At 54.3% G+C, this 241,872-nt stretch overlaps 6 protein-coding genes and 2 long non-coding RNA genes across 23 annotated transcripts; 5 read left to right on the forward strand and 3 right to left on the reverse strand.

Moving 5' to 3' along the window:
• Nucleotides 1-5,134: 5,134 nt before the first annotated feature.
• On the forward strand, nt 5,135-69,509 carry MTCL2 (microtubule crosslinking factor 2). The gene is made up of 15 exons (XM_051846111.2): nt 5,135-6,148; nt 24,541-24,765; nt 30,165-30,323; nt 41,875-41,937; nt 42,939-44,099; nt 47,518-47,658; nt 49,471-49,596; nt 50,382-50,612; nt 53,386-53,490; nt 54,448-54,615; nt 56,076-56,327; nt 61,692-61,763; nt 62,093-62,163; nt 64,162-65,527; nt 66,915-69,509. Exons 1-15 carry the CDS (start codon nt 5,468-5,470, stop codon nt 67,065-67,067), a joined length of 4,974 nt encoding a protein of 1,657 aa, XP_051702071.2. The 5' UTR covers nt 5,135-5,467; the 3' UTR covers nt 67,068-69,509.
• Nucleotides 69,510-75,794: 6,285 nt separating this feature from the next.
• Nucleotides 75,795-92,889, forward strand: DSN1 (DSN1 component of MIS12 kinetochore complex). 5 transcript variants are annotated; one of them, XM_008256026.4, is made up of 11 exons: nt 75,795-76,056; nt 77,949-77,997; nt 78,213-78,515; nt 81,057-81,130; nt 82,084-82,156; nt 84,692-84,779; nt 85,444-85,503; nt 86,576-86,650; nt 88,657-88,804; nt 89,824-89,911; nt 90,484-92,889. In XM_008256026.4, exons 1-11 carry the CDS (start codon nt 76,036-76,038, stop codon nt 90,585-90,587), a joined length of 1,083 nt encoding a protein of 360 aa, XP_008254248.1. In that variant the 5' UTR covers nt 75,795-76,035; the 3' UTR covers nt 90,588-92,889. The 5 variants fall into 5 exon arrangements, with proteins under 5 accessions (XP_008254248.1, XP_008254252.1, XP_002710865.2 ...); XM_008256028.4 differs by lacking the exon at nt 75,795-76,056 and adding an exon at nt 76,075-76,192 and having other exon boundaries at nt 90,484-91,258; XM_008256030.4 differs by lacking the exons at nt 89,824-89,911; nt 90,484-92,889 and adding an exon at nt 86,902-87,016 and having other exon boundaries at nt 88,657-88,794.
• A 1,025-nt stretch (nt 92,890-93,914) lies between these two features.
• On the reverse strand, nt 93,915-95,823 carry LOC138844308 (uncharacterized). The gene is made up of 2 exons (XR_011379927.1): nt 95,581-95,823; nt 93,915-94,158 (listed from the first exon to the last, which is right to left on the reverse strand). It is a non-coding gene; the product is annotated as an uncharacterized lncRNA (long non-coding RNA).
• Nucleotides 95,824-95,849: 26 nt separating this feature from the next.
• On the forward strand, nt 95,850-174,956 carry NDRG3 (NDRG family member 3). 6 transcript variants are annotated; one of them, XM_002710820.5, is made up of 17 exons: nt 95,850-95,973; nt 117,562-117,663; nt 130,777-130,812; nt 143,703-143,808; nt 145,434-145,554; nt 149,167-149,229; nt 150,865-150,925; nt 153,385-153,471; nt 157,513-157,569; nt 165,359-165,462; nt 166,453-166,518; nt 166,634-166,685; nt 166,895-166,942; nt 171,233-171,268; nt 171,350-171,401; nt 172,551-172,589; nt 173,569-174,956. In XM_002710820.5, exons 2-17 carry the CDS (start codon nt 117,607-117,609, stop codon nt 173,748-173,750), a joined length of 1,167 nt encoding a protein of 388 aa, XP_002710866.1. In that variant the 5' UTR covers nt 95,850-95,973; nt 117,562-117,606; the 3' UTR covers nt 173,751-174,956. The 6 variants fall into 6 exon arrangements, with proteins under 6 accessions (XP_002710866.1, XP_008254255.1, XP_069907977.1 ...); XM_070051879.1 differs by lacking the exon at nt 172,551-172,589 and adding an exon at nt 121,732-121,849 and having other exon boundaries at nt 95,910-95,973; XM_008256033.4 differs by lacking the exon at nt 172,551-172,589.
• Nucleotides 174,957-177,025: 2,069 nt separating this feature from the next.
• Nucleotides 177,026-202,692, forward strand: SLA2 (Src like adaptor 2). 2 transcript variants are annotated; one of them, XM_002710821.5, is made up of 9 exons: nt 177,026-177,944; nt 181,343-181,476; nt 185,135-185,234; nt 185,494-185,580; nt 186,096-186,199; nt 198,096-198,245; nt 198,821-198,953; nt 199,164-199,366; nt 200,102-202,692. In XM_002710821.5, exons 2-8 carry the CDS (start codon nt 181,383-181,385, stop codon nt 199,327-199,329), a joined length of 834 nt encoding a protein of 277 aa, XP_002710867.2. In that variant the 5' UTR covers nt 177,026-177,944; nt 181,343-181,382; the 3' UTR covers nt 199,330-199,366; nt 200,102-202,692. The 2 variants fall into 2 exon arrangements, with proteins under 2 accessions (XP_002710867.2, XP_017197128.1); XM_017341639.3 differs by lacking the exon at nt 177,026-177,944 and adding an exon at nt 178,637-178,774.
• Nucleotides 200,034-207,875, reverse strand: RAB5IF (RAB5 interacting factor). Its single transcript, XM_002710779.5, has 4 exons — nt 207,508-207,875; nt 206,275-206,378; nt 201,499-201,628; nt 200,034-200,570 (listed from the first exon to the last, which is right to left on the reverse strand). Exons 1-4 carry the CDS (start codon nt 207,619-207,621, stop codon nt 200,529-200,531), a joined length of 390 nt encoding a protein of 129 aa, XP_002710825.1. The 5' UTR covers nt 207,622-207,875; the 3' UTR covers nt 200,034-200,528.
• A 2,644-nt stretch (nt 207,876-210,519) lies between these two features.
• LOC138844307 (uncharacterized) lies at nt 210,520-214,312 on the forward strand. Its single transcript, XR_011379926.1, has 3 exons — nt 210,520-210,699; nt 211,233-211,501; nt 214,113-214,312. It is a non-coding gene; the product is annotated as an uncharacterized lncRNA (long non-coding RNA).
• A 2,796-nt stretch (nt 214,313-217,108) lies between these two features.
• Nucleotides 217,109-234,580, reverse strand: TGIF2 (TGFB induced factor homeobox 2). 6 transcript variants are annotated; one of them, XM_051846125.2, is made up of 3 exons: nt 234,418-234,580; nt 230,806-231,022; nt 217,109-219,503 (listed from the first exon to the last, which is right to left on the reverse strand). In XM_051846125.2, the coding sequence occupies exons 2-3, from the start codon at nt 230,995-230,997 to the stop codon at nt 218,982-218,984; spliced, it is 714 nt and encodes a 237-aa protein (XP_051702085.1). In that variant the 5' UTR covers nt 230,998-231,022; nt 234,418-234,580; the 3' UTR covers nt 217,109-218,981. The 6 variants fall into 6 exon arrangements, with proteins under 6 accessions (XP_051702085.1, XP_051702082.1, XP_051702083.1 ...); XM_051846122.2 differs by having other exon boundaries at nt 234,328-234,466; XM_051846123.2 differs by lacking the exon at nt 234,418-234,580 and adding an exon at nt 234,039-234,177.
• Between the last annotated feature and the right edge of the window lie 7,292 nt (nt 234,581-241,872).

Raw genomic sequence — 241,872 nt, forward strand, 5'->3', positions numbered from 1 at the left:
GCATCCCATATGGACACCAGTTCTAGTCCCGGCTGCTCCACTTCTGTTCCAGCTCTCTGCTATGGCCTGGGAAAGCAGTAGAAGATGGCCCAAGTCCTCAGGCCCCTGCACCCATGTGGGAGACCCAGAAGAAGCTCCTGGCTGTTGGCTTCAGATCAGTCCAGCTCCAGCTGTTGCAGCCATTTGGGGAGTGAACCAGTGAATGGAAAACCTCTCTCTCTCTCTGTAACTCTACCTTTCAAATAAATAAATAAACATTAAAAAGAAAAAAGTACTTGGATCTCTGCCACCCCAGGGGAGACCCAGATGGAGTTCCAGGCTCTTGGCTTTGTCCTGGTTCGGCCCTGACTGTTGTAGGCATTTAAGGAGTGAACCAGTGGATGGAAGATTCTCTCTCTCTCTCTGCCTTTCAAATAAAATGAAAACAAAATGTAAAAAAATAGTTTTTCCTACAAATTCTAATTTTATTTGTGGAATGAGAAAAACCTTTAATGTTCTTTTTTCTCTAAATCACCTTCTCAAGGCCAGTGCTGTGGTGTAGCAGGTAAAGCCGCTGCCTGCAGTGCCGGCATCCCATTTGGGCACTGGTTCAAGTCCCGGCTGCTCCACTTCTGGCCCATCTCCCTGTTAACACACCTGAGAAAGCAGTGAAAGATGGCCCAAGTGCTTGGACCCCTGCACTCACATGGGAGACCTGGAAGAAGCTCCTGGCTCCTGGCTTTGGTATGGCCCAGCTCTGGCTATTGCAGCTGCTGGGTCTTAGTCCACCCGAACGAGGATGGTCTGGGTCTGAAGAAAGGTAAGTGCGCCGCTCGCCCGTTCCCCAGCCTCCCAATCCAGGAGACAGTCAGAGGCAGCGGGGAGTCAAGTCAAGCAACCAAGAACTCAGTTTATTACGTGTAGCAAAGCCTTTTAAAGCACAAGACCGCAGGATTACTGGGGCAGGGCATAAGGACCAACCAATTACTTAAAAGTTCATTTTATGGGGTGACTTTTTACAGGACCAGCCATATGTCTGTACACTCATCATCAGTTGTCACCTCCCCTGATGCTGCGCAGCCAATCAGCTTTGGTAGCAAATGATTTTGGGCACCGCCCACCTTACTTCCTTTGGGCGCCATCTTTGAATTGCCTCCTGTGCCTAATTTCCCCACAGCAGCTATTTGGGGAGTGAACCAGCAGATGGAAGGCCTCTCTCTCTCTGCCTCTGCCTCTCTGTAACTATGCCTTTCAAATTAATAAACACTTTTTTTTTTTTTTGAAAGGCAGAGTGGACACTGAGAGAGAGAGACAGAGAGAAAGGTCTTCCTTTGCCGTTGGTTCACCCTCCAATGGTTCACCCTCCAATGGCCGCTGCGGCCGGCTCACCGCGCTGATCCAAAGCCAGGAGCCAGGTGCTTCTCCTGGTCTCCCGTGGGGTGCAGGGCCCAAGTACTTGGACCACCCTCCACTGCACTCCCTGGCCACAGCAGGGAGCTGGCCTGGAAGAGGGGCAACCAGGACAGAATCCGGCGCCCTGTCCGGGACTAGAACCCGGTGTGCCGGCGCCGCTAGGCGGAGGATTAGCCTAGTGAGCCGCGGCGCTGGCTTAAACACTTTTTTTTTAAGTCATGTTGTCTTGGAAGCTGGAGTTCATCTCCATTCAGGTTCCATCATATTGGTCAACTTAGCAGGTTGAATGGGAGATGTTAAAGGATTTCATCACTTGGGAAACTCAGCACGTCCTTGTCTCAGGATCTGTGATGTACTTACAGTCCCGCCAAGCTGCCTTCCATGTAGAGCCCAGCTTGCCGCAGCCCCATGGAGCAGCACCCCGGGCTCTGGAGTCGGTGGCGCTGGGTACGAATCGACCCCAGCCTGCCACTTCCAAGCTGTAAGGACGCGGTCACGTACCCTCCGTGGCCCACTGCTGTGTGGCAGGCAACCCTGAAACTGAGGCCAGAAACAGCTTGTGGTTGGGGCCAGGCTGGTGAAGGGGCTTCGGCTCCACTTGTCAGCGGGAGCTCTGAGGTGGGCTTGAGCCATCTGAAGCTGCCTGGTTCACAGTGGGGACCCGTGCTGGCGCTGGCCGCCCGCCTTCCTGGGGCCGGCAGTCCCAAGGGGAGAGGCTGGGAAGCAGCTCCACTGCCCTTCCTGCCCTGCCCTTGGGAGCTGCAGAGCTGCACTCCCACCATGCTCCGTTGGTCAAGGCAGGCAAGAGGCCCGCTCAAGGTCAAGGGGAGGGACCTCAGACCCCGGCCTCAACTGCAGGAGTCATGAGAAGAGCAGTGGGAGGTTGGCTGAATCTGGAAGCTTCAAGCAGCCACAAGAACTTTCTCAGCCTTTCTGAGATTCTCGATTGACATGCTGAACGCAGAGCCTGGCACAGCGTGGGCACCGCAGGCCGGACAGCTGCGGGGCTGGTCAGCAGCTGAGGATGGCCCCAGCTGGCGGCTGCACACAGAAAACCTCTTAGTGCTGTCCCTCGTCTGAACTGAGTCCAGAGCGCCTTCCCTTGGCCCCCCAGGCCCTGTTCTCAGGGCCCGCCTGAGTCCTGAAATCTAAAGAACCTCAAAGCAGGAAGGACTGAGCCCCCTGCCCAGCCAGGAATGTTAGGGGGACAGCTGACACAGCCAGGACATGGGCTCTGGACTCACAAGACCAGCAGTGTGTTCAGGAGGGGCCAAGCCAGCCTGGTGGGTCACAGCACACAGCACCTCCAAGTCCACAATCTTCATGGGAGGAGAAACTGAGGCACGATTGCCAAGAGCTACCCAGCTTGTGTGCCGACAGAGCTGGAGCAGCAGAGCTGGGAGGTCGGTGACATCTGGTGCAGGAGACCAGTCTGGGGACACTCGTGGGCCCTGCCCTGTGTCATTACCCACAGCGCCACATCACAGCTCAGCACCCTTGCCCTGCGCCAAGTTCTGGCACCCCACGAGAAAGCAACTTCGATCCAACATGGCACTTTTAAACACTATTCATTTATTTGAGAGGGAGAGAGGAGAGGAGAGAGAGAGAGCTGCAGATCCCATCTCCTAGTTCGCTCCTCAATGACCACAATGACTGGGGCTGGGCTGGGGCCAGGGGCCAGGAGCCAGGAATGCAATTCAGGCCTCCCACATTATGGGTTCCTGCCACCACGCCTCCCAGCCTTCGCCTCCCAGGGTCTGCATTAGCAGGACCCAGAAGAACTTTGTGGCACTGCAGGTAAAGCTGCCACCTGTGACAATGGCATCCCATAGCCAGTTTGCATCCCATGTGGATGCCAGTTTAAGTCCCAGCTCCACTTCCAATCCAGCTCCCTGCTAATGGCATGGGAAAAGCAGCGGAGGATGGCCCAAGTACTTGGCCCCTGCCACCCATGTGGGAGACCCACTAGAGAGTATACCAGCAGATGGAAGATATCTCTGTAACTCTGTCTTTCCAATAAATAAATATTAAAAAAAAAAAAAAAAAAGAGCCAGAGCTGAGACTGGAACTCAGACACTCCCGTGTGGGATGTGGGTACCTAATCGCCTGGCCATGTGCGCACCCCCATGATGCATCTTTTCTGGTCCATTTCCTTCTGTGGTGTGAGCTCCGTGAGCTCAGGACCAGACAAGCCCACCGTGTCCCTCCGTGTCTCACCTGGTGTCTGTGCAAGCAGAGTGGGTGCACAGCGTGGGGCATAGGGGGGTAGGGGGGTGGGGGCTGGGAATGCCCTGGAGCAGCAAACTGCCAGGCAGCCCTGGTTCTTTCTTTATTTAAAAAAGATTTATTTTTTATTTATTTGAAAGGCAGAGTTACAGAGAAAAGGAAAAGGCAGAGAGATCTTCCCACCACTGGTTCACTCCCCAGATGGCCAAAACAGCTGGAGCTGAGCCAATCTGAAGCCAGGAGCCTGGGCCATCTGCTGCTGTGTTCCCAGGCTGTAGCAGAGCGCTGGATCAGAAGTGGAGCAGCCGGGTCTCGAACAGGCACCCATGGGGGATCTGGCACTGCAGACGGTGGCCTTACCCGCTGCACCACAGCATGGTTGGCAGCCCAGCTTTTTACCTGGCTCTATGGGGAGCACCTGGAGGGGACTCACACCTGGACTGATGAAGTCAGGCCCCAGGTGTGAATTCTTTGCCTGTGGGGGTGATGGGGGCAGCTGTGGGTGAACAGGTGCAGAGGATTAGGGAAGGAGAAGGGGGAAAGGGCAAGAAGAAAGGAGGGGAGAGGTGGGGAGCCGGGATGGGAGAGGCGGCTACGGGGGTGCCACGGCGTTGCCCCAACCGCGGGCCGAGGTGCAGCGAGGACTGGCCCTGGCTCTGGCCTGCACTGGCTCGGTTGTGGGGCTGGGGAGGAGCAGGGGGCGGGGGGCGGGCACGGTGGGGCAGGAGAGGTGTCACAGACACCCCGGGGAAGTTCAGAGAAGAACATCAGGGCCAGAGCGCTGGGGCGTCCGCGGCTCTTGTGCGACGTGCCGGGGTCTGGGCAGCTGTCCCCAGCCAGTGGCAGCACCCATCGGGGCCAGACCGCTCCGGAGGATCGCCTCTATTTCCGCCGTGCATGGCCTGACATGGGGTGGGCCTGGAATCACAGGGGACCCAGGCGTGCAGGGCGGGCCACACACTCAGGGAGCCTGGGGCACGGCCGGGAGATGCAAAGTTGGGAGCTTCATCCCCGCTAGCCGTGAGCGCATCGAGCGCCCCGCAGGCGTTAGTTTGCGCATCTGTGCGATGGGATCTCGGCTCTTGCGGGGCACGGTGAGGGGGGCGGAGTCCGCGCACGCTCGGAACAGGGCGCGGGGCTCGGGGCGTGCATGGATGCTGGTTCTGGCGTGCTGGGGTCCGCGCGGCCTCCGTCCGGGGATCCCCCATCCCGCCGCCCACACGACCCCGGCCCAGACGACCGGCGCAGGGGTGCCTCTGCTGGAGGCCGTTCCCCGGCCGGCAGGGGAGGGGGCGGCGGCGGCACCGAGGAGCCGGGAGCCGGAGCCGCGGCTGCCCGGGCCCGCCTGACCCTCGAGGGGGTCGCTGTTGCCTCGCAGATCCCTCTCCGCCGCTCCCGCCGCGTCCGCCTTTTGTTCGCGGAGCCGCGCGCCCCCGAGCCGAGGCGGCGGGGCGGGGAGCTGGCGGGGCTGCGCGGGGGGCGGGCCGCGCCGGGCGGAGCCGGGGCCCGGGCCGCAGCCGGACTCGGAGCCCGAGGGAGCGAGCGGCGTGCAGGCGGCCGGGGCCCGGGCGCGCTCCGGGGGCGCGGCGAGGCCGAGGGGGCGGGCGCCGGGCGGAGCCGGAGCCGGAGCCGGGGCGCCTGGAGGCGATCGGGCCGTGCTCTCCGAGCTCAGGGCAGTGCTGAGCCCGCGCGGCGGGGGTCGAGGCCGGAGCGCAGCCCCGGGGCCGAGGTGGGCCGAGCGGAGCCGCCTCCCGAGCGGCCCGAGCCGCGCGGAGACCCTCCCCGGGGACGCCGAGGCCGGGCGGGCCCGGGCCATGCGCGCCGCTCGCTGAGGCCCAGGGAGGCCGTGATGGAGGCGCCGGCGGTCGAGCCCCCAGCCCGGGGCTGCGGCCCCGCGCCCGCGCCCGCGCCCGCCGCGGAGAGGAAGAAGAGCCACCGCGCGCCGTCGCCAGCCCGGCCCAAGGACGTGGCCGGCTGGTCGCTGGCCAAGGGCCGCCGCGGCCCAGGCCCGGGCGCCGCCGCCGCCTGCAGCGCCGCATCCTCGGCGCGGCCGGACAAGAAGGGGCGCGCGGTGGCGCCCGGCGCGCGGGTGGCGGGGCCGCGGGTGGCGGGGGTCCGGGCCGGGGTCCGCGCCAAGGGCCGCCCGCGCCCGGGGGCAGGGCCGCGCCCGCCGCCGCCGCCGCCCAGCCTCACGGACAGCAGCTCGGAGGTGTCGGACTGCGCGTCGGAAGAGGCGCGCTTGCTTGGCCTGGAACTGGCGCTGAGCAGCGACGCCGAGTCGGCGGCCGGGGGCCCGGCGGGGGCCCGCCCGGGGCAGCCGGCGCAGCCCGCGCCCTCCGCGCAGCAGCCCCCGCGGCCTCCCGCCTCCCCGGAGGAGCCGTCGGTGGCCGCGTCGTCCGCGGGCAGCAGCCGCCTGCCGCTCAGCGCCTCGCTCGCCTTCTCCGACCTCACCGAGGAGTTGCTAGACTGCGGGCCCGGCGGCTTCGTGCGGGAGCTGGAGGAGCTGCGCTCGGAGAACGACTATCTCAAGGTGGGGGCAGCCGGGGGGAGGCGCTGGCGGGACCACCGTGGGGGTGGGGGACCGCTCTCACGCGCCCTCTCCCAGGGTACCCTGGATGGGGAGGGGAGTTTGGGAGAAGTGCCTTGGAGTGGGGGGTGGGGCAGGCCCCAGGGTGCGGGGCTCATCTGGTTTCCAGCTACTCAGGACCCCCCCCCCCCCCGCCAGGACTTCGGGGACTCCGCTGGGGAGACCTGTGGCCCCCGCCTGCTAGGGCTTCCCCTGCTGCCGGCCTGTCCCGGCCTGCTTTCAGGGCGGGTCCAGTTTGAAAGCGTGACATCTGGGAACATCCCCTTGGCCCGAGTCCACTTCCGCCCCGGCTAACGGTCCCACAGCCTGGGAGGATGATGTCGTGGGAGAGGCTGGTCAGCGGCAGCTTCCTATAAATCCCAGGAGGCTGTCTCCTGCCGTCTCTGGGCCAGGCCTGGTGCTCACAGCGCAGCACTGGTGGGGATCTGTCCCCGTCCCGTGTTCCCCGAGGGGGGAGGGAAGCCGCCCACTTGGACAGGGGCATTTCCTTGGATGGGTGCAGACCTGAGTGCTCCCCTGGGAGAACCGACCTTGCTCTTGACCATTCGGTGGACACAGCACCTCCTGAGTGCCCCAGGCTGCGTCTGCCCACTGCCTGGCCCAGTGGCAGCTCCCTGGGACAGCCCAGCTCTTGTGTGTTGTCTTTGGCCTGGGCGGCTGGAAGCTTTGTGGAGCCCGTTGCCCCCAGCCCGGCCTGGTGTGGGAGGAGGCTGAAATGGAGAGCTCGCGTCCCTTGGCAGAGCTGTGGAGCTCCCAGCGTCCGCACCGGGCTTGCGTTTGTGTCTCTCCTGGCAGAATGGGCTTCTTCCTTGCTGGAGCACTGGGCTGGTGCTGGGCTGTGACTCTCGCCCTATCTCCCCAGCTCTGCACCTGGAGTGGGTCCAGCGAACACTCGTGGGGTCCTTCTGAATCGGGGCAGTCTACCCTCCCCCAGCCAGGCCTCAGTTCCCCCTCTGTGAAGCTCACTGCTGGCAACTGGGGTTCTGTCAGCTCCGACAATCTGCAGAAGCCAGGGGACCAGGGGGCAGCCCGGAACAGGCCTTTACGTCTTGCCCCCTTGATACCCTGAGTTGCCTCTAGTACTGGCTGCCTGAGTGTCAGAGCTCCTCACTCCGCCTCCTGGCCACGCTGCTTGTTCTGGCGAGGGAGGGGTCAGAGGCAGGGTCTCCAGGCCCTTGGCTTCAGGGTCTCCTTATGCAGTGACCTCCTGGGCTCTGTCGCTCCTGGGAAGTCTCAGGCTGTGCCACCCATGACTGTTAGATGGGTGCAGCCCAGAGTCTCACGGGCCAGGGCCCAGCTGGGGACATCCTAGTGCCCGGGCTGAGCTGAGCCTCAGTTTCCACCGTTCATCGATTGCTTTGGGCTTCTGGTGCGAGACTCTGGCCGCTCTAAGACCCCGGATCTGAAGCTTCCGGCCTGTGCTGGGGACGTGGCGTGGCGTCTCGGCCTGTTTTCACATTGGTAGAAGTGGGCGAGTACTGCACCTCTGCTCTGAAGGTTAGGTGAGCTCGTGTGCGTGGATGCCACGGGATGCCTGGCCCGCGGTGAGCCTCTGGTGGCTGTCACCGTGAGTGCCACCGGTGCCACCGTTCTCTTGTGGAGTGGGGCACGGGTCCGTGTGCACCTCTCTGCCGTGGACCTTGGCGGGGTGAACAGGTCCTGCCCTTCTGAGTCAGCCTGGACTCTCCAGGTCCTGGCCCCTCATTCACTTCTTCCTTCACCCATTGTCGACGTGTGGGGTACAGCCAGGGACAAGGGTGAAGCTTTGGGGGACGCGGGTCCTGCAGCCCAGTGCTCTGTGGGCCACACTCAGGGTGCAGAGGCTGCAGTGTGCCTGGAGCACCTGGGGGTGGGGGTGGGGGCTCAAGGGTGACACGGCGATGCCGACGGAGCATTCCAGGCTGTGGGGAGTGGAGTTCAAGAACCGTGCCGAGGCCAAAGCGAGGGCAGTGCCTGTGGGTGCGCGGCTGCCATGTGATAGTCTAAGGACTGTGGATGTGGCCTTGGAGGCAGGACTTGTGACGGGATGTAACGTTTTGTCCACTCCCCAGGTGGGCAAGCCGTGGGCAGAGCGGGGAAGGGTCTCAGCAGCCAGGGCCTGGAGCAAGAGCGTGCGAAACTCTCGTTGGGGCGCCTGCCCCATGGCCGCTGTGCTCTGAGGCCCAGAGCATCCTCAGGGTGGAGCCTGCAGGCCTCTGAGTGTGACGCTGGGAGCTGTCGGTCCTGGGGGCATCCTCGGAGGATGGCCCGCGCCCCAGAGGAGAACATGTGAATGAGGCAGCTCTCTCCCAGTGAAAAGAGAGAAGGCCATGAGCTCACTGTCACTTGAATTATTCAGAGGCTGGGTGACCTGGCACACTGGCATAGACCTGGGGTTGGCGGACGGCAGCTGTAAATGGTCCCAAGTGCTGCCGGCTGTGATGACTTGAACCTGAGCGGGTTCACTGGGAGGTTTGTGTGGAGGCCACAGCTGAGCTGCTCGACCATGACCTTGGGTTCCTTCTAGCCAAGGAAGCCTGCAGGTTAAGTGATGAGGTTCCGGGATTCCCCGCATGCAGGTTTGACTGCAGAGCTGTCAGCTGGGGTTCACCCTCAATCCTGGTGGTCTGAGATCTTGTGGCTCCCCAGCACCCCTACCTGTTCCCCACTGGGAGCGCACCAGGTGTGTGTGGAACAGTCCGGGAGCTGGGGCCCAAGGACCTGCTTTGACACCTGACGGGGCTTTGGGCAACTCGCTTGGCCTCTGTGAGCTGCCTGAACAACCTCACAGGATAGTCATCAGCAGTCAAGCATTCTGAATAGAGAAGACATTTTCCAAACAGTGGAATCCTGCGTCTCCCTGGGAGTTGTTATTCTTAGCCAATGAGCAGACAGGATGTCTGTGTCTTCCTCGTTCTCAGAGGAGCTGGGAGGGGGAGGGCCGGAGGCTGGATTTCCTTAGCATTAGAAGGGGGAAGGCCTGGGGCAATGCTGGGCTTCCCTGAGGATCCACGGGTCAGCGTTAGAAGCCTTAGCCAGTCGGGATGTCAGCTCAGACAAAGTTGCCATTATATAGGTGGGTACATGGAGGCTCCAGGTTATGCCGCCAGGATTCTCACCCTGGGTCCTGCCCTTTCTGCAGCGTGACCAGAACTGTGAGCTTTTGGTTGCTGATGGGACAGGCTGCAGGCTGCAGACTGAGACGGATGGGGCAGGTGGCAGACAGGACGTGCCAGGGGCCCGGAGCCTGCGGGCAGGGATGCAGGATGCGCACGTGGACAGGGTGCTGCTTCTGTAGAAGGGAGACGCAGAGCAAGCACTCAGTAAAAGTCAGGGCCCATCCCAGTACCACCTTCCCCTGACCTGCTCCCCTGAGCATTCATTTATTCAACACCCTTTCTTGGCTTTATTCTCAGTTTTGTTTATTTTTATTTACTTGAAAGGCGAAGTGATGGAGAGATTTGTGTGTATATATAGAGATCTCCCATCTGCTGCTTCACTCCCCAAAAGGCTGGGCCAGGCTGAAGCCAGGAACCTAGAACTCCATCTGGGTCTGCCCCGTGGGTGGCAGGGGCCCAAGCACTTGAGCCACCATCTGTGGCCTCCCAGGCGGAGCATTAGCAGGGAGCTGGATTGGAAGCGGGGGAGACTTGAACACAGTCCGATGTGGGCATTTCAAGCGGCCACCTAACGCATTGTGCCACAACACTCACTCCTTTCCTTTTCTTTTTAACTTATTTGAGAGACAGCTCCTGGCTGCTGGTTCACTTGCCAGATGCCCACGGTGGCCAGGGCTAAAGCGAAGGAGCTGGGGACTCCATCCAGGTCTCCAACGTGTGTGGCAGGAGCCTAGTTATTTGCCTGTTGCCTCTCAGGGACTGCATTGGTGGGATGCTTGAGTCAGGAGCAGGACTCGAACCCAGGCACTCTGATGGCAGAGATGAACATCTTCACCCCCAGGCTAAATGTCCGGGCCTCAGTATTTTCTGAGTGTCTCCCGGGTAGCAGTCCCTGCGCCGGGGCTGGACCCAGTGACTCCACTGTAAGCCCTTGGATGTGCACTACCTTCCTGGCTCCTAGCAGTGTAGGGGGAGGCACCAGTTTGTCACTGGGTCAGCAGAGCAGCTGGCTGGGCCCCACCCGCATCCCAGTGTCCCTGGGGCTGCTCTGAGAACCAGAGCTTTAAGAATCCTGTCTTGCTCCTGCCAGATGGAAAATGGATTGGAAAATGTGAGGCTGAGGCCGGGGGGGGTGGGGGGTGGGGGGTGGGGGGTGGGGGAGGGTGTGCTCTCCTCTCCGCGGGTGCGGTCTTGCACACACAGATGTCCGCGTGTGCGCTGCTCCAGCCCGGAGCACTCACACGTTGTCTCCCTTACACCGCCAGCGGCACACCCACAGGTGCTTCCAGAAGCCTGCCTGCACACCCGCGGCAGGGCCCCGCCCCCTCAGCACACATCTTACTCGCCCAGGGTCAGAAGGACCCGGACTCGGACAGAGCTGCACAGCAGCCCATGCAGATGCCACACGCCCATGCTGGCGTCCATGGATGTGCATGGGTCCCGGCTCGCCTTGCCCCGGGAGAGCCGCAGGGACCTGCGCACCTCCCGAGGCTCACGGCCCAGGAGACACTGTGATGACAGCCACACCCAGGCGTGATCCACAATCCTAGATGCAGAAGTGGGAACACAGGCAGAGAGCTCAGGTGTGTCGGGCAGATGGCATTTGCCTTCGGGAGCTGGAGAACCAGTGGGGCACGCACACACGTGTATACACACAGCCCCACAGTGTGGCTGTGACATTTCGCCCCCATACAGAGACACAGGAAATCCCAGGCCAGGTCTTCCTGGAGCTAATGTGTACCAACTCCTGCTGTTTGCAGCTGCTCGGCTGGGGCTCGCTCCCACATGGCTGCTGCAAACAGCAGTGTGGCCAGGGCCTTGGTTTTATAACCTGGCCCAGGAGTGCTAGGAACCTGCTGGGGCTGGGGGTGCGTGAATGTTGCTGGCTGGTGTCCAACAGAGAGCCCCTGGCCCGTGCTGCCCAGTACTTGGGCCTGGGCTCGGTGGGACTCAGTGACACGCACCAATGGCTTGTCAGGCCTGCCTGTGGGACAAACTCTGCCCCTGGCAACTGCCTGCCACTCAGCACAATTTCCTGCCTGTCCTGTCTCCCCTTCCTCCCCCTGCTCGCTGCGGACTGTGGAGGGCACCCAGTTCTGGCCAGGAAGTCACGAAGGGGCCCAGAGGCGGTGTGGGCACTCGGCGCAGGGTGGGGTGGGGGGCTTGGCAGGCTGCCTGGCGGAGGAGGCATGCATTAGAGCTGGGGAGTTAGCCTTGAGTTCAGCCTTTGTGCCCAGCTCCTAGAACAGAGCCTGCCACACTGTAGGGGCTTGATAAGGGTGAGCGTGTGATTGAGTGGAAGGCCCAGTCAGGCCTGGAAGTGGTGCGGGGTGGGGGTGGGGGTGGGGGTGGGTCAGGCTTGGAATAAGAGCTGGAGGGGAGAGGGCAGTGGCGGGGAGCGCCCGGGAAGGGGAGTGGGGTCTGCCGTGGAAGCACATGAGTGCCAAGCAGGGCCCTGTGAATGCCAGCTGGGAGCTGCCCCCTCTCCCTGTGAATACAGCGCTGGGCACGAGGTCTGGCCAGCACCAGGGGCCCCGGGGGGAAGGAGCCTTTGGGTCAGGCTTTGGGGCCCAACCTCACTTTGTTGCCTCCTCTGTCTGCATGAGCTCCCTCTACAGGTCCCCACACCGGGCCTCTGCCTTCCCGCCTGTAAGATGGGGATTTATCGCTCTGCCCACCTTTTTTTAAAGGGAATGATCAGAAAGGGAAGGGCAGAGCCAGGATTCCAGCCTTGCCCTGGTTGCTCTTAATCCTCTTTTTATTTATTTGAAAGGCAGAGAGAGAGAGAGAGAGAGATCGATCTTCCATCTGCTGGTTCATGACCATGACCAGCTTGACCAAAGCCAGGAGCCAGGAGCCTCCTCAGGGTCTCCCACACGGGTACAGGGCTCAAGGCCTTAGACCATCTTCCACTGCTTTCCCAGGCTCATTATCAGGGAGCTGGGTCGGAAGTGGAGCAGCGGGGGCTCAAGCTGGTGTCCACGTGGGATGCTGGCACCACAGGTGGTGTCCTTACCCCCTGTGCCACAGCGCTGGTCCCGGTTTACCCGCCGCTTCCTTGCAGGGCACTGGGGAGGACTGGAGCTTGCTGTGCGCACTCAGCACCATCCTGCCATAGAGGAAGGGAGGGAGCCCCCAGGGCGAGTCCTGGCCAGCAGCCCGGCTTCTCCAGGGTCATTCTCTCGCTCCCCACACGGAAGACCTGATTTGCGGTCATGTTCGTGCTCCTTTGGTGCTGGAAGGAATTTGGAGCCGGGGTGGGGAAAGAGCCAGAGACTGGGCTGTTCTGGGCTAGGCTGGCCCTCAGACCCTGGGGCCCCAGGTCAGCGCCCTGAGCAGGTGGTGCTGGCGGCTCCGAGGCAGGCGGAGTGAGAGCTCATGGGAGCAGCAGGCCAGCCCCTTTTTAATCCCAAGAGCCAACAGGGATTAAGAGCAACCAGGGCTAGGCTGGAATCCTGGCTCTGCCTTTCCCTTTCTGAGCTTTTCCGGTCTAAGCCTCAGTCTGCTCATCTGTAAAATGGGGGTGTTGGTAGTGCTGGCCACCCCTCCCCCCAGGTCACTGTGGGGATTCCAGAGGAGAAAGTGTACGTGGGGGTGGGTAGCGGGGACCCTGTTCATAGTGAGGACTCCCTGGCCCTCAGCCTTGATCATTCATCATCTTCAGGCTCCTCTCCGACTCCCTGTGAGCCCTGGATCTTGGCAGCAGGGGCTGTACCTGGTTCTTGGGTGTGCTCCCTGGGTGTTGGCTGGAGGTGTTGTCTGGGAGGGGTACGTAGAGTGGAACTGCGCTGTGGGCGCCCCTCTCCCTCCCAGCCCCGTGTCGCTTCCCCGGTAGCCAAGGCCAGGCTCAGACTTGGTGACCTGGTGGTGCAGCTTTGCTGATGGGCAGCTGCCCGGGGCTCCCTCCTTGTAGGAGCCAGGTGAGTGGGCAACCCAGCCGCTCCGGCTCCAGAGGAAAGTACCAGGGGCCCTTCGCTCGGCTGGGGTTCCGAGGCATGGCACGCGCCATTTGCTTGGGGGCCCTGTCAGTTGCCCTGGCCCTCACGCTGGCTGAGCAGCCTGAGTGCCCCTGCCCCCAGCCTCCTGCAGCCTTGCCCAGCCCTGCCCCGCTTACGCTCCCAGCCTGCCCCACACACTGGGCGCCCGGCCTTGTGCTCTTCCCACCTCACCTGCACCCCTTCAGCTCCGCAGCCCTGTGTCATGTCGGAACCTTGAAGCTCACTGCGGGCGCCCTTGGGGCCGCTGCCACAGCAGCAGTCAGGGGATTGCATTTCCACACCAGGAGGGCAGGGACCATCCAGGGCCTTAGCCCTGGCCTTCTACACAGGCATCAGCCGAGGCTCGGAGAGGTGACGGGCTTGTCAGAAGTCGCACGGCGTTCACCGGCAAGGGGCAGACGGACTGGGATCTTGGGGTCTCTCCTGGAAGCCAGGCCTGAGCTCCAGCGGGGCAGGCTGGGGTGTCCTGCAGCGCCTGGCCGGGGCCTGAGCCACTCCCTGACCCTCAGAGCCGGCACTTTCCATCGCAAAGACCTCAGATGCCAGCGCTCTCCCCGTTAGAGATTTGGCTGCACTCCAAAGGCTGTTTGGGGAATGTTTTCAACACGGCCCGTTCCAAATACTGCCTTCCTTCCTGTCCACACAGCAAGGATGCCAGGGACTCGGTGGGCGCTCCCTGTCCTGAGCCCCCCTGGCAGTGGTAGCAGGGGCTGCAGGTGTCTCCCTGCCCTGCTGTGTGAGGCCTGCAGCTGGGGCAGCCAGGTGTGGCCTTGGTGGGCAGTGGTCTCCAGGCTTCTCCTCGCACCCAACACATGCTTGAGCCTGCACACGTGGGCACGCTGCTGTCCAGGGGGGAGCACCCGTGGTCTCCTTTGCAGAGTTCCCTCCTGAATGACCTGGGGCCTTTATCTTTCTGCGCCTCCGCTTGCTCATCTGTCAAATGGGGCTGGGGGGGGTGTTTGGCATAGCACTTATGGTGCTGCTCGGGACGTGTGCGTCCTGTATCCTGCTGATGCACCCTGGGAGGCAGCAGGTGACGGCTGAGTGATTGGGACCCTGCCACCCACATGGGGACCTGGATGAAGCTCCTGGCTCCTGGCTTTGGCCTTGGGCATGTGGGGAGTAACCCAGTGGATGGGAGGTCTCCTTCTGTCCAGAAGGCGTGGGGATGAGTGGAGCCCTCAGCACGCAGGGGCTGATGGCCCTGCAGGTTTGCTGTTGTCCTCGTCCCTGTTGGCTCCTTACGGGGACCTTCTAGTCCAGGTTACGGGAGCTCAGGCTGGACTTGACTCCTGGCCGTGCCAGCTAGCGTGTGACCCCTGACCTCTGGCTCCTCACCCGGCAGGTGTAGTGCAAGAGAGGAGAGGCGCGTGCTGCCTGGCACGTGCCAGCCCTCCTCTTCCCTGGTCGCTTCTGGCCTGAGCAGCGGGGGGCACCGTCTGTGTTCTGGGAACCAGGCAGCCCCGTGCTGGGGGCACAGGGCACTGGTTGGCATGTGTTGTATTCTTCCTTCCAGGACCTTTGCCCCCCCCCCCCACTAACCCAAAACCAGAGCCCAGTTTGCACCTAAGGAGGCTCCTGGTAGACAGGAGTGCAGAGTCCCCCCGCCCTGCAGGGCTTCGTGTCTCCTGGGGGACTCTGGCATTGTTCCCAACACTCTCGAGGTCTCAGGGTCCCCGCCCATGGGTTCCCTCCCCTGCCACTGGGCCTGGAGCATTTCCACGCGAGCTAAGAGGGAAGTGAGCTTTGCCGAGCCTTTTGCCATCCCCTCCCTGGGGTTCAAAGAGCGATGATGTCATCTGGAGCCTTGACAGACCCCTGGGAGACAGGCAGAAGGGACAGCAGATGGCTGCCTTGGCCTCTCGGGCGGGGCTGGCAGGCCGCCCCTGTGGTCACTGCTGGCCCACTCAGCGGGTCAGCCCTTCCGGGGCTGGGGTGAGTGGCCCAGGCCAGGGCAGGAGATGAGTGGCCTGGAGCCAGCGTGGCAGACGGGCAGGCAGCCTGGGCTTGGTCTGTGGGAGGGACCGTGGTGGCCAGGGCGGTGTGGGAGAAGGCGGGCCAGGCAGGGCCTCCTGCTGCCCCTGGAGTAGCTGCTGCTCGCAGAGTGAAGGTTCTGGGCCCTCAGCTCAGCTCTGTGGTTCTTCCTGGGGTCCGCCTACGGCCTGGGTTGGTGTGGTGCCTTTGCGTGAGGTCTGGAGTCTGGGGGCTGTGGCCCAGGTGCTGGTGGGCAGCAACTGGGCGCCTCTGGGGACATTGGCTTCTCAGAGTCGCAGAGTTTCCCCAGGCCAGCAGTGCCGAGTGGAGGTGGTTTGCGGCAGAGGGTGAGGTGGGGGGTGGGATGGTGACCTGGCTGTTCGTTCATTCAGAAGCAATTTGCTGAGCTGTTCCTGTGGGTGCCAGGCACCTGCTAGATTCTTCCCTCTAACATCACGTCCCAGTGTGGAGACCGACCTTCCTCCAGCAAACAGGCAATGAGGCTCACAAGCAGGCTTCCTCTGCTCCCGTGAAAGACACAAAGGGCTGGGATGACATCATGGGCCTAGACCAGTCTGGAGGGCTTCCCTGGGGAGGTGGCATTAACCTGGAGAGTTGGAGGTGGAGCCAGCAGTGCAGAGATGAGGACAGTGATAGCCCCGCTGAGGCAGTGGCAGGTGCAGGGGCAGAGGTTCCCAGGGGGCAGGCCGGCTGCTGGGGGCGGAGCCAGAGAGGAAGATGGGCAGTGGGTGGGGCCAGCTGGGACCTGGAGTCCTGTGATGGAATCGGGGTTTTGCTCTGAGGGTGGTGAAAAGTCATTGGAGGTTTGGTTCTGCTTTGCTTTGGGGAGTTTTGTTTGGTTTTTCTATTAGAGAGCAGAAAAACAGAAAGAGATTCCCTCTGCTAGTTCACTCCTAAATGTCTGCAATGAGCTGGGAACTCAATCCAGGTCTCCCACGTGGGTGACAGGGACTTGGCCACTGGAGCCATCCCTGCAGCTTCCCAGGGTGTGCACCAACAGGAGGCTGGAATCAGGAATGGAACTGGACTCAAATCCAGGCACTCCTACGGGGGGTGTAGACATGTTAGCCAGCCAGAGGTTTAGCTGCTGGCCAAATGCCCACTCTTGTTTGTTTTTAGGTCAGGTGTACTGAGTTACGATTTATATAGTAAAATTTACGTAGGCCACCATCTGCTGCCTCCCAGGTGCTTTAGCAGGAAGTTAGAATGGAAGCAGAGGGCCTGGGATGCAAATCAGTGCTCTGATATGGGATGCGGGCATCCCAAGCTGTGATTTAATCCTTTGTGCCACAATGCCCACCTGGTAGCATGAGTGTTGCAACCACCACCACCACCCAGATATGCAGAACCATCTAGGGTGGACATTTGGCACAGCAGGTAGGTTGCCACTTGACTGTTCTGCTATTTTTTTTTTTTTAAGATTTATTTATTTATTCGAAAGGCAGAGTTAGAGAGAGGCAGAGGCAGAGAGAGAGAGATCTTCCATCAGCTGGTTCACTCCCAAAATGGCTGCAGCAATTGGCTGGGCCAGGCCAAAGCCAGGAGTCAGGAGTTTCTTCTGGGTCTCCCACATGGGTGCAAGGGCCCAAGCTCTTGGGCCATCTTCCTCTGTTTTCCCAGGTGCATTAGCAGGGAGCTGGATCAGAGGAGGAGCAGCTGGGACTCAAACCGGCACCCATGTGGGATGCTGGCCGCTGCACCTGCCCTGTTCTGCTTCCGATCCAGTTTTCTGCTGATGTGCACCGTGGGAGGCAGCAGGTGGTGGCTGGAGCACTTGGGTCCCTGCCACCCTTGTGGGAGGGCCAGATGGAGCTCCAGGCTCCTGGGAGCAGCTGGGGGAACCCTGCACTAGAACAGTCTCTTCCTTGGTGGCTGTAGGAGCCAACTTCCTCCTGCTTTCAGGAACATCCTGTCCCTCCCCATTGTCTCGGGGCCAGCGGGGCGCTGGGGCTGGGTTCAGACTGCCCATTGCCACAGCAGGTCCTCCTCTCTGGCACGTTCATCCCCAGGGCTCCAGTGAGCACCCAGACTCAGCGTCCCTCCTGTGCCCCTTGTGCAAAGCAGCATCATGTGTGTTGGTGTCAGATTCCCCCAGGAGCATCCTTTCCCGGAACATTTGAACGGGGTTGGAAAGCAGAGCCCTGCTTCCCCAGCTTTGGGGCTCAGTGGGAGGGACGGGGTCCTGCCCGCGGAGAGGAGAGCGGAGGCTCTGTTCCCTTCTGTGCCGGGGAACCCTTGCTCCCTGCCGAGGGGAGTGCCTGGGATAATGTTTTCAAGTGTTTCCAGTGAAATGCAGGCGTGAGGGTTGGGCCGAGGGTCATCGCCCCATCCTGTATTGGATTACCTGGCTTTGAGTCCTGGTTCTGGCTCACGATTCCAGCTTCCTGCTAATAAAGACCTTAGAAGGCAGCTGTGATAGCTCAAGTAGTCCCTGCTGCCCACGTGGGAGACTTGGATCAAGTTCTCTGCTCCTGGCTTCAGTGTAGCTTAGCCTGGGCCAGCCCCTGCCGTTGCGGGCATCTGGGGAGTGAATCAGCAGATGGGAGCTCACGTGCTGTCTTTCTCTGCCTCTCTAATAAATAAAGGAAAACTTTTAATCTTATTTTTAATTTTCTAAAGATTTATTTATTTGAAAGGCAGAGTTATGGGGTGGGGCAGGGGGAGAGCTCTTCCATCCGCTTGTTCACTCCCCAAGTGGCTGCGATGGCCAGGGCTGAGCCAGGCAGAAGCCAGGAGCCTAGAACTCCACCTGGGTCTCCCCAAGCACTTGGGCATCTTCCACTGCTTTTCCAGGTGCGTTAGCAGGGAGCCGGATTGGAAGTGGAACAGCTGGGACTCAAACCAGCATCAACATAGGATGCTGGCACCACAGACAGCCACTGTGCCATGACACCGGCCCCTGTCATACATCTGAGGGTAAATAATGCTTTGATATTTCTGCAACAGTTGTCAGAACCGAGTGCTTTCTGTGGCAGTCACGGGAGCTGCTGCTATGACCTTGTTTTGCGCTCAGGTTCAGGCTGGAGGGAGAGCTGGAGTTTAGAGGTTAGCAGAGGTGGAGGTGTGGTTTGCCGAGTGTGCAGACTCCCCGGATTCTGGTACAGAGGAACGATCCTGAGGTCCTGAGTGGAGGTGTCTCCCCCCCACAGCCCCCTCTCTGTGGCCACTCCCGCGGTGGGGCTCGGTCGCGGTCCCCTTCACTGTGGTTCTCTGTTCCTCTGCACAGCAGGCTGCTGCCCGGGGCTTGGGCTCAGGACGACGATTCCGATGGAATGTCTTTGTAAACTGGGAAGCCCTGTGCTGCCCTGCAAGGCTGTGCTATTCTTAGCAGCAGTGTGAGCTCATGTTTGGCCCTGCAGCCTGGCCGGGACCAAGAGACTCTTCCTGGCCAATTCCCCCAGGATTCCTGGGAACCAGCCCCCTGTGGGTGCAGCACTGCCTCTAGGAGCTGCTTCCTGCAGGCTGACCTCGTGGGTCAGCAGGCCGGGACAGAGGTCGCTGGTAGCAGGCAGCCGTGGTGAGCGGAGGTGCCCGGGGGATGGACCCTGCCCGCCCTCCCGGGGTGGTGTGAGGGTCTGAGACCAGCTTGGGGTCTGTCCAGGCTCCCCCTGGCCCCGGCTGTGGAGAGAGGCTGGGCAGGGGAGAAGCCACACTCGTTCAGCTGACCATGGACTGTGATGGGTGTCTGCTCAGTACCACGCCCTGTCCTGGGCAGTGCTGGGGACCAGACCCGAATCTGACCCAGCCCTTGCCTCCCCCACCCCCGGCCCAGGGGGCAGGGGAGGATGGCCTTGAAAACAGACAGATACCACCTAAAGTTGGTAGCACAAGGCACTGTGGCGTTCAGTGTGTAGGGTTTGAGTCAGGTGGAGAGAGGAACGTCCCAGCAGGATGCACTAGTTTACCAGGCAAAGGGAGGTAGCCTGAGGAACCCTGGAAGAAGAGCACATGGTAAGGACGCACCGGCCCAGGCCGCACAGCTTCTTTGGAACCCAGCCCTGTTCCTCCCTTGCTTTAGTAGCTCCAGGAAGCTCCCAAGCCTCAGTTTCCTCATCTGCAAAATGTGCCGATCTCGGAGTCGGTGAGCATTAAGCTGATCATCTATGGTGCATGCACTCCGCCTGGGCTGGGGCCTGCAGCAGGCGGAAGCTGTGGCATGGCCGGAGTCTGGGGCACATGCGGGGCTGGGCTGTCCAGGGCGATGGGCTCGGATGCCATACAGAAGTCTAGAAGGAGTGGGAGAGGGAAAGCCGTGTGCTTTTCCCATGTTTTCTCCAGTGAACAGGTTTTGCCTGTGTGATCAGTGAAATAAATCTCTAGACAGGGAAGTGCTGACTGCCCGGGCAGGAGCATGGGGGCCCATCCTAACCCCTGGCCTCCTTTACTCCCTCCTGCTTCCTGTCTGGGCTGAGTGGTCAAGGTGAGCTTCAAGGGCAGCCTTCAAGGGAAGGCTTCAAGGTGCCGGTCTGAGCTCCCTGGGACGTGGTACCCTTTCTGACCGTGGGGCCCCAGGCTCTGCCCCGTGACCTCTGCTGTCTGCGGTGGAGGCTGCAGTTTGGGGGTTCCCCGCCGACACTGGGGGACTCCCAACAACCTCTCTGTGGCCACGAGGTCTGCTGAGCGTGGTGAAGTTTTGCCCATCCCCACTTCTACACATTGCGGGTCTGGGGGTGGGAGAGGGTCGCAGGGCCCCTGAGCTGTCTGGGAAGAACAGGGAAATTTGTCTACTCTGCCCCCGGCCCCTGGCCGACCCCCACCCTCCACCCCAGCTGGGGTTGTCATCAGAGAGGTCCCATGGGATGTGGGCCTGGCTGCAGGACCGGGAGCCCTGGAAGATTCTTTGGCTCAGGGAGGAGAGTAGGGTCCTGCAGCCACTCTCCCCACCCCCACCACAGAGCCCCTGCGAAGCCACGGGGCCACCAGCATCTGCCGGGCGTGAGGGCCACAAGCCCGCCTTTGTCAGCGCTGCCCCTGGCGTGGGGCTGTGCCAGGAGGGGCTGGCCCGCATTCTGCCTGCAGCTGGGCAAGCCCCTGAGAGCCTGCCCCCGGGCCGCTGGCCACATCCTGCGCTGGCAGAGATGCAGGCCCCGGGGAGGCAGCTGCTTCAGGGTCACCCTGCGTCAGGCCCCCGGCTGAAGGGCGTTCTGATCTGCAGGTTTGGGTGGCAGGTGAGGGTTTCCAACCAGGGCCCCAGGGACGGCACTTGCACCCACTGTCATGCGGGCCCAGGTGGAGAAGTGAGACGTGATTTCTGTTTTCTGAACCATCTGTGTGATCATGTTATAAGTAGCAAAGTTACTTATTCAAACTTTTTAAAAAAGAAATACTTCAAAAGTGACTCCAGTGTGCTAGTGCAGTCCTCTGGCGAGATGTCAGCTCCCATGATCTACATGTCGTAATCTATTGGCTTTTTTTTTTTTTAAGATGTATTTATTTGAAAGGCAGGGGATGGCCAGCGCCACGGCTCACTTGGCTAATCCTCCGCCTGCAGTGCTGGCACCCTGTGTTCTAGTCCCGGTTGGGGCGCTGGATTCTGTCCTGGTTGCTCCTCTTCCAGTCCAGCTCTCTGCCGTGGCCTGGGAGTGCAGTGGAGATGGCCCAAGTGCTTGGGCCCTGCACCTGCATGGGAGACCAGGAGAAGCACCTGGCTCCTGGCTTCGGATCGGTCAGCGTGCTGGCCGTAGCGGCCATTTGGGGGGTGAACCAATGGAAAGGAAGACCTTTCTCTCTCTCTGTCTCTCTCTCTGTCTAAATCTGCCTGTTCAAAAAAAAAAAAAAAAAAGCAGGGTATGGGGGGTGGGGGTGGGGGTGAGGGGTGATCTTCCATCCAGTAGTTCATTCCCCAAATGGCCGCCATGGCTGGGGCTGGGTCAGGTGTCAAAGCCAGGAACCTGGACCTCCATCTGGGTCTCCCGCATGGATTGCAGGGACCCAAGTATGTGAACCATCTTCCACTACTTTCCCAGGTGCATTAGCAAGGATCTGGATTGGAAGTGGAGCAACTAGGACTCGAACCGGCACTCACAAGGGACTCTGGCATTTCAGGCAGCAGCTTAACCCGCTGTGCCACAGCGTGGGCCCCGTCCTCCATCTGTGACTGCAACCCAGCTTCAGGAGTTTGCGCTTCCACATAGCTCATCCTGAGCTTGGGGTCCACTCAGACCCCCGCATCGTCCGTATCCCCAGACCCCATCAGTTTAACTGCAGAGAGAAGCGAGGTGCTTACACACAGGCCCTCGTGGAGGCCGGCTTAGCTCGGATTTAGCCGTCTGGCTTGTGTTTCCTGAGTGCTGCTTCCTTAATCCGCCAGCTGAAATGCACGTGGACCCCTCACTTCCTCATTTCTCTTAACTGCTGTGATCATCGACCGTCCCACTTCCTCCTCCTCCACTCTGCCCCTCGGCAGGGTGGTGGGCAGCGGGTCTGTGTGCGTAGGACAGTGGGGTCCCACAGCTGCTGCAGCGGGTGCTGGGGACAGACCCCAGGAGACAGGCTGTGGGGCCAGTGGGGACCGAGGCCTTCTGTGGGCAGTGGGGAAGCAGGCGCCTGTCGCCCCTGGAGCTGGGAGCTGGCTGCCAGGAGGCTGCAGGGGTCAGGGATGTGAAGGCCATGGTCGGCTCCCGCTGCCGCCTGCTGGTCTGCAGCACCGCTCCTCACCGCCTGAACCTCAAGACCCACCTGGGCCCCGAGGGCTGCTGGACAAGCCCAGGCCCTTCCCCTTGCCCTTGGCGAGCCGTCCTGCCAAGCTGACCTATGGCACAGGGGGCGGGCAGGTGTGAAGCAAGAAGCCCCCTGCTGGGGCGGGCACTGCCCTTGCCTCTCCCTGGCCCATGGCTCCCACTGTCCTTGGGGAGTCCAGCTCCCCAGAGCCTCTCTCCTCCCCGGGACCTGCACGGCTTGTTTCTTCTGCGCCCGGGCCCCAGCTCCCTGCTTCCGAAAGCATCACCCTTGGGTGGTGCCCAGATGCACGGCGTTGGTCACTCAGCCTTGTGACTCAGTTTCTCTTCCTAGTGTCATCTTTTTTTTGTTTGTTTTTAAAAGATTTTTTTATTCATTTACTTGAAAGGCAGATAGTTACAGAGAGACAGAGAGAGAGAGAGAGAGGTCTTCCATCCTCTGGTTCACTCCCTAAGTGGCCACAATGGCCAGAACTGGACCTATCCAAAGCCAGGAGCCAGGACCTTCTTCCAGGTCTCCCGTGCAGGTGCAGGGGTCTAAACACTTGGACATCTTCTGCTGCCTTCCCAGGCACATTAGCAGGGAGCTGGATCGGAAGTAGAGCAGTCAGGATTCGAATAGCCACTTCTGCATGGGATGCTGGTGTTACGGGCAGCGCCACAATGCCAGCCCCATGTGTGCAATGTTTCCAGGCTGTGCTGGCACCCTGAGAGCAGGTGTTATTACTCCCGTTGTGACTGCACATCTGTCGGGAGGCGTGGTCGTTACACATCGCGTCTGCTGGTCGCGCTGCTCACGCCTTGCACTTAGTGCCTAATGACCCGTTCACACTGGCTCCTCTGCTAGTACCTAGCCAGGCATGGTTGCATTCGCACGGTTAATACTGGTCAGGAGCCTGCTGGGCGCTCAGCCGTGGGCTGGGCGTGGACTGGCGGCAGGTAGCAGGCAACAGTGCCCTAGGTGCTCACGGTCTTGCCTAGAGACACACAGTAGGTAAAGGATTGCAGATGTGTGGCTGGCTGCGAAGGAGAAGTAGGGACAGCTGGTCACAGCGCTGCAGGAGCTGCCTTAGGGAAGTGAGCTCATCCTTCAACCCCCGCTCCTAAGACCCAAACCTGCACTCTTTCCCGCTCAGCCCTTCGAAGTGCTGTGTGGCCAAACATGTGTCCCCTGCCCTCAAATTGTCCCCCTGGCTTCCTTGCTGTGTCTTTTTTTTTTTTTTTTTTTTTTTTTTTTTTAAAGATTCATGTATTTATTTGAAAGTCAAAGATACAGAAAGAGGATATACAGAGAGAGAGAAACACAGAGAGAGTCTCCCATCTGCCAGCTCACTCCCCAAATGGCCACAATGGCTGGGGCTGGGCCAGGTCAAAGCCAGGAGCCAGGAGTTTCTTCCGGGTCTCGCAGGTACAGGGGTCCAAGGCCATCTTCTGTTTTCTTGGGCCATAGCTGGGAGCTGGATCAGAAGTGGAGCAGCCGGGACTCCAGGCAGCACCCACACGGGGTGCTAGCCCTGCAGAGGGCAGCTTTACCTGCTGCACCACAGCGCCGGCCCCCCTTGCTGTGTCTTGATACACAGAGCTCTTTCCGGCCCCAGCCTTGGCACACATGCTGTTCCCTAGCCCTGGAATCATCTCTCCCTGGCTCTATGAGTGACTGTTTCTTTTTGTCTCAGATGTCCCTTCTTTACGGGTCCCCTCCCCCATCACTCTGTCATGTCCCCTGCCTAGTACCTAGCCCACAGTCTGAGCTCATAAATGCTGGCTGGCTGACTCTCCTACACCCCCAGGAGACGAGTTTCTTATTTCTGCTGTCACAGATCACTGCAAATTGGGTGGCTTCAAACAGCCCCGCATTACTGTCTTCCATTCTGGAGGTCGGAAGTCTGAAGATCAGGGTGAAGGTTTGGCATAGCCATTAAGACACAGGTTGGGGCACCTGCATCCCCTGTGGGGCTGCCTGGATTCAAGTCCCAGCTCCATTCCTGACTCCAGCTTCCTGCTAATGTGCACCCTGGGAGGCAGCAGGTGACAGCTCATGTGTTTGGGTCCTTGCCATCCACGTGGAGGACCTGAATTGAGTTCCCACCTTGGGCCTGGCCCAGCCCCAGCTGTTGCAGGCATCTGGGAAGTGAACCAGCAGAGGGGGGCTCTCTGTCTGTCTCTGTCTCTGTCTCTCTGCTTCTCAAATACATAAAATAAAAAGGAGAAGGCAAAGTCTGAACATCAGGCTGCAGGCAGGGAGTGTTCCCCATGGAGTCTCGGGGGGAGAAGCCTCCCCTGCCTCTTCCACCCCAGAGGCTGCCTGCATCCCCCGGCTCCTGCCCCTTCCTCCAGCTTCTCCTCCACGCCCCCTCTTGTAAGGACCCTTGAGATTACATGGGGTGGGTCCACCCACACAATCCAGCATGACCTGTCCCAGACTCCTTAACTGAATCGCACCAGCCAGGGCCATTATGCCACATAAACTGACGTAGTCTCGGGTTCTGAGGACTTGGCCGTGGGCATCAGTCAGGTCCTTTCACTTGGCCAGCACGCCACTGACCGTGCCCGCCCTCCCTCCACAGGATGAGATCGAGGAGCTGCGAGCCGAGATGCTGGAGATGCGAGACGTCTACATGGAGGAGGACGTGTACCAGCTGCAGGAGCTGCGGCAGCAGCTGGACCAGGCCAGCAAGACCTGCCGCATCCTGCAGTACCGGCTGCGCAAGGCCGAGCGCCGCAGCCTTCGTGCGGCCCAGACCGGCCAGGTGGACGGCGAGCTCATCCGCGGCCTGGAGCAGGACGTCAAGGTCAGCCCTGGGGTCTTCCCCAGCCACTGTGGTTGTCTTTGTTGGGGGGCAGTGGAACCACAAGCCTGTGTGGGGCCCGGGTCAGCTCTATGGCAAGTTATATATAGCACTTATTGTTTAAAGATTTATCTTATGTATTTCAAAGACAGAGTTAGAGAGAGGTAGAGACAGAGAGAGAGAGAGAGAGGTCTTCCATCCACTGGTTCACTCTCCAAAAGGCCGCAATGGCTGCAGCTGAGCCGATCTGAAACCAGGAGCCAGGAGCTTCTTCCGGGTCTCCCACACAGGTGCAGGGGTCCAAGGACTTGCGTCATCCTCTGCCAGGCACATTAGCAGGGAGCTGGATAGGAAGTAGAGCAGCCAGGGCTCGAACCCGACACCCGTATGGGATGCTGGCACAGTGGGGCTTTAACCTGCTGCACCGTAGCACCAGCCCCTGTATACCACTTTTCTGGGCCTCAGTCTGCTTATCTGCAAAGTGAGGATCCCTGGCCAACCAGGGATGCCCCCAAATGATAGCATAACCACTTCCACTGTGTCAGCTGCACGCCTGGTGCTGGGCTCTGAGCTGTCCCCACGCAGTCCCAGGGAGGCGGCTTTGGCAGGCTCAGGGAGATGGCCTGAAGTTGAGTGAGGCTGGTTCATAGCTGAGTTTGAGTAAGCCACCTGTTTCTCATCGTCTGTGAAATGGGCTCAACGGCAGCCCTGCTTCACAGGGTTCTACGAGGAGTGAGTGAGATAAGGCAGTGCAGTGCTGCTGCAAGCATCCAAACACGCTAGCTGCAGGATCCTTCCAAAAGGTAGTGGAAAATGGAATTAAAAGGTAAGCTCCATGCAAACCCTTGGTGCACAACTTCTGAAGTCCGTGCACGTGAGATCTCCAACCAGTCCCTGAAGAGTGTGCGTTAGAAAAACGAGACGAGGGGTTCAACATTTTCTTGCACCAAAATAAATGTATGTTTTAGTTTCATTTTCCCACACACTGCATGAGGTGCCCTCTTAGGGTTACTCTTTCCAGTTCCAGGATGAGGAATCCAAGACTTAGAGCAAGGACATGGGTGCCCAGTGGTGGGTGTCCGACCTCAGGTGCCGCTCTCTGTTCCCTGCCTGTGTGCAGGGCCTGGTCCCTGTTCCCAGAGCTCAGTGCTGTGAGGAGGGGGAAGGCAGGGGCTGGGGCTCCAGGGAGTATTCCTGCCAAGGCCTGATGGATAGAGCCAGGCTTGGGGGCGGGGGGGGGGGGCGATGGCTCCTGCCAGGGCTCAGGGGAGGGAGCAGGATGGGAGCGAGCCCTCCTCCAGGGATCCGCCCAGTCTTGCTGCTGGAAGCCGCTGGCTGGCAGATCCAAGCCCCGCAGCCCTTCCGGTGGAATAGGAAAGAAAACAAAGGTTCCTTACGATGCCCTGGGTGCCCTGAGAGCCGTGGTTTCAGAGGTGTCAGGGCTGGGGAAGCAGCGTGTGTACCTCCATTCAGTGGGAGCTTAGGGCTGGGGTAGACAGGACAGAAAGGGTTAGTGACCTAGTCCAAAGCGCGCCTCTGCCAGAGAGAGCAGCTCCCCCACCGACAGCTGCACGAGCATTCAAATTCTAACCGCTGGCAGACTGTGTGTGTGTGTGTGTGTGTGTGTGTGTGCTCAGCCAATCTGCACTCTGCTGGAATCTGCCTCGGAGCCTAGGTCATTGAGGATTTCAAGGAAGAACCCAACAACGTCTGAATTAAGAGAATGGAGGTGGTGGGTGCAGGGGGGCCTTGGCTGGGGCCTGGCTGGGAGCCTGGCCTCGGTGGGTGGGGCCGAGAGCAGCTGGTGTGGTGGGGAGGGGGCAGTGGCTCTCTGGAGTCTGGGTAGAGGGGAGGAGCCCCTTCTGTTGGGATTTGAACCAGCCAATCGGCGTCCCCCTTGCCTCCCTCCCCTCCTCCTCCCCCCCACAGCTGGAGGCAAGTTCTTCCCAGGGCTGCGCTGGCCCCTGAGTGCTGACTTCGCTGGGCTGGCCTGGGCTCTGATGGTGCGGGACCAGACACGACTGGGGCTACCCTGGCCTCCTCTGCAGCTCCTCAGTCCCCGCCTCGTGGGGCCTCCTCCGCTTGCTCTCCTGTCAGCTGTGAGGCCCAGACATTGGAGCTGCCATGGTTTTGTTGGGCGGTGGGTTATGGGTGAGGGGGTCATGAATGAAACCTCAGGCCTCATTCCACCACCCCTCCCCCAAGCCTCCCGCCCTCTGCTGCTGCTTCTCCAGCCCAGCATGAGGAGGGCAGGGCCAGGGGCAGATGTGGCCTGGGGTCAGCTCCCTCACGGCTCTGAGCTGTGTCCCCGCCATGGGAAAGGCGGCTCCTTAGGTGGCTGCAGAAAGCATCTGGCTCTGGTCCAATCCCAGGGTGACCGATGCGGGTGGCTTCCCTTCCTTCAGCCTCAGCTCCCCAATCTGTAAGTCAGGGGTGACATTTTCACCCCCCAGCCTGGCCAAGGAGGCTTCTTAGTGAGAGTCCCCTCCCCTTCCCGTGGTCCCCCTGCCGGGAGTGGAGCCCAGTGCTGTCAGCAGTGACCTCATGGCTGAGCGCATTTGTTTGTGCTCACACATTTGCTTTGGGGATTTGCTTTGGCTTCCGGAAGCCACAGCTGCCTCGCCTCCCCAGCGCTTTGGGGGTGGCCATGAAGATCCACCAGGACAGGCACCCGGGGCTCAGCAAGCTCCTGGCGTGGTAAAGCCCACCGCCGGGGCTTGTTAGCAATGCTTTTGCAGTGGATGTTGATGGCGTGTGTCTTTAAGCTGCAGGCTGGTATAGCACGGTCGGGTGGAGAGTAGGTGTGAGGGCTGAGGATTTTAATCTTGGTTCTGTAACTTCCTGGTTGTGTGACCTTGGGCAAGTGGCCTGTCTTTCTGTGCCTCAGAATGGGGATAAGAGCCCAAGCCCTTCCCGAGGGGATGGGCAGCTCGCTGATTCTGTGAATCACCTGTGAGGGTTGAGGGGCCCAGGCCACAGGCACCTACGGCCCCGTGTGGCAGCAGCTGGTGCTCTTTGCTCAGACTGGGGCACAGGGCAGCATGGGGACCTGAGATTGAGGGCTCTTTAGTCCACACTGAATTCTGCAAGCTGCCACCAGGGCTGGGAAGCCACGGAGAAACCATTCAGAATAGGAGGGAAGGCAGCTGGGGGCTGCAGGGGGCGGGCAGGGGTGAAATCCATGGAGTCACTCGTGAGCCCCCAGGAACCCACATGCACCTTGGCAGGGGCTGGCGGGGAGGGCCTGGCCCGGGGTGGTGGTTGGGGGAGCGCGTTTGGGAGAGGAGGCTTGGCTCCTGCAGCCTCCGTGGGAGGACAGTTGAGGAACCAGCATTGAGGGGGGCCATGTCCAGCCCCCTGCATATATCCAGTCATTCATTCATGTCCCTCCGGTCTGCTTGTCAGAGCCTTGGACCTGTCTGATTGTCCAACAGGCATTTATCAGCCACCAACTTGTGTGTGTCAGACCCCAGCTGCTGCTGGCACACCGAGATGAGAATGAGCCCAGGCGTGGTCTGTGGCCTTGACCCCTGTTCCCACCACTCTTGGGGAGCCCGGTGCCCTGGCAGGATGAATGAAAGAGTGAACCAGTGTTCATCGCATAGGCGCTGCCTGCCTGAACTAACAGCCCCCAGACTAGGGACCACAGGCTGGGGTTGGACGTTGCAAAACCCTGGGGTAGGGCCCTGGAGGCACAGGGGGAGCAGTGACCTCAAAGATGTATTAACAGTCCTGTGTTTCCCGAGCCCCTCCTGAGTCACGGCCGCCAGCCCTAGCATCGCACCATCGTTTTACGTCATCACCCTCAGCACGGACCTCAGGAGGCAGCTGTAGCTGCCCCCTTCTCCATAGAGGACGCAGCACGCTCGGCAGGGCCAAAGAAGGTGGCCTGGCCAGGACAGGCTGCAGCCAGGCTCGGGCCTCATGTGCACTCTGCAGAGTCCTCTTCTGATGGAGGGGGATGCTCACCCCACTCGAGAGGCCCAGAGAGGCCATGGGCGGGGCCGGGGAGCAGCCTCTGGCTGTCACTCCACATCTTCAGGGCCAGAGAGGGGCAGTGGGCAAGGGAGCAGGGAGGTGGTGCCCTGTTTCCTTTCTGGCCATTGTTTTTCCGGGCTGCCTTGCACACTGCCAAGGGGTCTCCACGGTGCTGGGCCGGGGCCAGGCAGAGGATCCAGCCAGGGGGAGCCCTCTTCCCTTGCAGCAGGGAGGAGACCCGTGGTCATTTCCGACACTGGCAGGCACGGGTGCTGGGCTGTCTGCCCACAGCCAGCTCCCCCAGGCCTGTAGGAGCAGAGGCCATGCTGGCCTCAGGCACGCCCGGGGCTGCAGCCCAGCCTGCGTGTGTGACCCCCAAGCCCACCATTTCCGCCCTGACCTTCAGCGTCCTTGTCAGTAAAATGGGGACGGGACTGGGTGAAGGTGCACTGGCCTCCCGTGCTCAGCCTGCAGGGCCAGGCCAGAGCGTCCTGCAGGATGGGGGTGCTCTTGCTGCAGACTCCGGGAACCGGGGTGCAGCCTGCAGCTGGGAGCTCTCTCTGTTGGGATGACCGGGACGCCTGCCCAGCCCTGTCGTTTCCAGCCTGTTCTGTGTCCCAGACAACTGGACATGGGGCTCAGGGTCACCTTGTGACCTCATGTCCCTCTGTGGGCTTCAGCCTCTCAAAGCAGCAGCCACCGCTCAGCTGGCACTCCCTACGGCAAGCGTCAGGCCAAGCCCTTTTGAGCTGTAGCTGATTGGTTCCTACTGCTGGGCTTGTGAGGTTGAGCCTGTTGTTACGCGCCCATTTTTTTTTTTTTTTTTAAGATTTTATTTATTTGAGAGGTAGAGTCACAGAATAAGGGAGAGACAGAGAGAAAGGTCTTTCATCCTCTGGTTCACTCCCCAAATGGCCACAACAGCCAAGGCTGGGCTGATCTGAAGCCAGGAGCTTCTTCTGGGTCTCCCATGTGGGATGCACCCAGTTTAAGTTGAAGACTGAGTCACAGAGCTGCTGGCAAGGGACTTCCCAGGGTCGCCTGCTGATCCCTGGCAGAGGGGTGTCATGGCTCCTGGGCCACCCCCTCTGCTCTGGTTTCCACTGCTGTTCAGGCCCCTCCTTGGGGAGGAGCTCCTGGCTCTGGGAAGGGGCTTGGTCAGTGTGGGGCATCCTGGCCACAGACTGGACTCAGAGCTTTCTGGGGGGAACAGATGGGAGCATGGGGTTGCCTGGGTCTGTTGTGTTGGTTCCTGGATACGTGGCTGGCTGTGTGGCCTTGGTGAGCTTCACGACCATTTTGTGCCTCGGTTTCCTTATCTGCTAAGTGGGCGTGAGACAAGAGCCTGCTTCCTGGGCCTTCGGTGGGTGTCCCGGTGCGGGGTCGTCTTCCCGGCTGACCCTGCCCGCTCTGCACTCACCCAGGTCTCCAAGGACATCTCTATGCGGCTGCACAAGGAGCTGGAGGCGGTGGAGAAGAAGCGAGCGCGACTGGAGGAGGAGAACGAGGAGCTCCGGCAGCGACTCATCGAGACTGAGCTGGCCAAACAGGTGCTGCAGACGGAGCTGGAGCGACCCAAAGAGGTGAGGGCCCGACCCACTCTGTCTGTGTGCAGGCGGGAAAGGGGCGTGGCTTGTCGACTTTGCTCACTCCCAGGGACGCCTGTCCTGAGCACCTGCGGTGTACATTGGGTGCTGGACACTAAGGCTGGGTGGCCCACAGCGCAGGGCACATGCCACACGGCACTTTGATGCTGACACCTCTGACACTGGAAAGGCAGGGCCGTGGGGGTGAGCGATTGTACAGGTGAGGAGACCGGGGCCGCTTCCCCGCGTCGGTCTCAGTTTCTCCATCTGTGGCGTCGGCCCCTGTAATAACAAACGTGAGTAAGATGGAGTGGCTGCAGACCACCATGCAGAAGTTAGAGTCAGGTAGCGCCACAGCCCCTCCCCCACGTTCACCGCCGATCACCGCCGATCCAGCAGCCCCAGTCCGGGCACGTGGCCAAACCGTGGAAAGCAGGGACTCGCAGAGACATTTGCACTTCCAGGGTCACACAACGTTATTTCCTAGAGCAGGGGCGGGGAGCATCCGGCCCCAGGCCACAGAAGGCCTGCAGAATCGTTTGGTCTGGCCCTGCATGGCGACCACAGGGGGGGCTCGAGATTCAGTACATCTACGGCAGGATGGTTTTTTCTTTTTTTTTTTCCAAAGATTAATTTATTTATTTGAAAGGCAGAATTATGGAGAGGCAGAGAGAAAGAGGGAGAGGGAGAGGGAGAGGGAGTGGGAGAGGGAGTGGGAGAGGGAGAGGGAGAGGGAGAGGTCTTCCATCCACTGATTCACTCCCCAGATGGCCACAATGCCAGAGCTGCGTTGATCTGAAGCCAGGAGCCAGGAGCTTCTTCCCGGTCTCCCACGTGGGTGCAGGGGCCCAAGGACTTGGACCATCTTCTGCTGCTTTCCCAGGCCATAGCAGAGAGCTGGATTGGAAGTGGAGCAGCTGGGACTTGAACTGGCGCCTGTGTGGGATGCTGGTATCACAGGCAGCAGCTTTACCTGCTATGCCATGATGCTGGCCCCATCGCATAGATTTTTAAGCTGACCATTTGGTATGGCTATAGGTGATGTTATAAATATTCAAACGGCCAGAAGCAAAGTTCCCCACCCTAGATGGATGCAGGGTTTCCACTGAGGAGGGTGAAAGGATTCTGCAGGTGTGTGGTGTGGATGGTTGCCTAACACTGAATATAGCTAATGCCACCCAGTGCCTAAAAATGGCTAAAATGGGGGCCGGCACCGTGGCTCACTTGGTTAATCCTCCACCTGCAGCACCAGCATCCCATATGAGTGCCAGGTTCTAGTCCCGGCTGCTCCTCTTCCAGTCCAGCTCTCTGCTGTGGCCCAGGAGGGCAGTGGAGGATGGCCCAAGTGCTTGGGCCCTGTACCCGCATGGGAGACCAGGAGGAAGCACCTGGCTCCTAGCTTTGGATCGGTGCAGTGCCGGCCGTAGAGGCCATTTGGGGGGTAAACCAATGGAAGGAAGAGCTTTCTCTCTGTCTCTCTCTCTCACTGTCTGTAACTCTGTCAAATAAATTTTAAAAAATGGCTAAAATGTACATTTTGTATTCATATGTTACCTCAAGAAAACATGGTTAACTGGTAAGTTTTATACTAAGTATCCTTTACTACATTCAGATAAAATGGAAGCAGATGTAAGTGCATAGAATGAACTCCAAGATACTTTGTTTCTTTAAAGATTTATTTGTTGATTTGAAAGGCAGAGTTACAGAGAGAGGTAGAGACAGAGAGATCTTCCATCCATTGTTTTACTCCCCAAATGGCTGCAACGGCTGGAGCTGCACCTATCCAAAGCCAGGGGCCAGGAGCTTCTTCCAGGTCTCCCACGTGGGTGCAGAGGCCCAAGGACTTGGGCCATCTTCTGCTTTCCCAGGCCATAGCAGAGAGCTGGATCGGAAGTGGAGCAGCCAGGTCTCGAACTGGCACCCATATGGGATGCCAGCACTGCAGGCAGCAACTTTACCCGCTACGCCACAGCGCCAGCCTCTCCAAGATACATTTTGAAGCAGGAAAGGGAGGTTTTAGAGCAATGCATGCTGCATGCCGCACAGCACAGAGGATTCAGAGCCTGTGTGTGGGTGTCATTGCACAGCCACGGGCTGGAGGAAGCCGTGGCGGCCTGTGGGACAAGGAGTGGCCGCAGCAGGGCAGAGACCGGCTTGCACTTTGTGTCTATTAATGCTGTGTTTAGGGAGTTTCTGAACAATAAGAATGCACTTGGATGTCATTTGTGAGATTTTGGGTTTTAGATGGAGGGGCAGGCGTGGCAGCACAGCGGGCTTGGCAGCCACTTGGGATGCCATTCTCATCAGCCAGTGGGCATTGGGTCGGTCCACTCTGCAGCCGCTGGGAACCGTGCTGCTGTGAGCGTCCGTTCATGTAGGCGTTTCTGTGTCGCTCAGAGTCAAATTGCTGTAGCTAGGTGAGTGCCTGGGCTTGAGGCCCTCCTCTCCTGCTACTGCACACCCTGGGTGGCAGCAGGTGATGGCCCGAGTGGTTGAATCCCTGCCACCCACCTGGGAGACTGAGGTGGGAGTCCAGGCCCTGTCTTTGGGCTGGCCCAACCTCAGCTGTTGCAGGCATTTGGGGAGTGAACCAGCAGATGGGCGGTATCTATGTGTCACTCTGCCCTTCAGATAAATAAAAACAAATGAGCCTTCAAACAGGAGCCCCCGTAGTGCCGGGCACAATCGGCGCTCAGGAGACACCAGGGTCGCACCCTGTGAGGTCAGCGAGGCTACTCTGGCCTTCCTGTGTTGGGGTCATGGGCAGGAGATGGGGGGAGCCTGTGTTTATTTGTGGTTTGTCCTCTCCCTCCTTCCTCTTCTTCCTGACATGGTTTCTATGGAGACGAGGGTCCCTTAGCAGTCCCGTTGCTCTGCCTCTGCCATCCTGACGGGTTGCCAAGGTGATGCTGTCACCCGGCTGGGAACAGGAGCCCCTGGCCGGAGCTGATGCAGTTGCCAGGGAGATGGGTCTAGGCGAGATAGACAAGAGCGGCCAGTCCTAGCCGTCCTCTGTGGTGGCCCAGCTGGGCTTAGCTCAGACGTGGGACACCAGCCTGCCCCTCCGGCATCACTCGCTCTATGCGTTTTAGGCAGAAAGCCAGGGTCAGTGTTGACAGGGCTTCTCACGATCAGGCGCTGTGTCCGAGGCCCCCTCGGCACCAGGCGCGCCCCACGCGTGGCACACGCACCCTCACGCTGTCTAACCTTCCCGGGACACTGTGTCATGCTCTCTGTTTTGTGGGTGCTCTTCTTTTCTCAGCATTTTTTTTCCTCTTTCTATTCCTTTTTTTAATACTGTATTTTTATTTTGCTGTTACTTGACGCATAACAATTGTGCTTATTTATGGTGTACAGCACAATATTTTAATACATGTGGACAGCAAGGCTCACATCAGGGCATATCTGTCACATCGTTCAAAGCCCACTCTCCTCGCCACGTGGAAATACACAGGAAATTATTGTGTGGTGCATCACTCCCTTGCTGTGCAGCAGAACCCTGGCGCATGTTCCTCCTGGGTCAGTTTGAACCCAGTCTTGCGGTTTTTAAATCACAGTTTAATCCGCATGCCATGCATTTTTCCATTTTAAAGTGTGCAATTCAATGACTTTTTAATATATTCTGATGTAGCGCAGCCCTCACCATGATCTAATTCCAGAACATTTCCGTTGCCCCAGAAAGGAACCTCGCCCTGTTAGCGGCCCAGCCCGCCCCCTCTGCCCTCAAGCCCCTGGCTGCCACTAATCCACTTGCTGTCCGTGTGGATTTGCCTGCCCCGGGCATTTCATTCCAGCCCAGTCACCAGTACGTGCTTGTTGGTAACTGGTTCCTTTCACTCAAGGCTCAGCCACCCATGTTGGGGCCATGTCAGGACTTCATTGCTTTTTATGGCTGAATAACGATCCATTGTGTGTATAGACCCTGTTCTGTTTGTTCAGTCGTCAGCCCGCGGGCATGTGGGCCAGTGCACTTTGCAGCTGCGGTGCGTGGTGCTGCTGTGGGTGCGGGTGCGTGCGTGTCTGTGACGATGTGTGTTAAGCTCTCTTGGGGGTAGAGCCCCTAGCCGAGTTGCTGTCGATAGATGGGACTGGGAAAGGACAACAAGGCGACTCTCTTCCAGAGCCACACTGGCCCTCATGGTGGTGCCCCTGCCCTCCTTGCCCTACCCAGGGCTTCCCTAGGACCCTGTTGTGTCCTGGTTCTTTCAGGGGCTGCTCATGCCGATGAGCCCCTCCCTCTTGATAGGCTTCCCCCCTTGTGGGGGAGGAAGGTGCTGACGTTGGCTCAGATCCCAGTTCTGCTGGCATCCCCTGTGGTCTAGCCCTGGTCTGTATGGTGCAGGACGAGCCAATCTTGGAGCTGCAGTAGGCCTCGGTTGACTGGCTGGTTTTGAAAGGCAGACAAGCAAATGCACAGATCTTCCATCTGCTTGTTCACTCCTCAAATACCCACAACAGCTGTGGCTGGGCCGGGGGGAGCCAGGAGCCTAGACCTCAACCCAGGTGTCCCACCCTGGGAAGTGGGGACCCAAGTGCTTGAGACACCACCTCCTGCCTCGCGGGGTGCACATCAGCAGGAAGCTGGATCAGAGCGGGCCTGGACTCACACCCAGACTCTCTGATATGAGATGCGGGCATCCCCCACGTGGTGTCTTGACCAATGCACCAAATGCCCATCCCGGGCCTGGGTCTGAACCCTGCCCCCCCCCCCTTGCAGATGACCCTGGTGCTCAGGTTGGGTATAAGTGGAAATAGTAATGCCACTGAAGGGCTTGGAAAATATTTGCCCTTGTCCCATCACAACCCTGTTCAGCTGCTGGCCTCCAGGAGTGTTGCCATAGTTACTGTGTTCCTGCTGCCCCCTGGAGGAGCTCTCCCTGGAGAGCAGCTCTGGCAAAACCGTCCCTGTGCCACTTGGTTTAGGGCTCGTGTCCAAGCAGCTCTTTATTCCTTACTCACAAAGGGTCTCCCCCAGCCGGCAGCTCCACGGCCCCTCTGTCTGGTTCCAGCCACTCTGCAGGAAGAATCCCCCTGCTGAGTGAATTCTGTACCCACAGTCTGCCTGTGTTTCCAGCTGAGACCTTTCCTAACGTCCCCTCCACATCTGGTGGACCCCTGCCCAGCTCTGAGGCAGGCGGTTGGTTGTGTTCCTTGCAAAGCTGCCCCTCATTTCTTGGCAGCGTGGAACACGGCAGGTGGGCAAGGAGAGGGCCCCCAGCACTGTGCTGTCTGGGCTGGGCTGCCGTGGCTCCTGGGGAACGTGAGCTCAGGCTCCTAGTGGGGGCCCTGAGACCAGGGCTGGCAGGTGGGGAAGGCCGTGCTGCCTGCCAGGCCAGAGAGAGTGCCCCCGGGGCTGGACTCTTCCCTAGGCCTTGCCATCACACTCCTGCTGGTGTCCAGGAGCGACTACCACACCCTGCCCCACCCTCCTGAGGCCCTGGGGCCAGCACTTCTGCCTCTTGGGCCTGGATTGGCTTTAACCAGGGGCTCCACAAAGGGCCTGTGACATCAGTGGGATGAGCTGTCAGCACAGCACAGAGTGATGCTCACCTGGCGCACCTGGGTGAGCCGGCTTGGAGTGCTCCGTGCCTGGGGCACTGCATTCCACTTCATCCTCTGCATTTGAACCCTGTGAGCAGCAGAAACGATACAAGCGATACAAGCCTACAAGCCGTAGGTCCATAGAATAGTAGAATAGGAGGAGCCTTCCCTAGCCCCTCCTGCCGCCGCCTCCTCCTCGTCCTAGCCCAGGAGGAGCCATTCACTTCACATCTTTCCGGGCCTTCTCCATGCTCAGTGTTCTGATTTTTTAAACCCAAGATGCGAGTGTGCTGTGGATTCTGTTTCTGTTGCAGACAGAATAACATAGGCTAGTTTTTTTTTTTTTGAGTGCTAGATATTTTGAGGTTTTCTTCTGACAAAGTGCTTATTATAAAAATCAAAGATTACAGAATAAAGTAAACATGGCAAAGGAAGGGTTCAAAAGCACCGTCTGTTTCCATGCCTTAAACACAGAGCTCCAGCCCTGGGCTCCTGGGGGTGGGCGGGGGCTCACAAAGCTTGGTATGTTTTCTACAGTGACAATGTATTTTTGTGTATTCATTGATTTTTCAAATACATTATATAGTTTTTAAAATGTTTGAGAAGGAACAATCTGGAACACCATGATCCCTGTCCACTGCCCCAAGACAAGGTGGGGGTGAAGGTCCAGGTGTGGGTCTCTCGTTCTCACCCTGGCAGCACGTGCTATACGCTTCAGCTCCACACGCGCACACACGGATGTGCACACGTGGCCACAGCAGGGAGTGTGCTGCAGGCACTTTCAGTCACGCTTTTATTGAGCTGGGATTCACATGGCTTGAAGCTTGCCACTGGGGAGTGCACAGCTCAGTGGTTTACAGGATATCCAGAGCTGTACAGCCGCCGCCACTCCCTAATTCCAGAACATTTCTGTCACCCCCAAAAGAACTCCACTCCCATTAACAGTCACTCCGGGCTGGCGTGGTGCAGTGGGTGGAGCTGCTGCCTGAGGCACCAGCATCCCGGATGGGTGCCGGTTTGAGACCTGGCTGCCCCACTTCTGATCCAGCTCCCTGCTGATGTGTCTGGGAAAGCAGTGGAAGATGGCCCAAGTGCTTGGGCCCCGGCACCCACGTGGGAGACCTGGAGAAGGTTCTGTGTTCCTGGCTTTGGCCTGGCTTAGCCCCGGCTGTTGTGGCCATTTGGGGAGTGAACCAGTATGTAGAAAATCTCTCTCTCGGGCCGGCGCTGCGGCTCACTAGGCTAATCCTCCGCCTAGCGGCGCCGGCACACCAGGTTCTAGTCCCGGTTGGGGCGCCAGATTCTGTCCCGGTTGCCCCTCTTCCAGGCCAGCTCTCTGCTGTGGCCAGGGAGTGCAGTGGAGGATGGCCCAAGTACTTGGGCCCTGCACCCACATAGGAGACCAGGAAAAGCACCTGGCTCCTGGCTCCTGCCATCGGATCAGCGCGGTGCACCGGCCGCAGCGCGCCGGCCACGGCAGCCATTGGAGGGTGAACCAACGGCAAAGGAAGACCTTTCTCTCTGTCTCTCTCACTGTCCACTCTGCCTGTCAAAAAATAAAAATTAAAATTAAAAAAAAAATCTCTCTCTCTCTCTCAATATGTGTGTGTGTGTGTATGTATGTATAAAACTCTGCCTTTCAAATAGTAAAAATAAAACCTTAAAAAAAAAGGCAAAACAGTCATTCTCCGTTACTCTCTACTGACCCACACAGCCGGTCACCCATGTTCTGTCTTTGTGGATTTGCTCATTCTAGACATTTCGTGTCACTGGAATCTTACCATACCTGGCCTTTTGTGCCTGGCTTTTTTGACCTCACCTGATGTGCTCCAGGTTGGGCGTGTGCCTGAGTGATAGCCCTTTCCATGGCTGGGTGACAGCCCGTTATGTGGCTGGGTGGTAGCTCTTTTGCATGGCTGGGTGACAGCCTGTCGTGTGGCGGGGTGACAGCCCGTTGTGTGGCTGGGTGACAGCCTGTCACGTGGCTGGGTGGCCATGTTTGCATCTACGCCTTAGTTGGGTTTTGCTCAGCAGGTTGCTTGCCTTTCACAGGGTATGTGAGAGACTACCTCATCAGTGGATCTCATCCCTCGGTCCTTTTTAATCCTCATGACCTCACTCGTCCTCGTGTGATGCCTGGGACCCCTCTGCGCCTTTAGAGACCCCTAGCTGGCCTCTCATGGCTTCGCTTCCTTCTTCCAGGGAGTCTGAGTGCCAGAGGGCGCTCTGGTCCCTCAGCCATGGCCCAATTTTACAGATGAGAAAATGGAGTTTCAGGGAGAAGAAGGGGTTCACCCGGTATCATGGGGTCCCTGAAACAGCTCAGCCTGGGCAGGTTCTCTCCAGTCTGGAAGGCTGCTGCCCACGCCACCAGGTGTCTCCAGGAGCCGCATCCTCAGGCCAGCTCTCCTCCCACCCTGGCCCCAGCGTCTGGAACGTCAGCCTCTGCCCTCCTGCCTCATTGGCGTTTCAGAAGGTCTCTAGGAATTGACTGGGCGTTAAGAGAAACCCAAGAGCCCTTTGGAAGTTCCTCTACCTGTCTCTCCCTGCACTTTAGGATCTCCAGGGAAGTCATTTCAATACTGACACCTGAGACCTGTGTGGTGGTACCTGGGGCCTTGCATCTTTTTTGCGTTTCCCAGGTAATTCCTAATTCTGCTGTGCAGCCCTGAGCTAGTGGAGGTACACTTTGCCCTAAGTCTTTGGACCTCCATGAAGAGCTGTGTCAAAAACTGGTCCTGAGTCAGTCGTGGATTTGCTGCCTGAGACGTCAGGCAAGTCTTTGAGCGTCTCCTTTTTCAGTTAAATGGCGCTTAGATTAGATCTGTGGGTCTCCCCATCAGGGTGAGTGTGGAACGTGTGTCGGGAGAATTTTGAGAAAGGCAGCACCAGCAGCCTGGCTTCTGTGCCAGCGTGAATGGAATGGGATGGGATGGATGGGATGGATGGGATGGATGGGATGGGATGGGATGGGATGGGATGGGATGGGATGGGATGGATGGGATGGATGGGATGGATGGGATGGGATGGGGTGGATGGGATGGGATGGATGGGATGGATGGGATGGGATGGATGGGATGGATGGGATGGATGGGATGGGATGGGATGGATGGGATGGGGTGGGATGGATGGGATGGATGGGATGGGATGGGGTGGGATGGATGGGATGGATGGGATGGGGTGGATGGGATGGGGTGGATGGGATGGGATGGATGGGATGGATGGGATGGGATGGGATGGATGGGATGGGATGGATGGGATGGGGTGGGATGGGATGGATGGGATGGGGTGGGATGGATGGGATGGATGGGATGGGATGGATGCGATGGGGTGGATGGGGTGGATGGGATGGGATGGATGGGATGGATGGGATGGGATGGGATGGATGGGATGGGGTGGGATGGATGGGATGGGATGGATGGGATGGGATGGGGTGGGATGGATGGGATGGATGGGATGGATGGGATGGGATGGATGCGATGGGGTGGATGGGGTGGATGGGATGGGATGGATGGGATGGATGGGATGGAGTTTGGAAACAGCAAGACACTGAAACAGCAAGACTGAATTCTCCTCCGGAGGGTTTGAGCCATTTCGCGTTCTCGCTGGCAGCGTGGGCCTGCTCTTGTTTTTCTTAGCTTCATCCATAAAATCCGCTGTCAGATGTGCCCTTGCCGGTCTGACAGGTGAGAAAGGTGTCTCGGTGCGGTTTTGTTCTGCGCTTCTGCGTCAGGGTGGGCAGAGCACCCTCGTGTGCTTGGGGTCCCTTCACCCTCCTTCCTTCTTCACCGTCTTTCCTGCTCTGGCACAGCCTCCGCTGGGGCCTTGGCCTTTTGATTCTCTGTGAAGCTGTTTATGCACTCAGGGTCTCAACCCTTGTTGGTTCCAAATTGAACTTTTTCTCCTACTTTGTCATTTACTTACACAGTTTTCCTTAGGGTGTTTTTTTCCTTTCCTCTCCTCTCCTCTCCTCTCCTCTCCTCTCCTCTCCTCTCCTCTCCTCTCCTCTCCTCTCCTCTCCTCTCCTCTGCTCTCCCCTCCCCTCCCCTCCCCTCCCCTCCCCTCCCCTCTCCTCTCCTCTCCTCTCCTCTCCTCTCCTATTTGACAGATAGAGTTAGACAGTGAGAGAGAGACAGAAAGGTCTTCCTTCCGTTCGTTCACCCCCCAAATGGCAACTATTGCCGGCATTGCGCCAATCCGAAGCCAGGAGCCAGGTGCTTCCTCCTGGTCTCCCATGGGGTGCAGGGCCCAAGCACTTGGGCCATCCTCCACTGCCTTCCTGGGCCACAGCACAGAGCTGGACTGGAAGAGGAGCAGCAGGGACAGAATCCAGTGCCCATATGGATGCCGGCGCCACAGGTGGAGGATTAACCAAGTGAGCCACGGTGCCAGCCCCACTTAGGGTGTTTTTTTCCATGTAGAATTTGTGTAAGCAAATTTTCTTCCCAGTATACTAAGTGAACTTGATTTATTTTTCACTGACATTTAAAATTCTACATATTTATGGGGTCCCTTATGATGTTTTGATACATTTACCCATTGTATAAGATTTAAATCAGGGTAAACCTCTATCTTGGATTTTTTAAACTTTCCCTTTTCTTTAACTTATTTGAGAGGCAGAGAGAGAGAAGAGAGATTGAGTTATCATCTGCTGGTTACTCCCCCAATGCTCACAATGGCTGGGACTGGGCTAAGACCGGAGCCAGGAGCCAGGAAATCAATCCAGGTCTCCCATGCAGGGGGCAGGAACCTCATTCCTTGAGCCATCACCACCCTCCCCCAGGGTCTGCCTTGGCAGGAAACTGGAATCAGGAGGTCGAGGCAGGTGACAAACACTATAGCAATGCCTGCCCTTGCTTCTGGATTTTTTAAATGTTTATTTATTTTCATTTTTCATCTACTTGAAAGTCAGCTAGAGCGAGAGCAAGAGAGAGAAATCTTGCACTCACTTATTTACTCCCCCAAAGCCTGCAACAGCTGGGGCTGGGCCAGGCCGAAGCCACGAGCCAGGCACTCTATCCAGGTCTCCCACGTGAATGGCAGGGACCCACGTACTTGAGCCATCAGCTGCTGTCTCCAGGATGTACATCAGCAGGAAGCTGGATTAGAAGTGGAGGAGCTGGGACAGGCGCTTGGATGTGGGATGCAGGTGTCCCAAACAGTAGCTTCCCCTGCTGCAGCCCCATGCCGCCTGCTTCGGGATTTTTTGAGTCATTTATCATCAGTCTCTCAGGGCTGTTCCTAAACCTCTTGTGTAATTGTTGTTTGTTGTGCCCACATGTGTCTCATTTATTAGTCTTCCTTCTGAATTAAGCTTCCCACCTGCATGTCCAGCCTCTGTGGGCAGGCTTCCCCCTGGGATGGAGAGCGAGTGTAGGGAACAGTGCCTGCAGGAGTGAGGCAGAGGAAGAGGCACTGTGACCGATCCCACTGGGAGCTGTGGAGCCAGGAGGCCTTTTTGGCTTTGAGCACGGGGCATAGACCAGAACTTGGGTGTGGGCTTCATCGAACGAGTGCACGTGACCTTGGACAAGGCGGCTTCCCTCGGCCGCTGGCCACCACTGGGAGGAATGCTCAGCTGAAAGTCTTAGCTGGGGGAACGAGTGCATCATTCCTGCATCCCCCGCCCCCTGGCCCCCAGTCTGTCTCGTTCACTGCTGTGTTCTCTGCACCTCGTTGTGCCTGGCACGGAGTGGGGGCTCAGGAGGCCTCTGATGAGTGAACAGAACATCCCCAGAATTCCAAGTGTTGGCCCAGGGCAAGTGGCTCAGCCTGTGGGGGTGGGAGGGAGGCGGAGCCCGAAGCAGGTGTGTTCAGGGTCATTTCCATGCTCCTGCCTGTGCCCACTGGTGCCTGTGCAGCATCCTGGGTGGTCTCGAGGGCCACTGAGGCTCAGTAGTGGCAGTGGGACCCTCAGGGGGCCCCAGGCATCCAGACTGTTGGAAGTGCATCACTTTGCGAGATTTCAGCTCTGACTCACACTCTCTCTCTCTCTCTCTCTCTCCAGCATTCCTTGAAGAAAAGAGGAACCCGCTCCCTGGGGAAGACGGACAAGAAGCCTTCGGTGCAGGTGTGTCCCGGCAGCCCCCGCAGGCAGGCCGGAGTCTGAAGGCCCAGCCCACTCCACGTGGCCTGGGGATCACCCATCTCTCCCCGTCCCGGTCTCCCCGCTGCCCACTGCAGTTCCTCAAGCCACCCCCCGAGCCCAGGGCTCTCGCATGTTGACTCCCCTGGCAACAGCAGGCTGATGTAGCCGACAGTGTGGGTCTACTCCAGAGGTCCAGAGTCAGAGGTTCGGGCTTGAACCCAGCTCTGCCACTTGCTTGCTGTGTAATTGGAGCAATAACTTAAATTGTTCTGGCCTTGGTTTCCTCACCTGTCTATCTGGTGGCCTTGTTATAAGGAGTCGATCAGGTGCTGTTGTACAGGCCAGGCGCAGGCCACTGTCAACTCCTAGGGGCTGGGCACTTTCCTTTTTATTTATTTGAAAGGCAGAGTTACAAAGAGAGAAAGGGAGAGACAGAGAGGTCTTCCATCTGCTGGTTTACTCCCCCAAATGGCTGCAATGGCCGGGGCTTGGCTAATCAGGAGCCAGGAGCTTCCTCCAGGTCTCCCATGTAGGCCATCCTCTACTGCTTTCCCAGGCTCATTAGCAGAGAGCTGGATCAGAAGTGCAGCAGCCAGGACTTGAACCAGGCGCTGCAGAGGGTGGCTTTACCCACTATCCCAGTGCGCCAGCCCTGGGCACTTTCTATATAATATCTCATTTAATCCTCTCCGTGGCTCTGTGCAGGATGCAGTGTTACAGACGAGGAAGCCACAGTAGCAATGGCTGTGGTATCGGCAGTGGCATTCGTCCTGTTGGAATGTCACCTGCTCTCAGGGGTCTATGGCCGGGCCTTTGGGGGCTATGTGGGGGGGCTCCCTCTTTACTCCTCCAGCTCCCTGGGGGTGTAGGGCTGCATCTGATTCATCCCCCTGTTCCCAGCATGTAGTTAGCACTCCCGGAAATGCTGGGGCTGGCGCTGAGCCCCACCCACTAATTCTCTTGGGTGGTGTCTGGGGTCCCAGGAGGACAGCGCAGACCTGAAGTGCCAGCTGCACTTTGCGAAGGAGGAGTCGGCCCTCATGTGCAAGAAGCTCACGAAGCTGGCCAAGGAGAACGACGGCATGAAGGAGGAGCTACTCAAGTACCGCTCGCTCTACGGCGACCTGGACGCCGCGCTGTCCGCGGAGGAGCTGGCCGACGCGCCGCACTCGCGCGAGACCGAGCTCAAGGTGCACCTGAAGCTGGTGGAGGAGGAAGCCAACCTGCTAAGCCGCCGCATCGTGGAGCTGGAGGTGGAGAACCGAGGCCTGCGCGCCGAGATGGACGACATGAAGGACCACAGCGGCGGCGGCGGCGGCTGCGCGGGGCCCGAGGCGCGCCTGGCCTTCTCCGCGCTGGGCGCCGGCGAGTGCGGGGAGAGCCTGGCAGAGCTGCGGCGACACCTGCAGTTCGTGGAGGAGGAGGCCGAGCTGCTGCGGCGCTCCTCGGCCGAGCTCGAGGACCAGAACAAGCTGCTGCTGGGCGAGCTGGCCAAGTACCGCTCGGAGCACGAGCTGGACGTGACGCTGTCCGAGGACAGCTGCTCCGTGCTCAGCGAGCCTTCGCAGGAGGAGCTGGCGGCCGCCAAGCTGCAGATCGGCGAGCTCAGCGGCAAGGTCAAGAAGCTGCAGTACGAGAACCGCGTGCTGCTGTCCAACCTGCAGCGCTGCGACCTGGCCTCGTGCCAGAGCACGCGGCCCATGCTGGAGACGGACGCCGAGGCCGGCGACTCGGCGCAGTGCGTGCCCGCGCCGCCCGGCCAGGCGCACAAGGAGGCCGAGGCGCTGCCGGGGCTCCGGGAGCAGGCCGCCCTGCTCAGCAAGGCCATCGACGTGCTGGTGGCCGACGCCAACGGCTTCTCGGCGGGCCTCCGGCTGTGTCTGGACAACGAGTGTGCCGACTTCCGGCTGCACGAGGGCCCGGACAACAGCGAGGGCCCCCGTGACGCCAAGCTGGTCCACGCCGTCCTGGTGCGGCTGAGCGTGCTGCAGCAGGAGCTCAACGCCTTCACGCGCAAAGCGGACGCGGGGCTCGGGAGCGCGGGCAAGGAGCCCCCGGAGCCCTTCCCGGCGCTGCCCGCCCTGGGCTCCCAGGGGCCCTCCAAGGAGCTCCTGGTGGCCAAAGACCTTGGCTCCGACTTCCAGGTAAGCGGTGCCAGCCGTGCCCTCTTGCTTTTGTTGTTGTTGAACTTTTAATTGATTTTTGTTTTTTGGTGGGAACAAGAAATACGAGCACGTAGGAACACACAGCAGCCCTAGTGGTGCTTGTTCAGCTTGACAGAGTCATTCTGCTAGTGCGAACCCTGGTTAGGAACCCGGAAGTCAAGTGCATTATTACTGGGACAAGAAATGCCAAGGCAGCAGAGATATATTTTTCTTCCTGAGGGTACTTTCACAGGCTTAGCAGCACTTTGCAAAATTGCAAGACTAGAAATATATTTTGTGTATTCTTTCCTTTTTAAAAGATTATTTATTTAAAAGATAGAGTTATGGAGAAAGAGGGAGAGACCAGAGAGAGAGAGAGAGAGCTCCTCCATCTACTGACTCACTCCCCACATGGCCAACATACCTGGGGCTGGACCAGGCTGAAGCCAGGAGCCAGGAACTCCATCCAGCTCTCCCATGTGGGTACAGGGGCCCAAGTGCTTTGGCCATCTTCCCTTGCTTTCCCAGGTGCAATAGCAGGGAGCTGAATCCAAAGTAGAGCAGCCGGGTGCCACAGAGCAGTAGGTTAATCCTTCGCCTGTGGTGACAGTAACTCATATGGGTGCTAGTTCTAGTCCCAGTTGCTCCACTTCCAATCCAGCTCTCTGCTGTGGCCTGGGAAAGCAGTAGAAGATGGCCCAAGTCCTTGGGCCCCTGCACCCGCGTGGGAGACCCAGAAGAAGCTCCTGGATCCTGGCTTCGGATGGCCATTGTGGCCATTTGGGGAGTGAACCAGTGGGTGGAAGACCTGTCTGTCTCTCCTTTTCACTGTCTTTAACTCTATCTAACTTCCAGATAAAATCTTAAAAAAAAAAAAAAAAGTAGAGCAGCCGGGACTCAAACCAGTGCTCATATGGGATGCCGGCTTTGCCGGCGGTTGCTTAACCTGCTGTTCCACAATGCCAACCCCCAAATTATATTTCTCAGGATAAAATTATATACGAACAGAGACCAGAACAAGCTGATCCATTCACGAATGTTCACAGAAGTCTTTAGACTGCACACGAGGCAAATTTGTTATTTTTGTACATGTTCTCAATTACACAAGCAAAAATAAGCCTGCAAACATCCATTTGGCCAGTAAGCTGAAGTGGAGAAAGAAGTAGGGCTTCCCTTAGCTTTTTTTGTTAAGAACTTTTCACCGAACCGTAGCACGGAGGACACAAAGCTCGTGCACAGCCTCCTGCGTTTTCCCACGGTGAACACACTCCCGTCATCGTCACTCAGCGTGGGAACGGGAGCCCCGTGCCCCCGCGCAGTCACTGACTGCCCCCGCAGGCAGCCCTCCCTGGACCCTGTGCTGTTTGTGTCTGAGCTTTGTCACCGGTCATGAGGTGCAGCTCCCTCGCACCTGGCTCTCTCCCCTCGGCCTCCTGTTGGGCAGGGGCACGGCTGTTTATTTCACTCCTGGCCCCATCCTGCTGAGTCAAGATTTCACAAATAACCCTTTGCTGTCGACAGATGCTGGCTTTGCCTTTTGACTGCTGTAATTTTTTTGGGGGGAGAGGGGCTGTGTTTTTGCAAAGAGACTAGGCTTTCTCAAGGTAGTGACCTTCCAGCCTTGGTGTCTGTAGCATACTGCTTACAAGAGTGAGAAGCAAAGGCATGTGTCCAAAAACAACCACAAACACAGCGGTATTGCAAAAGTAATATGTGAATAGAGCTTCCCACGGGTGGGAAGTAAAGAGATGGAAGCTTGGTCGCCTGCTTCCCACTCCCTGCTGGCCCCTCTGTTAACAGTCCAAGACCATTGCCCCTGCCCCCTGTGGCCACTTAAATTCATACAAATTACATGCAGTTGAAAGTCTGCTTCCTCGGTCACCAGTGGCCACAGCCCACGTGCTCGGTCCAGGGGCGGGGGTCTGGGATACTTCCTCCTCCTGGTGCCCCCTAAACCTTCCCTCAGCAGGCTGTGCTGTTCTCTCACCCCAGTGGTTTGATGTCATAGCTACTCTCGCATCACGGCACTACCCCCATAAGGCGTCTGGTGCTTTGTTAGGGTGCCCGCTCAGTGCTGGGCTGGGGGATTTAGTAAAGAGACAGGCACGGTTCCCACTCCCCTGGCCCCCAACACCAAAATGCCGTGCGTGAACGTGAAGCTCCCCCACTGAGCAGAGGCTCTGAGGATGGCAAGGTGTAAGATTTATTTAGGGGCCAGCACTGTGGCCCAGCAGGTGAAGCTGCCCCCTGCTGTGGTTCAAGTCCTGGCTGTTCTGCTTCCACTCCAGCTCCCTGCTAAGGCACCTGGGAAGGCAGCAGAGGGTGGCCCAAGTACTTGGGTGCCTGCCACCCACGTGGGAGACCCTGATGGAGTTCTAGGTCCTGCCTTTGATTTGACCAAACCCTTGCTGTTGTGGCCACGTGGCTATTTGGGGAGAGAACCAGTGGGTAGAAGGTATTTCTCTCTCTCTCTCTCTCTCTAATTGCCTTTCAATGAAATAAGTACATTTTTAAAAGTATTTATTTATTTGAAAGACAGAATGATAGAGTGGGAGACAAGAGTCTCTCTGACCACTGGTTCCCTGTGACAACCCCTGCAATACCCAAGGCTGAGCCAGGCTGAAGCCAGGAGCCAGGCACTCCACCTGCGTCTCCGCGAGAGTAGCAGGGACTCAAGTACCTGAGTCGCCCCCTGCTGCCTCCCAGGTGCACTGGTGGGAAGCAGAGGTGGGCCTGCATCTCAGACGCTGTGGCACAGGGTGTGGGCAGCAGCTCAGCCCACTGCGCCGTGACGCCTGCCCCACTACATGGTTTTCTACACAAGGACCCTGACCTAGAGCCTGGGGTCAGCAGGTGGCTTTCCAGGGGAGAGGGCTCTGAACAGATGGGGCTATCAGCCCCTGGGAAAGCCCAGCTGCATCAGAGCACGGAGTGTCCAAGGAACCGAGCGAGGGGAGGGGCGAGGCTGGACCCCGACAGCATGGCGAGCTTCGGCCTTGGTCCTGAGAGCAGGGGCGGGATCTTTCCAGATTTAGTTTTCTTTTTAACAGCTACACAGTGCTGTCATTTCTTTATCTATACTCTGCTGACCTGATACGGGACTTTTAAGCAAGCAGGCTGGCCCGTGGTTCTTCCTGAAGTAGGAATGAGCTGGGGCTGCACCTGTGGAAGGACAGAGTGGGTGGACCCAGTGGTCTGTGCACGAGACAGACACCCACAAAGCAGTATTTTCCCTCTCCAGGCAAGCACTCACTGATGGCAGGAGAACCCTAACCTAACCTAACAGGGCTGCATGTGGGCTGAGAAGGGAACCCACCTGGGTCCCAGCGCTCGGGTGGGGCGGGGCTGTCTCCCTGGCAGGCCTCGGGCCCCTCCGATGGTTGTCTTGGGTCTCTCCCGCCTGCACCTCCCCGTGCAGCCGCCTGACTACAGGGACCTGCCGGAATGGGAGCCCAGGATCCGAGAGGCCTTCCGCAGTGGTGACCTGGACTCCAAAGCTGACCCCAGCCGGAGCTTCCGGCCGTTCCGAGCTGAAGACAATGACTCGTACGCCTCCGAGGTGGGTCAGGCCTGAGAGAGCCGGGGGCTGAGGCCTCCCCAGAGCATAGGGAACCGCGGAGAACCTGAGCGGGGATGACACAGGTTTCGGGCATTTCACTGGGTTCCAGGCCTCCTGGTTGCCGGGCAAAAAGGGAAGTGAGGAAGTTGGGGCCGTTCCTGTGATCGAACCCAGGGAAGCTTGCAGAAAAGCAGCTGAAGAAGCGGGTCTCTCCTTCTGTGCCGACGTGGCTCGGGAATTTAACAGCTCGCCTAACGGGGCAGGGAGGCAGCAGCCTCTGCAGCCAGGCCGCTCGGGCCCGCTGTGGCCCTGCTGTATACTGGTGGCGATCGTGGCTAAGTCCCGCCGCCTCTCCTCTTCCGCTTTCTCCCGTGCAAGGAGGGCTCTCGCAGGGCTCTTGGCAGAAGTGAGCACCCGAGAGCCCTTAGCTGCAGCCTGGCCCCTGCTGCGGGAGGACAGGAAGAGGGCACCTCTCCTGGCCTCGGGGGGCGGCTGCCCTGGACGGGGGCTCCACAGTAACCACAGTTCTCTGCACCTTGGGGAACTCTGAGTGGCCTGAGCCCCTACCCAGCTTACCCATAAGCCTCTTTGGCTCTTCCTCATGAACGGGAAGCAGGAAAAGGCTCCTGTGGGCTGGGCCAGATGTCCCCGAGACTCCTGAACCGCAGAGACCCCGGTACCCCCCACCTTAGCCCCCTTCTCTTCTGCACACCCCTGGGAAGCCAGCCTGCAGTGGTGAGGAGAGGCTCCCTCAAAGCTGATGGATCAGACTCTGAGCGAGCGAATCCGAGCTTCCTAGTAGCCATGGCAAAAAGCGGGTGGGGGAGAATGCAATACTTAGTTTTCATTTTATGAGAAAAGGAAATAGGCCTATCTCTACAGGCTCAGCTGCAGAGGACACCATTTCCTCCCTGGTTTAATTATTGTTTCCTGCAGCCATTCTTATTGTTTTTAAAGGTGCTTTTATTATTTATTTATTTGAAAGCGTTATAGAGAAAAGAAAGACAGAGAGAAGAGATATCTTCCATCTGTGTATTCACTCCCCAAATGGCTGCAACAGCCAGGGCTGGGCCAGGTAGAAGCCAGGAGCTTCTTCCAGGTCTCCCACATGGGTGCAGGGGCCCACGCACCAGGACCATCCTCCGCTGCTTTTCTGGGCTGTTAGCAGGGAGCTGGATCAGAAGTGGAGCAGCTGGGACTTGAACCAGCAGCCACAGGGGATGCCATTGCTGCGGGTGGTGGCTTTACCCACTGAGCCACAGCGCCAGCTCCCCTGCAGCCTACCCTTCACTGAGCAGTTACAATTGCCAAGCATCATGTGGAGCTCTGAATGCCAGGGGATTCCACAAAGGACAGGGATTTTTAAGTTAAATCCTGCTAGGATTTTTCATACGGGACAGGTATACAAGACACAGCTCATGGGTTTGCCATCCGTTGCCAAATTACTGTATCATTGGCTACGCAGGCACCTGCCATGCCGGTGGAGGTTTGTGCAGGGCTTGGGGCTGAGAGAGCTCTTCCATTGGCCAGTTCACTCCCCAAATGGCTTAACAGCCAGGGCTGGGCCAGGCTGAACCCAGGGTTCATCCAGGTCTCTCGTGTGCATGCAGAGGCCCAAGTACTTGAGCCCATCTCTGCTGCCTCCCGGGCACATTAGCCAGAGGCGGGATCGGAAGCGGAGCAGCTGGGGCTGGAACTGGCGCTCGGATAGGGGACGCCGGCACCCCAAGCAGCTTCTGAAACCGTGGCAGCACAGCGCTGGCCCCCACGCTCATCCTCTGCCCCAACTTTTACCCTCCCCCTCCTTCCCAGATCAAGGAGCTGCAGCTGGTGCTGACTGAGGCCCACGACAGCCTGCGGGGCCTGCAGGAGCAGCTCTCCCAGGAGCGGCAGCTGCGGAAGGAGGAGGCTGACAACTTCAACCAGAAGATGGTGCAGGTGGGTGGTGCCCAGCAGTCCCCGTCCCTGTTTCCGCTTCTCCTGCCCAAACTGAGGGCGGGGTTATCAGAAGGTGAGAATGTCGGGGAGCCCAGGGCCCTGCTGGGATATGCTGACACTCGTGATGGTGCCTGGGCGGTGCCAGGCTGGAGTCCTGCCCATGTGACCCTGGGCCAGTCCTGTTTCCTCTCTGAGCCTCGGTTTCCCACCCAAAGGGCTGGCTGCTTGTCCGGATGAGAGGTCCATCATAGACAGCATTTATGAAGCTCCTGCTCTGTTCCTGACTTGTGCAACATGCTGTCCACACATGGTGTCCTTTAATCGTGATGCTCTGCCCTGAGAGATGTCCCCACTTTACAGATGGGGAAATTGAGAACCAGAGAACTGAGTGGTTTGCCCAGGTTGCTGGTCTCTGGCATTGCTTCCCAGGGCACTGCACGTTGGCCTGGCTTCCTCCACCCAGTCCCCTTCACTGTCCACATGGGTCACCCCTCCTGCCCTCATCACTCACCCTGGCAGCTTCCTCACTGTGTGGCGTGCAGTACCTGATGCCAGGGTGTTGTTATCAAACAGAGCTGGGTTTGAATCCCTGCTCCTTTGATCTGCGGCTGCGGCTGCTGCTGCTGGTGGTGGTGAGTTTTTGCCGCCTGGAGCAGCAGCAGGCAACACCTGAGCTGCTAGTGGTGGCGTCCCCAGCAGGGGTCACCAACAGGCCCCCTGTCTGAGGCCTGAAATGGGCTGGGGTGGGACTGGGCGTGCTCCAGCTCTGGTCTCCCGCCTGGCAGCTGAAGGAGGACCAGCAGAGGGCGCTCCTGAGGCGGGAGTTCGAGCTGCAGAGTCTGAGCCTGCAGCGGCGGCTGGAGCAGAAGTTCTGGAGCCAGGAGAAGAACATGCTGGTGCAGGAGTCGCAGCAGTTCAAGCACAACTTCCTGCTGCTCTTCATGAAGCTCAGGTGGTTCCTCAAGCGCTGGCGGCAGGGCAAGGTCCTGCCCAGCGAGGGCGATGACTTCCTCGAGGTACGCCTGGGCCTGGGGCCAGGGCGGTGGGGGAGGGGAGCAGCAATGCCCATCCACACTCCTCGGTGTCGGGGAGACACAGCGGCTTGAGTTCGGGGTGTCTTCCAGGTCCTGCGGGGCTGTTACACGGTGTTCAACGTAGGTCCCGTGCGCTCTTACTAAATCCTGAAAGACTGTGAATTCCAAACACTCCTGGCTGAGGCCTCTGGGAAGGAGTTACGCACCTGTCTATGACATCATCAAAAGATGTCTGATAGGTCCAGGGAGGGGAGCTGTTTTGCTGCCAGGGGCCATGTGGATATTTATAGCACATAGGCTTAACAGGTACCCCGCTCCGGATGTGTTGAATCGAGTCCCGCCTGTGGTTGCCTTGCGGGGCCAGACCCATGTGGACTTGGGTGTAGATTCGCACAGACCCTCTCCTCGCCCCCACGTGCCTCCCAAGGCGCACACTGTTGTTCTCCTTCCACCCTGGCTGCTCCTCCTCCGTCCCCTGGGCCGTTCCTCCTCACCTCCCTGACGTCAGTCACCGCCTTAACTCAGAGATCCCTCTACCTGCCTGCACTGAGCCCCTCGGGCCGTGGCTTCAGTGGCCTTTTCCAGTTTGGTGCTTCGGCCCCGGCGTCTCGAGGAGCCCAGATCTGCAGGCTTTGCCTGCGAGGCTCCCTTGCGTGTCTGGTAGCCTTCAAATAGTGCGTCCAAAGCCAGGTGAAGGCACTGCTTGCGATGCCAGCACCCGGTATCAGAGTGCTGGCTCGAGTCCCGGCTGCTCTGCTTCTGACCCAGCTCCCTGCTAATGCACCTGGGAAGGCCCGGGAAGACGGCCCAAGTGCTTGTTGGAGACCAGCATGGAGTTCCTGTTCCTGCCATCGGCCTGGCCTTTTGGGGAGCGAACCAGCAGATGGAAGATCTTTCTCTGTGTCTGCCGCTGCTGTTCAATAAGTAAATACATCTTTAACAAGGAATGACCTGTTCTCCTCCCCATACCCGCTCACCCCGTAGTTAATGGCGATTCCTTCCTGCTTAGGCCGAGACCTCGGAGGCTCTCACGGCCCTTCTGTTTCCCTCACAGACCCCATCTTGTAATCCGGGTCCTGCCCACTCTGCCTCCACGCTTGTGCAGATGCAAGCCCCCCCCGGCCCCTGCCCCTGGTCTAACCGCCATCACTTCCTGTCTGGCTCATTACTGTCCCGCCCTGGCTGCTCTCCCTGCCCCCCTCGCACCCTTCCACTGAGCCTCATGTGCTCAGAGGCTACAGGAGGTGCGTGCAGCTCGTACTCCCTGTGGGTGGCGCCCTGCCGCTGGGCAGGGTGGGCTCTGGTGCTGCCCTGGAGTCTGCCACCTCTCAGTGCGGCTGCTGAGACAGAACTCGTAAAGCTGAAATTCTGTTGCGCGTCGCTCCTCGATTCACACCCTCCCCTGGCTCCCAATCCACACCCTCGAGTCCCTACAAGGGCCTGGCCACTGGGGCATCACTACCCATCCTCTCTCCCTCCCTCCCCGGCTTTCCTCAGACCTGTTCCTACATCGGGGCCTTTGCTCCCGCTGGTCCCTCTCCCAGGAAGTCTCCACGGCTTATTCTCAGATTTGAAAGGCAGAGCCATCTTCCATGTCTTGGTTCGCTCTCCAAATGCCTGCAATGGCCAGGGGTGGGCCAGGTGGAGCCAGGAGCCAGGAGCCAGGAACTCCATCCATGTCTGCCGTCTGTGTGTCAAGGACCCAAGTACTGGAGCCATCACCTGGGTGTCTCCCAGGGTGCAGGAGGCTGGAGCCTGAAGTGGAGCCAAGACTTGAACCCAGGTATTCATGGGCTGCGAATGTCACCAAGTGACATCTTAACCGCTGCACCAAACACCCACCGCAGACTTGGCCCACGTGTCGCCGCCTTTGGATGATCCTCCTTTACCGCCCGCACGCAGCACGTGCAAGCCCCGTCCTGCCTCCCTCTTTCTCCGTAGCACCTGTCACTACGCAACTTTCAGAAAGTGGCTTCCCTCTGCTTCCTGCCCATTCCGGGCCAGGTCCCAGGTCTCCCTGGTCGGCCCCTGGACTCCTGGCCAGATCTGGCAGCAGTGAGCCCCTCCTCCTAGGAAGGGTCCCTTGTCTGCACCCAGCCCTTTGCTCTCTCACGAGGGTGCCTGTGGCCCTTCTGTTCCAACCGTAGCACCTGCCTTGGCCCAGCCCGTCCACGTGGTTGCCTCTGAGTAACTCCAGGATGGATGCCTTCTGGTCCTTGCAGAAGAAAATATGTAGCGGGGGAGGGGGAGGGGCGCAGCAGAGGCTGGCCGTCCTGTGGTCCTTGGCCTAGATGGTGCCCAAGGGCCAGAGTTCAGGTCTGGGGAGTCAGAGCTGGGCTTGGGTGCCTCCTGCTGCCTGGCTGTGCAGTCCCCTTTCTGTCTTGGCTGCTTGACAGTCTCCTCCCCTGGAGGCTGGAGCCCTGCTGAGTGTGTCTGTGTTAAAGATTTATTTATTTATTTCAAAGTCAGAGTTACAGAGACAGATCTTCCATCCGTTGGTTCACTCCCTAGATGGCCACAATGGCCAGGGTTGGGCCAGGCTGAAGTCAGGAGCCAGGAGCTTCATCCAGGTCTCCTATATGGGTGGTGGGAGCCCAAGCACTTGGGATATCTTTTGCTGCTTTTCTGAGGCCATTAGCAGGAAGCTGGATCATAAGTGGAGCAGCCCAGACACGAACCCGTGCCCATATGGGATGCCGGTGTTGCAGGCAGCGGCTTTACCCGCCAGCCCCCTGAGTGTGGCTTTAAACACTAGGTGAACAGCATGAAGGAGCTGTACCTGCTGATGGAGGAAGAGGAGATAAACGCCCAGCATTCGGATAACAAGGCCTGCCCGGGGGACAGCTGGACCCAGAACACGGTGCGTCCTCCGCTGCTCCTGTCCCGGCCCTTCAGTCACGATCCCTTCCTGGGGCTTCTCCCGCCGAGCCCTGCCCTAGGCACTGGAGCAGCAGAGGGCTACTGCCAGCACAGGGTGGCTGGGGTGAATGGCAGGGCAGGTACAGAGGGCCACACGAGGGACCAGTGTTCCATTTAGGGGGGAGGGGGTGGTGTCACACAGAGACTGTCCGTGGTGTGTGTGTGTTTTGTTTTTTTTTTTTTAAAGATCTATTTACTTATTTGAAAGTCAAAGTTATAGAGAAAGATGGGAGACAGAGAGAAAGAGATCTTCCATCTGCTGGTTCACTCCTCTGATGGCTGCGATGGCCAGGGCTGAGCCAGGCCAGAGCTAGGAGCCAGGAGCTTCATCAGGGTCTCCTACGTGGGTGGCAGGGGCAGAAACACTTGGACCTGTTGCCTTCCCAAGCCATTAGCAGGGAGCTGAATCAGAAGTGGAGCAGCTGGGACTTGAACTGGCGCCCATATGGGCTGCTGGTGCTGCAGATTCCAGCTACGACAATGCTGGGCCTGGTTGGTTTTGGGGTTTGAAGGGTGAGAAGGAGCTTGCCCAGTAGAGAATGGGGGATGTCACACTGGGAGTGCAGGGACATAGCAAAGTCCCCTGGGGCTAGCTGTGGCTTCGGATGTACATCGAAGGGAAGGACGTAAGGCTGAGGTCATACCAGGAGGGGCTTTGTGGCCTGGGGTCAGGGACCCTGAAGCCATAGATCAGAGAAAGCAGTAGGACCAGGCTCCCAGGGCTGTGCACTGTGAGCTGGGGTGGGTCTGGGCACAGGGAGGAGGTTCCGTGGACCAGGACAGAGACGCAGCCAAGGCAAGGCTCCTCCTCCCCATCTCGCGGGCACTTCTGAGGCCAGGCTCTGGGGTGAGGTCCCCCAGTCCGGGCGCCTGACCTAGGCCTTGTTCCTGTGTGCAGCCCAATGAGTACATCAAGACCCTGGCCGACATGAAGGTGACGCTGAAGGAGCTGTGCTGGCTGCTCCGGGACGAGCGCCGTGGCCTCACGGAGCTCCAGCAGCAGTTTGCCAAGGCCAAGGCCACCTGGGAGACGGAGCGGGCAGAGCTCAAGGGCCACGCCACCCAGGTGAGCCCCCACGTGGCACACACGGCTCCCCCTTGTCCTCAGCCAAGCCGCCGCCCATCAGATCAGAGCATAATGGCCCAGAGAGGGCTCAAGTCCTTCCTGGCTCACACAGCGAGGGCCCCAGAGACTGTGGCGACCGAGAGCTGGAGCTGGGGGAGGAAGGCGTGGGACGGGCGAGGGCCAGTCCCTAGTGTTAGCCGGATTCCTGTTGCCGGTGCCACCCCGCCTCGGACCGGGTGAGCGCTGCAGGAAAGAGACTTCTTTTGGGCCATGGTGCGGGAAGTGGCTCAGTCCTGAGGCAGCGCAAGGGCGGGAGACCGGGAGTGTGTGTGTACCACCTCTTCCCCCTCTTCCTACAAAGCCCCCAGGACTCACAGGCTCCACCTGATGACCTCAGCCAGGCCTGGTGACCTCCCCAAGCCCCTCCTCTAATCCTGGAGTTGGGTGAAGGTCCCACCCTCCCAGGCTGGAGAAACGCAAAACACACACAGGGGAACTCAGTTTTTTTCCAGTGTCACCCAGCTGCTAAGTGGTACATGAGACCCCCACTCACCAGGCCTCTGCCCCTGGCTCCCCACAACCCCAATCCCACCTTCTTCCCAGTTGTTAAGGGCTCCTGGCTTCTTCCCGGGGATACCAGGTCCCCTTCCTTGTTGCCCTGCCTATCTGCATATCTCACAGTGTCCACTGCCCTTAGTGCCTCTGTGTGCACATCCCAGTGTCCACTGCTCCCACTGTCCCCAGTCCCTCTGCACATCCCAGTGTTCACTGCTCCCACTTTCCGCAGTCCCTCTGTGTGCAGATCCCAGTGTTCACTGCTCCCACTGTCCGCAGTCCCTCTGTGTGCACATCCCAGTGTCCACTGCTCCCACTGTCCCCATCCCCCACCCCTGCAGGTGCTTCTCCTGCTAGGAACCTGACCAGCCCCAAGGGATTACCATGTGGCCCACAGCCTGCAGGTTGGGCTGCTGAGCTGGGGCGGGGGCACCTTTGCCTCTTGCCAGCCTGAGAGCTGGAGCCCACAGGGCCACCGTGCTGGAGTGACTCATATGGTGGCTGGGATGTCCCCAAGCAGGGCTTGTGGGGGACAAGGTGAGGTCCTAGATGGAGCTTGTTCCCTGTGAACCAGAGCCCATCCTGCTGCTCAGCTCTGGGACGGAAGCCCACCAGAGCTCCTGGTGCTCTGTAGGAAGCAGACGGCAGCTGTCTCCTTGCCGAGTTTCCATGAGGATCCAGAGCTGGGGCCTGCAAAGCACACAGTGCAGAGCTGGGCCTGTAGGAAGCGCCGGAACCCTTGCTGAGAGCAGGGGTTCGTTCTGAGTGGGGAGATGAGTGCAGGCTTCCTGGGTGAGGGGGCGTCCCAGGAGACCTTTCTCCTCTTACCCCTCTGCTGGGTCCGGGAGGGGCAGGAGGCCGGGGAGGGGCCGCCTGTGCCAGCTGCGGTCTGCTGCTTCCCGCAGATGGAGCTGAAGGCGGGGAAGGGGGCTGGGGAGCGGCCAGGGCCCGACTGGAAGGCAGCGCTGCAGAGGGAGCGCGAGGAGCAGCAGCACCTCCTGGCCGAGTCCTACAGCGCCGTCATGGAGCTCACGCGGCAGCTGCAGATCAGCGAGCGGAACTGGAGCCAGGAGAAGCTGCAGCTGGTGGAGCGGCTGCAGGGCGAGAAGCAGCAGGTGGAACAGCAGGTGAAGGAGCTGCAGAACCGCCTAAGTCAGGTGCGGCCGGGCCCTGCCCACGCCGGGCTTCATGTATTTACTTATTTGAAAGCCAGTTGCAGAGAGAGAGAGAGAGAGAGGTCTTCCATTCACTGGTTCACTCCCCAAGATGGCCACAACGGCCGGAGCTGTGCCCATCCGAAGCCAGGAGCTTCCTCTGGGTTCCCCACATGGGTGTAGGGGCCCCAAGACTCGGGCCATCCTCTACTGCTCTCCCAGGCCATAGCAGAGAGCTAGATCAGAAGTGGAGCAGCCGGGTCTCGAACTGGCGCCCATGTGGGATGCCAGCACCCAGGTGGCAGCTTTACCTGCTACACCACAGCGCCGACCCCCACACTGGTTTGAACTGCAGAGGAGAGTCACTATAGGAAAGTCCAGAAGGAGGCTCTCTGTCAGTCCAGCTGGACCAGGTGCACAAAGAGGTCCTGCTTTCAGGTCCAGCAAAATTGGGGGTATTTAGAGAATGCAGGAGGGTCTAGGCCTTTCTCTCTGCCTCCATTGCTCAGAGCTGCTTGTCTATGTTAGCCTTTCTCTTACGCAAGCTACCCCCAAATATGGCCACTGTTACTTTCAAGCTCATATCATTTTTTTTTTTAGATTTATTTACTTGTAAGTCAGAATTGGAGCGAGAGACAGAGAGATCTTCCATCTGCTGGTTCACACCCCAAATGACTGCAATGGCCAAGGCAGGGCCAGACCAAAGCCAGGAGCTTCGTCCAGGTCTCTGATGTGGGTGCAGGATTTGAACCATCTTCCACCACTTTCCCAGGCAAATTAGCAGGGAGCTGGATCAAAAGTGGAGCAGCCAGGACTCAACTGGAATCCATATGGGAGGCTGGCAGTGCAGATGGCACTTAACCCACTGTGCTGCAGGACTGGCCCCTCAAGCTCACACCTCACAGTTAGCAGCTGCTGTGAAACAGAGCCTTTTTCCATAAGGGCTCTGATTGGTCAAGTGTGAGTCATGTGCCTATTCCTGGAGCCTATCAAAATCCAGGAACAAAGAGGGAGGACCCAAGAGTGGTTCCTGGGAGAAAACTGGAGTCCTGGTGTACAGGGGATAGGAAAGCCCCCTTCCCCCCAAGATGCACGTTAGCAAGAAGCTGGATCAGAAGCAGAGTAGCTGATACTTGAACCAGGCACTCTGATATGGGATGCAGGTATCCCAAGCAGTGACAACCTGCTACGCCAAACACCTGCCCTTACTTTTTCCTCTCTTTCCCTTTTATTTTTATTTTATTTTTTATTTTTTTAAGATTTATTTGAAAGAGTTACAGAGAGAGGGAGAGACATAGAGAGATCTTTGATCTGCTGGTTAACTCCCTAGATGGCCACAATGGCCAGCACTGAGCCAGGCTGAAGCCAGGAGCTTCATCCAGATCTCCCATGTGGGTAGCAGGAGCCCAGACACTGGGCCATCTTCTGCTGCTTTTCCCAGGCCATTAGCAGGGAGCTGGATTGGAAGAGGAGCAGCCTGGACACGAACCAGTGTCCATATGGGTGGGATGCTGACACTGCAGGCAGAGGCTTTACCCACTATACCACAATGTCATCCCCTCTTTCTTTTACCTTTTATTCTAATTACATGAGTCAACATTTCGTCTTATATAAGACCCGGATACTTGTATTACAAAAGCATACATTTTATATGTATTTTATATATTTATATTTATATGTATTTTATATATATGTATTGACTTATTTATTCCAAAGACAGGGAGATGCCCTCCAAGGCTTGAGCCCGGCCTGGGATCAGAGCCAGGAGGTGGGAACTCAGTCCAGATTTCCCCTGAGTTATCAGGAGCCCGAGCACTTAAGTGCCGCCTCCCAGGATCTGCGCTGGTCAGAAGCTGGAATTGGGAGGGGGCTGGGAGTCAGACTCAGACAATCGGATATGCAATGCAAGCATAACTGGTCTCTTGACTGCCAGGCTGGATGCCTAACTCCCTTTTTTTGGTATGTAAATCTAATTTTTGTAAAGATTTACTTATTTGTTTGATAGAGTGACAGAAAGGGACAGACAGAGATCTTCCATCACTTGTTCACTATTCAAATGGCCACAAAGTCTGAAGCTGAGCCAGGCTAAAGCCAGGAGCCTGAAATGCCACCCGGGTCTCCCACCCGGGAAGCAGGGGCCCTAGGACGTGAGTCGTCATCTGGTGCTTTCTCAGGCTCATCAGCAGGGAGCTGGGTCAGCAGCAGAGTAGCTGGGACTGCGACCGGCTCTGACGTGGGATGCTGGCACCACAGGTGGCACAGTGCTGGCCCCTTGCTAATTTTTTTAAGATTTATTTTATTTATTTGAAAGACAGTTACAGAGAGAGGTAGAGACAGAGAGAGAGGTCTTCATCTACTGGTTCACTCCCCAGATGGCTGCAACAGCCCGAGCTACACCGATCTGAAGCCAGGAGCCAGGAGCTTCCTCCAGGTCTCCCACACAGGTGCAGGGGCCCAAGGAGTTGAGCCATTTTCTACTGATATCCCAGGCCATAGCAGGGAGCTGGATCAGAAGAGGAGCAGCCCAGACTAGAACTGGCGCCCATATGGGATGCCAGAGCTTCAGGCCAGGGCTTTAACCCAATGCACCACAGTGACGGCCCCGCCTTGCTATTTAAATTTATATCCCTGGAGGGATTTTTTTGTCTACTTTGTATCATTGATGGAATTATAATGTCTGCATTATTCACTCATTGCCTGTTCCATGGAGAGCTGTTCACAGCAGAGTGCAGAGGCCTCGGTCAGTGCGCTGTGCTTGGCACTCCTAGATTAGAGAAACCAGAATTTATTCCTCCACACTGACACAATCGTTTCCAGTTTCTTGCTGTTAAAAGCAGTGCCTCAGTGGACATCGTGGTGCACATTTTTTCCTGCACACATAGGAATACATCATTGGTAGGATGGATTCCCGGAAGTGAAGTGGCCAAGTTCAAGGGCAGATGCATCGCATGCATTCATAGCTGATGGAGGCTGTCAAGCCGGCTCTCCTGCAAGGCTGCTTTTTTCCCTCAGATTTATTTATTTATTTGAAAAACAGAGTTAAAGAGAGAGGGAGGGAAGAAGAGAGGGAGAGAGAGAGAAAGAGAGGTCTTCCATCTACTGATTCATTCCCCAAATGGCAACAACAGCCAGGGCTGGGCCAGGCCAAAGTCAGTAGCCAGGAGCTTCCTCCAGGTCTCCCATGTGGGTGAAGGGGCCTGGGTCATCTTCCGCTGCTTTCCCAGGCTATTAGCAGGGAGCTGGATTGGAAGTGGAGCAGCCGGGATTCCAGCCAGCGCCCACATGGGATGCAAGCAGCGGCTTAACCCACTACGCCACAGCGCCGGCCCCTCCTGCACGGCCTTGACCAGTTGCTTTCCCACCAGCACGAGGAGGAGAAGGGCCTGTTTTGCTGTGTTTTAGACGTGTCCACCAGCCCCCAGCGTAACGTGCTGTGCTTCTCTCTGTTTCTGATGCAGGTGAAGGTCTCTGGCAGTCTCGCCCGGTCACGGTCACTAAATATCATTTTCAGATGAGGAGACCAAGGCAAACTGACTTGCTCAGGGTCGTAAAGCGAGTGAGGGACAAGGCCAGAACTCCCAAGCCCTGCCCACTGCCCCACAGGCCGGAGTGGCCCTGAAGGTCACGCGCACCAGGGGCCTGTGCCTCATGATAGAGGGGCCCTGAACACTCCCTGGACCAGGTAGAAAGCAGATCCCTTTGCGCCTTAGACTAAATTCCTATCCATAAAAGACGCATTTGGTGCAGCAGTTAAAATGCTGCTTGGGACTCATATCAGAGTTCCTAGGTTTGAGTCTCAGCTCCGCTTCCAATTTCAGCTTCCTGCTAATGCACACTTGGGGGGGCAGCAGGTGATAGCTCAAGTCTAAGGGTCTCTGTCACCCATATGGGAGAGCTGGATTGAGGTTTTTTTTTTTTTTTTTTTTTTTTAGAATTATTTCTTTGAAACAGTTACAGAGAGAAGTAGAGCCAGAGAGAGAGAGGTCTTCCATTCCGCTGGTTCACTTCTCACATGACTGCAAACTGCCAGAGCTGAGCTGATACAACCCAGGAGCCAGGAGCTTCTTCCAGGTCTCCCATGCAGGTGCAGGGGCCCAAGGACTTGGGTCATCTTCTACTGTTTTCCCAGGCCGTAGCAGAGAGCTGGATCAGGAGAGGAGCAGCCAGAACTAGAACCGGTGCCCATATGGGATGCCGGTGCTGCAGGCTGGGGCTTTAACCCACTGCGCCACAGTGCCAGCCCCTAGATTGAGTTATTGGCCCTTAGCTTCCGCCTGACCCAGCCTGGGCTGTTGCAGTCATTTTGGGAGTGAACCACAGGATAGGAGAGGAATCTCTCTGTCTCTCTCCGTTTCTGCCTTTCAGACAGACAAACCAATCAGTCTGAAACGATCCTAGGCCAAACTTCGCAGTTCTTTCAGAACAGCATTTTCTGGCACGTGGCACTTGGAGTGCTCCCGTGGGCGCGGCCCTGGGAGAGCCACACTGGGCTGCATAGCTGGGGTGCAAGTGATTTGTTACGGGATGGGGGAAGCTAGGACAGGCAAGGAGAAGAAGCCAAGCAAAGGGCAGCTTTCTGGCAAATTCCACCCTCAGCCTGCTCCCCTGGTAAGCTTGGGAGTATAAACAGGAACTCGCCCCCCACTTGACCTGGCCTTTTGTCTGTCAGTGACGCGTCCCCACTGCCCAGAGAAGGTTGCAGTGACAGATGGCTCAGACTGGGGTGCAGGGTGGGGGCGCACTGAGCCACAGGATCTGCCACACTGTCTTGGCTCATGCAGCTGCCCGGCCGTGGGCAGGTTCCTCGCCTCCTGTCTGGATCCTCTTCTGGGAAATGGGAATAAGCACAGTTACACCTACTTCATGCGGTTGCTGTGTGGATTCAATTCACCATCGTGTGCCTGCAAGTGGGTTCCATCGTGTGCCCCCTAGAGGCTGTGGGGCTTCAAGAGGGTGGCGAGCCAGAGAGCTAGAGGGAGCCTCGTGGCTCGGAGGGAAGGAGTGTGGGGTCCTCTAGCGATGGCCACCACAGAGGAGCAGGGCTGGGCGTCCCTGGGACTTCTCGCCACTCTGATGTGAGAGAGCTGCTGTGTGGCCATCTTGGCCGTTCCACGCACTGCAGCGTGACTGGACACTGCCTTGGATGCAGTGACACAGTCGGGAGGCTCGCAGGACGGTCATCTCATTTCCATTTTCCCAGTCGCCTCCCCCACCCCGGGGGTGGCTCAGTGCTGCCCACTGAGACGATGGCTCCTGGTCCATGGTGTAGGTTCTCTGAGTGGCAGAGCCTGGTAGGACCCTGCCCTGAGTGGGGCCGGGCTCACCAGCGGTGCCTGCCACTCACCTGCCCTCTTGGTCCCCGCCCAGCTGCAGAAGGCTGCCGACCCCTGGGCCCTGAAGCACTCGGACCTGGAGAAGCAGGACAACAGCTGGAAGGAGGTGAGTGGAGTCCCTGCCGCCGGGGCTGTCTTGGGCCCTGGCTGGACTGCAGAGTCCAGCTCGTGGGGGATGGCACAGGAGCTGGCTAACCGGGCGGGGGGCAGGCCCCCCAGGTCACACCCTCACATGGTGGCCCTTCAGCCCTGGGGTCTCTCTGCTGTAGCCAGTGGCACTCCCGGTCACTGCTGATGTCATCGTACCTGCTACACAGATGAGGACACTTGGGGCTGGGAGGTCCGGGGGCAGCCCCAAGCCTGGCCTCCCGTCCCCTTCCCTCCTTGGCACCCTGGTGGCCAGCGCTGACCCTTCCTGTCTACCCTCCTTGACAGGCGCGCAGTGAGAAGATCCACCACAAGGAGGCGGTGTCGGAAGCGGAGCTCGGGGGAACCGGCTTAAAGAGGTGCTGCAGTCCTGCCCCCGCTTGCCCCCCTCCCTCCACCTTGTCACCCCCCCACCCGTGTGTCCACCTCCATCTGCTGGGAGAGAGAGCACCTGAGCCCCTCAGGAGCTGGGCAGCCTGGCCACGGGCCGTCCAGCATGGTGGAGGACTTGCTAGATGCTAGGCAGGGAAAACCCAGGTCCCAGCTTTCTTCCCCCAGTGCGAGAGGAACTGATTGGCTCCCCTGGAATTCTTCGTGCTGCCTCTCGAGCTGGGCGAGTCCCGTCCTGCACGCCTCCCTGGGGTGCTTGTCTTTGAGCCCAGCCCTGTGCTGTGGCCTGGGGCCTCCGAGTCTCCAGGGACTGAGTCTGCAGCATTAGGAAACCTGTGAGGGGAGTGAGGGGAACAGACCGGAACCAGCAGAGAAGGAATCGCTCTGCTGCTGGGTCCGGCTCTGCGGCTTGGCCTGATGCCCGGGTCTGTGTGTCCGGCATGACGAGCGGCCTCCCGGAGCTACCGGAGTCTCCTGACACGTGGGCCCCGTGCTCCCACACGCCTGGCACTTCCAGTGCTTCCGGAGATGCACCTGCTGAGGCTGTGCTGGGCACGGGGTGGCTTCTTAACTTTGGACTCCCCTAGAAGCAAAACTTGAGACGAGGATTCCAGTGCAGGAGGATCCGGGGTGCACCTGGAGGTGAAGCGGGGAAGGGAACGCTGTCAAGAAAAGGCATCTCCACCCCAGGTTGTCCCGGGGCCGCCGAGCTCACTGTCACGGAGGAACTCTGCCAGGCTGGTGGCGCGTGCAGCCCCGAGTGCCCCCCCCCCCCACTCCCAAACCCTCGACTGCTGTGCGTTCAAGGCTGTGTTCAGGGGCACAAACCACACGCAGTGTGTAGCTTTCTCTATCTGGAAGACAGGTGTGATCCCCCGGCTGCACAAATGCCTCAGGTAGAGGGAAGCAGGTGGTCAGAGCGAGCAGACGGGAGTGCAGGGAGGATGTGGGCAGGGCACCAGCAGTGTCGTCCACAAGAGGTGAGCTGGATTCCCTGTCTGTGCCCTGCTGCCGTGCCTGGCCCGGGCAGGTCCATCGGCACTGTGCTCATGTACAGGAGCACTTCACAGAGTCTGTGTGGAAACAGAATTACAGGATGAGTTTCCTGGGGCAGGTGTGCTGGTACAAGGGGTCAAGCTGCCACCTGGGATGCCCACATCCTATGTGGAGTGCCCGGTTCAAGTCCTGGCTCCTCCACTTCCCATGCAGCTTCCTGCTAATATGACTGGGAAGGCAGCAGATGATGGCTCAAGTACTTGGTTTCTGCCCCTGATGTGGGAGACCAGGCCAGGGTGGAGTTCCAGGCTCCTGACCTTGACCTGGCCCAGCCCAGATGTCGCAGGCGTATGGAGAGTGAATTACTGGATGGAAGAGCTCTCTTTCTCTCTCTCTCTTTCAGCCTCACCCTCACCCCTGGCAGTCTGCCTTTCAAAAAAGTATTTGAAAAAGATTTTATTTTGGTCCAGAAAAATCTCAAAACCCATGCACAGTTTTTTTTTTTTTTTCATAATATGCATTTTCCATGAACTCTTTGAAGACCTCTTGTATTCATGGATTTCAACTTTTTAGGGGAATCAAAATAAACTTATGTTTAGTTGGTTTATTCTAATTATTTTGTTTTATTTGCTTGAAAGGCAGAGAAACAGGGATCTTCCATTCACTGGTTCACTTTGCAAATGCCTGCAATAGCCAGGGCTGGGTCAGGCTGAAGCCAGGAGCCCCAGAACTCAATTCAGATCTCCCATGCAGGAGACAAGGACCGGAGTACTTGAGCCATCAGCTCTGCCTCCCAGGGTGCACGTTGGCGGGAAGCACTCCGGTATGGATGTGGGCATCCCAAGCAGTAGCTTAGCCACTGCACCAACTGCCCACACTAAATGTGTCATTAATTCCTACACCTGTGGACTTCTATACCTGGCCTTACGCTGCCACTCACACCACCTTTCCTCCTCCTCCGCCCTCCTCAGGACCAAATCCGTTTCTTCCATGTCTGAGTTTGAAAGTCTGCTGGACTGCTCCCCCTACCTGGCCGGCGGTGATGCCCGGGGCAAGAAGCTGCCCGCCAGCCCTGCCTTTGGCTTTGTGAGCACCGAGCCCGGGGAGCAGGAGAAAGGTGCCAAGGAGAAGTCCGGGCTCTCGCCCCTGGACTGCAGCCGCCTGGGCCCCCTGGCCTGCCAGGACCCCGCGGGCAGGCAGATGCAGCGCAGCTACACGGCCCCCGACAAGACCGGCATCCGGGTGTACTACAGCCCCCCGGTAGCCCGGCGCCTGGGCGTCCCCGTGGTCCACGACAAGGAGGGCAAGATCCTCATTGAGCCTGGCTTCCTCTTTACCACCGCCAAGCCCAAGGAGTCGGCCGAGGCAGACGGGCTGGCCGCGAGCGCCTACAGCCGGTGGCTGTGCAACTTCTCACGGCAGCGCATGGACGCGGGCTCCGGCAGCAGCCCCTCTGCGGCCGGGCCGGGCTTCCCCGCGGCCCTGCACGACTTCGAGATGTCCCGTAACATGAGCGACGACATGAAGGAGATCACCAACTGCGTGCGCCAGGCCATGCGCTCCGGCTCGCTGGAGAGGAAAGTGAAGAGCACATCCAGCCAGACGGGGGGCCTGGCCAGCGTGGGCACCCAGACCACCCGCACGGTCAGCGTGGGCCTACAGACCGACCCGCCGCGCGGCAGCAGCCTGCACAGCAAGAGCTGGTCCCCGCGCAGCTCCTCGCTGGCCGCGGTGCGCAGCAAGCAGCTCTCGTCCTCGCTGGACAAGGTGCACGCGCGCATCGAGCGGCCCTGCTGCTCGCCCAAGTACGGCTCGCCCAAGCTGCAGCGGCGCTCCGTGTCCAAGCTGGACGGCGCCAAGGACCGCAGCCTGTGGAACCTGCACCAGGGCAAGCAGAACGGCTCGGCCTGGGCCCGCTCCACCACCACGCGAGACAGCCCCGTGCTGAGGAACATCAACGACGGGCTGTCCAGCCTCTTCAGCGTGGTGGAGCATTCCGGCAGCACCGAGTCTGTCTGGAAGCTGGGCGTGTCCGAGGGCCGGGCCAGGCCCGAGCAGCCCAAGTACGGCCTCGTGCAGGAGTTCTTCCGCAACGTGTGCGGCCGCGCCCCCAGCCCCACCGCCGCGGCTGCCTCCGCGGGGGACGATGGCACCCGGAAGCCGGAGCCGCTGTCCCCGGCCAGTTTCCAGCAGCCCGAGGGCGTGGCCAGGATCCTCAGCAAGAAGGCGGGCAAGTCGGGCAGTAGCGAGGACAGAGCTGCCGCCGCCCCGCTGCCCCAGCTGGGGAAGGACAGCGGCCCCCGGGAGGGAGATGGCGCCACGGTCCTGCCCAACGAGGTAGGTGGCTGCTGTCCGCGCTTTTTCCGGTGAGGCGGTTTTGCTTACGAAGTCCAGGTTCTTTTGGTTGGTTTTTAAAATTTATTTTCATCTACTTGAAAGGCAGAGAGGAGAGAGAGATCTTCCATCTGCTGGTTCACTTCTCAAATGCCTACAATAGCCTGGGCTGGGCCAGGCTGAAGCCAGGAGCCAGGGACTCCACCCTGGTCTCCCATGTGGATGACAGGGGCCCAGGCACTTGAGCCGTCACCTGCTGTACCCCCGAATTCTGCAGCCCTCTCGTGCTTTATTTCTCTGCTCTCACCCAGCCGGCTGCCTTCTCAGCAAACCTTTTAGGGGTGGGTGTTTGGCCTGGTGGGTAGGCTACAGGTTGGGTCACTCGCATCCCATATCTGAGAGCCTGGGTTCAGTTCATTTCTCTGGCTCTGGGTCCAGCTTCCTGCTAATTGCACACCCTGGGATGCAGCCTTTTGGTCCAGTAGTTGGATTCCTTCTACTCATGCAGGAGACCTGGTTTGAGTTCTCAGCTCCAGGCTTCAGCCTGGCCTAGCCCCAGCCCCAGCCGTAGCAGGCATTTGGGGAGCAAGCCAGCAATTGGGAGACTTCTCTCTCTCTCTTTCTGTGTCTTTCAAAAATGGATTAGAGTCCAGTGTTGTGGTGCAGCAGGTTAAGCCACAGCTTGTGATGCAAACATCCCACAGTGGAGTGCTTGTTCAAGTCCTGGCTGCTCTGCTTCTGATCCAACTTTTTGCTAATGCACCTGGGAAGGCAGTGGAAGATGACCCAAGTGCTCAGTCCCCGGCCATCCATGTGGGAGACCAGGATGGAGTTCCTGGCTCCTGGCTTCAGTCTGGCCCAGACCTGGCTGTTGAAGCCATTCGGGGACTGAACCAGCAGGTGGAAGATCTCTCTCTTTAAAAACACTGAAATAAATCAAACAAATGTCACTGATCTCAGACCAGTTTTTGAAAATGTGAATTGGATAAATAATTTTCATTCGGTAGAATCCTACAGAGCCATTAAAAAGAAGGGGTTCTAGACATTCAAGTGGCAGAAAAGTGTCCCTGCTTGGTGGTGGCAAAGTGGGCTGCTGGGAACAAGGTCCTTTTGGTGGGCGGGTGGGTGCTGGGACTTTCCTCTCAGGTGCGGGACCAGGGACCCTGTTCACTTGCTGCTGTGTGTGATTTAGCACATGCTAGAATGAATGACCCATCCTGGTCTGGTGGGATAAAAACGATAAAAGAGGACTTGGTCCAGAGAGGGGTGGTGGCCTCTGAGAACTGGCCCATGGGCACTGTGGAGCCCCAGTTCCTTGTTGGCCAGCCGCCCAGCCCCTGGTGGCCAGCGCCTCCCGGCTCCCCATAACGTCTGCTCTCCCTCATCCTAGGATGCTGTCTGTGACTGCAGCGCGCAATCTCTGGCCTCCTGCTTCGCCCGGCCGTCCCGCTCCGCCATCCGTCACTCTCCCTCCAAGTGCAGGCTGCACCCTTCTGAGTCTGGCTGGGGCGGGGAGGAGAGGGCAGCCCCTCCGAGCGAGTGACAGAGCAGCCAAGCTCCCCGCCTCAACCAGCCCCCATCCCCGGATGGCAGAAGAACCAGCAGAGACCAGGCAAGGGGCTGTGCCCTCAGCATCTCCCAGCCCTGCAGGGACAGCAGCTGCGCCACCACCAGAGAGCGCTGTCACGTCAAGGTAAAGCGTGGTCTTGACCTCCAGCTTCCTTGGAGAACGCAGCGAGTAGGAGAAAGACCAGAACGGCTTCGGAAGCATCCACAGAGCGCGCCGCTGGGAGCCGACCCCCGAGTCCTGAGGGAAAGCCTCCCCTGGTTCCACCCGTGCCCACCTCTTGGAAGAGCTTGGGAAGGGCAAGACCCCTGGCCGTGCCCTTGGGGAACAGGCCCATAGGGAAGAACGGGCTTTGCTTGTAGGCTCACTCTCGTGGACTGGGCTGGGCGTCATCACCGTCCCCTCCTTCCCACCGCCAGCATTACCTCTTCTGCCCACCCTGCTGCTCTGGGTTTCTGGCACCCTGGGGGGGTATGATAGGGCGGGAGCCAAGGCCAAGTACCTGCTTGGAACCCTGGAGCCCTGGATCTCTCTGCCCGTACCTGGATGCAGCAAACACTGGGAGAGGGGGTGGGAATGGCAGGGCTCGGGGGCGGGTGGCCATTGGAATCGCCTCCCTTGCCAAGGTGATTGGAGGGGCCCGGTCTTCCCAGGAGCCTCCTGAGGACAGAGTAGGTAGAGTTCGTCTCAAGACCTGGTGCATAGATAAATGCCTACACACCCACTGCCTTGATCCATGGGGCCCACGTCCCTGGCTCCCTGGAAGGGGCACCATGTTGCCACCGTGTTTACATCCTGCAGCTGGTGGAGGGCTCAAATACTCCCTGTGAGAGACTCCCACTTGGCCAGGTCAGACCAAGGAGGCTCCAGGAGGCCAATGCCCCGGGCCACAGCTATCGACTAGGGCCTGGAAACATTTCTTGTTAAGTTGTTTATTTGAATTTTTCTTTATATTTAAGGTGGTTTATTTTAATAATTTAATTTACCCCAGAGTCCCTAAGGTAATTTATTGGTGGTTAAGACACATGTCCTTGCCGCTGGGACAATGCAGGGCTTCCTCGGACGGAGGGGCGTGCCCAGGCTGTGGTCTCCCGGTTACTTTAGGAGGGGCCCTGCTGGTGCTCCCCGCCACCGCTGACCTTAGAGCATGGCTTGTGAGCCACACCTGGTACTCGCCGGCCCTGGCAAGGCAGAGGCCCCAGTCCCCAGACAGTCTCCATTTCCTGCCTCGTTTTCCTCCCTGCCTCCGACACACTTCCTTTTTCACAGTGAGTCCAGCATGAATTAGCAAGGCTCCATCAAGAGCATGGAGAACCCTCCCTGGTCCCCAGGTGAGAGCTCACAGGAAAACAGGACTGAACGTCACGAATGTTTACTGCAGCTTTGCACACGGATCTGAAAGCGCCCTGGCCCGCCTCGGTTCTCACCAGCCTGCCAGCCTCTTCACCAGCCTCTCCCCTTAGCCTTACAGCCTCCCACGGCTCTCCTGCCCTTGCCCATGGCCCATGGCGCTTCCAGAGCCCTCAGAAGGATTGCGGCATGGCTCATCACCACACGGAGAGGAGGGCCTCCCCCTCGGGGCCAGTGCGCCGTTTTGGCTGCACTCCCGCCTGCATACACACAGACGCACAGCCCTCCTGGGACTGGCTGGGAGTCCCAGGGGCTCTGTTAGCTTGCCACCGGGACTCGAGACCCTTGTGCTCCCATCACCCACCTGCCAGTTCCCAGCCTTACCTCTTCAGGGTCACCTGTTATCCAGAGTCCTTTGCTTCCATGCTCTGTCGACAGAGTGCCAGGGTCCCGTCAGTCCTACCAGCTGCTTCCTCGTGCCCTAGTGACTTGGGGGGCAGAGCAGGCCAGCCCGTGGAGCCACGGGTCAGGTCCCCTCTGGGATGCTGTTGCTCCCATCCACAAGGTCAGGGGAGTCCCTCCAAGGTCATCTCCAGGTGAGGGGATTCACACTGGGCCACAAGCCGCCAGAGGCCTTCTGCCACCTCCCAGAGCTGCAGGGGTCCAGGGAGCCACTGTCAGCCCTGGGCAGAAATCTGTGTGAGCCTTTGGGATGACTCAGCCTTACCATCGTCCTCGTGTGGGGTCACCTGCCGTCTCTGTTGTCTCAGCTCCAGCCTCCTAGTACCCAGTCTGTGCCAGAGGCTGCAGATCCTGGTCTCCGGTCACGCCCAGGTCTCCACTTCCTGCACACCACCGTGCCAGGCCATGCCTCATGCTTCCTGAAGAAGCCTCTGGGCGGGGCAGGGGCGAGGGAAGGGGAGGGGGGTTTCTTGGGGATGACAATGTTACATGTAAATATCGGTTTGGTTTGATTTTTAGCATTTTACTTGGTAACTGGTTGTGTTTTCTTTTTTGGGGTGGGGGGTTGGTTTGTAATACTCTTTCGGAATGTAATTTCTAAATTTGTTTGTTGCTTCCACTGCCTTTGAAGTCTTAGTAACATTCCCAAAGCAGAAAACTGCCTGACCCACAGCGGGGATTGCCCTGGAGGACTGAGGTCCCGGGAAGGAACGCTGCCCTTCCTCCTTCCTCCCTTCCTGCTCCTCCCTAGGGCCCCCTCCCCATCCTCCCTCCTCCTCCTCCCCCATCTCCACTCTGTCTTCAACCAAAGTCCCAAGGAACCCCGGGGTCCCAATCCCCCGCAGAGCACTTGGCTCAGATCCGCATGGTTGGTTGGGAAGAAAAGGCTGAGCAGCCGGCATGGTCGACCCTAAACTGTGTGGCCTCATATTTCTTAAGTCCATCTTCTTCCCAGGGCCAAATTAGACCCTCCTGGGGACAGCGGTGACTGCACTTAACAGGAAGATGAGAACACTTGGGTGCAGGCCTGTATACGCAGGGCATCAGAACCCAGTTCCCCCCAGCTCCTCCCCCCAGTTCTTTCCCCACCAACAGGTCTTGCTTTCTGTGGACTCAGAATGGGGCCAGCCCTCTGTTCTCCCCAGGGACACTCTCCTACTTGCTGGCCTCATAGGTAGCAACGATGAGGGCCCAAAGACTTGACCGTCTTACACTCTGGTGCCAGCGGGGCTCCACCATGGCCACTCCCATGCTCCGTTCATGGTTTCATCACCATGCAGTATCCTGGTTCTTCCCCGCCCCCATCAGCGCCCCATGCTCACACTGCCCCTTTGCTAACAACCACAGTAAGAATGCCCTCCGCACACTGCCCAGAGCACTTTACTATTTAGGAAACACCTCCTCTTCTCCAGAACCTTGACCATTAGGCCATAATTTGCTCATTATTTATGTATGTATTTATTTGAGAGGCAGACAGAGAGCCCCCATCCACTGGGTCACTACTCAAATGCCAGCAGTAGACGAGGGGGCACCCAGTCTGGTCTCTCTCTTGGGTGGCATCAACTTGATTACTTGATCCATCACCGCAGCTCCACAGGGTCCACATTACTTAGCGGGAAGCTGGAGCTGGGAGCTGGGTGGGGGCATTGAACCCAGGCTTGCAGATATGGAACTGGGCATCCTAACCCACACCTTAACTGTTAGACTAGACTCCCACCCATAGGCCACTGTTCTTAAAAAGAGCACTAGTCACACTGGGCTGGTACTGAGGGGACCTGGTCCTCAACCACCAAACTGTGATTTATTTTTAATTTAATTATCCCAACAATTTCAAATGCAGCAGAGACAATTTAGAATTTCAGTCATGTGTATTTCATAGGGCAACAAAAAGTTAAAAAGCAAGACAAATCCTTCTCCAAATGTACCTGTGGCGATGCCCATAATCCTGCAGTAAGATTTCGCTCTTGGCTTTCCTGGCAGCTGTGATGAAAAGAGAAGCACACCAGGTTTTTGTCACTGCCCTGTTTGTCCAGGAGACAAACTGTCCTGCTGGCTTCTGGCATGAGCCTTCAGAGGCCACCAAGCTGGTCGGTGCTTCCGCAGGTGACGGTAAGGTACAAGAATGTTTTCCAGGTGACCATTTTCTAAAAACAACAAGCTGCCACCAACTTGAATGACTGACCACGTGGCTAGCCTGTGTCTCCGTGTCCCCAGCTATGAAGTGGGGATAATGTCTTCTACCTCATGTGGCCGTGGTGAGGACCAAATGCAGTACTGTGCCTGAGGGTCCGCCTGAAACAGTGAAGGTTCTACAGCGATGCCAAGTGCTCTGGCCCCAGGGCTGCCACCCCCACCTCCTCGTGAGCCCTGGAGAATCCGGACCAGTGCCCTCATTTTTGTTGAGTTGTGCCAAAATATCCATAACACAATGTCAACTATTTTAACCATTTTAGAGTGGCGTTGATTGACGACGTTGTAAAGCCATCACCAGTCTCATTCCCCGAATTTTTCCATCTTCCCAAACTCTGCAGTTCTGCTCTCTGTTTGCCCTCCCCACCGCTGGCCCATGGTGACCTCGGTCCCACTTCTAGGAATCGGCCTCTTCCAGGCACCCCCGTAGGTAAAAGTCATACGACATTAGTCCTTTGTGTCTAATCCCCTTGTGTTTTCCAAGGAAAATTCACGCCCGGAGCAGGGAATGGCTCACCCAAGGTCACACTGCAGGCCGGGGGCACAGCCAAGGGCAGACCCAGGTTTCCTACCCCGAGAAGGTCCTACGTCCCCAGTGGTGAGTGAGACGCTGCCCTGGCGTTCTGTGATTGTGGCTGAGCCCCTGCTCTCTGGGCTCAATTTGTTCCCTACCTCCCACCCATCCTCTCCCTCATCACCTCCTTCCACAGCTCCCCTTCTTCCTGCCTCCTCTTCTCTTTGGTTTCTGCCACCTTATGGGGTGGCCCTGGCCATTGGCTACACTTTCCTTTCCTGGGCCCCAGCTCTCGGCCCTCCTGGGACGCCCACCCCAACTCTGCTCCTTCTGGATTTTCCGTCATCTCAGCAGCCCTCCGTGCCCCCAGCTCACATCTCCACCGTACCAGGGAAGCGTCCTGTCTGTGGTCTCCTAACTCCTATGTTTGCTCACAGATCTGCTGGGCTCTGGGGTGCCGGGTTGCTTCATGTTGTGACTACTCACACCAGGGAGGCCTTTCCTTGTGTCAGGAGGCAGCAGCCTTGCCAGCGCTGCTTAATGGACCTGTCCTGCCCCCGCATCTCCCAGTTCAGAACCACATCCTGCCAGTCCCAGCCTCAAGCCACACTGTCTTCCCCACCCACAGCCTCCCATGGCACCCACTGCACTTTCCCCTGCCTCTTGGATGGCTTTGGTTGTAAAGCAGGTGCAGCCTGACTTGGATTCTTCTGTCCATCTCTGGTCATCTGTCCATCTGTCTCTCCATTGGACTTCCAAAACCGACTCCTCCCTTCCCCCTTGGGCCTCCCCTCCTGCAGAACAACTCGTCCTGGCTCTGGCCTTGGCCACTCTCAGCCCAACACTAGACAGTTTGCAGAATGCACAGACCCCAGACCCAGAAGTGACTGAGGATGTGGTGCTGGGCTTGAGTCGCTGGCTCAGGGCCCCTGCCCACCACCTGCCCTCCCTCAGCCTCCTCGGACACTTCTCTCCCCCCGTCCATCCATCAGCCTGGTTTCCCACTCTCCATGTCCACCACCGGCTCGCTGGGCACCAGGCCTCGTGGAGCTTTGCAGAGCTGAGGCAGTCAGGTCTGGAGACGTGGCCCACGTCTGGGCAGACCCCCTGACTTCTCTGGCCCTCCTAGTGTAGGATCCGATGGTGAGCAGGAGGGTGATCCTGTCAGCCCGCTGGGCCCTGTGTCCTGGCTCCTTTCAGTTCCACCGCTGATCTCTGTGCCTTAGTCTACTTCTCCGCACAGGGGGGCTCGCCCCACATCCATCGCCAGCTGCCTCTGCGGCTGGGCCTTGTCAGCTGTGGCCCATCTCTGTGGCCTTGCCTTGGGACAGGACACCCCTTCCCCTTCCAGACCAGTGGTTCTCCAGTTCTGTCCCAGCAGCAGGAACATCCCCAGGGATCTTAAAAGTGCAGATTGTCAGCCCCACCCAACACCCACTGAATTACAACTTCTGGAGAAAGGCCCGGCAAGCTGGATTTTAAGGAGCCTTCCAGAGGGTTCTGATACACGAGTTTGACAACTGCTGATTTAGGCCAGCAGTCAGTGCAGCCCGGGAGACTGAACACAGCCCAGGCCAAGAGCAGATGGAAAACAGCACCCTCACCTTGTGATTGGAAACAACCCCCCCCACCCCCCGCGCCCCAAACAACGCGATACAATCTCTTGCTGGAAGCTGGAGGGTCCACAGAAGACATGCAGGTTTTCCTTTCGCTGTCCCTGGCCTGGTTCCAGCCCTGCTCACCTTCCCCATCTGTCTGGGTTTTAGGAAAGTTTGTGTGGGTGGTGCCAGCCAGGCAGGGGATGGAAGTCCTGGGGAGGGGGGAGGCGAAAGACCCTGTTAGTGTGTCTCTCGGGAACCTCACCATGGCCAGATGGCCTCTTCACATGGAAAGAACCCTAACTCCCAGGAAAGAAGCCTAAGTCCCCAGCTGTTCCTCCTCTTCCTCCCAGCTCCAGGGAGACCTTGCAGACAGTGCCAAAAAGCAGCCCCTCCCCCTCCAGCAGCCGACCTTCCTCCTCCTCCTCCCGACCCCTTCCCAAACCCCCGCCAATACTGTGAAGCCCCCTTCTCACCCAGCCTGCTTTCCTGGTAAGGGTCCTGCAGTCGTGGGCCCTGGGGACCCCCATGGAAAGGCCCTTGGGAGGGAAGGGACCAAGGGCATCCTTGGGCCAACTGTGCGTCCCTCCTGTCTGCTGTCCTCTCCTCCCACTTCTGTCTTCAAGAGGCTCCTTCCCAGGATGGATCGGGTGTGAAGACAACCGCAGTCCCATCCACCAGCGCCCCCCGCCCCGTGTCGTATTTCAGACATGCGCGTAATTGTACAGTGTAAACTTACAAAGCGTTTTTAATGGCTGTAGATTGAAAATAAAGTATGTCACACAAGCACTTGTCATTGACTGCCCTCCTGTTGGCTCTCTCCTGCAGATTTATTAGAACATCTGAGGTGTTTTTTTTTTTTAATATTTATTTATTTGACAGTGTTACAGAAAAGAGAGAGAGAAAGAGAAAGGGAGATATCTTCCATCCACTGGTTCACTCCCCAAGGCCACAATGCCTGAGTCTGGGCCAAGCTAAGCTGGGAGCCAGGAGCTTCTTTGAGGTCTCCAACATGGGTGTGTAGGGGCCCAAGCACTTGGGCCATCTTCTACTGCTTTCCCAGGTGCATTAGCAGGGAGCTGGATTGGAAGTGGAGCAGCCAGCACTCAAAGCAGTGCCCATATGGGAGGCTGGCACTGTAGGCAGAGGCTTAATCTACGCCACTGTGCTGGCCCCCTGCCAATTTAAAACCCAACTCCACCTCACCCGCCGTGGGCTGGGAAGGGGCACCCTGGAAATGCCACTGCCACTGGCGGGTGTGGAGTCCTTGGCAGGGGCCACCCATTGTTCTGACTGCTGATGCCCTGGCGCTCCCAAAAACGTGTGAAATGACCACTGGGGAACAAATGCAGGGCATTCAGAAAGAAGAAAAAGATTTAAACTTTACTACAAGACTCAGAAACATTTATCATTAAAAAAAAAAAAAAAAAGACATTTTAGGTGGGTGTTTTCTGTCGCAGTGAGGGACCGGAAACGGCCCCACAGAGGAAGGGATGCCTAATGGACCCGAGGCTAAGATGCCGGCCAGGTGGAAGGGAGAGTGGTGTGCTGCAGGCAGGGGACTTCGGGGAGGAACAGCGCGTGTGGAAGCCTGGTGAGAAGAATGGAGCAGAACTGGGGAACCCAAAGAGCCTGGGTCTGATCACCCAGTGCCTCACGGGCAAAGAATGTTTATGTATCCTGTGGACAGGGAGAATTCAAAGCAGGGACTGGCCCCAAGTCAGAGCACACACTGGTCCGGGGCTCCGTGAGCAGTATTCTCAGCAGGTCCCAGGAGGGCCAGCCCTGGCTGGGCCACGGACAAACGAAGAACCGAAGAGGGGCCAATGCTCAGTAGGAACTGAGCCCAGAAAGTGATATTCGGGGCCCAACAGCGCATCTCTGCCTTCAGATGTCTGTTGGAGCCGGCAGGCTGGAGCCACAGGGTGCAAAAGCTGTCCAGGGACAACTGCTCTGGCAGATGACCCTGCTCCTGCTGCCGCCCCTGCTTTTAACCAGACCTCCAGTACTGGTGGCGCCCGCTGCCTCCCTGGGTTCTGGAGTCTCCAGGCCAGCAAGGGGCGGCAGGTTTTCAGTCTGGGGCCGCAGAAGAGGCCCCAGAGGTGGGTGTTTCAGCTGATGCCTTAAAGTTAGGGAGTTTCGCTAGGAAAAACAGCGACCCAGGCAAAGGGTTCGGCTTGACCAGAAAGATGAGATGTGGGGTGGGCAGAGCGGCTGCCAGCAGCTTGGGAGGGCGTGGCCTGTGACGAGGCTGGACGGGAGAGTTGCCAATCTTCGGCGTGTTCTTAGGAGGTCCCTGGAGAAGTCTCAGAAGAGGGGATAGGGAGGGGTCCACCGAGCCCAGAGCTTCAGTCCGTGGGGGGGCTGGTGGCCTAGGGACCCCCTCTGATGAGTTATATGCCTTTGCCAAGTATCTCGGGCCTGTTTTTCCTGTCTTAGAAGGAATCTGAGGCCCGATGGCGCAAAAAGGACGCCTCAGAGTTGCGGCTCCGCGGGGAGTGGCGGGGAGTGAACTGGGAATGCTGGTGACGTGGCTGACCGCCCCGGGATGAAAGGGCTGAGGCTAAGGCGGCGGGGCTGGGAAGAGCGTGGAACACCGGTGTGCGCATGCGCCGAGTCGCTGGCCGCCGCTCTGTGCGCGCGTGCCCGAGCGGCTGGCGGCCGCGCATGCGCTCTCGATTGGCGGGAGTTTCGGACGCCGCGGCGATGACGTAGACGGCGGGCTCCACACCCCGCTGATACCGAGGAGGACCGGCCGCAGTGGCACAGAGGGCTGGGGCCGCGGAGAGAGCGACCTGCGGCCTTGTGCTTCAGGAACGGAGGCCCTGGGATGGACGGGCGTCGCTGTGAGGTCAGGAAGTCGCAGACCTCTCCCCGGGTGTGCGCCCGCTCGCGCCGCACCAAGCAGCTTCCCTAGCGCCGGACCCCTGGGCCCTGCGCGAGCAGGCGCTGGGGGAGTGGGGCCCGGGGGCGCTGCGACCTGTGGGGTGAGAGGAAACCCCAGGGCGGGCCGCGCCTTCCGTTCCGGCAGAGCGGGCGGTCGAGACCCCTGGAGAGTCAAAGGGGGTGGTCGCCGGCCCGGGTGCGAAAGTCGCCTCTCCCCTCCGGCTGGGCGCGTTTGTAACGAGCGTGGGTCCGGCTCTTTGCCCACTGTGAAAGAACCTCAGTTGCCCGGGCCACCGCGCGCGTCTTTGATGGCACTTTGAGTCGTGCGTAACGAGGACGCAGATAAAGTGCCTCGGGGCCGGAAGCGCGCTTAACCGGTGACCATTGCTGAGTATGTGCCCCACGGTCGTCAGGGCAGGGGGTTTCGTGGTTCTGTTCCCCTCGTGTGGATCAGCACAGGCGTTTCTCTTTACGGCTTGTGCTGGGAGGGACGGGTGTCCCTGCCCTTGCCCTGTCCGTTGTCAGCGACAGGCACTAGGAAAACAATGCAGTCCAGCTGGGCAAGACAAGACGTGTCATCACTTCACAGCCAATGCCAGGGAGACCAAGGGGTGTGGCCACCAGCTGTGCCAAAGTGTTGAGAAAACTTCAGATTTAAGCTAGATTGGGAAGGAGGAGTAAGTTGTGCAAGTGTGAAGAAACCTGAGAAAGTTGGTGGAAATGTAGGATTAAAAGAGCATCTATATTGGTGCAAAAAAAATTTAAACCCATGCAGTTTTTTTATAATACGCGTTTCCCATGAATTTTTTAAAAAAGATACATTTATTTGAAAGGCGGTGTTACAGAGAGGCAGAGAGAGAGAGTAGTCTTCCTTTTTTTTTTTTAAAGATTTTATTTTATTTTACGATTTATTTTAAAGAGTTAGAGTTACACAGAAGAAGGAGAGGCAGAGAGAGAGAGAGAGATCTTCCATCTGCTGGTTCACTCCCCAGATGGCTGCAATGGCCAGAGCTGGGCTGATCCGAAGCCAGGAGCCAGGAGCTTCCTCTGGGCCTCCCACGTGGGTGCAGGGGCCCAAGGACTTGGGCCATCTTCTACTGCTTTCCCAGGCCATAGCAGAGAGCTGGATCGGAAGTGGAGCAGCTGGGACCCAAACCAGCGCCCATAAGGGATGCCGGCACTGCTATGCCACAGCGCCGGCCCCCCCATGAGTGTTTTGATGACCCCGCATGGATGGACAGATGTGTTTAAAGATTCAGAAGTAGTCCAGCGAATAGGAGTAGCGGGAGAGGGCAGAAATGGGTAGATTAGGACCAGCTTATGCGGGGTGTTGGATGCATTTTGGAAAAACCTCTGCAGCTGTCTTTAAAGAATGAAGTGGGAGGAATAAAGTTGGATGCAGGAAAAGTGGCAGAGACTGTTAGATGTTCATGGACGAGGGGACAGAAATGATGAGGCTGAACTAAGCTAGTAGCTGGGAAAGAGAAAGATTTAGAGATAACTTGAAGAACATATAGGACTTTGGATCTAGAGAACTGAGTAGTAAGTAAAAGGGCGATGATGTGATTTTTTTTACCTTGGAGGACCACATTGATCTTAAAGCCATCAGCTGAATCAGGGACTTGTCACTTACCTGGAATCAGGCAGGGTGTGTGTTAAGTGAATAGGAACTTGCAGCAGTAAGTTCTGTGGGAATTCAGAACGGGAGGCGATGAGCCCTGCTGATGCTCTCTGTGGAGGAGGGGGGTGAGGACATTTTGGAGAGCCTGGGAAGCACAGGCCTGTTCCGGGTCAGTAAAGCCCTGTGAGCCTGGAGCTGCACTGGGGAGAACAGGTCACCCCGTTTTCCTGTTTCAGAGCCCTCCATCCAGGATGGCATCAGTGACTGGAGCAGAGACGGTAGAAGGTGAGTACTTGCTGTGAACGCAGTACGGCTCACCTTGGGTTCCGCTTCTGGGCTGTGCCTGCATCCTGTCCTGGAATCACATGTTCATGTACTGCACAAATGCTTTTCTGTGCTCTGAGAGCATACTCGTGCACTTTCTTTTTCCACCTTTTTGCTCAGATACTTACTTGTGGTGGGTTTGATTTTGTATTTTTTTTTTTTATAACAAATGCTAGAAGAGGAACCAGTGACGTCCAAGACCCATGGTCATCCATTGGAATCAAATCTCAATCCTGTGGAAGCCTCCCTGGAGATGACTCGAGATGTTGCCAAGGAAAGAATTCATCTTGGGTCTAGCCCTGAAAAGTGGGCAAGTTGTGATCTCAGCCACCAGGAAGCACTTCTGTCAAAGTCCCTTCGTTTGTCCCCTCAAGAACAGCCTGCCCTTCGTCAAGATAGGAGGCAGTCCTGGCGGCGAGCAAGTATGAAAGAAACAAACCGGCGGAAGTCACTGGCTCCCTTTCACCAGGGCATCACAGGTGGGGTGCTGTGTGCACAAGACAAGGAGGGTCCAGCTCAGAGCAGAGGCAGGCAAGAGTGGCAGCAAGATAGTGGAATAGCTCTGACTTTGAGCAGATAGATTCACCTCTCTGAGCCTCCGTTTTCTCTTCTATAAAATGGAGATAATAGCACCTGCCGGTGGGATACTCTGTCTCTGAGTACTGATGTCAGACACCTAGTAAGTGTTCAGTATTATTGCTATTTAGATCATATTATTAGCTGTCATGAACAGAAATTCTGATTTCTAATTGTTCACCATCCACCTCTGCTTTAAAAATTCCTTCCTGAGACTTTGTGCCTCATCCCCTAATGTGGAACAGAAGGAGGAAGACTTGAATCCTGATTAGCCTTCAGAACCGGAAATGCCTGAGCGAAGGGGCACATAAAAGTAGTGAGAGTGAAAACCTGATTTTTTAGGGCTGTTGTATTTGACTGTGATTTGTGTGAGTTTGAGTTAGCAACAGCCTCGGGGCATCAAGGTGCAGGGTATGACGTGGAAAGTGGAACACAGCCCTGAAGAATGTGCTAGCTGTGTGACCTTGAGCTGACCACTTCCCCTCCTTGGCCTGAAGGTCCTCATTAGTACACTGAAGCGAAATAGGGTTATGTGTGAGGAGATGAGTTGACGCAGGAAGCCCTCAAATGTTAAACTGCTGTGATTACTTTAGAAATAATTAAGTTTATTATTTAAGAGAAACAGAGCTGTAGTCTGCTGGTTCATCCCCCAGATGCCCTCAATGACCAGGGCTGAACCGGGGCCACAGCCAGAGCCGGGAGCTCAGTCCAACTCTGCCATATGGGTGGCAGGACCTAATTACTTCAGCTGGCACCACTTCCTCCCAGGGTCTACATGGCAGGAAGCTGGAGTTAGGAGCCAGATCCAGGAACTGAACGCAGGCACACTGATTTGGGATGTGGTGCCTTAACTCCAGGCTAAGTGTCAGCTCCCTGTTGTGATCACTGTAATGTATTACCTCACTTACAGGTGGTCTGAAGGGCAGCAGACAGTCTGGGTAGCAGAGCCTACTGAGCACATCAAAAAGTTGCTGCAGGCCGGCGCCGCGGCTCACTAGGCTAATCCTCTGCCTAGTGGCGCCGGCACACCAGGTTCTAGTCCCGGTCGGGGCGCCGGATTCTGTCCCGGTTGCCCCTCTTCCAGGCCAGCTCTCTGCTGTGGCCTGGGAGTGCAGTGGAGGATGGCCCAAGTACTTGGGCCCTGCACCCCATGGGAGACCAGGAGAAGTACCTGGCTCCTGCTATCAGATCAGCCCGGTGCACTGGCTGCGGCGGCCATTGGAGAGTGAACCAACGGCAAAAGGAAGACCTTTCTCTCTGTCTCTCTCACTGTCTACTCTGCCTGTCAAAAAAAAAAAAAAAAAAAGTTGCTGCCTCAGTGCCCGTGCACTTTACTGCCGACCAACACGTGCCAAGAAAACAGTAGTAGTTCTCCAAGATTAGCCCTGTCTTCATCTGCGCTCCAGAGTGTTTAGAGTTAAAATTCTGTATAACAGAAAAATCACTAATGTAATGAGATTGGTTATTCTTGGCCACCTGCCAGGTTTCCTTGGTTATAGACAGGAAGTATCCTGTTTTTGACTAACAGCAGTGAGAATTAGTCCAGGAGACAAGAGAACTTGAAAAACACAGCCAGCTGGAACTGGATAGCAAACTGACATGAATTTTCTGAATTCTCAAAGCAGACTTCCTCTGTTGTATAATGTTTGTTTTTGAATGGACATTGAAAAAAGTCTACTATCTTGAAATTGTTTGAGGTCTCAGTGCCCAGCCAGTTAAGCCTCGTAACCCTCTGTGTGACCTTGGCAAGTTGCCCATTACCCAGCCTTTGTGCCTCAGCTTGATGATCTGTCATCAAAATGGAACTGGCGAGATACTTGCCCCAAATATTAGTGAGATGTGTATAGTATTTAATGAAATGTCTTTTATGTTATAAGTGTTCAGCACATGTTAGTTATTTGTTAATCTTTTTATTAGATCATTAGGGTGAGGGAGTATGGGCTTAGAGGGAAACACACAGAGCTTTGGGACCAACTTGGAGGTGGATTCTGGTTCCACCAATCCATGGCCTCAAATCATTTCCCCTCTGAGCTTCAGCTTCCCTGTATGTAAAATGGAGCTCACGGTTTGTAAGAGGATTCCTAATCTGATGTATTTAAAAGCACACTTCAGTGCCTGCCATATAAAACTGTTCAAATGTCCCCATTTCCTTCATTTGAATAGTGAATCTGAATCAATCATCAAAAAAAGTTGAATTATTTTTTTACCTTGTTTAACAAAACAATATGTAGTACATAAATTCTATACATTTTTTTAAAGTTTGGGTGCACAAATGGCTAAACTTTATTCTTCAGTGACCCTGGAAAAATCAGAATTCTCTCTTGTTCAGAAAAAGGAGCTTCTTTCCTTAAACTGGATTGCCTCAAGGAGGACGTTTTTCAGCTTTGCTGCTTTGCTGACTGTGTAAGTGTGTAAGCCTTAACCGTGGCCATGTTCTGTGTTAGAGCTCAGCAGGTCCATCAGTGCCGACCTCGCAGAAAGCAAGCGGCTCAGCTGTCTCCTGCTCTCCAGTTTCCAGGTGAGATTCCTGGACAGGGCAGTGCTTGCTTTCATTCTTTCCTCTCTTCCCTCCCTTAAACTGCTATTGTGACAACTTCAAAGAGATATCCATACTGTGTGAGGAACCAGTTAAGATTAAAAGATATTTTTCTCTCTGGTTGGGATTAATTTAAAGGCCAAACTTAATCCCAGCAGCTCATTTCTTCCTGGGCTGAGTTCTCGCAATTCTCTTGGTGCTGCTGCTGCTGACTGAGGAGTCACTTGTCAGAGATCTGCTGGTATGGATGTTGCCTAGTGGCTGCCAGTGATGGCAATTCAGAGTGGGTGGAGGTAAAACTAACTGATAGCAGGCCTATGAAGCCCGACCGCGTGCTAACTGGTGTCTGAGCCACGTGGTACAGTTTAAGTTGTGAATTATAGGCTGACTGGCACAGTGGGCCTTCCACATCCAGAAGTTCCTCATCTGCAGATGCAGCCAACTAGAAATCCAAAATGTTGGGGAAAAAGTTGCATCCGTCCTGAACGTGTTCAGACCTTTATTATTATTCCTAGATAATATGGTAACTACTGATAAAATGTTTATATTGGGTAGTGTAAATAGTCTGGAGATGATTTAAAGTATATGAGAGGACTTGCATAACGTCCACAGATTTTTATAACTTAGGGTAGGGGTGGGGAGTCTTGGAGCGGGTACCCCATGGGTACTGAGGGATGACTGCACTTAGGTCAGTTTAGCTGAGCAAGTTCATTTGTGTGAATTAGATGGTCTTTTTCTGGACCAAAAATAAGAATGTATAGTCTGAGTAACAAAAGGTTTTTCTGATCTATTTATTTGTTTATATGAAAAAATCCTAAGTTTAAAAATTAAATCATGTTTAGTTTCACATTTATTGAATATCATAAAGTTACATGAACTTCACACTGTCCTGCAAAATTGTGATTGTTGTACTGAAAATGCTTTTCTTTATTTAGTTCTCTGTTCAGAAACTTGAACCTTTCCTAAAGGACGCTGAGGGCTTCAGTCTTGAAAGTTTCAGAATGAAAGGTGAGTTGATCAGGGCAAAGTGAATTTTGCCCCTGGGCTGCTCCCTCCCTGAAGGTCAGCTAAAGCCTACCTGGCAGCATCACCATTTATAGGGGCTACTTCCTCGTCAAATAAGCTCCTGGCTGTTTTGTTTGTTTGCTTGTTTTTTAATTGATTTAAAAAAAAGGAATATTATTTATGAAGCTTAGAAGGTATGGAAGTGAAAAGTAATCCTCACTTCCACCCCTCCCCCAGTCACAGCTCCTCTCCTAGAGGAACTCCTGCCAATTTGTGTACCCTTTCAGACATTTATTGCCTTTCCAAATATCCATTAAAATCATATGAATATATAACCTGTGTACTTTTCTTGTTAGGTTAAAAATCTTGCAGCTTATTCCATATCCAGAGAGTTGCCATAACATTTTGGTAGCCATATATATGCCATTATAGAAAGGAACCAGATTTTACTGAGCCAGTTCTTTACTGAGAGGCTTTTAGGATTTTTCTGTCTTTTGCTATTACCGTGAATAATGTAGTTAATACCCCATTTTTTCTTTTTTTACAAAAGCCTTTTGGCACATAGACAAGTGAAAATAAGATGAAGTCCTAGAATTGGAACTGACTATGCCAAATGAAATGATAGAAATTGCCAGATTGCCTTCCTAAAAGATTAGATTAATTTATTCTCTGACCGGCGATATGTGCAAATACTTGTTTCATATTCTCACCAATAATTTTATCAAACTTTAGATTGTCTTACTATTTGATAAGTGATAGATGAAATTTTGTAGTTTCAGTTTCAGTCTTTTTTTTTTTTTTTTTTTTTTTTGACAGGCAGAGTGGACAGTGAGAGAGAGACAGAGAGAAAGGTCTTCCTTTGCCGTTGGTTCACTCTCCAATGGCCGCCGCTGCAGCCGGCGCACCGCGCTGATCCGATGGCAGGAGCCAGGATCCAGGTGCTTTTCCTGGTCTCCCATGGGGTGCAGGGCCCAAGCACCTGGGCCATCCTCCACTGCACTCCCTGGCCACAGCAGAGAGCTGGCCTGGAAGAGGGGCAACCGGGACAGAATCCGGTGCCCCGACCGGGACTAGAACCCGGTGTGCCGGCGCCGCAAGGTGGAGGATTAGCCTATTGAGCCACGGCGCCGGCTTAGTTTCAGTCTTTTTAAATAAGATTTTATTTATTGGCCGGAGCCGTGGCTCACTAGGCTAATCCTCTGCCTAGCAGCGCCATCATACCAGGTTCTAGTCCCGGTCAGGGCGCTGGATTCTGTCCCGGTTGCCCCTCTTCCAGGCCAGCTCTCTGCTGTGGCCAGGGAGTGCAGTGGAGGATGGCCCAGGTGCTTGGGCCCTGCACCCCATGGAAGACCAGGAAAAGCACCTGGCTCCTGGCTTCGGATCAGCGCGGTATGCTGGCTGCAGCTGCCATTGGAGGGTGAACCAACGGCAAGGGAAGACCTTTCTCTCTGTCTCTCTCTCTCTCACTGTCCACTCTGCCTGTTAAAAAAAAAAAAAAAGATTTTATTTATTTACTTATTTATTTGAAAGGCTGAGTTAGAAAGAAAAAGATCTTCCATCTACTCCCCAAATGGCCACAATGGTTAGGACTGGGCTAGGCAGAAGCTAGGAGCCTGGAATTTCTGGGTCTTACATAGAGGTGGCAGGGGCACAAGCACTTGGGCCATTCTCTGCTGCTTTCCCAGATGCATTAGCCAGGACTTGAACTGACACTCATATGGGATGACAGCTTGGCAGGTGGCAGCTGGACATCTTTGTTCCTTTGAAGAGGATAAGCATTTTTAAAAAAAAGATTTATTTATTTGAGAGGCAGAGATAGAGAGGGAGAGACAGGTCTTCAAGCCACTGGTTCACTCAACAAATGGCCACAATGGCCAGAGCTGGGCTGATCCACAGTCAGAAGCTTCTTGGTCTCCCACATGGGTCCAGGGGTCCAGGTTCTTGGGCCTTTCGCTACTTTCCCAGGCACATTAGCAGGGATCTGAATCGGAAGTGGAGCAGCCAGGACTCAAAATGGCACCATATGGGATGCCAGTACTGCAGGCAGCATCTTTACCTGCTATGCCACAGCTCCGGCGCCTCAGCTGAATTTAACAGTGCCCTCTCTCAAGTACAGCAGAGACTTGCAGAGACCTGTTTTCACCTTATCCCTGTAATTTTTCATTTGCCTCCAGTATTTTTCATTACACTCTTGCCTGTTGCCTATCTTCGGCAATGTTTTCCCTTCCAGTGCCAGCAGTTCCCTTGAAAAGAGGGAACTGTCAGTGCAGATACGCCTTTTTGACTGGTTTTTCACTAGTAATGCAGGAAAGCAGTTCTTACAAATGTCAAGAAGAGGAATTGTCTTTCACTTTATCCGTACTTGCTGGAGGAAAAAGATACCATCTCCCTGCCTACCTATCGTCAGGTGGTTGAGGAGCCAGAATGCAGCGGTGGTCCCAGACCTGAGACACCTTCAGGATGTCATGTCTCTGTCAGCAGCCCCTTGTGAAAATGATGTTCTTTCTGTTTTGTAATATATAAACTTATTCTCTCCAGCGTCTTCTCTTTCTGAAGAATTGAAACATTTCACAGAGAGACTAGAAAGTGATGGGACTCTACAAAGATGTTTTGAAGATTCAGAAAGGTAAGAGCAATTCCCTTCCTTTTTTTTTTTTTTTTCTCTAGGACTTATTTATTGGGGCTGATGCTGTGGCATAGTGAGTAAAGCTGCCCCCTGCAGTGCTGGCATCCCATATGGGCACCAGTTTGAGTCTCGACTGCTCCACTTCCAGTCCAGCTCTCTACTATGGCCTGGGAAAACAGCAGAAGATGGTCCAAGTCCTTGGGCCCCTGCACCCGTATGGGGAGACCTGGAGGAAGCTCTAGGCTCCTGGCTTCAGATCAGCGCAGCTCCAGCTGTTGTGGCCAATTGGGGAATGAACCAGTGGAATGGAGGACCTCTTTCTCCATCCATCCCTCTTTCTCTCTCTCTCTCTCTCTCTCTCTCTCTCTGTGTCTCTCTCTCACACTGTCACTGCCTGTCCTTCTCTATGTAACTCTGCCTTTCAAATAAATAAATCTTTAAAAAATAAAATGGAGGCATGTATTGTGTGCAGCAGGTTATACCACTGCTTAGGATACCCACATCCTGTATCAGAATGCTAGTTTTTAGTCCTAGCTAATCCACTTTTTTTTTTTTTTTTTTTTTTTTTTTTTGGACAGGCAGAGTGGACAGTGAGAGAGAGAGAAACAAGCTTTTTTTTTTTTTAAAGATTTGTGTTAATCTCTTAATTCTGTCTGTTTTGCAGAAAAGCATCAGATTTGTCTCTGGAAACTTCAGTGGCTGAGATGAAAGAATATATAACAAAGTAAGTAAAAATGAATGAAGCTTTGTTGGGAAATTTGTTCTCCATCTGGGAAAATAACTAAACCTGGGTAAAGTTAATGGTAAATATTGTGCTTCAAAAGCAGAAGTTAGAAGGCTATATACTGAGGGTCTGGCACTGTGGCGTAAAGGGTAAAGCCACTGCCTGTGATGCCAGCATCCCATATGGGTGGTTCAAGTCCTGGCTGCTAATTTCCAGTCCATCTCCCTGCTAATGGCCTGGGAAAAGCAGCAGATCTCTGTTTCTTTCTAAGTTTGGCTTTTTAAAATAAATGAATCTTTGCCGGCGCCGCGGCTTACTAGGCTAATCCTCCGCCTTGCGGCACTGGCATACCGGGTTCTAGTCCCGGTTAGGGCGCCGGATTCTGTCCCGGTTGCCCCTCTTCCAGGCCAGCTCTCTGCTGTGGCCTGGGAGTGCAGTGGAGGATGGCCCAAGTGCTTGGGCCCTGCACCCCATGGGAGACCAGGATAAGTACCTGGCTCCTACCATCGGATCAGCACGGTGTGCCGGCTGCAGCGTGCCGGCTGCGGTGACCATTGGAGGGTGAACCAACAGCAAAGGAAGACCTTTCTCTCTGTCTCTCTCACTGTCCACTCTGCCTGTTAAAAAAAATATTTAAAAAAAATTTATTTAAAAAGAAAACAGGCTACATATTGAGTTTTTTTTTTTAAACAGTGGCATTTGTTGATTTTTAAAAAATGTTTATCTATTTGAAGTGCAGGAACTCCGATATGGGATGAGATGTGGGCATCCCAAACAGCAGCTTTAATCCACAGCACCACAATACCCACCCCCATGTTGAGATTTCTGTGGGCTCTGCTGGTTGCCAGTTTTATAGAATGGAGTCTAGAGAATAAAGATGTTAATTTGATTTTAAGTGCTCATGTTTGATTTGGTTAAATTAATAGCCTCTGAATCAGCTGTGCTTTCTAATCCTTTAATGAATCTTTTATTTGTGTTTTATAACCAGATTATATGCCTAATGTGCTTACTGTTGCCCTGAGTATTTCAGAATGAGATGATCAACTGAACTGTTTTCCCTCTGGTTCTGTAGGTTTTCTTCAGAGCGTCAGACGTGGGATCAGCTCTTGTTGCACTACCAGAAAGAGGCTGAAGAGATGATATCCAGGTTAGATCTGTGAAATGGGAATCAGAAGCTATCTTGTTACTCTGTGGGGTTGACTTGAGTTTAGTTCAGTTCTTTTAGCACAAATTGAACGATGAATTCTTTCTCACAGGCCAGTCAGCTCATCAGGATGCTGAGAAGTATAGATTAGCACTCTTTGACCATAAATGGACAGTGAGGGAGAAGCAGGGGAGAGCTGGTGTCACTGGTTTTAGTCCAAGAACAGAATTGTCTCTGTTTTGTGTTCTTGGCAGCCATTTGACATCCTGGAAGAGACAGACACATCTCTGCCTTGTACGTGGCAACCTGAGACCGGGCCAGGAACTGTGGTCAGGAGAGTTTAATGAGCACATGGCCTTTGAGCTGCAGGTAGGGGAGACATCACTGGCCAGGGCCTTGTGGAGATACAAATACAGGAAAGGCAGCCGTGGAGAAAGGTGTAAGGAAAGAGAGGCTCTTTGTCTGGGTCTTGAGTCAATACAGAATAGGACTGTGCTAGCATTTGATATAACTGAACACACAAGCCAGTGGGTTAAGCTTTTTATCCAAACAATCTTGGCTAGAAACCGAACTACAAAGTGTTAGCCAAAACCCTAATTGCGGAACTGGTCTTTCTGTAGAGGGGGGGCTTTGAGGAACACATTCTACAAAACTGTCCCAGTGCAAGCAATGGCGATCATCATTTTATTCACCCCTTACAGATTCCATTTGTGGAAGATAGATAACATGTAAGATGGCAGCTTTAGAATAAAAACTTTTGTATCAAAGCTTACGTGTTAGGGTGGATATTTGGTGTAGCCAGTTAAAATACCACATCCCAAGTTGGGGTGCGTGGGTTTGAGTCCTGGCTCCCCTTCTGATTCCAGCTTCCTGTTAATGTGCACCCTGGGAGACAACAGGTGATAGCTCAAGTACTTCAGTCCCCGCCACTCACATGGGTGAGCCAGCTGAGTTCCAGGCTCCTGGTTTTGGAACGGCTCGGCCCTGGCTGTTAAAGCCAGGCATGTAGGTGGTGAATCAGTGGATGGGAGATCTCTCTGACTCTGCGCCTTTTAAAGAAAGTGAAAATAAATAAAAATCTACCCCTTATATGCTAAGGGGATTATTTCTGAAAGCAGACCGTCTGTTTAGCTCCTAACTAAATACTCCTTAGTTTTGTGACCTTGGGCATGCCACTTAATCTCTGAGTCTGAGGGTCTCCCGTTTGAAAATAAGGATAATATACATCATTGGGTTATTTTGGTAAATGAGGTTGAGTGGAAAGTACCTAGCATGTCTGGCACCTACCAAACATTTGGAAAATGCTGGTAGTTGCTGTAAGGGTCATCATCAGTTCTCATGAACGCCATTCTGTTCATTTAATAAGATAATTGAAGGGGCCATTGTAGCCTTTGCGTTCAGATAGAAGCTGTGGTGGCTTCACTCTGCTTCCTACCACCCTTTTTGTGTAGGGACCTTATTGTTAAGTGGAGTCAACCAAACTGAAGTTTCTGGCATTTTTTTGAGTCCAGTGATATAAAAACATTGATACTAGTCATACGTTTCGAAGAGAGTCCATAGGTCTCTGATAGCATGGAAGAATACTGACTCAAGCTCACGGTGGCTACTTTGAAGGGAATCTTTGGTGGAATGCCTTTGGCACAGTGCTTGGGACACCTGCGTTTCATGGCAAGGTGCCTCAGTTCAGGTTCTGGCTTGCCTTCCAATTCCAGTTTCCTGCTAACGTGCATCCCAGGAGGCAGGTAGTGGCTCAAGTACTCTGGGGCTCTGCATCCATGTCGGAGATTCAGGTGGAGCTCCAGGCTTTTGGCTTCACCGTTGCCGTGCCCTGACTGTTAAGGCATTTGAGGAGTGAGCCAGTGGATGGAAGAGCTGTCTGTCTCTGTCTCTTGCTTTTCAAATAAAATGAAAAATAATAATAAAATTTTTAAGGAAGTTGTGGAGTATAAAATGATTATAAAATTCCTTGAAAGCCCTATTTTTTTTTTTTTTTTTTTTTTTTTTTTTAGAGGATCAACTGAATCCAAAATTACTGAAATCAGAGTGGAACCTGCAACGTATAGTGGGTCTTCCCAGAGTGAAGTTCTTAATACAAAACCTGACTACCAGAAAATACTGCAGAACCAGAGCAAAGTTGTTGATTGTATAGAGTTGGTGGTAAGTCAGCTTGTGTTTGTTTAGTTAATAATCAGCTTTGCTACCCTGTCATCCTTGGAAATTAAAAGCCTGATGGGATAGGTGTTGTGGTGTAGTGGGCTTAGCTTCCTCTTAGGTCGCCTGCATCCCGTAGCAGAGTTCCTGGTTTGAGTCCAGGCTACTCTATGCTTCCAATCCAGCTTCCTGCTAATGCACCTGGGAAAGCAGCAGAAGATGGCCCAAGTATGTGAGCTCTGAATTGAGTTCCTGGCTCCTAGCCTTTTTTTAAAGATTTATTTTTATTTTATTTGAAAGAGTTACAGAGAGAGGTAGAGCCAGAGAGAGAGGTCTTCCATTCCACTGGTTCACTCCCAAATGACTGCAATGGCCAGAGCTGAGTTGATCCGAAGCCAGGACCCAGGAGCTTCCTCTGGGTCTCCCACATGGGTGCAGGGGCCCAAGGACTTGGGCCGTCTTCTACTGCTTTCCCAGGCCATAGCAGAGAGCTGGATTGGAAGAGGAGCAGCCCGGACTCGAACTGGTGCCCATATGAGATGCCGGTGCTACAGGCTGGGGCTTTAACCCACTGTGCCACAGCGCCAGCCCCATGGCTCCTAGCTTTGACATGGCCCAAACCTAGTTGTTGTGGCCATTTGGGGAGTGAAACAATGGATGGAAGAGTTCTTTTTTTCTCTCTCTGCCTTTAAAATAAATAAAATATTTTTTTCTTTCTTAAAAGATAGACTGGGTCTGACCTCTTTCTGCTCCCTCCCGTTTGTGCTCCTTCTTGGCCACAGCTCACCAGAAGTCATGACCTGGCATCCTGTTGGCAGAGATCAAGGGGGGTGGGCTTCCTTGGCCAGAGAGCGGCCAGGAGAAGAGTGTGATGTGGCTCTGGAGGAGCAAACATGAAACGCATGGTGCAGCACTGCAGGCTGAGAGAATAGCAAGCCAGGCTCCTGAGCAGGAGCTTGCGCGGTGGGTTCCAGGAACAGCAGAGAAGCCTGGGCCTTGGTGGCTCACAGCTCTTTGGTCTGCAGATGGACGAACTGCAAGGATCCGTGAGGCAGCTGCAGGCCTTTATGGATGAAAGTACCCAGTGCCTCCAGAAGGTGTCAGTACAGCTCGGTAAGTGTCTCTGAGGGCACCAGGCTCGGGCTGTTTTCTGTCTGATAGCACTGGGATGCAACCTGCCCATCAAAGCATACAGTCCCAGAGGGCAAGACCTCTCTCCGTCTCACTCTGGTGATTTGTTTTTCTCTCCACAATAAGTTGGATGTTGTGGGTACTCAGAGTCAGTGAGAACTTCCCAGTGTCAATTTCACAAAAGCACAGTAGACTCTCTCCATAAGTATGGTGTTGTTTTGGTGAGCCCAAGGCTTAAGAAATTCCCATTGCCTAATCCCTCTCTCTGTTTCAAGAATGCACTGCTGCTGCTCCGCTGTCACTTTTCCTGACCTGCAGCCCTGCGTTCTCTGCTGTACAACCATCCTTCTCGTATGTGTCTCGTGTGTGCTGTGTGTGTCGTGGTGGTAGTGGTGACTGGCTTTCCCACCCAGACTGCCCTGTCCTGAGGTCAGAGATGCTCCTGTTTGTCACGGTAATGCCCCTCAGTGCCTGGCACAGTGTCCACACAGTCTGTTAGCAGCACGTGTCATGTGAATTCAATTGCAGTCTGTTTTGGCTCCTTTCCTCTGCAGAGAAGAAAAGCATGCAGCAGCTGGATTCCTCTCCAGCTCGGAAACTGCTCAGGCTTCACCTCCAGAGCCCGCCCACCACACGTGGCTCTAGACCTCGTCAGTGACCGCAGGCGGCTCTTCTGCCCCGAGACAGTCAGGGAAGAGGATGAGAAGAGTGGCCCAGCACATGGCGACTGCGTGCCAGTCTGAGCTGGAGACTTCTGCCCAGTCCCTCTTGAGGATAACGGGCTGAATGGAGAGCACTTGGACTTTATTCTAAAAGTGATGGAATTTATGCATCCTGAGGAACGTTACAGAGACAGCTTTTCCAGGAATGTGCAAAATCTTGAAGCTTGTTTGAGGTGACCTTGGGAACTAGGGCTCCAGTTTCTCAAGTGTCCTTCGTGGTCAGAAATCTTCATGCTGTTCTTCAGGCTTTGCAATCCAGACATTTAGGACCAAGTATAATGAAACACGTTAGGAGCTGAGTTGGGTTCTGGTCCTACAGGAATAAGACTGGTTTTCCAGCACGGCTGTGAAAGTGGTCAGAGATGAGGAGCTGAGTCTCCACTGTTGGGAAATGCATGTGTCTTTGCGAGGCATCCGCTTGGAAGGGAGCTCCGCTCATTCTTTTCTCCATGTCATTCGTGCTTTACTTTTTAACAGCCAGTTGGCCTCCAGAATTCTAAATTCATGGCAAGAAGAGGATCGGTACTACTATTAATTGTTCTTTGTATTTGTGAATAATCTGCATTGCACTAGTGCATGCAATTAAAGTTTTCCCTTGCTTTGTGTATGTTTTGAGCATAAACATTTTTTACATTATTATTATTTCATAGAACAGACAGAGAGCTCCTATCTGCTGGCCATTTAGGGAGTAAGCCAGTGGATGTAAGACCTTTTTCTCTCTCTCCCTCTCTCTTGTCTGTAACTCTGCATCTCAAATAAATAAATCTTAAATGTTGGCCCAAGCACCAGGGAGAGGTGATATCGCCTTGCATTTTTAATTTATCTTTTTTTTAATTTGACAGAGTTAGAAACATTTTAAATTTTTTTAAAGATTGATATGTTTTATTTGAAAGGCAAAGTTATAGAGAGAAAGAGACAGATCGTCCATCTGCTGGTTCACTCCCAAAACAGCTGCAACAAGTACAGGAGGCCAGTGTTGTGGTGTAGCAGGTGAAGCTGAAGTCGGACACTGGTATCCCCTATGGGCACCAGTTCAAGGCCTGGCTGTTCCACTTCCGTTCCAGCTCCCTGCGGATGCTCCTGAGGAAGCAGCGGAAAGTGGTCTTCAGTGCGTGCACCCCTACCACTCACATGGGAGACCCAGAAGAAGCTCTGGGCTCCTGGCTTCAGCCTGGCCCAGCCCTGGCCATTGCAGAGATTTGGGAAGTAAACCAGTGGGTAGAAGGTCTCTCTGTGTCTCCCTCTCTATGTAAAAGTGCAACAACAGGACTTGAACTGGAACCATGCATCACTGGTGGTGGCCCAACCCACCGTGCCACAATGCTGGCCCCTTGCATCTTTTGAAAAAGCAAAAATTTATTTTCATATGGTTGAAAGGCAGAGCAACACGAAGAGATCTTGCATCTGTTGGTTCACTTCCCAAATGCCTGCAACAGTGAGGCCTGGGCCAGATCCAAGCCAGGAGCCCAGAACTCCATCCAGGTCTCCGATATGGATGGCAGGGCCCCAAGCACTTGAACCACCATCTGCTGCCTCCCTGGATGCCATTAGCAGGAAGCTGCTGGGTTGGAAGTGAAGCCAGGACTTGCGCCAGGCACCTAAATACGGGATGTGGGTGTCCCAAGCAACAGCTTAACCTCTGTGCCACAATGCCTGCCCTTTCTCCTTGCTTCGACATACTTTTGTTATTTATTCATTGGTGTGCTCATATTCCCAAGTCCCTGCTGGGTTCAGTTCTAGGAACCCGGAAGAGACCACAACACAGATGCTTGCGATGCTCACTGTCTTTGAGATGCAAGAAACGAAGAGGAAGCTCCACGGAAGAGATGTTTTAGCTGACTTAGGAAGGATGGAGTTAAATGGAGTGAGTATTTCAGGCAAAAGGAGTAGCATTTCCAAAGGCTGAAGGAGAGAGGGCAAGTGGAGCATTCTGGGACACTAACAAAAGACTAGACAGGAGTGCTGAGCACCAGTGGAGGGGTGACCTGGGGTAAGGATAATAGAGAGTTATTACAAGGCTCTAAGAACAAAGAGGCTCAAAACATTTTTAAAGGCTCGCTGCAGCTGCTGTGAGAAATAGAAGCAAGCGAGGTGTAAAAAAAAGTGGGAGAAAGCACTGGGCTACTGCAGTGATCTGCGTGAGAGATGACAGCTTGTGCTAAGTGTCGGCAGTGCAGGAGCGGGGTGGGACTGCCTGTGTTGCTCGTGGTGTCTGGAACATGTAGCATATGACCTATTTGTTAAAAACTAACTTCAGCATGGCAGTTTGCTGCAGTTCAGATGCCACTGGGACACCTGCTTCAGAGTGACAGTCCTCTGCTACCAACCCAGCTTCCTACTAATGTGTACCCTGGGAGGCAGCAGGTGGGGCCCTGCCACCCACATGAGAGACCTGACTGGGTTCTGGTATCCTGGCTGTGGCCTGGCTCAGCCCTGCTGTTGTGGGCATTTGCGGAGTAAACCCATGGATAGAACTCTTGTCTCACTTGCTATGATTGAGCAAAAGGTATTTAACCTCCTGTCTGTAAGGTTGGAAGAATAACAGACACTCTATCACAGGGATGCTATAAAGATGAAATTAAGTAATGCAAGATTAACCCTGGGGTATCGACAAGCTGCAGTGCTGGAGGCTTGAGCAACTGGTTCAGCTCGGGCCAGTTAATGAAATGGGGAAGCTGAGGTACCAGATGGGATGTCCACTAGACTGTCTGGTGTACAAGTAGAGAACTGGGTAGAGAAGTCTGGACATGAGGCAAAATTTGAGAATTACTGATGTGTAATTACTGAAGACTTGAAAATGGATAATGCGTGTACTCTGCTGAGTAGAGCAAGATGGGAAATGTTGGCCAGCCTCGCAGAAAACCAGCATTTAAGAATCAGGAGTAGGGGCCAGTGTTGTGGTGTAGCAGGTAAGCCACCACCTGTGACACCGGCATCCCATATGGGCGCTGGTTCCTGTTCTCGCTGCTCTACTTCTGATCTAGCTCAGAAAAGCAGTAGAAGATGGCCCAAGCGCTTGAACCCCTGCCACCCTGTGGGAGACTTGGATGAAGTTACTGGCTTCCACCTGAGCCAGCCCTGGCTGTTGCAACCATTTGGGGACTGAACCAGTGGGTGGGAGATTGATCTCAATCTCGCTAGCTCTGACTTTCAAATAAATAAATAAATTTAAACAAACAAAATCGGGAGTGGCATTAACTGCCTGCTCTTTCAGAAGCAGAATAGTGTCGTGGAGAGAGCATGGAGTTTGCAGTGAATCTTCATTTCCTTTTTAAAGATTTATTCATGTATTTATTTGAAAGAGTTACACAGAGAGAGGAGAGGCGGAGAGAGAGAGAGAGAGAGAGAGAGGTCTTCCATCCACTGGTTCACTCAATTGGCCGCAACGGCCGGAACTGCATCGATCTGAAGGCAGGAGCCAGGAGCTTCTTCGGGGTCTCCTACATGGGTGCAGGGGCCCAAGGACTCGGACCATCTTCCACTGCTTTCCCAGGCCACAGCAGAGAGCTGGATCGGAAGTGGAGCAGCCAGGACTCAAACTGGCGCCCATATGGGATGCTTTACCCGCTACACCACAGTGCCAACCCCAATTTCTTTTCCTCAGCTGTAAAAACTGGGATAAATCACTTCTCCAAAGGTGATTATACCTTTCTCCATTGTATTTGTTACATTGTATTGCATTTTTATAAGGATTTTTTAAAAATCAAGGATAAGAAGTGTGCTTAAGGAGCTGACATGATGCAGCAAGTTAAGCCACAACTTGTGAAGCTGACGTCCCCTATCAGTCTGCATTTGAATCCTGCCTGCTCAGCTTATGATCCAGCTTCCTGCGCATGTGCCTGGGGAGGAAGCTGAGGATGGCCCAAGTACTTGGAACCTTGGTATAAGGAAAATCGGTCTCTGAGGCAGTTAGGAAAAAGAAAGTGGATCTTGGGCAAATTCTAGAAAACTCCCTCTGGAGAATCCAATTACCCACCCCTTTGAGTTAATAGACAGACTGGGAAGTCAATCCAAATACAACCTCCTACTGAATGCAGCAGGTGAAGGGCCAGGATGTTACCGATAAGGGGGGAGGAAGGAGAAAATTACATGAAGGAGGCCAACCCACCAGGCTCAGCTTTTGTCACTTACTGTAAATGAACCTGCTTTTTGCTTTTGCACTCTCTTTGGGACTTTACTCTATTTCTGTACTGAGCAGTACACTGACAAGGGGAAGCAGCTCCCCATACTCGGAACCACCCAGTGCCACCCACGTAGATCTGGCTGGGCCCAGGCTGTTGAGGCCATGTGGGGAGTGAACCAGCAGAGAAGACATTGATTTTCTCTCTCTCCCCCTTTCAGATAAATGTTTAGATTGTTTTCAACAGCTACATATGATAGAACAAAGGGAGTATTGGACTCTAAGCATTTTATATGCATACTATTTAGTCCTTACCACAGTCTCATAACTTAACAATTTTTTTATTGTGATGAGGAACACAAGCATAGATAGCTTACTGAGGACATAGAGTAGCAGAGTGGACTAGAACCAGTATGGCACTCAGTAAATGTTAGCAGTATAACAAAGGGCTGTGCTTAATTGATAATAGCTTTACTCAAGTTTGGCTCAGGAATTGTCCTCGGTGAATAGCAGTGTTACCACTGCCCTCTGGGAGGTCTGTTGATATTTATTTGTTCCTTTTTCCCTGATTTTGTTAAAAGAATATCACTTTTAGCAGTGTTACTTGTATAATCAATCAATAATAAATAAGCCCTTTAGGGGAGAAATTGTGTCCTGCACGTTTCGGCGTTATTATTTAAATAGATAATTACGCTTCGCGTGGGCCATCCTCCAGGGAGGGGCAGTGCAGCGCCAGGGGTCCTGGCACAGCCCTAGGTGTTAGGAGCCCCAAGTCTTGGGTTTCGATTTTGTTTACTGCGTCCACTCACTGGTCAGTAAGCCTTCTTCCACGCGCCCTGTGGCTTCGGCTGCGTCTCTGGACCGCCTTAGGAAGAGGATGACACTCTGCGAGGCTTCCTGCGGCCTTCGTGGGGACGGGACTCGGAGAAGGGGAGGAGGCTGTGGCCGCACGTACCTTGGCCGCTCCGATTCAGATTTCAGCCGACTCCGCAGCAAGAGAAACTACATCCAAGATGGCGCCCCAGGCTTTCCCCAGCGCCGCCACCATCTTCTCGGTAGTTCCCGAGGCAGGCAGGAGCGGCGCGCCTGCGCGGCCCCGGCATCCTCAGCGCGCCTGCGCGGCCGCAGCGCCTCCCCCGCCCCTCTCGCCGCCGCCGCCGCCGCCGCCGCTGCTGCACTGACGGCGGGTGCCCGCGCCTCAGGTGAGTGAGCGCCTCAGCCCGGCCCCCGGGGGGCGCGCGGCGCCGCATGCGGGGGCGTCTCTCTTCTTCCCTGCTTCTTCCCCGCCTCGTGTGCGCCGCGCGGCGGGGGCTGGGGGCCGGCGCTGCCAGCCTCCGTCGAGCCCCCGGAGCCCTCCACCCCGCCCGCACTCCGGACCTGGGTCAGCCCGGCCCCCCTCGGCCGCTCCCGGTGCCCACCTGCTTGCATCCTTTCCGGGCGCCGCCACCCTGGGCCGCGGGGACTCCCTGCGAGTGCGACCCCTTCTCCCGCTGTGCGGGTGGCGGAGCTCGGTGGGCCGCGGGCTCTCCTTGCACCCGTGCAGGCCCGAAGCGGCAGCGGGCACCCGGGGGCGGGATCCCGCGACCACCTGGTGGGAGATTGGCCTCTGAGCTCCACTTTAAGGCAGCGGAGGAAACTGAGGCACGGAGAGGCGAAGTGCGGTTTCCAAGGTCACGCGGCTGACAAGTGGCTCTGCCGGCTCTGGGGCCAGTGCACTTGGAATTTGATCTCGGACCTTAAATTTTTTTTTTTTTTTTTGTTTGAAATGCACTTGTTACCTCGAAAATTGTTCTTAAACGTCGCTAAAGCAGGCTACAGATCGGGTGTGTTCTTGCTGTCGGAGTGCAATGGAGGTGTTGCTGTAATGAGGATAATAATGACAGTAGCGTGCTTGCTGTGTGCTGGGATCTTGCTAAGCATTTTGTTAAGATGATCTCCCTTAATACCACAGGGCTTCGCAGTCCACTGCCTCCCCCCCCCCCCCCCATTCCCCCCCTGCAGAGCTGGCCTCCCTGTCACAGGTGGACCGGGAGCCTCCCAGTTCGGGAGCGGGGAAGCTCTGGGTGGCAGCTCCCGGCGATGCCTGCCTGCATCCGGACTGCCCCCCCGCCCCACCCGGGAGCCCCCAGAGTGTGCGGTGAGCCTTCCTCTCCCAGCTTCGAGGACAGCAGGTCTGGGCTCCCCGGGCTGGCTGGGCTTGCCGGTGACAGAGCAGATTGGGCCAGCGCTCACCTCGTCCTGGGATTTCCTGGCTCAGCTCCAGCTGGGCTTGAGCATTTTGGTATTTAAGATAAAAAGAGAAAGAGCACAGACCCGGGGTGCCGAGTCTAAGGAGCCTCCCTCGATGTAAAGTCCCAAGTGAGCAGCTGTAAAAATATGTGACTGTTTCACCCCCAAAATAACTAGTTCAGGCTGCCTTTTTTCTCCCTTAGCAAATCCTCCTCCACACTTCAAAGACTCCACTAAGTCACCACCTTCCCTATGAGCCCTCGACTTGAGGTTCCCAGTCGTGCCCTTGCGGAAGGGGGCCATCTTTGCAGCCCCCGAAGCCTCGCTCCTAGCAGAGCTTCTAAGACTCGGGCAGTTCCCGCGCTGCCTCGCACTACCTCGCACTACGCAAAGGGTGGTGGTCTCGCTGCCCGCCTGTTCTTCATCCTCGCCCCCACTTCCTCTTTGCTGCCCTCCCTTTAGATTAAACTTCTGATCCTGACCTGCCACTCAGAGACCTCAGTCCACCTTGTGGCTGGGAGTTTGCAGATGACGGTCTTGCGTGAAGACATCTGTCTTTTCCCCAACAGCCCAGTTGGCGTGTGCCGCTTACGTGGACCGGCAGGCTTGCCTTGCATGTCGTAGTAGGGTTGCATGAAGCTGTGTGGCCCTTGTGCATTCGAGATCCATTTGTACTCTTTTGCTTTATGTAGCTGACTACCTGGAGTGATATGAATCAGTTATTATTGTATATCATTTCTTAATATTTAAGAAATACTGAAAAGGGCCCTTCAGGAGACAGCAGAGTGTATAGGTTCTCTCTATAAATGAGTCGTCATACAGAGTTTTTCCAAATAATTGCAAATATATTGAGCTGTTACTGCACATGGGTGGTGCTGAGTTTGGTAGGAAAGTCATAGTTGAATAATATGTGGTTCCTGTTGAAAGAGCTTGCTATCTGATGGGGAAATACTATATTTTTTAAGATTTATTTATTTATTTGAAAGGCAGAGTTACAGAGAGGCAGAGAGAGAGAGAGAGAGAGAGAGAGAGAGAGAGGTCTTCTATCCACTGGTTCACTTCCCAGTTAGCCGCAATGGCCAGAGCTGAGGAGATGCGAAGGCAGGGGCCAGGAGCTTCTTCCGGGTCTCCCACGTGGGTGCAGGGGCCCAAGGATTTGGGCCATCTGCTGCTGCTTTCCCAGGCCACAGAAGAGAGTTGGATCAGAAGTGGAGCAGCCAGGACTCGAACTGGTGCCCATTTGGGATGCCAGCACTGCAGGTGGTGGCTTTACCTGCTATGCCACAGTGCCGGCTCTGGAAATACCATATTCTAACTAAGTCAGTCTAGAAATGACCTTGTTACTATTGCAAGCAAAGTAATGTGCTTGTATTATGGAATAAGATATTTCATACAATCAGGTATTACTCAAGTTGAACAGAAGCTTTATGTCCATCTTTTTCACTTTTGTAGCCATCACTCTGAGAAGTGAACTTGTCCAAGGTTGCAGAACTAGGACTACAAACTTTATTTATTTATGTATTTATTTAAATTTATTTATTTGAAAGGCAGAGCAACAGAGAGAGAGAGAAGTCTTCTGTCTATTGGTTCACTCCCCAAATGGCTGCAACAGGCAGATCTGGGACCCATATGTGAGTGGCAGGAGCCTAAGTACTTGGGCCATCTTCCACTGCCTTCCTGGGTACATTAGCAGGAAGTTGGATCTAAAGCGGGGCAACCAGGGCTCAAACCAGTAAGTATTACAAGTGGTGGCTTAACCCACTGTGCTACAGTGCTGGGGCTGTACAGACTTCTGAGTTTTTGTTTATTTTTTTCAAGCTTTGAAAGGCAGGGCGACAGAGAAAGCAGAGACAGAGCTCTTCCATGTGCTCATCACTGCCCAAATGCTTCAGCAGCCTGGGCTGGTCCAGAACAAAATCAGGAGCTCTCTCCGGGTCTCATATGTGGGTGGCAGGGAACCAAGTGCTTGAGCCATCACTGCCTTCCAGTGTGCGCATTAGCAGGGCGCTGGCGTCAGAAGCAGAGCTGGGATTCAACCTCAGGGACTCCACTATGGGATGAGAGAGTCCCAAGTGGTGTCCCAACTGCTACATCAAATGCCTGCCCTGAAACTCAAGACTTTTTGTTCATGAAAGGTTTATTGGTATTTCTTCTCTCAGTGAACTAAATCTTAAAGACATTAACCAGCAACTGTATTAAAATTCCATTTGTGTACCTAGAAAAGGGATGGGGTAACAGGTCTAAAAAATATAATTCATGTCTCCAAAGAGCTTATGGTCTACTGAGGAAGAGTAAAGAACTATTCCCTGACGTTGAGCACAAGGAGCTTTGGAAAATGGAATAGAGATGTTTATTTTGATATACAAATTTTAAAATTCATGCATACTTTTTCACAAAATATTTTTCCGTGAAAGTTTTGATGACCTCCAATATTTAATTGTTAAATTTTATGGTAGAGGCCGGCGCCGCGGCTCACTAGGCTAATCCTCCGCCTTGCGGTGCCGGCACACTGGGTTCTAGTCCCGGTTGGGGCGCCGGATTCTGTCCTGATTGCCCCTCTTCCAGGCCAGCTCTCTGCTGTGGCCCGGGAGTGCAGTGGAGGATGGCCCAAGTGCTTGGGCCCTGCACCCCATGGGAGACCAGGATAAGTACCTGGCTCCTGCCATCAGATCAGCGCAGTGCGCCAGCCGCAGCGCGCCAGCCGTGGCGGCCATTGGAGGGTGAACCAACGGCAAAGGAAGACCTTTCTCTCTCTCTCTCTCTCTCACTGTCCACTCTGCCTGTCCAAAAAAAAAAAAAAAATTTTATGGTAGAAGGACTAGGTATATCATGGGAGTTGGGGAAGGGACCAAGGGGTCAGTATGAGCTGTGGTAGCGAGAGCACTTTGGGGACAAGTTAGGACTTTCTGGACTGTGACAAATTGATAAGGTCAGCTTCAATAAAAGGGCAAGGAAGACATTTTGAAGTGAGTGGTAAAACAGACAAGATAACAATGCCTGCCATACTTAGAGAACTGTGAAACACGGAGACTTGACTGCATTAGATCCGTGGTTCTGGAGAGCTTATTAAAACCTGTACTGCAGGGGCAGGTGCTGTGGTGCAGTGGGTTAAACTGCCGCCTGTGATGCTGGCATCCCATGTGGGCACCAGTTTGTGTCGCATCTGCTCCACTTCAGATCCAGCTCCCTATAAATGCGCCTGGGAAAGCAGCGGAAGATGGCCCACGGGATGCCTGCATCCTGTATCAGAGTGCCTGGTTCAAGTCCTGGCGACTGCTTCTGATCCAACTTCCTGCCAGTGCACCTAGGAGGCAGCAGGTGATGGCTCAGGTACTTGAGTCCTGCTGCCTACATGGGAGACATGAATAGAATTTCTGGCTCCTGGCTTTGGCCTGGCCACGTCCTGGCCATCTGTGGGCATCTCTCCTTCTCTCTCACTCTGTGTCACTCTGCTTTTCAGATAAATAAATCTTGGAAAACAAAGCATTGCTGGGTTCTACCTCCAGAGTTTCTGACTCTTATCGCTCAAGCATCTGTAGTCTCCTAGACCCAGGTGATGCTGATGCCTGTTGGTCCAAGGACCACACTTGAGGAACAACTTAATTAGGAAGTTGAGAGGCTAGAGGCCGGCACCGTGGCTCACTTGGTTAATCCTCCGCCTGTGGCGCCGGCATCCCATATAGGCGCCGGTTCTAGTCCTGGCTGCTCCTTTTCCAGTCCAGCTCTTTGCTATGGCCCAGAAAGGCAGTGGGCCCCTGCACCCACATGGCAGACCAGGAAGAAGCACCTGGCTCCTGGCTTCAGATGGGCGTAGCGCCGGCCGTGGCGGCCATTTGGGGGGTGAACCAAAGGAAGGAAGACCTTTCTCTCTGTCTCTCTCTCATTGTTTATAACTCTACCTGTCAAAAAAAAAAGTTGAGAGGCTAGAATCAGAAACTGTCAAAGAACTTGTTCCCGGAAAGTGTGTGTGTGTTATATACTAGCATCAGAGAATTCTGGAAAGATACATACCAAACTGTAGTAGCGGTCACTTTTTGTAGTGGGATTTAGGAGTCTAAGAATCAACTTTTAACCTGATACCTTTATATATTTATATAACAAATGTATATTATTTTTGCATTGTGCACATTACTGCTTTTGTATTTTAAAAAAGAAAAAATAGAATTTTTTTGAAGATACACACTAAAATATTTATGGACTAAAAAAAGAGCTTGCTGAAGTAATCCAGTATCAGACATTTTCGTGTCTGTTCTATGCCAGATGCTGCCGGCTCCTGGAAGCACAAAGCCTTTGCGAAAGCTGGCGGTCTGGTGATCGCGATGGGCAGATAACTCCTCTGCTTGGTATCATGTGAGCCTCCTAAGAGCAGGGACCGGGGCTAGTTCTGTGGTCAGGTGAAGGCAGGCATCTGGTAAACGATGGAATGTGCAGATCCAGGCAAGAAGTGAGGACATTAGGGAAAAAAAAAAAAAAAAAAAAAGCCGCACGCAAGATGCTGGGGGAAACATTGAGAAGCCCAGATAGAGATAACGACAGGATGCATCAGGAAGGACTTTGAAGTCCCAAGACTGGTAAATTTGGCGTTTATGGCAGAATTGTTTGTCAGGTTGTCTATTTTGATAACTAATCCCCCTCTTTAAAAAAAAAAAAAAAAGCTGCATGAAAACACAGGAAAAAGTACCTAGAGAGTGAGCATTTAGCTCAGCGGTTAAGATAACTGCTTCCTACATTGAGTACCTGGATTCAGTTCTCTGCTCTGTCTCCTGAGTCCAGCTTCCTTCCAATGCAGACCCTTGGAGGCATGGTGGTAATGGTGCAAGTAACAGGGTTCCTGCCACGTATGTGGGAGACCTGGACTGCATTCCAGCCAGGCTCTGGCTGTTGTGAGCATTTGACAAGTGGACCAACAGATGGGAACTCTCTCTGTCTCTTTGCATCTCAATTAAAAATAAATCAGCAGATAAATTAATAAAACCTTAACTTGGACTGGCGTTGTAGCATAATTGGTTAAGCTACTGCCTGTGGCAGAGCATTCCATATGGGTTCCAGTTCGCATCCCATCTGCTCTGCTCCCATCCAGCTTCCTGCTAATGTACTTGGGAAAGCAGAAGATGGTGCAAATGCTTGGGTCCCTGCCACACATGTGGGAGACCTGGATAAAGCTCCTGGCTCCTGGCTTTGGCCTGGTCCAGCCCTGACTACTGTAGCCATGTGGGGAGTGAATAAGTGGATGGAACGTGTGTGTCTGTCTGTCTGTCTTTGTCTCTTTCTAACTCTGCCTTTCAAAACAAACAAACCTTACCTAGGGTGGGTGTTGTGGTACAGCGAATTAAGGCACCACTTAGGATGCCCCATCCCGTATTGAAGTGCCAGTTCAAATCCTTGCTCTGCTTCCAATCCAGCTTCCTGTTAATGCACCTGGGAAGGTAGAGGATGATGGTACAGGTACTTGGGTCTCTGCCACCCATTTGAGATACCCCAGTGGAGTTCCATTCTCTTGACTTCAGCCTGGCCCAGTCCCAGCTGTTGTGGGTGTTTGAAATGTGAGCCAATGGGTGGAAGATCTCTCTCTTGCTTTCTCTTTCTTGTTCTGTCTTCTTCTCTGTCCATCTGCTTTTCAAATCAATCAATCAATCTTAAAAAAAAAAAAAAAAACTTACCTAGATTGAATCTGAGTGTTTAGATTTCAGGGCTTTCTTTCCTAAGTGAAAAAAAATCTTTTAAATCACACTACTAGTTATGTTGTATTTATACTCTTTATACTCTTATTTTGTCATTAGTATTTTATTCTATGTTCATGTGAAATTAACTGATAGATGGAGGATGTTTCAAATACTTAGAAAAAAAATGGTGTTATGTCATGATCTTTTCAGTGAGAGAGATGGTACAGTTAACTCAGAATTCTGTAGTGTTTCCCATAGTGCCTAACAGAGCTTGACAGTGAGTATCCACTGTCCTAAATAAGTATTAGTTAGTGGTGGTTGAATGTGGGTGTCCTGACTGGAATATTAGTCATTAAGTCAAATGCCTGCCCCTGATGTTTTATCATTACAATGCTTCTTCATTTTTAAGCCTGAAGTTTCATCTCATGGATAAAAGATACTTGAGTGCTTTAAAAAACTGCGAGATCTTAGCTCCAGAATCATTGTAGATTAAACCACAGTAGTTTAATCAGGATGGTGGAAGAGTAGGTATTTATTTACAAAGTACAGAGCAAGGAGCCAGGGAGCTATCACTTGATTTCGAGGCTGCCCAACAGGTTAAAGTTAAGGTTTTATGGACTGAAGTTGGGGCTGAGAAGAGCTCATGTCCAGATTCCTGTTTGGTCAGTGATGCTCATGGCTTGTTGTGACTGGGCAGCAATGTCATGTTCTTCAAGGAGTGTTTGTAATGGTCAAGTGGGCTTCAGTTGGTCTAGGGGTTACATGCAGGGGGTAGTTACATTCTGCCCAGACCTGGAATTCTAAACAAATCCCTCTAAACAATACTGGCCAGCAGGGTTTTATCTATCGGAAAAGCAAATGACTCTAAGTCTTGTAGGGCCAGCTGTACCACTCCCTCAATTCAGTGAATTCCTTTTGATAAGTAGTTAATCCTAAAGGACAGGCAGGGACACCTCAGGCTAAGGGAGACAGACAGAAGCTGATCCCTTATCCATCAGGGATATTTGTTTAGGAGCTCCATAGTGCTGGAATGATATTAACCAAGATGTTGATTAAAATGGACCCTGGGGGACCGGCACTGCGGCATAGTGGGTAAAGCCCACTCCACTTCCGATCCAGCTCTCTGCTATGGCCTGGGAAAGCAGTAGATGATGGCCCAAGTCCTTGGGCCCCTGCACCAATGTGGGAGACCCAGAAGCAGCTTCTTGCTCCTAGCTTTGGATCGACACTTAGCTCCAGCTGTTGTGGCCATCTGGGGAATGAACCAGCGGATGGAAAAAGACCTCTCTCTCTCTCTCTCTGCGCCTCTCTGTAACTCTGCCTTTCAAATAAATCTTTAAAAATAATAATAATAAAATGGACCCTGCTTGATAGATAGTCCAAAGGATTGGTTGTTTTGCCATTATCCCTGGATAGTGATAGACAGTCCACAGGATGGATTGTTTTCCTATAATCCCTGGATAGGTGTTGGTCTCTCCTATTAAAGTAGTAATGATAATAATACCTAAACTTTTTCTTTTCTTTTTTTTTTTTACAGGCAGAGTAGATAGTGAGAGAGAGAGACAGAGAGAGAAAGGTCTTCCTTTGCCGTTGGTTCACCCTCCAATGGCCGCCGCGGCCGGCGCGCTGCGGCCGGCGCACTGCACTGATCCGATGGCAGGAGCCAGGAGCCAGGTGCTTTTCCTGGTCTCCCATGGGGTGCAGGGCCCAAGCACCTGGGCCATCCTCCACTGCACTCCCTGGCCACAGCAGAGGGCTGGCCTGGAAGAGGGGCAACCGGGACAGAATCCGGCGCCCCAACCGGGACTAGAACCCGGTGTGCCGGCGCCGCTAGGCGGAGGATTAGCCTAGTGAGCCGCGGCGCTGGCCATAATACCTAAACTTTATATGGTACTTTTCAGTTTTCAAAACTTTTTGATCATTAAGATCCCGGGAAATGCCAGTAACTAAGCCTGAGGAAATAAGTGGAGGAATTAATGGCAGCTGGCTTCAGGTGGGGACAGTTGTATGTGGAGGCCTGTCCAGGCTCTGCATGTAGACTGCTCAGGTTCAGAACCTTGCTCTGCCGCTTGCTAGCTATTTGACCTTTGGCAGATTACAAAACCTCTTTCTTCATCCATGAAATGGAGGGGATTATAGTGCCTGTCTTATAAAATGTGTTGGGAAGTAAAATGAAATAATAAGTCGGCCAGTTGCTTGTCCTGGTGCCTGGCAGTAAGTTGGGCCAGTGTGGATGTGAAGCCCTGTATCTGGGACTCTTGTTGTTTGCCCTTATCTCCCGCAGGGTGTCTTGAAGAACAGGTTGTTTTCAGTGATCTGACAGCTGGTAGGAACCCAGAGCCCATCAGGAGCACGTGCCAGGGCTTTGCCATTGGTACTTTCCCAGTGTCCTGAGCTGCTTCCTTCAGGGGTGGAAGGTGAGGGTCGTGACCCCCACTACAGCTTCAGTTGCTTGGGTGTTTGGAAGTGAAAGGAGGCTCAGAGGTGGGAAGTGCTTAGTTCTAGTAGTTGACTGCCCCAGGACCCTGGGTGAGTCAGATGAACAGACTCATGCCCGATTTGGCGCTCTCTGCAAACCTCCTGCTGGCAGCCTGCTGCCTGAGCCCAGCAGTGGCACGCGGGAGGTGGGCTACAGAAAGGGTGTGGATGGACGTTGTCCAGGGCTGTTTGCTGTAAAAAGGAGGATCTGAGCAGCTCCTTTGTCACCCCTCACCAGCACACCTTTGCTTGTGTAGACGGGGGTTGGTGTATCTGAGAGTATTTCTTCTGTTAGGGGCCCCCTGACTTTCCCTTCTGCAGTGAAAAGTCTCCCTGGCTGAGCTGTATTTTAAAGTCTTTGTTTCTCCCAGAGGGTGTGGTGGTTTGGCTGTTATCTGGCTTCCTGGGGAGTCTCCTGAGGGCCTTTGCTTTCCTAAGGGCCCCCAGGAGACAATGATGAAACCAACATCCATTACCCCAGACACTTGAGGGGATGCTTAAGTCAATACTCTTATGATTAGATTAATTCAGGTTTTAATCCTGACAAAACAGAAGAGCCAGGTCATCAGATAATTGTGCTGCTTATAGACTGAAGTATGGAATTTAGCCCAGTACCCTGGGCTTCCTTTCAGAGCCTGGGCTAGGAGTCCAGATGCTACTCCCAGCTCCACACCCAGCTAGCTATGCGAATTTAGGCAATTCAGGTAAATTTTCTGGGCCTCTCTTCTCCCCAGTGGATGAGTGTGTTACTCTATACCAGAGGTTCTTAGCCTTAGATGCCTTTGAGAATTCTCTGTGGAACTGCAAACCCCAATACCTGGGCCCCACCCTAGCCCAGTTAAATTGGATTGTTAGGGTTAGGGTGGGGACATTGATGCTAGACAGCCTCCCGAGTCTAAGTGTAGCTAAGCTAACTACTGAACCAGATGACCAAGCTTTAAACTGCTGGAAAAGGAGCAAGAGGTTATAACGCCCAGCAATTAAGACATCCATGTCCTTGGGCCTCTGCACCCATGTGGGAGACCCAGAAGAAGCTCCTGGCTTCAGAATGTCCCAGCTCTGGCCATTGGGCTGTTCAGGGAGTGAACCAGCAGATGGAAGATTCTCTCTGTCTCTGTCTCTGTCTATCCCTGTAACTCTGCCTTTCAAATAAAAAATAAATCCTTTAAAAGGGTTCAAATCCTGGCTGCTCCACTTCCAATCCAGCTCCCTACTAATGTGCCTAGGATAACAGTGGAAGGTGGCCCAAGTGCTTGGGCCCCTGCACCCAAGTGGGAGACCCAGATGAAGCTCCTGCCTTTCAAATAAATAAATCTTAAAAAAAAAAAAAAAAAAGACCCATGTCCCACATCAGTGCCTGTCTCTGGCTCCTGACTCCAGCTTTTGCCAGCACAGACCCTGGGAGGCCATGATGATGGCACAAGTAGTTGAGTTCCTGCCACCCTCATAGGGGACCTGTGTTGTGTTCCTGGCTCTCAGGAGTTCTCTCTCAAATAACTTACTTAACATTAAACAGATGAAAGAGTTAAACTGCGTGTCTTCCACACTTTGCTGTCGACACAGTGAAGTCCAGTTCTGGTGCTCTGCATCCTGACCCAGCTGACCAGCGTTCTGGTGTCTCCTGGGTGTATTGTGTGCGTGTCTTCCTCAGCTCAGATGTCCTCACCTCAAGTCCTCTCCTCTCTTCCAGTTGTCCGAAACATGTTCTTCCAGCGTCCTCATTTCTTTGGACAGCACATGACAATCCTGTCCTCAGTTATTTCTCCCACCTCTGTGCTGGTTGCAGGCTTCACTTAGCTCTGAACACCTGTTCTGAACACTCAGTGCAGTGGAAGACATGATCCCTCCAGCAGTGTCCTGTCCTCTTGGGAAGCTAGGTTAGAAGGAGATAGCCCTGGTGTTACTTCCATCCTATTAAACATCTACGTGATACTGTGTTTTGTTGGCTAGCTTATAATGGGTGTGTGTCTTGTACTGGTTGATGGATAACAAGGTCTGACTTGACTCCAGCTGTCTTTTTTAGTCTATCTCCTGTTTCACATAGAAACCTGCTCTAGCCAGAGTATAACATTTTCATCTTCTTGCCTTTGCCTTTTTATTGAAAGGCAGAGAAGATGAGAGAGATGAGAGAGATCTCTCATTCACTGGTTCACTTCCCAGATGCCTGCGACAGCCAGATCTGGGCCAGGCTGAAGCCAGGATCCTGAAACCCAATCCATGTTTGCTATAAGGGTAGCAGGGTCCTAGCTACTTGAACCATAATTTACTGCCTCCAGTGTGTACATTAGCAAGAAGCTACATCAGAAGCAGAGTAGCCTGGACTTGGCGCAGGTCCTCTGATATGGGATACGGGATGTCCCAAGCGGGACTTTAACTGCCGCACCAGACACCTACCCCTCATCTTCTTGCCTTTAAGGTTATCTTGCCTTCCTAGAATTCCCTCTTACTCTTCTCTCATCCTTACTTTCAGGAATTTTATCCATCCTTCAAAGTGCAGTTCAAATATTACCTTCTCCATGAAGCGTTTTCTCAGCACCACAACCTGCACTGACTGCCTGTTGCCCTTCACCTCTGTAACCCTTAGAGCAGTGATTCTGGGGGTTATTATGCCGCACACAGGATAGTCGGCATTATATGGAGGTAGTTTTTATTGGTAACAGCTGCGGGGGGAGGTGGCCTCTGGCATGTAGTTGTGGAGGCCGGGGATGCTGCTAAACATTCTGCGTAGGGGCGGCATTGTGGTTCAGAGGTTAAACTCGCTTGGACGCATGCATTGCGTGTTGGAGTGCTGGTTTGCATGCTAGTTTCTCTGTGCTTCCAGTCCAGCTTGCTGGGAGGCGGTAGATGATGACTGAAGTACTTGGGCTCTGCCACCTGTGCGGAAGACCCAGATGGGATTCCAGGATCCTGGCTTTTTTGTCACAGGCATTTTGGGAGTAAACCAGCAGATAGCAGATTCTCTCTCTCTCTCTCTCTCTCTCTCTCTCTCTCTCTCTCTGCCTTTTAAGTAGGTTAAAGTAAACATTTGTAAAATTCTGCAATGCACAGGACAGTCTCCCTACAGCAAAGAATTGTCTGGCCTAAAATATCGGCAGTGCTGAGGTGGAGGAACTGCCTGGGAGCCTGTCTGGTTCGCAGGCTTAGGAGTCTGCTGCCTTGCACTGCGGTGATGTGTTATAGATCTTATCTCCCCAGCCAGTTGAATTCATGGTTAAAAACAGTAAACTTCTGTCCCAAATCTGTGTGTCAGCATTTAGTCCCAGGGCCTGGGTCCTAGCCTGACTGCTCAGTGTAACTTAGGACCAGAGATAGAGGTCCTCGGTCTCAAGAGGATGCCACTGGGTAGGTAGTCTGCGTTTCATCTCTCTCCATTCCCAGATCTTTTCTTCTGTGATAATCTGGGAAGCAGTGTGGCATGGGGCATCGAAGGAGCATTTGGGATCTGAAGACCTGGGTTTCAGTTCCAGCTGTGCCATTTATTTGTTGTAATATTTACATCAAACTGTTCCACCACTTCTAGCCTTGGTTTCTTTGTTTCTGTAATAGTAATAATGCCAGGGGCTGGTACTGTGGCATAGTGGGCTAAACCTCTGTCTGTGGCACCAGCATCCCATATGGGTGCAAGTCCCAGCTGCTCCTCTCCCAGTTCAGCTCTCTGCTGTGGCCTGGGAAAGCAGTAGAAGATGGCCCAGGTGCTTGGGCCCCTGTACCGGGAGACCCGAAGAAGCTTCTGACTCCTGGCTTTGGATCAGCTCAGCTCTGGCTGTTGTTGGCCATTTGGGGAGTGAACCAGTGGATGGAAGACCTTTCTCTCTGTCTCTCCCTCTCTGTGTCTAATTGTACCTCTCAAATAAATAAAGAAAATTTAAAAAGTGATGATGCCAGTGCCCCAGTATTTTACCTCACAGTGCTGTTGTGACCATCAGTGAAATATTAGATGTGAAAGTGCTTTGTAGATTATAAAGTTCTTTTTTTTTTTTTAAGATTTATTTATTTATTTGAAAGAGTTACAGAGAGGCTGAGAGAGAGAGAGGTCTTCTATCCACTGGTTCACAGCCCAGATGGTTGCAATGGCTGGAACTGTGCCAATCTGAAGCCAGGAGCCAGGAGCTCGGGCCATCTTCAGCTTTCCCAGGCCATATCAGAGAGCTGGACTGAAAGTGGAGCAGCCAGAACTCGAACTGGCGCCCATATGCAATTCCAGCACCACAAACAGCAGTTTTACTTGCTACGCCACAGCGCCAGCCCCTGTAAAATTCTATAAGGATTACTCAGTTTAGCAGGTGTCTATCAGTAAAAAGAGAGGATATGTCTAATTGCTGTAGGAGGTGTACTGAACATCTTAAGCCAGACCCCGGCCACTCTCTGTTTTGTTTTGGGTTTTTTGTTTTTAAGGATTTTATTTGGGGGTGATGCTGTGGCATAGCGGGTTAAGCTGCCGTCTATAGCGCTGGTTTGAATCCTGGCTGCTCCACTTCCGATCTAGCTCCCTGCGAATGGCCTGGGGAAAGCAATGGAAGATGACTGAAGTCCTTGGGCCCCTGCCACCCACGTGGGAGACCTGGAAGAAATTCTGGGCTCCTGGCTTCGGCCTGGCCCAAGCCCTGGTTGTTGAGGCCATTTGGTGAGTGAGCCAGTGGATGGAAGATCTCTCTCTCTCTCTCTCTCTGTCTCTCTCTCTCTGTTTCTCACTCCCTCTCTGTAACTCTTTCAAATAAATAAATAAATAAATAAATAAATAAAGTGAATCCATTGGTTTACTCCCCAGATGGCTGCAGTAATCTCGGCTGGGCCAAGCTGAAGCCAAGAGCTTCTTCTAGGTCTCCCACATGGGTAGCTGGTGCCCAGGAACTTGGGCTGTCTTCCGTTGCTTTCTTGAGCACATCAGCATGGAGCTGGAGTGGAAGTGGAGCAGTCAGTGCTTAAACTGGTGCCAGATAGGATGTCAGTACTGCAGGCAATGGCTTAACCTGCTATGCCACAGTGCTGGCCCTTGAAGATTTATTTATTTAAATATTGTATTTATTTATTTGAGAGGTACAGTTACAGACAGAGGGAGAGACAGAGAGAAAGGTCTCCTGTCCACTGGTTCACTCCCAAATGGCCTCAACGGCCGGAGCTGCGCGGATCTGAAGTCAGGAGCCAGGAGCTTCTTCCAGGTCTCCCATGTGGGTGCAGGGGCCCCAGGACTTGGGCCTCGTTCTACTACTTTTCCGGGCCATAGCAGAGAGCTGGATGGGAAGAGGAGTAGTCAGGACTAGAACCGGTGCCCACATGGGATGCTGGCGCTGCAGGCGGAGGATTAACCACTGCACCACAGCGCCAGCCCCAAAGACTTATTTATTTATTTGAAAGGCAGAGTTACAGCGAGAGGAGAGAGAGAAAGGGAGGGGGAGAGAGAGAGACAGAGACAGACAGACACATCTGTCTGCTGGCTCACTCCCCAGATGGCCTCAATGGCTGGGGCTGCTCGAGGCCACAGCTAGGAGCCTAGCACTCTATCCACGTCTTCCATGAGTGTCTGGGTGGCCGGGGCCCAGACACTCAGGCCATCTTCCACTGCTTTCCCAAGCGCTTTAGCAGGGAATGAAATTAGAAGTAGAGCAGCTGGGACTTGAACTATACTCACCCGAGATGCCAGCATCACGGGCAGTGGCTCAACCCACTGCACCACAACTCTGGCCCCTTCCTGCAGTCTTTGAACAGTAACTGCTTCAGCTCCGGCTGACCCCTTTTAGCTCGTTCTCCCTGTATGCTGCCTCTGTTGCCTCCATTCTGTTGTGGTTCTGTCTGCAGTCTTGCCAAAACCAAAAGTGATCGACTCTGCTTCTAGAATACAAACTAGTGGCCAGGAGTCAGATCGTCCTAGTGGAGAAGGCCAGATTCCCTTGGCTGTGGGAGAGAGCTACAAAGCAGGACAGCTGCTAGTGTAGTTTCAGAAGCCAGTACTGTCTTTCTAACAAAGCAGTGTTGTCAGGCACTGACCATCTCAGTGACCTTTCTCTGACTAAATGGCCTGGTCCTCATATCACTGGGGTCAGGCCAAGTGCACCCTCTCACTGATTTGCCTGGTGCCTCTCAGCAAGTCATTGGACCTCACCAGGATGAGAACAGGGTGACCTCAGGGCTGGGTGCTCACCCTGGGGAAGAACTTGAAGTTCTGCATTCACAGGGCCCTTTGCTTCGCTGAATGGCAGCCGCCTCAAGTCCCAGCAAGGTCACCGGGGCCAGCACCTTCCCTTGACAGAGAAGAAACTGAAGCCAAAAGAGGGGACCCCCCCCCCAGGTCTAGAGTCCGCTTCTGCTGGGCTGAGGGCACTTTCCATGACTGTACTTGGAGTGAGCTGAGGATTCCACTGAATACATCACTGCGCTTTAAACTGTGTTGCAGAGCCCTCGTGGGCTCGCTGCTGCTTCAGCCTGAGCGCCTACACTTTTTCTGTTTGCTATTTCAGATTGTTGATGCAAAACTGAAGTCACTGGTCTTGATATTTAAAGGCCTTCTTGGCAAAGAACACTGGTGTCTCTTGGCCTCCTACTGACATTTTTGCTTGCACTTAAATTCAGACATGAAGAGGTGCTCGGCGTGCTGGCGTGCTTTCAGCATGGAGAACTGAACCTCACTGTTGTTAGATTTCAGCACCGCTGACTTCCACTGTCAAGAGAAGTGGCCCAAGCCGGCGCCGTGGCTCAATAGGCTAATCCTCCACCTTGCGGCGCCGGCACACCGGGTTCTAGTCCCGGTTGGGGCGCCGGATTCTGTCCCGGTTGCCCCTCTTCCAGGCCAGCTCTCTGCTATGGCCAGGGAGTGCAGTGGAGGATGGCCCAGGTGCTTGGGCCCTGCACCCCATGGGAGACCAGGAAAAGCACCTGGCTCCTGGCTCCTGCCAGGATCAGCGCGGTGCGCCCGCTGCAGCGGCGGCCATTGGAGGGTGAACCAGCGGCAAAGGAAGACCTTTCTCTCTCTGTCTCTCTCTCACTGTCCACTCTGCCTGTCAAAAAAAAAAAAAAAAAAAAAAAAAAAAAAAAAAAAAAAAAGAGAAGTGGCCCTTTGTTGGTCCTCAGCCTCTTTCCCGCTTCTGCATTTGACAGCCCCTGTGCCCCTGTGGATGAATCCCCCTGCTCTCTTGGCGTCCGTGGCATTTTACTCTCCGGCATCTAGCACGTGTGCTTTCTCTCTCTCTGGTTCTCCGTTCCTCCCCTCCACTAAGTCGTGCTTCAGAGGAGCTGGTGCACGCCGCCACCCGTCTCTGCTGTGACCAACTACAGGTTGACCCCCTGATTCTCACTGCTGCCTACTGTGCTCCCATCTCTCTTGGAATCCTCACTCAAATTGATTTTCCCGTCAGTTTTTCTGTGTCTCTCAGCTCGCCCATTTCCACTCATTGGGCCCTCATTCTTTATCTCCCTAACCAGAAACCTTGGCAAAATCGAACTCTTCTCTGACATTGTTCTGTTTTCACCAACTTTCTACCTCAGATTTGCCTTTTCCTTTTTAAAAAAACTTATTTATTGGGGCCGGTGTTGTGGTGTGGGTAAAGCCTCCACCAGCATCCTATGTGAATGCCAGTTCTAGTCCCAGCTGCTCCAGTTCTGATCCAGCTCTCCTATGGCCTGGGAAAGCAGTGGAAGATGGCCCAAGTCCTTGGGCCCCTGCACCCACGTGGGAGACCTGGAAGAAGCTCCTGGCTCCTGGCTCCTGGCTCCTGGCTTCGGATCAGAACTGTTGTGCTCAATTGGAGAGTGAACCAGCGGGTGTAAGACCTCTCTCTCTCTGCCTCTCCTCTCTCTGTGTAACTCTGACTTAAAATCTTAATCTTAAATTAATCTTCAAAAAAAAAAAAAAAATGACTGTCCTCACCCATAACTGACCATGTATGTCCCAGGTCCTAACAAGATCCCTGTGTGACTGCACATTAAGGTTTGGTTACCAGGTGGTAGCTGGGGTTTCATTTGTTGTCTTGGCTCACTTTGGTTCTCCTTGCCCTTCACTAGCCACTGAGAAGTGAGGGCTCTCACCCTGGTGTGATGACTCAGACCTTCATTTCCCAGTTGTCTGAGTCATTATTGGTAGGCACAGGATTGGTGGCAGCTGCAATTACCTTTACCCTGAGGGTGCCACAGTATGGGTAGAGAGAAAGAAACTTGCTCAGGTCCTTGCAGTCAGCGGGTGTTGCCTGGCATAGTGGGGGGAAACGTTTTAAAGTTCCTGCCTTGTTACTTAGGGGATTTCAGTGTGAACTGAAGACATCTGCAGGAGAGGATTGTTAGGAGGATTAGCATAATGTGCTGATATGATCATTCCTGCACAGGGTAGGGACTGACCTCTGCCCCTTCCCCTTCCTAGACATTTGGCTCCAGGTTCACTTCCACCGTTTGAAGGGGCTGGCTTCTCCGTGCCAGAGCCTCACCCTTCCTCATTAGACCAGGAAAGGGGCAGTACTGTTGACTGCAGGTTGCAAAATTCCCACTGTTAGCCTTTTGACAATCTTAGCCCTTAGTACCAGCCGTACCATTAGTGCAGATGCCGGAACTGCAGACCCGAGATCCCCGGGAGGGAGCTGGGCTGTGCAGCTGCGGGAGCTGGAGGTGGAGTTTTCCACCATGTGATCTTGGTTTTCTTGTGGATGTTATAAAACTGCTCACTGGCAAGGGCTCAAGACAGTGAGAACTGAGCAAAAGTTGAGTCTCCAGAAGAATGCACTAGGTCCCCTGATATGTGGAAGGTGAGTGTCCACTGTCCTCTCGCCAGTTCCTCGGTCACAGTGGAGCAGCTTCGTTCTTGGCCTCACTCTGCTTGGGCCCCAGCTGATAGGAGCAGCCTTCTCTCTTAATGGTTGTCCTTGTTTCAGTGGCTGCTGGTGCACACATTGGATTTTTGTATTCATCTTTAAAAGCAGGAGAATATGTAGATGACAGTCACCCTGGATCCCGAGGGCACCTTAGGTCCTGGCCCCAGGCTCCTTGGCAGGCCCACCCACTCAAGTCCCATTTGAATGAATAGCTTCTTCAAGTGTCCTGTTTTCTAGTGAGTAGGTTAAAGTAGGGAATAAAATGGGCAGGTTGGAAAAATAATTTCAGGAAATTACAATTTCATATGGAAAAAAAAAAAACAAAAAGAAGAAAACTAAAGTGGTTATCTTTTTCTTTTTCTTTTTTTCAAGTTTATGTATTTGTATTTATTTGAAAGGTAGAGCAAGAGAGATCGGTCTTCCATCTCCTGGTTCACTCCCCAAATTTTGGCAACAGCTGGGGCTGGGACATGCCGGAAACCAGGAGCCAGGAACTCCATCCAGGTCTCCCGGTGGGTGGCAGGGACCCAAGTACCTGAGCTGTCGTCTGCTTTCCAAGGTGCCCATCATCCAGAAGCTGGGTTGGAAGCAGAGGCAGGATTCCCTCTTCAGTACTCAGAGGTGGGATGTGGTATGCCCAGTGGCAGTGTAACCCTCTGTGGCACAGTGCCCAGCCTAAAATGCTCCTCTGTGGATAGACTGACTGTGAGTAACATATCTTTGCTTTATTCTGTGGTTTCTGTTTTCTAAAGTGAGCAATGCTGTTTTTATTATAGGAGGAAAAGACTTTTAAATTACCATTTCCTTTTTAAATATTTTTTATTTATTTGAAAGGCAGAATTACAGAGAGAAAGGGAGAGACACACAGAGGTCTTCCATCTGCTGGTTCACTCCTCAGGTGACTGGAACAACTGGGTTGGGCCAGGCATCAGCCAAGAGTTAGGAGCTTCATCCAAGTCTCCCACATGGGTGGCCATCTTCTGCTGCCTTCCTAGGCACATTAACAGGGAGCAGGATAGGAAGTGGAGTAGCTGGCGCAGGAACTGGCACCCATACAGGATGCCATCATTGTAGGTGGAGACTTAACCAGCTGTGCCACAACACTCGCCCCCTTAAATTACCACTTTAAATATCAGATAAGTAGTAAAGTGTCAATGAAAAGTAGCAGTTTATTATTTAATTAATAAACAGAAAGTCAGTAGATCCCAGAGAGGCCAATATTTTGAGAGTTAAGTGAGTACTGTGAAACAGAATTGTAGATGCTGCCTGAAATTTGTTATGTAAGAATCAAGGCCATCTAATTTTGTTTTGAAATGTGACAGGTATGAAAACAAAATAAAAATTCAACTTCTGGGCATTCAGTAGCTCAATCAAGTTAATAGGGGGCCTGGGACCTAGGAAAAGTACTGTCTTATAGAGAGATTAAGTTTCATCCAGTTTATGCTAATAGGTGGCTCTTGTGTTTGAAATGCTTGTGATTAACATGTGGTGTCTGAGTGCTCCCAATTCATGCTATGGTCCCTGGAATAAATTACAATGCATTGGTTTGCCCTAATGTAGTCATAGTTGAGACTTTAGTTCACTTTAGTGTGTTGGTCAGTAGTGGCTAAAGTGTGGCCTGGAACACTTCCTTCTGCACGCCATCTGTCCTATCACTGGAGGGGAGACAGAAAAGTAGATTCATAGAATAGACCAAAAAAAAATTTTTTTTTTTAAAGCAAGATTTACTTAAGTCAGAGAACTCCAGCAGAGTGGCCTGGAATGGGGCTCCAAGAGAGGAAAAACCTGAAGGGGCTGGCAGTACTGGGATTTTTTAAGCACAATTTTGGAGAAGAAACTGTCAATCAGTACAAGGTAGGGACAAAACCATCAAAAGACCTAATTTACATTTTTTTTTTTTTACCCTGTCTGGCTTGCTCATGATAAAACAAGAGCCATCAGAAGGGGGGCATACCTAATTTGTTTTACAGTAAACTGAGAGCACAAAAGGAATCATCACGCCCTTGCTATTCTCATGGGACCAGTACCTTTTGAAGGCTCTCTTTGATTTGTACCAATCAAAGGTAATTGACCTTTCTCTGAACTTCTGTGTCCCTTCTTTTTATTTATCGTTTTATGAATTGCTGTCATCTCTCTATTCTTGACTAAGCTCCTGGGAGGTAAGGACCTTTGTGTCTTCCATAGCGCTTTGCCCAGTGGATACTCAATAACTGTTTATTAAATGGCTAAATCCTCAATGCATTGAATTAGAATTTTTCCTGAGTTGATGATGAGTACTGGGCAAGGACAGAGGGATGGAGCCTGGAGCTTTAAAATCTCAGTGGGAATCACTTGCTGGCAGCATTCAGTGTTTGCAGCCTATTGCCAATGCTTCCTGCACAGTGCATGGAGAAAAAATTTATGGTTTATTATCCTGCCTGCCTGCCTCCCTCCAACTTCCCCCATCTCTCTGAACAACCCAGTCTGCTCCTTCTCTGTATTATCTATTGGTTGTCTATTGCTGCATAAACAAATCACTCCAAAATAAAAACACATTTTAAAAAATTTATTTTATTTGAAAGATAGAGTCACAGAGGGTGACACACACTCACACACACACACACACACACACACACACACAGCTTGCATCCTCTGGTTCATTCCCTCAATGGCTGCAGTGGCTGGGGCTGGGCCAGCCTGAAGCCAGGAGCCTGGAACTCTATCCAGGTCTCCCACATGGGTAGCAGGGGTCCAAGCGCTTGAGCCATCTTCCTCTGCTTTCCCATGTGCATTAGCAGGGAGCTAGATAGGAAGTAGAGCAGCCAAGACTCAAAGCAGTGCTCATACAGGATGCTGGCATTATAGATGGTGGCTTAACCTACTACATCACAATGCCAGCCCCCCAAACAAAGCTATTTATTATCTCTCCTGTTCTTAGATCAAGAATTAGGAAGCAGGCTTGGTAGGGTGGTTTTGGCTTAAGGTCTTTAAAATGCAGTCTCTAGGACTACAGTCGTCCAAACTTTCTTTTAAAAAAATTTTATGTGTATAATTATATATATAAAGGCAAAGTGACAGAGATCTTGCTCCCACTGGTGCACTCTCCCAGACCACGATGGCCATGGCAGGGCCAGGCTGAACTCTCCTGGTGTCCCACTGCAGGTCTAATCATGGTGCTGGTCAGGCCTATCCTCTCATCTGGAGCTCAGCCAAGGGAGAGTGTGCTTCTAGGCCCCTGTTCCTTGCAGATTACTGGACTGAGGGTCTCAGTTTCTTGCTGTCTTTCAGTTATAGATTCCTTGTCCTCTTCAAAGCCAGAGGGAAGAGGCTATCTCTGTACAAGACAGACGTTACTGTATTATGTAATGTACTTATGCCCATTCCATCACTTTGCCATATTTTGTTGGTTGAAAGCAAGCGCAGGTCCCAGCTATACTTAATTGGGGCTGGGGAGGGGGGTGCTGTGCAAGGCTGTGAATGCCAGGAGGCAAGGCCCACCGAGGCTGCTTTAGCATCTGCCTGCTGCGGCCGTGTCTTCAGCACCGTGAGCTGGGCAGCCTGCCGTGAGCTCTGATGTTTGAGTGAGTTTTAGTTTAGTGCTCCTGTTCTGTTTCCTGCTCCTGGCTTACGCCGTCTTCCTCTGTTTCAGAGTTACTAGTCTACTCTCGCTTCACCTCCACTCGTAGCCGGCCTCATGGATGAACTTCAGGATGTGCAGCTCACGGAGATCAAGCCGCTTCTCAATGACAAGGTAAGGACCACTCTGTTGGCACTAAGTACAAGTCTTTTCATCTGATATCAGTTCTTTTTTTATGTCATCTCAGTCGTAAATAGCCCCAAATATATGTAGCTTGACTCTCAGTGGAGGGGATACTTTAAAAAATTTATTTCTTAAGTCCTTTTTTGATGTTTTCCCTCCCTTTTCTTTCTTCCTACTTCACTTTTCAGGGGTCAAATTCAGCCAAGTTGTCTTTGATGTTTTCCTATTTATAGATACAAATGTTAAGGGAAAAAATAATATGGCAAAGTTAAGTAGGTATTATAAAGTAGGATTTGACCATGAATCCGGGGGTCCTGACAGGCTGCAACACTCTCCCCAAAGCTTGTCAGGTCTGTGATGAGACTTCCCGTCACCATCATGGTTTCATCAGGGACATCAGCAGTGTCCCCCACTTTTATATTAGTGTTGGAGGACCAACTGTGTGACGGGTGGCATGGATGATGGCTGCCAGGACTCGCAGGTGAGGCGTGGGCTGATAGGAGTCACCAGGAAAGGAAGGCTGGCTCATCTCCTCCTCTGTCCTTCTGTGTTCAGTGAAAGGGTCTGCAGTTTCCTGTTTCCCGGTGTCTCTTCTTGGTTTATTGTCATTGTTCCCTATTAAAATACTCTCATAGCTGGGTGTTAATGAGTCAACAGCATTCTTTCCTGGGAGAAATGTTGACAGCAAGGAGAGAGCTGGGTGAGGTTGAGGGGGCGGGGGGTGACACCAGAAGAGGCTGCTGCTCACTGTCCTTGCTGCCGGGAGCGAGGCCCTTCACCTTCCGGGGCTGCTGATCTGTGCTGTGGTGCTGATTTGCTGTTGCTTCCAGCCAGTTCTGTCTTCATCCCTGTCACTTCTCTCAGTTCTCCTCCCACCCCTTCCTTTATCTTTCACTGGGCATCTTCCTCCTTTGCTTGGCAAATTGCACATTTTTAAAATCCCCATATAGTTTCTCCTGCTGCTTCCCCTCCTATTTCCGGAAATCTCTCTCTTAAGTACCATCTTTTTTTAGTATGTGAAGGAGTATCCCAAAATGTTGTGCCATGAAGCAGAGGAAGGGAATAAAACCAGGATCTGTAAACATCATGCATAGCCAGGGCCGGCACTGTGGTGTAGTGGGTTAAGCTGTCACCTCTAGTGCTGGCATCCCATATGATGTCGGTTCAAGTCTCAGCTGCTCCACTGCCAAACTAGCTCCCTGCTAATGGCCTGGGAAAGCAGTGGTGGATGGCCCACGCACTTGGGCTCCACTCCTGCTCCTACATGGGGGACCAGGAAGAAGCTCCAGAATCCTGGGGCAGAGTGGGAGAGGGGGAGAATGCTGTGACACAGTGGGGTAAGCTGTCACTTGGGATGCCCACTTCCCATATTTGAGTGCCTGGGATCCAATCCCACATGTGCTTCCCATCCGCTTCCTGCTAACATGCCTGGGAAGCAGCAGATGATGGCTCAAGTACTTGGGTTCCTGCTACCCTTATGGAGAACAGGATGGCGTTCCTGCTTCCTGGCTTCATCCTGGTCCAGTTTTGGCTGCTGAAGACATTGGAGGGGGAACTAGTAGATAGACGTTCTCTTTCTTCAGGGGCTGGCATTGTGGCACAGTGGGTTAAGCCTCTGCCTGCATCTCATATGGGCACCAGTTTTGCTCCACTTCTGATGTCTGCTCCACTTCTGATCCTGCTCCCTGCTAACATGCCAGGGAAAGCAGCAGAAGATAGTTCAAGTGCTTGGGCCCCCCTCTGCCACCCATAAAGAAGATCAAATGGAGTTCCAGGCTCCTGGCTTAGGCTCGGGCCACCCCTGGCCAATGCAGCCATCTGGAGAGTGAACTAACAGATGGTAGATCTCTCTCTCTCTCTCGCTCTCTCTCTTTCTAACTCTGCCTTTCAAATAAATAAATAAAAGAAGTTTTCTTTCTCTTTATGTCTCCCTCTGCCTTTTAAACCAATAAATACATTTTTAAAAAAAACCATTGTGGTATTTTGTTATGACAGCCCAAGTATATTGAGACAGCGAGCAATGTCACTTCTTTTTTAAGGATTTATTTATTTATTTGAAAGGTGCTTGACAGATAAAGAAGGTGGGGTGGGGGAGAAGATGTTCCATCTTTTGGTTTATTCCCCAATGGCTATATAACCAGTTCTGGGCTAGGCCAAAGCCAGGGACCAGGAACTCCATCTGGGTCTTCCATGTGGGTGGCAGGACCCCAAGTACTTGAGCCATCATTTGCTGCTTCCCAGATGCATCAGCAGGGATCTAGATCCAGAGTGGAGTAGCCAGGACTTGAACCTGGATTTTGACATGGAATGCAGACATCCCAAGTGTTGGCTTAACTTGCTGTGCCATAACACCAGCCCTGCAGTGTCTCACTTCTGGTGTCTGTCATCTCCACTCTGATTTGCCTGTGATGTTCTTACCAGTTCCCCACCTGTGCTTTGCTTCTTCCCTCTCCCCATCTGCACACATGAGAATTCTCTGCTCTGACCAAACAGGGAGATAGACGGGAAGCCTTCTGCATGTGACATTCCCAAACAAGTAATTCCGCTCAGTTAGCCACCCTCCCCCTCCCCAGTGTGTAACTGCTTCTGCCTGTGCCCAGCAATGGGTGCTTTTGTGACTGTTGTAAAAGAGATCATAACGATAGTGCTTGCACTCACTGTTGCATTTGATGCTCCCGGCAGCTCAGTGAGGTTGGGAGCACAGATCAGTTTATTCTCATGTTATGAATGAGAATAATGAGGACCAAGGCTGAGAAAGGTGAAGTAGCTTGCTCAGGGTGAGTTCCTCAGAGTACTGTCCCAGTCTGGACACCGCTGGTGTTGGGACTGGATAACCATCTGCTGTGGTGCACTGCTGTGTGTGTTGTAGGGCATTTAGCAGCTTCCTTGGCCTCTACCACTGGATGCTGGTGTCATGGCACTCCACCCACAGTTGTGACAAAATGCCTTCAGATGTCGCCAGATGTCCCCCGGGGACCAAGTCGCCATGGTTGAAAACCACTCACAGGGAGGAAAGCGTCCAAGTTTGAACAGGAGCAGATGTATTATGGTTTCTTTTATTGTTTTTTTTTTTTTTTTTTTTTTTTTTGACAGGCAGAGTGGACAGTGAGAGAGAGAGACAGAGAGAAAGGTCTTCCCTTGCCGTTGGTTCACCTCCAATGGCCGCCGTGGCCGGCGCTGATCCAATGGCAGGAGCCAGGTACTTATCCTGGTCTCCCATGGGGTGCAGGGCCCAAGTACTTGGGCCATCCTCCACTGCACTCCCTGGCCACAGCAGAGAGCTGGCCTGGAAGAGGGGCAACCAGGACAGAATCCGGCACCCCGACTGGGACTAGAACCTGGTGTGCCGGCGCCGCAAGGCGGAGGATTAGCCTAGTGAGCTGCAGCGCTGGCCCTGTTGTTGCTTGTTAAACACCTTTTATATGCCGGGGGCCTCACATAGTTCCCTCTTTTTTTTTTTTTTTTTTGGCAGGCAGAGTGGACAGTGAGAGAGAGAGACAGAGAGAAAGGTCTTCCTTTGCCGTTGACTCACCCTCCAATGGCCGCCGCGGCCGGTGCGCTGTGGACAGCACACCGCGCTGATCCGGTGGCAGGAGCCAGGTACTTCTCCTGGTCTCCCATGGGGTACAGGGCCCAAGGACTTGGGCCATCCTCCACTGCACTCCCGGGCCACAGCAGAGAGCTGGCCTGGAAGAGGGGCAACCGGGACAGAATCCGGTGCCCCGACCGGGACTAGAACCCGGTGTGCTGGCGCCGCAAGGTGGATTAACCTAGTGAGCCGCAGCGCCAGCCATAGTTCCCTCTTACAATTCTTAGAGGATCCCTTTGAGGCAGGTGGCAGCGTTCCTCACATAGCAGTTGTGAACTGACGGAAAGGCTGCCTTGCCCAGTCATTGAGTGGCAGAGCTGGGACTGAAACCAGGTTTTCTGGACTCTGACACCTGAGCCCTTTCTGCTTTTGCTGACCCTGTAGATGTTTTGGCATCACTTTCTCTGTAGGAGAAACTTAGAGGCGTGTTTCATCTCATCTCCTCTCTCTCTCTCTCCTTCCCCTCATAGATACACTGCTAACCAGAGAGGCTGCTGTGCCCTCCAGGCCGCAGGGAGCTAAAGGAAGTGAGGGATCTGTCCTGAGATGACTGGAGGGAGGCATTTTCCATAGAGCTCTGCTCGTGCGGTTTGTGTTAACTTGCCTTGTGTCATCTGCTGGTAGTTTTCCCACTTTATTTTAGTGCGCCTGTCATTTTGTCTCCGGCTCAGAGGTGCAAGATGTGGGCAGTTTCGCTGTGCTTGTTTTATTTGAAAGGAGGGTTCATCTACCATCTGCTGCCTCTCTGCTGGCCGATTCACCCTCCTCAGCCAGCAGACCCAGCAGCAAGTGGGAGAGCTGGCTGTGCTTCACCTTCCCTGCCTTCCTCTCCCTGCTGTGGTTCAGATTCTGTGGAGCCAGTGGATGCCTGGAGCCAGGCTTGGGAAGACAAGTCGACAGCCACAGCTGGCTGCCGGAGAACTGAGGACATGTCCACCTCTAGCCAGGAGAATGGAAACAAGCCATTTACTTTGTTTCGGTGTTACAGTAGAGAGTGAGGTCAACCTTACTGCGTGTTTTCCTTTCTGCTAGTGACAGGTAAGCAGGGGAGAAGATGCTGCGGCTGGAAGGAGGGAACCCCCAAGCATCGACATTTTTCTCTCTTCCAAGAGAGCAGAGGCAGGTGAAGGATTAGGGCCAAAGTCACTTAAAAAATTGCAATCAAAGCCATTTATTTAGGCAGGCATTTGCTGCAGTGGTTAAGGTACTACGTGGGCACCTGCCTCTCATCAGAGTGCCTGGGTTCAGTCCCTGGCTCCGCTCCTGATTCCAGCTTCCTGTTAATGCCACCCTGGGGGGCAGCAGGTGATGCCTCAGCTACTGGCATCCCTGCTACCTGCATGGGAGACCTGGATTGAGTTTTAGGCTTCTGGCTATTGTGGGCATTTGGGGAGTGAACCAAGGGATGGGAGATCTGTCTCTGTGTGTGTCCACCTTGCAAGTAAGTTTAAATAAATTTTAAAATAGAAGTCTAAAACTTTTATCAAAGATATTCAGGAAGTGTTATGTAGTGTGAACTAGTGGGTGGGTTTCCCCTAAAGTGCGAAGAGGTAATTGTCACACCTGTTGTCTGAAGTGCTCCAGATGGGACTACAGCAGGGAGTGAGCCCCTCAGCAGGCAGCGATACCACAGGACAGCCCAGGTGACTCTCAGTCAGAAGAGGCCAAGCTTTAGTCACGGCTCAGCAGGCTGCCCAGGGAGTTTTTAAAGTAGGGTCCATGAGCTGTGATGTTTACCTAGTATGTTAGTGTAGGAGTTTGTCTTAGAGTTGAAGTTGCACTTTTTTTTTTCTTAGCAGTTTAAAGTTGGTTATCTGACTGTAGGTAGTTTAATACAAGTATCTGACCTCTTTATGAACTTTTTTTTTTTTTTTTTAACAGGCAGAGTTAGACAGTGAGAGAGAGAGACAGAGAGAGATGTCTTCCTTTTTCCGTTTGTTCACCCCCCCAAATGGCCGGCGCACTGCGCCAATCCAAAGCCAGGAGCCAGGCGCTTCCTCCTGGTCTCCCATGTGGGTGCAGGGCCCAAGGACTTGGACCATCCTCAACTGCACTCCCGGGCCACAGCAGAGAGCTGGACTGGAAGAGGAGCAACTGGGACAGAACCAGCGCCCCAACAGGGACTGGAACCCAGGATGCCGGCGCCACAGGTGGAAGATTAGCCTAGTGAGCCGCGGCACCGGCCTTTATGAACTTCTTTGTGACATGTCATTTTCTTAGTACTTTTTAAGGTAATGATTGTTATGGATAGATAAATACATACCCCCCCCCCCCCACACACACATTTCCATAGTTTTTGCTCTTGCCTCTGGATTATCAGGTTGAACAGATTTTTGCTTAAAAATGGTTTGAATTCAAGTGTTAGCACCATAAAAAATGGTTTACTGATGATTGTAAAATATTGATTTATCCTAATTGATTATATTGGTCTTTATTATTAAAATTGGGTTTTGTCTGGGATTATATAGTGCTTTAGATTTCACAGTCCTCCATTTTCCTACCTCTTTCTGTTGGGGAAAATAGTTGTCATTTTAACAGAAATGCCGTCTTACTCTCTGTGACAGCTTTGGTTTGGAACAGGGTGCTTCTAAAGCCTTTATTGTCGTAACCGCTGGTTCTCCCCACTTCAGTTGCTAGCACTTCAATCACAAGTAAACCTTCCTGCTTAGTCTCCGTTTCTTCCTCAAATTGAGAAATGATGTTTGTGGCTGTACAGGTGTCAGGACTGGGGATAGACTAGTGGTGAATCAGAATCAGGCCCCTGCTTCAAGTTCCCAGAGCTGTAGCTTTGCCCGCAGTGTCTTCCCGTTGCTGTTCTAAGGTGTGTCATCTTCCCTAACATGTCTGTTCCCTCTGTCTGTTGAAACTATGGATGTGAGTGAATCTCATGTTGAGAAAGCATCTGTCTTCCCCCAGCAGTTGCTTGTCTTTTTAAGTTTCTTCTACATCCCAACCTTTTTCTTTTTCATACTTGCCTTTATTCATTAATCTGTTCTCAGTTGGTTTTTGCTTATCTTCTAGGCTTGTAATTGAGAGAATTACTTCTCATCTTCCTTTTAAAAAAAGATTATTTATTGGAAAGGCAGAGCAACAGAGAGAGAAAAATTATCCATCTGCTGGTTCACTTCCCAGATGGTCGCAGCACAGCTGGGCCAGGCCAAAGCCAGGAGCCTGGAACTCCATTCGAGTCTTCCACATGGGTGACAGGGGCCCAAGCACTTGAGCCATCCTCCTTTGCTTGCTTGCTTGCTTGCTTGCTTTCTTTCTTTTTTTTTTTTTTTTAAGATTTTATTTATTTATTTGTGAGGTAGAGTTACAGATAGTGAGAGGGAGAGACAGAGAAAAAGGTCTTCCTTCCTTTGGTTCATTCCCCAAAGGCCACAACGGCCAGAGCTGTGCCGATCTGAAGCCAGGAGCCAGTTGCTTCTTCCCGGTCTTTCACATGGATGCAGGGCCCAAGTACCTGGGCCATCCTCCATTGCCCTCCCAGGCCACAGCAGAGAGCTAGATTGGAAGATGGGCAGCTGGGACCAGAACTGGTGCCCATATGGGATACCGGCGCCTTAGGTGGAGGATTAACCCACTGTGCCATGGGGCCGGCCCCTTTCCTTTGCTTTCCCACATGCGTTAGCAGAGAGCTGGATTGTAAGTGGAGCAGCCAGCACTCAGACTAGTGATCTGATATGGAATGCGGGTGTTGCAAGTGGCAGCCTAACCCGCTACGTAACACCAGCCCCTCGTCTGCCTTCTGGAGCTGCTCTGTTTACCTTCTGTATTTGGCACTGAGGCTTCACCAAGTAACACTCCCCTCTCCTGGCCTCTATCTTGGTCTTTTTCATGGACTTATTTTCATCTTGTTCTCCCTTTAAATTATTCTATAATTTTTTCTGTGAATTCCTTTCTGTTGTTTAAGTCTGCTTAGTGCGAGAATGTCTCTGAATATGGAGTTAATGGCATCTTTGAATTGTGTAGAAGGAAAAAATCATCCACAGCTTGAAATTTCGTTTTTGTTAGAAACCCTGTGTGCTGTGAACATCTGAGACAAATAAGTCTCTAGGGATAGGCCCTAGGAAGTCTACAACCTTTCAGAATGACCCAGTGATTATTAATGAGGTTTTTAAAAGTGGTTGTTTATTTTTAACTACTTGAAAGGCAGTGACAGGGGCAGGGGGTTGGGGGAATGGGTGTGTGGGCCAGTGGGTTGCCACTTCGGTTGCCCCCATCCCATATCGGAGTGCCTGGGGCCTGGAAACAGTAGGAGATGGCCCGAATATTTGAGTCCCAGTCACCCATGTAGGAGACCAGGATGTAGTTCCTAGCTCCTGGCGTTGGCCTGGGCCAGCCCTGATTGTTGTAGGCATTTGGGGAATGAACCAGGAAATGAAAGATGTGTGTGTGTGTTTCCCTCTCTGTGTCTCCCTGTGTGTGTGTGTCTTTCAAATAAATAGATGAGTAGATCTTAAACAAGAAATCCAAGAAAATGAATAGTAGTCTTCCCCAAGTAATTGGTGCCATTTATCTAAGAGTGTAGCTGTATACAACGGATTAGGAGCATGTGGTTGTTTTTGCTGTATACTCAAAAAACCGAGAGCTTGGCTGCTGGAGGAATCGCTTCTCTGCTTTTGCCGTTTCCCTTTGTGCACATCTCAGAGCCTCAGGGCCTCACAAAATGTCTCATGGCCGCGAGCACAGGGATGTGAGGAAGGAAAGTCGTGGTGCAGCGACAGCTGCTTCCCAAAGAGCTCAGCAAAACGTGTGACTCTGTTCCCCTACTGAGATGTTAGTTCCGACTGCAGTGTTCTCTCCTCTCATGATTGCTAAAGGGACCTCTCTGAATCCTGTGGAATCAGAGCCCTATCAGGGTCTCTGGTGGTTTGTTTGTTTGTTTTTAGATATATTTATTTATTTGAAGGGCAGAGTTGCAGAGAGGCAGAGGCAGAGAAAGAGAGGTGTCTTCCATTCGCTGGTTCACTCCCCAGTTGGCAGCAATGGCCAGAGCTGCACCAATCTGAAGCCAGGAGCCAGGAGCTTCTTCTGGGTCGCCCATGCAGGTGCAGAGGCCAAGGACTTGGGCCATCTTCTACTGCCTTCCCAGACCATAGCAGAGAGCTGCATCGGAAGTGGAGAGGCCAGGACTCGAACTGGTGCCCATATGGGATGCTGGCACTGCAGGCAGCAGCTTTACCTGCTACGCCACAGCACCAGCCCCTGTGTATTTATTTGAAAGGCAGAGTTGCAGAGAGAGAGAGACATCCTCCATCTGCTGGTTCACTCCCCAAATGGCCACAACAGCTGGAACTGGGCTGATCCAAAGCCAGGAGCCAGGAGCTTCTTTTGGGTCACCATGCAGGTATAGGGGCCCAAGGACTTGGGCCATCCTCTACTGCTTTCACAGGCTATAGCAGAGAGCTGGATCAGAAGAGATGCAGCTGGGACTCAAACCAGTGCCCATGTGGGATACGAGCACTGCAGGCGGTGGCTTTACTCTCTATATACCACAGTGCTGGCCCCTCAGGATCTGTCTTGACATCGTGGTAAATCATCCCTCAACCTTGTATTGCAAAGTGTGAGTTGTAAACATATTTTTTTACCATACCCAGTCCTTTTGCCCCTAGTTTTCTAATTGCAGAAGGGGAAGTACCTTCTCATTACAGAAAAGTATTAAGAATATTGTAATCCCTCATAATCTATGCAGAAATAGCTGCTAGTGTTAGTGCTTTATTCTTTTTTTTTTTTTTTTTTTTTTTTTTTTTTTTTATAGGCAGAGTGGACAGTGAGAGAGAGAGAGATCTTCCTTTTGCCGTTGGTTCACCCTCCAATGGCGCTGCGCTGATCTGATGGCAGGAGCCAGGTACTTCTCCTGGTCTCCCATGGGGTGCAGGGCCCAAGGACTTGGGCCATCCTCCACTGCACTCCCTGGCCACAGCAGAGAGCTGGCCTGGAAGAGGGGCAACCGGGACAGAATCCGGTACCCCAACTGGGACTAGAACCCGGTGTGCCGGCGCCACAAGGCGGAGGATTAGCCTACTGAGCCGTGGCGCCGGCCAATGCTTTATTCTTTTAATGTGGTTGCGGTGAGACTGTAAAGAATGTTTCGTATCCTGCTCTTCTGTGACTTGATGACCATATCCTATCCTAAACTGGAATGCTGTCAGGTTTTTTGGCTTTGACCCAAAGTCTTAACAAAAATCCCTCAACATTTAATTTTTTTATATTGGCTTATTCGTTTTACAAATGTCCAGGCACCTGACTTATACCAGGCTCCATGCTGTGTTTGGAGGAGGTACAGGTTATATCAGAAACTGGAAAGTCACTGGCTGGTCATTTCTGTTCTACTGATACCACCTACACTAGTTCATAGGAGGCTTTTCCCTCTTTCTCACGGTCTAACTGGAAATTAAACACAGTGACATCACTTGAAAAAAATGTTTTTGGGGCAGGCATAAAAGGTAAAGCCACTGCCTACCATTCCAGTATCCTGTTGGGTGCTGGCTCATGTCCCGGCTGCCCCACCTCTGATACAACTCCCTGCTAATGACCTGGAGAAAGCAGTACTTGGGCCCCTGCTACCCACATTGGAGACCTGGAAGAAGCTGCTGGCTCCTGGGTTCAGCTTAGCCCTACCCTATCCATTGTGGCCATCTGAGGAGCGAAGCAGTGGGTAGAAGATAACATCCATCCCTCCCTCCCTCTCTGTAATTCTGACTTTCAAATAAATAAATCTTCAAAATTTTTTTTGTTTATTTTTATTTTATTTGAAAGGCAGAGGGGCCGGCGCTGTGACATAGTGGGTAAAGCCGTTTCCTGTAGTGCTGGCATCCATATGGGCGCTGGTTCAAGTCCTGGCTGCTCCACCTCTGATCCAGCTCTCTGCTACAGCCTGAGAAAGCAGTAGAAGATGGCCCAAGTCCTGGGGCCCCTGCACCTGCATGGGAGACCCTTGCTCCTGGCTTTAGATCAGTACAGCTCTGGCTGTTGCAGCCAACTGGGAAGTAAACCAGCAAATGGAAGGCCTCTCTCTCTCTCTGCCTCTCCTTGTCTCTCTCTGTACTCTGACTTTCAAGTAAATAAATAAATCTTAAAAAAAGAAAAAAAGGCAGAAAGAGAGAGACAGAGATCTTCCATCCACTGGTTCACTCCCCCAAATGCTTGCAATAACCAGGGCTGTGCCAGGCCAAAGCCAGGAGTCAAGAACTACATCCAGGTCTTCCACATGGTGGCAGGGGCCCAAGTACATGAGCCATTAACTGCTGCTTGCTAGGGTGTGTATTAGCAGGAAGCTGGAGTGGAAGCAGAATAACTGGGACTCGAACCAGGCACTCTGATATAGGGTATGGGCATCCCAGTGACAACTTACACCTCTGTGCCACAATGACTCTGTTAAGTTCTCAAACATCTCACGGGGCCAGGGAGTGCCATGGGAGAGGATGCTCCTGTTTTCCAGTAGCGCCGTTCCTCGGAAATGTGCTGCCCAGGCCCTCGGCCCAGTCTTGCAGTTACCTGTGCCGTGGCTGCAGCAGAGTTTATTTTTCCGAATTCAGTTTCATGTCGGGAATAATGCTTCAGACTAGCTGTCTCTTCCGTTCTCTTGCCTGTTCTTCGTGGTGTATCAGTCTCTGCATGGGTATCTATTGTGACTTTCCTGCCACCTTTAGAGAATCCAGGGCTGCTCACTTTAACCTTACTCCTTCAGAAGCTTCTGGTCTTCAGATCAGTGGACGTTCCCGTGGTCGTGGGAGAGTTCTGTGTCTGCACTGCCCAATAATACGAGCCTTTGAAATGCGGCTAATGCAACTGAGGAACCGCATTTTTAATTTTAATGAATTTAAACTCAAATTGTAACATGTGGCTCATGGCTACCATATTGGATAGTGCAGCTCTAAATCATCCCAGCTGACTCTACTGGTTTGTCCCACAGGAAGGATGGTTTGGCTTTTTTGGGTGTTTGTGCTGCTCAGGACTCTGGTTTTAACCTATTCTACTAGCAGCATAGGTGACGGGACCCAGGACTGCTTCTAGGGGGGTCTTCTTGACGGGGAATGCCCGGAGCTTCTCAGGAGAGGCAGCTTTTGCGAGTGTGTCTGGCAGCAGCTCCATACGTTCTGGACGGAGGAAATAGGTTATGATTTCTAAATAAGGAGCGCTTTCCTCAGGGGAGGGGATTCCACCTGATGAAAAGTCAAGTGAAGAGGTGTTTTTGTTCCCAGCCAGATACATCATTTGTTAGCTTTTTCATGCTGTGGCGTCACCCTTGACCCCGCCTGAAATGTTGCTCAGATGCCTCTGAGTCATTGCCACTGATTTCCCTCTTGATCAAACGTTGCTGTAATATAGCCCATTTGAGAAGTTGGATGAATTCTCCTTGGATCCTTTGGCTGTATTCTGCTATTCAATGATTTGTCCTTTTTTCCTATTAGAATTTTCATAGGGTAAAATAGATATGCCAGTGTTTGGAACCCTGCCTTTCTTCTTCATTATATTTGAAGTCTTTTTTTATTTATTTATTTATTTTATTTTTTGTTTGTTTAAAAGGCAGAGTTAGAGAGAGAGACAGAGAGAAATCTTCCATCTACTGGGTCACTCCCCAGATGGCCACAATGGCCAGGGCTTGGCCAGGTGAAAGACATGAGCCCAGAACCCCATCCTGGTTTCTCATGTGAGTGGCAGGACCCAAGCAATCCTCTGCTGCCTTCCCTGGTACATTAGCAGAGAGCTGGATTGGAAGTGGAGCAGCCAAGACTCAAACTAGCACTCCGATGGGGGATGCTTGCATTATAGGCAGCAGCTTAACACCCTGGGCCGCAATGCAGCCCCTCAAGTCTTCCCTTTCTGTAGCTTTGTTCTCTTCCTCATCCTTTCTTTTTTTTTTTTTTTTTTTTAATTTTTTGACAGGCAGAGTGGACAGTGAGAGAGAGAGACAGAGAGAAAGGTCTTCCTTTTGCTGTTGGTTCACCCTCCAATGGCTGCCGCAGCCAGCGCGCTGCAGCCGGTGCACCGCGCTGATCCGATGGCAGGAGCCAGGTACTTTTCCTGGTCTCCCATGGGGTGCAGGGCCCAAGCACTTGGGCCATCCTCCACTGCCTTCCCAGGCCACAGCAGAGAGCTGGCCTGGAAGAGGGGCAACCGGGACAGAATCCGGCGCCCCAACCAGGACTAGAACCCGGTGTGCCGGCGCCGCTAGGCGGAGGATTAGCCTAGTGAGCCGCGGCGCCGGCTACCCTCTTCTTGAAAGTTCTTCCTGCTGTCCTTAGGTAGGGATGCACAAAGCTGCAAGCTTTGTTTGTAAGAGAACTGGGTTCCTTTCCTTGTCCTCACCGTATGTCACCAAAGCATGATCTTACCTAACACCTTTTAGTAACCCGCCCTGCCTTGGAGGCCTTTTGATGAGAACCATTTTTAGTTTTATGGCAAGCACAGGCTGTACATACATTGCTTTCACTGTGAACTGAATTTGCTGCACATTTGCGGGAAGCCACGAGGGGAAACTGACTGTGTTTTCTGCCTTCTGTTGACAGAATGGTACTCGAAACTTCCAGGACTTTGACTGTCAGGTAAGGCCTGTGCCAGCACCGAGGAGGCTGTGTACGGCTGTGCAGTGCTGCCCTGCCCTGGGTCAAGCATCTTTAATATGATTTGCTGTCATGTTCAAAAATTGCCTTCCAGGCACCAGTTTTATGTTGGTGGGTTAATGGGTTGAGCTCTTTGTGATGCAGATCTTGGGTCTCCCACATGGGTGGCAGATCCCAGTTACTTGAGACATCACTACTGCCTCTCAGGGTCCACATTAGCAGGAAGCTAGAGTCAGGAGCGGAGGAACCCCGTACTCTGATATGGTATGTACCAGATATGTTTTTTTTTCCAGATTTTTAATTTATTTATTTGAAAGGCAGAGTTACAGAGAGAGGCAGAAAGAGAGATATATCTTCAATCTGCTGGTTTACTACCCATATGGCTGCAGCGGCTGAAACTGAGCCAATCTGAAGCCAGAAGCCAGGAACTTCTTCCAGGTCTCCCACATAGGTGCAGAGGCCTAAGGACGTGGGCCGTCTTCTGCTGCTTTCCCAGGTGCATTAGCAGGAAGCTGGATCAGAAGTGGAGCAGCCAGGTCTTGAACCAGCACCCATATGGGATGCCAGTGTCACAGGCGGAGGCTTAACCTGCTATGCCGTAACACCAGCCCTTAGCAGGCATCTTAACTAGTATCTTTTGGTTTTTTTTTAAAGATTTTATTTATTTATTTATTTGAGAGGTAGAGTTACAGACAGTCAGAGGAAGAGACAGAGAGAAAGGTCTTCCATCTGCTGGTTCACTCCCCAAATGGCCACAACAGCTGGAGCTGAGCCAATCAGAAGTCAGGAGCCAGGAGTTTCTTCTGGGTATCCCATGCAGGTGCAGGGGGTCAAGTGCTTAGGCCATCTTCCACTGCTTTCCCAGGCCATAGCAGAGAGTTGGATTGGAAGAGTAGCCGGGACTAGAACCGGTGCCCATAGGGGATGCTGGAGCTGCAGACAAAGGGTTAACCTGTGCCACAGCATTGGCCCCTTAAGTAGTGTCTTAACCGGTAGACTAAATGCCTGCCCCTGGTGATAATTCTTATTCAAAAAGTTATATTTTATTTTTTAATAAATAGTGGTAAGTGAAGTTTGTGTTTAGTTGTTTTTAATTTGACCTGACTTATATTATAATTTGGATCCTATATTGAACCAGTGGAGCTTCATTGCTATTAATATTTTATATGGTTTACTTAAGAGATCATTTGAGAGAGAGTAACAGTAAAATCCAAGATGAGGGACTCCAGAAATGCTATATCACTCTTTTTTTTTTTTTTTTTTTTTGACAGGCAGAGTGGATAGTGAGAGAGAGAGACAGAGAGAAAGGTCTGGTCTTCCTTTTTGCCGTTGGTTCACCCTCCAATGGCTGCCACGGCTGGCGCGCTGCGGCCAGCACACCGTGCTGATCCGAAGGCAGGAGCCAAGTACTTATCCTGGTCTCCCATGGGGTGCAGGGCCCAAGGACTTGGGCCATCCTCCACTGCCTTCCCGGGCCACAGCAGAGAGCTGGCCTGGAAGAGGGGCAACCGGGACAGAATCCGGCGCCCCGACTGGGACTAGAACCCGGTGTGCCGGCGCCGCAAGGCGGAGGATTAGCCTATTGAGCCGCGGTGCTGGCCGCTATATCACTCTTACTCAAAAGTATGGAAGTGTTTATTTCTATAAAATTGAACACCCCCCCAAAAAAAGACAATTGGAATACAAAGAGTTACATGTTTATTGCAAAGTAGTTAAGGATATGCCAAAAAAGAACTGTCACCTATTATTTCGCCAATGTTAGTATTTTGATATAGTTCCTGGATTTTCTCATACATAAATATAATTATATAGAAAATAAAATTGAGTTTTATAAATATAAATATGAGTCACTTTTTAATATTAAGGCTTAAAAATAGTCTGGCCAAAACCCTGATACTTTGGGGGAGGCTTTAATATAGTAACATGTTCAAGTGGAACTTGCAGTTCAGTTCTGACACAAATGTGCTGACGGCAAGGGTTTGTGCTGTCATGCGTTTATCACTGCCCTCCAGTGCACAGAAGCTTTGGGTTATGCAGGAGGAAAACCATAGCTCCCTCTCTGCCCCTCCTCCCACCATTCCCGAATGCTTGCCTTCATTCTAGTCTCTGTGAAGGGCTTGTGTGCTGTTCAGGAGCCAAGGAGCAGCAGGGTCAGGAGACCAGCAGCAGGCTGATAGGAGACCCAGGAGGTAGGATTGTGATGTGAGATGATGGCCTGGTTTGCCTGTAAGCTTCCCAGAAGCCACTGGGCTGTTCTTAGGAGACCAAGCAGAATAAATCGGCAGCCAGCCCTGTCACCACTGGACAGGCATTCACTCTTGGTGCTGGCGGTGTCCACTAGCATAGCCGTGGCGTGGACGTGAACTGAAGCCAGCTAATCTGGCTTCCTTCAGGTCTGAGTCTTGACTAAGAAAAATCTTAAAGGAATCTTTGATGCTGTACCGGGGAAGTAATCTTAGTATGGTTGACTAAGAAAGGTATAATCTTGGTTCCTTGGTTGTCCTTAGTGACATCATTGCATATACTCCTCTGAGGCAAGCAACAGTTCTGTTATGGATATTAAAAGTCGTGAAGGAGGGACCCGCGCTGTGGTGTAGCAGGTTGAGCCTCCACCTGCGGCACCTGCCAGCATCCCATATGGGTGTTGGTTCATGTCCTGGCTGAGTCTTGGCATATATTGTCAAATCACCTTCTACTTCTACCAGAGGGGTGCTCAGTAAATACTAATGGAGAGCAAAGAGCTGCCCTCTGCCAGGGCAGAACCATGAACCAGGCTGATCGTGGGTGGAGCTCTTGCTCCTAGGGTACTCCAGGCACCACCGACAGCTGAGTACTTTCATGCTGCTGTTTAATTGCAGTCGCTCTTTAGAGGACTAATGGGTAAAACCCAATCTGTGGGAATTGGTTTTGGAACTATAATTCACATGTATGTACATGTACTTGCCTCTGCAAAGGGGCTTTAGAATGTGTGTGTATATATAATATGTGTGTGTGTATTTGAAAGAGTGACGAAGAGAGAGAAAATCTTCCATCTGCTGGTTCACTCCCCAGATGGTCTCTAGCAGGCACGTTAGTGGGGAGCTGGATCAGAGGTAGAGCAGCCAGGCCTCCAGCTGGTGCTGACGTATGGAATGCCACATGGCAAGCAGTGGCATAACACAGGTCTCCTCAAAGGGGCTTAAACAGCTTTAAACCCTAGCAGATCTCTTAGTGAATGGGCATTGTTACAACATAAGAATTAAGTGAAATGGATATCCTGGAAGTTCCTTCAAAGGAGAGGGAGAGGTGATTGGTGAGAGCTGGATTCAGTCTGTTAGAGCCAGAGTCAGTGCTCCTTTCCTGGCCTTGCAGACTGTCCTAGATGCCCTCAGCCTCATGTCCCACTGGTTCCCTTCTTGTGCGCTGCCCCCACCCACCGTGTGAAATTATTGCTGACCCACCCCCACTTCTGTGTGCTTTTCATTCTTTGCTCACATTTCCTCCCCTTCCTCAAATACATTTTTAAAAATAATTTAGTAAGGAAATACGATCTACTGATAGAAGACTGACTGTGTTTTCTGCCTTCTTTTGACAGAATGGTACTCGAAACTTCCAGGACTTTGACTGGAAGTCAAAGTTTAGAGAAAAATTCTTTTACTGTGGCATTCAATGAAATGCAAAGAATTTTACCCTCCTACACAGGTATAAGATATTTGGGGGTATTCTATCAAACATTCCTATATAGCAATAACAACTAGGGGGAGGCATGTGACACAGCAGGTAAGATACCAGTTGGGACGGCAGCATCCTCTATCAGAGTACCTGGGTTCACGTCCTGATTCCACTTCCCATTCTCATTCCCATTCCAGCTTCTTGCTGCTAATGCACATTCTAGCAGGTGATGGCTCAAGTACTTGGGTGCCTGCCACCTATGTGGGAGACCCAGATGGAGTTCCTGGCTTCTGCTTTGGCCCGGCCTGACCCAGCCCCAGCTTTTGGGGTCATTGGGGAGTGAACTAGTAGATGAGACAGAGATCTCTGTATCTCTCTGCTTTTCAAATAAATAATTAAAACTGTACCCAAGGATCATACAGTACTACTTATTGGAAACAGGATAAAATTCCATACTAATAAAAATATTGACATTCCCTAAAGTACAAATTGTCATTTAAGTTTACCTAAATTATTTTAGATTGGCCAGGGGAGGGAACAAAATATTAACAGACATGAAGTGATCGTAGCTCTGCTGAGTTTAGAGAGATTGGATGAGTCAGATCGATCTTCTGATGACAGCTCAAGAATAAGGACTTGGGAAAAGGTGAGAGCTGGTTATTATCAGATAGTGATAATGTCCTACTCTTAAACCTAAACTCTTTTTTCAAAAGTTTCTCTTCACACCAAGGTCAATCATTTTTTTTAAAGATTTATTTTATTTATTTGAAAGACAGAGTTACAGTGAGAGGTAGAGACAGAGAGAGAAGTCTTCATCCGCTGATTCACTCCCCAGATGGCTGCAACGGCCAGAGCTGTGCCGATCTGAAGCCAGGAGCTTCTTCCAGGTCACCCATGTGGGTACAGGGGCCCAAGGACTTGGGCCATCTTCTACTGCTTTCCCAGGCCATGAGAGAGAGCTGGATCGGAAAAGGAGCAGCTGGGACTAGAACCAGTGCCCATATGGGATGCCGGCGCCACAGGCGGAGGATTAACCAAGTGAGCCACGGTGCCAGCCCCGATAATGTCCTACTCTGAAATATTTCTCTTCACATCAAGGTCAATCCTTTTTTTTTTTTTTTTTTTTTTTTTTTTTTTTTTTTTTTAAGATTTACTTATTTATTTGAAAGTCAGAGTTACAGAGAGACAGAGGCAGGGGGAGAGAAAGAGAGGTCTTCCATCTGCTGGTTCACTCCCCAGATGTCCAAAGCCAGGAGCCAGGAGCTTCTTCCAGGTCTCCCACACGGGTTTAGGGGCCCAAAGACTTGGGCCATCTTCTACTGCTTTCCCAGGCCATAGCAGAGAGCTGGATGGAAAGTGGAGCAGCCAGGACTCGAACCGGTGCCCATATGGGATGCCGGCATTTCAGGCAGCAGCTTTACCCTCTACTCCACAGTACTGACCCCACTACATCATTTTTTAAATTTTTATTCATTTTTATTTGAGAGAGAGAGAGAGATTTTCCATCTACTGGTTTACTTCCAAAATGTTCACAATAGCTGGGGGTGGATCAGGCTGAAGCCAGAAGCTGGACTCAGTCTGGGTCTCTCATGTGAGTGGCAGGGATCCAAGTACTTGAGCCGACACCTGCTGCCACTCAGGGTGCACATCAGCAGGAAGCTGGGATTGGAGGCGGAGCTGGGACTCAAGCCCAGGCACCGCATGGAATGCAGGTGTCCTCGAAGTGGCATCTTTTTAAGATTTATTTATTTATTTATTTGAAGAGTAGAATGACAGAGATAAAGAGAGAGAGCATCTTCCATATACTGATTGACTCATCAGATGTTTACAACAGCTGATGGCTGTTTTTGGCAGAATCTAGAAGCCCTGAGATCCATCAGTCCTCACACAGATGGCTCCAAAGCACTTGGGCCATCCTCTGCTGCTCTCCCAGGCACATTAGCAGGGAGCTGCATTGGAAGTGGTGTAGCCAGAACTCGGAACTGACACCCCGAGATGGGGTGCCAGCATTGCAAGTGGTGGCTTAACCCTCTGGGCCACAGCACCCGCACCCTAACTAGCATCTTAACCACTGTACCAGACACTCATCCCTTTAACCTAAATTCTTAAAAAGACTACGTCTTTCATATCTTTCATATGTCAGCCCTGTATCCTTTCAGTTGTTTCATAGGACTGGAGAATAAAGTACCTAAGGTAGCTTTGCAGATGGCAAATAATTGGTGCTGGGGGGAAAATCTGTGTCCAGAGCTGTGAAATGCTCCCTTGGGCTGTGCCCTTTGAGCAGAGGCTCTCATTGTGTGTGTCCCCTCCAGAATGCAGAGTCGGAGTGAGATAACTCAAGAGAGAGCCTATGGAACAGATGTCAGTGGACTAAAGCAGAGGACTGCAGCACCTCCCTGCTGCAGTGGCCTGACGTTGGGTCACCTCCGCAGCCAGGTCTCTGCAGCCCCTCTCCCTGTGGAGTCTCGTTCAGTCAGTTCATACACAGAGTCACGGAGGATGTGTACACGAGTGCCCCTGATTGTGACTGCCTCCCATCTCTTCCTTCTTTATTGCCATAAGAACGTTTGCCTTCACTACTTTGAAAATGAAGAGGAGCTTTTGAGACATTGACACTAAGAGCTGCTCCAGGGAGGACAATGAACAAGGCCTAGGCCCCTTGGTGCATTGATAACCTTGTTTCTTACATGGTTTGAGGACATGTTACACTTAGGTGGGAACTGAGATCTCCTGAAAAATTGAGATTTTGAAAGCAGCCAATTTAGGTCTGAATTTCATCTAGATTACAAAATTATGAAAAAGTAGTGACCTTGCCTGATTCCCTCATCTTCTTTAAAATGTTCTCTTTTATTCCAACTATTCTGTCTTCCTTTTCATCATCCATCTCTGGACCTTCCCTGACAACCCCCTATCTACCCTGCTGTACACACCACACACATGCACACACAGGCAGAGTCACTGTCAGTTACCTGGCCTTGGAGCTATCTTGGGTCCAAAGTATAATCTTGTATTTCCCTCAGTTCTTGGTAGTAGAGCTGAAGCTAAGCTGGAATATTAAGCAGGACTCTAACTGGGGTCTAAATATGACAGAATGAAGCTCCAGCATACAGGTTGTTGAGGTCACAAGGTGTTGGACACTCTCTTGAACTAGGGTCTCCAGTAGGGTCACCCAGAAAACCGTTCTCCTTCTCTCTCCCTCTATTCTTTCTCACTCAAGAAACCAGTGTAAACAGACGCTGAAGCCTCCTTGGGTTCCCTTTCAGAATCCATCCCCAAAACCAGTGTACATTCCTTCTCCTCTTTGTTCTTACACTTGAAATACATGTTTGTCAACACAGTCTGTTGTGTTGCTTTTTAAAAATTGGCATAAAGGGGGGCCGGTGCTGTGGCTCACTTGCTTGATCCTTCGCCTGCGGCGCCAGCATCCCATGTGTGCGCCGGGTTCTAGTCCTGGTTGCTCCTCTTCCAGTCCAGCTCTCTGCTGTGGCCCGGAAAGGCAGTGGAGGATGGCCCAAGTGCTTGAGCCCTGCACCCACATGGGAGACCAGAAGGAAGCACCTGGCTCCTGGCTTCGGATTGGCTTAGCTCTGGCCGTGGTGGCCATTTGGTGGGGTGAACCAACAGAAGGAAGACCTTTCTCTCTGTCTCTCTCCCTCACTGTCTAACTCTATCTGTCAAATAAATAAATAAAGAACAATGTATTCTTTAAAAAAGAAATTGGCATGAAGCGCTGGTGTGGTGGCATCATGGGTTAAGGCACCACTTGCGACGCCAGCATACCATATCGTAGGGCCAGATTGAGTCCCACCTGCTCCCTTTGCAGTCCATCGCCCTGTTGATGCTCATGGGAAGGCAGCAGATCAAGGCCCAAGTGCTTGGACCCTGGCTACCCATGTTGGAGTGGAAGGAGTTCTGGATACCTGGTTTTGGCCTGGACCAGCCCCAGCCATTGCAGCCATTTGGGAAATGAGCCAGCAGATGAAGGACTCCCCCCTCCCCAGCATTGTCATTCTGTCTTTCATATAAGTAAAATCAATCTTTTAAAAATAAAAAATCCGTGCTGGCGCCATAGCACAGTAGGTTAATCTTCTGCCTGAGGTGCCGTCATCTCATATGGGCCCCAGTTCTGGTCCCAGCTGCTCTTCTTCCAATCCAGCTCTCTGCTATGACCTGGGAAAGCAGTGGAGAATGGCGCAAGTCTTTGGGCTCCTGCAACCACATGGGAGACCAGGAGGAGGCACCTGGCTCCTGGCTTCAGATCGGCATAGCTCTGGCCGTTGTGGCCATTTGGGGAGTGAACCAATGGAGGGAAGGCCTCTCTCTCTCTGTCTCTCTCACTCTCTGTAACTCTACCTCTCAAATAAATAAATTTTAAAAACTAAAAAATAAATAAAATTAAATTTAAAAATCAGCATCAATAGTATATTGCGGGGACGGCGCTGTGGCATAGTGGGTGAGGCCACTGCCCACAGTGCCAGCATCCCATGTGGGCGCCGGTTCGAGGCCTGGCTGCTCCACTTCGAATCCAGCTTTCTGCTGTGGCCTGGGAAGGCAGTGGAGGATGGCTCAAGTCTCTGGGCCGCTTTACCCATGTGGAAAACCCAGAGGTGAAGACCAGAGGTGGCTCCTGGCTCCTGGCTTCAGATCAGCACAGCTCCGGCTGTTGCGGCCATCTAGGGAGTGATCCAGTGGATGGAAGACCTATCTGTGTGTGTGTGTTTGCCCCTCTGTAACTCTGCCTTTCAAATAAATAAGTAAATCTTTAAAAAAAAAATAGTATATTGCATACATGTTTCTGCATCTTGCTCTTTTACTTAGCTTTGTGTTTTTAAAGCATTGTATTAATGCTTATACTTCTAATTCATTCATTTTTTGTCTTTCATCATGAGTAAGTAATAATTCATTTACCAGTTTTCCTGATGATAACCATTTGGGCTGTTGACTGAAATGTACTTCTGTGTGCACGTCTTTCTGTGTGCATGTGACCATATTTGAGAATTTCTTAGTAAAATTGCTATAGGGTAGGCACGTCTTAACTTTACCAGGAATAACTAAATTGTTTTCAGGGTAGTTGTTTCAGCTTACATGCCTGTCAACGTCGTGTGTGAGTTCTTGTTCATCAGTGTCCTGGCCAACACTTGGCGTTATCTGACTGAATTTTTGCTGTCTGGTGTGCGTGGAGTAGCATCTCATTGGACTTAATGTGCACTTTCCAGACTGCTTAGTGAAGTTCAGGTCTGTCTTAATTTTTCTTTCACAGCACACTGTGTGTGTGTGTGTGTGTGTGTGTGTGTGTATCTCCAGCTGAACATCATCTCTGTAGAAGCAGGGATCACATCTCTCTGGTTTACTGTTTCCTCCCCAAAGCTCAATACGAGGTCTGGAGTATAGATAGAAGTTAATAGATGAACCAGTGGTCAGAGTCCTGTAAGTCTGACATTACTAAAAGAGAAATGCTCATACAATTATAGGGATTTATTTCCTTATATTCCTCTTATCTTAACTCTATAATTTATTTAATGACCAGCTCCTAAAACCCAACTCTATACTTGCTTCATTACTTTTTTTTATTTTTGTTTATTTTTTTGAGAAGCAGAGACGGAGATCTCTGCTTCACTCCTTAAATTTCCAGGGCTGAGCTAGGGCTAAAGGTGGGTGGTGGTGAGGTAACTGAAGGGAGGGCCTATAAAACAGATGACAGTGGACTAAAGCAGAGGAGTTGGCAGCATCTCCCTCCCTGCAGTCTCCTGGCCATTGGGTCCCCTCCACAATCCAGGTCTCCCGTGTGGGCAGCAGGAACCCAGCCACCTGAGCCATCACTGCTGCTTGGGGTACTGCGCTGAAGCCAGGAATTGAACCCAGGCACTCTGAGTGGGGTGTCAGTGCCTTCACCACTAGACTAGATGCTGCCTCGTCTTCCATTTCTTATTTCCTTCTTTCAGTCCTTTGAATTAGCTTGAATGAGTAAGAGGTAACAGCAGTAGAGAACTGAGTCACAGATAGTTTTATTTGATAGAGATACCTCTCTGTACCAGCCTGGGACCTGTGATTTGAGATCTGCTGGTGTCCAATTAGCCTAACAGCAGAGCAGCCAAAGCTCCAGAGAGGTTCATTATTAGATAGGAAGTTAAGTTAGAGGCCCTTTGCCTCGGTTGGGATTCTTACTGACAGAGTTAATCTTGTCTAACTTAATAGAAGACTTTGAGACAGGGGTGGAGTTTGTCAGCAGGAATTCACTAGAGTAGGCATGATAATTTCTTACTTTTGAGAATATCAAAGTTGAAGAAAACCAGAATACATTTCAGTTAACTTTTCTATAGGCCTTTTATTTTCTGCCCAATCATTCTCTGCCTCAGCCACTCAGCAACTCTGACTTTATTCAGTTCCTGAGCTCTGCTCTGAGTACAGCATATTTTTCCCTGCCTAGTTTTGGGGTATAAGGGAACAAATCTGCCTAGTACAGCTTAAACCAGAGGCAGTCAGGGGTGTTTTAGAAGTTAAAAACATACATAGCCAGAACCAGAAATTATTGTAGTAGAAATGCCTGCTAAAAGATCCCAAGTTTACTTCTCTCTTTAAGAGAAGAATCGCGGGGCCGGCGTGGTATAGTGGGTTAAGCCATGCCTGCGATGCCAGCATCCCATGTGGGTGCTGTTTCAAAACCCGGCTGCCCCACTTCTGATCCAGCTCCCTGCTAATGTGCCTGGGAAAGCAGTGGAAGATGTTCCAACTCCTTGGGCCCCTGCACCCACCTGGGAGACCCGGATGTAGCTCCTGGCTCCTGGCTCCTGGCTCCTGGTTCCTGGCTTTGGCCTGGCCCAGCCCTGGCTGTTGTGGTCATTTGAGGAGTGAACCAACAGATGGAAGATTTTTTTTCTCTCTCTCTCTGCTTCTAAGAGTGACTTTGAAATAAAATAAATAAACTTTAAAAAAAGAGAGAGAGCCAGGTCTGTTATAGAATTTGATTATTCCAATTATAAATTCCTAGAGAAGGACGCTGGCCCAGCAGGGCCCGATGCCTGCCTGCCTCCAGCTGTGGCGACAGGGTGATGTTCTGCAAACTGCAGTTGAGGGCCAGTCCTGTACCATGAGGATGACGCAGAGGGCCAGCTCCCAGGAGAGGGGAGAGACCCTAGACAGATGCACTCCTAGGGGCTTACTGAAGTCATCAGTAGCTGAATTCACAAGGTTTGAAGTCTCTCTCTCTTTAAAGTTTCTATTTATTTTATTTTAGTTGAAAGGCAGAGATACAGATACAGGCAAAGCAAGATCTTCCATTGGCTAGGTCACTCCCCAAATGCCTAAACAACCAGGGCTGGGCCAGGTCAAATCCAGGAGCTGGGAACCCAGTCCAGGCTTCCCCCATAGGGTAGCAGAGACACAAGGATTGAGCCTTTACCTCCTGCCTTCCATGGTGTATATCAGCAGAAAGCTGGAATCAGAAGTGGGTCTAGGACTCAAACCCAGCTGTCTCAAGCTGTGTCTTTTTTTTTTTTTTTTTTTTTTTGACAGGCAGAGTGGACAGTGAGAGAGAGAGACAGAGAGAAAGGTCTTCCTTTGCCGTTGGTTCACCCTCCAATGGCCGCCGCGGCCGGCGCGCTGCGGCCAGCGCACCGCGCTGATCCGATGGCAGGAGCCAGGAGCCAGGTGCTTTTCCTGGTCTCCCATGGGGTGCAGGGCCCAAGCACCTGGGCCATCCTCCACTGCACTCCCTGGCCACAGCAGAGAGCTGGCCTGGAAGAGGGGCAACCGGGACAGAATCCGGCGCCCCAACCGGGACTAGAACCCGGTGTGCCGGCGCCGCTAGGCGGAGGATTAGCCTAGTGAGCCACGGCGCCGGCCTCAAGCTGTGTCTTAACTGCTGTGCCAAATGCCTGCCCCCAGAGCCTCTTTTTTACCTAGTAATTACTTGGTATCTTCTGTTTCCTTAATTTTTTTTTAAGATTTATTTATTTATTTGAAAGGCAGAGAGTTACAGAGAGGCAGAGGCAGACAGAGAGAGAGAGATGGAAGTCTTCCATCTGCTGATTCACTCCCCAAATGCCTGCAGTGGCAAGATCTGGGCCGATCTGAATCCAGGAGTCAGGAGCTTATTCCGGTCTCCCACACGGGTGCAGGGGCCCAAAGACTTGCACCATCTTTTACTGCTTTCCCAGGCCATAGCAGAGAGCTGGATGGGAAGTGGAGCACCCGGGACTTGAACAGGCGCCTATATGGTATGCTGGCACTAGAGGTGGCGGCTTTACCCACTACATCACAATGCTGGTCCCTCAATTTTTCTTCCCTCAAATCTTACCTGGCTCCTTACCCAACTTCCTGATCTTTCCATAGCCAGTTACAAATGTATTATCAATGGATCTCTGACTTCCTTGACTTTTAAGATTTATTTATTTATTTGGAAGCCAGAGTTTTGAGAGAGGGAGAGACAGAGAGAGAGGTCTTCCATTTGTTAGCTCATTCCTCAAATGTGCAGTGGCTGGAACTGGGCCAGGGCCAAATTCAGGACCTTCATCTGGGTCTCCCATGTGGGTGGCTTCTTTCTGCTGCTTTCCCAGGCATATTAGCTGGGCGCTAGATTGGAAATGGAGCAGCTGGAACTTGAATTGGCACCCATAAGGGATGCCAGTGTCACAGGAGGCAGCTTAACCTACTATACCATGATGCTGGCCCCATTTTTTTTTTTTTATCATTTATTTATTTATTTGAAAAGCAGAGTTTCAGAGGGAAGAAGAGAGAGAGAGATCTTCCATCCATCTACTGGTTCACTCCCCAGATGCCTGTCCAGGTCAAGGCCAGAAGCCAGGAACTCCATCTGGGTCTCCCACATGGGTGGCAGGGACTCAAGTAGTTGGTCCATCATTCGCTTTCTTCCAAGCACATTCGCAGGAAACTGGATTGGAAGCAGAGTAGCCAGAACTCTAATTGGCACTCTAAATTGAGATACAGGTATCCCAAGCAGCAGTTTAACCTACTGAGCCACAATGCCTTAAGTAAACTTTAGGGATGACAAGATGTGTTTTTCCTCTCATTTATTTATTTGTTTAGAAGGCGTAGAAAGTGGGAATGTTATGTGTAATGTAGCATCTCTCTGGTATGCCTGTAGTTCATTAATGTGTCTTGCCCTGAATATGGGAAGTGGTAGTAAAGCAGGGGTTGTGCCACTGTGGCAGCCTGAGACCTTGTTTGTCCCTCTGCTGAGACCTCATGTTTTCTCGTTACAGGAACATGACATAGAAACAACTCATGGTATGGTCCATGTCACTATCAGAGGCTTGCCAAAGGGAAACAGACCAGTTATACTGACCTACCATGATATTGGCCTCAACCGTATGTATTTAACTGATTTTACGTCTTTCTTTTTCATTGTGATCTTTGCATGTATTTTGAAGAAACACAAAAAATAGTATTTTACTAGAGCAGAGGTTTTCCCATCTCTGCCTTAACCTTCCCTCTTTGATGAAGCATTTGTTCATGGTATGGTTAAAATCCCTGAGGAGTGTGCCGGGGAGTGTGTTTTGGGGGATCCTGGAGTTATAGTTTACCTTCGTGTCACATCTGCTCAAGCACTGAAGATTTTACAGATTAAGAAAGTACAGTTGAACTCGGGTTTCCTCAAGTCAGGTCTGTATTCTGGTGTTTTCATGCTTCAGGTTATAATGGAAATTCAGAGTTTGAACTTCACGTTGTTATTAGCTCTTCAGTGAATTAGTGAAAGTATTCTTACAATAGCTATCATCAGTGACCTTAAGAGGGCTTCTCTAGATGGTACAGATTGTGCGCTCCTGATTGTGCGCTCCTAATACTAAAATCCAAAATCCAAAAGTAGGGGCTGACATGACGCCAAAGGTGGAAAATTCCACACCATCCTTTTGTTTTCTTTCTTTAATTTGAGAGGGAGAGTGAGCAACTGAGAGAGCACCTGTCCACTGGTTTGCTCCCCAAATGCCCACGACAGCCAGGACTGGACCAGAAAAAAGGTGGAAAACTGGAACTCAGTCAACGTGTCCCATGTAGGTGGCAGGGACACAACTACTTGAGCCATCCTTGCTACCTCTCAGGGTGCACATTAGCAGGAAGCTGGAATTAGGAGTGCAGCTGGGACACGAACCTGTGATACGGGGTGCCAGTGTCCCAAGCAGCGTCTTCACCATGTGCCAAATACCCACTCTGCATTATCTTATAATTCTATTTTTCCATGAACTTCTTGAAACCTCCTTGTTTATGAAACATAATGAATATCATGTTTAGACTTTAGTTACATCTGTAAGGTATCTCATGAATTTGCAAATATTCAAAAATCCAAAAAATTCCAAAATCTGAGACATTTCTCATCCCAGCATCTTGGGTAAAGTGTTCTCAACCTGTAGTATAAAATCCTGGCTCCAGCCACCGGCACGTGGACTCTGTGTATATGTGTTTTCATTTACGTGGTTCTGCATTTCAGAGGTGGCCTGGGTCTGAGTCTACAGTGCTAGAGCTTTTGTAGCCGCTTCAGTAGGAGGAGTGATTTAAGCAGTTACACCAAGAGGGTAGGTGAAGCTGTAGCCCCTCCCTGTCCCCTAGCCATTTTGCCAAGAGGCATACTCCCATGTGGTCATGGAAGCAGCTCAACACACTCCCTCTCGCCAGGCACTTAGGGTTCAGTCAGGGTCTGTGTCAGACAGAAGAGTAAGATGCATGAGAAAATAGAGCATTATGGGTACAAGCTGATTTTGTGCAACACCAAGAAGCCAATAAACATCAGCAGGGTGGTTTCCACTTTAGATATTGTGCAGAATTGAGAATGAGTTGTTTTCAAGTCGTTAGGATGTTTCATTCAGCCTTTAGGGCAACTTGAGTCAGTGGGATTGTTCAGATGCCTCACTCAGTGGAGTGGCGATTAAATGGGGCATCAGGAAGAGGGAACGGGAGAAGGGAGTGCCTGTGACTCATGGGTGCTTTTGCTCTTGTAGATAAGTCCTGTTTCAATGCATTCTTCAACTTTGAGGATATGCAAGAGATCACCCAGCACTTTGCTGTCTGTCACGTGGATGCCCCAGGCCAACAGGAAGGTGCACCCTCTTTCCCAACAGGGTAAGGCCACGAGCAGGATTTATGGGAGACACATCCAGAGGCTAATGACTGAACTCCAGGGGAGAAGTAGCATGTGCTTTATCACAGCCTCCAGGTTAGACTTAATGACCCACCATGCTGCTTTTCTCCCCTCCTTGATCTAAGAGGCCTTTTAGGTGCAGTCCGTTGAGGCAAACTGCATGCTTTTCCGTATCCAAGAATGGCTCTCCACAGCAGGGACCGGCCTCCCTGCCATCCAAGACATAGGTGTCTGGGACATTCGCTCCTCACTCTGATCTGTCTCCTCCCTTGTCTGTTTCAAATCGGGCATTTTTGTGTCTCTCCCTAAAACTCCCGGCTACCTGACCCTCAACTCTGATCTCCCTGAGCTTCCCTGTGAGCCCCTCTCCATGCTTAACTCCCAGTCCCATGTCGAGAATTTGAATATCTGTGTATCTTAAAGGCTGCCCTGCCAGGCAGAAGTGTAGTCTCGCTTTGACGCTCTTCATCCCAAGCCTGCTGTGCATGGTGGAGTCACAGGCTCCCTATCTGTGCCCGGGACAGTGTGCTTGTTCTGAGACACTGGGAATTGGAGAGGGCACATGCTGTGGGTGTACTGTTTACTGGAGAGAGCTGCCCTTGACTGATGGCTGCTGTGGAACAAACCAGTGCAGATACATAATTGTTAACACGAACTGTGCTGTCCCACATACTGTTTTAAATGCTTTACATTTATTAGCTCGTTTAAAAAAAATTTTTTTTTTTTGAAACAGAGATAGAGATTGAGAGATTGATCTCATCTGCTGGTTCTCCCTGCAAATGCCCACAACAGCTGAGCTGGGCAGACTGAAGTCAGGAATCCAGAATTCTGTCTGGGCTTCCCATGTGAGTGGTAGGGATCCAAGTCCTTGAGCCATCACCTGCTACCTCACAGGATGCACGGTAACAGGAAGCTGGAATTGGAAACAGAGCTGGGACTCACACCCACGCACATTATTATGGGATGTGGGCATACCAAGCAGTGTCTTATCCACTGCACCAAACACCTACCTCTATTAACTGATAATCATCACAAACCAAATAATAGCTTTACTGTTAGTCCCATTCTACAAGTGAGGAAACTAAGGCCCCACAAAATTAAGTAACTTGGCTAAGGTTACCCTTCAACCTGAGAAGTCTAGGTACAAGATCTGTATTGAAGGGCCGGCGCTGTGGCACAGTGGGTTAGGCCACTGCCTGTGATGCCAGCATCCCATATGGGCACCAGTTCAAGTCTTGGCTGTTTCACTTCCCATCCAGCTCCCTGCTAATGTGCCTGGGAAAGCAGCAGAAGATGGCCTAAGTACTTGGGCCCCTGTACCCATTTGGGAGACCAGGATGGATTTCTAGGATGCTGGCTTTGGCCTAGCCAGTCCTGGCTGTTGTGGCCATTTGTGAAGTGAACCAACAGATGGAAGAGCTCTCTCTCTTTTTCTGTGTGTGTGTGTGTGTGTGTGTGTATTTGTGTGTCCTCTTCTCTCTGTAACACTTTCAAATAAAATAAATAAATCTTTAAAAAAAATAAAAACAAAAATCTGTGTTGAGGGGCCAATGTTGTGGCACAGCAGATTAAGCTGCCACTTGCAACACTGGCATTGCATATCCGAGTGCTGAGTGAGCCCTGGCTGCTCCACCTCCCTGCTGTTGTGCCTGGGAAGGCAACAGATAATGTTCCAACAGCTTGGGCCCCTGCCACCCCATGAGAGACCCGGATGGAGTTCCTGGCTCCTGGCTTCAGTCTGGCCTAGCCCTGGGTGTTGGTAGGCCCTGGGGTAGTGAACCAGCGGATTGAAGATCTCTGTCTCTCCCACTGTGCCTTTCAAATAAATAAATAGATCTCAAAAGAAAAAAAATCTCTGTTGGCTGTTTCCAAGTTACATGTCTCAAATGCAAAGTGCCAGTGATCCATTTACATACAACAATATGTAGATCCAGGAACAGGCATTATGGCACATCAGGGTAAGCCACCACGTGCAATGCCAGCATCCCGTATCAGAGCAGTAGTTTGAGTCCCAGCTCCTCCGCTTCCAGTCCAGCTTCCTGCGAATGCTCCTGAGAAGACAGCGGAAGATGGCCCAAGTACTTGGGTTCTTCCCATCCACATGGGAGACACAGATAGAATTCCTGTCTCCAGGCTTCAGTCTGGCCTAGACCTGGCTATAACATCCATTTGGGGAGTGAACCAGCAGATGAATGATCTTGAGAGAGATGGGGAGAGGCACACAGAGATTTTCCACTTGCTGGTTCACTCCCTAAATGGTCACAACAGCCAGATCTGGGCCAGGCCAGAGCTAGGGGCCAGGAATTTCATCTGGGTCTCCTACCTGGATGACAAGGACCCAGTCTGTTGCCTTCCCAGGTGCATTAGCAGGGAACTGGATTAGAAGTGGAGGAGCAGGGACTCGAACTGGCATTCAGTGTAGGATTCCAGCATCACAAGTGGTGGCTTAATCTGCTGCACCACAGCAATGGCCCCTTAAATAAATAAATCTTTTTTAAAAAATATTTAGGTCCAGGCCGGCGCCGCGGCTAGGCTAATCCTCCACCTTGCGGCGCCGGCACACCGGGTTCTAGTCCCGGTCGGGGCACCGGATTCTGTCCCAGTTGCCCCTCTTCCAGGCCAGCTCTCAGCTATGGCCCGGGAGTGCAGTGGAGGATGGCCCAAATCCTTGGGCCCTGCACCCCATGGGAGACCAGGAGAAGCACCTGGCTCCTGCCTTCGGATCAGCGCGGTGCGCTGGCTGCAGCGCACCGGCCACGGCGGCCATTGGAGGGTGAACCAACGGCAAAGGAAGACCTTTCTTTCTGTCTCTCTCTCTCACTGTCCACTCTGCCTGTCAAAAAAAATATATATATATTTAGGTCCAGTATACCTGTTTTGTAGACAGATGGTTCAAGAGCATTTCACCCATTGAAGTGTTCAGAGACCAGCTGACTTAGTGCGATGTGGAGCAGCTCCTGCTCCCTATGCAGTCCCTTCCACCTCTGGTTCTGTGACCTCTGTGGATGCTCCTGCTTTTCTTGGGTTCCTGCTGTAGATCCATTCCTGGGCTTCCCTGACCAGTTTTGATCAGATGGTTCATATCATGAATCAAATTCAAAAGCAATTAATCAAATAACTGTTATCCTATGCTTAAATACAACAAACAAATGCCCATGCCGAGGAACCCAAGATTTGATCAGTTTTCCTAGGTTGAGTCAGACTTCGTCTGGTTTTCATTTAGCTGGCTAAGTATAAACAGTAGACCAAGAGCCACCTCCTGAGCTGACTTAGTGCTAGAAATTTCCCGAGCCTGGGCCCCAGCTGAAGTGATTGTCAGGGATTTGGAAATAGCCTCAGAGAAAAGCCATATTAACAGTTCTTTTCATGTGGCTTCCTCTGGTCCCAGAAACATGTGGCTTCCTTTACTTTTTCCTCAGCATGGCCGTCGTAGAGAGTTACACAACACACCACAATCGCTTCCAGGCACAGTTCCGCCTTTGAGCCCGGGATAAAAGGGAGTGCTTTCCTCCAACACTGTTTTCCGTCTCCAGCCTTCTAGTAACTTGGAACTGTGGGTGCTTTTTAATTCAGGAGGTGTCCTCGTATTTCAGGTACCAGTACCCGACGATGGATGAGCTGGCTGAAATGCTGCCTCCTGTTCTCACCCACTTAAGGTAGGTTCATTCTTGAGTCTTTCATTTTCTACTTTGTGTCTGTTCCAGAGGGTATGACATGAGCAACACAGAATAGTCACTATCCTCGTGGAATTAGTGGGGGAATAGCAAGTAAGCAAACAAAGAATCAGAGGAAGGTAGGACACTGTGGTAAACAGGGCAAGAGCTATACATCGGCCGGCACCATGGCTCACAAGGCTAATCCTCCGCCTGCGGCACTGGCACCCCAGGTTCTAGTCCTGATTGGGGTGCTGCATTCTGTCCTGGCTGCTCCTCTTCCAGGCCAGCTCTCTGCTGTGGCCCGGGAAGGCAGTGGAGGATGGCCCAAGTGCTTGGGCCCTGCACCCACATGGGAGGCAGGAGGGAGCACCTGGTTCCTGGTTTCGGATTGGCGCAGCGCGCCAGCCGTAGTGGCCATCTGGGGGGGGTGAACAATGGAAAAGGAAGACCTTTCTCTCTGTCTCTCTCACTGTCTATCTCTGCCTGTCAAAAAAAAAAAAAAAAAAGGCCAGCACCGCAGCTCAATAGGCTAATCCTCCACCTGTGGCGCCGGCACCCCAGGTTCTAGTCCCAGTCGGGGCACTGGATTCTGTCCCGGTTGCTCCTCTTCCAGTCCAGCTCTCTGCTGTGGCATGGGAGTGCAGTGGAGGATGGCCCAGGTTCTTGGGCCCTGCACCCACATGGGAGACCAGGAGAAGCACCTGGCTCCTGGCTTCCAATCAGCGTGGTGCGCCAGCTGCAGTGCACCGGCCACAGTGGCCATTGCGGGGTGAACCAACAGAAAAGGAAGACCTCTGTCTCTGTCTCTCTCACTGTCCACTCTGCCTGTCAAAAAAAAAAAAAAAGAAAAAAAGAGCTACACAGCAAGGCTGGTTAGGGAATGCCTCTAAGAATACGCCATCCTGGCTGAGCCCTGGAGGATACAAAGGACCTTAGACAGGGGGCCCAGCCTGGGCAAGAGGGTTCCAGAAGACAGGGTGGTTATGTATGTCCAGAGTCCAGAAGCAGACGAGCAAGTGGAGCAAAGGCAGGACGAAATCAGGAAATAGTACGGAGATTACTTAGGTCTGACAGAGCATATCAGAATTTGTGGTTTTATTCTAAGTATAAAAAAAGAAATTGAAGGATCTTAAGCAGGGGAATGACATCTATTTCTTTAAAAATGACTATTCTAGGTGTGTAAATTGTATAGCAATAAGACCATTTAAATTTTCTTAAAAAGATTATTCTCTTTGTGGAATAGTTTGGAGAGAAGAGTAAGGAAAAAAAGCAGAGAGAACAGTTGAACTGTTAACTATAGTCCTGGCAAGAGATGATGATAACTTCATACTGGCTACTGCCAAGGGACAAATGGAAGTAGGTGGGAAAAAATGGAAGTGTTCTGGATGTGAGCGCCGCAGGACTGCTGACGACTGGGTCACTGAGTCGAGGGGACATGAGGGTGGCGCCCAGGTTTCAGTCTTGTCTACCATTCAGACCAACTTGAAGGAAAGAAGTGGTATCCAACTTTGCCCTGTTTCTCACAAGTAGTAAATGTCAGAGCCAGGACATGAACCCAGATTGCATTTTCTTTTGTCATACAATGCTGTGCACCCATGAAGCTGACTCTGTCGATTGTCCATGTCCCATTCGCAGCCTGAAAAGCATCATTGGGATTGGAGTTGGAGCCGGAGCTTACATCCTCAGCAGATTTGCAGTAAGTAGTGGAGGAGGTACCTGACTCGCGTTACTACTGCGAAACGAGACGTTCAGGCATGATTCTGGGTCTTATGTCAATTTTTTCTGTAAATTCTTTGAGTTCCAGATAGAAGTTTTTCACAAAACCTTGCTTTGTACTTTTGGTACTCAAAAAACCACAAATGAAGGCAGAATGTTGTCAATAAAAAGTAAGTAAGGGCCGGCGCCGCGGCTCAGTAGGCTAATCCTCCGCCTAGCGGCGCTGGCACACCGGGTTCTAGTCCCGGTCGGGGCGCCGGATTCTGTCCCGGTTGCTCCTCTTCCAGGCCAGCCCTCTGCTGTGGCCAGGGAGTGCAGTGGAGGATGGTCCAGGTGCTTGGGCCCTGCACCCCATGGGAGACCAGGAAAAGCACCTGGTTCCTGGTTCCTGCCATCGGATCAGCGCAGTGCACCGGCCGCAGTGCGCCGGCCGTGGCAGCCATTGGAGGGTGAACCAACGGCAAAGGAAGACCTTTCTCTCTGTCTCTCTCTCTCTCTGTCCACTCTGCCTGTCAAAAAAAATAAAAATAAAAAAATAAAAAGTAAGTAGGTTATAGTTTTTGATGAAAATCCGTGTAGTAAGTTTGCGGGAATGTGTTGGGCTTAGTGGTTGAACCACTACTTGGGATGCCTTCACATAAAATAAAATTTTTTTTTTTTTTTTTTTTTTCAAATTAAGTAGGAGGGCTGGCACTATGGCATAGTAGCTTAAACATCTGCCTGCAGCACCAGCATCCCGTATGGGCGCTGGTTTGAGACTCAGCTGCTCCACTTCCAATCCAGCTCCCAGCTGATGGCCTGGGAAAGCAATGGAAGATGGCCCAAGTGCTTGGGCTGCTGAACCAACATGGGAGATCAAGAAGAAGCTCTTTTTTTTTTTGACAGGCAGAGTTAGACAGTGAGAAAGAGAGACAGAGAAAAAGTCTTCCTTCCTTTGGTTCACCCCTCAAATGGCCGCTGCAGCAGGCGCGCTGTGCCAATCTGAAGCCAGGAGCCAGGCGCTTCCTCCTGGTCTCCCATGTGGGTGCAGGGCCCAAGCACTTGAGCCATCCTCCACTGCCTTCCCGGGCCACAGCAGAGAGCTGGCCTGGAGGAGGAGCAACTAGGACAGAATCTGGCACCCCAACCGGGACTAGAACCCGGGGTGCTGGTGCCACAGGCAGAGGATTAGCCTAGTGAGCCATGGCACCGCCAAGAAGCTCTTGGCTCCTGATTTTGGCTAGCCCAGCCCCAGCCATGTGGCTATTTGGGGAGTGAACCAGTGGATGAAAGACCTCTCTCTCTGCCTCTCCATCTCTCTGTAACTTTGCCTCTTGAGTAAAAAAAAAATCTTTTACAAAAAAATTAAATGGGATCGGTTGGGGCTAGTGTTGTGGCGCTGCAGGCTAAGCTGCTGACCACGATCCCTGCATCCATGTGGCACTGGTTCAAGTCCTACCTGCTCTACTTCCTATCCAGCACCCTACTAATGCATTTGGGAAAGCAGTGGAAGATGACCCAATTCTTGGGCCTCTGCCACCCATGTAGGAGACCCAAATGGAGTTGCTGGCTCCTGGCATCAGCCTGCCCCAGCTCTGGCTTTTGTGGGCATTTGGGGAGTGAAGCAGTAGATGGAGGGAGGATCTTCTCTCTGTCACTCCACCTTTGAAATAAGTAAACAAATGAGTCTTTTTTTTTTTTACAAAAATGATTTATTTACTTGAAAGGCAGAGTTATAGAGAGGCAGAGAGAAAGAGAGAGAGAGAGGTCTTCCATCTGCTGGCTCACTCCCCAGTCAGCTGCAATGGCTATAACTGGGCTGATCTGAAACAAAGAGCTTCTTCCAGGCTCCCATGCAGGTACAGGAGCCCAAGGTCTTGGACCTTCTTCCACTGCGTTCCCAGGCCATAGGAGAGAGCTGGATTGGAAGTGGAGCAACTGGGAGTCGAACCAGCGCCCAAATGGGATGCCAGCACTGCAGGCGGTGGCCTTACCCATTACACCACAGTGCCAGCCCCAACAAATGAACCTTTTTTAAAGAGAGCATTCGTAATAATGTATAAAATTTGTATATACTATAATTAGCAAAAAAGTTTGTATGTAGTTTCACATCAAGTTTGTCATAGACATAGGAAAGAACTAGGAAGGAAATGTACAAAATATTAACAGGGTTGATGTGTGGTAAGATAATAATATTTTATTTCCTGTTTTTTCTGATTCTGCTTTCTGCAGTGAGCCTAATCAGGGTAATTGGCAAGGAAGTAAGCTAGAAAGTTCTGAGTTTTCATGGAAACTCTTCTGTTTCGGGATCTTTTTCTTGTAATTGATGTCTCCTGGAATGGCAGCACCCAGTGATGTGGTTTCAGAAAAAAACTGCAGAGGCCTTGCTGGGAACCAGATGCCTGATTGAGCAGGTGACCAGAGCGAAACGCTCATTCTGTTTTCTGTCTCACCTTTCAGCTCAGTCATCCAGAGCTCGTGGAAGGCCTTGTGCTCATTAACGTGGACCCTTGCGCAAAAGGCTGGATTGACTGGGCAGCTTCCAAAGTAAGTCTCAGATGCAAGCTTCCCTCGGCCCGTCTCCTGTTCCCTGCTCAAAACAGCTTAATTTGTTTATTCTTTGGAGTATATATGCAGTTAAGGGCAAAAACTTGGCAGATATTTACAGGTTAAAAACCACCACTCCATCTGTTGTTTCCCACACCCTAGAGATTCCCCTTGTGCCTTTCCCTGGTTGATATTTCCCGTCCTTCTCTGAAATAACCTTATTCTTACTTCCCTCACCTCAGATTGATTTTCCCTGTTGTTAAACATCATATAACTAGAATCAGACCTTATGTATTCTTTTGTGTCTAACTTCTTTAATTCATCATTGTGTTTCTGAGATTCAACAACATATCTAACAGTAGTTCTTTTTTTTTTTTCTAGGCTTTACTTTTTGTTTATCTTTGATTGGCAGAGAGACAAGAGTGAGCTTCCATCTGCTAGTGCACTTCCAAAGTTGGGAGACAGCAGCTCGGGACAGGTCTTCTACATGGGTGCTAGGGACCCAATTACTTGGCCATCACCACTGTCTCCCTCAGTCAGGAGCCTGAGGCGAATATTAAACCCAGTGGTCCAATATGAGATGCAGGCATCTTTTTAAAAAAAAAAGATTAATTTATTCATTTGAAAAGCAGAGCTACAGAGAGGCAAAGGCAGAGAGAGAGCGAGAAAGCGAGATCTTCCATCCTCTAGTTCACTCCCCAAATGGCCGTAATGGCCTGAACTAGGCCAACCTAAAGCCAGGAGCCAGGAGCTTCTTCCAGGTCTCCCACGCAGGTGCAGGGGCCCAAGCACTTGGGCTATCTTCTACTGCCTTCCCAGGCCATAGTAGAGAGCTGGATTGGAAGTGGAGCAGCCAGGACTTGAACCGGCGCCCCTATGGGATGCAGGCACTGCAGGCAGTGGCTTTACCTACTACAACACAGCACCAGCCCCAAGCACTTGTTCTTGAATATCCTCTGTGAGGTGCCTGTTCAACTCTTTGTCCACTCCCCATCCATCCTTGTTTTAAAAAGATGCACTGTGTATGCATCCTTTGCTGGGTATATGTATCTCAAATGTCTGTCCCTGGTCTGTGGTTTTCATTTTTATTCTTTTTGTTTTTTAAAAAAGATTTAATTTATTTATTTGAAAGAGTTACAGAGAGAGAGTTCCATCTGCTGGATCACTCTCCAAATGGCCAAAGCAGCCGGGGCTAGACCAAGCTGAAGCTAGGAGCCTGGAACCCCATCTGGTCTCCCCTGTGGGGGTAGTGACCCAAGTACTGGAGCCATCCTCCACTGCTTTCTCAGGTGCATTAGCTGGTGGCCGGATCAGAAGTGGAGCAGCTAGGACTTGAACCAGTGTTCACATGGGATGCCAGTGTTGCAGGAGGTGGTTTAATCTGGTGCACCATCACACTAGCCCCCATACTTTTTTTCTTTTTTTCTTTTGACAGGCAGAGTGGACAGTGAGAGAGAGAGACAGAGAGAAAGGTCTTCCTTTTCCGTTGGTTCACCCCTCAATGGCTGCTGCGGCCGGTGCACCGCGCTGATCTGAAGCCAGGAGCCAGGTGCTTCTCCTGGTCTCCCATGCGGGTGCAGGGCCCAAGCACTTGGGCCATCCTCCACTGCCTTCCCAGGCCACAGCAGAGAACTGGACAGGAAGAGAAGCGACCAGGACTAGAACCCGGGGTGCCCACCAGGACTAGAACCCGGGGTGCCGGCGCCACAGGTGGAGGATTAGCCTATTGAGCTGTGGCACCAACCACTTTTATTCTTAATAAATGAAGTTGAATAATGAATGAATAGCACAGGTTATCTGTGCTATTGGTCCCAAAATTTTGGGGGTGGTTGAGATCTGCTACCTGGAAAATGAACGAATTTGACCTCCAAAAGCTGTTCAGGAAGCCAGCAGTGTGGCAAAGTGGGTTAAATGTCTATGCCACAGCACCAGCCTCATAAAAATAGATCTTCTAAAAAAAATTGATAATGCCTTTCTGGTATGTGAGAACATTAACACTTGCCTAAGTACTCTCAGTAACACATAACAACCTAATAATGCTTATAAAACTTCAGATTTATGAGCATTTATGAATGTTTGTGAGTACTCAAACATGAAGTTGAGAGTGGTTGTTAATTCTAATTACCTTTCATTTATAAGCTGTGGATAACTCATAACCCGTATAAAGATGATTGGGGAAGCATTTGGCCTAGCAGTTGGGATGTTGCCATTGCATCTCAGAGTCCCTGAATTCAAGCTCTGTTTGCACTCCTAATTCCAGCTTCCTACTAATGTGCACCCTGGAAGGCAGTAGGTGAGGCTCAAGTACTTGGATTCCTGCCACCTATGCAGGAGGCCTCTATTGAGTTCTCAGCTCCCAGCCTCAGCCTAACTGAGCACCTGCCATTGTGGGCCTTTAGGGGGTGAACTGTCAGAGAGGAGCTCTGTGTCTCTCTACAGATGTTTAAAAAAGAATTAGAGGACTTCTATCTTCCTTAGTCTTTCTGGAATTATATGATCCTGGTCTGCCCACGTCTATATGTCTATCTTCCTCACTCCTTAAGATTTATTTAGCTTATCTGAAAGTCAGAGTTACACAGAGAGGAGAGGCAGAGAGAGAGAGAGAGGAGAGAGGTCTTCCATCTGCTGGTTCACTCCCCAATTGGCCACAATGGCCAGAGCTGCACTGAACTGTCGCTCCCCCATTCGCGGAGGAACGACACAGGACCCTGCGTTGTTCTTTTGTCTGCTCGGCCCTTCCCGGGTTTGCTGCTGGTCCTTCCCGGGTTGGCTGCCGACCCCTCCACCTCCGTGGAGGGGCAGTACCCCCTGCCACTTTCCCCGCTTCCGCGGGGGAGCGGCACACCGCCGGCCGGCTCTCTCGGGGGCTGCTCAGGTGTTCCTTCAGATGTTCCCTGTGCATGTTGTCTCTCTCCTCCTTTATAGTCCTCTTCCACCAATCCCAACTCTGCTGCCCACACGCCGAGCATGCTGCTCTCCTCCAATCAGGAACAGGATCAGCTCCTGCAGCTTATCAGTCAAATTGGCGAGAGGCAGCTGCGTAGAAGTTTACTCCTCCCCAGCGCCATATTGTGGGAGAGCAGATGCATAGAATAAGTCTTAATTCCAGTAACTTAGTCTAGTCTCAGTTGCTCCCCACACAGAACCACAGCCAGGAGCTTCTTCTGGGTCTCCCACGTGGGTGCAGGGGCCCAAGGACTTGGGCCATCTTCTACTGCCTTCCCAGGTCATAGAAGGGAGCTGGATCGGAAGTGGAGCAGCCAGGACTAGAACCAGTGCCCATATGGGACTCCAGCACTGCAGGCAGCGGCTTTACCTGCTATGTCACAACGCTGGCCCCTCCTCAATCCCTTTGTCCCCACCCCTAACTCAGTATTTTACCTCTGACCCAAGTCAGAGTCCAGTTCAGCATAAAACCAAGAGAAAAGGCTTAAGGGGAGTCAATAATGTAATGTGAGCTTGGAAGTTTTTCTGAAAATAGACTGATAGTCTGCAGACTTATAATAATTTTATAGACCTGGAGACATCATTTGAAATGGGAAGAATTAGGAACAAAATACTCAAAATGCAAGAACATTCTGTAATCATAGCTTTTCTCCCCACTTTCTGAAATGAAGATAGCAAAAACTGAAAGAGAGGAAAGAATTGTTTGGTTCTGTCTCTGGAATGTCTTGAGAGTGTTACAAGTTGAGTTATCAACCATCCATCTCGTATGAAGGCAGAAATACAGGCAGGAATGATGCAGCAAATAGCCACAAGTTCTGGGTCTCAAGTTTTCAAAGAAGAAATGTCAGCATCTCTTCTAGCCTCTGTTTCACAGGAGGCACTATCATTACCTGGAAGGGAGACCTAGTTTTCTTCTGACTGTGGTTCTCATGTGTCTTTGAAACCACCATCTCATCAAAATGTACAGCACGCATTGTGGGAGATCTCTTGGTACTGAAGGCTAATGTGTACAGACTATGGTGCAACCTTCTCCAGGGGAAAGCTTGGTCCTTTTGGTATGTGCTTCCTCTCTTGACACAGAGTTTATCTTTTCAGCTCTCAGGACTGACAACCAATGTTGTGGACATTATTCTGGCACATCATTTTGGGCAGGTAAGTTCCTGTTCCACCTGGGAGAACTGTGCATATCGTCTTCGCAGAACGAGTGAGGCTGAGACGTGCGTGGTACTGCCACGGCCAGCCGTGTGCCACACGGCCCTTGGCATTTGGAGAGCTGAGAGAAGACAGCAGCTCCCCCTCCCCCCACCTCCCTGTAAGTAGGGTGCCATCTGTTAATGTTTGACAACATCACGTGCCTCACCCAACATCTTGAGAGCCATCAGGAGGTCCTGGGAAAGGCTTCACCGAAATAGAAATTTCAGGGAAAAAAAAAGTGAAATGTGGGTGCTTAAAGAACCTCAGAGATTATCTTGTCCCCCATGAACTGGTGAAGACACTGACAGTCGACAGAGAAGTGATAGTTATATGCGTGTTTGTTGGGTGTGCCTGTGGGGAAGGCATCCCTCTTGGAAAGGGAGGGAGGTGAGCTGGGGCAGAGTGCTGGGAGTCTGTGAGCAGTGGGGTCGGAGAACTGGGAGCCTTCCACAGTGGGGAGGGGAAGGCAGTATGGAGAGCAGGAATGGGAGCTCAGTTAGAGTCTGTGTTGTTCATTTTAAATACTATATGACAGGAAATGGTAGGTGTGGAGAGAACTAGCATTTATTTATTGAGTACTGTTTTTTATGTGCTATGGACTTCAATACGTGCTTTATGTATACAAACCCTGTGTTTTTAAAATAGGTCTGTTAGCCTGAAATTTTTTTTTTTAAAGATTTATTCATTTATCTGAAAGTCAGAGTTACAGAGAGAGATCGTCTATCTGCTGGCTCACTCCTGAGGTGGCCACAACAGCTGGGATGGGGCAGGCCAATGCAGGAGCCAGGAGCTTTGTCTAGGTCTCGTACTTGGGCAGCAGGGATTCAAACACTTAAGCCATCCTCCACTGCTTTTCCCAGACCATTAAGCTGGGGCTGGATCAGAAGTAGGACAGCCAGAACACGAACTGGCACCCATATGAGGTGCCGGTGTCACAGGCGGTGGCTTTACCTGCTGTAACACAGTTCCGGACCCCAACCTGATTTTAAGATGGGAAAATTGAGAGTCCCAGCGAGTCAGCATAATTTGTCACTGGCTGGGGGCTGGCGTTGTGGCACAGCAGATTAAGCTGCCACTTGGAACACTGGCTTCCAATATGGGTTCCACTTCAAGTTCCTGCTGCTTCATTTCTAATCCAGTTCCTGACAGTCTGCCTAGGAAAGCAGCCAAAGATGACCAAGTACTTGGGCCCCTGCAGCCATGTGGGAGACCCAGAGTTCCAGGCTACGGGCTTTGGCCTGGCCCAGCGCTGGGCACTGTGGCCATTTGAGGAGTGAACTAATGGATGGAAGCTCACTCTCTGGCTGTGTGTGTGTGTGTGTGTGTGTGTATGCATGCATGCGTAGGTCACCCACTCTCTCTAACTAACTCGGCCTTTTAAATAAATAAATTAAAAAAAAAAAAAAGAATTGGGGCCAGCAATGTGACACAGTGGGTTAAGCCATGCCCTGCAGCACTGGTATCCCATATGGATGCTGGTTCAAGTCCCAGCTGCTCTACTCCCAGTCCAGCTCCCTGCTAATGCACCTGGGAAAGCAGCAGAAGATGGTCCACATACTTGGGCCCCCTGTACCCTTATGGGAGACCCAGAAGAAACTCCTGGCTTCTGGCTTCAGCCTGGCACAACCCCAGTTGTGGCCGTTTGGGGAGTGAACTAGTGGGTGGAAGATCTCCCTCTCTTTCTCTCTTTCCTCTCTCTCTGTAACTCTACCCTTCAAATAAATTTAAAAAAAATTTTTTAAAGATTTTTATTCATTTATTTGGGAGGCAGAATTATACACAGAGAGAGGGAGAGATGGTGAGAAAGGTCTTCCATCCGCTGGTTCACTCCCCAAATGGCCACAATGGATAGAGATGGACCAATCCAAAGCCAGGACTCAGGAGCTTTTTCCGAGTCTCCCACATGGGTGCAGGGTCCCAAGCACTTGGGCCATCTTCAACTGCTTTCCTAGGCCATAAACAGGGAGCTGCATTGGAAGTAGAACAGCCAGGACTCAAACTAGTGCCCATATGGAATACCAGCACCCCAGGCAAGACTTAACCTATTATACCACAGCACCAGCCCCACATAAAGAAATTGATTGCTTGATTGACAGAGTTATAGACAGAGAGACAGAGAAAGGTCTTCCTTCCGTTGGTTCACTCCCCAAATGGCCACTACGGCCGGCGCTGTGCCAATCCAAAGCCAGGAGCCAGGTGCTTCCTCCTGGTCTCCCATGTGGGTGCAGGGCCCAAGCATTTGGGCCATCCTCCACTGCCCTCCCAGGCCACAGCGGAGAGCTGGACTGGAAGAGGAGCAACCGGGACTAGAACCTGGCTTTGTATCAGCACAGCTCCAGCTGTTGCTGGCAGTTGGGAAGTGAACCAGTGGTTGGAAGACCCCTCTCTCTCTGTGCCTCTCCTTCTCTCTCTGTGTAACTCTAACTTTCAAATAAATAAATTAATTAATTTTTAAAAAATGGAGAGTAGTTAGGACTTACCTGTGGTCTCTCGTTTTGAGTGCTGGTTAGTCAATGACGAGTAAGATCCCCTGGGGGACAACCTAAGACAGGCACAGCTGCATACGGAGACCACATGGAAATGGGGTCAACAATGGTATGACCAAGAATCAGGCCTCCCGTTGCTCAAAAATAAACAAAAAGGGGGAAATGTGGTGGAATGAGAAGGTGAAAAGGTCATGCCAAGATGGCCGCTGACGACAGAAACTGCCTGGCAACAGGTCGTGATTGGATGGCTTCAGAAACCACATGATAACAGAGCCTGACTGACAACAGGCTGTGACTGGATGGTTTCAGAAACTGCCTGGCAGCAGAGCCTGACTGGCAACAGGCTTTGTTTGGATGGCTTTGGAAACTGCATGGCAACAGGCTGTGATTGGTTAGGGCATAGACCACCCCTTGACCAGATTGGCTGCCTTGGCTATATAAGCAGCTGTAGCAACTGAAATAAACAAGTTTGCGAGCTGCTCACCTCTGGCCTGCTTTCACCGGACTCCTGGGGTCTGTGTGGTGACTCCGAGCCTCTTGCCCCCACCACGCTCCTCCTCTCAGAACGAATCCTCTCAGAAGAAATCAGCTGCAACACTTACCAGGTGCTCCAGTGTTGGAAACGTGCACCCCAAGTGGCAGTTTAATTTGAGGCGTTTACAACATCTGTCCAACAGATTCGCATGTATTTTGGATTAGAGAAGCTCTTTAAGGCTTCTAATCAAGAATTCACCCTGGTTTTTCTTCTTAGAGAATGTGGTTTTCTTCCAGCTGATTCCTCTAGGTTTGGCTCCATATTGTCATCTCTGTAATTGAGGTGTAACTTCCATAGAGTGTCGTGCACGTGCGTGCGTCAGTGACCTTTCCCTTCCTATACCTTCCAGTAGCCACCATGTAAATCAAGATGAGAACGTGTCCACCACCCTCTTCCTCACCGATCCCACACCCCAACGTGTTCTTTTCCTCCTGCTCTTGAACTTCGTGTCAGTGGGCTCGCAGTGTGCACTGCTGTGGGTCTGGCTTCCTTTGCAGGGCATGCAGGTGACATTCATCCGATCACGCCATGTGTATTAGTTCTCCATGACTGTAATGGAGTCCGTTACAGCTTTCTAATTCCACCATTTATTTATTCTCATATGACTGAGCATCTGGGTTGTTTCCAGTCCTTTTTTTTTTTTTTTTTTTTTACTATTATAAATAAAACTGTGATAGACATTATGCATCTCTTTTTGAACATATGCACTCAGTTCTCTTGGCCTCTCTCTCTCAAAATATGCATGTATTTCCGCTTGTTGATTTCTCAGTTCTAGGCACTATCGGTGAACTTTTAACTATGGGAGGTAGTTTCTTTCTCTTTGGTGCACACATCCTGTCCCTTGACACACATTTGTATTTCCCACTCCATGCTCACAACATAACCAGCATTTTTGATTAAGTATTATTCAGAGCTCGGCCTTGACTGTCTTCTTCTTTTTGTTGTTTTTATTTATTTATTTATTTATTTTGACAGGCAGAGTTAGACAGTGAGAGACAGAGAGAGAGAAAGGTCTTCCTTTTTCCATTGGTTCACCCCCCAAGTGACCGCTATGGCCAGTGTGTTGTGGCTGGTGCACTGCACTGATCTGAAGCCAGGAGCCAGGTGCTTCCTCCTGGTCTCTCATGCGGGTGCAGGGCCCAAGGACCTGGGCCATCCTCCACTGCCCTCCCAGGCCACAGCAGAGAGCTGGACAGGAAGAGGAGCAACCGGGACAGAATCCGGCGCCCTGACCGGGACTAGAACCCAGGGTGCTATTTATTTGAAAGGCAGAGAGACATCCACTGGTCACGCCCTAAATGGCCACAACGCCCAGAGCTGGGCCGATCCAAAGCCAGGAGCCAGGAGCTTCTTCAGGTCTCCCACACGGGTGCAGGGCCATCTTCTACTGCTTTCCCAGGCACAATAACAAGGAGCTGGATTGGAAGTGGAATAGCCAGGTCTTGAACCTGTGACCCTATGGAATGCCAGAACTACAGGCGGTTTTACCTGCTACACCACAGTGCCGGCCCCAACTACTGTCTTTTTCTATAGAATATTTTGTGCTTTCTTGAGTTATTTTTATTTTTGTTTTGTATTAATTACTTACTATTCTATGTGTTATCAGTATTTCAGATGGTCCCCTCTGACTAGGTAAACTCCATATTCAATACATTCAAGCACATTAGGCAAACTGATTTTCATGTTATTGAAGAAGTCTCTCCCACAGCATTCCCACTGCTGTAGTGTGCACTGATTTGATAATCGGTATCAATTGGCCTCTGTGTATAGGCCCCTATGTTATTTGCGTCTTTACTGCAGACTGAGACCTATTAGTTCAAAAGCCTTCCAGCACGGAAATTAAATTCTCACACATCAAGTTATTTGAAAAATAGCTCAGCAATTTAAGACGTTTCTTGGGGCACCTGAATCTCAGAGTGCTGAGTTCAAGTTCCAGCTCTATGTCCCATTCCAGCTTCCTATTAATATGCACCTTGGGGCCAGCACCACGGCTCACTAGGCTAATCCTCCGCCTGTGGCGCCAGCACCCCGGGTTCTAGTCCCGGTTGGGGTGCCGGATTCTGTCCCAGTTGCTCCTCTTCCAGTCCAGCTCTCTGCTGTGGCCTGGGAGTGCAGTGGAGGATGGCCCAAGTCCTTGGGCCCTGCACCCGCAAGGGAGACCAGGAGGAAACACCTGGCTCCTGGCTTCAGATCGGCACAGTGCCGCCCGTAGCGGATTGAACCAACTTGGGGATTGAACCAACGGAAAAGGAAGCCCTTTCTCTCTCTCTCTCTCTCTCACTGTCTAACTCTGCCTGTCAAAAAAAAAAAAAAAAAAAAATTTGTTTTTAAATAAAAAATATGGACCCTGGGAGGCAGAAGATGGTGGCTTAAGTAGTGTGTCCCTGCCACCTATGTGGGAGAAATGGGTTGAATTCCTGGCCCAGCCTGGCCAAGCCCTAGCAATCGTGAGCATTTAGAAAATGAAGCAGCAATTGGAATTAGCGTGTGTGTGTGTGTGTACATACATGCCTTTCAAATAAAATTGAAATACATTTTTAAAAAATGTTAGTAGCCCAAGCAGTATTTTAGCCATTTAGAGCCCTTATGCTTTACATATCCTTTAAAGCTTCATCCTGTGTCTGCTAGCCACTGGTCAGGTGGAGCCTCTTAGTTACAGCACCCTAGAGCTACTGTGGCTCTTCAGGGGCCTCTCACCCAGGGACTCCTCCCATGCCGCTGAGTTGTGTCACCCAGACACACGAGCCACCTCTCCAGTTCTCCTGTTCCCCAGGAGTTCCCTTGTTCTCCCCTTCTAGACAGTGGCCTTCCTGCCGTGTGAGCTTCTGGACAGTCTTGTTCCATGAGGGACTTCCCCTCTGATACAATCTGTCTATATACCACACAATGAAATTTGCATAGGGGCCAGTGCTGTGGCGCAGCGGGTTAATTTCCTGGCCTGAAGCGCTGGCATCCCATATGGGGCCGGTTCTAGTCCCAGCTGCTCCACTTCCAATCCAGCTCTCTGCTATGGCCTGGGAAAGCAGTAGAAGATGGCCCAAGTCCTTGGGCACCTGCACCCACGTGGGAGACCCGGAAGAAGCTCCTGGCTCCTGGCTTCGGATTGGCGCAGTTCCGGCCGTTATAGCCAATTGGGGAGTGAACCGTCGGATGGAAGACCTCTCTCTCTCTCTCTCTCTCTCTCTCTCTCTGTGACTCTCCTCTCTCTGTGTAACTGTGACTCTCAAGTAAAAAATAATAATTTTTTTTTTGACAGGCAGAGTGGACAGTGAGAGAGAGAGAGACAGAGAGAAAGGTCTTCCTTTTGCCGTTGGTTCACCCTCCGGCCGCGGCAGCCAGCGCACCAAGCTGATCCGATGGCGGGAGCCAGGTGCTTCTCCTGGTCTCCCATGGGGTGCAGGGCCCAAGCACTTGGGCCATCCTCCACTGCACTCCCTGGCCACAGCAGAGAGCTGGCCTGGAAGAGGGGCAACTGGGACAGAATTCAGCGCCCTGACCGGGACTAGAACCCGGTGTGCCAGCGCCGCAAGGCGGAGGATTAGCCTAGTGAGCCACGGCGCCGGCAATAAAATAAATCTTAAAAAAAAAAAAAAAAAGAAACTTGCATATTACTATCTCTCACGTTGTGCATTATTCCTTGATCAGCCCCAAATCCCTGAAGCCCTCTGTTACCTTATTCGCCTGTTCCACAGCTGTTCTCCTTTCTTTAATTATAGCCTTTTTATTGGGACAACAGATAAGATGCCACAGGGGTGGTTCCAGTAATGGGGAGAACTCCTGAGGGAGAACTGCACTGAGATCCAGGCTCCTAGCTTCAACATAGCCCAGCCTAGACTGGGTGGCCGTTTGAGGATGAACTAGTGGACAGAAAATCTCTGTTTCTCTGTCTCTCTGCCTTTCACATAACATTTTTTTAAGATTTGTTTATTTATTTGAAAGAGTTACAGATAAAGAGAGAGAGATCTTCCATCTACTGGTTCTCTCCCCAAATGGCTGCAACAGCCAGGGCTGGTACACATCAAAGCCACGAGCTTCATCCAGGTTTTCCACTTGGATATAGGGGCCCAAGCACTTGGGCTATCTTCTGCTGCTGTCCCAGGCACATTAGCAGGGAGCTGCATTCGAAGTGGAGCACCCAGGACACAAACCGGTGCCCATATGGGATGCTGGCATTGTATCCAGCTTCTAGTACTGCTATTTGATTTGTAATTTTTGCATGAAATCAGTTTTGTATGTATAAATAGGTAATGCACTAGTTTTATAAGTGAGGACATAGATAAGTTAATTATATAGATTGATGGTTATTAAAAGAAATGTTACCTTCTATTTATTTTATACTTTTCAGTTCATGTAACTTATTTAATCTTAAAACAGTCATGTTATGTAGCTGGTCATTATCTTCATTTTACAGGCAGTGTCTTTATTTTTATGAGAAATAGCAGAACATTAAAAAATAATAACACAGGTAAGGAAACCAGCATTCCAAATGGTTAGAAGACCCAAGTTCTGTGGCTGGTACTTGAGTCTATGATATGTTCTCTGGTACCTGACACAGAATGTGACACTGAACCTGTCTGATGCCAATTAAAAAAATGTTTGCCCTTGAAACTCTGCCCAGTTATCATAGGCAGCAGCATTTGGCTTTTGGTTTGAAAATGTCAGCCACACAAGGTGGACTTGTTCTGTAGCTCAGAAATTGAACTGTGTCTTTCTTCAATTGTTCTAGGAAGAACTGCAGGCCAACCTGGACCTGATTCAAACCTACAGATTGCACATTGCCCAAGATATCAACCAAGAAAACCTGCAGCTTTTCCTGGGCTCCTATAACGGGTACAGTTACTCCCTAGTGCTTCCTCTAAATGCAGACTAGGTCCAAAAACACAGTTGACATCTAAGGCAGAGAGGAGGGGCTTACACTGCTTCTCCCAGTGCTAGGGGTGGGATCGACTTCCAGACCAGCGCTTTCTCGAAGAACGAGTGCAGAGAGCTGTTCTGGGATGTTGAAGTACCACTTGTAGTCTGACGTGTGTTGAGACAAAACGTACTTAAGTTAGGTACACACACAAGTAATCGGAAGTAGCACAGGAAAATGCACCAGCGGTAGGGGGGGTCGAAGGAGAGGAGCCTTGGGCTTTGGTTTAGTTTCCCTTGCTGACATCTTGTCATCAGGCAAAAGTAACGCATGGCCACTGAATTACAGAACTCACTGTCGCGTCTCCCCGCCCCTGAGACAGGGAGAGACAGAGTCAAAGAGCGGGTTTTTATTGTGGATCCAGCTTCTCCAAAGTGGAAACATTGGCTTCTTCTGACTTCCTGGGAACACGGGAAAAGCTTGAGGATCTGGGTGAGCTGTGCCTTACCCAGTGTTACGCAGCCAGGAAGCAGCAATACCAAGTTCCGATTCTGCTCTCTAGCCCTTTGGTCTTTTATACCAAAGTCTCCCTACTTCTAGTTGAAACCAGAGAGATCAAGTCCTATGCTGAACGGTTACAGTAAAACACCTGTCCAGAAAAGTATGTCACTCCCGCTTCTTAAGGAGTTTGTTTCTTTGAACTAGTTTAGTTGGAAGACTAAACACTTAGGAGTCGCAAGTCCCAGTTGCTTCTTCTTCAGTCCTGTAGGCCTCCCGAGCTCCACCCCAGGGCTGAGCCAGGAGCCAGGCTGCTGCCCGAGGCAGGTGGCTACCAGGAAGCAGCATGCTGGGCTGTTAGGGAAAGAGAATGTCTGTGTCCTTGAGAGATGCTGGGTTTCAAGAGCAGGAAATAACCTGAGTCGTTGTGACGTTCCTGAAGGGGCATTGCTTCTGCTCTGTTTTTCTAGACGTAGAGACCTCGAGATTGAAAGACCTATTCTGGGCCAAAATGATAACAGATTAAAAACACTGAAGTAAGTGCCTCTGGTGCCCCACGGAACTGCTAGATGTCTCTGCGTGTAGTGGACTGAGCGTTGCTGGAGCGTGTGTGCTGTTTTCTGAATGCCACCTGTTCTTGCTTGTGCCTAGATGTTCCACGTTACTGGTGGTAGGAGACAATTCACCTGCTGTTGAGTCTGTGGTGAGTACGCCCTTAGTGTGGAGACGAGTGAGAGTAAAGCGTGCTGAGGCACGGAGAGCACGCTGCTCTCTGCCAGAAGCTGTTGCCCGTACTAGTGTGGTGTTCTGATTATACACGTTATGGTTTGCTCTCTGCTACACATTTGGAAAATTACTTCCTCCTCAACCACTAAGTTCCATAAAATTGTTTCCTCCTTTCTTTTTTCTTAGGTCGAATGCAATTCTCGCCTCAACCCCGTCAATACAACTTTGCTGAAGGTAACGTCTCCCCCCCTTGCCAGCCGGCTGTGAGTATGTGAGGCTGGGTTCACTGTGATACTTCCCCTTTATGGGTCTCGCGCGCTTTCTCAGAAGCCGTTTATCCTGAATATATTCTCATTGTAGAAAACAGAGAAAGCATGAAGAAGAATAGAAATTAACATTACTTATAATCCTGTCCCGACGGTAACCTCTTGGTGTCGTTTTCCTATACATTTTTATATCATTAACATCAGAGGACATTTGTGGCCCTGTCACTTCTCCTCACTTTTATGACGTAAGCGTGTTCCCATGGCATTAAAACCTTCATGAGCATTACTTAATGTTGCGAGAATTAAGAAAATGGATGGAAATGCTTTGCTTGCTACATCCTGTTGTATCAGTAAGGAACTTCCCAGTAACTTTCTAATGATGAGGCAGGATGCACTTTCTTTCTCTTAGGGCAAGTTTAGACTGATGTCCTAGGCTTGATATCAAGTTCCCCCTCTTTCGAGTGTACCCCAGGCAAGAGTTGCAACCTGGTATGGTCTCAGCCTCACATCTGCCAAGCTGTCTCACGGAGCCGATCCCCTGGTTGGAACTGGGACAACTGTAGATCTTAGTGCGAGTCTTTTGTTGCCTTCTGCTACGTTTTCAGTCCAAACCCCGCTGCTGTCTTCCCTCTCTTTGAAGTGTGCTTGAAAGGGAGGTGTTGTCACCAGAAGCAGCCGTGGTTCTGAGAAATACATCATGAGGTTAATGCTTTGAGGTGACCAAACTCAAAATGTTTTTGGCTCCAGGAGATTTTCACTGCAGGTTTGAATCAATATTCAAAAGCCTAAAACTGAACTCTGCAATAGCCGTAGACATGGTTATATTCTGTGGGAAACCATGCAGCAATGCAGTGAAATGGGTAACTCCCACTGCAGACTGAACTGATCCTCAGACGGTCTGATGGGTACCAGTCTTAGCTTCTCTGCATAGAGGCACTGCTTTCTAGTTCTAATCGGGTTTCAGCTCCTGAACTTCAAGAAAACACAGCCTGGGGGTCAGCATTAGGGCACCACAGTGCCAGCATCCCTTACCGGAGTATCATTTCAAGTCCTGGCTCTTAGGCTTCCAATCCAGCTCCCAGCTTGGGCCCCTGCCATCCATGTGGGAGACCAGGATGGAATTCCTGGCTCCTGGCTCCTGGCTTCGGCCTGGCCTAGCCCTGGCCATTGCAGACATTTGGGAAGTGAACCAGTGAATGGAAGGTCTCTGTTTCTGTGTCTCACTCTTTGTTTCAAATAAATCAGTCAGTCTTTGGATAGAGAGGAAGAGAACACAAGCCTGCACCATTTTCCTGCTTTGTGTTTGTCAGCTTGTCTCTTATGCTTAGTGTTTCCAGGGGTCGATCCGGGCCAGCCTTCAAGGGCCTTACCCTCTCCTAACTGAGAGACTCCTCCCCAGAAAAGTGTTTTTTTATGTTTTTATGCCTACATAGTTTGTACATATTTGTGAGGTACCTTGTGGTACTTTGATTCGTACATACATTATATGGTGATCTAATCAGGGTACTTATCATACCCATTGCATTAAACATTCATCATTTCTCAAATAAAGCTTTAATGCCAGTAAATTAAACCATAGGGTTCATATTCCTTTAAAAATTGCCAGGCAGCTCAAATAGGATATTCTCTGAGCATAGGGAACATCTCAGGGAGGGAGAGTGGGCTAGTGGGTTTCCATCATGCCTAGAAACCGTGCTTCCTGCAGAGTTGCAGAGTCTGTGTCGCCTGGGAGCGTGTTAGCAGGGAAGTTCTCACGTTGTTTTGCTTTTATTGGAAGGCCAAAAGACAGAGATAGGGATAGACAGAGATTTCCATCTGCTGGTTCACTCCCCAAATGCCCACAACAGCCGGCGCTGGACCAGACCAGTTCTGGAAGCCCGGGGCTCAATCCAGGTCTCCCATGTGGATGGCAGGGACCCAAGTACTTGAACCATCACCACTGCCTCCCACATCTCTGCATTGGCAAGAAGCTAGGGTCAGGAACCGGAATCCAGGCACTCCGGTATGGGATGCAGGTATCCAAGTCAGTGTCTTTTTGTTTTATTAAGGTTTTATTTATTGGTTTGAGAGGCAGAGTCACAGGCAGAGGCAGATAGAGGAAAATACAGAAAGGTCTTCTATCGGGGCTGGCGCTGTGGCACAGCGGGTTAAAGCCCTGGCCTGAAGTGCTGACATCCATATAGGCGCCGGTTCTATTCCCAGCTGCTCCTCTTCCCATCTAGCTCTCCTCTATGGCCTAGGAAAGCAGTAGAAGATGGCCCAAGTCCTTGGGCACCTGCACCCATGTGGGAGACCCGGAAGAAGCTCCTGGCTCTTGGCTTCGGATCGGCACAGCTCCGGCCATTGCGGCCATCTGGGGAGTGAACCATCGGATGGAAGACCTTTCTCTGTGTCTCTACCTCTCTCTGTAACTCTTTCAAATAAATAAAATAAATCTTTTTTTTTTTAATTAATTTATTTGACAGAGTTAGCCAGTGAGAGAGAGAGAGAAAGGTCTTTCTTCCGTTGGTTCACTCCCCAAATGGCTGCCACTGCCAGTGCTATGCCAAACCGAAGCCAGGAGCCAGGTACCTCCCCCTGGTCTCCCATGTGGGTGAAGGCGCCCAAGACTTGGGCAATACTCCACTGTCCTTCTGGGCCACAGCAGAGAACTGGACTGGAAGAGGGGCAACCAGGACTAGAACCCGGCGCCCATATGGGATGCCGGTGCTGCAGGCGGAGGATTAACCAAGTGAGCCACGGCGCTGGCCCCCAATAAAATAAATCTTAAAAAAAAAAAAAATCAAAGGTCTTCTATCTACTGGTTCACTCACCAAATGGCCGCAACAGCTGGAGCTGGACTGATTCAAAGCCAGCAGCCAGGAGCTTCTTCTGGGTTTCCCATGCAAGTGCAAAGGCCCAAAGACTTGGGCATCCTTCACTGCTCTCCCAGGTGCATTATTAGGGAGCTGGATCAGAAGAGGAGCATCTGGGAAACGAACCAGCACTCATATGGGATGCCAGCGCTGCAGGCAGAGGCTTAGCCTACTAGGCCACAGAGCCGGCCGCCAGTGAGTGTCTTAACCACTGTACCAGCGACTACTCCAGAAGTAGAAGTTCCTAAACCCCAGCCTAGACCTCTTGACTCAGAGTCTCTGGGGCAGGAACCCGTGAATCATGAGTTTTAACAAGTCCTTGGGGGGCCGGTGCTGTGGCGCAGGGGGTTAAAGCCTTGGCCTGAAGCGCCAGCATCCCGTATGTGTGCCGGTTCTAGTCCCTGCTGCTCCACCACTTCTGATCCAGCTCTCTCTTATGGCCTGGGAAAGCAGTAGAAGATGACCCAAGTCTTTGGGCCCCTGTACCCACATGGGAGACCCAGAAGAAGCTCCTGGCTCTTGGCTTTGGATCGGCGTAGCTCTGGCCGTTGCAGCCATCTGGGAAGTAAACCAGTGAATAGAAGACCTCTCTCTGTAACTCTGTCTTTAAAATAAATAAAATAAATCTTTAAAAAAAAAAAAAAACCCAAAACTCAAGTCCTTGAGGAAATCCCAGTGCACACGAACAAAGCCTAGGAGAATACCCAAGAAACCCTGCCCAGGAGAGAGTAACTGCTGTAAAGGTTCCTGCGGTGGGCAGCAACGAGGGGCCTGTGCGTGCGGGTCTGCTGAGTGCAGTCTCAGCTCCTGACTGGAGAGCTCCCCGTCATCAGGAAGGTGATGAAGGGTGGAAGGGGACATAGAAACGTGACGCACTGCGATGGTCGGGCCATGTGGTTCAAGGACCCCAAAAGCAACATTGCTCAGGGACAGGCAAAGCTGTGGTTGAAAGCAGCAAATAACTCCCCATCACCCCAGTGGAAAATGCTTTCCAAGGGCCTAGAAGCCAGGCCTTGCGCCTGCCTGATAAATAAGCATTGAGTATTTGTTTCAGATTTGTCCCCAGGGTGATTGTTAAGATCTAAGTCTTCATATAAGACTGCTTTAAATAGATGTAGACTTGGGTGCAGTTAATCATTAAGGAACCTGGAGCAGGCATTTGGCAAGCGGTTATGATGCCAGTCTCTACGCCTGCATCCCGTATCCGAGTGCCTGGGCTCAAGTCCCATCTCTGCTTCTGATGAGGATCGAGTACCTGGGTCCCTGCCCCCTGTAAATGTTTAAAATTTTAAATCAAAACAAATTAAGGAACCTAACTGTGCCCTGTTGCAAAAGATTTTGGAGGTCAGAATGTTTTCCTTAAGTTTAAGCCCCAGCTAACCTCCGTGTTCTTCCTGTTCTAGATGGCAGACTGCGGGGGCCTGCCCCAAGTGGTCCAGGTAAGGACGTTCTTGTCAGCGCCCATTCGCTTCTCCCTGTGTGCCGTGCAGAGATTAATGCCTTGTTGTTCTGTCCCCCAGCCTGGGAAGCTCACGGAGGCCTTCAAGTACTTTTTGCAGGGAATGGGCTACAGTGAGTAGTATCCGACTTTCTATCTAGCAACAATGTATGGAAACGGGGGGTCAGTTTGACATCCAGGAGCCCCCAGTTCTTGGGCATGCCCCGTGGGCTCGCCAGCCTTAAGCAGAAGCCAGAGCACAGAGCGCTCGTCTGTGCGCATGTGTAACTGTTAAGCCCTTGCCTTCTGTCAGCCACTGTGTGCTCTGACCTCACAGGTAAGTTCTGGGATTCGTCCCATTTTGTAGAAATGAGCTCAGAAGGGCTCAGCTCATTGCCAGGGTAACCAGGGTAACACACAGCCGTGGTTCAGTCTGGCAGTCCGACTCCAGGGTAACGCACAGCCGTGGTTCAGTCTGGCAGTCCGACTCCAGGGTAACGCACAGCCGTGGTTCAGTCTGGCAGTCTGGCACCAGAGCCCCCGCTTTACCCCTGAGTCTCAGACTGTCCTGGCTGTGACTCTGGACTGCTGATTGACACTTCAAGGCAGCTGATTAGTTATTCCTGGCCTGGGGACTCCGGGGAGGAAAGGCAGTGCCCCAAGAGATGAACTCACAAGTCCAAGGACATGTCTACGTCGTACGCTGCTGTCCTGGTCTCGTATGATTAGATCCCTGAGCCATGTCATTTGTCTTAGAATGTCCACACTTGCTCCCTTCTGGGAGTTGTTATAAGAAGAAAAGCCCTGTCACCCAGAGCTCTTTACCCAGTGGGGTCATCCTCCTTCTGTCTTTGGCGTCAGTGTGGATAATGGCCACTGGTGACCCTCTTGGTCAGCTGCTCTGGGTGGCCAGGCCCTGGGTGCAGCCCTGTACCTGGTGCATAGCCCATGTATGTCTTGTCTAGAGTGACTGTGTCGTCCCTGTCTATGAGCTTCTACCAACCGAGCCCACACCCTCCGCCCTCGGGCTCACTGGGAGGAGCACAGGTCCCTCTCCTAGGCTCCTAGGAAGCTGATCATCCAGTCCTATTCTGACCCAAAGCTGATGGCTGTTTACCGTTGGGAAAAGAACAGCAGAGGTGATACTGAAGCATTCTCTGGGACCCTCCAACAAAGTATCCCTGGCTTGGAGCATTCTGTCAGTGTGTGCGAGGCAGCTGAGGTGGCCACTTGGCACTCTCAGGTCACTAACCTGCCTTTTCCTGTGTCCGTCCTGCTTCCAGTCCCGTATGTGCAGCTCAGTCACCTGAGCACCGAGTCAGGTACCTTCCTCTGTGCTGGCCCCGCCCTGCCTCCCAGCCATGCTCTCCTGGCTGCACTGGCTGCCTGCAGCATGCCCGGGTTTTCCTGTGCAGTGAGAGCCCGATAGAACGTGGCTCATTGTGCCCCAAGAGGTCCAGCCAAAGGTCCCCCAGGAGGAAGAAAGGGCCCGGTTGTTACGGCCAAGCCGCCTCTTGTCATCCTGAATCCAGGATCGCAGCAGCAGCTGACTCAAGTCACAGGGCCCCTCTTTCTCCACCACCTGTGTCCTTGGGTTAAGCCCCAGACCCAGGTCCATAGACAGCCTGTACAGAGGAGGGTGGGAGCCGGTGCCCATAGAGCTCCGTACCTGGTGGCATCTTTTGACTCTAGGGTTGAGATAACAGTGGGGAGTGGCTGGGGCCTCGGGAGGATGGGCAGGGAGGTGATGCTGGGTGAAGTCCCTGTCCAGGCCCAGCAGGCAGGACCCGAGGATCAAGGCAGGGGCAGAACAGGAGACCGATGCCAGAGCTTTTCCCGCCTCCCCTCCACCACACCGTCCTTCACGTCTGCCCCAGGTGAAGGGGCGCCTGTGGACACGGGTGGTAGTCTCGTTGTATCGGGCTTGCACTGTGTCTGTGAAACACCCTCCTACTTATGTGGTTCATCTTTTCCTTTGACTTAGTCTTGCATGCACTGCCACTTGGTCACCTGTTTGGTTCCCAAAGCCTCCTTCCTAATCACTGTGTGAGTGGCGTGGGCGTAGCTGAGAGGCCTCCTGTGCACCAAAATCAGCTGAAATGCAGCCAGATCCGAGGAAGTAGAGCAGCCTCGCGAACAGCCACTCACCTAGAGCAGATACACGAAGTGGGTGTGGCTGTGTCTTGTCCCGGGTGTTGTCTTCAGTGGGCTGGGAGAGTGAAACAGGTAGCCTTTGAAACGTGTGATTGGTTGAGCTCAGCCAGGGCGCCCTCTTCCAGTCCTGTCGGTTCTGTGTTCCAGTTCCGTCTGCCAGCATGACCCGGCTCGCCCGATCGCGCACCCACTCCACCTCGAGTAGCATCGGCTCTGGAGAAAGCCCCTTCAGCCGCTCCATCACCAGCAATCAGTCAGATGGAACCCAGGAGTCCTGTGAGTCCCCTGATGTCCTGGACAGACACCAGACCATGGAGGTGTCGTGCTGAGCAGACACTCCTCCACTGGACCCTGCACGGCCACCCTCTTCAGATGCCCACTCCGTAGTACATTTCGCCCCACGAGCTGGCCTCTGCTCTCTGACCCATGCATGGCCACTGAACCTCTCTAGTAGCCAGGTGTGTCATTCCTCCCGCCCAGCGCCTCCCTCTTTTGTAATGTACCAAGGACCACGCCCATGCCGTCACTGTACCATTCCGACATCTTTAGCCGATCCAAGCGCCACATCTTCTCTTGCCAGCTTTTCCCTGTGCTCCCTCAACTATGTAAGCGATAAGATTCTCTAATCCCACTCGTGTGTGTGCGAGCACGCGTGTCTGTGTGTGCATAGTTCTGTGATTTTAGACATGCTTTCTCGTAGCGCTTCTGCAGAACACAGAAAAGGGACTTCTTTTGCATTCTCAGTGTTGTTTTTCAGGGAAGTGTGTGAAACGTTGCTAGGTGAGTAGGCCTAGAATTCGCAACTCGGTTTCGGGAGAGAGCAGTTCAGAGGACGCGGGAGATCCAGATCACTGGGACCAGTAGTGGGAGAGTGCCTGTCCCGTGGGGAGGCAGGCAGGTGGCCATCCCCTCCTCTGTCTAACTGGATGCACGTGTGCTGTTCTCTACACAAAAGGGAGGGGTGCATCCCACTAGAAAGCCATGGACGCTGAGGTCCTGATACGACAAGGAGTAGGGAGTGTGGCTTACTGACGGCCTCTCAGCACAGGAAAGCCAGGAGCAGGATGTTAGGCCTGCTCTCCGCAAGTGCTCACCAGACAGCCACACGTCCACAGAGCACCTGCCAGGCTGTGGTGGACACTGGCTCTCCATCCCTCCGCCCCAAAGCAGGGAGAGGTGTGGCCTAAAACTCGAGTAGATGGGGAGGCGAAGGTGAGGAGAGACCAGCCACAAGCGCGGTCACGCGTGATATGCCGCAGACGTCATGGAACCCACCTCAGAGAGATCCTGAATCCTGTGAGCTCCCTGTTCTAGGAGGGAAGGGGCCCGTCCGGAGGGGCTGCCCCGTCCGCTGTTACGGGAGGGGCCAAAGCCAGCCAGAGAGGACTGCTGGGACGAGGGGAAAGATCTGCGAGAGCAGCTGCCGGGGCTTCTCAGACGCACTGTCTGCTTTCTGCCGAGATAGGAACGCGTCGCTCTGCCAGAGTGCAACTTTTTACTGATTGTTAAATAAAGCTGTACACGTCTCCTTGTTACCTGACTGCTGGTGTTCATCTGTCAGCCGCTCGGGGCTCAGGGAGGGGCTGAGCTCCTGTGCACTGGTTCTCTGCTGGGCTCTTCCCCGTCTGTGCTCACCTGTCCCACCCCGTCACACTGTCCACTTCCAGGCAAGAGGTGGAGCCGCCGGAAGAGTAATTTGCCCAACTGCATACAGCCAGTTCCCGGTCGGGACCGAGTCCCTGCTCCGCCTCACATCCTGTCGCATGCCCCTCGGTGGAAAATCAGAGCCCAGCAGTGCTCTTGATGGCCTTGGGAAGGTGCCCCCACCTCGGTTCCACTGTCTGATCGCCGGCCTCACTCGGTGACAGTCTGCAGCTGCCTGTCAGTCAGACCAGGCCCCAGTCTGCATTGTGGTCGTTCGCCCCCGTCAAGAAGAACCGCAGGAGACCGGGGGCTGCCGCCGCTGGAAGCACAGGCAGGCTGCTGGGCGAGGGATGGGCCGGATGCCACGGCCAGGGCCACGTGGGGAGAGGAGTCACGTGCCCGTGAGCAGCTAGGTGGCCACGCTGGGCCCCACAGCCTGGAGGCAGGAGTTGACGGGGTGGCCCTGTCACTCGTACACGCGTGTTCCTGCAGCCCTTCCAGCCACACTCAGCATGGTGGTCCCTGCTCTCCCTCCTTAGCCTGTGCCTGGAGCCCAGCGCCAGGACGCTACCCGACTGGTCCTGCCTCCCTCCCTCCTTCCTCCTCTGCTCACACTTCCTGTCTTCCTCGTAAGCTGCCGCCTGTAACTCCAGCATCTCATGGGCGCCAGTTTGAGTTCCCGCTGTTCCACCTCTGCTCCAGCTCCCTGGGGAACTTCGGGTGGTTTTTTTTTGTTTGTTTGTTTGTTTGTTTTGTTTGTTTGTTTTGCCTTCCCAGGCACATTTGCAGGGAATTGGGTCAGAAGTGGAGCAGCCAGGACTGAAACTGGCTTAGGCCACAGTGCTGCTACACCAGTCCCAGTTCCAAGCCTCTGGCCGTTGCTTGGTCTTTCTGTGAGCAGCTCCCAGCTGGGAACCCACCATGAGCTGCCTGATTAGGACAAAAGCTGCTCCCATCAGCCAGGAATTCCTAAGGATGTAGAAGCTGTGGGTCAAGAATTGGGGTCAAAAACAAAATATTACAGCAAAAGACACCGGCTACAGCCCTGCTGGCTATGGAGCTATAAGGGTTTTGGGAGCTCGATGGGCACCAAGGAGGAAGACCTGTTTGCTTCTTGTAGCTCTGAGGCTGATCTAGAATGTGAACTTGAATTCCTAGGTGCTCCCCTAAGTGGAAGAGGAGAGCTGTTTGGGGGAACTCTTGTGAGAAGCAATCAGAGCTGCTCCGTCCTCTTCCTGCCTTGTTCCCCTCGGGGCTCAGTCTGCCTGTCAGGTAAAATGGGTGTGATGGGCGGAGGTCCCCTGTTCAGTTCCCGCCCACAACCTGGGTGGACTTCCTTACAGAGGGTGTGCCTCCCTGCTAAGTGCCTGCACAGTTACCTGGCAAACCAGGCTTCCCCAGGAGCAAGGGGGAGACGGGCAGGAGCATGTGTAGCTGGCAAAGGGCTGAGCTGGGTCAGGAGCCATTACAGCGCAGCAGGCCATTGTGTGCTGTAGAACCGGGCTCTGCAGGAATGCGGCTGCCTGGCCCGCCGCAGGCAGCAGGTGGGCGTGGCTGAACTTTAATGAGCTGCCAGTGGAAGGCGGCAGGAGGCTGGAAGGCCAGTCTGCCCATTGATTCTGCTTCCTGGGTCAGTGATTGGCCAGCTTGGGCAGGCGTTAGAATCACCTGCAGTGCTTGTGAAACCAGAGCCGACCCCACTCCCGAGGCTGAGTGGCAGACCTGAGATGGATGAGGCCTCGGAAGGGCGTCACAAAGTCCCAGACGCTGCTGTGGCTGCTGGTGGGGCTCATGGACTGATGTCCGATCCTGCGGTACAGAGCGTGGCCCCCGCCTGGGAGCCTGCTATACGTGAGGACTCCTTGGGGCAGGTGCTGGATGCAGTGGTTAGGTAGGACTACTGACATCCTGCAGCAGAGTGCCTGATTCTGGCTTCCTGCTAGCGTGCCCACTGGGAGGCAGCAGAGATGGCTCAAGTGCTGGAGTCCATCCCTGCCACTCACGTGGGAGACCCAGATGGAGTTCTAGGCTCCTGGCTTTGGCCTGGCCTGGCTCCCAGCTGTTGCAGGCATTTGGGCAGTGAACCAGCAGATGGAAGATCTCTCTCTGCCTCCCAAAGTTTAAAAAAAAAATTAAAAGCATAAACTTAAACCCCACCCCGGCCTGCTGCATCAAGCCTGCAGTTTAACAAGATCCGGGTGATTGCTGAAAAGTTGGGGAGGCAATGAGATAAAGTACTCCTAGGCTCCTGGTGCAGCGATTTGGATTCAGAAGACGTGGGAGGACCCCAGAAGTTACTAGAATCAAGCTGCCCCCTCCCCCTCCCTGTGATCGTTCATGGTCAGGCCAACATGAGAAAGTCCTGCTCGCTTACCTCGGTTCTGGGCTCCTGAGACAAGACCAAGTCACAAAACCAGAGAAAAAAACACTCCAACTCCAGGATCGTGACGAGGCAGCTGCTCCCCAGAAACAGGAACTCGGGGAAGGTGGCCTCGATGGTGTGCGATGCCGTCAGAGGAAATGAGTGGTTGTGAGCTACAGAGGGTGCAGACAGATGGGAGCCGGGCCTCCAGTCCTGCGCCGGGCTCCGTGACAGAGCCCTGAGTCCCCTCTCCTGGCCCAGCTGTGCCCGGGAAGGCTGCCCGGCTGAATCCCGAAGCAGCACAGGGCTCCTGCCTGTCCCCGGTGGGCCACCTGCTGACCACAGGCAGATGCTGAGCTGCCCATTCCCTGAAGATCTTCCCAGGCCCCGAGGGTGTGCGGTGTCCTAGGACCCAGGACGTGGGCAGCCTTCCTGAGGACCTTCCTGAGCCCAGATCTGTCCAGCCGAAGCATGCGTCTCTGCTGAGCCCCTCGGAGCCTCTGATGACGAGAGAGCGGTAAGTACGCGGGCAGGTGAGGAAGAGGGGGAGTGGGCTCTTCTCGCAGCTGGGAGACAAGCTCACGGAGAAGGGACAGGAGCTCTGCCGAGGCTGTTAAAGACGACTCGCAAGGAACCTGGGTCTCCTGCCTGCTCCTTCTAGCCCCGTCTTGGTTCCTGCGATGTGCTGTGTGACCCTAGGCCCCTCTCTGGGCCACAGTGAGCACGAGGGCTCTGGATCCCTGGACCTCGTCCAGCTGCAGAGTCCACAGTTCCTCCCAGAAGGGCGAGATCTTCCTTCAGCTCAGCCCAGATCACAAAAGCAATGCGAAAGCTGGGGCCCCTGGTCCCAGCACTGCCCTCAGCACTCACAGCGTGTGAGTACCGGGGCCTCCGCCCTGGGGTCTGAAACGGGGCCGGGGTGCAGGTCTCGGTGGCCTCTCGCTCGTTCTTTCCTTCTACCCACGGCCCGGGTCCCCTAGAAAGGGCCTAGCACATGGTAGGCCTGCCCAGATGCTCGTGTGCCTAGAGATGAGCCAGTACCTCCAGCAGGCCTGCCCACAGCAGTGCCTGCTCCTGGCCCCGGGAGCTCCCTGGCTGTGAGTGGAGCAGGGGCAGGGGAGGGGAGCGGCAGGACCCAGGGCGGCTTCGGGTGGCCCTGGGCCCATCCCCCTCTGCCTGCAGCGGGAAGTCTCTGGTTGGTTGCATTGAGGGCTGTGGTCTTGCTGGAGGAGGGAAAGGAAGCTGAGCCTTACACCCTCTGAGCCGAGCTCCTCTCGTCACCCCGGCACCCTTCGCGTGGGTACGGCCATCCCTGAGCCGCAGCTGCGAGGCGCACAGCTGAGCCTGGTGAGTCTGACCCACACAGGTGGTCCCTCCCTGTGGCCTCCGGCTCTAGTCTGCACCAAAGCCGTGCCCCCCTTCTTAAAAGATTTATTTTATGTATTTTGAAAGGCTGAGTTGCAGAGAGAGAGAGGGAGAGACAGAGAGATCTTTCATTCTCTGGTTCACTGCCCAAAATGGTCACAGGGCTGGACCAGGCCAAAGCCAGGAGCCTGGAACTCCATTCAGGTCTCCCACATGGGGTGGCCGGGGCCCAAGCAGTTGGGCATCTTCTGCTGCTTTCCCAGGTGCATTAGCAGGGAGATGGGTGGAAAGAGGAGCAGCTGGGACTCAAACCAATGCCCACATGGGATGCCAGCATTGCAGGTGGTGGCTTAACCCACTCTACCTCAATGCTGGCCCCTAAGACAGGACCTACACAGACAGTTCTGTCCCGGAGACCATGGAAGGCACTCTGTGATAACAACACCAGAGCTCTCATCCCAGCAGTGTGGGGTCAAAGGCAGGGGAGGGGCCCACTGTGTTGCCAGCTCCTTTGGTGAGCTGCTCCCTCCTGGGCTCCAGCATTGGCTGGTACCTGGCCCAGAGCAGCACCTCGGAGAACACTGGGTGAATCGAACCAAACTGGGATAATTAAGAAATGCAGAACATTTGGTTGGAGCCGTGGTGTAGCAGGTAAAGCTGCTTCCTGCAGCACCGGCATCCCATATGGGTGCTGATTCCAGTCCTGGCTGCTCCACTTCCAATCCAGCTCCCTGCTAATGAGCCTGGGAAATCAGCAGAAGATGCCCCAGTGCCTGGGCCCCTGTACCTGCATGGGAAGACCCGGAGGCTCCTGGCCCCTGGCTTCAGCCTGGCACAGCTCTGGCCGTTGTGCTCATTTCAGGGGTGAAACAGCAGATGGAAGATCTTGCTCTCGCTCTCGCTGTTGCTCTTCCTTTAAAAAATATACAAATAAAAAATGGGGCTGATGCTGTGGCGTAGTGGGCTAAGCCTCCGCCCTTGGCTCTAGCATCCCATATGGGCGCCAGTTCTAGTCCCAGCTGCTCTACTTCTGATCCCACTCTCTGCTATGGCTCTGCTATGGCCAGGGAAAGCAGTAGAAGATGGCCCAAGTCTTTGGGCCCCTGCACCCGTGTGGGAGACCCAGAGGAAGCTCCTGGCTCCTGGCTTTGGATTGGTCCGGCGCCAGCTGATGTGGCCATTTGGGGAGTGATCCAGCAGATGGAAGACCTTTCTGTCTGTCTCTCCTTCTCTCTGTTACTCTACCTCTCAAATGACATCTTTTTAAAAAATAAATAAAATAAACACAGAATGCACCCTTCCCTCTCCCCACACTAGTGTTTAGAAAAGTCGGTACCACCCTAGAAACCTGGGGATTTGAACTGATCTAACATACTTGTCCCAGAGCTAATCATGGCTTCTGCCCACCGGGTTAGTGGTGTTCAGTGCCTCTGTGTGCCTCGCCAGGGCCTGAGGAAATGGGAAAGCAGCTGCTCTCCTCCTCCTGGCACTGCAGGATAGTAAGGGGTTAAACTAAGAAGCATGGGCCAGCACTGGGCGCAGTGGTTAAGTCTGCGCCCCATGGCGAAGTGCAGAGGTTCAAGCCCCAGCTCCACCTCCGAGTCCAGCTTCCCACTCGTGCACCCGGGGAGGCTTGGGCCCCTCCGGCCACACGGGAGACCCAGGCTGAGTTCCCGGCTCCTGGCTTTGGCTCGGCCCAACCTAGACAGTGCAGACATCTGAGGAGTGAACCAGCAAGTGGAAAATCTGTCTCTCTCCTTACAAATAAACCTAATTGTTACAAATTTGCAAACAAATAAGCACTCTAATCAATGAATAATTAAAACTTGCAGAGGAACACAGAGGGAACCGAGAGGGAAGGGAGCCCCCGGAGAGGCCTCTGGTGGAGTGAGAGAGGAAGTGCTGGCCCGCGGCCTGCCGGCTCTCTTAGCTCTTGGGCCGGATGTTGGGTGCTGTTATCCCCATTTTTCAGACGAGGGAAAAGAGGCACGGAGAAGGGAAGAGTCATGACAGCCAGGCCCCCTGAGCCTGGCCGGTCGGCACTGACCTACAACCTCCAGCCACCGTACCGTGCCCTGTGACGGCTCAGGGTCACCTTTGCTTGTGACACCAGCTCCCGAGACCCCTCAGGACCCCCTTGCCCACCTCTGTCCCTAGCCTAGGGTCCTGGTGTGCTGGGGGAGAGTGAGCTCACTGTCCTGCTTCTGCCCCCTGCCACCCAGGGGCAGAGCCCGGGCCCAGGCCAGGGAAAAGGTTCCAAGTGAGCCACAGGAATTCAAGGGAGCCGCCAGCAAAGCGGGGGGCTTAGGGGAAGCTTCCTGAGGAGGGGTGGGCTCCAGACCGGCCTTGGGGGGAGGAAAGGGCACGCGCTCCGGGGATACAAGCAAAGAATGGAGCCGGCGCAGAGAAGCTCATCCGTGGGGCAGGAGGCCCCAGGACCTGGTGGAGCGGCTGGTGCGTGGGCCTCAGGGCGGGCGTCACCCCCTCCGCCAGGCAGGGCAGCTGCGCCGAGCCGGGCGGCGGGCATCCCCATCGCAGCGTCTCTTTCAGGTTCCTCCCGGAGACGTGCCTCTGAGCGCCCTGCTGCGGAATGATGGGGAGTCTGCCCAGCAGAGGGAAAACCCTGCCAAGTCCAAGCTCAGACCCCTCTGCCCAAGGCCGAGACCCTGTGGCCCTGCAAGCAGGTAGGCCGCGGGGCTGGGGCAGCCAGGCCCTTCCTGGGCCCCGCAAGGCTGCACGGTCCCACGCTTTACTGTGAGCCTTCCTGACCACTCACCGAGCGCCTGCTGTATACCAGCCCCTTCCCACCCTGCTCTGTGGGGCCTGTGGCAGCAGGGAGACATTTAACAAGCAGGACAATGAGGAAGTGGGAGAGAGAGGCGCAGGCACTGACTGGAGCAGTTACCCAGGAGGGCCTGCTGCTCCCTCCTCAGCTCATAGGCTGAGCCTGCCAGCCGCAGTAGCCATGAGCCACGTGCGGCGGCGCGGTGCTGTGACACAGTGGGCTGAAGTGCTGCTTGTGATGCGGGCACCCCGAGTGGGCGCCGGTTCAAGTCCCAGCTTCGCTTCCAATCCAGCTCCCTGCTAACGCGCCTGGGAAGGCAGCTGAAGATGGCCCAAGTACTTGGGTGCCCGCCACCCATGTGGGAGACCTGGATAGAGTTCTGGACTCCTGGCTTCAGCTTGGTCCAGCACTGGCTGTTGTGGCCATTTGAGGAGTGAACCAGAGGATGGAAAAGCTCTCCCTCTTCCTCTCTGTGTTGCTCTTTCAAATGAGTAAATTTTTCTGAAATAAATTTAAATTAGAAAAAAAAAAAAAAACTATCTCAGCCCGGTTAGCCATGGTTTGAGTGCTCAATGGCTGCACATAGCTCATGGCTACCTCACTGGACAGCACCGAATTCTAGAACATTTCCGTCACCTAGAAAGTTCTGCTGGACCTAAGGTGCTGTGAACAGTGGGCGGTGCATTGGCTGAGCTGACAATCATGATTTTCTTCGTCCTGGCTTAAAAATAATAATAATAGACAAATAAATGAGGACAAGTGAACAATCAATATATCTTAGAAGTTCTAACATCTTGATGAAGAATCTATGGCCCTAGGTCTCTTTCTTGTTCCTCAAAACAGCACACAAATCTTTTCTCAAATCTCATCAGCTCAGGTCTTGGGGTTTTCCAGAGACACAGAATCGAGGGGCCAGGAGTGTGGCCAGAGGGAGGGGTCCTGCCCAGGAACTGGTGCCCGTGGAGCCGGCTGCGAGCCCAGTCCCTTTGCTCCCAGGATCTCAGTCTCCCTTATTTGGGCCTGCAGCTGATCGGGGAGGGGCCTGTGTCTCCAGCCTCCTGCTGTAACACAGCTGGACTGGTGGCCGGCTATCTGGGTACTGTGGCCTTACCACAGGGACCCATAAGATGAACTGATAACCAGGTCCCTCGGCTCCAAGCTGCACTGCAGGAGGCAGGACCGAGCCGCCTGGACATCCCTGTCTGGGGGGGGCTGCTCCACCTGAACATTCCTCCCCCACCCACCCCGCGGCCGCCCCTCCTGCCATGGCTTCCTGCCCTCTCCTCAGGGCAGGACCCCCCCATCCTCCTCCCCCCAGTACCTGCCTCCCTGGGCCCCACGGGGGACTGTGGCTGGGAGGCAGCTGCAGCAAGGGGCCTGCAGGAAGGGCCCTGGAAACCACAGCCCCCCCCCCAGTTTCCTCTGGCAGCCGTACTGTACCCCTCCCTCCCTCCCTCCGGGTCTCCAGGGCAGGTCTGTCCCCATGGGAGAGGGAGTCTTGGGCATCCTCTCCCAGGACCGTTTGTCCATCAGCCTTGCACCCCTCTGAGATCTGCTGAGGCTCTACCACATGCCAGGCCATTGGGTGGGATGTGGGGACGCGGCGGTGGGCAAGATAGGCACAGCGCCCGCCCTCAGAGAGAGCCGCCGAGACAGGCGTTCAAGCGCTGATGAATGACAGCTGTGTTAGAGCTGCGTGACTGTGTGAGGAGGGACTTGGAGGACTTCCCCATGGAAGCAGCACTCCAGGCCAGGCCAGGAGCAGCCAAAGACGCATGCAGAGTGGGTAAGGATGGGAAAGTGGCGTGCACCAGGGCCCCACAGGCAGAGGAAGCTGGGGGCCGAGTCCCGAGGTGGGCCGGGGATGCGAGGCCTGTGCTGATCCAGCCCCATGCACCCGACGCCCCGCCTCGCAGCCCCCACATGCTCAGGACACTTCTCTGCGTAGCCGGGGGCTTCGTCTCCCTCGGATTCTGCGACCCCAGCCAGACGTCTCCACCTCCCCCTCTGAACCTCGGCCCGCCGGGGACCAAGGAGTCTGTGTTCTTGCTGACAAGCATGCTGCTGTCCAGCCCCAGTGCCCCTGCCCAGGCCCGAGACGGGGTGCGGGGTAAGCACTCGCTGCCCTGCTGAGTGCCCCCGTGGAAGCCGCAGGGCCGCCTAGACGCCCCATCTCACTGTAGACGTGAGGCCCAGTCAGCTGCTGCCCAGAGCTCGCCTGCAGGGCTGACACAGCAGGTGCTCTGCGAGTGGTGGCAGGGAGGACGGGGACACTTGGCTGGGCCACCCATACCTGCGGGCCCCTGCACTGGGCCAGGTCTTAACCATGGGCCTGTGGGTGGCCCCTCTTCTCCACCTGCTGCCGTGGACAAAGGCCATGGGAAAGGCACAGCACTCTGGAGTTACAAAGCTGTGCCTTAGGGGTCCCCTCCAGGAAGCAGAGAGGCAGGGGTGCAGTTCCCACTGGGCACGACAAGGAAGTGAGGGGAGAGGTGGGAGGGAGGCCTCGTGCTCCTTCTGTGCCCATAGCAGCGCTCCCCGGTGACTGGGGGCCCTGGCCCCAGCTGCTGGTCTTTCCCGAGTTCCCCAGCCCTCAGAGGCGACCTCAGCACCCAGCCCATCGGCACCCTGCAGAAGCTCAGCTCCACGCTGATGCTTAGAGCTGTAGGTTCTGAGATTTTTTTTAATTTTTAAAAATATTTATTTTTAAAATTTCATTTCTTTTAGAGGCAGGGAGAGACCTTGCATCCTTTGGAAGCCAGCACAAGCAGGGCTGGCCCAGGGTAAAGCCAGGGGAACGCAGTGTGGGTCTCCCGCCTGCCGCCTTCCAGGGTGTGCATTAGCAGGAAGCTGGAGTCAGAGCAGAGTTGGACTGGAACGCAGGCAGATAGGATGAGGGCGGCCCGAGTGGCAACGCCTGCCCCTTGGCTTTGTTTTTGGAGCAGCAAAAACCCTTTATCAAAAATTCTGCAAGGGGCTGTTGCCAAGGATCCTTTGCCTGTTGCCATGTGAACTTGAGGCCTCTGTGGGGATCTCAAGACCTGGCTGAGCAACCCCGGGGCCTGCAGAACCCTGGGAGAGCTTCAGATTTCAGGGAAGGCGGGCGATGGGAAGGGACGAAGGCTGGAGCCCTCACGTCTGGAGGGCGGGCCGGCCCAGTCCTAAATTAGATTCTGGAGAAGCCCACAGATTTGGACTCAATGCCAAGCTCACCAGACAAAACCAATATACAGTTCAGCCACAGCAAGCGAGCTTTGAGAAAAGGCTGGGACCAGTTAACCGATTAAAACAATCAGTTAGTTAAGCTGTAACCAGCTGACTGGTTGATTGACTAGACGGTAGCCAGTTCAACTTTATGCGCACGTCTGTTTTCCTATAACACCCTCAGTGAGGCTGGCTGCGTCCCTCGGGGCCTGCTCTTGTCCTGGGAGCTGCCCTGGTCACGGCGTGTGTTACTGTGCTTTGCTTCGCGTACATTCTCGTAGGTACGTTCTGAATTCAGTGGGCCTAAGGAACTGTCCTCCTAACGAGGGTAACTCTCTGTCCCCTCCGTCTAGGGAAGAGCAAGGCCGCAGCCGTGGCCCTGGGCAGCTTCCCGGCAGGCAGGCAGGCCGAGCTGTCGCTGCGACTGGGGGAGCCGCTGACCATCGTCTCCGAGTAAGTCCGTGCCCCCGGCTGCCCGCAGCTGCGCTCCTGCTCCAATCAGAAAAGGGCGAGGCAGGCAGGGCGCTCACCCTCGACACACCCCGGGGAGAAGCAGGCGGGTGGGGGTGCCTTGCTTGGGTCACGCCCACCTGTCACATCCCGGACCCTGGGATGTGCGAGGGAGCCTGGGAAACCGCGGGCCGGTGGCTGCAGGATCCAGCCCATGACGGTCCGTGCCCAGGTCCCGGGGCCCTCTGCTTTCTCTGTGCAGGGACGGAGACTGGTGGACAGTGCTGTCAGAAGCCTCGGGCCGGGAGTACTGCATCCCCAGCGTCCACGCGGCCAGAGTCTCCCACGGGTGAGTGCCCAGCCCAGCCTGGCCTCCAGGGAGCACCCTCATTCTGTTCCCAGGCGCAGCAGCCGAAAACCTGTTCCTGCTGGGTCAGCGGGAGAGGTCAGGGAAGGTCCCTGTTGGAGAACACTGGGAGGGATGTGTGGGGGCCGGGGCAGCCTGTGAACACAGCCTGAGGCCAGGAAACAGACGGGGGGGGGGGGGGGGATTCTTGGAAAGGCGAAGGCTTGGGAACCAGGCTGCAGGGGAACGGAGTCGTGATGGGAGAGGCCGGGTCCCCCCCCCTGGCACCCCCAGGCCCCTCAGGAGTGGGTTCTGCAGACAGAGAATGCTGAAGCTGAGCCCTTGGGCTCCAGACCCGGAAGATGAGGCTGGAGGAGCCCTCAGGCCCCAAGCCCAGCTCTCCGTGCTGCAGAGAGACCTTGGGGCCCAGAGAGGAAGGGAAGGGAGGGGGGCCTTTGCAGGGTCACACAGGGGCAGAGGGTCCCAGTGAGGTGCTGACCCCTGCCCCTTCCCCCCAGCTGGCTGTATGAGGGCCTGAGCCGGGAGCAGGCTGAGGAGCTGCTGCTGCTGCCTGGGAACGCTGGCGGGGCCTTCCTCATCCGGGAGAGCCAGACCAGGAGAGGTGGGTGAGCGCGGCCGGGCGGAGGGCTTCCCGTGTCGGCGCTCGGCCCAGCCTGTGCTGGAGGGGACAGGAGGACTGCGTGGAGGAGTGGCTGCGAGGTGGTCGGGAGGTGTCTGCATGGGGGCCCAGGCAGTGAGGCTGAGCAGTGTGGACCAGCAGGGGCCGGAGCAGCCCGCGAGGCAGAGCCTGGGACTGGGAAGCTGGCGCTGGCCCCCTGCAGAGGCGCGGTTGTGCCGGGTGTTCGGGGGAGCGAGGCGCTGCGGTCCGGTGACTCCACGTGTGCTCTGTGGGGAGAGTCCTGTGCCGGCGCGGGACCTGTCAGAGCCGAGTCCCGGGGAGCGCGGAGACTTCCCCACGCAGCCCGGGGTGAGCTTCACTCCATGTGCGTTCAGCAGGGGCTGCTCAACCCCTACACTGCGGGGAGGGAACTAGACAGCGGCCCGGGCATCTATGGGGTGGGGGTGGACACGATCCTTGCTCTCGGAGCTCCCTGGTCACTGTGGCTGGAGTTCCATGGCACACACTTTGGGAAACAGTGTTTGAGATTTGCACTGATGCCGGGGCTTGTCCTTCTGCTGGGGTGGGGGTGGGGGGTGCAGGACCAGAGAACCTGGCCTTGGAGCTGGTGCGGACCCCCTCGCTGCTGCTGCAAGGGCTCACCCTCAAAGTGGGTGTGGGCGGCCCACAGCAGGGTCCCGGCTCGGCCTGCACCTTGGCAGCTGGGACTTGTCACCATGCAGTCCCAGGCCCCGCCCCGGCCTCCGACACAGCACGTGAGCATGCTGATGGGGTCTTTGTATCCTGGGTCCGCAGCTGGTTGGAGCTGGGAAACCATCAGAAGTCCTCGCCCTGCTCCTCACCTGTCCACCACGTACACTGACTCGGAGACCCCCGAGGGGGAGGGGCACGGCACTCCTCCCACGCCTGGTGCAGGGCCCCGGCCAATAAAAACTTCAAATGGATCATCTCGGGTGGTCCTGACTCCATCTGAGCTGGGCCTGAGTTCCGTTAAGCAGGGGCAAAGGGGGATATGGGCGGATTTGAGCAGCCTCAGCGCTCCCCTTAAATGCTGTAATGACCCTCTGGGGATTATACTTTCAGTGCCCCCATTTTCCAGATGAGAACACTGAGGCTTAGTGAAGACAAAAAATCTGCCTGGAGAAACACAGCTAGTAAGTCCCAAGCCAGAATTCAAACCCAGCCAGGATTCCTCACAGACCAGATACCCGAGAGAGGCCCATCCGGGCAACCAGGGGGGAACTGCCAGGGCCAGGCCAGGGAAGGGGCGCCCGAGGGTGAGGACAGGCCTCCTGGCACCTGGCCTAACTTGAGCTTTGTCGAGCCATAGGGTCCTTGGATCTCTACCTCGGTTTCCCTCCTGGGGCACCTCCAACTTGTCTTTGCCTTTCCAACCTTGGCCTGGGGGGCACCCGGAGCTGACCTCTCCCCAGCCCCTCCTGCTCACTTCCAGGCACCCTCGTCCTCACAGCCTGGGCTGGCTGTGGCGGGGGAGCTGGCCCCAGTGCAGCGGCTGCAAACAGGAAGCCACAGCGGGGACAGGGCCCTGCAGGCCGCCCCGGTGAGCATGAGAAGCCGCCGGAAGTGCTCCGTGCTCGGCGCCCCACCCCCACCCCACCCCACCTGGCCTGGTTCAGCCCCAGGAGTGTAGTGACCTGGCCTTGTTGCTGCTCTGCCCCGTGTGCGAGGGAGGGAGAAGGCAGATCAGGGGAGCGAAGATCTCGAAGTTTCCATGATGACTGGCGGTGAGGTCTCCATGGCCAACAGCAGGCGATGCAGGTCCGAATGCAGGCCTTGTCATGGAAAGGGAAGACCCCGCCCGTTCCCCTGGGACTTTGTTGATTGGAAAGGCAGAGTGACAGAGGTCTTCCCTCTCCTGGTTCACTCCCCAGAGGCCAGCAACAGCCAAGGCTGGGCCAGGCCAGAGCCAAGAGCCAGGAACTCGCTCAGGGTTTCCCCTGCGGACGGCGGGGACTCCAGAGCTCAGGTGGTCACCTGTTGTGTCCCAGGCACATTGGCAGGGAGCCGGCTTGGACGTGGAGACTTGAAGTAGCAGCTTTAACCTCACCACAACGCCTGCCCGCCCGGCACTTCGAGCCTCTCACTTGGGGTGATCTCTCACTGTCAATCGCAGGCCGTCTGGGCCAGTGGTTAGACGCCTGTGTGTCTCAACCTGGGCGCATGAGAATCAGCAGGGGGACCTGTTGACCGCTGGGCCCGCGCCCAGGCCGACCCGTAGGTCTGCTGCGGGGCCTGAGGAATTTTCTAAGAGTGCTCAGTGGTGGTGCTGCCGGGCTAGCCCTCGGCCTCAGGGGAGCTGTGTGGACTACACGACTGCATCTCGCCGCAGAGGCTCCGATCGAACTGGTGGGGGAGCCCGGGGCCCCCGGGTGTTGGTGACGTGCAACCTGGGCTGAGCGGGAACCGGGGTGTGTGTGTGTGTGTGTGTGTGTGCACGCGTTTGTGCCCACACGCGCAGGACGTGACCGAGGTTGCTTTGTGCCGTGTGGGTCAGCTATTTTGAAATGTGTGCGAATTTAGGCTGTGGTTTGTGGTCAGTAGTAGTTTGACCCCAAAGCTCTAGGGGCTCGAGGACATTGCAGGAGGGTGGTAGGGAACGCGTCCACAGCACAGGCACGGGGCCCCACCCCAGGCCTGTGGGATGCGGCTGCTGGGGGCAGGGCCGACCTGTCTTCTTCGGGCTGGCTGAACGGCCCCTCTGTTCTCTGGAGTTTGAAAACAGTTCCCCTGGCCGGCGCCGCGGCTCACTAGGCTAATCCTCCGCCTAGCGGCGCCGGCACACCGGGTTCTAGTCCCGGTCGGGGCGCCGGATTCTGTCCCGGTTGCCCCTCTTCCAGGCCAGCCCTCTGCTGTGGCCCGGGAGTGCAGTGGAGGATGGCCCAGGTGCTTGGGCCCTGCACCCCATGGGAGACCAGGAAAAGCACCTGGCTCCTGGCTCCTGCCATCGGATCAGCGCGGTGCGCCGGCCGCAGCGCGCCGGCCGCGGCGGCCATTGGAGGGTGAACCAACGGCAAAAGGAAGACCTTTCTCTCTGTCTCTCTCTCTCACTGTCCACTCTGCCTGTCAAAAAAAAAAAAAAAAAAAAAAAAAAAAAGAAAAAAAAAAGAAAACAGTTCCCCTGCGGGGAGCCGGGGTGGAGTAAGGACGGCTCCTGCCTCTGACTTGCGTTGTGGAGCACCCCCTGCTGCAGGGGTCAGAGAGTGACTTAGGGCCCTGGGGAAGGGGCTTCTACAAGGGTGTGGACCACAGAGGAATCCTACGTCCCTCAGTCTGGGGAGGGTGCCATCTCCCTGCAGTCCCCCCGCAGAAACCTGGCTGTGTCCTGGGCCTGGTGCTAGCCCGTGGCCTGGCTCAGCGAGGGCCTTGAAGCCTTAATCCATGAAGGGGCCCCCAAAGACTCGGTGGAGGTCACGGACTGCTTCAGGGGCCAGCGCCAGCGTTGGGTGCCGCACGCCCGGCTCACCTCCCCGCAGCGCTGATGCTCTGCTTCGGCACCGTAGGGGACCGATGAGCAGGGGCGGCTCCTGCTGCTCATGCCGGGGCCCTGCCCGTGCCGTCACCGGGACCCCTCACCGAGCAGCTCCTGGTCAGGTCCGCTAAGCTGTGGGTCCTGTCCTCCAGCCACAGACGGTGGCGGCTGCAGTGTCTGGCATCCCTGAGCTGTCGGCTCTTGGAGTACTCGGCAGAGAAGCCAGGCCTGCTTCCCACGGTGGCTCCCAGCCCTCTCCCCTCCCTCTTATACCATCATCATCAGAACGCCCGGGAAGCTCGGTGCCCAATCCCAGAGGTCCAGGTGTGAGGCTGCCTGAGCCTGCCGGAGCTTTCTGGAATCCAGGAACTTGTACTTTGCCCTTTGTCCCAGGGCCCTGCAGTTACTCTTTGCTTGCGGTTCCCACGGCAATTTGAAAAGACCTCTGTGTAGCTACAGTCAATTTCTTTCTTTCCTTTTCTATTTATTTGAAAGGCAGAGCATTAGAGAAGGAGATAGGATTTCCATCCACTGGTCTCGCCCAGTGCGGTAACAGCCAGGGCTGGGCCAGGTTGAAGCTAGGAGCCTTCAACTCCAGCTGGGTCTCCTCCATGGGTAACAGCAGCCCAAGTCCTCGGGCCACCACCTACTGCCTTCCCAGGCACATTAGCAGGGAGCTGGATGGGAAGCAGAGTAGCCAGGACTCCAACTTGTGCTTTGATAACGGGATGCGGGTTGCAAGCAGTAGCTAGGAGCCTTCAACTCCAGCTGGGTCTCCTCCATGGGTAACAGCAGCCCAAGTCCTCGGGCCACCACCTACTGCCTTCCCAGGCACATTAGCAGGGAGCTGGATGGGAAGCAGAGTAGCCAGGACTCCAACTTGTGCTTTGATAACGGGATGCGGGTTGCAAGCAGTGACTTAGCCCACTGCGTTGCAGTGCCAGCCCTATAAATTTATTTCTTAAAATCTGGATCCATGGTCTGATGAGAATTCCAGAACTAAGCACTTATAGCGAGGACCATTAAACCCCTGGCTGTGGGACGTGCTGGCAAGACAGGACTCATGTCCCTGGAGTCTTGCGTTCCTATGGTGGCTGGGCCCGGGGCCGCGTCCGGTACATAGGAAGTGCTTGGTGGCTGTTTACCCCATAGGTGACGGAGGGAGCACATGTCTGCATGCAGAGGAAGAAGGGCCGGGGCAGCCCGTCCCCCAGGCAGGAGAGCTCAGGCCGGTTTTAGCATCAGGTGGCCAAGGACAGAACCAAAGTCACCTGGGCACCGTCCTCAGCACCCAGACACGGCATCTGTCGGCCAGGGCTCTGTCGCCCCTGTGGCGCCCAGCAGAGGCCGGGTTCCAGGGCCAGGCAGGGTCCAGTATCTGTCCAATATGTCTGCTCCAAATGATGCAACTGGATTTCCCGAATCGATCCCAGCACCGCCTGTGCTCAGACAGCAGTGGGAGGGCAGCAGTGTCTCTGTTACCAGGGCACTGACTGTAACCAGCGGCTCTAGCGTGGGTGCCGCCAGTGCCGACCGTGCCAGACACTGATGTGGACACTGGTGATTCGGCGGCACGGACAGCAAGGTCTGTGCCCACAATCTACTGGCAAGGTGGACAGCGAACAAGTTACAAGGTGTCTGGTGGTGGTATATGCCCTGAGGAGAACAGAGCAGGGTTCAGAGGACCGGCGCGCTGGGACTCATGGGAGCGCGTGTGCACAGGCCGCAGCCCGCGGCAGGACCAAGGAGTCAGGTCGAGCAGGGCCTTTCCAGGGCTGTGGGCTTCCGGGGAGAGGGTTCTGGGTGGCAGTGGCATGAACTTGACCCCTGCACCGCCGTGAGGGGAGCGTGCGCTGGTGGCCAGGCGGGAGTAGGAAGCCGTCGCAGGGCAGAAGTGGCCTGGTTCTGAGCAGAGACCACGGGGCTTTCTGTCGGCCGGGGGGACGGGGGGGAACAGGAACGGCCAAGTCGAGTGTCTGGGCTTGGTGATGTGCTGGTGAGAGGCAGCACTGCTCGCTGAGATGGGAACATGGCGGCAGGGTAAGCCAGAGCCACCTCCTGGCCGCTCACGGTTGCTGTTTCACAGGGGTGGGGCTGAGAGTGGGGTAACAGACGGGGTGCTTGGTGCCTCACGGTGCAGGGGCTGCACACGAGCAGGCGAGGAAGGCGGTGAGGGCTGTGCAGGTGCACACATGACAGCACAAGCAGGGATCAGAGGCCCGAGCAGGGTCTGTGGGCACCGGCTCCGAGCCACACGCTGTGCCTGACACTCGGGCTTCACCGCCCGAGTCCTTGTGGTGACCTGGTGAGGCTGGGACGGTTATGGCCCCTGTTACAGCTGAAGCAGCAGATCGGAGGTCAGACAGTGTGACGTAAGCCAGGGAGCGTGGGGCAGCAGGGCTCTGTGTGGGAGCTGAACCCGGCCAGTCTGGGTCGGGAAGGAGAGGTCTCGGAGCTTGGGACTGGCGGGAACACACACACAGCAGGGACACTGGGCGTGTGGGGTCGGCAGGGCTGGTTCTCGCCCCTGAGCTCACCAGCCACCTGCCCAGCGTGGCTACGCTCTGATTCTAACCACTGCGATGCCAGTGGCCGGGGCGGTGGCTGAAGAACCACACACAGGGTCTAAGCCTTGGTCACTAGTTCCACTGGGTGGGCTGGCTCCCGGGCCCACTTCTAGGATTGTAACCCTTTCTCCGCTTCACAGCTGCTTCAGGGATGTACCGCTCAAGAAGAGATAATTTTTTAATCTACTTATTTAAAAGGCAGAGTTGGCCAGCGCCATGGCTCAATAGGCTAATCCTCCGCCTTGCAGCACCGGCATACCGGGTTCTAGTCCCGGTCGGGGCGCCGGATTCTGTCCCAGTTGCCCCTCTTCCAGGCCAGCTCTCTGCTGTGACCCGGGAGTGCAGTGGAGGATGGCCCAAGTACTTGGGCCCTGCACCCCATGGGAGACCAGGATAAGTACCTGGCTCCTGGCTTCGGATCAGCATGGTGCGCCGGCCGCGGCAGCCATTGGAGGGTGAACCAATGGTAAAGGAAGACCTTTCTCCCTGTCTCTCTCTCTCTCACTGTCCATTCTGCCTGTCAAAAATAAAAATAAAAATAAAGTAAAAGGCAGAATGACAGAGATTGGAAGAGACAGAGATTGTCCATGCACTGGTTCATCCCCTAGATGGCCACACAGCCAGGGCCGGGCCAGGAACTCCGTCTGGATCTCCCACGTGGGCGGCAAGGACCTGGACTATCTTGAGCCATCTCCTGCCTTCTGGGTGCATGAGAGCTGGGCCAGCAGCAGAGCAGCTGGGCACAAACTGGCACTCTGATAGACGCAGGCGTCACGGCAGGGCTTCAACCCGCTGCGCCACAGCGCCGGCCCCTAGCCGGGGTCCTTTAAAGATGCGGTGATGCGGAGCAGAGTCGTGCGTCTCCCTGCCGGTGGAGGCCCTAGTCCATACTTCTCCAAGTGTATACATTTGGGGTCACCTTTTTAAACTCACTTCTTAGTTTTAGGTGCCTTCTCTAAATTCCATAGAGCTTGACCAGTACAATCACACTGTCTTTCATTAAAGACAGATCTACTGTGTACATATTTATTATATGGCACAGAGAGATGGATCAGGAGCAAGATCTCTGGGCCGGCGCTGTGGCGCAGTGGGTAAAGTCGCTGCCTGCAGTGCCGCCATCCCATATGGGCACCGGTTCAAGTCCCGGCTACTTTACTTCTGATCCAGCTCCCTGCTAATGGCCTGGGAAAGCAGTGGAGGATGGCCCAAGTCCTTGGGCCCCTGCATCCGTGTGGGAGACCCGGAAGAAGCTCCTGGCTCTTGGCTTCAGATTAGCGCAGCTCTGGCTGTTGCGGCCAATTGGGGAGTGAACCAGTGGATAGAAGACCTCTCTCTCTGTAACTCTGACTTTCAAATAAATAAATCTTAAAAAAAAGGGGGGGGGTGGCAAGATCTCCCATCCACTGGTTCAGTCCCCAGGTCAGTCTGGTAACTCTCAGGTGTGGTTTTGCCATTGGGCCTGGCGATTAAGGGGCCACGTAGGATGCCTGCATCCCAAATAGGAGTGCCCGATGCTCAGCTCTGCTCCTGAATCCAGGAAGTGAGTAATGCAGGCCTTGGGAGGGGCAGGGATGGCTCAAGTCGTTGGTTCCTGCCACCGTGTGGGAGACCTGGGTTGAGGTCCTGGCTCCTGGACGTTGTGAGCATTCGAGGAGGGAACCAGTGGCCAGGAGTGCACATGCTGCGCTCCCTCCCTCCCTCTGCCTCTCCGATTAAAACATAAAATAATATTAAACCTTAAAATTTTTTTGCTATAACTTGAAGGACTGTTGTGTCTTTGTATATGTGAGGAACCTGAGCTAATGGTTTTCTTATAATGCTTTTGTCTGGCTTTAACATATAGGCAACGCTGGCCTCATACAGTGAGTTGAGAACTGTTCCCTCCTGTTTTCTAAGAGTTCCTGCAGAACTGGAAGTCGTCTTTAAGTGTTTGATAGGAAGCCTTCTGGACCCAGAGTTTTCCTGTGGGAAGTTTTAAAATTATGAACTCAACCACACTATAGCTATAGGGCTACTTGTATTTTCTAGTTCATGTAGAAATTTGGATCATTTATATCTTCATAAGGAATTGGTCAATTTCTTCAACTTTGTAGAAGTAGCTGGAATAAAGTTTATAATATGTCTCTTTCACTTTTTTTTAGAAGAAATTTATTTATTTGAAAATCAGAATTACAAAGAGCGGAGAGACAGATGTTCCATCTGCTGGCTCACTCCCCAGGTGGCCACAACAGCTGGGGTTGGGCCAGGCTAGAGCCAAGAGCCAGAAGCTCCTTCCAGGTCTCCTATATGGGAGACCCACACTTCTATCATTTTTAATATGGGACGGACATGGTGATCAGTATGTTAAGCTGTTGCCTGTGACACTGGCATCCCATGGGGGGCTCTAGTTCAAGACCCGGCTGTTCACTTCACATCCAGCTCTCTGCTAATGCACTTGGGAAAAGCAGGAGATGGCCTGAGTGCTGGGGCCCTGCACCCACGTGGGAGACCTGGGAGAAACGTGTGACTGCAGTTGTGCCGTTTAGTGAGTGAACCAGAGCATGGACGATCTCTCATTCTCTGTGTCCTTCCTCTAACTTTGCTTTACAAATCTTTAAAAAGGAAAGGAAGAAAAGAAAAGTAGACTACCAGATGTAAGAGAGCCTAGAAATAAATTCATGCATTTAAGGCCAAGTAATTTAAAAAAAATTTCTTTGAAGCCAGCGCCCCACGGCTCACTAGGCTAATCCTCCGCCTTGCAGCGCCGGCACACCAGGTTCTAGTCCCGGTCGGGGCGCCGGATTCTGTCCCGGTTGTCCCTCTTCCAGGCCAGCTCTCTGCTGTGGCCAGGGAGTACAGTGGAGGATGGCCCAAGTGCTTGGGCCCTGCATCCCATGGGAGACCAGGAGAGGCACCTGGCTCCTGGCTTGAAACCAGCGCGATGTGCCGGCCGTGGTGGCCATTGGAGGGTGAACCAACGGCAAAAAGGAAGACCTTTCTCTCTCTCTCACTGTCCATTCTGCCTGTCAAAAAAATTTTTTTTCTTTGAAAGGCAGTTACAGAGAGGCAAAAGCAGAGAGATCTTTCATCCACTTGTTCACTCCCCAAATGGCTGCTATGGCCTGAGCTGGGCCAATCCAAAGCCAGGAGCCTCCTCCAGGTTCCCATGTGGTTGCAGGGGCCCCAGGACTTGGGTCATCCTCTGCTGCTTTCCCAGGCACAATAGCAGGAAGCTAGATCAGAAGAGGAGCAGCCAGGACTCGAACCAGCACACATATGGGATGCTGGCGCAGCAATGGTGGTTTAACCTACTACGCCACAGCACATGCCCCAGTTAAGTGACTTTAAATAAATTCATTAAAAACTTAGAGGCAAAGAGACAAGTAGAGACAGCATGATATATAGAGATCTTCCCAAGTACCCACAGTGGTTGGGGCTGGGCCGGGGGGAAACCCAGGAGCGAAGAATTCAACCTGGTTCTCCCACATAGATGGCAGAAACCATCACTTGAGCCATCACTGCTGCTTCCCAGGGTCTGCAATAGCAGGAAGCTGGAGCCGAGCCAAGAACTGGACAGAGGGGCCGGCGCTGTGGCCTGCGGGTAAAGCCGCCGCCTGCAGTGCCTGCATCCTGTATGGGTGCCGTTTTCAGTCCCAGCTGCTCCACTTCCAACCCAGCTCTTCTATGGCTTGGGAAAGCAGAAGGTGGCCCAAGTCCTTGGGCACCTGCACCCATGTGGGAGACCTGGGAGAGGCTCCTGGCTTTGGGTCGGCTCAGCTCCAGCTGTTGTGGCCAACTGGGGAGTGAACCAGCAGATGGAAGACCTCTCTCTCTCTCTGCCTCTCCTTCTCTCTCTGTGTAACTCTTTCAAATAAATCTTTAAAAAAATTGAAGTGATACGAAGCCGGCCCTTTAACTGCTATGCTGATCACTCATCCTCCCTGTTGCCCTCCTGAGTGTGGGATCTCTAGCCCCCTGCCTCCACGTCGTTGGTATAGGGAATTTTTATATGTGAGGGCTTTTTTCCCGTGGTCAGTCTAGTTTGAGGCTTATTGCTTTTATTGATCTTTTCCTCCCCAACTGGCCACAATGGCTGAAGCTGAGCCAATCTGAAGCCAGGAGCTGCTTCCGGGTCTCCCACGTGGGTGCAGGGGCCCAAGGACTTAGGCCATCTTCTACTGTTTTCCCAGGCCATTAGCAGAGAGCTGGATCAGAAGTGGAGCAGCTGGGACTCGAACCGGCACCCATATGGGATGCCAGCTCTGCAGGTTGCAGCTTTACCTGCTACGCCACAGCACTGGCCCTGGTTATTAATTTTTAACATTTCTGTTGAGGTCACAGAACCTTTTTTCTTTAAGATTTATTTGAAAGGCAAAAATTTGAGAGGAAGACAAAGATTTGTCTGCGGGTTCACTTCCTAAAAGGCCACAATGGCAGGGGCTGGTCCAGGCTGCAACCAGGAGCCAGGAGCAGCATCCGGGTCTCCCCCACGCGTGGTAGGCACCATCTTCCGCTGCCTTCCCAGACACACTGGCCTGGAGTGGTCGGGACTGGAACAGCCACTGCCATATGGGAGGCTGGCATTGTAAGTGGTGACTTACCCTGCGCCACAGCCCTGGGCCCACAGAACATACATTTAATAGCTACAATCCTTAACTTTTTATGATCTATAGTGTATCTTGAATATTCCATGTGCATTTGAAAGAATGTGTATTACAGCTTTTGGGTGCAGTGTTCTATGACAAGCTGTTTGAGGATATTCAAGTTTTTTCTTTGGATTTTTCAGTCCTGTCGGTTACTAAAAGGAGGCTGGGACTTCCTTAAAATTCCGGCGCCCATCTCTTTGTCAGTTTGCTTTACATACGAGAATAAACTGCATGGAGGGGCTGCTGTTGTAGTGCAGCGGGCTAACCTGCCACCCGTGACGCCCGTATCCCATATCCAAGTGCTGATTTGAGTCCCAGTGCTCCTCTTCTGGCCCAGCTTCCTGCTGACACACCAGCGGCAGATGCTGGTCCAAGTGCAAGGAGACCCAGATGGAACTCCTGGCTCAGGGTTTCAGCCACTGGGGAGGGAACCAGTGGATGGAAGACCTCCCTCTCCTCTGTCACTCTGCCTTTCAAATAAATAAATCTTAAAAAAAAAAAACTTAATGAAAATTCATGTTGTGAAAAAAACCCTACACATGCATGAGTTCCAAACATTTTTGTATGATTATTTAAAAAAAAAAAACATATTGGAGAGAGCTTCCATCTGCTGGTTCATTCCCTCAATGCCCTCAACAGCCAGAGCTGGGCCAGGTGGAAGCCAGGGAGCCCAGTCGGGGTCTGTCACACGGGGGCAGGCGCTGCAGGCCGGCGCTTTGACCCGCTGTGCCACGGTGCCGGCCCCCATACAGACGGAAGAGCACAGGGATGCTTCCCACCCTGGCCTCCCTCCTCCCTCTCTGTGTAAGCGATGCCGCTGTATTTCTGCCGTCTCTAAGGTGGTGTGCCGAGAGGGACTGCGGTTACATCGTCAGCGCAAGCTCACCCCGCCTGGTTAGCTGCACACACCAAACCGGCCTGCACTCGTTTCCCCTTTCCCACGGCAGGGAGTCACTGCTCCTCCCGGCCTGGCTCACGTAACCCATTTCCCACCCCGACACTGGTGCCCCGCAGTGTTCAGTGACAGCCACCACTTCCTGTTCGTGCACAGAGAGCTGGCCCCTGCCCGCGGGCCGTGCTGTGACTGCACCTCATCCTCGCGAGGCCTCCCTCTGCCCAGCGCCGGTCCCTTCTGTCCAGGCCCCACGGCCACGGCTCCCATCTTTGACCTCACTGCCCCGGCCCTTCCTCCCCAGGCTGTTACTCCCTGTCAGTCCGGCTCAGTCGCCCTGCATCCTGGGACCGGATCAGACACTACAGGATCCAGCACCTTGACAACGGCTGGCTGTACATCTCGCCGCGCCTCACCTTCCCCTCGCTGCGGGCTCTGGTGGACCACTACTCAGGTAGGGCCGTGCCCTGCCTGGGGGCTGGGGGACAGACAGTTGGGCCCGCAGCCAACTTGCCCAAGGGAGACTGCAGACAGTCCCTGGGCCAGGAGACACGGCCTGGGAGCCCCACCTTCATCCCAGACCGGCAGAGAGGCCAGAAAACAGCAGTGTGAGCCCAGGCCGGATCCCGGCCGCTGCCGGTTTGGCTTCAAATCCCCCAGGCAGGCTGAGTGCTCTCTGTGGGAGGCAAGCTCAGAGCTGTTGCTGTGGCAATTCCGTACCATAATTCTTCTTGGCACTTCCGGGTGCCTGTCCTGTCACAGGTATCAGGGGACAGCCAGCAGGGACGTGTGAGGGGCGCGGAGAGGGGGAGCCCCCTCGCGGGACCACCGGTCGGGGTGTCTGGGGTGGCGCCCAGGAGGCGGCTCCTTCCTAACCAGAATCAAGGGGCCCGGGAACCGACGGGCCTCTGCGCTGTCACCCCGTGACCGTGCTGCGTACCCCGGCCCCCGTCTGCAAGCAGCCAGGGAGGGATGCAGGGCTGAGGCAGGGCCGGGCCGCGACATCAGGGCGCCGGGTCTCTTCCTCAGAGCTGGCGGACGACATCTGCTGCCGCCTCAAGGAGCCCTGTGCCCTGCAGAGCGCCGGCCCGCGCCCCGGCAGGGACAGGTCCCTCCCTGTGACTGTGCAAAGGGCGCCCCTCAACTGGGACCAGCTGGACAGGTAGGTGGCCTCCTGGAAACAGGGACCCTGGGACCGTGCAAGGCGGGGTGGGCCCGAGGCGGCCAGGGAGGGGCAGCCTGGACAGGAAGAAGTCCTGAGGGCCGGGGCCTTGGCTGAGGGGGACAGGGCACCCTCTGCCCCTGCTGGCAGGAGGCACGGGGAGCAGAGACCACGAGGCGGCGGCGCCCTGACCGGCTCTGTCTCACACAGCTCTGCCCTGTTTTCTGACGGGTCGGCTGCCACCGGCCAGGCGTCTCTCCTGAGCGAGGGGCTCCGGGAGTCCCTCAGCTCCTACATGAGCCTGACGGACGGCTCCCTGGACGACGCCAAGGCCCACAGCAGAGGGCGCAAGGGGAACCCAGACTGCAGCACGTAGAATTCGAACCCAGCTCAAGCAGACCGAGCCCCCAGAGGTAAGGCCCTGCGCTCCGCTCCGTGGTGGGCGGGCCTCAGGAAGCCGCCGACCTCCTCCGGGGCCGTCACCTCCATGGCAACCCGAGTCCGAGCAGAGTGGCTTCCCCTGGGGTCGGCAGCTCCACTTTTGGCCCCTGCTTGCCGAGGCCCGTTCACCAGCCCCAACTAAATATAACCCGGGTCAAGCCCTCCCCGACACCGCCCCCAGCAGGCCTGGCTGCGGCCCAGAAGGCAGGCACACTGAGGGCCCAACGGCTTTTACCCCGGCAGCAGACCCTGGGTTGCCGCCTCTACCTGACCCCATCCTCACGTGGCCCCCATCAAGCTCCTTCACAGTGCCAGCTCTCAACCCCCACTTCCTTCTGTGGTTTGTCATTCAAATCTGGCCACACAGTCACCCCAGCCTTGCCATCTTGTGGCCAAATGCAAAAACAACACTTTGAGTCCAGCCCGGGCAGCCACCCGCAGCGCTGGGCAGGCCGTCCGGAGGAGGGGAGCCTCTCCCTCCACAGCGCACACCAGCTCCAGCCCGACTCCCTGCTGCGTGCAGATGGGGCCTGGCTGCTGGGGAAGCAGGGCGGTGGCTCCCAGGGCTTGCTCATGAGTCCCGAGGCTACCTGGAGGGCGGGAAAGGGCGGGAGAGGCGTTACCAGGCATCTCAACAGGTTCTCATTAATTAAAGATTTGATTTATTCAAGTATCTGAAAACATTCTACAATGGAAACTGTTATTAGATGCTGTTGTACTGCGCTACGGACCACGCACATACTGCCCGACTGACTTCAGAAGACTTGAAACGCCACTGATAGTTTAAAAACTGTACAGCTGACGGGAGACCGAGGCAGACGACGATGCTTCATCCAGATCCGGGGTGCGGCGGGCTGAACGGCGGCTCCACCCGGCAAACGGCTGTCTCAGACGTGTCCAGAAGGAATGGGCGGGGACGGCCTCACTCACAAGTGCTTCCCGAAGGTGAATGGTTCCTTAAAAAGTCTCAGGTCACAACCCTTGCAGAAGAGACACCCAACACACTGACTCTCGGTCCAGGAAACACGGTCTTCCAGGTCCCACGTGGCTGGGGTGGCCCAACAATTATGCTTCTGTGCTGTAACTGAGAGGGTCCTCTGGACGGGGCGGGGAGCAGGTGGGAGCTGTGCAGCCTCAGTCATAGTGGATGGCAGTGTAGAAGATGATCCAGATGACCTGGAGAGCAGGACAATGTCACAGCCACGGGGTCCCCACAGCCCGATTCCACACACAAGCAATGCCACGTGAGAATGTACACACGGGCGAGCCCCAGGAGCAGCCGATGCAGAATCTGCTTGCGAGTCCCCTGTATTCCCAGAGACCCCTGCCAAACGGCAACCTGCGCCCCCAAGTCCAAGTAGAGCTCCAGTGTGGAAGTGATCTAAGTACAGACTACTGTACGACCGGCAGGTGTAGGGTCAGCAGCAACTGGAAACCCCACCATCCCGTCAGAGGGTCTCACGGCTGGAAAAGATGCCCTGATACCACCCTTCAAAGAGTTAATTTGTTAAGAAGTTAACTTTGGAACAGAATTTCTATTCCAGAGTGTACAAGCCAGAGCTTTGGGGTTTGGTTTACTCAGCTGTAGAAACATCACCACTGATCCTGAAACACCTAGAGCAGAAAGTCTGTCCATATTACTGGTTCCTTCCCACGCCTCCCCCTCCCCCAGCCACTGGCAACTGCGAATTCCATTTTTGTCTATGGATTTGCCTATTTTGGACATTCCGCACAAATGGAACCAGACACCACCGGCTCCTGTGTCTGGATTCTCCCACTTGGCATAAAGTCCGTCCACGTGGCATCCGCAGTACTTCCTTATCCACCCAGCAGCTGGGTGCGTGCACTTTTCGGCTATTAAGGCGAGTATCAGAAGTGTGTTTTTGAAGGCTCCCAGTGTACAAGCCTGTGTAGCCAGGGTTGAGAAGCCTTAGCTGAGGGTGGGCCCTGGATGTGCACACTGCGAGGTGCCCTCTGGCACCTGGGCTCGAGAGAGGCCTGTGAAAACTGGCACTCTGGTCGTACGATCCAACCAGTGGACTCCTTTCGAATAACTGACACTTCCTAACGAACGGTGCCTGTGGTAACTACCTGTGACACGTACCATGAACAAGGCAAACGATGTCATAAACCCTTCTTTCGTGAGCTCCCACGTGCCGCCGTATTCTTCCTCGTCGATCTGCAGGTAGTTGCTGAAGTAGAGGTACAGGACGCCCGCATTGATCAGGCAGAATCTGCAGTGAGGGGAGACAAGTGCCAAACACACCGTGAGCTCCGAAGAGTCAGGGCTCCCTGTGGCTCTGCTCCTCTGGGTGGTGTGCGCAGACTGCAGAAGTCCAGTTTGGGAGCCAGGTGTGGGCCGGGAGACTGGCGTAGGCCTGCACCCACGTTTTAGGACGTGACAGCAAACAGCCTGATATCAGGGACCAGGTAAAGCAACTGAACAAGGAAAGAAGCCTCAGGGGCTGGGCGTGCGGGGCACAGCCGCCACCTGCGACACCAGCATCCCACATGGGTACCTGCTGGTGTTCCAGCTCCCTGCTGAGGGCCTGGGAAAGCAGCAGAAGATGGCCCAGGTGTTCAGGCCCCTGCCACCCATGTGCGAGACACGGACAAAGCTCCTGGCTTCAGCCTGGCCTAGTGCTGGCTGTTGAGGCCATTTTGGGAGTGAACCAGCAGATAGAAAATCTTTTAAGAAGTATAATCTTGGGGCCTAGTCAAATCTGGCCACCTTCCTCTGACAAAAGTTCCAATTTGCACAGGCTGACTTGGTTCGCCCGGAGACCAGTGATGGGAGCTGGGACTGTGAGGCTGGGCTACGCACTAAGCAGAGAGGGAAACTCACTCACCAGACGGTGGTCAAAGGCGGAGGCAGGCCAGAAAGGGGCCTGGATGGGGGACTTTCAGGACGGGTGCAGTCCTGGCTCATAAACAAGGGGACAGCTGCACAGTGGGGGAACGAGGGGGGGGGGCAGGAACAGGAGACAGACTGACCCTCGATGGTTCTAAAAATTCTATGCTGGGGGGCTGCCATAGTGGGTAAAGCTGCTACCTGCAGCGCCAGCATCCCATGTCCCGGCTGCTACACTTCTGATCCTGCACCCTGCTAACATACTTGGGAAAGCAGATGAAGATGGCCCAAGTGCTTGGGCCCCTGTACCCACATGGGAGTCCTGGAAGAAGCGCCTGGCCCAGCCCTGGCTATTGCGGCCATCTGGGGAATGAACCAGTGGATGAAGATCTCATGCACTCTCTCCTCTGTATCTCTGCCTTTCAAATAAATCTTTAAAAAATTCTATGCTGAAAACTCCACTTAAGAATTTTAACAAGTAATGGCTCACTAGCAAATACCCTGCCTTCAGGGCCAGGCTACACGCCCACTCTAACATTTGCTCCTGCTGCCAAAGTTCAACAGAAACTCGGTTTAAAAACCATTTCACAAGCCGGCGCTGCGGCTCACTAGGCTAACCTCTGCCTGTGGCACCGGCACCCTGGGTTCTAGTCCCGGTTGCTCCTCTTCCAGTCCAGCTCTCTGCTGTGGCCCAGGAAGGTAGTAGAGGATGGCCCAGGTGCTTGGGCCCTGCACCTGCATGGGAAACCGGGAGAAGGCACCTGGCTCCTGGCTTTGGATCAGCGCAGCATGCCGGCCGTAGCGGCCATTTGGGGGGTAAACCAACAGAAGGAAGACCTTTCTGTCTGTCTGTCTCTCTCTCACTGTCTAACTCTGCCTGTCAAAGGACATTTCACAAGCACTCTCTAGCACGCACTAGTCACGTGCCCCACTGTGAGACTTGGAGGCAGGAGGGCACCGGCACGGCCCTGCTGGTGCTGCAGAACCCCACAGCCAGGGCAGAGACCAGTTCTCAGGCAGTTAGAGAGCACAGCTCCGAGGAACGGTCTCCGCTCACCAGGCGCGTCTCGCTGGAGGCCAAGCTGGGGCAGGAGTGAGCCCCACCCTAGGCCTGTGCAGGTAACACCCGAGCCCTCCAAGTGCAGGAAGAGGCCCCGCCCAGGCGCTCAGGACTCGTCTGCAGCAGGAAACCCTGGCTCTGGCAGGACAGTGGGGCTGAATCCCAGAAAGCAGGCAGCGCTGTGTGCTGAGGGTGAGCCCGCCACGTGCGCCCCTCCACGTGCACTCTCCCCCTTCCTGTTTCCTCAACAGCCAGGCGGGACTGGGGCAGAGACCAAGCACGCCACTCAGCAACTGACCCACACCGTCTGTCTCATGTCCTTCACCTGTCAGTCATGCTTACAGACCCACTCAGCAGAGCAGGAAGCTGAGTTTCAGACAGCCCCCCGTTATGTAGATTCCAGATGTGGAATCCGGGGCTGTCTATGATGTGTGGGCACCGAGCTAGCTCCAGCCCTTGCTATGTTACTCTCAGAGAAACCCCTTAGGAATCCACAAGACCAGAGGGGTGCCAGGGCTGAATTAGCACTGTTCTCCTGAACCAAGGGGCCTCGGGGTGCCCTTCCCCGGCACCCTCCTGCCTGCAGTTTCTCTCCTGGGCAGCCGAAAGGCAGGCTGGGGACGGACCAGCACTCCGAGGATGTACCCATGCCGCCTCAGTCCTGCGCTCCTCGCTCTCGGTCTCCAGGCGACTGCTGCCAAGGGCAGATGCAGCAGACACTCACGCGCCCTTGCACAAAGGCCTTGCTCAGTGTCACAAAGCAAAACACCTTTGCAGTCAGGAGGGGCTGTGCTACAGCCCCCCTCATCCTGCTTCACTTCCCGTGGTGTCAGTACCCGGGGCCTGAAGATGCTGAAGGGGAATTCCAGAAGTAACCGCAGCGTCCGTTTCAGGAGGGCCCGGGACCCCACACTCGTGTTTTTTTGTTTGTTTGTTTGTTTTTGGACAGGCAGAGCGGACAGTGAGAGTGAGAGAGAGAGAGAGGTCTTCCTTCCATTAGTTCACCCCCCCAAATGGCCACTACAGCCGGGGCGCTGAGGCTTACGCGCCGTGCTGATCCGAAGCCAGGAGCCAGGTGCCTCTCCTGGTCTCCCATGGGGTGCAGGGCCCAAGCACCTGGGCCATCCTCCACTGCACTCCCTGGCCACAGCAGAGGGCTGGCCTGGAAGAGGGGCAACTGGGACAGAATCCGGCGCCCCGACCGGGACTAGAACCCGGTGTGCCGGCGCCGCAGGCGGAGGATTAGCCTAGTGAGCCGCAGCGCCAGCCCTGCACTCGTTCTAAGGAGGGCCCGGGCTGCTGCGAGTGTGCGAGGGGAGGCTGTGATCCATCACCCGGGTAACGGGGAAACTGGTCCACACTTTTTGTTATCCCCTGAGAAAGAAGACAACTCAAACGCTTGCACTTTCACCCCTCTGGCCCTAAGGTAAGGGAGCCCGGGACCCCACTCTCGTTCTAAGGAGCACCCAGGATCCCGCACTGTCCCACTTGGTCCTGCAGGGAGCAGCACCCCACCCCTTTGTCCAGCACCTCTGCGCTGTGCTGGCCACCTGCATGCTACTCACACTGTGGGGTGGCTACTAGTTCAGCATTCCCAAAGGCCTGACCCCACAGGGGCACGACTGGGAGAGACAGAGCCAGGACGCGCTCGTGTCTAGGAGGTGGGCGAGGGGGAGGGGCAGGAGGATGTCGGACCACCTGCTTCCCGGTCGCCCTGCTGTACACACATTCTCCCATCTCCACCCTCAGACACCAGGCCAACGCGGCGGCCACCCAGTTTTGAACTGTGAACCTGCAAAACGGTGAGTGACAATGAACCACCTTGTCTCAGGTACACGTCAGAGTGACAAAAAGCTGACTGCTATACCAGGAGCTGGCTGGGCGACCAGCTCGGCCGAGTGTCGCAGGGCTCACTTAGTCACGGCGCGAGGTACAGGAAAGTGACGCCGGCCGTGCCATGCACGGAGGAGCGGCAGAGGGCTGCCTGTGAGCTGTCTCATGCTGTCACCGGAATGAGGGGAGTCCACGAAGACACGGAGAAAGGCCGCGCTCGCACCTTACAGCAGCTGTCAGAGCGGCCCTGCTTTCTTAGTTATTAGTTCTCACTGTGCCAACGTCTAACTCACAGCGAGCTTTAAGCACGGAGCTGGCACAGGGAGGCTGTCCAGTGCCACCAGCAGCTGCGGGGGGGGGGGGGGGGGGGGGCGGGGCGCCTGTGATCCATCCCCCGGGTAACGGGGAAACCGGTCCGCATTTTTTGTTATCCCCTGAGAAAGAAGGCAACTCAAACGCTTGCACTCTTTCACTCCTCTGGCCCTAAGGTAAGGGACACCGGGAGGTGTGCGCAGCCTCGGAAGAGCCAGGTGGTTCTCCAGGGGAAGGTGGCCGTCTGCGCTCCCTTGTGAAAGGACAAGGCACATCCACCGCTCCCATAGCTTGCCCGCAGGTCCCAAGACAACTCCGGCCCATCTGGCGGGTACGGGGCTCACGGGCAGGACTGGAACCGAGCCACGACCAGGGGCTGGTGCCAACCGTGATGCCAACTGCCACACGAGCGAAGTCAAACGTGGAGGACCCAGCCCCCTACTTTTTGGCTGCTTTAAAATGCAGGGACCTGACACAACTTCAGCCAAAGCCAAGATTCGGTCGTCCAGCACGGAGCCAGGCAAAGGAGATGGTCACCAGCTACGGACGCCATTCTGCCGCGACTCCCGTAAGCACGTGCGTGCCACTAGCAAGCCACACAGCGTCCTCTTTCAGGTCCCTCCAAAGCCAGGAACGGAGGGACTGGCCCGGCCTTCAGGAGGTAGCCTGCCTGGACCAGACCCACGACAGCCACCATCCATGCGGGCCACCTCTTCCCTCACACACACAGCTCCAAAGCAGCAATGGCTTTTCCATAAAAGGAAAACAAACGTCTGTGGAATAAGAAAGGAAACCACAAAAAATGCAAGCCAGCCCAGACTTACCCCGCGATTCCCAGGAAGCCCCGCAGTGGCAGCACTCCCCACACGACGCCCAGGACCACGGCGATGACCTGGCGGGACCAGTAGATCACATCCAGAAACTCATCCTGCGGGAGGGGAGGCACGGACACAGCCGGGTGAGCGGGGGTGAGCCAGGGCGGGCCGGGGCAGGAAGCCGCCCTCCAGGGCTTCTTCCCCAAGCACCCTTCCCTGTCCAACAACCCGCTTAACACCTTCAGGGACCCCTGCCAACATTTCAGAGATGCCACTTACTTTTTCGAAAGCGAAATGGCTGGCAGTGACACGGCTGACAGTTAACCGTGCTGCTGGCCACAGGGCTACAGCTCGGCCGAGCAGGGGAGACCGAGACGGTGCCCCCGACAGAGCGCTCCTGGCACCACCCTTCGGTAAGTCACTCAGGAGAGCCGGCCTGGAGACAGAAGTGCTGGAGGCAGGGGCAGCCTTATCTACACTGCGCAGGGCACGGGAGACTCGGGTTTCTGAACCGCCCTAGATTCCAGAAACCAGGCCTTACGCTCGCAGAGAAAGAAATGACACAGCAGATCGGCCACAGCCTGCAAGTTTTGCAAGAACTGGGCAGGGCCGGGGGCAGACAAGGGCACCTTCAGGAAGCACCTCCCTTCCCCCCTCCAGGAACTCCAGGAAGGGAGATCCCTTTCAGCGGTGCAGGAAAAACCAAGGAAAGATGGCAAATATTCTCTCCGTGCTGCCTGGGGCAGCGCCTTCCAGAGCACGGAGCAGAACTGGGGTGCGGCCCCAGTCAGGTGACCAGACCTGAGACCCCACCTGCTGCACGCAGCCCCACTCGCCATGGCAGCTCACCCCCAGCCAGCCTCGCCACGGGCCCCGGTACCGACCAGGCTGCTGTCTGGGCTCAGGCCTGCGTTAGGCCGTAATCTGGGGAACACAAGTAACTGACACAAGCTCCCACTGGGACTACAAGGCGAGGGCCGAACCGAATTCGGCCCACTCGTGCCACTTGGCCCCCCGCTCTGCCCGCGAGTGACGAGTCCTCAGTCCCCGGCCTCGTGTCCAGCGGATTCCCCCTTAGGCAAGCAGGGGTGCCAGCTGCGGGCCCGCTAACTTCGCCCTGACACCTGGAACCAGAGGTCCCAACACCCTACCGAGTCCCGCCCGGACAGAGGCCGGGGGCAGGCCCAGGCCCGTCCGCCCGACCCCGAGTCCCAGCCTGCGCCCCGGCCCGTCCCACCGCACCTTGTCCTCCCAGGCCGCGTCGCTCCGCAGCACCTTGCTCCAGACAGATACTTTGAGGGCCCCGTTGGCCAGCTGCGGCTGCGGCGGCTCCTCCTTCCGCCGCCCGCCGCTCATCCTCCCGTCGCGCCGCCCGGGCTGGGCCTGGGGCGCGCGGGCCAACCCGAAGGGAGTCGGGATCGGGGGTCGCGGGTCACGACACGCGGGACGGCAGCAGGCTCAGTGGTTCGGTCCTGCGGCGCCGCTACAGTTCCTCCCACTCGGCCAAGCTGCCGGGCTCCGCTCGCTGCCCCGAGCAATCGCCGCGGAAGGAGGGACAGGCTGCGCTGCGCGTCCTCCCGTCGACGTGCCCACGCAGCCAATCGGCGGCCACGCAGCCACCCGAGGGCGGGCGCCACCGCCTCTCGGCGCATGCCCACTACACGTAGTGGAAGTGACGGTAAGCTTCCGCCAGGCATGCCGGTACGGTGAGAGGAAAGGGACAATCTTGGGCGGGATGGCGACGCCGAGCGCGAGGAGGCGCTGCACCGATGGAGGACCAGTGTCCGCGGAGAAAGGGGAGGCTGGACGTGAGCGTCGCCCAGTCAGGCACAGCTTGTTCCCGGGAGCAGCCGGGTGGAGGCGGCTTTGCGGTTTACTCGCGCGACGACGCCACACCTTGCGCCCTGGGAGCCCCAGGTCGCCCCGCAAGATTGAAGCCTGATTGTTTTCTGCCCTGACCCAGCGGCGCCTGTAGCACCTAGTCCGAGGCGTTGCCTCTGACGGTTAGCGCCTCGTCTGCCCAGCGCCCTGGTCCTGGCAGCCGGGAGCCCGAGACCCCCAGAGGGGACCCTGGGGGGCAAGCTGGGGCGGGCAGGGGCGAGAGCACGCCCCTCCTTAGGCATGTGCGGCTGCGGGTCACGGGCGCTTCTGGACGTGCGGCGACCGGGTCACCTGCGGCCCTGAGCTGGGGACGCGACCCGCGTCCGTGTTTTAACAACTCCCGGGTGCAGCCGTGGGCACGGTGCTGTCTTGAGAGACCCAAGGCACGTCGCTGTTTTTTTTTTGTTGTTGTTGTTTGTTTGTTTGTTTTTTAAGAATGCTTCTTGATTATTCTTAGCTGTTAAAGCCTTTGAACATTGGCTCTTTTAAACATCTTAATGTTTATTTGTTTGAAAGGAGAGAGGGAGAGAAAGAGAGATCTTGTCTTCCGTCTGCTGCTTCATTCCCCAAATGCCCACAACAGTTGGGGCTGGGCCAGGCGGAAGCCAGAGCCGTGCTCAGTGCCAGTCTGCCACGTAGGTGGCAGGGACCCAGGAACCTGAGAGTCCCTTCTGCGTCCCAGGGTGTGCATTGCCAGGAGGCTGGAGTTGGAAGCAGAGCACTCCGATATGGGATGCAAGTGTCCAAAATGGCACTTAGAAAATTATTTAGTTATTTATTTGAAAGGCAAAGTGACACAGAGAGAGAAGAAACTTCCATCCACTCCCCAAACGGCTGCAATGGCCAGGGCTGGTCCAGGCTGAGGCCATCTGGGTCTCCCACATGGGAGACAGGGGCCCAGGCACTTGGGCCATCATCCACTGTCTTTACAGGCACTTTAGCAGGGAGCTGGATCAGAAGTGGAGTGTCCGGGATATGAACCAGTGCTAACATGGGATGCTGGCATTGCTGGCAGTGGCTTAAACATTCCTCCACAATGCAGGCCCCCCCCCACCCGGGCCCTGTGCCAACTGACACCTCCTCTCTTAAATTTTTTTTTTTTTTTTAAAGATTTATTTAGGCCGGCGCCACGGCTCAATAGGCTAATCCTCCGCCTAGGGGCGCTGGCACACCGGGTTCTAGTCCCGGTCAGGGCGCCGGATTCTGTCCCAGTTGCCCCTCTTCCAGGCCAGCTCTCTGCTGTGGCCCGGGAGTGCAGTGGAGGATGGCCCAAGTGCTTGGGCCCTGCACCCCATGGGAGACCAGGATAAGTACCTGGCTCCTGCCATCGGATCAGCACGGTGTGCCAGCCGCAGCGTGCCAGCCGTGGCGGCCATTGGAGGGTGAACCAACGGCAAAAGGAAGACCTTTCTCTCTGTCTCTCTCACTGTCCACTCTGCCTGTCAAAAAAATTTAAAAAAAGAAAAAAAAAGATTTATTTATCTGAAAATCAGAGTTATAGAGAAGGATAGGCAGAGAGAGAGGTCTTCCATCTTCTGGTTCACTCCCCAGATGGCCACAACGGCTGGAGCTGCGCAGATCTGAAGCCAGGAGCCAGGAGCTTCTTCCAGGTCTCCCATGTAGATGCAGGGGCCCAAGCACTTGGGCCATCTTCCACTGCTTTCCCAGGTGCATTAGCAGGAAGCTGGATTGGAAGTGGAGCAGCCAGGACTCGAACCGGTGCCCATATGGGATGCCTGCACTGCAGGGGGTGGCTTTCCCCGCTATGCCACAGCGCCGGCCCCTCTCTTACCTCTTAAGCTTCAAGTTTTAAAGACATCGACAAGGTCAGCACCTCCTTTGGGGCAGGTCAGGTGGCCATGCTCCATGTACCTGGCTTGATTCAGGCCCCAGCTCCTGATGGTAGCTTCCTGTCAGTGCAGACCCCGGCAGGCAGTGAGGATGGCGTGAGCAATTGGGTTCCTGCGCCCTGTGTGGGAGACCTGGATTGAGTTCCTAGCTCTCAGCTCCGGGCTTCGGCACTGCACAGTCCCCAGTGTCATGGGCAATGGAGGAGTGAACCAGCAGTCGAGTCTGTCTGCTGCGCGCCTTTGCTGTCACGCAGGTGGGAAGAGTTGGCTTTCCTCGGCTTGATAAATCGGAGTTGTCCCTGGGAGCAGGGGCTCTGCATTCCTGCCTACAGTCACCGGCTCACTCAGTGTGCAGGAGTCCCCTGGGGAAGTGTCCCACCCCTTAGCTCCACCCCCACAGTCTGAGTAGATGAAGTGCAGCCGGGCCCGCAGGTGAGGTCCCTGTAACACACACTCGTCCATCTGGACGCGGTGGAAGAGCCAGATACTTGCAGTCCAGCTTCCACGTGGGTCTTGTTTGCAGCCCTGCAGCTTTTCTGACCAGATCCCACACACCTGCCCAGCCACGTGCAGCGGTGGCGCCTGGTATGGGAGCATCCGCGGGTATAAAACCTCTGTCACAGGTTGGCGGATGCCACAGCTCTGCAGACACAGCGGTCGCGCCACCGCGGGATGCTGGAAGAACCCTAGCCCAAAGCTGCAAGTAAGTGTTTGCTTTGCTGAGGCTCTGAGTGAAGACTGCCGCGGTGGGGGTGGGGGAAGACAGTTCCAGAGGAAGAGGGAAGTGAATTTTTAGGGAGATGAAGCTTTGTGGGTTCATGGTAAGAAATGAAGCCGCAGGTAGGAGGGTTAGGGAAAGGGAATCAGGTTTGCATCCCAGAACGAGTGCTCTGTGAGCAAGCTCTGGGTGCGACAGTTCAGACGGTCATGCCACCTGGGCCTTCTGCAGCCCACCTCAGAGTGCCTGGGCGTGCGTCCTACTAATGCACACCCTTGGAGCAGCAGGTGGTGGCCCAAGGACTTGGGTCCCTGCCACTCATGGCAGAGACTTGGCCTGAGCTCCAGGCTCCTGGCCCTGGCCTGGTACAGTCTTGGCTTTTGTAGGCATTTGGGGGCAAACCAGTTGGTGGAAGTGTGCTTGCTTGCTCTCTCTCTCTCCCCGTTTACCTTTTGAATTAAATAAAAACACAAATTTTAAAATAAGGCATTTTTAAAATATTTTTTTTTTCTTTAAAGATGCTCCATCTGCTGGCTCACTCCCCAAATGGCCCCAGCGGAAGGCAGGAGTTCCTTCTGTGGGTGGCGGGGGTCCAAACACTCAGGTCCGTTAGCAGAGCTGGTAGAAAGCAGAGCGGCCGGGCCTGGAACCTGGGCTTGGGTATGTGGCGCCAGCTCTGCAAGCAGTGACTTGACCTGCCGTGTCACAACACCACGCCCAGGATGTCCCCTCTGCCGTGCAGCCGTCACCGTCGTCCCTTCTCGGTACTCTTCCATGGAGTACCCAGGTGAGTGCCTGTGTCAGATCCGAGTGGGGCTGCGAGGGCCGGGGCTGGAAGAGCACTCATGGAGCCCTAGGTCGCTGGGAGATTGGTTATTCAGTCAGTGTGCCAGCAACAGCAACGGCCCGATAAACAGCTACGAGCTGGCTTTTAGAGAGGGTTTGCACAGTGGTGGCCACCAGCCCAGCAGTTCCCCAGCAGAGAACGTACCGGCCACCAGGGCCGGCCCCGGTGTCACAGACAACAGTGTAGAACTTACACAGTCAACCTCTTCATGGGGACTTCCGTGTGTTCCAACAACCTGCTGCACAAGAGCTCCTGTTTCTTTCTCTGCAGTGGCCTGGCTACATCGTGAGGCATTTGTCCCTTGTGACTGGTTTTTCTCCTAGCGTGTCATCAAGGTCACGCGTGCTGTAGCATGTTGGAGCTTTCGTGGGGAAGGCCCCGTCATACTCTGATGTGTCGGCGTGTACAGACCACGTTTGGCCTATGCATTCATCTATCTTTGGGGGCTGTGTTTGTTGCGTCTACTTTTTGTCTGTTCTGAATAATGCTGCCTTGAATGTGGGTGTACAGGTGTGCTGTGTCCTGGCTTTTGGTTCCTTTGGATTTGTACCCAGAAGTGGAATTGCGGGGTCATATTGTCCCTGCATTTGTAATTTTTTCAGGAACAGCCACACTGTTTGCCATGGCAGCTCCACCATTTACCTTCCCAGCCGTGGTGCCCAGGGTTCTGACACCTGTTGTCTTCTGGTAGTCCATGCTGAGGGCTTGGGTGTGCATCTCCCTGACGAGCGACAAACAGCCACCGTGTGCTTATTGCCATCTCCATATGGGGGAAATGTCAGTTCACGCCTTCGCCCATTTTTGTGTCTGGCTGTTTGTTGCAGAGTTGCCTATGCTGGATATTATCCTTTTGTCATACACAGTTTGTAGATTTCTCTCCCACTTGGTGGGTTGCCTTTGTCCTCTATTGATGCTGCCCTTTGATGTACAAATTTTAAATTTTTTAGAGAGAGAGAGATCTTCCATTTGCCGCTTCACTCCCCATATAGCTGTAACACACAGGGCTGGGGCCAGGCTGAAACCAGGAGCCAGGATCTTCTTCCCGGTCTCCCATGTGGGTGCAGGTGCCCAAGCACATGGGCCATGTTCTGCTGCTTCCCCAAGGCCATCAGCAGGGAGCTGGATCAGAAGTGGAGCAGCTGGGTCAAACTGGTGACCTATGGGATGCCAGTGTCCCAGGTGGTGGCTTCACCTGCTATGCCACAGCACTGGCCCCGAAGTCTAACTTCTCTATTTTTTCTTTTATTGCTTGTGCCTTTGGTGTCATAGCCAAGAAATTCTTGCCAAATCCAATGTCATCAAGTTTTCCCTCTGTATTTTCTTCTGAAAGTTTCATAGTTTTAGCTTTCAAATTTAGATCTTTGATTGGTTTTGACTTAATTTGTATGCATAATGTTAGGTAAGCATCCAACTTCATTTTTTTTTTTTGTTTAATATTTTACTGCCTTTGTTTTAAGGGATGCTGGATTTCCACTTACAGGAAGTTACTTAAGAGTTTGCTAATTTAAGAAATTATCAGGGAAATGTCACATAACCTGGCTGTGTGTCACGCTTGGCCAACAGTTTGGTCTCCCCCAACTCTGCTCACTGTGTCCAGTCTGGTAGTTTTCTTCAACTGCAACTTCTTACCTAAGGCCTTGGCTGTGACCCTGGCTGCTTCTACACCCACGGTGTGGCATTCCAGACACACAGCCTGCAAGCCCTCAAGTTTTCAATTTCTTTAATCACATCTTTGGCATCTTTTGCAGTGTTGAGTTTGAGTCTCTTGCCCTTGACAGTTACTGCTCTCGGCCTCCTGGGTTTTGGCCAGGATCTCTGTTAGCATGGAGATGTCTTCAGAGGCCACAGTGGTGGGCTCCCCTGAAGATCTGTATCGGCTGAGCGCAGGATCCAAGTCAGGTCAGGCTGGGGTGGCAGCCTCCGGGCCCAGGGGTCCTGAGGACCAGCTTGCTTGTCTGTCTACTCACAGGGGTGCTCCCTGTCCCTTCTGTCTCCTACGCCTCCTGCTCTCCACATGGTGGCTCCAACTTCATTTTTTTTCCAAAGGATTTATTTATTTATTTATTTGAAAGGCAGAGTTACAGAGAGGCAGAGGCAGAGAGAGAGAGAGAAAGAGGTCTTTCATTTGCTGGTCCACTCCCTAAATGGTCACAATAACTGGGGCTGGGTCAGGCCAAAGCCAGGAGCTTCTTCTGGGTCTCCCATGTAGGTGCAGGGGCCCAAGCAGTTGGGCCATCTTCCACTGCTTTCCTAGGAGCATTAGCAGGGAGCTGGATCAGAAGTTCAACAGTGGGGACTTGAATCAGCACCCATGTGGTATGCCAGCGCAGCAGGCCAGGGCTTTAACCGACTGTGACACAGCACCGGCCCCTGTATGTCTCTTTATGCTAGCACCAGCACCATACTGTTTTGATTACTGTAGCTTGTAATTTTTTTTTTCCAAACAAATCTTACAGGGTTGGCATCATGACATAGTGTAGTAAGCCCCCACCTGCACTGGCTTCTCATATAGGCGCCGGTTCTAGTGTTGGCTGCTCCTCTTCCCATCTAGCTCTCTGCTAATGGCCTGGGAAAGCAGTGGAGGATGATGGCCCAAGTGCTTGGGCCCCTGTACCCACCTGGGAGACCCGGAAGAAGCTCCTGGCTTTGGATCAGCTCAGTTGCGGCCATCTGGGGAGTGAACCAGCGGATGACCTTTCTGTCTCTCCTGTGACTCTACCTTTCAAATAAATACTACAAAAAAAAAAAAAAGAAGTTGTGTACCGGGGGTTAAATGCTTTATAGACAAGTATAGAACCTGTGCTAGAACCAACCTACGTGTCCTCGTCTTCTTCCTCATCTTCCTCCTGTGCGGTGGGTTTCCTGGAAGTCTGAGTCCTCTAAATCTGTTCTTTCAGGACGGCTTGGGCTTACTCAGGGTCCCCTGCATCTATATAAATGTTAGATGAATTTTTCTGAAACAAAAAAGTCATTGTTGGGATTTTGGTAAAGGATAGCAGGGGTGGCACCAGCTTGAGGTAGTGCCCCCATCGTTAGTCTTCTAATCCATAGACACTGGGTGTCCTCCATTTGTGTCTAACTTTTGAATTGTTTTCGGTTTACAAGTCGTTTTCCGCCTTAGTCAGTTCCCAAGTATGTTATTCTTTTCACTGCTATTGTAAGTGAAATTATTTAACCTTTTCAGATCTCCCACTGTTAGTGTTAGCAATTGATTTTTGCATGCTGATTTTGTGACTGATAACCTTGCTGAATTTATTATTTCTGATAGTTCTGTGGAATCTTTACGGTTTTCTAAATAAAAAAACACATTATCTTTGAACTCAGGTAGCTTTACTTAGGAAAGAAACAAAACAAACAAACAAAACCCACGGGACCCCGCACTATGGAGTAGCAGGTGAAGCCACCTCTTGCAGTGCCAGCATCTCACATGGGCTCCGGTTCACATCCCGGCGGCTCCACTTCTGATCCAGCTCCCTGCTGTGGCCTGGGAGAGCAGTGGAAGATGCCCAAGCACTTGCGTTCCTGCACCCACAGGGTAGACCCAGAGGAAGCTCCTGGCTTCGACCTGGCCTAGCCCTGCTCATTCTGGCCATCTGGGGAGTGAGAAGTTGTGTTTTCATTTTTTCTCTTTTTAAAAGATTTATTTATTTGGAAGAGAGACGAGGGAGGGGACACATCCTGCATGTGCTGGTTCACTCCCGGATGGCAGGCAGAAGCGAGGAGTCAAGAGCTCCATCAGCGTCTCCCTCGGGAGCGGCGGGACCCAAGTGTGGGGCCGTCTTCTGTTGTCCCCCAGGCACGTGAGCAGGGGGCTGGCTGGGAAGAGAAGGTTCCAGCCGGCACCAGCTCCAGAGTGCTGCAGTCCCCAGTGCTGGCTTAACCTGCTGTGCCACCATGCGGCCCCTGTCGCGAGGGTCTCGCCCTACCTGTGGCTGAGGGAGGTCGCAAGGGTCCTCAGCTCCTGCACTGCCCCCAAGTTGCAGAGCAAGTTGGAGGCTCTGGAGGCCCGGAAGCCGGACGTGGGCGTCTCCTCAGCTTTCCAGGAGCAGACAAAGCCAGGGCGGCAGCCCTGCCCACAGGTATTCGTGGGACTCAGCCGTGTTCCTTGTCGCCCTGTTTTCAGGGAGTGGGGGGAACTGGCTGAGGCCCCGAATCCTGGTGACAGTGAACATCGTGGGTGGTCTGAGATGGAAAAGCTGATGAAGTGAAGAGATTGAAGTAGGACAGATGCCTTCTAGAGGCTGGCTGAACCGACACCATCTGCCGAGGCCGGCCGAGGCCGCTCCCCAGCCAGCCAGCCAGCCAGCCGCCTGCACCGGGAGGGGGGTGGAGAGGAAGGGGAGACCGAGGGAGGTGGGGGAACCCGCACCACTGAGCGTCTGGTGAAATAGGGGTGTGGCTTTGTGGTCTGGGTTTTTTTTTTTTTTTTTTTTGGCCTACAACACACCATTCCGCTAGCACTTAGTGAGCTCTGGCTGGGTGCTAGACACTTTTTGCTCAATGTCTTACCAACCAACATTTGTTTCCTCAAATAAGCAAATCAAAGGCGTGTCCTAAACGAGGCCATTGAGGCTACTACAGGATAGGTGGACTGTGTTCTGGCTTCAGCGGGGCCCTGGCCACATCATCTGTCAACTTCCGTTACCCAGAGTGCTTGCTCATTCCAGCGCTTGCCAACTTAACTCATGCAGAAAACAGTTTTGGTTTCAGTTCTTCAAAAAACATCTGTGAGCAGGCAGCGCTCCTCGGGAGGCTGAGCCACCAAGCGCCGCCCCTTCCGAGGGGAGTCCACAGAGCACACCCTTCCAGCACTCGCCAGCCAGGAAGCCAGGAGGGAGACTAGAACCTGGTGCTGGGGCTGTTTAACCCAAGGGACTCATGTGGGGAGGCGCCCTCTGCAAACCCTGAGGGGTCACAGAGAAGATGGGGCGGGGCTCGGCCCCCACCACCCACTGCTGGGCAGCCGTGTTGGCAGGGGGTCAACTGCCCATCAGCAGCTCCAGGAGGGTCTGGGCAGACAGCCCATCGTGACCTGGAAGCTACACAGGCCTGCGTTCAGATGCTGGCTCCCTTCTTACACTGGCCCGTGTGAATCCAGGTCCTTCCCTGGGGCCAGGTCTCACGGAGGTGCGGGAAATGAAGAGCTATGGAACCCTGCAGGCCGCAGGCACGTGGCCAAACCCTGCTGTCCACCCCAGCACGAGGCCCCGGCTGCCAGAGCTTGGGCTACAGTTGCTCTGCTGTCACTCTGACCCGGTGAGGACACACCGCCTGCCTCGCGCAGGCAGAGGGGGCTGTACTGGCTTCACACTGCAGCGCCCACTCTGCTGGTGTGCAGCTGCGCTCTTCCCCGGCCCCCAAGCGTCACTCCTGATTCCAGGAAAGCCTGGCGCGGCTTGGGCTGCCTATGTCCCCTGGGGCTGGGCACTGTGGTCAGTGAGATTCAGAGCGGGCGGTGGGGTCACCAGGGACGCAGGCAGGTGGGGCAGCCTAAGAGCTGAGAACAGGGCCGGTCCCAGAGCCACCCCATGTCAATTAAGAGCCCTGTTTCTGTTTTACAAAAACAAAAACAACTTTATTTGACAAAAGACAAAAACAAAAATTATTTACAGTAGTTCTTTGCTCAAATAATTCAACGGGACCACTGTGCTTCTCCTCCAGGTTTATCTTGCAACCAAACCCAAGCAGGGGCTGCCCCACCCCAGACACCCCATCTTCAAGGGGGGATGCCAACCAGAATTCAGCAGCATGGCTCCACCCCCTTGCCCTTCCACCACTCAGTGCACCGTGGGAGGGGAAGCCCTGGGTGGGGGGGCCCAGCACCCCCCACCGCAGGCGTCCTCAAGGGTCATCCAAAGCCGGGCTTGCGCACACGGCTGGGTGATGAGAATCCCTGACCCCCCTGGGGCACACACACAGAGGGCTCAGGAGGAAGAGGTCAGAGAGGCCAAACAGAGAGCAGAATTCCTGCTCCTTAAGTCAGCGATTCTACTCAGGAAGCAATGGATGGGCCAGGCCATCATGGGGGAGGTCACCCCAAAAGGGGACAGAACACATGCTGCTGCCTTTGTCCCAGTCAAGCTCACCCAGGAACCTCCTGAAGTCCCCCTTGTGCCTGACCCGGGAGTTTCAGAGAACAGCGTTCTTCAGAACAAAAACATCTCGGCTAATAACCTAAGTTAGTGTTTCTTAGGGTCCATGATGGAAGACGGGGTCTGCTGCTGTTGCAGACTGTCAGCAGTGGCACAGCGCAGAAGAGGGGAGCTCGCGTGGGGGGCCCTGCAACACTAAAGAAAGGTGCAACAGACCCAGGCCGCGGCGGGCTGCAGCCCAAGCACTGCTGCCCGCTGGCCCACCACCCAGGAAAGAGCCCGGCCGCAGCTGGCCACTAGGTGGCTCCCTTCTCTCCAAGTAGCAGGCGCTGGGGATTTCCATCGCAGCCTCCCTAATCCACGTTCCTAAAGGAATTCAAAACTCAGGCTGCAGGGCAGAGTGTTCAAGAACAAAGAAGGGGAATGTTAGAGAAAAAAACTCACTGTCTTAGTCTATGCTTACTTTCCCCACCCCACCCCCAAACACAGTCAAAACAAACACAAAACACCAAACGCCTCTCTGGTTCAAACACGCTTCTCCCTTCTGTGCCCAGGGAGGTTTAGGGCGATTCTGGTGGACTCTAACTTGGGGTGGCTCCACCCCCTGCTGTGCCTGATGCAGCAGAACAGGCACCCTGAAGATTTCTTTTTGGTAACCCAAACCAAGTCAACCATTTGGAACTTCCCACTGCTGCAGAGATCAACATGGTCCCGAAAATGCAAAGACTCCCTCCTCGTAGGGCGCCCCCAGGCAGGGTGCTGGGTCACCCCGGGCTCACAAGACTCCATCACCAAGGCACTCTAAGTCCTACGCCCGGGCTACCTACTCCCCTGACGCGAACCACAGCAAAAAGGAAGGATAAACAGCGTAGCGAAGAACTGAACATTCAACTGGAGTCGGTTCTGTTCCATCTGCTGGGTGCCTCTCCTCTGCTCACGCCTGTGAACTTGGCATGTCCACACCTGGTTTGACAGAAGCAGCACGGCTCAGGGGCGGCTTGGACCCAGCCCAGGCCTCAACCTGGCAGGTTCCTGGAGCCCAGCCCAGGAAGCCAGGTTGAACACGTGTGTTCCAGGGGTTCTCTGGAGCAGCAGCAGCAGCACCATGCCTGTCTCTGGCCTCTTGGTCTCACCACGGGGAGGAGTCCGCAGAGGAGAGGGCCCCGCCCAGGGCAGGGACGCCTGCTGGCGCCCTCCTGCGGAACCCCTCTGGGCAGAGGAGATGGTCCCGATGTTTGGAGTGATCCAGAGAGAACCCTCTGTGTGGAAGGGAAGCAGACGGCACCCCAGGCCAGGGGGCTCGAGCTCGAGCCCCCTGCTGCAGGTGCCTACTTGGGGTTCTCAGAGACTAGCGGGATGGGGGTGTGCAGCAACGGGGGGGCCGGGCCCTGCTGCTTCTGGAGCTCCATCTCGGCAGCCCGCTGCAGCGCCACCTCCACCAGCAGCTGGAAGCCGCTGAAGTCCTCCTTGTCCTGCTCTGGGGGCGTGGGCGGCGGCGTGTTGAACAGTCCCCCTGTGGGGCTCCCGGCCTCAGCCCTGGTCAGCAGGGTGAGCGTGCTGCCGGGGGCCACTAGGGACTTGGGGGGCTCCAGCTCCCCCTGCGGGAAGGGGGCTGCTGGCTTCTCCCCCTGGCCTGAATGGAGAGGCACGGAGCACACGGACAAGGAGAGCACATTGGCAGGGGCTGGCACGGACACAGCCAGCACAGAGGGGCTGCTGCCCCGCGGGAGGGCCACGTCGGAGGTCTTCCCTCCGCGGCGAGAGATGGTGAACTGGTTGGGGTCTTTGCCATCTTTCCGAAGCATGTCTGGGAGAAGCCGCCGCCGGGCGTTGATGAACCAGTTACATATCTGGAATGAGTGGGAGAGATGGCGGTCAGTTCACTCCATCCAAATCAGGCGCGAAGCCCTGGCTATGTGTTTCCAGCTCCAGAACACAGCGGCCAGCAACAGACCTGGGACGTGGGAGTTGAATAGGAAGTCATAGAGAAAACCGCAACTGTGCTTTGGCCCAGGAAAGGGAGGGGGACTCCGGGAAGGAGTCTCGATTCTGTTCTTACCGTGAGGCCACAGGGAGAGCGGCGGCTTAGGAGGGAGGAAGAGGCAGGAGCAACTTGGAGGAGAAAGGCTTTTGTGGCTGGAGCTTAGAGGGGTGACTAGAAGTGACCTCTGGGGACAAGTCTGGAAGCAGGCAAGCAGGTGGGTGGTTCAGGCTACATTAACAGAGGCAGTTGGTGAGAGATGTTCATCTACTGCAGAAGGCGGGACCTGCTGCCAGGCTGGGTGTGGGGCTGAGCTGCCGTGCCGCACTCCCAAGGAGTCATACTGAAGGCCAAACAGAGCCGCCATGGAGGCAGCAAGGGGCTCTCGGTGGACGGGGCAAGCTCTGTGGCGCAGGCGTGAAGCTGCCACGTGGGACACCCACCCACAGCTCACGTGGGAGTGCCTGGTCTGAGGCCCAGCTGCTCAGACTCCGATCCAGCTTCCTGCTGATGTGATCCTGGGAGGCAGATGCTGATGGCTCAAGTCCCTGTGTCCCTGCCACCCACGTGGGAGGCTGACTTGGAGATCCAGGCTCCTGGCTTTGGCCTGACTCAGCCTTGTGTGTTGCAGGCATCTAGAGAATGAACCAGTGGCTAGAAGAACTCTCTCTGCCGCTATGTCTTTCACATAAATAAAACAAGTAATTTTTTTAAACCGAAAGAGCATTGTTTCTGAGCACTACTGAGATTAGCTGCCTCCAACTAAAGATGTGTTCAGCCACTATTCTTAAGTCAGCTTCCTAAACACTGCCACTAGCCTTGACCCCGTTCCCATCTGGCTGTTTAGACCAAGCTCCCAGGCTGCATGTGCGGGGGCGAGAGTCCTCACTGTTAAGTGGTACACCACAAAGCAAGGCAGGTGTGGTGTCAGGACACACCCAGTACCCTGCCCGCTAATATACCTAGGATTTCTTTATCTATGTATTTGCTTTTTTAAAAATTTATTTAAATTTAAAAATTTATTTGAAAGGCAGATTTACAGAGAAGCAGAGAGCAAGAGAGAGGTCTTCCATCAGCTGGTTCACTTTGGTCGGAGCTTCTTCTGGGTCTATCACGTGAGTGCAGGGGCCCAAGGACTTAGGCCATCTTCCAGTGCTTTCCCAGGCCACAGCAGAGAGCTGGACTGAAAGAGGAGCAGCCAGGACTAGACCAGCGCCCATGTGGGATGCTGGCACTGCAGGCACCAGCCCCTGTATTTACATTTTTCTTTTTAAGAAAACTTTTATTTAATGAGTACAAATTTCCTAAGTACATAATCTATATTTAGGAATACAGAATTCTTCCCACCATACCTACCCTCCTACCCTACCTACTCCTCCCACGCCCAGTCCCATTCTCTATTAAAGATTCGTTTCCAATTAACTTTACACACAGAAAAACAACTCTCTACTAAGTAAAGATTTCAACAATTTGCACACATACACACAAAATATAAAAACTGAGAACAAATTTTACAGTTAACTTTCATAATACAACCTGCTGAGGACAGAGGTCCTGCATGGGAAGTAAATACATAGTGACTCCTGTTAATTTAACAACTAACACTCTTATGTATGACATCAGTGATCACCTTAAGCTCTTGACATGAGCTGCCAAGGCTATGAAGCCTTTTGAATCCACAATCTCCAGCAGTATTTAGACAAAGCCGTAAGCAAAGTGAAAGTTCCCTCCTCCCTTCAGAGAAAAGAACATCCTTCTTTGAGGGTCACTTCTTTCCACTGGGGTCTTACTCAGAGATCCTTCATGTATGACTTTTTTTTTTTTTTTTTTTTTTTTTTTTTTTGCCAGTTTTCCATGCCTGCAATGTTCTGGGCTTTTCAGTCAAACAAGAATGCCTTAAGGGCTGATTCTGAGGTCAGAGTGCTATTTATAGTGACTGTCATCCTGAGCACTGTGTGGGTTGCTTCCCATGTTGGAACACTCTCCTTTTAAATTCTACGTATTGTTATTACAAGACACTTGGTCTTATTTATATGATCCCTTTAACACTTAAGATGGCATTATTACCACCCAGCTTAATGGGCTTTGGAGTAGCTGTACCCTTAGAAGTATGTCCATAGGAATGTATGCAGAACTTTACAGCTCCTTACTCTCTTATTCCCACTCTTAATATTTTACTGGGATCTATTTTCACTTGACTTTATCCTTGTATTTACTTTTAAAAGATTTAATACCTACAACAGCTGGGGCAGGGCCAGGCTAAAACCAAGAGCCAAGAACTCCATCCAGTTCTTCATGGGTGGCAGGGGCCATAGTCCTGGAGCCATTAGCTGCGCCACCCCCACCCCCCACCCCTTTTGTGCATTAGCAGAAAGCAGGAAGCGCAGCCAGAGCCAGGACACAACCCCAGACACTCCAATGCAAGACTCTAGTGCCTCGAGTCCCGCTCTCATCACCCATCCCTGGGTGTCCCAGTAGTTGCTAGCTTCTCAGCTCTCCAGTCTGGCCTCTCCAATGGGTATCAGTCTTCAAAATGCCAGGGGTGCCATTCCTGCTCCAGGAAACTGCCATTTGTCTTCTGATACACAGGATCAGGGCCAGACTCAGGGTCGGGCCCTGCTCTCTTCTTCAGCACTTTTTTTTTTTTTTTTTAAGATTTATTTATTTATTTGAAAGTCACAGAGAGAGAAGGAAAGGCAGAGAGAGAGAGAGGTCTTCCACCCACTGGTTCACTCCCCAACTGGCCGCAACGGCTGGGACTGCACCAATCCGAAGCCAAGAGCCAGGAGCTTCTTCTGAGTCTCCCACGCAGGCACAGGGGCCCAAGCACTTGGGCCATCTTCTACTGCTTTCCCAGGCCACAGCAGAGAGCTGGATCAGAAGTGGAACAGCCAGGACTCAAAATGCCACCCATAAGGGATGCTAGAACTGCAGGCGGCGGCTTTACCCGCTATGCCACAGCGCCAGCCCTTCTTCAGCACTTTCATACCTTCTGTGTACCACATTCCCTTCTTCTCGAATGCCCTCTTCTCCACGTGGGGCATGCCAACCCTGAGGAGCAGGGTGGTGATGCCAGAGACCGGACCAAACAGGGGACATGGAGTCCAAACACACTGCTGAGTGCCCGGGGCTGGCATGGGCCAGGTGTAATCTCTTCATAGAAAGGTAAGTGACACCATGAGGGCAGGCGACAAGAGTTCAGGGACAGTGTCTGCACAGCTGAGGGTGGCATCACTGACCGTCAGGAAGCCTGAGCACCTGACCCTTTTCCCCCTGTTCGCTGCTCTCAACAAGCAGTATGCCTGGCCAGAATTTAAGTGGGCAAACACAAGCCCCTGGCATCTGAAGTCCTTCTCTTGCCTGTCCTCCACTGAGGGCCACCATGGGGGAAAGGCCTAATCACTTCCCCACCACTCCGCAGGGGAGGAGACATACGGCCTGCCAGTTAAGACACACACATCCCGGTGCCGTGGTGTAGCGAGTGGTTAAAGCCACTGCCTGCAGTGCCAGGATCCCATATGGGACACCAGTTGAGGTGCCCGGGAAAGCAGCAGAGGATGGCCCAAGTCCTTGGGCCCCTGCACCCACGTGGGAGACCCAGAAGAAGCTCCTGGCTTCGGATCAGTGCAGCTCCGGCCATTGTGGCCATTTGGGGAGTAACTAGCAGATGGAAGATCGTTTGTCTCTCCTTCTCTATCTGTAACTCTGCCTCTCATAAATAAAATCTTAAAAAAAAAAAAAAAAAAAAAAGACCCAGACAGAGGTGTGGGCGCAGAGCCAGGCCCTCCTGTGTCCTAGATGTCTACAGTTTCTCCGGCTACTCTGAAACACTGAAAGCTTGCTGGGAGCAGGGCTGTGGCTCAGTGCTGAGAATCTCCAATGCCCATAAAATGCTTCCTTGTGACCGTGCCACTTGGCGAGGGGCGGTCTCGGTCTTTCTGGACTACAGACTGCAGTGCCCTCAGGCTGCAGAGTTGTCTGGTCTGTTTATTTGGGGTTTTGAATAAAGTCAATTTAGAATTTTTTTAAAGAAAGATTTATTTAATTGAAAGGCAGAGTGACAGCGAGAAAGATCTTCGATCTGCTGGTTCATCCATAAAGGCCCAAACAGCCAGGGCCAGCCAGGGCCAGCCAGGCTTGAAGCCAGGAGCCTGCAGCTCCACCCAGGCCCATGTCAGGAACCCAAGAACTGGGCCGTCTTCTGCCGCCTTGCTAGGTGATCAGCAGGGAGCTGGACTGGAAGCAGAGCAGCCAGGATTCAAACTGGCCCTCATGTGGGATCCCAACATCACAGGCAGTAGCTTAATCCACTGTGCCACAATACTGGCCCCTGTAAAAGCTTTCTAGAAGAAACAGGAGGAGCAGGTGTTGGGGTACAGCATGTTATGTTGTTGCTTGGGATGTGCATGTCCCCCCAGTGGCATGCAGGTTCAAATCCTGCCCACTCCACTTCCAACCTAGCTCCCCACTAACATGCCCGGGAAGTAGTAGGTGGCGGCTCAAGTACTTGAGTCCCTGCCACCCACATGGGAGGCCTGGATGGAGCGCCTGGCTCCTGGCTCTAAGTCACACTCTAGGTCCCTGGTTATTGTAGCCATCTGGGGGAATGAACCAGCAGACAGAGGATCTCCTCCTGTCACTCTGCCTTGCAAATAATAGATAAACATCTAAAAAAGAAAATAAACTGCCCACTTGTAGGGCAGGGCACGGGTGTGGCAAGGTGGACATGTGCACATCCAGCCATCGTTCCAGGAGCCGCTGCTAAGGATACTTTGCCAACTGCTGCCACTTGCTGGGCACTGTGCGGCTGCATCAGCCCTCTGAGTGTGCCCCACTCCCACTTCCCTGGTGAGCACTCAAGGCTCAGCCTGGCGAAGTCAGCCAGCAGAACCCAGGAGCGGGGCCTCACTGTCCTCCCTGCGATGGGCGAGCGAGGGCCTCGCAGCTTCTGAGGCTTCTCGCTCACAGGACCTGAGCCCTACTTGGTGCAATGCCAGCTGTGGCCGCGGGGGAGCGCTCTCCCCAGAGCCCACTATCTTCCCAGTCAGGAGCTAGGCCCTGACCACACAACTAAGCATTGACCTGGACAGGGGAGAGAGAGCGGACAGCATCAAAGACGAGACTTCTGTAGAGAAGGGGTCTGAATGGCTGGGAACTAAAGGTCAAAAAAATAGCCAGCCAGGGCCAGCACTCTGCAGCGCCAGCATCCCATAGAAGCATGGGTTGAATCCTTCTCCGATCCAGCTCTGTGCTGACGGCCCGGGGAAGCAGCAGATGGCGGCCCAAGTCCTTGGGCCCCTGCACCCACGTGGGAGACCCCGAAGCTCTTGGGCTCCTGGCTGTGGCATGGCCCAGCTCTGGCCCTTGCGGCCATTTGGAGCATGAACCAGCAGATGGAAGCTCTCTCCGTCTTGCTGACTTTCAAATAAACTTATCTTTTAAAACAAAAGAAAAAACAGCCAGCCTCACAGAAAGCTGAGGAAACGAGTGTTCTACAAAGAGCAGCAGCAAATGCCAAGGTCCTGAGGCAGGACGGGAGGGGGACGGCAGATAATGAACTCAGAGGCGCAGGGCTACGGCCTGGTCCCGCCTTGGCCGTTGCAGCCATATGGCAGTGACCAGCGGACGGGGGACCTCTGTCTTCCCTTGTCTAACTGCCTTTTAAATACATGGCAGAAAGGCAGGGCAGGGGCAGGGCTAACCCTGGAGGCCAGAACCCCATGGCACAGATACGCGGTCAACAGCGGCTTGAGGGAAGCATCGCACTCCAGGTCTCTCAGTTCCCCAGCGGATACTTGCGGAGCCTGTACTGAATCCCAGCTGCTGTGGGGGACAGACAGGAGCCACCCCGGCCCGCCCGCCCGCTGTGGGCACCGTGTGGGCCGTGGCGATGCCTAGCATTCCTGCGGCACCTGCTGAGTGCATCAGAGCCCCGGGGCTTCTGTCCCTGCCGGATGCAGGCTTCCTTCTTGGTCCGCATCTGTGCAAGCCCTGGGGCACCACCTTCCCACGGACTCCATCTCCCTGTCTCTACGCCGGGAAGGGACGCCCTCTGGTGGAGCCGGTGCCCAGCGGGCTGCAGCTGCAGCCACCCCACAGGTGCCCCCGGGAGCCAGAGGCCTCCCCACTTTCTCTGTTGGAGCCTGGAAAGCCCCTGCCCCTGGCGGGGGGTGCTCAAGTCCCCCTCCATCACCTCCCAGGGAACATCAGCAGCCCCAGCAGGGGGCCCTGACAGGAGGCAGGGCTGAACAGCCGGGTGAGGAGGCGGGGACAAACTCATCAGCATCCCCGATACCAGCGATACCAGCGCAGGGTCACACCAGCCACCTCACGGGCGGGCGCTGCCTGAGGGGCAGGACCGGTGTCCCCAAAGCATTACAGAGATCAAAGGTGGCCAAGCCAAAGTCACACAGCCTCTGAGTGCAGAGCTGGGAGTCAAGCCCGGCTCTCGACAGTCAGTGCTGTGGTGCTGAAGCTGCCGCTCGCAAAACCTGCATCCCACACTCAAGTGCGGGTTCAAGTCCCAGCTGCTCCATTTCTGATCCAGTTCCCTGCTAATGCACCTGAGAAAGAAGCAGAAGATGGCCCCTGCACCCACGCGAGACCCAGACGGGAGATCCTGGCTCCTGGTTTCAGCCTGGCCCAGACCTGGCTATTGTGGTCCTGTGAGGAGCGAGCCTGCAGAGGAGAGCTCTCTGTCACTCTGCCTCTCAAAAAAGCACCCAACTCTTTAAAACAAAACAAACCCAGGTCTCTGGGCTATAGGGTGCTCCTGCTTTGCCTCCTACCAGAGGGACAGAAGCGCTGGCTCCACATCATAACCTTGACAGCACGCATGGGGACACCAACAAGCATTCCCAACAGTCACTGCTCATGGCCTCCACTCAAGAAGGAAGACACTTGGGATTTGCCCAAGGTCACCAGTGCGCGCCCCTCACCAGCCCCTCTCCACCTCGAGCGGGATGCAAGGGACACAGCAGGGGAGTGGGGGGCAGTGACCTGGGTCCAGTGTGGCCAGGAGAACGGTCCCAGAGAGGGAGGCGGGCGCCTACTGCCAGCTGCGTGGGCGCCTCCCTCGGCACTCCCCGCCCTGCCTTCTCCAGCCCACAGAGCTGTGCGGCTGAGGGACCGGGCAAGGGGGCAGGAGCGGGGCCAGCGCTGCCGCTCAAGGTCCTTCCTTAGGGAGGTGGCGGCCTGGCTGTGTGGGACAAGCTGCTGCCGTCAGTGTGCTGTTTATCAGTGGTCGGGCAAGGACGGGGGCGGAATCCTGTGGCTGGGGGGGGATGCCAGCAGCAAGCACGGGGGCGGGCGTCTGAGGAAGGCAGACGCTGGGCTTTCGTTCCCACGACTCAGGGGACAGCTAGCACAGGCCATTCCCAAACAGCTCGGCCCTCACTCGCAGGCCACTGCCTTTCCTGGTGCCAAAGCATCAGAATCACCTTAGGAGAGATTTTAAAAAACCGTTCAGGGCCGGGGCTGTAAATGGCGGGTAAAGTCACCACTTGCAGTGCCCCCATCCCATACGGGCGCTGCATCCCGGCTGCCCCTCTTCCAATCCAGCTCTCTGCTGTGGCCTGGGAAAGCAGTGGAAGGTGGCCCAAGTGCTTGGGCCCCTGCACCCATGTGGGAGACCCGGAAGAAGCTCCTGGCTCCTGATCAGCTCAGCTCTGGCCATTGCAGTTACTTGGGGAGTGAACCAGCAGATGGAAGACCTCTCTCTCTCTGGCTCTACCTCTGTAACCCTTTCAAATAAATAAATATTTAAAAAAAAAATCTCAAAAACACGTGGAGATGTAAGGCCTCGTGGTGGTGGTGGGGAACCACAGGCTGCCTGGGGGCCTGGCCACCCCAGCCTCGCACCAGGAGGGCTGGGCGGCTGGGCAGGGCCCACAATAGGCCTCGTGGAAGCTGCACCTGAGGGGCCACCTGCAGCCGTGAGGAGGCCGCGTTTCCGGCCTGCAGCCAATGTCAGAGGTTAGGAGGGCCCCGCGCCCCCCCCCCCAGGCAGCCCCAAGGGAACCAGGAGAGCAGGATCTCCTGCAACCCCCACCGCCCAGGCACCGAGGGCGTCACGGGGACCTGTGAAAATCCTTCACAAAAGACTTTTTTGGTCCTGCCCTGCAGACTGCCCGGCCCGGGGCGAGCCCCAGCACACCGGGTGACTTAAGTGACTCATTGACTTGCTAATGAGACCGCTACCGGGCGGGTTACAGGAGACAATCAAAAGAGACGCCCCGGGGAGAGGTAAGGAGGCGGGCCCGCTCTGCCGTATTCACTCACTTGTGTGGATATCCGAGAATAAAAACCAGGATGCCTCCAGGGGTTCGGTTTCCTAGCGGAGGAGCCTCCACACCCCCTCACTTCTGCAGCCCTGCCTCGCAACCGCGACAGCCCTGGATGATTTCCTGACCCCCACCTCCCGGGTCCTGAGTGTCCAGCCCGGGCTGAACACTGTAGCCACAGCAATGAGCAATCCAGGTCTCTGCCCCCCCCCTTCCAGACTTGAGTGACAGCTAAAAGGAAACCACAGCCTTGTGCCACCGAGCCCGCCCCAGCCCAGCTGCTGTAGGAGCACCGAGCTGGTCCAGGGGCCCAGGGAGGGAAAGGGTCTGGGCGCTGCCCAGTGTGTGCAGCAGGAGCCTGCGGGCCAGTGACCCAGAACCAGAGACCCAGGAACCAGGGCACATGATGCCGTCAGTAGGCTGGCAGGTGCCACTGGAGGGCTTTAGGGAGGGGAGTGACCAGTGGTGGCCTGGATTGGTACGGGCAAGAAGCCACATTCTAGTGGCCTTGCAGGGTGTGTGCACAGAACTGGTGACTGGCCACGGGAGCTGAGGGGGGCAAGCCCGAGGAAGCGCTGAGAAGCGGAGGGTCAGCTTGCAGGAGTCACCAGTTAAGGCAGCCTGTTGCAAACACCAGCTGGTGCCTCCTTGACTGGAGGCCACCAGGGCTGCCTGTGGATCTGGGGGTTCTGAGAGATCTGTGCTTGCGCCGCCCTGGGGGTCTGCGTTCTGATCACTGGTGGGTACATGACAGGCTTTGGAGAATAGTCAGCACACGGCCCACCGGTTTCGATGAAATGCAGGCAAGCAGGACTTCACCGTTCCCACAGTTACACACTTTGGGAAACGATTTGGTTTGACATTCGGGTGTAAGAGCAAAGGCAGCGGCTGGCTTCAGACACTGCTTGCAACGCTGGCATCCCACATCAGCACCAGAGCTAGTCCCAGTAGATCCGTTTCTAATGCAGCTCCCCGCCACTGTGCCTGGGAAGGTGCAAGAGACAGGCCACCTGCCTGGGCCCCTGCCTCCCAACTGGGAGACCAGGATGGAATTCCTGGCTCCTGGCTTCAACCTGGCTGTTGCGGCCATCTGGGAAGGGAACCAATGGATGGACCCCCCCCCCGCCCAGCTCCACTTTTCAAAAAAATCAATCTTATAAAAAGCAAAAGGAAAAAGAAATTGTAAGCCTGTTGTTATGTCTGTACACACTTAAGTGCTGGACTGAGTCCCAGCTCTCCACTTCCATCCAGCTCCCTGCTAAGGCTCCTGGGTAGCGACAGATGATGGCCCAAGTTCTTGAGCTCTGCTTTCCCCGTGCTTGGCTTTGGCCTGGCCCAGCCCTGGCCGTTGTGAGCATCTGGGGAGTGAACTGGAGGATCGAAGATCTCTCCTTCTGTCACTCTGCCTTTCCACTAGATAAGTGAGTCTTACAAAAAGAGGGGTGCATTTCTCTTCTGAGGACTAGTGCTCCCAGCAACATCAACCGCCAACAGCACTGACCAGCGGGGGGACAGATGAGGCCGAGAAGCCGCTAAGGAGGGTGGACTCCACCCTAAGGACAGTGGAGAGTGTGCTAATGAGATCTGTACTCTGGGGAGAAAAGGATGGACCGAAGGAGGGCGGCTGGAGGCAGGGCGCCCAGTCCCGGGGCTGTCCAGGGAAACCTGGCCGTCAGGCCCTAGGCCCATGCAGTTCTACACGCTTTATGTTCGAGGGCACCTGTGCCCTGCCTGGTCTCAGTGCCCTTTGTCCCAGCAGCAGCCATTTTTGCAAACATCAGTGGCCTAGTCTGGCCAGCTACCCCTTGGAACCCAGACCCCTATCTGCCCTTCCCACGCTGGAGGCATGGAGCTGGGCACCGCGGGGTGCTGGGAGGCAGCGGGTTAGTGACAGCATAGGAGCTAGGTAGGGAGGAGAGAACCAGAGGGGCGGCCCTACCGGAGCCAAGCACCTGACAGCCTGGAGGACCTCTCAGCCGGCCCTCTCTGTCCACATCCCCATCACAACAGTCCCGGTCCCTTCTTCAGATGAGCAAACAGCGGGGTTCAGAGAGAAGACAAGCCACGGCCAGGGCCTGCTCTGTGCACGAGGCGGCATCGAGTCAGGATCTGTACTCCAGCCCCTCCGCAGACCAGCTGCTGCCGCCAGCAAGCAGTCAGGTGACCAGTGCTCCCTGGCTGAAAACTCTCTCCACTGAAGACGGAGGAGCTGGGGAGCCGGGGGGACAGCGGGGGCTGCAGAGTGGGGAAAGGAAGGAGGGAGGGCCTGCGACACAATGGACAAGGAGCCGGCCATGAAAGGACAGAGGTGGGGAGAGGCTCGGCAGCCCACAGAGGGCGTAGCGGGTGGCCAGGGTCAGAAGTGCGCTATGCTGAGGGCCTACTACGTGTCTCCCCGGGAGGAGAGACACACACTGCGCACAAGGCAAGGGGTGGTGGGGGCATCCTGCCTCAGCTCCACCAACACAGGGCAGTCACCGCAGGCAACATCAGGGCGGCTCTGGAGCTCCGGACAGAAGGGGAGGCGCCATCTCCAAGTACCCCCGCGACATCCGGTCATGAAGTCCTCCTCCCAACAGGGAAGAGGGAAACCCTCGTTTTACAGGTAAGGAATCGAGACCCAGCAACAGTGGGATTGGAACCCAGACCCCCTGTCTGCCCTTCCCATAAACGTAACTGCAAACCAGCACAGCCAAAACCCCAGAAACTCAAGCCCTCTCAGCCCCTCCCTGGCCTCTAGGCATTCCGGTCAGAACTCCCCAAGGACCTTGGGTGTTCCACCTGAGCCAGGAAGAGCCCCAGGCCCATTGGGGAGGAGCCTGGCTCGGCGTTTGGGGCTAGAGGCCCGGCATTTGGTTAGAACCGCGGCAGGTGGCCAGCCCTGCTCACCTGCAGCACGGAGAGGTTGGTCTGTCCCGAGAGGCTCAGCTTCTCCTGCTCGGAGGGGTAGGCGTTGTAGCGGTGCAGGTAGAGCCAGTCCCGCAGGATCTTCACCGACTCCTTGGGCAGGTTCCCCCGGCGCTTCCTCTTGCCGGCCAGGGACAGGAGGCCCTCGTCTTCGCCCAGGTCGCTGTCCGACATGGCGCCTGAGGGCTAGGCTGGGGGTCTGCAACAAGTGCCACAGGGAAGGGTCAGTTACCAGAACTGCCTCCAGGCCTGTTGCTACCCTCCCAGGCCACCTGTCTGGCTGGAGGTGAAGTGGAATGACCGCGCCATGGGCCTTCTCACCACGAGGTCCCTCCCCCCACCAAGAAAGGAGAGCCTGTATCCACTCCAGACCTTGCGCACACGTGTGCAGCCCAAAGGGAGAGGCGCTCCAAGTGCCCACCAGCAGACTAAGGGCCAAAGATGCACCAGAATATTATTTGGCCCCAAGAAGGTGCAGAGCCCTGCTACCTGCTCCCACAGCGCCTTACAGCGAGCGGAAGCGGCCGGCCCCCAAAGGCCACATGTTGTCTGATGTCATTCAAAAGGCAGCTCTACAAACAGCAGGTTCATGAGTTAGGTGGGGCTGGAGCACAGGAGGGTGATGGCTCAAGTAAGCAGAGTTTCCTTTTTAAATATAATTAATTTACTTCCACTTCATTTGAAAAGCAGAGAAAGATCCTCCATCCGCTGGTTCACATCCCAAAACCCAGCAATAATCCTGGCTGGTCCCCCGTGCGTGGCCAGTGCAGGTGTCAAGGACACAATACTTGGCCATCATCTGCTGCCTCCCAGAGCACGTCTTTTTATTTGCCGTTGGTTCACCCTCCAATGGCCGCCATGGCTGGAGTGCTGCGGCCCGCGTACCGCGCTGATCAGAAGCCAGGTACTTCTCCTGGTCTCCCATGGGGTGCAGGGCCCAAGCACTTGGGCCATCCTCCACTGCACTCCCTGGCCACAGCAGAGAGCTGGCCTGGAAGAGGGGCAACCAGGACAGAATCCGGCGCCCTGACCGGGACTAGAACCCAGTGTGCCAGCACCGCAAGGTGGAGGATTAGCCTAGTAAGCCGCGGCACCGGCCCAGAGCACGTCTTAGTAGGAAGCTGTGATCAGAAACCAAACCCAGGCAGGCATCCCAAGTGGTGGCTCCACCACGGCAGCAAAGGCCCAGCCCCAGAGGTTCTTTGCGAGGTGATAAAATTGCCCTAAAATTGCAGTTATGAACCTGCTAAGAATCACTGAAGTGTGTACTTTAACTGAGTAAATTGTCTGTCATAGCTCAATAAATCTGCCGTGGTGGGGGTGACCCCACCTCCAAGATAGGTAGGACTCCCCAACCACGCCTCCCCGGGAGTCGCACACTGCAGGCCGCGGCGTGCAGGCAGCAAGCTGGCCAACTCTTCAGTCCCCACTCCGCACCCAGCAGAGACGGCAGTGCTAAACCTGCTGGTCACTTAGACGTTCTCCTCTGCCTGCTCTGCCCACTTGGCTGTGCCACCCTGGGCCACTGTCCTCTCCTCTGTGCCCGAAGACCCCTCCCTCACCTGTCAAACCACTGCCTGATGATCCCTGATAACCTAAGTCAGCTGCTGGCAGCCCAGACTAAGTCCTTGTTCACACATGCAACAGAGATTTACATTCTAAAGGCAAAAGTTCTGGCCAAGGGGATGCCAGAATCTCAGGGCCCCTCCCTTCTCAGCCCTTTAACAGCTCCCCAGCAGGCTGAGCCAGCAGACCCTGGCATTCCCAGGTTTTGTTTCCTGGACTTGGGCCTGAGCCCAGATCTTCCGGCCAGCTCGGCCAGGCTTTCGAGGGAAGGGTCCATGCTCCCGGCCAGGCCACCTGGAGGTGGGGACCGAGGACGGCACCAGCAGGCTGCTTTCAGAGGTCAGATCTTTGCTGGTGGCCAGGGCAGCTGGGATCTGGGCTCAGGGATGCGGCCCTGGCACTCCCCCGGAAGCTTACTCAAGGTTATCTGGATAAATTCCACTCTGGCTGCCAGCCAACTCCCCGGCCGCACGGTTCCAGGGGTGGGCCCTGGAGATGACCCCCTCAATCTACACCAGCCTTTTCCCCTGGGCATCCCACACCCCACTCCCAAACACACACTCCCCAACACGCCAGAGAGCAGCGCTGTGACACCCGGCTCCCACCCAGCGCTGCAGCCCTCCAAGTTCCATGGACACGTCCCATTACACGCAGCTCGCACTCCCCCCAGCTTGCGCCAGCTGTGAACCCCCCCACACCCGCACCCCCCAACTCCGGCCGCTCCACGCACCCACGCCACAGGTTCCCAGACTCGCCGATCGGCAGCAACACCCCCGGACACGACGCCCCCTGCACGCCCCCACGACGCCACCTGCAGCCACTCCCGCAGGAACTTTGTGACAACTCCCCCAGCTCGGCCCCGACACTCCCGCCCGCATTCCCAGCCGTTCACACAAAGCGCGCAGCCTCCCCCGCCGCCCGGCCCGAGCCGGAGCACATGGCTCGCGGCGAGGACGCGGAGGCGCTGGGGGCGCCCGCACCCCCAGCCCCTCGCCCCGGTCCAACTCGGTGCCGCGGCTCCCCCCGCAGGCCCTCGATCCCCGTGGGGCGAGCGCTCCGGAAGAAGACTCACATGTCTGTCCCGGGGCAGGAAAAAGTTTGGTTCCCACCCCCTCCCCGGCCGCTCTGCGCTGCCGACTCTTCGGGGCGCGGGGCCGGCGGAGCGTGCGCGCTCGGCTTTGTGCTGCGAACTCGGCCCGGAGGGGGAGGGGAGGAGAGGGGAGGGGAGGGGGCTGGGCTCCCACCTCCGCGCCGCCCCCCCCCCCCCCAGCGCCCAGACTCCATGTTGGCCGCCCCCTGCCCTGGGGGCTGCGCGCTTCCCCCGCGGGAGCTCGGCTCACCCTCGGCCTGCCCGCGGCTCCCGGCGCGCACAAACTTTCTCCGGGTCGCCGGCCCCACGCGCCCCGCTTCCCCGGCCCGCCCGGGAGTGACAGATGCCTCGGAGACAGACTTTCCTTTGTTCCAAAGGAAAGGGGAACTCGCGCGGGCTCCCCAGCCCTCCCCGCTCGGGGCCCTTCCCGCTGCCCCCACCCCCAGCTGTCACTCTCGGCGGCCCCCTCCCCGGCGCGGCCACCGGGAGGGGGGGGCCCAGCCGGCGGTTAGCAACGTGCACTTTTGAAACCAAACAAACCCGCCCCCCGCGCGCTCACTCCGGTCCGGGGCATGGGCGGCCTCCTCCCAGGGTGGGATCCCGGCGAGCCGGGCAACCCCCCCCTCCACGACAAGGGCCCCGAGCGAGCGTCCTCCTGGGGGTCGCAGAAGCCTCCCGGCCGGCACCCCGCGGCCGGGACTCACCCCGCACCCCACCCCCCGCGCGCCGCGCTCCCGCACCCTCGGCCGCACGCGCCGGACGCCGCCCCCTCCCCCGCCCGGCGGAGCCGAGGAAACTTTCCAAGTTGCCCGCGAGCCCCCCGCCCCGCCCCCGCGCCCCGCACTGACTCTCGCTAGCGGCTTGCGGTCCTCGCGGCCTGGCGCGCGGCGCGGGGCGTCCCACGGGGGGCGGGGGCGCCGGGGGAGCGCGCCGCGTACCTGCCGGGCCTGACACCCGGCCTGACAGCTCGCGGCTGGAAAGCACCTCGCGGCCTGACGTCAGATCCCCTCTCCTCCCCCACCCGCCCGCCCGCGGGCAGAAAACAAACTTTGTGCGGAGCGCGGCGAGCGACGCCCACCCCCCGCGGGGCGGGCCGACGGCGCCGAGGGGCTTCGCCCCGCCCCCCGCGCCCGGAGGGGGCGGGGCCGCCGGGCACCTTCTTCCTGCGCCCACCCCCACCTCAGGAATGCCGCATGGCCTCCGAGGGGGAGCGGTGGGACCTGGGCTCGCCGCCGTCCGCCCGGGGGCAGGAAGTGGCCCGTTCCTCCTCCCGGAGAGCGTTTCCGGAGCGCCTACTGTGTGCCCCTCGCCGGGCCGGGGTGGGGGGCCTCCCGTCACCGGCTCTCCGCGGCCGTCCCCGCTGCTGCGAGGGGAAACTGAGGCCCACCGGGAAGGGCCGGGCCCGCGGGCGACGCCCGTTCTGCTCTGTGGGGACACGACGGGGTGTGAGGGAGACCGCCTGGGACGACACCCCCCCAGCGCGGCAGGCAGGGGCCGCCTCAGGTGACCCCCGGGAGCCGGCTCGGGCCGTCGTGTGTGAGTCGCCGGCTCACCCTTTAGCCGCCGAGACCGGCTGGGCCGGCCGGTGTCACGAGGTCAGCCAGCGTCCCTCCGCCCGAGCCCCCGCCGGCCCTGCACCCGCACTCGGTGAGATACCTGCCGGCCCCCGCAGCTCAGCAGGGCCTGTGGCGGCGCTTGGAAATCGGCCTGGAAGGCAGCTTTTGGTCGATTCTGCAATTTAGCCAGGATGCACTCTACCAACAAAAAACACGAGTTCCCCCCCAAACACGCCCATCAGAATGCTGGTTAAGTGACAATTAGGGGCACCTGGCCTGCCCTGCAAATGAGTGCGCAAGGCCAGCGCCAGCCCCAGAACGGCAGGGGCGGCGCCCAGTGCCCCCATTCCCCAGGTGTGGGCCCTGAGGCCCACGCTGGCCGGCACGGGTTCCTGGCTGAGTGGCGCTCGGCCCACAGCCCTGAGAGAGGAAGGGAGGGCTGGTGCATCTGAGGGGAGACTGCGCCATGGCCGCGGGATCACGGGTGGCGGCCTGGGATCCCAGGGGCTGGGACCTCCCCCACCCCCACCTGTGCAGCTTGAACTCAGCACCCGGCCTCCTGCTGGAGTGCGGGAGGTGCAGACGTCCCTTTCTGGGGACCCCAGAGATTCTGCCCGTGCGGACCAGGGAAGGGCCCAGGAGAGCTGGGTTTTGTCAGGAGCCTCCTCCCCTCCGGACTTCCGGGAGGGGACGGGGCTGGCTGTGTGGAGACTCCCAGGTGCATGAGCACGTGGCGCTTCCGCCTAGTGACACGCGGGCGGTGCGCGCTCTAAGCCAGTCACTCCGCTCGAAGACCGTGCTGGGCAGCGCTTGTCCATTCTGGAGAAGCACAAGCAAGGAAGTGCCCCTGTCCGGGGCTGCTGGCCCAGCACCTGCCGCCCGAGGTGGGGGCTGTGGTTGCGTGAATCCCAGGTGTGTTCACTGATTGCGCCCAGCGGCCTGTTGGAAGGGTCTTTGGGCACCGGGAGGACGCCCACCGGAGAGCATCTAACAAGTAAGCTATTTTATTGTCATTTTTCTCGCATCCAGTTTGACACACGCCGTCTTTCTGAATTAAAGCAAAAGCAGAATATTGCAGTGATGGGACACCCTCTCCCCCACGTGTCCCTGAGGGAAGGGCGGACTTGCCTGGTAGGAGCCTGAGCTCTGATTCCTGGTTCAGATACCGGACCGGGCTGGCCAACTCTGCCTCTCTGCTGAAAAACCCCACCTCAGAGGCTCTGCGCCTGGGGCGCCGCGTCGTCCTGTCAGTTTCTGGTTCAGATGAGCGTGGCTCACCACGCCGGCCTTGCCCTTTCTGGAAGCGGCGTGAGAGCCAGTGTTCGCTGAGTCGGCCCAGGTGAGCCGCATCTGTGTCCCCGAATGGAGAGAGGGTGCATCCTGTGAGGCCAGGAAGAACACGGAGCTGAGTGGGGGGAGTTGGGAAGGGGGTCGGTGTCCCCGCCGTGGTGCTGGGGGCCAGGTGGATGTAGACTGGCCCCTGAGATCAGGCGCCTCGTGGCTGTCCCGTGGGGTTTCTGGTGCGGATTTCTGCTCTGCCTGCAACTTCCCGGCATCTGATGGGATAACAGCAGGTGGCTCGGCTTTCTCCCAGCTGTTGGCTCAGCTTTCTCCCAGCTGTTGGATTTTCACTCATTTGCCAGTGCCTGGGGCTGGGGAACCCACCTGGGCCTTGCAGACCACTCTGGGCAGCAGGAGTGACTGGCCCCGTGATTTAGGCGAAGGCTGCAAATGCAGGCTCTCATTTGTGGAAACCTCAGGCTCAGGTAAAAGGCAGAGGAGGCAGTAGGCGTGAAGGCGCCTGTGAATAGCATTATCGGCCGGTAGCAGAGCAGTGCACCTGCTGGCCTGGCCCTGCCTCTGACGGGTGTGTGGTCTTCCACTTGTCCGGCACCCAGCTTTCTCGGTCATGTGAAGAAAAGGGTTGGACATCATAAACTTACAAGTCTCTCCCTCCCTTGGCCTTCTGTCATCTCTGCTGGAGGGCTCTGAGAGATGTGCCAGCTCACCCACAGTTTAACTCACACTGGGGGTTTCCCCCGGTTTTGTTTTTGTTTTGAAGATTATTTATTTCAAAGGCAGAGTGACAGAATTCTTCGGCCCACTGGTTCACTCCCCAAATGCCTGGGGCAACTGTGGCTGGGCCAGGCGGAAACCAGGAACCAGAAGCTCCATCCGGATCGCCGACGTGGGTGCAGGGGCCCAAGCACGTAGGCCATCTTCTGCTGCCTTGCCAGGTGCCTTAGCAGGGAGCTGGAACAGAAGTGGAGCAGCTGGGATTCTAACTGGCCTCTGATATGAAATAAGGCATTGCAAGGGTGTAGCTTAACCAGCTGCACCGCAGGCACCACAGTGCCGGCTCCTGGGAGTCCTACTTTTTGTTTGATCTTTGCTGGTGAGGAATGTTGGAGTATTACCTAATAGTGGTCGTGTCTTCATTGTGACTTTTTTCTTTTTCTCTTCCTTCCTTCCTTCTTTTATTTCACAGAGACTCTCAGGGAAAGAGAGAGCGAGTGAGCGAGCTCCCATCTGTTAATCATCCCCCATAGCCAAATGGTCAAATGTGCCATAGCCAAGGCTGGGCCAGGCCAAGGCCAAGAGCCTGGAACTCAGTCCAGGTCTCCCTTGTGGATGGCAGGAACTTGAGTCGTCACCTACTACCTCTCTGGGTTTGTGTTAGCAGGAAGTGGGATTGGAAGCAGAGTAGCTGGGCCTTGAGCCAGGCATGCCCATATGGAGTGTAGGTGTTCTCAGCGTGGCTTACCAGCTGGCGCAGGGAGTGTGCCCAGACTCGGGCTTCCTGCTCATGCGCGCCCTGGGAAGCAGCGGGTGATGGCTCGAGTGGTAGGGTCCTTGCCCCCCCGCTGGCCTTTGTGGGCATTTAGGGAGTGAGCCAGTGGACGGAGTGCCCTCTCTGCCTCTTAAATGTTCTGTTAACATTACAAAAGCAAATACGTAGCCGGCGCCGTGGCTCACTAGGCTAATCCTCCACCTTGCGGCGCCGGCACACCGGGTTCTAGTCCCGGTTGGGGCGCCGGATTCTGTCCCGGTTGCCCCTCTTCCAGGCCAGCTCTCTGCTATGGCCAGGGAGTGCAGTGGAGGATGGCCCAGGTGCTTGGGCCCTGCACCCCATGGGAGACCAGGAAAAGCACCTGGCTCCTGGCTCCTGCCAGGATCAGCGCGGTGCGCCGGCTGCAGCGGCGGCCATTGGAGGGTGAACCAGCGGCAAAGGAAGACCTTTCTCTCTGTCTCTCTCTCTCACTGTCCACTCTGCCTGTCAAAAAAAAAAAAAAAAAAAAAAAAAAAAAAAAAAAAAAAGCAAATACGTTGTGTGCCTTATGGCAAAGGAGAGGTGAACAAAGGCCCAAGTAAGTTCCCCCGGTGCCGGGCCCTGGCATCAGCGGTGATGGCAGTTAGGTGTGAGCATCTGCGTCTTTCCCACGTTCTCCGGAACGCAGGGAGCCACACAGGTCCCCACACGTGTTTCTTCCTTGTTGTTGCCTCTTACGGATACTTTTTTCCCCTCGATGTTCAGCAGGCCTGCAGTTAACATTTGCTACGTACCAGTCTTTGCAGTTGGAAAGATTTCCTGAGATGGTCTCGGGTGGGATTACTGGGACGAGGCGTGTGGATGTCACTGCGCGCTCCTGTGTGTGCCCTGGCTCGAGCGTTCTGTCGCTCAGTCCCCAGCCTGGCAAATGTTCACACTTCTGCTTTCTCTTCATTCATTTGGTGAGTGTGAAATAGTTCCTTTAACCTGCATCTTCAGCAATTTTTCATGAGATTAAGAGCTTTAACAATTCTTAATTATTAGTCACTTGTCACTGAACCATTTCCAAATCTTTTGAGATCTTTGTGATTTTTTTTTTACTTGCTGCTTTTTTGTTTGTTTTTTAAAAAAGATTTATTTGAGAGTCAAAGTTACAGAGAGAGTGGGAGAGACAGAGATCTTCCATCTGCCAGTTCATTCCCCAGATGGCTGCAATAGCCAGAAGCCAGGAGCTTCCTCCGGGTCTCCCACGTGGGTGCAGGAGCCTAAACACTGGGGTCATCTTCTGCTTTTCCAGCAGCACTAGCAGGGAGCTGGAGCAGAAGTGGAGTGGCCAGGACTCAAACTGGCTCGCATATGGGAGGCTGGCACTGCAGGCGGCAGCTTTACTTGTTTCACCACAACACCCACCAAGACTTGCTGCCTTAAAAAAAAATATTTGAAAGGCAGATGACAGAGAATGAGCACTTTTTCACTCCCCAGATGCCCTCAACAGCCAAGACTGGGCATACCAAAGTCAGGAGCCCAGAACTGAATCCGAGTCTCCCACTAGAATGATAGACACTCAAGCAATGCACCTTGGCAGGAAGCTGGATAGAGTGGAGGAACCAGGACTTGAACCAGGCACTCTGAGATGGGATACAGGAATCCCAAGTGGCTGTGTCAAATGCTTCTGTCCTATTTTAACCTTTAAAAATTTTTTATTTGACAGAGTTATAGACAGAGAGAGAGAGACAGACAGACAGAGAGAAAGGTCTTCCTTCCATTGGGTCACTCCCCAGATGGCCACTATGGCCGGCGCTGCACCGATCTGAAGCCAGGAGCCAGGTGCTTCTTCCTGGTCTCCCATGAGGGTGCAGGGGCCCAAGCACTTGGGCCATCCTCCACTGCCTTCCCGGGCCACAGCAGAGAGCTGGGCTGGAAGAGGAGCAACCGGAACTAGAACCTGGCACCCATATGGGATGCCAGTGCCGCAGGCAGAGGATTAACCAAGTGAGCCAAGGCACCGGCCCTTAAAATTTTTTTAATATTTGAAAGTCGGAGAGGGAGAGGCAGAGAGAGAGATGTTCCATCTGCTGGTTCACTTCCCAAATGTCCTTAACAGCCAGGGTTGGGCTAGGCCGAAGCCAGAGCCAGGAGCTCCATGCAGGTCTTCTACCTGGGTGGGAGACCCGGAGACCCAGAGACCTGGGCCGCCATCCTCTGCCCTCCCAGGCGCAAAGGCAGGGAGCTGGATCAGAAGTGAAGCAGCCAGAACCTGAACCGATGCGCACGCAGGATACCGGTGCCAGGGGCAGTGGGTTTGCCTGCAGCACCACAGCGCCAGCTCCTGTTTTAACCATTTTTAAGTGGCATTAAGCACATTGACTTTGTCCTGCAACCATTGCTACCACCCTCTTTCACTTTCTCAGACTAAAATTCTGTAACCATTAACCCTGACCTCTTCATTCTCCCTGCCTCTGACTGCTGATAACCTCTTTTCTGCGTTCTTTCATTTGACTATTGTAGGTAACTTTTTTTTTTAACAAATGGATGGTACTTTTTTTTTTTTTAATTGATTCCTTTATTTGAGAGGCAGAGAAAGGGATCAATGTTCTATCCACTGGTTTACTCTCCAAATGGCCACAATGGCCAAAACTGGGCATGCTTAAGCTAGGAGCCAGCAACTCCATTGTGGTCTCCCATGTGGGTAGCAGGGACCCAAGTACTTGGGCCGTTTTCTGCTGCTTTCCCAGGTGCCTTAGCAGGGAGCTGAATCAGAAACTGAGCAGGGCTGGCGCTGTGGTGTAGTGAGTAAAGCTGCTGCCTGTAGTGCCAGCATCCCATATGGGTGCCAGTTCGAGTCCCAGCTGCTCCACTTCCAATCCAGCTCTCTGCTATGGCCTGGGAAAGCAGTAGAAGATGGCCCAAGTCTTTGGGCCCCTGCATCCTCATGGGAGACCTGGAGGGAAGCTGCTGGCTTCTGCCTGGCCCAGCCCTGGTCTTTGCATTCATTGGGGGAGTGAACCAGCAAATGGAAGACTTCTCTTTCTGTCTTTCTCTCCTCCTGTCTGCTTCTACCTCTCTGTAACTCTGCCTTTTCAAATAAATAAATAAATCTTTTTTTAAAAAACAAACAGCTGGGACTTGCCCTGGCACCCGGATACGGGATGCGAGTGTTGCAAGTGGTGGCTTAACCGTTGTGCCACAGTGCTGGCTCCTGTAGGAAGTTTAGGTAAACAGAACCACACGATATTGGCCCGTTTGTGACTGGCTTCTTTCACTTAGCATGTGTTTTCCAGGCTCATCCACGTTAGAGTGTGTGTTAGAATTTCATTCCTTTTTCAGGCTAGAAATTCTCTATACATTTATCACTTTCTGGCTGTTCGCTCGTCCAGCAGTGCACACTGGGGCTGCCCCCACCTTGGGGCTGTTGTGAGGACTGGGAGTGTGAACGTCTGTGTGCGAGTGTTTGTGTTCCTGTTTTCAGTTCTTTTTGGCGTATACCCAGAAGGCGTTGCTCCATTGTCTCTCAGCTTTCAGTATTGCAACTGGGAAGTCCCCAGTCTTTCTGTTGACTGAGCGTCTGTATGTGACCCACTTTTTCTTCTCTAGAACTTTCTAGAATCTGTCCTCAGTGGACGGGCATTTCTTGATGATTCACCCTGATAGCAGCTTTCTGCATTGTGCTGGGAGCCCAGTGGGGACAGGGCTGAGGGCTCAACCAGCAGCAGAACGAGTTCATGCCTGCCGGGCCAAAGTGCGCACAGGAGTGCCTCCCCGCTCAGTTGCGGGTCACTTCTCCCCTCCTGTGCCTGATGCCTGCCTCCCTCTGCCGCCTTCCAGAGCACCTTACTGGGGAAGGGGCTGTGGCCCAGCAGGTGGAGCCACTGTTTGTGATGCCAGCATCCCACGTCGGAGTGCCTGGTAAGAGTCTTGGCTCCTCTGCTTCTGACCAGCTCTCTGGTTATGTGCCTGGGAAGCAGCAGATGGTAGCCGAGGTTCTTGGACCCCTGCCACCCGCATGGGAGACTGGGATGGAATTTCAGGCTCCCGGCTCCAGAAGCCCGGCCCAGCCCTGGCCACTG

Source organism: Oryctolagus cuniculus, chromosome 11, assembly GCF_964237555.1.
Source record: "Oryctolagus cuniculus chromosome 11, mOryCun1.1, whole genome shotgun sequence".
Classification (NCBI taxonomy): Eukaryota; Metazoa; Chordata; class Mammalia; order Lagomorpha; family Leporidae; genus Oryctolagus; species Oryctolagus cuniculus.

What these genes read in the sequence shown, in the direction of transcription:
- MTCL2 (XM_051846111.2), top strand. Translation starts at nt 5,468, where the DNA reads ATGGAGGCGCCGGCGGTCGAGCCCCCAGCCCGGGGCTGCGGCCCCGCG. An exon ending in ACAAGAAGCCTTCGGTGCAG is followed by an intron (nt 41,938 to 42,938) that starts GTGTGTCCCGGC and finishes CTGGGGTCCCAG; the next exon opens with GAGGACAGCGCAGACCTGAA. An exon ending in GGGGGAACCGGCTTAAAGAG is followed by an intron (nt 62,164 to 64,161) that starts GTGCTGCAGTCC and finishes CGCCCTCCTCAG; the next exon opens with GACCAAATCCGTTTCTTCCA.
- DSN1 (XM_008256026.4), top strand. Translation starts at nt 76,036, where the DNA reads ATGGACGGGCGTCGCTGTGAG. An exon ending in TGGACGGGCGTCGCTGTGAG is followed by an intron (nt 76,057 to 77,948) that starts GTCAGGAAGTCG and finishes TTCCTGTTTCAG; the next exon opens with AGCCCTCCATCCAGGATGGC. An exon ending in CTTTCACCAGGGCATCACAG is followed by an intron (nt 78,516 to 81,056) that starts GTGGGGTGCTGT and finishes GTTCTGTGTTAG; the next exon opens with AGCTCAGCAGGTCCATCAGT.
- NDRG3 (XM_002710820.5), top strand. Translation starts at nt 117,607, where the DNA reads ATGGATGAACTTCAGGATGTGCAGCTCACGGAGATCAAGCCGCTTCTC. An exon ending in AGCCGCTTCTCAATGACAAG is followed by an intron (nt 117,664 to 130,776) that starts GTAAGGACCACT and finishes TTCTGTTGACAG; the next exon opens with AATGGTACTCGAAACTTCCA. An exon ending in TTGACTGGGCAGCTTCCAAA is followed by an intron (nt 153,472 to 157,512) that starts GTAAGTCTCAGA and finishes TTATCTTTTCAG; the next exon opens with CTCTCAGGACTGACAACCAA.
- SLA2 (XM_002710821.5), top strand. Translation starts at nt 181,383, where the DNA reads ATGATGGGGAGTCTGCCCAGCAGAGGGAAAACCCTGCCAAGTCCAAGC. An exon ending in CCGCTGACCATCGTCTCCGA is followed by an intron (nt 185,235 to 185,493) that starts GTAAGTCCGTGC and finishes TTCTCTGTGCAG; the next exon opens with GGACGGAGACTGGTGGACAG. An exon ending in GCGGCCAGAGTCTCCCACGG is followed by an intron (nt 185,581 to 186,095) that starts GTGAGTGCCCAG and finishes CCTTCCCCCCAG; the next exon opens with CTGGCTGTATGAGGGCCTGA.
- RAB5IF (XM_002710779.5), bottom strand. Translation starts at nt 207,621, where the DNA reads ATGAGCGGCGGGCGGCGGAAGGAGGAGCCGCCGCAGCCGCAGCTGGCC. An exon ending in GGCTTCCTGGGAATCGCGGG is followed by an intron (nt 201,629 to 206,274) that starts GTAAGTCTGGGC and finishes CCCTCACTGCAG; the next exon opens with ATTCTGCCTGATCAATGCGG. An exon ending in CATCGTTTGCCTTGTTCATG is followed by an intron (nt 200,571 to 201,498) that starts GTACGTGTCACA and finishes CCTGCTCTCCAG; the next exon opens with GTCATCTGGATCATCTTCTA.
- TGIF2 (XM_051846125.2), bottom strand. Translation starts at nt 230,997, where the DNA reads ATGTCGGACAGCGACCTGGGCGAAGACGAGGGCCTCCTGTCCCTGGCC. An exon ending in CCAACCTCTCCGTGCTGCAG is followed by an intron (nt 219,504 to 230,805) that starts GTGAGCAGGGCT and finishes CACTCATTCCAG; the next exon opens with ATATGTAACTGGTTCATCAA.